This window comes from Gouania willdenowi, chromosome 1 (assembly GCF_900634775.1).
Source record: "Gouania willdenowi chromosome 1, fGouWil2.1, whole genome shotgun sequence".
Lineage (NCBI taxonomy): Eukaryota > Metazoa > Chordata > Actinopteri > Blenniiformes > Gobiesocidae > Gouania > Gouania willdenowi.
This window is the reverse complement of record NC_041044.1, coordinates 39,896,964-40,185,321: the sequence shown is the minus strand read 5'-3', so window position 1 is coordinate 40,185,321 and position 288,358 is coordinate 39,896,964. Positions and strand designations below refer to the sequence as shown.

At 36.5% G+C, this 288,358-nt stretch overlaps 7 protein-coding genes across 10 annotated transcripts in view; 5 read left to right on the top strand and 2 right to left on the bottom strand.

The window, feature by feature from the left end:
- Positions 1-8,109, top strand: part of LOC114459493 (neuronal acetylcholine receptor subunit beta-2-like) — an 18,710-nt gene extending 10,601 nt beyond the window's left edge. The window contains exons 3-7 of the mRNA XM_028441747.1: positions 1,416-1,460; positions 1,544-1,653; positions 3,893-4,419; positions 6,336-6,817; positions 7,960-8,109. Of these exons, the coding sequence (XP_028297548.1) occupies positions 1,416-1,460; positions 1,544-1,653; positions 3,893-4,419; positions 6,336-6,817; positions 7,960-8,109 (1,314 nt within the window). The remainder of the gene's footprint in view (positions 1-1,415; positions 1,461-1,543; positions 1,654-3,892; positions 4,420-6,335; positions 6,818-7,959) is intronic.
- Positions 8,110-30,260: 22,151 nt separating this feature from the next.
- LOC114461523 (neuronal acetylcholine receptor subunit alpha-3-like) lies at positions 30,261-66,052 on the top strand. 2 transcript variants are annotated; one of them, XM_028443679.1, is made up of 8 exons: positions 30,261-30,463; positions 45,200-45,339; positions 47,325-47,369; positions 51,980-52,089; positions 55,136-55,343; positions 56,598-57,215; positions 59,317-59,586; positions 65,163-66,052. In XM_028443679.1, exons 1-8 carry the CDS (start codon positions 30,418-30,420, stop codon positions 65,286-65,288), a joined length of 1,563 nt encoding a protein of 520 aa, XP_028299480.1. In that variant the 5' UTR covers positions 30,261-30,417; the 3' UTR covers positions 65,289-66,052. The 2 variants fall into 2 exon arrangements, with proteins under 2 accessions (XP_028299480.1, XP_028299472.1); XM_028443671.1 differs by having other exon boundaries at positions 59,314-59,586.
- A 26,525-nt stretch (positions 66,053-92,577) lies between these two features.
- LOC114462795 (neuronal acetylcholine receptor subunit non-alpha-3-like) lies at positions 92,578-123,583 on the top strand. 3 transcript variants are annotated; one of them, XM_028445800.1, is made up of 8 exons: positions 92,578-92,940; positions 111,501-111,652; positions 114,627-114,662; positions 117,769-117,878; positions 117,947-118,460; positions 118,834-119,024; positions 120,592-120,817; positions 123,226-123,583. In XM_028445800.1, exons 1-8 carry the CDS (start codon positions 92,844-92,846, stop codon positions 123,355-123,357), a joined length of 1,458 nt encoding a protein of 485 aa, XP_028301601.1. In that variant the 5' UTR covers positions 92,578-92,843; the 3' UTR covers positions 123,358-123,583. The 3 variants fall into 3 exon arrangements, with proteins under 3 accessions (XP_028301601.1, XP_028301591.1, XP_028301611.1); XM_028445790.1 differs by having other exon boundaries at positions 114,618-114,662; XM_028445810.1 differs by lacking the exon at positions 114,627-114,662.
- Positions 123,584-135,078: 11,495 nt separating this feature from the next.
- LOC114462785 (neuronal acetylcholine receptor subunit alpha-7-like) lies at positions 135,079-181,353 on the top strand. Its single transcript, XM_028445777.1, has 10 exons — positions 135,079-135,152; positions 158,293-158,432; positions 166,224-166,268; positions 172,257-172,366; positions 175,895-175,974; positions 177,113-177,280; positions 178,345-178,539; positions 178,978-179,064; positions 179,645-179,754; positions 180,419-181,353. The coding sequence occupies exons 1-10, from the start codon at positions 135,083-135,085 to the stop codon at positions 181,013-181,015; spliced, it is 1,602 nt and encodes a 533-aa protein (XP_028301578.1). The 5' UTR covers positions 135,079-135,082; the 3' UTR covers positions 181,016-181,353.
- A 4,980-nt stretch (positions 181,354-186,333) lies between these two features.
- Positions 186,334-244,161, bottom strand: LOC114459400 (dynein heavy chain 6, axonemal-like; the record flags this gene model as incomplete). The annotated part of the gene is made up of 78 exons (XM_028441683.1): positions 186,334-186,939; positions 187,916-188,138; positions 189,601-189,752; positions 190,073-190,145; positions 190,845-191,030; positions 191,171-191,298; positions 192,433-192,562; positions 192,774-192,895; positions 193,004-193,123; positions 195,005-195,143; positions 195,267-195,413; positions 196,399-196,487; positions 197,492-197,652; positions 198,322-198,512; positions 198,777-198,943; positions 199,159-199,294; positions 200,180-200,413; positions 200,523-200,702; positions 200,800-200,980; positions 201,146-201,213; positions 201,993-202,157; positions 202,276-202,401; positions 204,191-204,394; positions 204,924-205,120; positions 205,290-205,413; positions 205,503-205,619; positions 205,784-205,928; positions 206,135-206,370; positions 206,462-206,629; positions 206,708-206,950; positions 207,764-207,904; positions 208,080-208,232; positions 208,317-208,548; positions 209,777-209,931; positions 210,017-210,090; positions 210,174-210,320; positions 211,570-211,741; positions 212,657-212,788; positions 213,635-213,792; positions 213,981-214,128; positions 215,103-215,324; positions 216,383-216,526; positions 217,571-217,753; positions 218,630-218,752; positions 218,825-219,046; positions 220,127-220,339; positions 220,522-220,648; positions 220,731-220,838; positions 222,422-222,570; positions 222,681-222,848; positions 223,959-224,096; positions 226,547-226,708; positions 228,700-228,855; positions 229,251-229,376; positions 229,494-229,604; positions 230,874-231,038; positions 231,170-231,377; positions 231,467-231,563; positions 231,633-231,813; positions 232,978-233,097; positions 233,181-233,273; positions 234,637-234,687; positions 234,962-235,117; positions 236,037-236,180; positions 236,295-236,408; positions 236,547-236,675; positions 236,851-237,102; positions 237,331-237,483; positions 238,739-238,890; positions 240,326-240,446; positions 240,520-240,609; positions 240,696-240,803; positions 240,887-240,988; positions 241,113-241,299; positions 241,420-241,486; positions 241,575-241,674; positions 243,752-243,886; positions 243,970-244,161. Coding segments are annotated over 78 exons (11,637 nt in total), but the record flags the coding sequence as incomplete, so codon positions are not given.
- A 6,358-nt stretch (positions 244,162-250,519) lies between these two features.
- On the bottom strand, positions 250,520-279,609 carry LOC114466292 (sodium channel and clathrin linker 1-like). The gene is given in 23 exon segments (XM_028451840.1): positions 250,520-250,594; positions 252,226-252,321; positions 253,721-253,799; positions 257,652-257,848; positions 258,029-258,046; positions 258,048-258,222; positions 258,293-258,435; positions 259,449-259,523; positions 259,656-259,727; positions 264,942-265,040; positions 265,212-265,389; positions 265,592-265,683; positions 266,951-267,041; positions 267,638-267,708; positions 269,889-269,954; positions 270,089-270,211; positions 274,928-275,060; positions 276,145-276,200; positions 276,334-276,406; positions 276,758-276,810; positions 277,810-277,868; positions 278,994-279,041; positions 279,382-279,609. Coding segments are annotated over 22 exon segments (2,043 nt in total). The 5' UTR covers positions 279,028-279,041; positions 279,382-279,609; the 3' UTR covers positions 250,520-250,534.
- A 134-nt stretch (positions 279,610-279,743) lies between these two features.
- LOC114466309 (UPF0462 protein C4orf33 homolog) lies at positions 279,744-286,901 on the top strand. The gene is made up of 6 exons (XM_028451841.1): positions 279,744-279,904; positions 279,985-280,178; positions 282,547-282,607; positions 283,671-283,722; positions 283,801-284,000; positions 286,157-286,901. The coding sequence occupies exons 1-6, from the start codon at positions 279,840-279,842 to the stop codon at positions 286,251-286,253; spliced, it is 669 nt and encodes a 222-aa protein (XP_028307642.1). The 5' UTR covers positions 279,744-279,839; the 3' UTR covers positions 286,254-286,901.
- Positions 286,902-288,358: the final 1,457 nt, after the last annotated feature.

Genomic DNA, 288,358 nt, shown 5'->3' with positions numbered 1-288,358 from the left:
GGACAAAGGAGAGAGTCGTGTTAATAACATGCACACACACGTATGCAAACGCTAATGTCACTAATCCTTCCAAACATCTTTGGACTAAAGCAGGAGTGTCAGTCATTTTTAGTTCAGGGGCCAAACACTGAGCAGTTTATCTTCAGTGGGCGGCAGATTTTAGGTGGGAATCTGAGTATTTTAATCGTTATTGGGCCCTAGTTTGCACTTCTATGTATAAATTAGTGATAAAATATGTACGGTACTGATAATATTACAGCAATAAGTGGCAAATATCTGTGCAGGATTGTCACATTCAATGTATTCTTTTTATTTTTGTGGCCAATTTAATATAATTTGGGGATATTTTGTTGAATGACACCTTCTTCATGCTAATGACAGCATAATGTCAGCCTTACGTATAAAACTTCAAGTAAAGTGTTATCTTGGATTTAAGTTCGATTCGGAACGGCCATTTTCATTTGGAATTAAGTCATTACAAGGTGATTTTTAATCTTTTTAAAGAGTAACTAAACCCCAAACCCACTTTTTCCTGCTGAATACATATGTATTTGGATATTAAATAGTGATATTTATTAGTCCTAGTCTCACTCTTCACATTTTAGTTGAAGTATTTTAATTTTACGTATTTAGCTGTAAAATGTCAGATATACTAGCCCCTATGGGTTGAACGGCGGCTATTAAAACTGAATTTTGTTATTGGCTAAAAAGGATTCTTTAAATTCTCTTGCATCATCAACTTTCACTGTTGGCCCCGCCCCTCTTATAAAAGCTGAGAGGAGGGAGAAGGGATTCCTCTAATCACAACCCTCAGTGAGCATTGATTGACAGTCTCAATGAGGAAGTCTACTGTGTTCCGTGTGGAACTGTTTTTGACTCTGAGCTTCTATAAAGAGCAGATTCTGGTCTAATCAGAGGGTTCATCAAGCTATGTGTGTATTTACAGACACATCTATGCTATGAGTATATTCCCGTCTGTCTCTGTGTGTTGCGCAAAGGGGATTTCAATCTCTCATGTAAACGTAGCCATTGCCAGTCGAGCAGTTACCTCGCCTCTGTAATCATCTCAATCAGCTGATGAAACAGAGCTGCTACAACCTGATCTTATCTGATCATGGAGGTGATATTAACATTAAGCCCTTTAGCCCCCTCCATGTAAAGCAGTAATCAAGCTGAAACTCACTCTGCAAATGCCAAAAAGGCACTTTTAATATATATATATATATATATATATATATATATATATATATATATATATATATTTAAAAATGCTCATCAGTGTTTTAGTTCCCACAAAGAATGCATTATTAATCTGACCTTTTTTCACTTGTTACAAAATCCTGCAGCTTGACAGAAAACTGATTATCATCAAAATGATTATTGTTGACCTGAAACCAACTTCTGTTTTGTGGCAGAATGAGAGAGAGCAGATAATGACGACTAATGTGTGGCTGTGTCAGGTACAGTGCACTCCTAACTTACCAGCACACAGTGTGTCTGATAGACTTCTTCCTCACATTTCTGACTCTTTGTTCCTCTCCAGGAGTGGAACGACTACAGGCTGAGATGGGACCCAGAGAAATATGAAGGCATCAAGAAACTGAGGATACCATCCAAACACATTTGGCTCCCTGATATTGTACTTTACAACAAGTGAGTATATGTGGGTGATGCTTAGGTTTTCTCAACTAATGTGACCAAATGTTTTCTTACCTAAGGTAATGTGTCCTGTGTGTGCAGCGGCCAAGAAGGTAACATGTTGTCTGTTTGTCTTTTAACAGGATTACCTAAAAAAAATACCTCAGATATCGACAACATTTTAATCAAAGATAGACCTTAGGTCAGGGGTCTGCAACCTTTACTCTCAAAGGAGCCGTTTAACCTCATCTCACCCTGAATAAAGTCCTCCTGGAGCCGGAAAAATACCTCCTCAATGTATACAATACAGTGTATTAAATTCTATACAGTTAAAATTATATAGAATAATGTTTGATTTAATTTGATTTGATTCATATTGATCAAGTAAATGGCAAATTAAAAACAGTTTAAAATAAAATAAAATGAACTGGAAAAAAAATAACAACAAAACCGTGTCTTGCATCTTCAAATTCTTACGCATTTCAGTTTACATGAACACAATTTATATAAATAATATTTTTTATGTTAATGTATTTAATGTATTAATGCATGATCATGTGGTCAACACATGCTAATTGCTAATTTCTTGCCACACATAAAGCATGCATATATAACCAGCACATTGGTAGTTAAATTAATCTGTTCCCACACAATTAAAATCTCTGTTTACTTCCAGAATAGTGTTTTTGTTGGTTTAGTTATCTTACCAGGGATGGAAAACTTAAGGTTAACCACAGGTGCAGGAAAGTTGATGGTCTGTAGATGTTGCAGGAGATGAAGTAGGAAGGTGCATAACGTGATTTATTTTTAAGTTAACAAATTGTTATATCATGATTTTATTTGTCATTAATCATTAATAGCTTCTGTAAGAAAATAACTCTTTATTTCAGTATTTTTTTTTAAAGCTATATGGAGCCATGGCAAAGGACTCAAAGAGCCACATGAGGCTCCAGAGCCACAGGTTGCAGACCCCTGCCTTAGGCCATGAGAGATTTTATTCAGTTTTGGAGGGGATCAATATTAATGTACTGATTCTGGATCAGCTCTAAAAAAAAAAAAATCCCTATCTCTCATTAGTAACTATTCAGAAATTCATAGTTAGGTCATAATTGACCAATTTTTTTAATTAAATTTGACTCAATTATGTCAGGTTGGTTCATCAATTACTCCACAGTTTGATCTGGATCAGATCTAGATTGGGCATTTCATCCGGATTAAAAAAAAAATAAAAAATGAGGATGTCCATACATTTGTATGGTTATTAATGGGGATAGAAATTTCTTCCAAGCTTTAAGTGATTTAAGTGTATCAGGATCACTGATCCAGATAACAGTGAATAACTGACAAATATCTGATTTTGCGCTAAAGCTGGGCTACATTTTATATCAAAATACCTGTTTTAGGAGTCGCTGCTTTCGCTACTTCTCAGTTCTCATGGATTGCTGATTGTGTCCTAAACAAAATCTACCACTAAACTCTCCCTTACAGGAGAAAAAGCCAAAAGTGGGACATATTGTGCAGCTGTTTGTTAATAATATGCATTTGTGGCATTTTGCTTCAGCAAAATTTACCCTTAATTGCCTTTCTGCTAAGACTTTATTTGAATTTAAATTATCAAGATTTATATTGTATATCGCCATTTTGAGAAAAAATATCGAGATATGAGTTTTGGTCCATATCACCCAGCTATATTTTGCACTCTGATTGTTTTTTTCATTACGTCTGCAAAAACTTGATTTTCACCAACTCTTTCAAATTGGTTGTTTAAAATATGATCACATATGTCTACATTTCCATAATAGACGATCAATTCATCTAAACTTCATTTGTCATCTGTTCATGAAAGATATAGTACATTTTCTAAGGATAGTAATAATTAAAAACAAATATCATTTTTTTAGATAAATCACAGTTCCAAAAAATGACATTTTTTAGGGCCATGGCCATTTCATTGAGACGAAAGAACACTAAAATCACTTAATTTCAAGAATTCATTGGTAGATAACTTTATTATTGTTGAATTGCATTAGATATTCTTATTTTTATATTTTAAAATTGGCTTATTGAAAATCCCTAATAATAATAATAATACATTTTATTTAAAAGCACCTTTCAGAATCCCAAAGGACACTGTACAGTGGAGTCATTGACCCGTATACGAAGTCAGTCAAGGTTGTATCGGCCACTTATTTGAGTTTTTTATGATTTCCTACCAATCTATAGATTCTCACATTTTTCTAAACATTCTTTCCAGCGCCGATGGTGTTTACGAAGTCTCCTTTTACTGCAATGCTGTGGTGTCCAACACGGGCGACATCTTCTGGCTTCCTCCAGCGATCTACAAGTCTGCCTGTCCCATCGAGGTCCAACACTTCCCATTCGACCAGCAGAACTGCACACTCAAGTTCAGATCGTGGACGTACGACCACACAGAGGTGGATCTCATTCTTACCAGTGATTTCGCCAGCCGTGACGACTTCACACCCAGCGGCGAGTGGGACATCGTTTCGCTCCCGGGGCGTAAAAACGAGGACCCCAATGACATCACCTACCTGGATATCACCTATGATTTTGTCATCCAGAGGAAACCTCTGTTTTACACCATCAATCTGATCATTCCATGCGTGCTGATCACATCTTTGGCCATCCTGGTTTTCTACTTGCCGTCAGACTGTGGGGAAAAGATGACCCTGTGTATATCGGTACTGCTGGCACTTACTGTGTTCCTGCTGCTGATATCAAAGATAGTTCCGCCCACCTCTCTAGCCGTTCCTCTGATAGGTAAGTCATTTTTCTGTTTGTGTTATCAGCATTGAAACTTTGAAGTACTTTGTGATCTCATTGGGCTGGGGTTGGCTGCTAGGATAGCTATCAGGTACGCTCACTTTTAGATTATTGCTCTACAGATATAGCAGCAGTTTACTCAATTTAGTCACTTTTTTGCCATAGATTTGTAATTTCAAGCCTCCGAAATGGTGGGAAACCTAATCTGGCAAGACAAGTCCTATATTAATAGGACAGAAAGTTATACATTTCAAAATTTCCCAAATCCCCCCTACAATCCTGTCATGGATTCTTCGTCGTGATCCAAATGCACTCTTAGACTTAGCATGTTGCACCTGGACCTGGATGGAACCAACCCTTGTCATGTATCGTGGAGACATGTCTATTGCTAATCTGCTGGTTTCTAATATAGTTGATTTAAAAAAAATCATTTTGAAGTATTTTAAAGCATTTAATAATATTTTGATGTCAAACAAAGTATATGCTTAGCGTTAGCATGCCATACATACTCGGGGTAACACATTGCAAGTTGAGCAATTATTCCTTCTCTTCTTTAATGCCTTGTTTCTCCTTACTCGTCAGAATCAGCTGTTGAAACAGTGCCTGTACTAAGGGTGTGAGACAAAATTCATTTGGTGACATATCACAATATTTCACAGCGTAATTATCGCATTGATCTAAAAAATGTTCAAATCAACTTTTTAACTGTTTTTTGTTTTTTTTTTACACACAAAAAAATAAACATTTAATTGTGCTAATATAATATGCATAGCTCGTAATCGCCCGGTCACTAGGTGTCAGTGAATCACATCAGACCTTGTTAAACTACCTCTAGTCCTCAATGCATTTTAGATGTATGTGGTTACTTTTTTTAAGCACTTAACAGAATCAGAATCTGTTGTAGAAGCAAAAGTGAACCTTTTTTGAAAAAAAAAAATTTGACAATTGGATTTTTTGATATTGGTACTTGGATTACAGTTAGTTACCATTTACTTGTTCTGGCAAGTTTATTATTTCTTATTTAAATAGGGATGTAACGATTAATCGTAAGGCAGTTAAAAATCAATTCATTGGTATCACGGTTCATATCGATTTTCGAAAAATTTAATCGCAGTACTTTTTTTAAACAGCAGATCCAGAAGTGTCGGTGGCGGGCGGAATCTGCTACTACTTTCTTTCTGGCCGCCTTCTACTCTTAAACATGTTCATAAATGATTCCTTACCCCTTTAGCACCGAAAGAATATCTGTAATATTACGTGAATATCTGTAAAGGTTTTTCTATTAGCTCTGTTTGCTAGCATAGCATCTCTTCTTCACTGCACAGAATAGCTGCACCTACCACTGGGTTACCAGGGCCTTCTGCTGGTCCAAACAAATATCTGACGTAAATACAGTGCAGATTGTTGTTTTTTTTTTTTAAAGTCCAATTGTTAAGGCAGAAAATACATTTTCAGTTAAACTTTTAAAAAGAAAAAGATTTTGCAGTTTTGTATTGTTTACTATAGAACCAGAATTTAAATTAATAAAAATGAAAGGAAAATAGTACAGTATTTTCCCCAAAAAATAAAGGAATATTTTTCAATAATTTGTCTACAGTCCCATTTTGTAAAATAAATCGTGAGAGAATCGCATCGGGAGTTGAGTGAATCGTTACATCCCTACTTTTAAATGATCAGTCTTTATATCTAACAGCTGTTTACTCGATTTTTGTCGTAGAATTGTAGTTTCAAGACTCCAAAATGGTGGCTCCTAATCTGGCAACACATTCCTATAATAATCGAGAAGTTTGGGTTTACACTTATCAGATGGTTAATTATTGTAAAACAATGTTAACGTTAATATTAATACCTATGATGAATCCAGATTAAAATGCTAATGTATTTCTTCACTTCTTCCTGTGTTCCTCTCTAAGGTAAATACTTAATGTTCACCATGGTTCTGGTCACGTTCTCCATCTTTAGCACAGGCTGCGTCCTCAACGTTCATCACCGCTCCCCGTCCACTCACTACATGCCTGACTGGGTCAAACGTCTGTTCTTAGTCCGTCTGCCCACCGTCCTCTTCATGACGCGTCCCGGCTCGTCCAACATTCGTAACAAACTCCGCCAGAAGTACCGCAACGCCTCGTTTCAGAACAAGTCACGAGTGGGCACGGACAGAAGGCAGTACTCCAACATCAGCCTGGGAGGAATCCAGACGGAGCCTGAGTCTTACTACGTGAACCAGGAAGTGGCTCAAAGGTTCTGGAAGATGACCGACATCCCAGATGGAGGTGGAGGACTTTCAGACTTCAGGAGATCACTGCCCACTCAGTTGGATGCAGATATGGAGGAGGCGGTGGAAGGAGTGAAGTACATCTCTGAGCACATGAAGGCGGAGGATGACGACGATGGGGTAAAGAGATGAAATGTAATGATAAAAGCTGAGTGGGTGGGGCAAGTTTAAGGATCTGGGTTCGGAAAAGGATGAATGACGCTATTCCTTAAAGAAAATTATTAAGATTTAATGATTATTATTTCTACTATATTGCCACTTTAAGTTACTATATTAGGGCAATTGCAGTTGCTATTCCTCGTTCTTTAATGCCTACTTATCTTAATCTGAGCTACTTTCACAGTGGTGCACAAACTGTGGATTCCTCAAATCTTTATACTTTAATATGCAAACCCACTAAATGTTGAAGCATTGTGAGACCAGTGTTTGGGGAGCAGTTTTGCCATTTTCTACCGTTTCCTTTATTGTGCCTCTTGGGCAGTGGTCGTCAACCTTTATTAGTCAAAGAGCCATTTTTGGCCCTGTTTCCAACAGAAAAGAAAGTATTAGGAGCCACAAATGCTTTTTGACATTTAAAATGAAGATAAAACTATATAGACCCCTTAATGGCCCACGGCACAAGTGACGCGGCTGGAGGCAAAAACAGGAAACGCCACTGGCTAAAGACTGTGGAGGCTTGTAATGTTACATCCAAACACACAACAAGATGACATTCTAAAGCTGTAAGTTAAAGTTTTATAGGATTCCAGCGGACACACGTTCTCAGAAAAAACGATTGTGGTTTTTGTCTCCTGGCTAAGCCCCGCCCCACAAAATACGTTAATGACAATTAAAGGGTCTATACAAAGTAGTTTTACTTTAACTTTTATGCATATAAACAAACTATAATGTGTTGCATTTATGAAATCAGTTAACTGCTATGGAGAAAACAAAGTGAAAACACATTTGTAACAAATATTTTGACTCTGGGTTGAAGGTTTTCTTTAAATAAAATACTAAATGTCCATTTGACTCCTTCATGTATTTAAGAACAAAAAGCAATGAAAATAATCACTTAGTGTGGGTTTGAAACCTTCGGGGGGGACATTTCTTGAAAATTACATTACACCTACTCTAGCTTGAGTATAAAAAAGTAGTCAAAGTTCATTCATGGGGTCTGGCCAGGGTAATCCCCAAAAGCTGATCAAATGTACAGTATAATGTGTACACAAACAAGCAAACTGATTATTTCCTGATTATTGAAACTCCTCTTTTGGTTTCAGATCATTGAAGACTGGAAGTACGTTGCCATGGTGATAGACCGCCTCTTCCTGTGGATATTCATCCTGGTGTGTGTGGTGGGAACTCTGGGACTCTTCATGCAGCCACTGTTCCAAAGCTACAATACACCGACAGCTGATGAAACGGAGTGAGTCACCCACAGCAATAAAACACACACACACACACACACACACACACACACACGATGCTGAACCCAAAGGGCACCCACATAGTAAATTGACTTGATTTAACACCGGCTGTAATTGCGAGCCAAGTCTTCCCAAAGCACCTTAGAGTATCTGCCACAGTCACATTCATACATCAATAAAAGTGAACCAATACATTGATTATTAGATTTATCGCGATTCGACATTATGCGATTTGATAACGTTTCATGAATGTTAAAATAACGTAAGTTAAAGCTGATATTTTTAGGTTTTATTTGTTTTTAAAGCTGCTTTGATTCAGATTGAATTAGCTTAATAAGCTAACATTTTAGTTATTTTTAACATTGTTATGTTTATTTGTTTTGTAATATAATTACTGTTGGATTTGGTGATTTGACATAAATAAAGATAATAGTGATTGGTTACTTTAATTCATGGATACCGACACATATACAGTACCTTGTTTAACAGCAAAATTTAATTCAATGCATTATATTTTCACACAATCAATAACGACACAGTCATGGCTGTAATATCTTCATAAAAAAAAAAATTCACTTCGACCCTTGTTTTTGGAAATACTGCATATTTAGTGTTTTTCCTGATGAAAAAAAAATAGGGGTACTCATGATAAAAAGTCCATCCAAACATGAAAACGGTTTTAAACTTACAATAAATTGTATATACAGTATATGACTAGGTCTGAAGTAGTTGAAAAGATCTGATGCGGTGGAAGTAAAAAAAAAACATGTATGTAGTACATTTTTATTGCACTTTTATGAAACACTTTTTGTGTACAAAGGGTGTACAAGTGTGTGTAAATTATCTTAAGGAGAGCACGACGGTTTAGCCTGAGTTGTAAATGTCTACCTGTCAGTAAATTAGTGTAGTGAGCTTTATATACATATCTAATGTTCATACAATAACTGAATCATCAAACTAATGTAAGATGTGATTTTCTTTCTTACACATTTTAAAGTTGATCATTAAATGCTTCATTTTTTATCTCCACAGGTACGGGGATTTCTAAGAATAAAGTCCTGATGAACATCTACCATCGTAATTCTACTGACTCAACCAACAGCGTCATTAGAGAGATGAGAAAGAAAAGTAAAGCAAAGGACAACTTTCCTACATTTGATAAAAGAAAAAAAACACAAACTCATTTAAAGTTATTTTTTTCTTACAGTTTTTGGTGTTGCATTCTTTTTTTAACTGCATTACTGATGAAACAATGGCAGCGCTTTTTCAGGTGATGTGTGTTCCCTGCAGTTATTGTAGTTTAATGAATAATTTGATGATTTACAGCAACTCTTCTGGACTGTGAAACCCATTGGACTCTCATAGTTTACCATTCTAAAATGAGGCTACATTGTGACAAATAGGCCCTATTTTGTTTTTCTGAAAGTATTTTAAGCACCTCTCCATGTTTTTCTTTTTATTCCTCCCATTTTTGGACTTTTGATTGACTATTTTCAACCCAAGTTGTTTTATTGGCTTATTTGAAAAGCAAAAGTTGCTGATTTATTCTCACGTTTTTTTTTTGGTTACATATCACGTCATATATTCTAAAGTATGAACAAGAGGATGTAAAATTATTCCCAAAAAAAGAAATATTATAGACACACATCTCCCCCACATTTTTGTTCAATATTTATGGAGAATAACAATGACAATTTTTCTTTCATTTCTCTGCCCTCAAAAATAAATCATCCAGCAATAACATTTACATTTCAACACCTACAGTTCAGATGCATCATCCTGAATATATTTCCATTGCAAATCTGTAGTAGCACCCTGTATCTATATTTTTTACACTGGTTGTGATCTCACGCAGGAAATGAAATAAAACTTGAGATTTGTGGGGCTTTTTTTTTTTTGTCCACACATACGTTAGTTTCAGTCAGATTAACAATAAAGGCAGATTTTTTCGCTGTCCATCACAGGATTAACTGTCGGGGTCACACAAGTAAGGGGTCCATGGATCCAAAAAGTTTGAAAACCTTGATGATGGCAGGGTAGGGGTCAATTACATTTTTCATTTACAATTACATCTTTGATTACGTTCTAATTACAATCACTATTTTTATATTACTGAGCTTTTAATAAATAACCCTGTAAAAGTTACCCTTCTTCTTGTGTTAGCTTCCTTAGCATCTCTTATGACAGCGGGACGGTTTTGACCCATGTCTTAAAGAAGCAGTATTATGAAAAATTCCTTTTTATAATGGTAATGCTACAATGATAAACATCCCAAAGTTGAAAAAGTTCTGTTTCCTCCCTCCCTTGTTATTCCATATTTTGTAAAAAGTCAGCTCCAAACAGGCAAATTGGATTTGTGCCCCCTAATGACACATAAGGTGGAAACTCCTCCTCCTGACAATCCTTGCTCCTCCTACCCTACATAAGAATGTGAGCTCCTCCCTCTCACACTACCTCATGGGTAAAACAAACATTACGAAGGCAGTGCATTGTCACAAAAGTTGCGCTGTTTTTGGCTGCATTGGACAATAAACAAATACATTTTTAGTACCATCATCATTGCTTCCCAGGACCCACTGGCTGGATTTTATCTTTGCTGGTCATGTACGAAGTGAAATGAAAATAAAGTCTGAAATGTCAGCGGAAAGGTCTGGTTCCCCCCGAGTCCTTATATGTGCATCATTCCCAATTGCGCCTGCTAAAGTGAAACGCACGCTCATCTCGGTCAGAAAGTGGTATCAGCAGACACATTTTATTCCCCTGAGTCCGACTATGTGCTCGGTTTTTGGCTAGATTCCGAATTGCGCCTGCTGGTGGCCCTGGAAGTCGGTGCTCATTGCTCAGTCCCATCAATGGGACAAGGGACAACTCTGGTACCCCTTTTGGCCAGGCAGGGTGCCTCATCCCTGGGTAGAGTCCTCGCTGGCGGGACCAGGAAGTCTCCCCCATCAATTTTCCAAAAGTGGTCAGATTAGGCCAATTATGTCATAATAATGATTAATGATCAATTATGCAATTGCAAATATGATTGACCCCAACCCTGGGTGACACTGTAAAAAAGGACTTAAGATTGCGACAAAGTTTTCTATCTTTTGAAGAGTAAAATATAGCTGGTGATTTGCTTAAATTTGCATTATTTACAGTTTTTTAAACTCAATAGTGCCCAAATGGTCAACTTCCTGAGTCATAAAGAGGCTGAAATAGGTTTAAAATAACTTTTAAGTGTTAGAGGCCTCTGAAGAAAGAGCATGTGGTTACTTTTAATGCACTACCGCATGAATGAACACACGATCGTACATCATACACGTTGATGGGATTTAGGAGCCCAAAATCCTTTTATCTCAGCAAAATATAGAAGGCAGTGATTTCTGAAGTCAGCAAAAAAACAGTCTGAGCCTCCACTGTGGTGGACAGGTATCGACAGAACACATATTTACTGTTCTCTGGTGTGTGTGTGTGTGTGTGTGTGTGTGTGTGTGTGTGTGTGTGTGTGTGTGTGTGTGTGTGTGTGTGTGTGTGTGTGTGTGTGTGTGTGTGTGTGTGTGTGTGTGTGTGTGTGTGTGTGTGGTGGAGCGAAGCATGAAGAGAGCAGATGCGTTGTGTTGGTGTGTCTGGGGAAAAGGACAAATGAGGACGGAGCAGCCAGCTGTCAAGTCACAAACACAAGATTGTGTAATCTTTGTAAATGTCTCTTAGTTTAAAGACATCAACACTGCGTTTTGGCAGAGAATGATACACACAGTATGTTTGCAATAAGGTAAACTGTTCATATCTCTTTTTATTATTTATCAGTCACCTCTTAGGTTTTGGTGAGGATTCACTTCTTATGACTTGTTCGTTCAGCGCTGCACAGGACAACAGCGGTAAAGCACTTCTTTCTCAGCTTATTTGGCCACGAGCTTATTTTATTTTATTTATTTTCCAAGATTTTACACAGGCAAGAGGGCCTAAATTCCGTGAGCAACACATGCTGTTCCTAAGCACAGTTTCTCAGCTAAAGTCCAAACTATTTACCTAGCGTGAGCGAAAGCGTACTATTTGCAGCAGTGTGCTGGAGTATAGGAGTTTCCTGATACAAATGTGTCACTTTCGATACAATGCCGAAATTGTATCGTTTTTTATTGGCCAATAATGATACTGATCCAATACGATATCAGCACAAGTCTTACATACTTTCATTACTTATTTTGTAGTGTGCAATGTTAGATGAGGCTTGATCAAGTCATATTCACCATACTGGGTTCATGATACGATTCTCTCACATTTTATTTTACAAAATGAGACTGTAGACAAAAATATTCCTTTATTTTTATCGAAAAAAATAACTAGAAAATACTGTACTATTTCCCTTTATGTTTCATTATCGAAAGAATCCCTTTCAAAACCATTCAAAACAATGAAATTTAACTAAAAAAAATTACTGAATGAAATAAATAAAGGAATAATACAAATGAAGAAGAAGCCTATTCATTTAAATTCTGGCTCTACAGTAAACAATGCAAAAACAATATAATAGTTCCTTTTCTTTTTAAAAGTGCAACTGAAAATGTGTTTTGTGCCTTAACAGTTGGACTTAAAAAAAAAAAAAAAAACAGTCAGTGTACTGTATTTACATCAGATATTTGCTTCGTCCAACGGAGGGCGCTGGTAACCCAGTGGTCGGTTGGCATGCAGCTATTCTAGCAGTGAAGAAGAGATGCTACGCGCTCGCAGACAGAGCAAATAAAAAAACGTGAATTTTACAGATATTCACGTAATATTACAGATATTCTTTTGGTGCCAAAGGGGTAAGGAATCATTTATGAACATGTTTAAGAGTAGTAGGCGAGTCTGCCCGCCGCCTACGCTTCTGGATGGATAAATTATTTTCGACATGACGAGTGCTGTTGTTTTTATCAGGCATTTTCTTCCACGCTACTTGCTTACAAACGAGCTGACCAATTGTGGCAAGGTCAGGTCCAACGTAACTCTCTAGGTTGCCAGTTTGTAATTACAAACAAATGCATGGCTGGATAGGTTACTGGAAATGCACCCTGCAGTTTTGATGCGCGCAATGCACAGCAGTACCAGTAACATGCATGTGGGGTTGCCAGGTTGGGGGCCCTAAGCAGCCACATAGACTGCGTATAGGCTCGGCCGGCCATGCTTGGCGCCAATGCTCACGTCATGTGTGAGTGACGTACTTCAAACAAGAGAAGGATAAATAGATAGCACCCTCGGCTGTTTAAAAAAAATACTCAATTCAATTTTCAGAGTATTGATATGAACCGTGATACCTATGAATCAATTTTTAACCTCCTTACAATTAATTTTTACATCTATAATAGTCATCAATAGTAAGTATGAGAAAAACTGACCCAAATTATCAACTAATGGGCTATTTTAACCTAAAACATAAGAATATTCTACAATTCAATATAATTTTAAAAAAAAACAAGTATATATAGAATACATTCATAGATCTAATAAAAACAAAAACTTATGTATCAGAGTGCTTATATCGGAGATTTTAGATGCAGGCCGATTAAATCTGATACTAGTTTTTTTGCTGGTATCAGACCGATATCTGATATCAATATCGGATCGAGACATCTTCACTTAAGAACAAAACTTTTTGTCGTGCACAGTTACGTGTGAAACCAAATGTGGTATTAAAGTAAAAACACACCAACTAGCCAACACTAATGCAGCCATTGTTGTTGTATGAAGGGTTTTTGTTGTAGTTTTTATATTGAAACTCTGAAGTTTTTAACAAAGTCCGGTCAATTGCGCCTTTTGTATGTCGTATATAAGCGTGATGACGTATGTGTGGGATTAAACTGTGGTTTGAGGGTCCTGTTAAAGAAGATCCATTGTACCACCTAGCCAAGAATATACCAGTATGAGTATCCCATAGTGGCATTGGCATTTTTTTCACTATTAAGCAAGGTTAGGTTTATTAGTCTTTATCTTTCATATCTGTTTTCGCTATTGAAAGTGTCAGATATGTACATGCAAACAGAATTTCTAAGCCATCTGAGAAATGCCTCACTCCAGGCCTTCATCAACCACAGAAGAGTTTTTTTTTTTTTTTTTTAACCAAGGTTTCCAACATCTACTGGTGGTCCTTGACTTTCCTTGTACTGTATTTTGGCATTAATTGTTGCTAAAGATCCATAAAGGTCAAAATATGTCAAAATACCATTCAAACTATCTCATGTATAGTATGAAATTTGGTTGTAGTACAATTATGGTACTTGATCTTTTTTAGTGTTAGGTTTATAAGTGAACACTTAAAGTATATATTTTTTTTATTTTATGGTTTCATTCTGCTTTTACTGTGAAAACCTTGAAGAAAAACAGTTCCTCTGAAGCTTTAAACTAACTTGTGCATCCTAAAGGAAGGTCAAAAACAAAGCAGCAGAGTTTGCAGACGTACACACTGTTATACAAAGGCTTCTTTCTGCTCCGTCTACTCCTACCGACGCACAGAAGCAGAAACACCAACGAACGTGGACACATGCCAGACTTGATCTTTGTGGCTTTTTCCTTCTTTCTTCATGCATTTAGAAACCAAACGGTCCCTCTCTTTCTTCTTCTAGGTCATATTTCTGCTCTCACACTTCCCTTCACCTCACATTATTAACAAGACACTGAAAATGGCCTGTTGTATAACATTTATTAGCCTGAGAATGTATTTTCTTCTGCTTTTTTTTCATCAAACAAATGACTAGATCATAATTCATAGAATAAATTGATACGTTAATGCCTAAAATAGAGGATTTAGGATGAAATAGGACATTTATTATCTTAATTAGGGCCCGAGCACCAATGGTGTGTAGGACCTTATTGTAATGCAAGTCTTTATTATTATTATTATTATTATTGTTATTATTATTATTATTATTATTATTATTATTATTATTATTATTATTATTATTATTCTAACAAAAAGTTATCACATTTTTGAGGGCCTGAAATTAATAGGAATTATTTTATGTACAGAAATGCAGAATATAGACGTGAAGTTTTATGCAATATATCTATACTAAGACATTTATAGATTTGACTGTGACTTTGTAGTAAAGTCACATCATGGAGGCTAAGTACAGTATAAAGGCCCGAGTCAGCTTATTGCATAAGATAACCATGCAACATTATTTTTTATCTGATTTTGTGTGTGTGTGTTTAGACTGTTTGTACTAGTCAGCTAAATAATCATAATCTTTCTAAAGTTCAGGTGTCTAAGCACTTGTGTATTATATTTGGCATCTATACTTTGTTTTTGCTTTTTTTATGCAGGCTAAATAACCAAAAAGATCCTCCGTGTTGACATTTAAGCTCTAATGACACTAATTTTCCCTCTCACAGCAATGAATAGAAGATATTCAGCTCTTTAGACAGCAATGAAAGCAATGCTCTTGGACAGCACTTATGATGTACTAACACAGTTTTGAGCTTGTTTGAGTATTCTCGATTGCCCGTGGCTTGAGTGCGTCTGAGTGTCAGATACTCTCTTCCTTTGCAATCAGAGGCAGTAACAGTCAAAACTGTTGCCAAACTGGTGAGCTGCCACAAGTATTTCACATTTAAACTCTTCACTTTCCACTTTCTGACGTGCAATTCCCTCAGCGCCGAGACGTTCCAAGATCAGTGATTTGCAGAAGACGTGTGTGGCTGCTTGTGTGTGAGCTGTTGATGAGAGGGAGGCTCTAAACTAGCAACCTGAGGTTCTTTATTGGTGTTCCAAATTTGATTTGAATCACAGCAATTACTGCTCCAGCTAACCCAGTTTTGCACGGCACATGCTGGTCCATATGACATTTCTGCTGCCCTGAGGGGAGGGGGAGGGGAAGATATTTTGCAAAAGCAGCAGAAAAGCATCGAAGCATGACTGTATGTTTTATATGTGCAGGTGTGTGTGTGTGTGTGCACACGTGTGTGTGTTAATTTTTGTCTCCAACATAAAGTATGGCCTATGCTTCTGATGTAAATCATCCTCATGTGGGTTCTCTGCACACTCAGGTGAATGCACTCACCGTGCCGTGTAGAGGTAATCAGATTACCTGTTTCTTTTTTTTTTTAACCTTCATTGGAGGAATGAACAGACGCGTGTGTAGGTGTGTGTGTTTTTGGCTGAAAAGCTGTTTTCCAAATAAGAGATGGATTCGTTGGCACATCCAGTCTCACCTGTTTGTTTTGAGAAATGTCTATGTTGACATTAACGGAATAAAAATCTGTTTTGAACCAGACACATTGACACATAAAAGACAGAAAATAAATCAGGTTTGAATGCAGAGAATGATTAAACTGAACTGGAAACTAACAACAATAACAATATGTTTTATTTTATTTTTAAAAAGCAGCTTTTCCAACACTCAAGGACACTTCACAGCACGTGTCAAACTCGAGGCACGGGGGCCAAATCCGGCCGTTTAGAGCAGTGGTTCTCGAACTTTTTTGGCTCAAGTACCCGCTTTCTCTTACTTTTGAATGCAAGTACCCCCCCTATGTCTGACGACTACATTTTACTCAAAGTTCTGTGAATAAACAACTATAGAGCATAATGATGGAATGAATGAGATAAAACACATTTTAGAATCTGATTTTGTAAATAAATGGAATGAAATAGTATTTACTGCCCCCTGAATAGATTTAATTGCAAAGTTTTTATAATTTTTGGACATTTTCCTCCTGATGTGCGACCAAGACAGATCCTGGTATTTTCAGTTCATGTTCTAATCAAGATTATTTCTATCATCATTTTGTGTATTTTGTTGTTGTTTGTCTGTTTTTATTATTCAGTATATGTTTCTCTTATTTTGTGTTTTTTTGTTGTGATTTTTCTGTGTTGTTGGTATAAATTAAACTATTGTCTCTGTGTGTGTGTGTGTGTGTGTCATTTTGTATGTTTCTCTGTTATTTTTGTGTATTTTTCTCTCATTTAGTGTGACTTGTATTGTGTTGCTGGTAATTTTAAGTATTTTTTTGTGTTTTAGTGTAATTTAGTGTATTTTGTTGTCATTTTTCTGATTTTTTTTTTTTTAAATTAAGTATATTTTTCTCATTTTGTGTGCTTTTGTTGTGGTAATATTTAGTGTGATTATAATTTTTAACTCAAAATAAACATTATAAAACCCCATATTTGTATTGCTTTCATTTGCTAATTTTCCCCTCTTTTTCTCTCAAGTACCCCCTGTTGTGCCATTGCGTACCTCCAATTGAGAAACACTGCTTTAGAGCATCTAATTTGGCCTGCAGGAGAAAGTAAAAATTACAGAAAAAAAAAACATGTATCATTGTGTAAGATACAAAATAATTCAGTTGTAGATATCTCGGCTCCTCCAAGTATTCATGGATATAAATCTACAAATTTCCCATGTCTATATCACATGATCACAGTCATTTTTTTTTTTTTTTATCTCAACAAACATTTGTTCATAATATCAAGGAAATACAAGTTAATTTAAGTTTAAGATCACTTAATGCTTGGATATTGTCAGTCTCTTATATAACTTGTAATTTATGTGTAATTTAATACATGGAAGTGCAAACTAGAGCATGTTAATGTTGAAATAGCTTTTTTTCCTGAATAAAATCTGTGGCCTACTTGAGATAAAACTGGTCTGTATTTGACCCCTGAACAAAAATTAGTTTGAAACTCCTGCTTTACAGAGTGATGAAAAAATAATAAAGTCAAATAAAAAATTAAAAAAAGAAGGCATAAAATGAAAATGGTGAAATTTAGAGTTTGCAGCTTGGAACAAATGGGTTTTTTAGTTGATAAAGAGTCAATAGATATAAATCATGATTTAACATGATCTGTATGGACAGAGGCATGAGGATACCAGTTTTCAGATCTTTAGTTACATTTTTGCCATATATACTGTAACAGAAGCATCAAAATATCATCCTGAACTTAGAAGTTGGCCATCTCCAACACACACACACACACAAAATGGTTTCTATCTGTGCGACACTTTCAACATGTGCTATAGCAGGAGAACATCCTGTACAATTGTCTTCTTTGGTTTCAGACTTTATAAACTTTCTGCCCCTATCGGTCCTGACATTACATGCCCTGCCTTCACGGTTTTGAAATTCTCATTAAACACTTTCTCAAAATGAAGTCCACTGCTTCCAGGCTGTCTTTCTTAGATTGCATTTCTCCAATTCCCAGTTCTTCCACTCACATGATTAAGAGTCGATCCCTGAAGAACAGAACTGTACACCTGAGCTAGAATCTCTCCTTTCAGATAACTAATACTTTTCATTTCTGTTGATAGAGGAAGCATGGACTAAGATTTAAGAACATGATCCATCAAACTGTCCAACACGATAAATGCTCCAACTCAGTGGTTCTCAAACTTTTTTTGGCTCTAATACCCCATTTCTCTTTTTTCTGAATCTAAGCAACATTTTGCTTAGAAAACTATTTAAAAACAACCATAGATCATAATGATGGAATGAACGAGGGATAACACACGTTTTAAAGAATCTCATTTTGTAAATATGTGGAAAGAAACAGTATTTAGTGCGGATATCAATAATTTCTGGTTGGGATGCACAGAATATTCGGTAACCGAATATATTCGGCCGAATATTGCAAAAAAAGCCACATTTGGCCGGTTTAGTGAGTTAAAAGCAAGGCCGAATAGTAGCGTGTGACACAATGACGCAATCAAACAACGTGCAGTGATTTTGAGTCAGAAAAGTGTGGGCGCGTTGCTGCAGAACCAGCAGCTGCAGCTCCTCCTTTCCGCACACAAACATAGCCAGACTTTCTCCTTTTTTTGAAAAGCAAGGGCTACTGGAATATTTAAAAAATGTCATAATATTCAAAAAAAAATTACTTTATTAAAAAAAACATGTCTAAAAATGTATTCTAGGCTATTTAAAAAATAGTAAAAAACTTAAAAGCATTCGGTATTCGGTATTCGGCCAAGCGTTTATATTTTATTCAGCTTCGGCCACAGATTTTCATTTTGGTGCATTCCTAATTTCTGGCGACCCCAAATACTTTTTTTCTTCTAGAAATAGTTTTTGTCATGTTTGAGCTCAGATATATACTTTTATTTTTTTAACTGCACTTTAGTTGAACTAGATTTATATTTCACAAAGTGAAAGTATAGAAATACAGTTGGGTTGTTTCAATGGAAATAAAAAAAAAAGAATAACAATGTTTTTCATTTAAACTCCAGGCGACCCCACATGGGTCCCTGAACCCAAGGTTGAAAAACTCCCGAATAGATTTATTTCTTTAGTTTTTATCATTTTCAGTCATCTCATGCCTGGGGTGGGACCAAGACTGACACTTTATTTGTTAGTTGTTTTCCACTCTCTCTCAAGTACCCCCTGTAGTGCCATCGCATACTTCTAGTGGTACACGTACCACCATTTGAAAAACACTGCTCGAACCAAACCACTTTTAGGCTATCATTATTTCAAAGCAAAACGACTTTCAAGGTTATAAGCGCCAAGCAGACACTAAGGCTGTAGAACAAGCACAGGAACTCCAATGCAGAATCCTAAAGGCTCGCAGCACATTTTAACCAGTTTATTCATTCTAAAGTCAGTACATGGAGGAGCAGTCAGTGAATTAAGCATCATAAATAGAGCAAACTATTACAACCACAGTTGCACGATCACAAGGGGAGCTAAAAATTAAGCCCACTGCACAACAGCTGGTTTAATAAACAACATAAAGAGGCAAGGCAAGGCAAGGCAAATTTATTTATATAGCGCATTTCATACTCAAGGCAACTCAATGTGCTTTACATGATAAAACATTCAATTGTTTAAAATCAATAAGAACATTTAAATCAATAAGAACATTTAAAATCATCAGTAAAATCAATTAAAATCATCAGTAAAATCATCATTACATCAACAACATGACAAAAAATCTCTCTTCATTACATCTGAAAAAGATGAGCTGATTAGTATCAACTGGGATGCACAGGTGAGCTGAGTGAGGCTGTTTAGCACAGCAGGGCTACAAGCTGGACACAGAAGCTTTAAAAAAACACAGCTTGACATAATCAGTCAGACAATAGTATCGGTTAGATCTTCTATCAATGTCTATCAAACAGAAATCAAGGCACTATAAGATGCAATAGATTTAATTTAGGGTTTATGAACAGCATTTATTTATTTATTTGTTTATTTGACAATGAAAAATGCATGTTATCCTGCTTTATAAGATATTCAAAGTAGATGCAATGTATAGAGGTTTATAGCCTTGGCTAATTTGCAACCCCCTGTCCCTGGTTAGGCTTCCAAATGTAAGAAAGACAGAACAGAGAAGTTATAATCTATTATTTCAATTCAATTCAAATGTATTTGTATAGCGCAATTTACAACAAAGTCATTTCAATGCGCCTATCAAAAAAAAATAAAAAAAAATAATAAGAGAAAACCGAACAAGATCCACATGAACAAGCATTTAGCGACAGTGGGTAGAAACAACTCCCTTTTAACGGGAAGAAATCTCCAGCAGAAACAGGTTCAGAGGTTGGGGTTAGTGGACAGAAGGACCAACAGAACAGGATACAGAGATAGAACATCAGAGTGTCCCAGACCAGACTAGTTGAGACGTGAACCACAGATCAGGAACTGTCATCATCTGCTTCATGACACCTGAAATAGGGAAGACAGAGAAGGGCGAGGAGAAGGCACTGACTGCAGAAAAACATGATACATTATTATCAAGTCAGCCTGCCTTGGCCTTGGACCTCACTCCCAGTGGCCTAGTCAATACTTATTTAAAAAGTGACAAATCTCTTTCCATTTATTGGTAAGCTAACAGCGACTCCAAGGTCTGTAAATGCGACGGTTCACAGACAAGCCTACAACCAATAAAAAACACATAATGTGAACTCAACAAAGGAGGGCAGTATAACCAGAGAGGAAGAAGAAACATAATGTGACTATACTGTGTGTGTGTGTGATCACGCACTATTTGAGGTGGTTGAAGACCTAAGACACAAAGAAACCTAAATTATATCTGTAAAAGTGTGTAGCTGGAAAGAAAACCAGCTGTTGTAATTGAATGTTTACTCAATTTTATGTAAATACGGACAAATCTTGTCCACACGCTCATTCAGTCCTATGAACAATTTGAACACTTCAAATAATCGAACATTTATGGAATAAGCAAGGGAACTCTGTAGAACATGCCTCAAACCCATCAAACAGGGACGCCCACCCTAAGTGAATACAGACCTATTGATTCAACATCAGTAGTTCAGAAATGCTTCGAGAGTCTCATGCTGCACCACATGAAGGTCTGTGTCCCCTCAAACGTGGACCCATATTAGTTAGCCTACAGAGCTAACGGACCAACAAAAGACGCCATTGCTAGAGCTCTTCACACGGAACTTAGGCTACGTACACACTGCAGGCAAATGCGATCCAAATCCAATATTTTCGCCCATATGCAACCTGTATCTGATCAGTTAAAGACAGTCTGAACAGCACAATTCTGATTTTTTTCAAATCCGACTCAGGTCACTTTTATATGTAGACCTAAATCCGATACTTATCTAATTTTTTGCAATGCGAGTGCTGTCTTAATATTATGTCGTGCTGACTTCTGTTGGAAAGAAACTTTCTCAGTGCGACAGTCCTACACTGGAAACCTCCATATTTACTTCCGTAAACACATTACCTCACTGCCTGTGGGGTAATGTGTCACCTTGGACCTCTTCTGCACATATGGGTCATTTCAGGGTTGCATTCCATTTAAACTCCAAACTGATTAAAGATGCATTTAATATGTAATTAGAACAATCACACAAAAAAATCTGAAATTGTGCATTAAAACCTGCAGAGTGAACGTAGCCTTAGCCACCTCGAGCAGCCAGGGAGTTACGTCAGGATGATAGACCACAGCTCGCCATTTTACACCGTTATTCCTGACATCCTAGTACACAAGCTAACCAACATCTCCCTCACTTCTACCTATGCCTGGATCAAGGACTTTCTGAATAAATGCCCTCCAACAGTTAAAGTGGGATAGGTGTATATCCACCCCTCTAATGCCATCATTCAATATGCAGATGACACCACGGTCAGCGGACAGTATGAGACTGCATATACTAAAGAGGTCAATCAGCTGGAAAATTGCTGTTGTGAACACAACGTGCTACTCAACACCAGCAAAACTAAGAAGATGGTGATAGACTTCAGAAAACCCAAGGCAGAACCAGCAACACCGAGCATGAAGTATTCAGATGCTGTCCTCCTTCAAATCTCTTATTTTGACACATATAGTTGACGAGCTTTCCTCGACAGCAGCTCCACTTTCTAAGGATAATTAAAAAGAACCATTTTGATGAGAAATTGCTCGTGGCCTTTAACCACACAACCCGGGCTAGAAGACATTGCCAGTACGCCATGTCTCAGAACATCGAGGGCAATCACATATGACACCCTTACACCCATTTAAACAATCTGTTCAATTTCATGCTCTCTCCAAGAGGTTCAGGTGCCTCAAACGCAGCACAAACAAACTCAAAAAGTGTTTCTTTCCCTGGGCCATCAGCTCCCTGAACTCATAAAGTGCATGTACACTTAAAGCTGCTAAAGCACATAACTGCGTTTTCTCTTCATATCTAGTTGGCTGGAAGCACTACAATTTCACTGTATACTTGATCCTTGATACTTGATCATGATTTAGTGTTGCATGAATCCACACACAATTTGTCATCATTAGGTGTAGTTTTAGTGGAAGAACAGCTGGCACAGTTTCCCCCGGGTGTGAACTGTCCAACATCCTGACCGGCTAATGTTTAAAGGATACACTTCATATGTTGTGTTAAGGTTTATTAGTCTGAAGCAGAAGAAATTATGAATTATTGACTGTTTGGTGGGTAAGTTTACAAAAATCTGAGAATCAATTGATCAGTGATGGAAACAATAATGTGCATAGGAAGAAAATGTTGGTGTATGATTGATGCTTGGATACTGAACAATTCCTTACATTTTGTCTTAGGGCAACACATTTAGCACAAAATGCGGTTGTACTAAACAATGACCAAAAAAACTTACTGCCTTTTCCAGTCACACCGCCATGTTTCAACTTTTTGCGTAGCGATACGAGAGTTGTTTCAACAGTGGATTGAGTCAAAGAGAGAACCAAGATGGACAGAAAGTGCCAGAGTTTTATCATTTCCTTTCATGGCTGCAGCACACGTGAAGCATCGCCAAACGGAGTCAATCACAGACAAAAGGTGTGTGTTTACCGATATTATTGCTACTCTGCCTCGTCTGTGTACCTACAGTGTGTTTGTGTGTGTGTTTCATTAACAGTAAACAATGACTGACATGCTAGGGAGGCTGCCAGAGGAGCAGGCATGACGTAAGGTTTAAAGCAATCTTTACAGCGATGTCCCGCTCCCAACTCGCTACTTCCCGAGGCCGTGGACCAGGTTTCCTCGCTGCTCTCTCTCCACTCTACGGCGGGGTCGGGCCCGTCTCACACCCGGCGTGACTGTTGACCAGAGCAGTTGACTGTCCTCTCGATACACTTTTATACTTTAAGAGTTGCATATGTTTATATTGAACAATAAAGCACACATATTGAAAGCGTTGTTTTCATGTTTGTGTCCAACAATACACACATGGTTAGGGACAGTAGATAAGTAATAATCCAGAATTAAATTACATTTTAAGATGCTTAAAAAACACAAAACACTGTTTTCTGTGACCGGAAGATGAACAAGGGCTTTTTAATTCTCCTCTGTAACCACACACACACACACATACACACACACACACACACACAACCACAACCCGCTAGCGGCATGGCAGCCAATCGCATAGCGATGCGTTCCCTCAACACAGAACTACAGTTGGCATCCTCTGTGTCACGTTGGCGGTGTAGGTCATGGCGCAGAACTATATACCAGGCTTTATAAGGAGGTTTGGAGCATCCATCTTCCTGGAGCTAAGTCTCACGGGATGAGATTTCACAGGAGTTGTGAGGCTCCCAAACAAACTCCAACTGAAACACGTTCAAAGCGCGACTATACTTTGGTGACATTTAGAAACATCGCTTTTTTTTTTTGCAAAAATCTGTAATGGAAACCCACCATTAATGTAACATACACTACAAACTCAATGAGTATATACTGTAGTGTCTTACTCTACTATATACTAAAGTATACTTCCAAGTTTCCCAAGAAACATTTGGAACCTACCTTTTGGATAATTTGCTTGTGTGTGTGTAAATTTTTTCCCTGTACTGCTCTTACCGTCCCATTGTACTTCAGTCTCTTAAATCGTCTTCCTTGGTACCAGGTTGCAGAGTACTGAGCAGAGTGGGTGAGTTGAGGTTTTAACAGCTAGAATAGGGGAATTTTTTTTTATCTTAACGTATTGTTAACCACAGCAAAAGGTAAACGTGTAACTGACCCAATTACTCAGTTATACGTCTTTCTCCCTGCAGGGCCTGATTTAGCATTGCTCTCAGGTGTGAGGGGGCGGAGTTACATCTAAAAATCTGGTGAAGACCATCAGTTCAGTAACTGCTATTCCTGGACTGCAGCCACTAGCTGCCTTCTTTGTGTTTTTATAGACTGTGTTCATTATGTAGGCGATATGTTGATAAATGTTTTTTGCTGGTAATTCCCCTCTTGGATTTGTCATGAACCTGAGCCAGGTTGCATAAATAACTTTGTATCCAATCCAAAAAAATACCCCTAAAACCACACTTTTTCATTTTTCTTATAAGTATAACTGTATCAAATGTCTTCTTTTATTCGATTAAATCTGTTAGTGCTTGTGCTGTTGATCGATTATTCCTTAAACTATACTGCCTATCTGTTAATGCTTGTTTTTCCCTCACAAAAATACCAAATCTATTTATAAATATTGTTCTTAATATTTTAGAAAATTGTGGTAATTTTGAGACTGAACTCCGCTTGGAACCGTACCGAGACCGACCTCTGGAGTAAATTTTTTGTTTTTTAACAATGAATTGTTGGTAAATAGGCTTGATTCATACTGTATAGTGCTTTCATGACTACACTGAAGTAATCCCAAAGTGCTTTACAATATCAACTCATTCAACCATTCACACACCAATGGGAGCAACTCAGGGTTCAGTGTCTTGCCCAAGGACACTTCAACGTATAGACTGGGATCGAACCATCTGTCAGAACCCTGACCTTTATATTCTACAATCCTGCTACAATCACACCATATACACTCCTGCTTCTTTCCTCCTAGAAGCTTCCAGAAGCCTCCAATCTCGTCCGCTCTATTAAACCCACCTCTGTGAGATGATCATGACATGGCGGGGAGAGTAAAAGAGGGCCATCTAGCTTTTATTACTCTGGGTTGAAAATAAAAGCACTTTTCTTTGGGTTAGGACATGTGATGCAGATGTGTGAATGTGAATAATTCAGCGTGGTCTAAAAGTTCTAGCGAGGAAGAGGGAAGATAGCAGTTATTTTATAATGTGTGTGGTTTCACTGGCACCTGTGTTTGTTGGATGGAAAAGGGAATAAAAGCATTCTGAAGGTTTGTGAGTGCAGAGAGAACAAAGAAATGAATTTAGATGATCAAGAATGTTTGAAAAAAATCCAGTTGTGAGAAAGACGATGGATAGAGGTAAAATATTTCTAAATCAGTCATTTTACTTGTACTTAAGTATGTTTTAAATGAAAACAATAAAGTCATTGTTACATTTTTACACCCAACCATTTCCGAATAACTACAAAAAATGAAATGGAATGCGCCGAAACTGCAGTTTCCAGTTAATGAATGTATTTATACTTAAAACCTGATTAAAAAAATATATATATATTATTTTGAATTGAATTCATTTGTTTTATTTTTGAAAAAATAATTGTACATTTTGACAAACCTTTTATTTTATACAGTACATTAAGTTTTTACATGAGATGTTTACTGTATGCAAGGTAATCGTGGCAAGATGAGGGGGCGACCATGGCTCAGTGGTTGAGTGGGTTGGGGGATCAAATCCCGCTATATACAAGTCATTGTTGTTGTTCTTGGGCAAGGCACTTTACCCACATTGCCTATGAATGTGGTGTGAGTGTTGGTGGTGGTCAGAGGGGCCCGATAGCGCATTCTGTCAATCTTGTAGTTGTGGCTACAATAGTAGCTTACCATCACCATATGTGTCTATGAAAAAGTGCTATATTTAATGCATTATTAAGATTTATTACCAAAAATGAACGTGAGCGGTGAAAGTAACTAGTAACTTATATCACACTTTATTGTCCCTGTAGGGAAATTTGTTTATGACTCCAAGCTGCACAAATAAGCTGCTAACACATTCATCTATTTCACAAACCCATTTTACACAGGATCTACAGATATTAAGAACACGGAGACAATAAATAAGAATAAAATACAGCAAGATAAGAAAATCACATAAAAATAGAAGGGATTAAAAGATCACATAACACCATGGCATTATTGCACAGTCTGGCTACATTATTATGAGGCACTATTCAAAATAAAGAAGTTTTTTTGATAGCAGTTGAGTTTACTATGAATACTATTTACTTGTACTTGAGCATTTTATGAATAACATACTTGTACCTGAGTACAATTTCAATCAAGTTACAGTACTTCTACTTGAGTAGGATATATCAGTACTCTTTACACCTCTGACAATGGATAATGACCAGTGGTGGACTGGGACAATAAGTCCACTACATTTTCAGTGGCACCATGTAGTCAGTGATGCTCAACATGTGGCTCTTTAAATCTTAATTTTAATTATTACTCCCCCAGAAAACCTTAAATGGGGGACACTATTTAGCCCTGTTTTACCTTTTTACATTTTGCAACTTCCTTTCTCCCATCTTTTCCCCTTTTCAAAAAGTTCTGACACTTTTTTCAGACTTTAGCTACTCTTTGCTAATAAATATTAGTTCTTTTTGACACTTGTATCCAAACTTTGTCCTGTTTTTTTGCCACTTTTCATCTAAATAAGATAAGATTTTGCCCATTAAATACCATTTATTTCATTTTTTCCCTACATTTTGCCTCTATGTTCCACATGTTTGCCCTTTTTCACTATTGTTTACCACATTTTGATAATTTAAACTACCCCTTGCCATTACTTACCACCTGGTTCCTCTTTATTTGCCCATTTTTTGGCCATACTTGACTGCTTTCTAGTCACTCTACACTTTTTTCTTACCACGTTTTTGCCACTTTTGGACCATTGTTGGCCACTTGTTGCCATGTTTGCCTCCACTCGCTCGTAAAAAAAAAAAAAACACCCACTTTGGTTCGACGGCTCACCAAGACGATGCTCGGTATGCCAGGAAAGTCCACTCGTTAATGACTAATAGTAAAAGTTGATGTATTGGAATAATGAGTGAAATGAATGAAAGCGCAAAGGGGCGATGATGATGATGATGAAGAAGAAAAGGACGAGGAGGAGGAGGAATAGGAAGATGACACTAATGGCTTTTACGGGAAGCTTTGAATTAAACATTGCCCCGGGCAGAGTAGGGGGGACGAGCCACGGTGCATCACGCTAAACAACCCTGGCAGAAACACTGATTCTCACCTAGTTCCTTCTCTGACTCCCTAAGTAACCGATAATGCTGGTGAAGACAAGCGTGTCATGATGACGCCACGCTGTGGGCTCAGACGTTGTCATGTGGCGACACCAGCAACAGCAAAAGCACATTATCCCTGTTGTGCTCATTCTGTTGTTTCCTCATGTGTCCTTTTCTACACAAGCTCTTTGTCTGAAGGGATTACGTTCCATAACTCTCCCAATGGGAGACGAGAAGCAGAAACGTGTGAGATGTTTTGATGTTTTAGCTGAGGTTAAAATGAGGGGACACAATGACGACTGTGATGACGGGAAAGATGTTACGGTGGATTTTACTGGGTTTGCTGTGTAAGGCAAGGTCTGAGGGGTTGGTGCCGGTGTAAAAAGTGTCTATTTATGTTTGTCAGCATTAGTGAACACAGGACTATATGCTTCATGTATTCAGTGCGTATTTTTATCCCATGAACCACATCTGGGTAAATTTGATCTGAAGCAGAAAAAAACAAACCCCAGGTCATAATGATAGTTAGCAGATTCATTTTCATTGTGTACATTATGTCTGCTAAAGTAATAAAACTGAACTTAAAAAAAAAAAAAATCCCTTGAATAAAGTACGATATATACTGTATATTATTTTTAAGTAATACAGGTTGTGTGATGTTTGTTTGGCTTTAATGGACTCACGCGCAATACTTTTCTGTACAGCCAGATCAACCACATTTTCTTTTCTATTCTAGAGGTAAATTAAATTGTTTATTATATTCAGTAAAAAATACACCTCAGGATGATAATAACTAAAAAACAAAACAAACATTCTCCAGTAGACTTCTGGAAATCTTTTACAGTCACTTATCGTGTTGCTGGAGGCTATTTTTTTTTAGCAGAAAACAGACAATCCTCCAATTCGATGTTAATATTAGCAAAATGATGGTCCGTATATAGTCATCTTAAAGATGTAAATCCTTGTTTTACCCAGAAATAAAAAGGTGGAGAAGGTGCTGAAATAGAAACACAAATTGGTTAAACGTTGAAAATTAGAGTGTCCAAAAACTGAGAAAAAGTGGTAAAAAGGGTTCAAAGTGTGAATATTGGAACAATTAGTTTAAACTGGCAAATAATGAGCATGACAAATTGTGTGGTTAACTTGGCAAAAAAATGCATGAAATATAGTGAAAAGAGGTTAAAAGTGACAATAATGGGTCAACATATGCAACATTAGGTGGGAAGGGTTTTTAAGTGCAGAAAATTTGAAAAAAATGTGCAAATGCATTAAAAGGAGCAAAAATATGGCAAGAAAAGGTAGTGAAAATATGTTAAAATATGGCAAGTTTGGTGTAGTTGCAGAAAAATGGTAAAAATAAGCAAAAATGGGCTCCAATTGTTAACAAAAAATATTCTTAGTTTCTTGAAGGCATCTCTGGCGACCACCTCCCAGTGTCTCACGACCCCAAATGAGGCCCTGACCCCAAGGTTTAAGGTTTAAGTGTCGCTGAAGCTACTCCTGTGGCTGACCACCACAATTACTAGTTATATAATACAATAAATAATACAGGATACATGTGCTGAACAATCGCAATGCTGTGATACATATACTGTATCTATGCTAACTACTGCAAATAAGATGAATAAACATAACCTTTGCAAAGCAAGAATGACGCGTTTCAAATCATGCCACTAACTCCACTGATTACGTTGACGGATGACGTCACCCAGGCGCGCAATAATCCCGGGCTAAAATGAAATTCAATCAGTTTCTGATGGGAAAGCATGAGGAGGTGGGGGGATCAGGTTTCCTTGTCTGCACATCCACAGCGCTGTGCTGCTCTTTAGTGGCCGGGGGAGGACACAGCATCCCGGGTCACATTTGAAGTCCTCACGTCATGCAACTGAAACAATATGAAGGTACGTGGCACATTACGCACAGAGGTTTGCACACATTTACGAGCTTTATTAGTAATTTAAAAAAAATAAAGATGCATCTACTTCAACTAATGAACAAATATATTAAATGTTTGGGTTAATCTACAGCCATGATTCTCACTTATTTAGCTTAAGTACCTCCTTTTCTCTTATTTCTGAATGAAATGACTCACTTTGTCTGACTAGTTTTTGCCCAGAATAGAATAAAAAGCTATAAACAACTATAGAGCATAATGATGGAATGAATGAGGGATAACACACATTTTAAAGAATCTAATTTAATAAATAAGTGAAAATAAGAGTATTTAGTGCATGCCTCCTAAATAGATTTATTCCTACAGTTCTTATCATTTCCGGTCATTTTCCGCCACATCTCTTGTATTTTCAGTTCATGTTCAAATCAAGATCATTTCCATCATCATTATTATGACAATCAGTTTTAAATAATAATAATAATAATAATAATAATAATAATAATAATAATAATAATAATAATAAAACACTGATGTAAAGTATGTCAATAAACACTTTGTGATACTTTTCTTGTTAAAAAATAAAATAAATAAATAATCTGAAATAGTCTATAATAATAAAACTATCCATCTTCCTCACTGACTCGTGCCCCCCTCCCGTGCGTCTCTGGATGCGCTACAGGAGAAGAAGGAGATTTTGAAGGGGAGGGACGAACTAAGTCAAGTTCGGATCGTTTCAGGAGGGAGCGCACCTCCAGGATCCACAGAGGAACGAGAACACTATCACATTCCCACATTCAAGTGTTTCACTTCCAAGCTGATTATAAAAAACAACCAATAAACAGGAGGAAAACGCTTATAAAAAAGCTCATTTCACGGCTCGGTGTTGAGATGGAGACAGTGGTGAGGTGGACTTTGGTGCTGCTTCTTGCTCACGGTAGGTAGGATTTTTATTCGGAAATGAGCTGTTAAGATCTTATGTGCTCTGAGAGCTGTGGATTGCACGGAAAAATAATCAAAGAATGCTATATTCATGTACGATGCTGCGCGCTTTTACGCATCGCGGTTTGGAGACAATGGAGCCACAACGTTGTAATATTTCTTCTTCTTTTTTTTTATTAATTGATCTATTCACGTCCTTGATTATTTTTACCTGTCAGATGTCAGAGAAGAAGTTATGGAGTTTCTTATAAGTGCGTAAGACCTTTTAATGGATGCACTTTTAACCTCACAGTTCAATCTCAAAAAAACTGCTTTGTTGCAACTTACTCTTTGACTTTGCAAAAAAAAAAAAAAACTAGGCCAAATAAATATTATGAAGCGGATTCCAGAGCCGGGCTATTGAATTTTGATGAATGGAAATGTTGTTTTGAGGCATGAGTGATTTTCACAAAGAGCGAAACAGATTAAAATGTGTTTAAAGCTGGTATGAGAGCTTAGAGAGCCATGGTTATATACAGTAGGAGTATTGATGTCACAGAGAGGGCAAATTGGAGTTTTCTGTCAGAAGTGTTGGTCGTCTGCAGGTAGGAGATAAAAAAAATAGTCTCAAAGCAATCTATGTCTTTAAACCAAATAACAGTTTGAACCCTTCTTTGCCTCTGGTTTAATGGATCCCTGAATTAAATGTGCATTTTGATCATATTGTCTTTAATCGGACATTTAAAAGCATTTGGAATGCAGACAGGAAGTTACATTTGTGTCAAATTAGTGTAGGGTTGTGTTTAATGGCACACTATGTAAAATGCACTACAAACTCAGTGAGTATACTGCAATGTCTACTGTATACCATAAGTATGATTTGGATGATGACCGTTCCAACTGAAGTATACTTTTTTCTAAGTTTCCCAAAATGCATTTGAAATGACAAAAACACTAAATGGCTAAATGTCTGTTAACTTCAAAAGTTCTGAAAGCACTTTAACGTGTGAAAATGACCAAGTAGAATATCAACATGTGCACATTTGACCCATAAAACTTGCGTATACACATTTCATGCTGACATTTTGGAGATTTAACTTCAAAACAAGAGCTCTATTTACAAAAGCGTTAAAAAATACTAATGGGAGACAAGAAGAGATGCTTTTATTTTGAAAAGGTGATGTTTGACTTCTAGCTTGAAGCCGGTCCCAGGACGATTTTATATTCTGCTCGCAATGCATCATGGAGTGGTTGAGTATGACTAGTGTGCCAACGGTGCATACTTAAAAATGTCCCGATATAGTATACATGTTTGTATTTCTCGCATACTCAATCTTTTCATCCTATCTAATGTGAATGCACGAAACACTCATTTTGACTTGGTATGAATAGTACGTTAGTATGCGATTTCAAACACAGCTTAGGAGTGCTAAAACAAAGGTCACAAAGGATGTAAATTAGAGGTAAAGTAGTTGAAGTGAATCAGAGAAGCAAGTTTGTAAAAGTTAAAATAAGAAAGTATGGAGAAAATAGGTGAACAAGGTAGAAAATCATTGGAAAGAGGAGGAAAAGTGGATGAAATCCTGGAAAGCAAAATGTTTAGAACATAGTTTTTCAACCTTGGGTTCGTGACCCCATGTAGGTTTGCCAGAAATGTCTTGTAATTGCTAAAAAAATAAAAAATAAAAATTATTGGAATTATATTTTTTAGATTAGTACACATAATTTAAAACAACTGTATTCTGTACTTTCATTTTCTCAAATATAAATCTAGGTCAAATAAAATGTAAATAAATACAATGCAGTATAACAAACTGAGAAAAATGTCTGTGGTGTTGTAAAAATGGAGTCCTGACCCAGAAAAGGTTGGGAACCACTGGTTTAGAACAAAGTGAGGACAAGGAATAAATGGATGTGTGTGTATTAAAATGCATGGGATCTTCTTTCCTGACCTCAGTGTGTGTTTCTGACCTGGAGCCACTCTGTGGAATGGATGCAAAGCTGTTAATTATGGCGCTGCATTTCAAAGCATTAACGCAAACATTGGCTTGGAGGGTCTGCATTGGCAGCTATCTGATCCATGCACGGTGGCAGATAGGCTTTGTTATGGTTTATCAGCTGCTTACACACACTCTCCTTATCTAGTGTGACCCTTCAAAGACTCTGTGCGTTTGTTCCTGCATTTTTTTTTTTAGGATTCGAGCCATGTTTGAACTTGCAACCCAAATCTCAGGCACTTTGTGTGAGTGCTACTGCTCTGGGTTCAAAACTTTCAAAGACAAACAGAAATTCCTGTTCCTAGAAGTTGTTGTTGCAGTAAAAAAAAAAACCTCAGGGCAGTGTTTTCCACACTCTTTACCGTATGCTGGGGGAGAGATTATGTTGTTATGCACAGTTGGTCCAAAGATGTGTTGCTGCAGTTCTCCGTGCAAGGAATTATTTTTAGATGATGATGGCTGAGTTATTTAAATATTCCTCCATGTCAACAGGTAGCAGCAGATATCAGAAATAGGTTAGTGTTTACTAATTTATAAGCTGTTTGGACTAATAGGCTGTGTTTGAAATGCACTACAAACTCAATGAGTATATACTGTCAAGATTCAAGATTCAAGATATTTATTGTCATATGCACAGTAAAACCAGACAGTTGCACCACACAATGAAAATCTTATTTTGCGAGTCCTCCCTTTCACAGTAATAATAAGCAAACAAAATGAAGAGGTAGATTAAAAGAACCCAACGATTCCCAATTAAAGATAACTAATAATACTAAATACTAAGAATACTAAAATACTACACTATAATAATACTAATAATAAAATATAAAATATACAGAATATACAAAATATAAAGTGAGCATGTGAGTGGCAGAGTAGCTGTCTACTATATACTAAAGGTATGTTTAGGATGATGTTCCACTGAATTATACTTCCAAGTTTCAAACCTACAACGACAAAAACCTGAAATACACTGAGGCTCATTTCTTCATTATTGTATAAGTTACACACATTGTGATTGGCTCAAATCTAGAGACAACCTATATACAGTATTTAATTCTATTTTTTTCTTTTGCCTCCCCCCCTTGCTCTTTTATCAGCTCACCTGTCTTCACTATTCCTAATTGTCAGCTACAGTCTGGTTCTTTTCCCACTTTACTTTAGATGAATCGACTTATCTGCTGCTGTGCACACTGACAGTTTATAGTTGGTTGCCTCTGGTGACGCTATGACACTTTCCTTTGACTTGTGCCTGTGGGTGAGCTGCTGTGTTATTATTGTATTCAAAGGCTGCTATCCTCACATGTTTGAATGCATGACTGATGAACCGACCAGTGAACTGCAGCAAATAGGTGCCAGTGTGTGTTTGTGTGGTAACGAGGCATATATATCACAGGAACATTTATAGAGCAGAGCAATGAGCTGAGGGGGGGCGTGGCCAAACACAAAGTGAGTCACATGCTAATGTAAAACCTGCAGCTTTCAGTTTACGTCAGTGTTCATTGTGGAATTAAAAATCAGTTTTTAATTACAACCTTACTGAAAGGGATGTTTTGAGCAGTTTATACATTAGAGGTACCCCAGAGATGAATCCTAGTCCATCACAGGGTGAACACACAGTAGGACAGATGATGTGGTATACTGTATATTTAGCCTTCAATGTAAGAATCCACAGGTACGTTATTGTTACATCTAATGGGGCTTTGTGACAATTTATGTAACGGTTCAATGTTAATGGTTGTTATACTTGGGCTTCTATCATTTAGTTTATTTAGTCAGTAGCTTTACAGTCCTTATGTTCACAAGTGAAGTTCCTTATTTTAATTTAGATGTCTTTTGCTTTTTGTCTTGAATTGATTTTGTGAATTATAACAATTTGTGTTCATGGGCAGGAAAAAAATCGATTCGGCGATATATTGCAATTTTTCACAGCGCGAAAATTGTATCAATCCAAAAAAATATCCAAACAATCACATTTTTTAACAAAACAACAAGCCCTTAAACGCCCAGTAACCAGGTGTCAGTGAAAGTGTCCGGAAAGTGTCCTTTTAGCTTTAGCTGGTGTTGGGCACAGAACCTCCTTACGGACATTTTGGAGGACTTAAAGACTCCTAAGTGTTGCAGAGATAAAGATATCTCGGAATGTGTAACGCTTCACTTCCTGGTCACGAACTTTGGCCAATTTTAATTTAATTTCAAGAAAGAAATTCCGTGAAATCTATAATTTTCTGTGATCAAAGTGCAGGCCCAAAGTTAATTATGAAGACAGGATTTGTGGCTCATAATTTCAGATCTGATCGTGACAGTCTGTTCCACTATGTAACATCTATGGGTTGTTGGTTGGGTTTCGCACATAATTTGTCGTAGAAACATCACTTTTGATATTTTACTGATACACAGATAAGTAAAAAATCTAGATGTGGGGGTTGAACCTCTGTGTCGATACATACATTAAAATACTTAGCATTAATATAGTAATCCCTATCTACTGTATATCAAAACTCTGCTAATGTTGCACAGCCTTGTTTTAGAGTAAAATGAGATGGTTTATTTGATGCTCTACTTGAACTACATTATGTAATTAACCTTTGGTAGTGACCATTGATTATGAGTCATGAAGAATTGAGTTGACCATAAAAGGACACATCAATAGTGCCCATTTTTTTTAAACCTGTGACATTTTCTCAAAGCCAGCAAAGAAAATATTATATTCTGAAGGTCTCGTCTAAGGCCAGGCATCTATCTATCTATCTATCTATCTATCTATCTATCTATCTATCTATCTATCTATCTATCTATCTATCTATCTATCTATCTATCTATCTATCTATCTATCTATCTATCTATCTATCTATCTATCTATCTATCTATCTATCTATCTGGGAACCTCTGTCTGTCTGTCTGTGTGTGTGTGTGTGTGTGTGTGTCTGTGTCTCAAAAATCTCAGCGCATCAGGATCAGATTGACCTGAGACTTTCAACATGGCTGCTGCTTGGTTCAAAGGTGTGCAACATCGGATTTGTTTGGACTGCAATGATACCGATCATGAATTATTTCGTAACATTCCTAAATGTAGCTTTGCAGAAAAGCTCAATGTTGACTGGTTGTCATGGTAACTCAGGATAAGTTGAAATTTGCATAGAATCTACAGGAGTGACTGCACAATTGGCTTTTCGAAACGACTCATTTAAGAAGGATTTAACTTTTATTCTGAATTAAAGAGGAATTAAAGCTCCTATGTAAACCATCCATGAAAAAGCTACTTAACCTCCCACTTTTCTATAGCAACACATACTTCCTACGGGCACTGCACTAGTTTCTAAAATGACAAAACTGTTGACAACATTGACAAAAAACATTGAATCCCATTCATTTTGGCAGATTACAGCTGTCGTGAAAAGTGGCATTCTGCTTTTATTTGATCTGTTTATTTTACTAGACACTTACACTTTGGTCTGAAATGTATTTTTGCTTATTTGTGTTGATGGCTACCCTTTTTTGTGGATTATTGTATGAAAGACAGGTCATTAAGTAACATTTTTAAAATACAAATATCACATGGCCTAGTCAAGTTTTACACATGATCCTTTCTCTGCATTTCTATCTCTATTTCTCCCCATTGAAAGCATCTGCATGCTCAGGGGAGAATGAAGGTTAAATAACTCTCTATCACCAGCTCCTCACACACACAGCCCATAAAACGTTCTCTTGCTCTCCTCTCCCATCACTCATTATCATGTCCTCTATTACTTCTTCTCCCCTCTGCAATTCCCTCTTTTCCTCCCATTAGATTTTCTCCCAACACATTGTCCTGATTTGCGCTCATCTCCATGTGTGTATTTAACATCTCTCGGGAGATTTAGTTTTTTTTTTTTTTTAAATAAAAGATGCTAGCTTCCTGAGTGAGTTTTGGCAGATTCTGCACATGGAGTTGAATAATTGATAGTGTGAATAAAGTGCACATGCTGCTGACCTTACTGGGATCTTTACTCAAAAAGGATTGGCATCAAAAAGTAATTGTGAGACACAAAATGGAACATCAATGTTCCTGAATGGCAATTTTTCATTGGCCCCAAAAAAGCAAGGCAACATGATGTAGCAAATTTCAGCAACAAGGCATTCAAAGGATTAAAAAATGACACAGGGCTCAAGTCAAAAAAAAAAAAGCTTTTGAAATGAATTTTAGAATCACAAAAACATCTCAATTAAAATCTAAAGAAAGTAACTAAAGCCTAACAGCAGTAAGTAATTAGTGAACGTAGTAAATATTGTATATTATGTCAAGTTTTTGGCATTAAAATGCTTTTAATCACTGGTTTACCACTGATTATTTTGAGATGTCAGACAAATGATTTTACTGGTGACTTCCTGGTGACAATTTCCCAAATTCCTTGCAGGGTTACTGGCTATTAAACTTTCCAAAATCATACCAAACATGCTAAACAGGGTTAATAGAGTGAACAACTGTTATTATTTTTATATTTTTTTTTGCTTCAGATGACATAGGAAAATGGGGGCAGTTTTGATGTATTAACACAGCTTTTCTTTGAATCTGCACCCTCACATTTTGCACAAAATCCCACACAGCTGTTTAATTGGTGTAATGCATCTGCTGCAACATGTCACCAGGTAAACTCATCACCAGTTGAGCTAATACACCACCAGCTAAACCTGTCTTTGTAAAAGTGCCTTTTCACATTTGAATGCTGTCACAAATAATCTGAACGACACATTAAAAGACATACTAAAGATAAAGCTCTGCTTTAATTTTTAGTCACAAGATAACATGAACACTAATCGAATTGTAACATGTAGAATGGGATTATGGGTGGAATTGTACACATTTGTTCATTTGTCACACTTTCTAGACATTCTAACACCATTTTCCTTTTCCTGGGAAATAATAGCATGTAAGTGTGTGATATTGTCCTAAAACGGGCATGTGAGGCATTTCCGTGTCATGCTGATATAAAGAGAGAGAAAGGGAGAAAAAACGGGTCAGATTTCTTTTTCTGTTCATTCACCTGAATCATTTTTCTTAGTCTTTTTTTCCGGACAATTGGAGACCAAATGTATTTGTGCAAGTAAAAGGAAAATTGTCTATTTTCAGGTTTATAAATCTATTAAAATGCAAAAAAAAACATGTATTGAATGCTGATGGTATTCTTGTAATATACTCCAATGTTGTGCATTGTTGATCATGTTAAGTGTGTAAAAGAAGTTAATAAATAGTTGATTTTTATTGCCACTGTAAACAAGACTATTTTATTGTGGAAATACAGAGTTTTAGCAAAGGAGAATATAATGTAACCTTTTACTGCCAAACTGAGGACCATGGCTCAGGATGTCACCCTGCAGGAGACGCCAGCAGAGACTGTGTGAAAATAAATGTGAGATTTCTATCATCAGAGACACGTCGGCTGCAGATGCCCAATAACCCGAGGTCAGTCAGGGTTAGTGGGGACATTTTCAACCTATTTCAACTCCGCTTTCATGAAGAGCATCTTGACCTTCTTTGTCACCTTCTGATTTCACTCCATCAGCTGCTGAGAAACCACCTGCTGAGCACAGTTAAAACCCGCCAAAAGATGATCAGAAACCCTGTCGGAGCTCTGCCTGCTCTACAAACAGCTCTAGAGTTTAACCTGAGTCCTCACACAGCTGCTGAAAAGAAACAATTTTGGATGTTTTATATTGAATATTGGACAATACGCATCTGTTACTATTACTGTTTTTGCTCATTTAGAAATAATGGAACGAATTAATTACATATACAACAACAATACAACTCAAGAGTTGAAGATAAAGTTAAATACACATTGTATCTTGTTACTCTTCAACCTTCCTGTACATAAAAAAGCAGATGTACTCAAGGTCTGTGTCACTACACACGCTAATAACCAATAGGGGACATTTACTAACCCCACGCAATCAGGATTACACAACATAGACAATCGATTAGTGTGTAATGCCTCCGATTAAGGTCAGATCAACTGCTGCGCGCTAAATTTTGGTAGGAGAAAGTGCCAAGCATTCCCAAACTACAATGACAAGTTGACGTTAGCTTGCCGAGCTGTGCCACCTTTGCATAAGGTCAGATAAAGCTTGCATGCAGACGTCCAGGTACAGTGCGACAAGGTTCCGCTTCGACACATTTAAAACGCATGCTGCTTTTCGTTATTATTAAGTGTGTAGGAAAATTCAATTCGGCGATATATCTTGATTCTTCAGCTCGCGATTATCATAGTGATCCAAAAAATGTCAATTTTTTTAATTATGTTTTTTTTAACGAAAAAAAACATTTAATTGCGCTACCATATGCATAGCACGTAAACACCCAGTCACAGCTGATTCCACGCCACCCTCCCTGCCTTTGTTTGCAGGTCTGTGACCATAAATAGCGTCCACGTGTTCGAACCACTTCCACTTCTTAAGGTTTGCTCAACTGCGGCCGTTGTGGTCTTTTCAACTTCTCCCAGCACTGTAGAGAAGTCTGGTGGTAGACGTGAGCACGCATGTGCTCAGAGAGCTGCCGGTATACTCACTTGTTATGAGTACAGCTGTCCAGCTCTCTCTGAATGCGGTCGTCTGCAAGCAACGTTTGGAAGGTTTGAACCTCATTCAGACTCCACGTAGTACACTTTTTTGCTGCCAACAAAAATCAGTGGCGGCCAGATGCTTCCTCTCTGTGTGTGAGTTGATGACGCTATTTGGATGATTCTCTGAACCGCTCAGTGTCGCTCAACTTTTTTGAAAAATGTATTTTGACAGTTTGATAAACATACCACTTGTTTTTGGTATTGGTACTGAATTTCACTTGGTTACCATTTACTTAGTTGAAAAATAATTTGATATCATTTTATACATGTAAAGGTCAAATGTGTAATTATCAATATTGTGAATTATATCGTATTGTTTAGTATCGGGATGTATCATATCATGACATGCAATTGTGAATCGTATCGTCAGATTCATGGCAATGCACATTCCTAGTTATTACGTCACCAAAAAAAACTAGAATGTTGTTGATGGGTACACAGCTGTTACTATAAGTTTGCTACTGGATGGATGGGTGGATGGATGGATGGATGGACAATCTTTTGACACATTTACTTTGTTTTCCCATTTTTGTTTGGTGCAACAATGCTGCTTTTTTTTATGCTGCTTCATTTTAAACAGTGGACAGTGGACATACCTTTAAACTACTCCACTGGGCTTTGACTGGTCGATAGTGTTCATTATAGACGGAAAATTCTGGTTTCAGAGCAGCAAGATGGTGTCCAAGTTAATGCCACTGCCTGGGTTCAATTCCCATTTGGGGGAATGTTCCTTGAACCTTTATGTGCAGAGATTGCCTGTTCTGCCTCTGTGGCTTTTTCCCGGTAATGTGACTTCCTCTCATTCCAAAAGGATGTACGTTTGGTTTATTGGAGTCTCTCAGTTGCCCATTATGAGTTGTTTGTCTAAGCAGAGATACACAGACATAAATCACTATTTCTCACAGTCAGGGGAGATAAATCATCACCTGCCACTTTCAGAACTGTTCAAGTCTAATGTGGTATGTTTTTGATCAGATCTCCTTTAAAAAAAAGAAAAAAATCTGTTTTTAAAAACAAATACTTGATGTTATGGTTCAATCCTACTGTGATGAAAGCAGCCAATGAATGACTGTGAGGTTAATAAATAAAGAGATGGTGGAGGCCGATAAAAGTGTTCAAACCAGTGGCTCATTCCTGTCATACTGTGATGACTTCTTTCATGATCTGTTCTATATGCATAAACCGTACACAAGCATGTGGATTATTGTCCACACACACAAACCCATACATGTGATCGCAGGATGCTGTAATGATCAAAGTGAGCTGACTGTGGCCGTGGAGCAGCCCTGTCTTTTTAATTATGCCAAATAGTCCATGAAGGACCATGACTGTCATTCTCATTTTTTCCTGGTCTTTGATAATTTCACACAATTTCCTTCTCTTAGTTTTTTCATTATCTCCCATTGTCAGTGATGACTTTGGATGTATAATATCCTCACGTGCCCAAAAGAATAACTTTTTCCTAAAGTATACAGAAAAACTTCCTCTAGTCTATCTTGTCAAGAGTGCATGGATATTTCTCCTAATTTTTAGCGTAGCATTGGCATGTGTCAAGATGCAAGGAGACAGAAGGTTAGCTGTGATGACGGGATTGACATAATCTCCTGTGTTTTAATCACTCTTGTTCTCTCAGGAGGGCTGCCATCAGCAGTTCAACACCAGCTGGGCGTCTGGTGACATTGTTGTCTTCATGATGAGCCACGTTCATATTTTAAGGAAGAATTTGATGCCATGGGGTCGTCTTTTAGAGAACTTTCTGTTGACAGTTTTGGGATTAAAAACAATATCTAAGATCAACCAAGTTCAAGGTATTATTTATAGTCTGACGTATTTTTGTTCATCTTCCCTTTGAGTAGCTTCAGTTATGCGGTAACACTTGACTCGATATTTTATACATACGGCTGACGTTATGTTGTCATTATCTGTCATTAACATGAATAAAGTGTCGTGAAGGCTGTTATTAAGTGTTGTTTGCTAAATTATGACACCTTTGGAGCTATGTTAGCATAGGGTTAGGGTTAGATTGGGTTAAGGCTAGTGTTAGGGGTTAGGGTTGGATAGGGTTAGGGTTAGATTGGGTTAAGGCTAGTGTTAGGGGTTAGGGTTAGATAGGGTTAGGGTTAGATTGGGTTAAGGCTAGTGTTAGGGGTTAGGGTTAGATAGGGTTAGGGTTAAGGTTGGGGTTAAGGTTTGGGTTAGGGGTTTGGGGTTATGGTAAGAAAGGGTTAGGGTAACCAATGACACTTAAAGCTGCTAATTTGAGTTTCTGAGTAACGTCTCGATGTCCCGCCCTAAACAGCTTCACTTCCTCCCACTGCCTCTCCCAATTTACCAGAAGCCACACCTCTACTTTTCTGCACGCGCACCGCGGAACATAACAAGGTCGCCTTGGATAGCATTGGTATAGGTCTATTTGTCAGGTAAGAGCCAAAATCATATTTACCTGTTTGCTATTGTGACGTGCGTGTTTGGGTTCCATGTTTTAATTTGGTTTTGAAACGAAATAATCAAAGAACGAAGGGTACACATATTGTTTCAACGACCAGTTTTTATTGGGAGATTTAGATTTTGCGCATTTCGAAGGGTAATGGAAACCCAGTTACTAACTACATCTTGTACATTGTGGATTCTGGTGGTCAGTGTTTGACATCTGAGAGCAATGGAGGGTTTTAAAGTTATTCTCACAAACTGCTGGGTTAATAACTGATGAGACAGGGGATGCAAGGCGGCAAACTGTGGGGGTCTTTGAACTTGTGGCTTTGATGTAATTCACTTTGAAAATCTGACCATGCATACATTGCCAGCAGTAATTTGCAAACAAGTGATACCTTTTTTTCAGTTTAATATCCCAATTAATAGTCATAAACCAGTATGTTTTTTGCCATTTCTGACTGGACCAGAGCTTGTAGTTTCTCTTCCGCAAATGAATACGGCAAGAAAATCATAATAAAGAAAGTAAAAGATCTACTCATCTACGTCTGTCAGAAGCTAGGTCTATTTCCATCATGCTGAGAGCATCTCATGATCACTCACTGGATACAGCATTAGCTTCTCTCTGCAGGGCACAGCAAGATGGGTTATGTTGGAGAGCAGATGGCAAAATTCTGGCTGTTGCCTGTAACTCCTCATTTAACAGCTTAGGCCAACTTTCTCTTTCATACATTACATTTATTTTGAAAACTTTAACAAAACATCTTGCTTTGTGAAAGTTTCTACAGGATTATATTTATAATTTTTTTTTTAATTATATAAAGACATTCAATAAAGTCTGTTGATCCAGATGTTCCAAGCAAGCTGCAACCTACCAGACAACAGAAGTGTGTGTGCGCAGCAGCCACAGGGAAACACAATGTTCTTTACCCCTGTGGGAAAGGCCATTGTGACAAAATAAACACCCGTTTACAGCTGCTGTGCACATCCACATTTATTTAATACAAAGGCAATCTAAGGTCTTCAGACAAGGCTGTGCTTCTGCATGTAGCAGGAGCACAAAAGGAACTTGTCCATACTGGAAATGAATGTAGATGCCAATAAGGGAATCTTACTGGTCCCCAATAACAAACAGCCCAGTCTCACAAAGTTTGTGACAATGACACAAAATGGACTTGGATTGATTTTTCATGCCCTACAACACGATTTCTGCAATTTCATTTGTGCTGCACGTCTAGTAATGTTTTGGGGCTGCCTGGTGGGGATTGAAAAGCGATTTGGTTTAGTGTAAGTTATCGCTTTAACCATAACTCTTCTTACCCTGATCCAAACTATGAATGAAATAAGATGCAACTGCTCGAAATAACTTCCAGCTGAAAGACATTGCACGGAAAGTGAGACTTGTTTTTGTGGCAGTGTCATGTTTCCTCCTGAGACCTTGTTGTAACAAATCAAAACTCCAGATGATGCACACACACCTGCTGCTCAAATGCCAGTTGTGAAGTTAGAAACGGCAAGATGTGGGGAGGGCTCTGGATGATTTGCGTCCCATAAAAAAACAAGATGTCTGAAACTCACAAAACTTTGTGAAACAACAACTCACCTCACTCATCCTCCTCCTCCTCCTCCGTCTCCTTCAGAAGGACCGTCAACCTTTTATTTAATGTCTTCAGGATAAAGTCTGCAGCCTGGAGTTCAAAACGCTTGCTTTGCACTTTCTCTTAAGGTAGACATTTGCTGACACTGAGCCTCGGGCCATTTGGATTGCTTCCTGGATATTAGGTCAACAACATTTCTTGTGTTTAGGTTCTACAGGCAGCACTTAATCTACAGATACAGTATATATCCAGCTATCAGCAGCTTTTATTCAGGTTACTGAAGTAGGTCTTCCTCAGGGAAGCTAGTCTTTTTGCGTCGCTGTAATGTCAATACTGGATAATGTTTCTGGTTTTGAAGAAATTCTTTTCTTGGATGATTTGAAGATGTAATTCCTTCTCGCAATTCTACCTAAGCAGTCAGAATTACCTGAGGAGCTTTTACAGGGAAGCTCTCTAAAGCTCCTTTTCTCCTATATGACAAGTTGCGTCATATAAGAAACCAGGTCAACCTGATTCTGTATTACTGAAGCACGCTAAATCCACTGAGTTGGAAGTTACGTTGCTCTATCGTCAAAGCCCCAAAGCTTCAACTGTGGCATTTGAATTCAAGCTTAACCAAGCTAACCCAGTGTAGCATATTTTACAAACAATGCTAAACAGTTTAAACTGGCATGGCTCTACTGGTTTAATGGAACGAGAGAAAACTGTATATTGAGTCTGCTTATTATGCTAAGTTAAACTGAATGGAAATAATTGACAGAGGAACTTTGTGGGGACCTTTATTTCAATGTTCCATCATATGTTAGTATTATATTCATATCATATTAGTCTAACTACTCTTATATTTATGTTTATACTTCTTTTTTTATTTATTTTTCTTTATTCTAGTTGATTGTTATTATTTAATGTTACACTATCTGAGAGAGCACAGGTCACCAAGACAAATTCCTCGTGTGTATTCATACACTCTTGGTCAATAAAGTTGATTCTGATTCTGATATTCTCAGATATTGTGACCATACGCTCGGTTTTACCCGGACATGTCCTCTTTTAACCTCTTGTCCGGGCTTTCTGGGGAAATTTTATAAATGAATTGTCCGGGTTTCTCAGGGACCTTGAACGCATCTCGGGGAACACATTAATATAAAAGACCATAACTCCGCTAATATTTGCTTTATCTCAGAAACTCCACCAGTTTCTGAAAGCTAAGGAGTTGTTCTTTACAGCCAGTATCATGTTATTAGTTGGGCTGCTCAATTAATCAAAATTCAAATGCGATTTTGATTATAACACCCAACGATTACAAAAATAGCATTAGAAAAAAGATTATTAAAAAAAAAATTAAATAAAAAAATGTTTTTTTTACATACGTTTTATTCGCTGTTGAAATACCTGCCAGCTAATCACATTAGCAAGTCACCACAATGTCACAGAGGTTGCACGAAGACGTTTTTGTTCCTGAATCAAATCTATGATTAGGAACAATCATAGATTTGTGTTTTGAACAGACCATTTTAAAAAAAAGCCTGAAACGGTTCAGAGCCCAAAAATAGTTGTCTCTCCCCTTGTTATTCCTTAGTTTTCCCTTATCATCCATGACATATGGAGTGGGTGTATGGTATTCCCAGATGGAAATGTATCTAAGGTAAAGCTTGCTTTATCTGAGTTGGTTATGCATGCTGCATTGCTATAGAAACACAGGGTAAAACTGAAACCTTTTAGACAATTCTTCCATTTTTCAGATGTCACCTACTTAGCTGCTGCTACAGATCAGCCGTGTCTGATATCACAGAGGAATCTATGTATTGGTAATTGGAATTGGAAGCAATTAGAAGATCACTGGCTTTAGAATAATTTAGGAATTGGCTTCATGGGTTTAGGTCATACTAATTTAAGCCTTACACATTTCAATCATTGTTAATTTTGTTGTCGACTACATTTTTTAAAGTGAGAATAACAAGACTATGAAGTATAAAATGTAGACGAAAAGTATATCAAAAATACAGTATATTGATATTTTTGTCAACTAATAAAAATAAACTATGAAGTCCACTTGGAACCAAATCCAATCAGATGCTTTTTCCATCTCTCTCTCTCTAACCAACCATCCTGGTGTTTTCCTCCTCAGACTGTTTCTCCTCCAAGGCTGAGGATCGGCTCTTTAGGAAGCTCTTTAGACGATACAACCAGTTCATCCGACCCGTGGAGAACGTTTCCGACCCCGTCACCGTTGAGTTTGAGGTTTCCATCTCCCAGCTGGTCAAAGTCGTAAGCATTGCCTCATCCATTTTCATTCATGTAGAAACCTGAGTTTAGCCTCCCAGGATTCTTTGGGTAGTTTCAGAATTGAATGAACAAGATGAATTGATATAGAACAGCACTGTGAACAGTATGTATTCACTTTCACTATAACCTGAATGTTTGTCATTCTAGTCTCCTCTGCTTTAAGCATGATTCGATTGTGAGTAATAAATAAGGGTGTTTGTGTTTATAAAAGCAGTTGATACAATTCTGAGAATCCATAATAATAATAATAATAATAATACATTTTATTTGTATAGCGCTTTTACAGTGCTCAAAGATGCTTTACAGGGATAAACAGTAAGTAAAAATACAGAGGCATAGACTTATGTAAAACACAATGTAAAAAACAATTGGTAGACTACAAGATAAAATGGCTATACATTAAAATGGCTATACATTAAAAGCAATAATAATAATAGTTGACTAAACTTTGACTTGACAATGATTTGTCAAAGCGGATAAAAAGAATTAAATTAAATTAGATCAATTTCAAGTTTATTTATATAGCGCAAATTACAACAATAGTCATCTCGAAGCGCTATCAAAATGTAACATTTCTAAGAAAAAAAACAATAAATCCACATGAGCAATATCCAAAGAGTCTAAAATAGCTTTACTTGTTACTTTAAAAAAATAATTTCTATATCTAATTCATTCATTATGGGCGGGGCTGCTAGAGCAGTACACGCCCAGTCTAGACACTAAAATTTCCAAAGAACAATCTATGTTATGCTACTCAATACCAGAGGTGAAAGTAATGAATTACAAGTACTCACATTACTGTAGCTTTTATGGGTAATTATACTTTTTTGAGTTTATCTCTAAAACAGTCATTTTACTTGTACTTAAGTACGTTTTAAAATAAGCAAAGTAATTCATTACATTTCTGCACCCAACCGTTACTGAGTAAATTCTATTTTTTTTTTGTTTTAAAATGATCAACAGACATTGTGACATTTCAATAAAAAGAAATGACCAGACAACAATCAAATGCATGACATCATAGCCGACCAATCAGATTAAATGTAATGCACGGCGCCAAAACAGCATTGAATGACATGTTCATAAATGTAGCTACTGTATACTTAGAGCTTGTGATTTTTTTTCATTTTGAATTTATTTTATTAATGTGATTTTATTTTAAAAATAATTGCACATTTTGACAAACCTTCTATTTTTTACAAAGGCCTTTGTGGAAAATAAATTAAGTTTCAATTGAGTAAGATTTTGTCTCTTATTTTTTAAGTTTATACGTGAGATGTTTACTGTATGTAAGGGAACCGTGGCAAGATTTATTACCATAAATAAACTGTATAAGTAACCAGTAACTTTTACTATTTAATTGAGCTACTTTTTACTTACACTTAAGTATTTTATGTTTGACTTACTTGTGATTGTACTTGAGTACAATTTAAATCAAGTACCAGTACTTCTACTTGAGTGGGATATATCAGTACTCTGGTAAGTTTAACACTGACGTGAAGGTGCTACACATTCCCCTGTGGGAAAAAAAGGATTTCAGCTCAAAATAGAAATCCTCAGATTAAGGGAAAATTGCCTGCTGGAGCCTTTTTTCAGGCTGATATGTGGTCCTATCTGTTTGCTCGGCAAGGTGAGATTAATCTAAAGGTGAGTGTGTGGAAGCGTACATCTGGGTTTGAATTCCCAGGAGTGTGTGTGCACACGCGTGATTGGGACTTGACCAACGCACCTTTATAAGTGGGTTGTGTTTTGGTTTGTAAACACAAACAGAAGTGACTGATCAACAAAGGAAATTCCCGTTTTTAGAAAGAAAAATGTCCTGCATATTTATCCAATCTTATTTTATAAAACTCACCATGGAGCAGAGATGCTTTGTGCATATCCACGCACCAACACTAAAACACATCACTGCATGAGTCCTTGCCAGCATCACCTTGTTTTCTCTCTCTCTTTTTGCATCTCTGCAGGATGAGGTCAACCAAATAATGGAAACAAATCTGTGGCTCAGGCATGTAAGTAGAGTGAGTGTGAACATACACATACAAATGCACACACACATGCGTGATCTGCAGCACATTTACTGCTTTTATTGACCTTCATGTCTGCAGAGACGTAGGAAAAGTAAGTGAAAATTGAACAATACATGTAGACCATGTATCTGCACATGCTAATAAGCTATTGCATGCACATGTATGTGTAAGCACTATTTGTCAGTTAAATGTTTAAATGCTGGAGGACATTAAAATCAAGAATCTGCTGGTGATTATTGCTGTTTATTTTGTTTATAGGGAATTGTTTTTTTAATCACAGTTTCTCAAACTGAAGTCTGGAGACCCTGTTGGGGTCTGCGAGCCATAGGGCCAGCGGAATACATTTGAAAATGTTTTATTTGCAGTGTATTAGAAAACAAAAAACTGATGTAAAAAATTAACTGATATATTGAAATAAGCCTTCTGAGCAAAAAAAATAATAATACAAAAACAGGGCTGTTAATTTGTTAAACTTGATACATACAATAATGTTTCAGATAAAGACATAATGTAGGCCTCACAGATCAATAAACTGAACATCATTTGCTAAAAAAAAAAAGCTGAAATTGATACTTGAAAGTTTGTTTGGATCTCCACTCTATTTTTTGACATTCTTGAAAAAGTTTTGCGCATTGCATTGTGGGAGGTGGAGTCCTGTAGACGGATGCATAGAAGTATTTTTACTTCATTCTTCTTACTGTGATTTCTTGTGTTTGCCCCCAAAAACTCCTAGCACATTTCTGGTGTTTTCATGAACTAATAGAACAATAGCAGATGTTTGTTTTGGAGTTTACACGGAAAGATCTAAAGCCGTCTGAAATATAACGTCTCATTTAGTGAGGTAATATCACAGGGAATACCAGGAACAAACTGAAACAACAATGGTGTCAAGCGATTCACTTTCTGGGGAAGAAGCACAAGAAATCACAGTAAAAATGAAGGAAAAACACTTACTCGTCTACGGGACTCCACATCCCACAATGCAATGCAGAAAACTTCTCCAACAATATTAATTGGAGAGTGTTTACAGTGATTATTTCAAGCTTCTACATTCAAAGGCCCAAACATACACGGGCATAGAGCTTTAACGGGGCCGAAAAAAGAAGACCCGACCAAAATGAAGCCGATGTCTCTTTAAGTCCGAACCTATTTCAACGCGACACATCTGTGCGCGCGCATGTTGATCCAATGCTAATTGCCTTAATATCAGTTTTATTGACTAGTCACTCGTTCTGCATACAACTATAAACATGGCAAGCAGCTCCTTGTGACTCTGCAGACGGTACGTGCGTCTTTCTCGCGCTAATCAAAACCCGTCCCGACCATTTATTTACTGCGCGGAGTCCAAATCCCGCCTGAGCCCGTGTATAATGATCGAAATTAAGCCCGAACCAGGGTCTGGTTCAAGCTCTACTCGGGCGGAACAAACTCTGCACAGATTGTCCGCAGTCATCAGAGCTATCATAATCGAGTGCACTGCTGCATAGTAGTGTCTATTTCTATAAAAGCTCACATTTCACGTTTACAGTTTTTTTTCTTGGCGTCCAGGTCAGTGTTACATTTAATACGGGTTGATATGAAAAATACATGACGAGCAGTATTTTTTGTGACACCACGTACGTGGTGCGGACTTGTAAAGCGCGGTTGTAAAATTTATACTTAGCTCTCAATGGTCTTGCGGAAGTCTGCATGGACCTACGCAAAGACCGTTCCAACCGAGTATGTTTGGCAAATTATCTTCAATTTATTGATCTATGAGGCCTTCACTGTGTCTTTATCTGATAAAGATTTCTCATCTCCATCAGCTTTAATTTTGCTGACAGTTGATTCTAAAGGCATCTAAGGTATTGATCTAGCAGTTAAAATGATATAGTTGATGTCAGAATGATAAGAGGGTTCCTCTGCGACTTTTCTCACCTTTAAATCATCCAAGTCTGTTTTATAGGACTACTAGAAACGGCTTAGCAAACAAAACAAAACACATGGTATTTACTGTTGATAACTTTTTTAAATTGGAAGCTTTTGGGATTCAATGTTGCACTATAGCTGACGCTGTGATCCTATTGAATTAAGAAACATTGAAAGAACTGCTCAGCCTGTTTGTGATTATTGTTTGTGCAGACTTGAAGTATTTATTTATAACAAGGCCTCACTAATTAGAAGCTGTATCAACACCACGGATAAGGACTCTGGATCACAGCCAGTGTGCACAATGAAAGCAGTTTGATTGATGAATTTATTCCGACGGTTTTGCTGCATCCATCGGGGGGTTGTTTACACAGCTCCCTTAATTTCAAGGTTTTTTTTTCTTTTAATTTGTTCTCTTTAAAGTCCCAAAAATAGAGCTTGACTGACAACATTTATGAGAAGGATTAGAAAATGTATTTTTAAGATGCACAACGTGTCGTTCAGGTGTCTTTGAAAGATGAACAGGATGTGCAATAACCAACTAAACAGTTCCCACAAGATCGCACGCAAACATTTCTAATGGTGCTGTTCTTTATCTGACATGTTTGGATGTAATGATCCATTTTATTATGTATTGCATTTATACAGAATCTTTGTATTTTTTTTTGTCAGTTTATAAGAATTTACTACAAATAGTCTATGGCTGTGTTCGAAATGTCATTCTAACGTACTACTCATACGACTCAAGTCTGACGTCAAAATTAGTACCGGTGTGAAGTGCGTTCACAATAGTATGAAAACATTGAGTATGCGAGAAACTGCCCAGATGTATGCTATATCGGGACTTTGTTAAGTATGCAAGGTGGGCACGCTAGTCATACTTACAAGATTTTACATTCCCTTCCCATGATGCATTGAGAAGGGAATGTGAAATCATTCTGAGACCCTGCTTCAAGCAATTAGTCAAACATCCCTTTTCCAAACAAAGGCATCTATTCTCTTCTTCCATTAGTTTTTAACGCTTTTGTTAATAGGGCTCTTATTTTGAAGTTCACCACTGGTTTTGTCAGTAGCACAATGTCAGGTCTAAAAAAATTCTCTGAAATATCGGCATAAAATGTGTTCCCGCAAGTTTTATGGACCAAATGAGCACATGTTGATATTCTTCTTGGTCACTTTCTCACTTAAAATGCTTTTAAAACTTTCAAAGGTGGAGCATCAACAGAGATATTTAGCCTCAGTGTTTGTTGTTGTAGCTTCCAAATGCATCTTGGGAAACTTGAACGTATACTTCAGTGAGAACAGTCATCATCCTCATTATACTAAACAGTATATACTCAATGAGTTTGTGCCATTTCAAACACAGCCATTGTATGTATGTGTGTGAGCATTAAAGCACAAGTTGGAATTTTTCCAAAATAAACATACATATGTTTATATACTGTACATATAATTGAAAAACCAGAAACAGGTTGGTTGTACATTTGACAGTAAATTAACATTTACTTGGCTTGCATTTCTTTACCAGACAAGAAGGACAGTGATTGGCTTGACACCATTTTTGTTGTAATTCATTCCCGGTGTTCGCTGTGATATCCCCTTAATATTCCAGAGATTCAATTTTGGCTGGATTCGGATCTTTCCGTGTAAGCCCCTAAAATAAACATCTGCCAATATTTTGTCACAACTTTCAGTGAAAACACCAGAAATGTGTTGGGAAGTTTCCTTTCTAGGGGAAAACTCAAGTAATCACAGCAAGAATGAAGTAAAAGCACTCAATTTCCCACAATGCAATGTCAAAAATATTTTCTCAAAAATGTCAATAAATGGAATGTTTACAGTGGAGATCAAAACAAACTTTCAAACAACAATTTCAACCTTTTACTCCTTTTTTGAGCCAGTGTTATTTTATGAATTGATCTATGAGGCCTACATTATGTATTTATCTGATGAAGATGTTTCATCTCTAGCAGCCTTAACTTACTACAAACAACAATTCAGTCATTATTAGTAATACACAGGCACTGCTGCTCTGTTTCACCATTTTTCCACAACACTTAACACACACTAGCTGTTAGTGACAGTATTTTTCAGCCACAGTGGTAATAAGCAGCTCACCTGAACCCAGCCAATCACGTTGTAAACTCACCGGATGGATAAATGGAAAAAGCCAGCATAGCATGAAGTGGTTAATTAAACAGCTCCCAGGTTTTCACCGGTTAATAATCCGCCTCGCTAATGAATAAATTCATCTTGGAAGACATGCAAATAGCCATGACTAATGGTCCAGTGGTTCATGAAACGTTACCTGTAGGCACGCTGACGGAATTACAAGAGAAGTCGTTTGCAGTGCACACTATTTACTTTTGTCCAGATTTTCTTGGAATTGCACATCCATATGCAAAATATCCATTCTGCTCATTTTATTGTATTCATTAATGTTAAAGTACTCCTGGCTTTAGAAGAAGAGTAGTGCAAAATGATATTTTTTCTATTATAGTAAATGTGAATTTTACATTTCTGCTCATAAAAAAAGGAGATTTGCGAGCTCTAATATTCTTATTTTGGCTTAACAGTAAGACATCAAAAGTTTGAATCTGGATTTCTGAGTATTTCCAGGCAAGGTTCTCCAGTGATTACTGCTGTCACACATGCAAACACTGTCCTCTTCTCTTTTCCCTCAGATTTGGAATGACTACAAGCTGCGATGGATGCCGACTGAGTTTGATGGGATCGAGTTCATTAGAGTCCCGTCAAACAAAATCTGGAGACCTGACATTGTGCTTTACAACAAGTGAGATTCACGTGACGTGTTTAATGAGCTTAGCTAGAAAAACGATGCACATGCAGGATAAAACAGATATTCCTTGGTCATCCAGACTCTAGGTTCCCTAAGTGGGGTACAGGTACCCCCAGGGTTTTGTAAATTGTCCTAGGGGGTACGAGAATAAACAGTGTGACAACATTGCAAGCTAGAATATAAACAAACCAGTAAATCAGGAGCCTCCATGCATTGCCACACTTTGGCCTATGTAAGACTGCCCTCTAGTGGTGACAGTAAAATAATCTCACACTCAAAAAGCAAAAATATGGCGAGAGCTACATTGCTTTGCGCTAGCCAAACATGCTTGATGCTCTTTGTCACGAAGTACTTGTATGAAAGTGGATTTTCAGATTTGACAAACATGAAAACAAAGCATGGAACAAGAGAACAATATAATTCAAATTCAGCCTAACATTGCAGAGTTCTGTTTATCCTCTCAACCTCACCCTTCTCATTAAAGTTGTATTTAACAGTTTCAGGGTAATGGATATGTTGTATTACTGCTATATGTTTAGTCGATTTATTTTTCCAAAATAAAATAGATTGTTTCTCACTGAAAATGCCAGTAGTTTAAAAAAATCAAGTGATAATTCTGAATAGTAATTTTCTTGTGTGCTTACAGTGAAACTAATACGTGAAGTTCCAAGAAGAATACAATAGTTCTAAGTGTCAGTAGTGAATCATGTTAGGGATCTAGTAAAGCTTTATTTCAGCCTTAGGGTTAGGGTTACACGGCTTCAGGTTAAATGTCTGAAGGGGTACGGGGTAACAATTTGTAATAACCATCATCTATAAAGTGTAAATAATGCTAAATAGATACCATTATTTACCCTTTTTTGGCATGTACAAAAAAAAAAAAAAAGAATAACAAAACTTCTGTGAATGCAACCATGTCGGAAATAAACTGAATAGATAAAAAAATAAAATAAAATGATGGTTATTATAAAGTGTTGTGAAAAGTTTGGGAACCACAGATCCAGACCATCTGCCTCCTCACAGGGCTATAATTAACCCACCATCAATGTGATGTGTATTGTCAACATTTTCTATCAGAACCAACGCTGTTCTGCTAAACTAACAACTGTAGTTCTCAGGTTTATCGGCCCATTACAGCTTCTAACAAACGCCTCAATGATCCTTTTTCAATCATTACTCTGTTGCCATTTCTTTTGCTTTGATTAAAAAACAAAGCACTGCACGCTGGAAGCAACCACATTAGCTGCAGTATTGAATATCAGGGCCAGTCATCTCACACAATCTCATTCATTGAAACAAATGCTCAGGCTCTCATTTCCTTGTTTGAACATATAAACGTGTAATGCATCATGTTCTCTTACTGCCAAATGTAGTGTTGTAGTACTCAAGACTGGTTCTCAAGAATACATTTTGAAGGTCTTGGTCTTCTCAGTCTCGGACTCGCAGGACACGAGACTTTTCGTCAAGACCAGTGGAGCCGAGCATTGATCTGCTGCTTTATAACTTCATTAATGTGATAATAAGGAGAAGCACTTGGAACTGTTCTGACTTCAAACATTTCTCACTGATTCTTCTGCCTTCTGGGAAATCTTTTCCAGTGCTACATGTGTTCTAATCAGGCAAGAGCCAGATTGATGTGTAGCCCTCCCTTTAACTCGAGTTCTCCACATTGATCTGGGTCTGTGTCTGGCGAAACCTTTTGGAACCAGGGATTGACATGAACAGAATGCTTGAAGCTGATTGGGTGAAGCGCCTGTCCACCATGATTTGTTTTAGCCAATAACACGTCTTTACTGTCCAAAAATTGACAAAACTCCTGTCATTGTTGCTCTTTCAAAAAGAAAATGCTGAGTTTATAGCAGTTTCCACGCGTTCATCCTCCTGCTTCGACATCTTTCTATTTTGGTTTGGAGCTATGCTAATAATGGTAGCCCAGCTAGTTCCTCTCCCCACAACTGCGCAGGCGCCAGTTTCAGAGCTTCTGCCTTCGTCACACCCGGATATCCCGCCCTAAACCACAACACTGCCTCATGATTGGTTCTAACCGTTTCGGTTCGTTTTTGAAAGGCAAAGGCGGGAACAGCACAAGATGGATTCTGGTGTTTGTGAACACCAGGAGAATCCATCTTGCAGGCAAGGTTAGGTTCCAAATGCATCTTGGGAAACTTCAGTACACTTCAATGGAAACGTGAAATCCATCTCGCAGGCAAAGTTAATATGTGTCAGAAACGAGTAAAAACTCAGACATCTTATTTTTTGTCAGAAATCCATCTCAACACATACTTAAAGCCTCATTTACCTACAAATAAACTTTATATTTGAAATAATTCTGGACTTATCAGTGGCTGTTAAATAGATACAAGGTTTATTTTTTCGTCAGGATTTTTGACACCAGCATAATTGGAGGATTTTCTAAAATAATGATAATGTTTTTAGATATTTTTTTACATATAGATATTTTATATTTTATTTGCCCCTAATTAGGCTAATATTCATAGTAATAATGTAATTATATAGATATCAATGTTTCCAGTTGCTTAGAGGGTTTGATTGGAGTATCATCCCCATCTAACGGAAAGGAAGCCGTCCAAAGTGTCTTTCTCACTCAGGTTAAAATAAAATATTAAAGCTTTAGCAGCTCATTCATTACCTGAAAGAATTTGAGCCCAACAGAGCATTAACACATGTGATTAAAATGAAAATTTAATTTGCCTAAAATAACAAAAGGACATTTCAACCCTCAGCTGAGGCAAACAATGGTGGCATTAAAATGAAATATGTGCTTACAATAGTAGCTGGTGTCAGTAATTAAAACCTCTTTAGTATTTCCCAACGATGCATAATGTGTCTCCGATGGCGTCCATGTTTTATGGCTGCCTCTAACCTTTTATCCTATTTTCTCTTTGTTATCTTCCCTTTACCTTTCCTCTCATTGTCTAACATTCCTGCCTCTTTTAATCATTGTGCCATTTTCAAACCCCCTTATTACGCCTCCCCTCCTGCCGTGGCATCCGTCTGATGGAATGAAACTGATACTCAGCGCTGTTGGAGATTTCCTGGTGGAGGATAAGACTAAGGCCTTGTTGAAGTTTGATGGAACCATCACCTGGGTTCCTCCAGCCATTTTCAAGTCCTCCTGTCCAATGGACATCACCTACTTCCCTTTTGACTATCAGAACTGCTCAATGAAGTTTGGATCCTGGACTTACGACAAAGCCAAGATTGACCTGGTGCTCATTGGGTCCAAGGTTAGTAACTGATACACACATTAGGACAGACTTAAACATCCATTTGCCTAAATACTTGGGGAATTGAGCACAATTTTCACCTTTCTCTGATAACCCAAACATCTGCAACACATTTACAAATCACCCTACAAGTCAACTTTTTAAAGCATATTGGCTGATAATTTTTTGCCCCATACATTTTTTTAAATTGACAAATATTTGTTCAAACCTTCAAATTATTATCTTGAGCTTTCTGCAACCTTACACCGACAAAGCACAATTTCCTCCTGTTATCATCACCCTCAGACGCATCTACAAATAACCCTCGCACACACTCTTGACAATGTTCTGTTTTTGTCTTTGAACATAAAAACCAATGTTTGTAGTTCAAATATATCTCTACATTTTGATAACCCTGATTTGATAAATACAAATTTCTGTGGTCATTGGTACAGATGGTAGGTAAAGATCCAGATACCATAATATAACAAAACCCTATTATATTTCATTTGATGGATTGACTAATGAATGAGTAAATAGTTAAAGTCCAGCAGGTGACGTCAAACACATCCATGTCTTTTAGCTTAAAGTGGTCAGCCACAACATTATAACCACCTGATACAGTAAATACAAATGTATTGAACTGTGATACTAGCACAGTTTCACAAATTGTGTTACAATGACACAAAATGGACTTTGATACATTTTTTGTGCGTGACTTCGCAATGTTGTGGCGCTGATTGTTGGAGATTGCAAAGCGATGTATTTTATTGGGAATTATCACCATAAGCCTTTACCCAAACCTAAAATGAAAAGTTGTAAAAATATGCAATTTCACAAAATACCTTAAAACACATGGAGTTTGAAAAGAAAAAATGCAAATATCATTGTGGCACACACAAAAAGTGAAAGTATTATTTTTGTGACAGTGTCACATTTCCCCGTGGTAACACAGCTTGCATTCTGATCACCTTTCATTCATTTCTTCAACACTTTGAGTCCATCTGTCGGGCTGAGCCGCTCTGGGCAGCTTCGACTCTCATTTATCATTGAACTTTATTCTTCCATGACCCATTTACCACTTCACTGCTTTTCTAGTCATCTATAGCCATCAGAACTTGTTCAAACTCCTAAAATTAACATGTTATCCTGTTCCTCAGAGAATTTGTCCCTGAGGAGGCCATGATATTATAAGTGGTTCTAATATTGTGGCTAAATGTATTGTAATTCAAACTAAATTACTAGTTATTTGTAAGATTTTCCTCCCTCATTCAGGTGAACCTGAAAGACTTCTGGGAAAGCGGCGAATGGGAGATCATCGATGCTCCAGGCTACAAACACGACATAAAGTACAACTGCTGTGAGGAGATCTACCCAGATATCACCTACTCCTTCTACATCCGACGCCTGCCACTGTTCTACACCATCAACCTCATCATCCCCTGCCTCCTCATCTCTTTCCTCACGGTGCTGGTTTTCTATCTCCCATCTGACTGTGGAGAGAAGGTCACGCTCTGTATCTCCGTCCTGCTCTCCCTCACTGTCTTCTTACTCGTTATCACCGAGACCATCCCCTCCACGTCGCTGGTCATCCCGCTCATTGGGGAGTACCTGCTCTTCACAATGATCTTTGTCACGCTCAGCATCGTCATCACCGTGTTCGTGTTGAACGTGCACTACCGCACGCCCATGACCCACACCATGCCAGGCTGGGTGCGCTCGGTCTTTCTCAAAGTGTTACCGAGGATCATGTTGATGCGGAGACCAATTGATGAGGACAGTAGGACTGGGGGGTTGGACGGCAGTGGGGAGGCAGGAGGAGCTGGAGTGGGAGGAGGAGGCGGAGGAGGAAAAGGAAAAGGAGGGAGGAAACGGAAGAATAGTTTGATGCAGGTAAGTGATAATAATAACATGAACACATCCATTAGAGTGTTTTACCTGGATGGAGAGAGTGTGCCTTTTTTTTTAAAGCTGAATGCTTACAGTAGAAGAAAGGCAGGAAAGTGGGTACATATTTCATTGGTCTGCAGTGACGTATAGTGAGGTTGACAGCTGGTGTGGCACTCACTCTTATAGAGTCAGATTTACAAATACAAATGAACCCATCATTATTCATCATTTGAGGGTTAAAGGTCAAATGCGGACACAGGGTGTATTTGGTCAAAGGGTTTTGGGGCAGACTGGCCTGGGATTCAGAGGTTTCAGTGTGAGCGTCCCATAAATCTTTAGCTGTTCTGTGCTCTCAGGGTTTTTGCTGATAGTGCTAAGCATAACAATTACAGAGTCTCTGAGAAAGAACTTGGTAAGTGTTATCAGTACAATAGGAGAGATTCTGTAATCACATATCAATTATATATCTCATATCAGCATTCTTTACTCAAACATGTGGTGCATATTTCATTTGAGGTCCAAATTAATTCCAATTGAGCCTATTTGAAACTAGAAACAATACAAGTTTATGGTCTTACCTTTTCTTGTTCCACTCCATTTCAAATCAATGGGTAATGTTCTTTCCCGTTGTCTGAAGCAAACCTTTCAGCTCCAGCGTTGGTCTTTCTTTAGGAATTAACTAATTAATTAGCTTGAAAATGTAATCTTCCATTTTGAGGAAAACAGATTGTTAAAAAGAACAAAGAAGATTGTAGGTAGCGCAAAAATCTGTGGACTCACAAGCGCCCTCTGCCATGCGTCAGGCGTACTGTTTGTCTCACCGAGTGACTTTTTTACTGCCTAAACAAGTTACAGATATGCATTTCACACTTGTTCCAGATCATGGAAAGACAGAGCATGTAATCAGAGTGTTTGAAAGCTGACAAATATCAACATTTATTATATTTTATAAATATTTTTTTTTTCTTTTCAAGATTGACATGTGAGACTGTCTCCCCTGAATACACATCACTGTTGGCCAGGTTATTAACTTTATTAACTACAACCCCAAAGGTTTTTAGTTTAAAGCTGCTGAAGACTTTTTATATCTTTTTTTTTTATCCGATAAAGACATAGTGTAGGCCTCAAAGATCAATAAATTGAAGATAATTTGCTTGAAAAAAAGGTATAAAAGGTTCAAATTTCCTCTCTAAAGTTTGTTTTGATCTCCATTATAAACACTCACATATTGACATTGTCGGAACAATAGAAATAAATGTGGAAATGTTATAACTTCATTTTTACTGTGATTGTTACCGTAATATTTTGGCTGCTTGCAATACCAGTGTGTGTTTGGCTTGAAATATTTATTTTTTAAGGTTTAATCTTTGGATAAAATACAATGCTTATACATATGAACATATTATACCTAAACACTGTCATTGAATGTGCTATGTAACTGCAGGAAAGCTCCCTGGAATCAATTTTCTTTATACAGAAAATATTGTCAATTTGGATAAATTGAAATAAAGTGTTGCAAATTCGATATGGGTTTTTTAGAGCCGATGCCAATATCAATTATTTTTTCTCCATCAGCCTCAGCCGATGACCGATACGGACTGTCGATTTTCTGGAGTCGATATTTGGAGCCGATACTACTTTTGCTCCCTCAATTTACATCATAAAACTTACACAATGATGAGGTCGAACGACAACATGTAAAAAATACTGAACAAATATTAAAAAACAGGTGATGTATAACAAGAACAAGTAGAAATAATTGAACAAATATTAAAAAGAGGTGATGAAGAACAAGAACAAGTAAATAATATTCTGCTCTTTGTAAATAATGCGGATCGGCGAACGCAGCAGCCCGCATCGGTCGATGCCGATACACGTGAAAAACGCAAAAACCAATGTATCGATCTCTCACTAGTGTGAATATTATAAGCAGACTGAAATCCGAAAGGAAGAAAGTGAGTTTAAAGTAACATGTTTTACACTGACTGACGGAAACATAAATATTAATAAAATTATTAGAAGAAAAAAAGCAAGTCCACTACTCTGGGATTCTACAATTTTATGATTTATTTTTTTCCGAAATTCTCCTTGTGAATGTCAGCAGGTTGGAGGAGGATCCCTCAACTGTCTGGAGTTTGGAGACAGTAAGGTATCATCTGTGGATGGCTGCACTGGGAAAAAATGTCCGTGTCCCTGTCAGCATGGGAAGGAAACCCCAGGAACGCCGGACCCTGGGAGGATGTCACGCCAGCTGAGCCACCAGAGCATCAACACAGTGGTGGCCTTTTCTGTGGTGTCACCTGAAGTCAAACAGGCCATCGAGAGCGTCAAGTACATCGCCGAGAACATGAGGAGTCAAAACAAGGCCAAAGAAGTGAGTCTTGTTTGTTTTACTGTAGCTGATCAGTGGAATTTATTGTTTACTTTCATTGTAGCTCTTCAACATGTTGTGTAAAAATATGCTTTGGTAACATTATTATCGTAATTCTTCTAAACTAATTTAATTTTAAATTATTTCAGCTGATCTTAATGGGTAACTATTTAGCAAATTTACCGATCAACCATATCACATGACCACCGAGAGGTGACGTCTATCTGTTAATAATCACACTGGCAAGTTGGTGGAATACGTATTGATAGAAAGGGAACAATTAGGTTTGTCCTGTTAGCTTAGATACAGGAAGGAGTGCATTAGTCAAGAAATTACATTAATATTTTAGTCGACTAAATCTGTTACAGATATATAAGAGTGTACGCATTTTTTAAAGATTCAATTACCATTTATCATGATATGTGTTAAACCATGGCTGTGTTCGAAAAGGTGTGTGAACACACTACTCAATATAACCCGGATGTACAATACATGGGGACATTTCCTAAGTATGCACGGTAGGCACAGCAGTCATACTCAACCGACCCATGATGCATTGTGAGTGGAACGTAAAATGGTCCTGGGACCAGCTTCAAGCTAAAAATCATATATCCCCTTTTCAAAACAAAAGCATCTCTTCTTGTCTTCTATTAGTTTTTTTTAACACTTTTGTAAATAGGGCTCTTGTTTTGAAGTTAACAGGAAGTTTTGTCAGTAGCACAATGGAGGGTCTCCGAAAATCTCCAAAACGTTGGTATGATTGGTTGGTATGGTATCCAGAAATTTCAAAGGTGGAGAATCAGCAGAGATATTTAGCCTCTGTGTGCTTCAGGTTTTTGTTGTTGTAGGTTACAAATAACCTGGTAACAAATGATGATGTCGTCATCGGCATGCGCCGCAGAGACGCTGCTACAACATCAACAAGGCTCCACTGGTGAAAACTTTTTTTGGAATAGTAATACTGCGGTTATTATGTTGTTGAGTGACTTTTGCCATTTGTGCAACACGAGTATGCGAGTTAAGGGCACCCTAACCATCCTCCTGCGTCGACATCTTTCTATTTTGATTCGGAGCTATGCTAATAGCGGTAGCCCAGCTAGTTCCTCTCCCTACCTGCGCATGCACCAGTTTTGCTTCGGGACTTCTGCCTTCGTCACACCCAGATATCCCGCCCTAAACCATAACACTGCCTCACGATTGATTCGAATCAGTTTGGTTGGGATTTGAAAGGCGAAGGTGGGAAGAGCACAAGATGGATTCTGGTGTTTATGAACACCAGGAGAATCCATCTTGCAGGCAAGGTTACAGTAGGTTCCAAATGCATCTTGGAACTTGGAAGTATACTTCAGTGGAAACGTTCATCATCCTAATCATACTTATAGTATATAGTAAACAGTATATACTCATTGAGTTTGTAGTGTATAGTATGGAGTGTGACATTTCAAACACAGCCCATAGGAACTATTTTACTTCTGGAAATACAGTAAGTTTTACTTCCTATTGAATCACTTACCAGTTTGTCCCGCCTTCCACATAACAAAGGTAGCTTTGATTGGATACCTTACAAAAAAAAAAGAAACTTAGATCTGATTTTGTCCCATGTGTATGTTAGTGTTTGGTTTTCATTAGTGGAAAAAAATATAGCTATCAATATATTTTGATAAAATTTTCCTTCATGTTTTTCTTAATTAGTTGAAGTCTCATTATTGTCACTTAAGTCAACAAAATTAACATTGACATTAAGCAAGTATTAAGCAACAAATCCAACCGAAAGAAACAAAAAATAAGCTTCATTTCATGAATCCAGTGTGTCCCATATTGTTTTTGTCGCTGTGCTATTTACAAACCACAAATCAATGCAAATATTGCACCCTGATTTTAAACACCTTGAAAATAAACCAGCTCGTCCTTTTCAAGCAGCAGCCAGCGTGTGTTTTAATAGCTGCATGCTGTCGCATAGTGAAAACGACACAGGGTTCTGCATTGTGACTCTATTTAGCTTTAAAATCATAGTCAGTCATGCAACTCTTTCAGCAGAGTCAGCAAGTGCAGCCATTTTATTTGGTCATTTTATTTCAAGGAACATTAAGCAGTTTGTACCTGCAGGTAAAATATGCATATTGCTTATTAGAGATGGGCATATTCACACTCACTTATAAATACTTTGATACAAACCAGCTTGTATTTTTAAGCTTATTGTTAAATTTAAATGCACTTTAAAAACTTATTGTTTGTACTTCCTCCTCACATTGATGCCAGAGAGATATAAGATGGATGGTGTGGTAAAGATTTCCAAAGTACTTCCAAAAAGTTTTTGTTGATTCTAAGTTTTTTTATGAGAGATCTGTAGAAGAATTTGACATTTTTACTATATGTGTGAACTACTGTATATAAAGTGTTCAATTTCTCGTTTTATTCTTTTTATAAAATATAATGTACACATGTTTAATTCGTTGTTGGTATTACAATTCATCAAAATTCACAACAGGACAATTACACTGTAGGTATAATGGAAAATGTTCTAGTTGCAGTTCAGACTAGAAACACAAAGGTAATGCTTAATGGATATTCTGACATTTTGATGATTTTTTTTTTTTCAATATCAATGGCTCATAAATTGCCCTAAAAAGTCTTCAAATCGACCAATGTTCAAACATTTCATACATCATACATTTGATCCTGTACGCATTGTTTTAGCTTATGTTAGCAGAAAAAAACCTGAACCAAACAAAAAATGTGTTATTCAAAGCTGTGATCATTTTTTTTTTTTTTAAATCAGACAAATCACAGGTTAATAAATAGAAGATTATTTGCTCGAGCAAACTGAGTAAATCTCCACTGTAAACACTCATTGACATTGCGGGAAATGTTTGGCTCATTGCATTGTGGGATGTGGAGTCTCACTGATCCATGGAATTGTTTTTACTGCATTCTTACTGCGATTTCAGGATGGACAGTGATTTGCTTGACACCAACTTTGTTCTCGTTTGTTTTCCCTGTGATATCAAAATGACATAAACACACTTCTATGCATCTGTCTCTGCGACTCTACATCCCACAATGCAATGCACTAACGGTGGAGATAAAAACAAACTTTCGAGCAACAATTCGGTGCAGCCCCCCAGAAATGCATCACTTCTGGTTTGACATGTATAGGACCGGACGCAGCAAAGCACTCGCCTTACCGATCTCATGCACAAAATCAGTCAAGACCTCTGACTAAAAGTAAATGTGTGTATGTGTGTACCCCTCCCTGATGTGTATATCATACCATAGTCAAAGTATTTCTGCAATCCATTGTATCCCCTGACCAAATTGAACTAAAGTTCCGACCCAAATCAGTACCCCCATTCCACCAATTACCTATGTATCTCATTATTATTATTATTATTATTATTATTATTATTATTATTATTATTATTATTTATTTATTTATTTGTTTTTTTAATTGTTATTAGTCCTACAAAGGGGAAATTTGCACAGTTTCAGCAGCAAATAAATAAAATCAAAGCGCTCGTTCAGCGCAGACTTTCGAAAACCAATTTCACAGGTGTCAAAAGCTGCAGATGGAATAACAAACACTTGAACTTTCATTATTATAAATGAACTTTCGTCATTATAAATGACTTTCAAAGATGGTGGACATTCAACATGATTTTTTAACTCTCAAATCTGGATCAGGATCCAGATCTTGACCAAACTGTATCTCGTGATAGAGTTTAGTGGGATGAAGATATCCTGGCAATATCTACAAACTTCAACCTGCTGCCAAATCCACATTCTGGATTGGATTCGTAGAAAACTCGACATTTTGATAGAGGTCACAACCCGACATCAATCCAGCAAATTTAAATTAAAATGGGCTTTCCAATGTTAATTTCAAGTCAGCAATGTTTGGTCAGATGCATGTCATAGTGTAACATCTTGAACGAATCGATGAAGATCTGACAGAGATATGAATTTTAGAAATTTTGCCCCATGCTGAAGATAGGGAGTTTTGCGATTTGGGATATTTTTTGTGACCTTGATCTTGAATCTACCTTCACCACAATTGAATGGTCTCATATGTACCCAAAAACCAATTCACAGAAAAAAAGTGAAGTGGATTTGTCAAACATTGAGGACACTATCATGTACACAGACACACAAACATACAAACATGACGACAGATATACTTTCAAAAACCATTTTCTAAAGTAACAACGTAAAAACAGCATGGAGGGGGAAAAAAGTATGATATATACACTAATGGACCTGTACATAGTACAGAGAGAAAGGGGGAAGAAAGGACATTGCACAATAAAAACAGAATATATATATATATATATATATACATAATATAGAAACAGAATATATACATGTACACACTAAAATAGCTTACATTTTAATAAAATTTCAACCATTTACATCTTTTTTTCAGCAAATGATCTTCGAATAATCCAACTGATAAAAAATGATTGTGGGTAGCAGCTTTAAGTCATACGTTTCTATAAATTGCTACTAACACCAAAGTAGACAGAACACCCTGCTACTTAATGCATTTATTCATCAACGTAGAGCTCTGGATGTTTTTCAAGCCTAACCTTCTCTGTGAGTTAACAACAGTACGAGTTTCCTCCAAATAATCGCAGATCTGCAGTGAGAGTTTGCGTTTTCTGTCTGTGAGTGAGTGAAACAAGCCTGAGGGGAGGAGTCTTTAATATGTAAAACTCTGAGCCTGATCAGCTTTGTCAAAACACCTGCCGCTGCATCTCGAATCTTATTATCATCAGACTAAATTCTCTCAAAGTTGACTCTGTACGGCAGAGGTGGGCAACTTCTATCACTGTGGGGGCCACAAAGATGTGTTTGTTTGATCCAAGGGTCACATTATCAACATTCACGTCAGCATTTAGAATAATGACCAATCTGAGCATTAACACAGGAAATAACAAATAGTTTTAGTCATTTTGTGTGTATTTTTTTGTCATTTCTGTTGTTGTCTTGCTTGTTATGATTTAATTCCGTGCATTTCTGTTGTTTTTTTTATGTATTTTTCATGTAAAATGTGAGTTTTTTTCAAGTCATATTGTGAATTTTGCATTTTTGGACAGATTTTTGGTTATTCCTGTCGTTTTGCTCATTTGTTCATTAGTACTGTAGGCTTGCGGAGTCATTTTTGTGTACTTTTGTTGTCATTTTCTGTAAGTTTATAAATATTTTGAACATTTTTGTTGCAATTTTGTGTGTTTTTGGAGTATTTTCTGTGTTTTTACTGTATTTTCCTGCATTCTAATAATTATTTGTATTTTTTTTTAATGCTTGCTTTTGTGTATTTTTCTGTGATTTTGTATATTTACTTTGGGGGCCGCATAAAATTAGACCGAGAGCCACATGTGGCCCCCGGCCGCCAGTTGCCCATGTTGACCCCCTTTGTTTTCACCCTTGCTGTGTAATCTTTGAAACCTTAAACCAATCGAGGCTGTGACTCACTATAGTTTCTGTCTCACTCCTGCTTTTAATATATCTGCTCTTTACTCTGAGTTATGTTCCCCTTTAAGACGCTGACGCCTGTTGTTTTATCTCCCCCGCGCTCACAGGTGGAGGATGACTGGAAATACGTTGCCATGGTGATTGACAGAATCTTCCTCTGGGTGTTTGTGACCGTGTGTATCCTGGGAACTTTGGGCCTGTTCATCCAGCCGCTTTTTGGCTTTTTTTCATAACATGTAAAAGGAAGAGATCAACGTCCCTTTGTCACCAAACTCAGGTTTCAGTTTAGAAATCAGCAGTTTTAGGTCTGAATGCGTTACTTGGTTATTTTTATGTTTCAACACTACATTTGTTTTGTATTTAATCCTATTTTTGCCCTATAATATATATCCCTTTAATATTTGTATTTAAATATGTCAAGAGTTCATTTCTTGCCAGAATGGTACAAATCTAGAAGGTACAGTATAACCTTTTACAAGGGTTGTCAACGTGTGGATCAGGACCCAAAAGTGAGTCACTGTGCAAAGAAACGGCACAGATTTTGTGCTTTTATTGTAAAAGGAGATTTATTATCGAGTGCTGAAAATTCACACTATTGTTTTTTTCAAAGCATTATAATAAGATAATGATTTGACAAATATATTTTTTAAACTCTTTATTTATTTATACATTTTTTCACCTTGTCGTACCACTGCCTAACACATGTTTCTTAAAATTACTTGTTATTTTTAGAGGCCGTGGGAATGATTCCCTTTCACTATCATCACCTTTATGACGACGTATTAGGGCTACATAAAAAAAACTACAAATTACAAGATTAAAGTTGTAATAGTTATAATTTTATGAAGATAATGTTGTATCTTAATAAAATCTTAATTTAATGAGATTAAAGTTGTAATTTGTAATAAAAATGAAATACAAACAGGTCAAACATGGTCTCTTTAATGGAGGAGGAACTGACTGGAAGTGGTCGACTTCAGGGCTGTCGGAGTTCACTTCAACCAGGAATTCTGAGCGCTTTACCTTTCTGAGTTTTTTAAGATACGGCTTTATTTTCATAAAATTACAACTGTATTCTCAAAATATTCCGACTTTAATCTAGTAGTGCTCAAAATAATTCTTATTTGAATGTGGTTCTAAAACGCTGTGGTACCTCTTACTATGATTTATCATCACTTAACTTTTTAAACATTGTCCCTTGAGTTCAAACCACATAATAACTATTTTACTGCATTGATTTTACATTTTAAACATTTCTCAAAATTTGGGCCCTGAAGGCAGACCAGTTGAGAACCGCTGACCTAACAGATATTGTTAGTGCAGAGTCGTCAGATTCTTGATCTCTTGAATTTAAAGTGTAAGTACACCCACAGGTTTTCAAGTACCCCTGACTGCAGTCCGCAGTTCGGGGCGGAGCTCAACGCTGCTCAACATCGGCATGCTATTGGCTTTCAGTCCACAGTTCAGGGCGGAGCTCAATACGGCATGCTGTTGTGCTGTGTGATTCTTATACAGTTAAAAATAATCAACCTCAAATAAAATAAATTGTGCCATATAAATAATTTTATGCTACATAGTTCTATAGGCATGGTAAGGGTTAGGGTTAGAGTAAGTCTGAACACGATTGGTTTATTGAACGTTGAGCGTCGCCCCAAAAGTTGATTGCCGCCCCTGTATTGCAGGCTGCAGTCAGGGGCTTCTCCAGGTTTTTGCTGACCTGCCACTAGGGGGAAATACACGCCCAGTCACAGCAGCCCCGCCTCCACAGCGCTGCACAGTTCCACATGGAGCTGTCAATCACTGCTCACTGAGGGCTGTGACAGGAGGAAACCTAGCCCCTCCTCCCATCTTTTATAGTAGGGGCGGGGCCAACAGTGACGGTTAGAGATAGCCGACGTTCAACCCCATAGAGGGCAGTCACTCTGACATTTTACAACTAAAAACACTAAATTTAAACACTAAAACTAAAATGTGGAGTGGCACTAGGATCAATAAACTACATTACTTCATACCTAATCATACAGTATATGTATTCAGGATAAAAAGTGGTTTTAGGGTCTACAGTACTTACACCAGGGGTTTAGTTCAGGGGCCATATACGGAGCAGTCTGATCTGAAGTGAGCCACAGATTTTTTGCCGTAAAACGAGTAACTTCAAAATAATTCTGCCCTAGTTTGCACTTCTACATATAAATAAAATACTAAATATGTATGAAACTGACAATATACATGCAAGAATGGATAAATATCAGTCCTAACAGGATCTTCACTTTAAATTTCTAGAATCTTGTGACTAGTTTCTTTTTAATTAAACGAAATATTGTGTCATAATTTTTTAGCTTACCATTAAAAATGACTGATCATGTAAAATAAGTACAAGTAATGTTGAGTTTCATTTACACAATGATTCATATTTTCTCTGTCATTTTTTACTTTTTCCTGCGGGCCGGATTGGATGCTCCAAAGTGCAGGATTTGGCCACCGGGCCATGAGTTTGACATATGTGACTTACATTTTAAACTACTGCTTTCCTGTACAGTATATTAATTATGTCAAATGTTTGCATTAAGAGCAGCTTTACTTTTGCTGCAATGACTACAGCAAATGCATTTTTTTTGCCTTGTAATTCTGTTGCTCTGGTGAGGTGTTGTAACACTTCATTTAAATCAGTTGGAGAGAAACACGGACACACAGCAGATGTTGTGAGTCAGGAAGCTGTCCTCAGTGCAGACGCACCTTCCTGCACAGCTCCAGTCCACACTAAACTGACTGATGACGGTCAGGAGAGGTTCATTGGCTGTCAGAGCCAATCGCACCCGCTGCTCGTCTTGTTTATTTTCATGCATCAATGTCAATGACACCTGCTGTTTTTGGCACTGATTGCTTCATCCAAGACTGGACTGTTCTCCTTTTTGTAATTAAAATCCATATGCTCATAAACGTTGCTTCTGATGAATGTTTAGCGAGGTAATTGCTTTGCTTGGTATAGACGGAATAAAATGATTTTAAATTTGTTTCTCTCAAAATAGTAACTCCTAAGGTTTTCAATCATCCAATCCCATGGCTAGTAATTTCCTTTTCGTCTTGTCACCATTAATTATGTTCACTGTTAACAGTAACTAATAATAAAAAGAAAATCCATGACAATATTTGATTGCTTTTCACTGAGAGCTGAAAATAACTGGATTAATTAGTAACTCTCATAAGACTATGAATATCTTACATTGTCATGTTATAATGTAAATGTGTAAACTGGTAATTATGAAGCTCCCAAAATAGAAGGAATTCTGTTAAGATTCTAGGGTGGGGGGAGGGTCTAAAATGAAAGATGGTTATTTTTTTACCATCAAAGTGTCGTTCCAGTCGCGGCAACTGTGAAAAAGTAGGGTAATTTTATCATTGATTTTTTCCATTTTTTCTGACCATGCTACTGCTGGCAGAGTCAAAATGTTGCAAAAAACTCCACATTCTGAGTTGAAAAGATCCATAACAAAGTAATGTCTTGATCTCTGCTGAGGGGTCTTGTCTTTCTGCTTCTTATAACTAGCGCGGTAGAACCAACGGGCTGTGCCTGATGTTTTTGTCAACCAAATACTCACAAATGGTTCTTTTAGCTCACATAAATCGGTGTTTGTGGGAAAAGGATTCAGCTTTTGCTTTTTTGCTGGATCAGAAACAGCTTCTTCTTCTTCTTCATTATTTTTGATGTTTCTAGGGTTAGCTAGTTTTAATACACCCCAGTCATTTGACGACAAATCAGCCGCAGACATTTGCGTGGTTTCACAAACATTCTTCTGATACAGACAGAGTTCACCCGTCTCATACTTGAATACGTAACCCCAGCTCCCGCGTTCACCATAACTTTCAAGTGACCACTCTTGATGCAAAGGAAATGGAGGTGGTGTCTGAATTCTTTTCAAAAACACCAAAGACTTTTCATGCTGACCGGCAATACGTTTTGATTCTTGTAGAATTGTAACAACAGTTTCACTGATGATACCTGTAGACATGGTGAAGCCTGTGTGTGTGTGTTTGTGTGTGTGCGTGTGTGTGTGTGCGTGTGTGTGTGTGTGTGTGTGTGTGTGTGTGTGTGTGTGTGTGTGTGTGTGTGTGTGTGTGTGTGTGTGTGTGTGTGTGTGTGTGTGTGTGTGTGTGCGCGTAAGTCCAAAGGTTGTATGTTCAAAGCACTCTTATCTGCATAGAGACGGCCAAAGTAGGTCAGGTTTTTTTTTTTTTTTTTTTTTTTTTATGGGCGGGTGCTATAAGGTGGGACTTCCGGTTAGGGGGCGGGACAAAGGGCGTGACGTCACACCTGTCAAAAGTTTGACGAAAGGTATATACTATCTCTCTGTGGATATTGAGGAGCTACGGAAACAGATTAGGGCCAGTTTTGATGGAGACTGTTGTCGTATATTGTGAATTGGCCCTAGTCAGCTTCTGTAGATTTGACTTTAACAGCAAACCTTTGACTTTTATCACAATATAGTATTTTGAGTTTGATTTTGAAATTTCAACTTTAATCTCAACATTTTGACTTTATTCTTGATTTGCCCAAAATAGTTTTCTGCATCAAAATTGGCCATAAACCACTTCCATTGGTTAAAGTCCCAGGATGGATACTATGGTTCTTTATGGTTCTTTATGGGCACCATGATTAACATGTGATTAACATTTATTTGTGTATGATTTTAACTTTACAATTATTATTATTATCTCATGCCGAAGGGAGAAGAAATGTGTTTGTATAACAATTGCTTTTTATTCTTTTAATTGAAAATAAAAAGAAAGTATTTCTTTATATATCTTTATGTTTTTATTTCATACACACAAAATTAAACCTAACTACGTATTGTTTACAGTGTTTTCTCCTCACTTCTACAAATGATTATCTGCACTAACAGCTGATTAAGGGTTAATATTTGAGGATTAATCAGATATAATCTAATTTTTAGGATAAAAGACATTGATATGATGTATCAGGCAGTCGTGCTGCATGGAAAGTCTGATGTTACTGTTTCACTTTTCACTACAGTGTCACAGTTTGAAATGAAACATGCTTTGTTCGTTTCCAAAAATCGTTCTGTTTAATATCCATTTGTCACAGACAAGTGCTTAGTATTTATAACAGAGCTAAATGCAACACTTTGAGAGCTGCTGGTAAAAGGCAGTGTACAGTACAATGCAATTGCCTTTTTTTCCTCTTTAGTGTAGAAGAGCCTACAAAATACTTAGATATCACACAATCCTGACAGTCAAAGTGGATAAATATAGTCCAAATGTCTGTGATCTTGATGCTAGATGAAGATGTCGGACTCTCAGTGAAATCTTTCAACCCAAATGACTGTTTTTTAAATGTCAGCATTTGATGTTTTCATAGAATGTAAAGCAAATTAGGATCTCCGGAAAACTGGTTTTATTGTGAAAAAATATGAAAACTTGTCAAAAGTTTCCCCAAGCAAAAAGTAGTATACTTGAAGTATACTTGTCAATCCTGGTCCTCAAGAGCCACTATCCAGCATGTTTTAGATGTTTCCCTCTTCCAACACACCCGATTCAAATGATTAACACATCATCAAGCTCTGCAGAAGCCTGATAACAATCCTGGTTATTTCAATCAGGTGTGTTGGAAGAGGGAATCATCTAAAACACGCTGGATAGTGGCTCTTGAGGACCAGCATTGGCTACCCCTGCACTAAGCTGTCTAATAAACTGCCTAGTTCTAAATTTCACCAGGTTTTTGGGATTTTCTGATTAATATTTTCTGCTCAATTTCCAAAATCATAATTTTGTTGGGATAAAATCACAATGCGCCGACAAAAAACATCAAAAACCCCAAATCAGAAGTTGTCAAAACTAAAAATGTTACATTGATTTTAAGGCAACCAGGTTACGAAGAGTTGCAGCAATTCTGTGCCCAAACGATCCTTTAAACAGTGAGGGAAGGTAATTGGGAGATGAGGAATACCTGAGTGAAAACAGGAGGGAGTTTGATCAGAACAAACACACTAACAAGATTCCATAAGTAACAGACAAAGACAAAACTAAGAGCTACAAACTGAAAATATACAGAACATATTACCAACCAAAAGACTGAGAAATGATTAACAGAAGAAAATAACACCCCAAAGAAACAAACACATAACATATGGCTAACCAGACTTAAAGGGTCCACGTTACGCTAAATCAACTTTTCTGTGCTTTAAACATCATAAAGTGTTATTAGGGCTTCATACACATGCCCAAAGTGTTTTTTAATTGATTCCCTCAATCGTTAGTTAGCTCCAATTTGATGACGCGTTCCCACTTTGATGACGAATTTGACGCGGCACTGAGCTGGAAGCCACGCCTCCAGGAAGCTCTCTGCCATGACTGACATATATACAGACACGCCCACGAAGGTGAGCAATTCAGCATCCTTCGCGCAGTGCTATGTATGTATTTTCTACAGTCTATGTATGTACTGGTGAACGCCCCGCCCCCACGCTCTGTCCCGTGTTTATAAAGCAGCATGAGCTCAGCTACGGAGTGGGTGGGAGGAGGGCGGGCCGTCCTCTGACCCTACGTCACCGTGCGGGGAGGAGGAAGTCAATGTCCCGTCTATAGACACGCCCACTCATGAAACGCATAAGTCGGCCACAAATCAGCCTGTTTGTGTGGAGTTGCTCAGAAAGTGACTTTTCAGAGGCTAAAACTCTGGAAAACAGGCGAGTTTAGGAAAGTGAACCTCAAATACTATGTTTTTGGGGTTCTTAGAACACTTAATTCAACCCTGTTTGCTGCTTTTCCTTTTTTTCTGTATTGCTGCTGGAAACGCAAGTAAGTAATTTTATTCATAAAGCGCTTTTCTCAGATTAAATCACAAAGTGCTGTACAGAACAGAGGAGAAATTATCATCATAAAAGGAAAGTAAAACAAAGATGAATTTGAAAGAGTAAAAAAGGACAATAAAAGTTAAAAATTCAATTGAAATACATTTAACCAAAGGCTTTTCTGAAGAGCGCAGTCTTCAAATGATTCTTAAGAGTCCACACAGCCAAGCTAACTGGTCATTCCAGAGTCTGGGGGCTACAGCCTGGAACCCCAGGTGTCCCCGGGTTTTAAAATGAGTTTTAGTGATCTGTAGGAGACCCTGGCTTGAAGAACGAAGGGTGCACCCTGAAGTGTAGGGGCACAGTAAGGCAGTGATACAGCATACTGAGGAGCCTGACCATGCAATGCACGGAAGGTCAGGACTAGAATCTTAAACTCAATACGAATTTTGACCGCGAGCCAATGAAGATGAAATAAAATGGGGGTAATATGGGCTGTTCTGGGTGCACCAGTCAAACGTCTGGCCGCAGCATTTTGGACGAGTCTGTTCAGAGTCGACTTGTTGAAACAGGTGAAAACAGAGTTACAATAATCATCGCGGGACAATATGAACGTCTGGATGATCATTTCGAAATCCAATTTTGCCACAAGATTCCTCACTTTAGAGATAATTCTCAGGTGATAAAAACTTGGTCAGTTGACGACAGTGACCCTCCAAAGACATTGATTGATCAAACACAACCCCAAGGTTTCTGAGGCTGCTACTTTCCCTGCTGGAGCCTTCCCAATAGATTAATACAGCATATCTAATATAATCTAATTTAATCTAATGTAAATTTACCCCTCAAATTGTAACAGTATAGGTCTGTATTAAAAAAAACAGAGCAAGAAATGAATACGATAGCAAAATATGAATGATTTCGTGGTTAGTAGTGAATGGATCACGACAACTACAAAAAAATGAAAACATACTATGTAGCAGTTGTTTAGATGAGCCAACACACAAAGATCTGACCTCCTGATGGCCAACACAGTTTCAGCTTTCCATTGTAAGACTTATTGACCAGTTAAAATGTCTTTTAAGATTGTTTTTTTTGCACTTTGGTCTCTAAAATGATGTATTAGTAAAGACATCTTTCTGAGAGGGATACCAATTTATAAGTATGTTATCATTTAGATGCCAATTTATATAAAAACGCTATAAATTGATGTTTATTTGATTTATTGAGATTTGATTGTAACAGCGCTACTCTGTACTTGAAGTATAATGAACCACATTTGAACAGAATTGCAATAATTCAATAATGGCATTTTTTAGGCCATTTGAGCCTTTTCAAAATAAAATATGTGGCTTCAAAAATGACAGCGTTTCAATTACATTATCATATGTAATATACATTTACGAGTAAGTCTCTCCACCAAATTGGCTTTCCCCGAGTATAGGAGGTTATTAAATCATGTCACGTGACTCTATGAAGCCTTGAATAAACAATGGAACAAAGCCACCACGTGCCAGCCTCATTTCACCCACTGTATGGTTTACAGTATATACATTATTAGTTTTGCCTCTCCAAAGCTGCAGCAAATTTATAACGTGCCTGAAGAAATTCATTTGAGGAAGCGTTCCAGAGGGAAGGAGCACGCAATAAACCAAACAGGATGAGCAGTACAATAAAACCTGTCTCAAACAGTCGGCACTGAATCGTGTTTCTGAGGCTTTAAACAGATTCACTCGCTGATGGTGGAATAAAACAGTTGTGTAGTAGATTGTAATTGATTTTAAATGAACTGTTTCAGTTTGTAAACACAGAAATAATGTTATACTCCTAGTTTTAAACGTGCCAGATTTAAAAAAAAAAAAAAGTACATATATATATATATATATGCTGATGTGTACTCCTGTTTTGTGTTTTCATCTTTTTTCATTATTCATCTATGACAAGGTATTTATTTTTTTTATTTTTTGACTTATCATAAAAATCTAAATTATTCAGCAGTAAATAATGGTGATGCCTATCTCTGCAGAAAACTGCACGTGGGTGTAATAGTTACCTTTAAGTCTAAAGGTGCAGAAAAGCAAAGTAAAACTCATTTGATTTATTTATGTTTGCTCAAAAATGATGTGAATGCTGAATGAAACACTCTGCAATAGGCTTTAAATATCAACTTATTGCCTGTGTTCGAAATATCACACTAACGTACTACTCATACTAAGTCTGATGTCAAATTAGTATACAGTGCGTTCACATTAGATAGTTTTAAAAGTATGCACAGTGGGCACACTAGTTCATTGCGAGTGGAACGTAGAATCGTATTTGTTTATTTTTATATAATTTGGGCTTCCAGCTCATAAAACCCACAAAAATAGGATTTCAAAAAATTAGAATACTGCGAAGAAATCACCATTTTCTTCTCGGTTTTTGCAGGAAAAAAAGAGGAGAAGGACTGGACTGTTGGCCAGTGGTCCAAGGTCCTCTTCTCTGATGAAAGTAAAGTGTGTCTTTCATTCGGGAATCAAGGTCCAAGGGTTTGGAGGAAGACGGGTGAGGAACAGAACCCAAGCTGCTTGAGGTCATGATACACAGTCAGTCATGATTTGGGGTAAAATGTTCTGTTCTCAACTTTTCCATGATATTTAAATTTTTTGAAAAGGGTCTTTATATAGTAGACAGTATATACTCATTGAGTTTGTAGTGTATAGTACAGAGTGTGCCTTTTATGGCCTGGCCTCTCAGCCTGCCCGTCCTTCCTCTCTCCTAACACACATGATTCACATCAGTAATCAGGTGGAGAGGGAGGAGGAGATATATAAAGGGCTGAGAGGACCAGAAGGAAGGAGGCACAACATCAGACTGGCAAGTTTTAACCTAACAAAAGCTACATTTTAAAATTCCATTAAAGAAACAATTATTTAGTATAACCTCCACACTCTCCCAACAAGATATATCTCATGACACGGCAGCACATCCACAAAGCCAATCCTACCATTCACTGTGAAAAAGACAAACAATGTTCTGACCTTTCCTTTGCTGAAAGTCTGGTAGCTCAGGTGTTAGCTCAGGTGTTGGTCTCCTATCTTTTAAAAGCTGTAGTTTTTCCTCAATAGAAATAGTGAGACTGTGTACCAGGAAATAGCGATGTTTAGTCATTTGGGCTATGAAAAGCACAAAGAATTGACACTTTCAAACTTATAGGTACTGTAGGTTATCTGAAATTAAAAACTAAACAATTTACAATTATATTATAATTAAAACAAATAATCAAAATATCAATTCACCCTTGGGTAGGCACTGCCTACCTCACCTACCCTGACTTCACTGCTAGAGGGGGCCGTAACAGTGCCATTTCAAACACAGCCATGGGGCGACCTAGGCTCAGGTGGTAGAGGGGCCGTTCTCCGATCGAGTGCTTGGGGGTTCAATCCCGGTCTGTACCTGTCTATGTGTTGAAGTGTCCTTGGGCAAGACACTGAACCCCAAGTTGCTCCCAGTGGTTGACTAGCGCCTTGCATGGCAGCTCTGTCCCACTGTCGTGTGAGTGTGAATGAGTTGATGTGTAAAGCACTTTGTGAATGATCTGTCTGTGAAAGGTGCTATAAAAATAAACATTACTTACATTACAGCCATTGTCTTGGGAATAAATTGATAACTAAATTGAGAACACAAGCAATCTTTTGTATCCCAATCTACACAAATGCAACATGTGGTTTCACTATCTCATTCAATAACATGCTGAGACATTATGACGGGTTCATAACCCCAATAGTGTGGGGAAAAGTTAGCAGATCATGCATACTTTCTTTGTCTTCTACCGTTACAGAAATGTCTAAATGTATGGAAATCCTTTCTATTGTTAAACTGTTCTCAGAAAACTATTCAACACTTTGCTTCTTGTTGGTGGGAAACTGGAGGAGGAAGAGAAGAGAAAGAGAAGAAAGACACGAATGTGGTGCACAGCAGCAGAGATGTGTTTCACAAGATTTAACTTCCAGTGGGTAACTGAGCATCTCTCAGAGGCACACTTCATACAGAGCAGTGGGAGGGAAATGTACAACAGCTCAGCATGTTGGTGTTAGTGATTTCATAGCTGAGAACCGTTTCCAAACGCCTAGTTTTCATCATATAATGGATTTCTGGCGCTAAGGAACTATAATAAGGGCTTATCTTTTAAGCTGTGGTGTAGTTGCATGTCTGAGAAACTTGGCATCCGCTGGGATGTTTTTGCACGAAAACAGAAAAACTATTGGCTTCCTTGATTGACTTGAGGAAATATATCTGCCACCCCACTTAACCTCTCCAAATTACTGTAACAATAACGCATCAAGTCATGTGATTCTGACTAAATTTACTCCAGCATTTCTATCGCTCATGAAGTGAATAAGACACTGAATCTTAGGAATTCTTCATCATGGATGTATGACAAACCAAATTGGAATTGTTTTTCAGAGGCCCGTCATCCATCCATCCTTCCAACATATACCTGCACCCAGGGTCGTGAGGTCTGCTGCAGGGGCGTGTCCTTTGCTCAGATTGGGCATAGGGCGGGGTACACCCTTGACTGAACGCAGGTATTTTGTGGACCAATGTTTCTCAAATGGCTATAGCACTACTTGAGAGAGGAAATGGAAAATTAACAAATTAAAGCATTCATATTTATATATATTAAACATTTTGGTTAAAGTTATTTTAGTTAAAATGATAATAATAATAGTATTAATGAAAATTGTGTTGGCTTTAAACTATTTTGAAGTATACGTCAATTTATCTATTTGTCCCGTTATTTAATACACTGACCACAATCCTATTGTTTTCATTAATCAGATGCAAAACTGTAATAGAAGAATAATAATAAAATATAATAGAATCATGCACTGGTCATTTAGCAGTCATTAAGTTTAGACATTAAACATGAAAAATATATTGGAAGATGATGAATATCAGAATCCGAACGAGTCACTTTTAGAACTATAGAAGAGCTTTGAATGGGAGTTTAATTAAATTGAATTCAACTTTATATATATATATATAATATATATATATATATATATATATATATATATATATATATATATAACACACATTTCCAACAAAAGTCATCTTGAAGTGCTAAGAGTTGAAAAGTCTACAATGAAAACTCCAAAAAGTCTAGTTGCTGTGATCAATGCATCCCATAACAAAAATTAATTACAAACTAGACAGCGTTTATTGTATTGGATTTTACAGAAGCATTTAATGAGCTTTGTTAGCCGAACTTATTTCCCCATTAATCCATGTGTTGTCGCATGTAATCATTTCAATTTGTCATTTAGCTTCTAATTTTAAACCGAAACCTCTGAGGGGGTTTAAACACTTCCATATATAAAGCAGCATGCAGGAGCAGAGAGTTTTCTTTTTTTCTTTTTTTTAAAAAATGAAAATAACGTAATGAGCCCTGCAATAACCGTTTATTCAAAGCAGCTTCTGAAATATCTTTATAACTGATGTTAAAAAGGTCGTTTCAGGTGATCCACGGTGGGATGTGATGCAATCCCACTGTATCCACTGAAGTCTTAATATGGTAGCACACATTCTGCTCTGAGAGTGCTTTGACATCCAAACGACTCTTTAATGACTCATTAAAAGTCTCATTAATAAGCTCTTGAGAGAAGAGAAGTGGGTAGGAAGAGAAATGTTTTTTTTATAATACCACACTAATCATCTCTTCTTCCCTCATTTCTCTGCTTTAGAAACACATTTTTCTATAAATTATGAGCAAAGAAAGAAAAATGTGTAGCCTTTTTATTTCTGCTTGGGTTAAAAGGGCACATATTACTATAATTAATTACACATGTGTTTGGTTAAATTTAGTAGTAGTAAGTCAATAAGTCTATGTAAATGTTACGTTACTTTACAAACTAATGAAAACATAAGATTGAGTATTTGGAAAATGTATTTATTTCTGAATTGATTAGGACACAAAAGGCTTGTAAATTCTTTTTAAAATTGAGTCAGAAAATCTTAACAAGCCATGGGCTAGCACAGCGATTCTCAACTGGTGGGTCGGGATCCAAAAGTGGGTCACGGACCTGTACTGGGTAGGTCGCAGACAGCTGGTCCAAAATGAATACTTATTGTCTCTCATGTTGGACTTGTCTTTTATTTTGAAAAAAACTTTTATTTTGATGGGCATGCTGTGAAATGCATGTTGAACAAGAAAATATATAGATTTTTCATTTTTAAACATTATTTGTGTACAGCTATTTTTAAAAAACTAAAGATGGTTCATTTCTAAAAAAAAAAAAAAAAAAAAAAAAAAGTGGGTGTCGATTTAATGACGGTGACAAAATGTGGGTGTCAGGATGAGACCAGTTGACCAGTACATTCAAAATAAGTGTTCTTTCTCCCCAATATTGCATATGATTACAGTATTGAAGTGTGTGAGCATGATAGTGAAAAACATCCCACATAAAGGGAGTCTGAGAGATATCGCTTTTCTTTGATTTCTGCCACAGCTTTACCCTCAGGACATGGCAGAGGCTTCAGTAACTGGTGTGGTATTAAAGAGTAGATTAGTGCATGAGTGAGTGCGTATGTGTGTATCCTACTTCTGAGGACTTTTAAACCTTTCAGTGATTGTTCTAGTAAATATGGTTTAACCCATGCCTTTAAAATGATATTTGCAGTATGTGTTCAGGTCTCATTAAAGGGTAATGCAATGCACACGCCAATGACTGAGCTCCATAAATTAAAAGATAAATTGCACTAAAGATGCCTGCAGGTCTAGATATATTTAGTGGTAGACTTTGGTTGGTCACCATAACAAATACAGTCAAAGGTTTGTAAGGTTTTTTTCTACCTTCTTACAGGTTCTTTTAATTGAACAGCTCCGAGGACATAAGCCTGACTTCACGCTGTCATTAGCATGAATAAGGTGTCATGAAGGCTGTCATTAAGTGTCGTTCACTAAATTATGACAGCTTTGGAGCTATGTTGGCATTTTTTGGGTTAGGTGGTGGGATCTATGGGGTTAGGTAGGGTAAAGGGTTGGGTTAGGGATTAGGGTAACAAAGGGTCAGGATTATGGTAACGAACGACACTTAATAACTCTGACCAATCATTGCCATTTGGTCTGAATGCAAAGAACCAATCAGATGCCCTTATGTCTACCCATGCCCCTCCTCTTTCCCAGATGCAGAGGTTTATTTTTTTTCTGTTGGAAAGACATATATTGGTTTTGCTTCATTAGTTTTACATCAGATGCAAGTTCAAGCTGGGGGGGCGTGGCTTTGGACGGAGCCTCATTCGGAGCATAAGGAAGCGGGAAGAGGGGGTGGAGCTTAGAGGGGATCTTGTTAGCTCCAATCATTGCTAGCTTTCCAACATTGTGGACTACACCTTCAATTCCAGTCATTTTATTACTTCCAAGATGACTCGGCCCTTATTTACACCCTGAGGCAAGTTGTGACGCATCATACACATAAGCCTTAAGGAGGCCTTGAGCACCCACTTTACTATTTTTCAAGGAAGTTAAACGGACACCAGTGTGTTTACTCCACAATAAAGAGGTGTTTGCGTTAGTGTTGGCTTTAAACCATTTTGAAGTATACGACAATTTATCTATTTGTCCCGTTATTTAATACACTGACCACAATCCTATTGTTTTCATTCATCAGATGCAAAACTGTAATAGAATAATGATAAAATATAATAGAATCATGCGCTGGTCATTTAGCAGTCATTAAGTTTGTAGATTAAGTTTACCACTTAATCATGACATGTGTCATGTCATAATAATGACAGCGTAAAGTCAGCCTTTATATATAAAACTTCAAGTACTTCAATGTGGTTTATTCGTTAGTTAGTGTCACAAGTAAAATATGCACACGGGTGACTAGCAATTCACAGTTTTTCAGAAAAATCACTTTTTTTGTGTGCGATTGTTCATATTGCATTTTTAGAGTATGAACAGAATGAGACAATGAATTGACCCGTATGCGCAGAAGAGTCCTAAGGTGATCCATGACCCTGAGGGCACGTATCGTGTTTACAGAAGTAAATGTGTCAGCACAATGTCATCTCTCTGCTGCATCCTCCACCATGGCTGTTGTTTTTCCACGCGGTTTTTCCGGGACCTACAATTATGACGTTTTTGCATGGTGATGACGTAGGAATCGGATAGAAAGCTTCTCGGTCGTCCAGACTGCAGTCACATTGCAAAAAATCAGATACGTATTGGATTTAGGACCACATATGAAAGTGACCAGGGTCGCATTTGAAAAAACGGGAATTGTGTTGTTTAGACTGTCTTTAACAGATTGGATACAGGTCGCATATGTGCAAAAAAGATCAGATTTGAGTCACATTTGCCTGAAGTGAGAACGTAGCCTATGTCGGTGTGTCCCTCTGTTCTCTGTATCTGTTCGAAAGTAAAATAATAAAAAAAATAGTGAAAATAGTGCAGAGTTGCGTGAGTGTTGAAACCCACGCATGTAGCGTGTCAGGGTCTACCAGAGACAAAAAATGAAAAATACAGAAATAAAATAAATTTCTTTCAGGTTGTTCAATGCCAGTTGTTGAGAGGCAAACGAGGTGTTCGAATACCTTTCGTCCATATTAATTTTCTTTAAAGGCCATGAATGTATTTTCTCTTCCTTTTCCCCATTTTTCTAAAAGAGAAGAAAGAAAACATTTGAAAACGCTGTCTTTAGTAATCTTGGTTTCTTCATGAACGTGTGTCTTTGTGTGTCTGAGTAAATGCATGTTCGTCCTTGTTTGACGTCTACAATAAGGAAGAGTGAAGGAGCGGCAGTGAGTCGTCTCTTCAACCTTCCCTCTAGAAAATGTTTGTGACAATATCAGCGAGAGAGAAGTAGACAAGAGTGTGTGTTGATGTGTGTATGAAGATGGTGCTCATTTTAAGGTGCACAACATCAAGGACTGAAGACAGTTCCACTGAGTCACATCCTTGTCTTTTCCTATCACAGCATCTTTCTGACAGCTGCCGAGGAAACAGAGAGTCAGTGCATGAATGACATACTCCTTTCTACTTCCTGCCAGGTTCAGTTAAGCACCTAGATGTGTATGTACAAACTGTGAGGGTTTATTGGGCTGGAAGTTGTTGCACACTCTTCTTTTTCACGTCTCCCACAGAGTATGAGCTGCTGTTCACACTGCAACTGGTGTCCTGTGAATGACAGATGCAATTCTGAGATGCTTTTCTTAATGAATAATGGAGTGTTTCTGTACGTACTGCACGATCACACTGCAGGGGGTGTTTTGTCCGATTATGGGAGCACATTACAGGCTATGTTTTTGCCTTGCAACCTCAATCCGCTGCACATCCATGATGACCCCCTACAACAAAAGACTAAAATTCATGAGTCGGGATCCAAATGTGGGTGGATGGTGGCAAAAATGCAATATCTTACTTTCCTAAAGCAATGTTGTTTTTCAGTGCTGACCTTGGCTTGTGACTAGATATTCAAAAGATACATTTTTGGTATAGTTTTAATTTAATGTACCTTTGGGTTTGGGATTAAAAGACACCTTTTCACATGAAAAAACTTTAGCAATAACTGAGGCGAATCGCGCTGGCGGTGTCAAAAAAGGGTGACCTGGGGCGCTCTGGGGGTCGGTGCGCCGGGCGGCTGGCGGTGCGGAGTGCAGTGTCCCCTCATTGCCCAGGGCGGCCGGGGGTGTGGTCGTTGTCCTCGGGTGTGCTGCTCCCGGTGCTGCTTCTATTCCGGGTCCTTCTGGCCTGGGGTCCGGTCCCTGCTGGCTCTGGGCCCACTGACGGGTGCCCGCCGGCTGCCCGTTCGTCGCGGCTCTGGCCATCTGCTGGGCGTGGGCCTTGGCCCCTCTGCTGGGGCCAATCATAATCGCTCACCTTGTTTTTAACCCACCTCCTCACAACAGCTGAGTCACAAGCCGGGAAAGCTTTCGGATAACATTTTATTTAATAAATGCATGTAACGCACCGCATTTAACGGCGTTGTAACGGCGTAAAAAGTAATTAGTTAGATTACCCCGTTACTGAAAAACAAACGCCATTACATAATGCCGTTATTTTAAACGCCGTTATTCCAAACACTGTTAGGGACACATCAGGGTATCTGTTTTTTTGGTTTCTTTTCATCCCCAAGGCTTTAGGTGTTAAACTGGTGCACAAGCAAAGCAAACCATCACTATTTGTTCTCTTCGCTTGCCTTCTCCTTTCTGCTGTGGCCCTGCCATGTGCTGGGCAACGTGCCCAGGAGGATCTCCCTCGCTCTTCTGTATCATTGATAATCGACCGGCTCGGGGAATGAAGGAGTGGAAATGGCAGAGCAAATGCTATCCTGCCACTGCAGCTGCTCCTGGCTGCCACGGCAACTGGGGCAGAAAATCAGACTTATCGTCTTGTCATAATCAACATTGTGATTTTTGATCTCCCAGAATCTCAGCATCTCTCTGATCTGTTTTTTTTTTTTTTTAAATAGTCACTGAACTAGTAATTTCATCTTTTTTTGCATACAAATTGAAGTTAAAATTTCAGTTATTCCTTTAAGTGATGTGCATTCGTGTACAAACGTGTACAAATGTGTGTGCACCTGCATCATTACATACAACTTAATCATTTTTTTTTACACTTCGTCTTCATCCTGTAAAATTTATGGAAAGGTTTTCCGATGAATGTCACACTGTGTGACATTCATCGTGTGACTGGGGTGTGAACCAGCACTCATTTCATCATTCAGTTTGATGTTGGTACGTAAAAAAAAAAAAAGATGTACTGTAAAAGCAGTTCTGCACTAGTGTGTAGGAGACAATCAATCAAACCATAGGGTTACAAATTTTACAACAATGTGGGAACAAAATACTGAAAAAGTATTTGTCTTGTTATGTTTGATATCAGAGGTACTGTGATCACATCAGGGGCCACAAAAAAGTGATTGTCTGATCCAAGGGCAACATGGTTAATTTAAACTAACTAATAATGACCAGTCTGAGCATTACTACAAATAACACAGGGACATTATAAAACATATTGTGTATTGTTCTCTCATTTTGTTTGTTTTTGTTGTCACTTTGTGTGTTTTTGGACTCATTGTGTCTATTTTTGTCATTGTGTGTAATGATATATTTTTTATTTATTTTGTTGTCATTTGGTGTTTTTGTAGTCCCTTTTTAGCGTCTTTAGTATAGTTTTTTCACATTTTGTGTTTTTGGGATAGGGTTCCAACATGGTGGCCCAGAATAGAGCCGACACTATTTAATAAGAGTGTTTAAAGACATGGATATAATGAATGAAAGGAATGCGGACATTAACACGGGACCGGTGATACTAAGACCCGGACACAACACGGAGTAAATGCGTCCCCAAACTGCTGCACAGGCTGTAATGTTAGCAAGTTTATCATTGTAACGGTTGTTAGAGCTACTATCTTTATCAGGAAGCAACTATTTCTTCCTGTTTATTGTTTTACGGCGTTTTACTGGACTTTATTTACTGGTGATTAGTTCCTATCTCTTCTGCTCCGTGGACCAAAGTGTGTTACTGTTGAGCTGTTGCTTCAAAAAAACAATCAAAATAAAGGTGAAAACAGTTCTCATGTGTGGTCTTCTGTGCTACAGCCAGTGTCACTTTTGACAGTAACTAGTACTGTAACGCAATATTTTTCAAAAGAAATAACGCCGTTACCGTTACAATGTGGTGCGTTTGTCTGTAACTTTGCTAGCAGCAGTCATGGCGAGTCAATGCGAGAGCAGGATGTGCTTTTCAGAGTGGAAATACGTGGATTATTTTTGTCTCCAAAAGATGCATCAGTGAAGCTAAACTAACGCTGCGGCTGGATTTTAACGGACTGTGACTGTTATCCAGGGACAGGTCAGCCAAAATATTGCACGGTATGTTGTTGTAAATATGCAGCCTGTCGCTACTGCTGAGTCACTGCTAATAGCCTGATATGTTTAGCATTGTGTAGCTAAGAAAAATGCTATGAATTAGTTTTTCCACATTTATTTTTATAAGCATTTTCAACAGCAGAATGTACACCTGGAATATGCACAGCACACTTTACATTACTGTGCTAAGGCTGAAAATGTACTGTTTTAATTTTGGAGCAGCTGTTTTGTGTTTTATATGCACATCATTTATGGTTGTTTTATAGCAGTTGATCAACAGTGGATTATTATATTATTACAGCACTAATATGAAGCTGTACGGACACAAATGACTCAAAATAAACAATATCTTCTTTAATTCTAAGTAACTCAAAGGTTACTTTTTCTAGTAATGCATTACTTTTTGGTGTAAGTAATCAAAATAGTAACTGAATGAAGTAACTAGTTACTTTTTTTTCAGTAACTAGCACAACACTGATTACAGAAATTTGACTCAGTTATGTTGAGTTGGTTTCTAAATGACCTCACCCAGTTTCATCCAGATCAGATCAAAATTGCACATTTAATTGCAATTCTTAAAAAAAAAAATATGGGTGTCAATACATTTGGACTTAGACTGTATGGTTATTAATGGGGATATGGCGCTTAGGGGAGGTTTGAATGCTCTGAATGCTCTTGTGTGTGTTTTTCTTTCTGAGTTTTCAGTCTTTTTTGTGGACTTTAGTTGTCAGTTTGAGTATTTTTTTGGGGCCATTTTGTATGTTTACTTTGGGGTCCACATAAAATGAGTCCAAAGGTCATGTCTGTGGGCCACCGGTTGCCCATGTCAGTTCTATAGGAATTTTTTAAGTGGCAATTTCTTGCTGGGTTTACTCAGTGGAGCACTGGTGAGCATTGCGGCCACTCAGTGCAGGAATCATGGGTTCAAGTCCCAACTTATCTCTGCTAAGCCCTGTGATAGACTGGCATCCAATCCAGGGGAGTTACATTGCCTTACGCCCTAGTTGGGCTCCAGCAGTGACGTGCCGTCAGGGTAGGCAAGGTAGGCAGTGCCTAGCCAAGAGTGAATTGATATTTTGATTATTTGTTTTAATTATAATATAATTATAAATTATTTATTTTTCCATTTCCAATAGCCTACAGTACCTATAAGTTTGAAAGTGTTCGCATTTTGTGCGTTTAATAGTTCAAATTACTAAACAGCGCTATTTCCTGGAACAGTTGCACAGTCTCACTCCGCTGTAAGGCAGAGGGAGGCCACGCCCCCTCCCAAAGGCATGTTGCTCCTCTGCCTCCGTTCCCTTTGCGTGTTTTTACGTCTCTGCACATGCGCAGTCAGGTCCCCAAGATGACAACCATTTACGTCCAAAGGCAGCGTAGAGAGCTGCCATTGAATGTAACTGCGCTATGCTAAATGCTATACGTAAGTTCACAGTATATAAGTGAATTGATGCCATGTGACCGCTGCTGCTACGTTCTCTAGCTAGTGGGCGGGATAACACTACAGGCAGGATGACAGCGCCAGAGATGATAGAAAAACTTTTTTTTGAGGAAAAACGACAGCTTTTAAAAGATGGGAGACCAACACCTGAGCTACCAGACCTTCAGCAAAGGTAAGGTCAGAAAATGTCTCATACTTTCTACAGTGAATGGTACAAAAGGAAGGATTGACTTTGTGGATGCTCCTCACTGAGGCTGTTCCGAGTTGTTGTTGTTGTTGTCTTTTTCTCCGTGTTTCTGTGTTTCCAACACAAACAACGGATGCGCTGCCGTGTCATGAGAAATATCTTGTTGGGAGAGTATGGAGGCTATATTAAATAATTGTTTATATTTCTGTAATGGTGTTTTATGATGTTGATTTTGTTAGATGGCTAAATGCTTGTTGGGTTTTTTTCTTTCTTATTATGAATTTTATATTTTAATAAGCGCATTGAGATGACTTTGTTGGAAATTGCTTTATACAAATAAAATTAACACTTGCCAGCAGAAACATATGAAATTGTCATTGGTGGTCTCGATTTGCAACGTGCCTACCCAACCCTAGTGGTCATGGCACGTCACTGGGCTCCAGCAACCCATGTGACCCTCTATAGGAAAAAGCAGGTATACAAGACCAGGTTTATTGCTGTCATAAGATATGAAATCAAAATCCATCTTAGAAGCAATATCTATACAGCTATTTTTGCAATCCATTTGGATTGAAAAAGGTTAGGGAATAATTGTTTTATTACTTAGAATACAACCCAACATACACCAAGCAGGAGAAGAGTTCTGTGACTTCCAGTTTTCTCTCTGAAGTCTTCACGTCACCTTTTTATCATGCCGGGCATGCATTTTCTTTTTACGGTCCACCTCGCATCCTTTCCAACTCAAAGACTCCTAAAGAAGGTTTCTCTCTGATCTCCTGGGAGATGCTTTTTTAGAAATGCTGGTCACTCGGCCGTCACCAGCTGAATGCAGGTGGAGGAAGCGTTTCACCAACCTTTGCTTTAAACAGGCTCCTTTCAACATGATTTTCCATTTTATTTTTTTTTTGTGTACAAGGGCATTGCATTTCATAACCTGAGTAGTCATAAGTCATAGAAAAACAAACAGCACTGTGGCTTTTGCATGATAAAGATATGAGGCTTAAAGAAGATGATTAGCATCTGTATCATTAGTGATGTTTTTATTTGTATTAGCTCCTGTAACATGGATGTATAGCCATGTCATCTAATTTTGAAATGCAGAAGCTTATATAAATGCATGAACTCCTATGCATGCATGAATTACATCTGGCATTAAACTACATCATGTGAAATAACCATAAACAATGTGATACATCAATGCACAATATCCTCAGGTTTTTTCCAGGAACTCACCGTGCCGCTTGTTTGAGCGACTTTTGTTATCCATTATGTAAAGTACAGGAGACAATAGTAAACAGATTCCGGTATACAGCCACTGGCTCATGCTCTAATGTGTGCTTTGAAAAGGTCAGTGAACACACACCGAGGCGTGACTGTTCCAATGCTTGTGCAAATTGTTGCTGTTTGATGGAGAGCATGGGATTTATGTGTGGGATTAATGGTATGAGATGGTGAGAATCGTTTAGGTGATTCTTCTTAATCAAATACGATTGTACTAGAAAGGCCAAGTATGTATCTTAACATTTTCAGCAAATGTAACAAAAATAAACCCAGCTGTAAATAAAAAAATAAAAAAAACAATTCATAACTAAATGTAATTATTATGGAAATAACATTAATATCTTTTTTATTAATTTAAAAGGACTTAAGTAGAATATGCAAAAAAAAACAAAACACCTTAAAGTTACTCTTTTGGAGATCGACATGATTGACAATCTGCGACGATTACTCAAAGGAAGTGTTTCATTCACGTAACTCCAACTGGTTTGTTATAGACTAAATCTGCTGAAACCAAATGTATTTGGGTATGAAGTAGTTTTGTTGATCACTGTCCAGCTCTTTAAAGTTTACATTTAAGTATTTTTTTTGCGTGTTTTGCTATTACAATTACATTTTGCTATTGGCTGAGAATGGTGGCTTGTGACGTTTTGGTGGCTTCTTACATCTAAACCACCACTGTTGACTCCACCCCTTCTATAAAAAACCAGCACCTGTGGACTCTCTATCTGTGGCAACTAGGTTGGAGTGAGAGAATTGTGAATTTGATGGCGAATCTTTGATAGAAGAGACTGATTAATAACAAAGGCTGTGTTCGAAATGGCCTACTCAGTACTATATACTACACTCAATGAGTATATACTGATACTACAGTATATATATACAGTATATATATATATATATATATATATATATATATATATACTGTATACTATAGTATATACTATAAGTATGATTAGTATGATGACCGTTCCCATTGAAGTATACTTCCAAGCTTCCCAAGATGCATTTCAAACCTACGACAAAACTTGAATCACACTGAGGAAAAATATCTCTGTTAATTCTCCACCTTTGAAAGTTGTGAAAACATTTTTAGTGAGAAAGTGACCAAGTACAATATCAACATGAGGTCATTTGATCCTTAAAACTCACGTAAACCCGTCATGCTGACATTTTGGAGATTTTTGTAGACCATTTGATCCATAAAACTCGCAAAAACACATTTCATGACGACATTTCGGAGATTTTTGGCCATTTTGCCATTGTGTTACTGACAAAAGCCCTATTTACAAAAGTGTTTGATTTTTTAGCAAGTAGCTGGTCACAGGACGATTTTACATTCTGCTCGCAATGCATTGTGGGGCAGTTGAATATGACAAGTGTGTCCAAAATATCACGTATTTCTTGTGCACTCAATCTAATCTGAACACACTACATATGTACTCATTTTGACATCAGACTTAGTATGAGTAGTACGTTAGTATGACATCCCTAACACAGCCAAAGTTTTATTATTTAGCTTCAGACTGATTTTTTAAAGTGCATTTATGTAATGGGTTGTGAACATTGCATGTCATTGATTCAAGGTATTGTTTGCTCTTTTATTGAAAAACAAACAATGCATCTGCTTGGCTTTGTGACAACACAGTTTGACAACTTTTATATTTTCCATTGGCGTGTGGCTTTATAGGCATTCACTGAAGAAGAAGAGTGCATTCATGCGATGGGTTGAGTATTGCTTTAAGCTCTTGCTTGAAGTCCGTTTGTTTTCTCTAATGAAGATGGGGCCAGCATTGATTGGGTTGTTGGAACACAGAGATGCTGTGCCTCGGTGTGATTGTGTATGTGTGCAAAACTGATAGGATTTGTTACTCCCCATGGGTGAGAGTTGGCAGTAAGGCAGTGATCAGGTGTTTGAATACAACAGCATCGTATTTAACACATAAAGGCATTGAAGGCAAGCTGGGTGGTAAATATCAATGTTGGACCATCGCACCGATGCCTTTCTCTGTGCATCGGTGTGTGGGTGCAGAATGATTCACCTTACGGCCGTGTTCTTTTTCCAGTCACTGTTTGCTCAAACTTAATTAAAAGGGAGAGAGAAAGAGTGGAACACAGGAGTCTGTCTTCTTCTTCAAGCTGCATGAGTTGTTTATGAGTTGACCAACTGCTTTGTGCCCACGTAAATGGCACAAAGCAAATGAATCCTAACTCTATGCTAGCTGTCAAATGGTCCTACTGTAAGCCATTTGCACCTGAATATATCAACCCTTTGCTCTATCTCCCTTTGATGGTAAATGGTAAATGGACTTGATTTATATAGCGCTTTATCACCACACTGAAGCAGTCTCAAAGCGCTTTACATATCAGCTCATTCACCCAATCACTCTCACATTCACACACCAGTGGGACAGGACTGCCATGCAAGGCGCTAGTCGACCACTGGGAGCAACTTAGGGTTCAGTGTGTTGCCCAAGGACACTTCGACACATAGTCAGGTACTGGGATCGAACCCCCAACCTCTCGATCAGAAGACGACCCACTACCACCGGAGCCACGATCTCTCCAATCTCCAAACACACAAGGTAACATAAGGTCCTCTGTCGATTAGAACTGAGGTTCTCAACCTTGGGGTCATGAGACAATGGGAGGGGGCCGCCAGATGCCTTCAAGAAACTAAGAATATTTTTTGAGCCCATTTTTGGTAATTTTTACCCTTTTCCTACAACTACACCAAACTTTCCATATTTTAACCTATTTTCATCTTGTTTTCTTGCTATATTTTTGCTCCTTTTAATGCATTTTTGCTGCATTGCTCCCATTTCTGACACTTTGCCATCAAATTTCTATGCCTTTTCTGCAATTTTTTTCCACTTTCAAGGCTTTTTCGGATCTTATACACCCTTCTCACCCCTTTTTCAACTAATGTCGCATATGTTGACCCATTTTTTTTTTGTTTTCACTTTTACCCTCTTATCACCATAATTCATGCTTATCTATTTTTTTTTATTGTCATGCCCATTATTTTCCAGTTTAAACTAAATGTTTCATTCCCCTATTTCTGCCACTTTTAAGCCAATATTGACACTTTGAACTAAGTTTACTTCTTTTTCTGTCCATTTTTGGCCACTCTAAATTGCAAAGTTTCACCAATTTCTGTAGTTTTTAAAATCCCATTTTAACACCTTTTCCACCATTTTTGGTCCCTTTTAACCCATTTAATTTCTCATTAAAACAAGGATTTACATCTTTGTGATTGACTATATATACCATGGTGCAAATAATAATAAACTTCCTGGATCACAGTGGATATTATTCAGATTAATAAATAAATGTGGTTATCACAGATTCATAGAACAATGAACCATCATTTTGCTGACTTTATGGATGGACCCCAAAGAGATCTCTCCTTTATTCCCCCATTATACATGGCCCTGTCTCCACATGACTGTTCATCATTGTTCATGTTTGTGTTCAACCACCTTCAGGCACAGTGGGGGTCGTGGGCTGAAAAGATTGAGAACCACTTGATTACAATATTGTCTCTATTTAGAATTATATGTTTTGTCTTTATTTCATGCATGTGCAATTTAAAGCAGAGGATATTTTTAATTAACCATTTACCAACTCACTGTAAGATCAATACCTCGATCAGCTCTCCTGCAATGCATGTGCAGCAGGTAATTAGATATATAGTGATTACCTTTTATCAGCAATAGGAAATCGCTATGTGAAGAACGAAATACACAGAAATAAACAGTGCACGAGCATCCCAAGCCTTGTGAGTCCATGCAGGCTTTGATCAGGATTTGTGATTCTGGCATGCATTACAGGGACTAATCAGATCTGATTTCAGGATATGTTGTGTAATAGTGTGAAGCACAGTTTCCATCACTCGGGGTGTTTCTCATACTCTCTACAGTTCAGTCTTCCCTAATTTATTAATTTAGTAGATTCAGTTATGCTCCAACACTTTCTTGTGCTTTTGGCTTTAGCCACAGTTTTCTATGACGATACAATAGCACAGACTGTTTTCTAAGTACAACGTTGCATTAATAATAAGTGTTGATGTGTGTGTGTGTGTGTGCGTGTATGTGTGTGTGTAAGGAAGTATCAAATTGCTCTCTCTGATGATTTATGGTAATGTGCTGCTTGTGATGGGCTTCTGAGAGTAAACTTAGAGATCGTTACTCACTGAAAGATGATCTCGAGTCCTTTATGAGACTCTAAAGTGCATCACAGCATCTTTCAATACTTCATCACAATCTTCTTGATATAGCAAGTTCTGGTTAACGCATTTCATAGTGTCCCAGAGAGAATGAGAGCAAGGTAAAACAAGGATTCAACTAGGTAAATAAAGTGACTTTTGGATGTTTTAACCAAGTAGGAACGATTTATTTTGGAAGACTTGGTTTATCTCTCTTTATTCCTCCACTGTTTTTACAACTTTGGAATAAAATCTTTCAAATGTACCTTTTGGAAGATCTATGCCTAAAAAACCGCAATATTATGCACCATATTTATTTAATTGCCTTTTAAAAAATGGGACAACCATTCCCTGTAAACATTCCATTGTTTTCTAATGGAGTGAAGCATTCAGCCTGCTTTTTAGATCATTTAGCAGCTTTTTCAGTCAAAATGACCACTTGTGCTGCTTTTGGTTGCTCTACAAAACCAGGAAATGTTAAAGGTGCTGATGTAAACCTCTTTTGTTTACCGAAAGAGGATAAAAACTGTTGTGACCCGGAATAAAGTACAGCCATGAGCTACATCTGTTAAAGGGATCCTGAGCTGTTTTTACATGTATTTATTAAAAGATCTAATCCTACCAAAACACATTATTATGCACCGTATTCATGTAAGTACATTTTTATACTTTTAACATAACCAAAAAAACATAATGTCTATCACTTCTTCAAATGCCCCACCCTAACTCCCTCTTACATGTCCCTTTCTTCCTCACCAGGGTGTAACACTGCATTCTCTTTTCATGTCTTTCCCTCTAATAAAGCTTGTGGTGATGGTCATAATTAAGCAATGAAACACATTTATTTGTTTGATTGCAATAAAAAAGCCATTTTCAGGACAGTTTCTTGACTTGTTTTTCTTTTTTCTTTTATATTTTTATTTTTTAGTTGTAATAAATTCACAGTACATGTATCAGCTTAATACATCTGTCTGTTTGTTTCTGTCTAATTCAATCTAATTAATTTGACTCTAATTTTTTTTTATTCTACTGAATCTTCCTATCCTTGCTCTTCAAACAGGAAAAACATTAATTTGATAGAAAAAAACTATTTATTTTTATGGATTAGGTTTGCCAATGACTGGCCAGCCTCTGCGTGTCCTGCCCTCACGTTCCTGTTTAGAGAAACCAAAAGTAGCACAAGTTGCCATTTTGACTGAAAAAGCTGCCAAATGATCTAAAAAGCAGGCTGAATGATTCACTCCAATAGAAAATAATGGGATGTTTACCGGCAGTGGGGCCGTGTGACATCATTAATCACGTGATTTCAAGACAATGGAAAACAGGCCCTAAACTGTATTAAAATAACAACAAAAACAAGCCATTTTCAGGCAGAGTTTCTTGACTTGTTTTTCCTTTTGTTTTGTTTTTCATACAATTGTTTTTTGTAAATTTTTTGTTAGTTGATTATAAATTCACAATAAATGCAATTTGGTATATATCTGTCTGTCGAACTTAATCTAATTTATTTCACTTGCATGTATTTGTTCTACTGAATATTCCTATCCTTGCCTTTCAAACACGAAACACATTGATAGGAAAAAGAACGATTTATTTTTATGGATTAGCATTAGTTTTTTTTTAATTAGCATTCGGTTTGCCAGTCATTCCTCCAGCCCAATGGCGGGCCAGCCTCCGCGTGTCCCGCCCTCACCCCCCAACACCCCCCAACCCCCACCTTTAGAATCCGGCTGTGCTCCGGGACGGACGCGGAAAGAAGCCGCTGGAAGCCGAACATATAGGACCCTAGCGCGGCTGCAGCTTCGCGGTGGTGGTGGGTGTGTGTGTGTGTGTTTGCTTCACTACAATCCACCGGCGTGCTTTATTATTTAAAGAGTGCGCGTGCAGAGGTCCCAGCTGGAGACGATGAGCTGATCAGCTGATCCCTGCTGCACGAGGACTAGGGGGACTGGGGGGACTGGGGGAGGAATGCTCTGATCTGCGGAACCTTTCCATCTCTGCACGATGATGACCAGAGGAAGCATGACGACGATGATGATGATGATGAAGTTTGCGGTGTTGCTGTGGTTGTGCGTTTCTCTGGAGATGGACAACATTCAAGGTAAGAACCAGAAAAAAAATAAACAAAAATTGTTTTAAAACAACTAATACATACAAAACAGTTTCCCCCCCATTAACACTTTGTAAAACCATGTTTCCAAACCAGTCTGCTTGCATGTTTATATAGTGTAACATAAGCTTGAACAGTTATGTTCATACCGTGTAATTTGCTAAATGTTGGGGGTCAGGTGTGACTGATCATTTATTAAAGAGTAGGTGTGCAGCGCCCCCTGGGGAACATGGGCTGTGTATTAACCACTGAGCACATGGAAACTACACAGACAAGGTCATTGGTACTTAACATGCTTCAAACCTAACGTTTAGGAAAGGCTAGTCTGGAGGAACATGTGTTTTTTTCTTTTTTTTGTTTTTGTTTTTTTAAACAATATTTTGCAGTAAATGTTAATTTAGGATATGAACTATATCAGTGTATCTCAAAGGAAGTGTCTCCTAGTACGTAATACGTATCTAAATACGGCTGTAGTGAAAAATAATCCGGTTACCTACAATTTTTTGCTACCTTAAATTTTCCTACTATGATAAATCCTAATTCTAACCCTAACCCTATAAATTAAAGAAAATATTTTTACCTTTTTTCCACATGGCGGACACACATGCGCAGTTCGCCAGGTGCGCATGCCCATTGTCTATCGTAGGAAACTTTCACTGTAGGTTTATTCTAGGCCGTGGCTATTTGTACGGAAACGTACAGAGCACCCCCCATTGGCCATTTTTGACCACCTGACTAGGTGACGTATACGGAGCGGCCCCTCATTGGCCAGTTTGGGTGACGTGATAGGTGCACCGTTTATTTTAGCTCATATTTATTTTTAGCTACCCCGCTATCCCTTTTATTTTATCCCTATCTCTAACCCTAAAAGTTTTGTTTTTTTCGTATATGTATTTTTAATCGTAACCCTATCCTTAACCCTAACCCTGGAAATAACCTAAAAAGTAATTTTAACCACAGCAACAAAAACAATTGATTTCCCCAAATGAAATAACAATTGGTCAAAAAATCAAGGAAATGTCAGATCCTGCACTGACTGACATCTGTCACTTATTGCTTGTATATTGTTGGTGCATTACATACTTTAAATACTTTGATAGGTGACAGTGCAAACTAGTGCACTTGAATGAGAAAATTGCACATTTTGTATCGCATATAATTCGTGGTCCACTAGAGATTAAACTGTTCCATATTTGGCCCCTTAACTAAAATTAATTTCACACCCCTGGTTCAACCCAATTAATAATGGAGTTTTCTGTCGTATACAAAGGAACATTTGTGCAAAATCATTAAATTTGGCCTGTGAGGCATGTGTGACAGTAATGGATTACAAGTACCCACGTCACTATAATTGAGTTGCTTTAATGGGTATTTGTCCTTTTTTGAGTATATTTCGAAATCAGTCATTTTACTTGCACTAAGTACGTTTTAGAAGAAGTAAAGTCATTACATTTCTACACCCAACCGTTACTGAGTAAATTATATATTTTTTATTTTAAATTGATCAATGGACATTGTGAAACTACAAAAAAAATAAAATGACCAGAAAACAATCAAATCCATCGCATCATAGAAGACCAATCAGAATAAACGTAATGCACCGCGCGCCAAAACAGCATTGAATGTGAAGGTTATTTTCTCAGAGCATCACCAGAAGATTCTACAAGCACTATAGTAACTCATGGTGACAAAGCATCTTTTATTTGTTATTTTATTTTAAAAAGAATTGTACATTTTGACAAACCATTCATTTTAAACAGATGCAATTCTATTAATAACAAATGAAGTTCCAATTGTGTAAGAATTGGTCTCTTCCTTTGTAAGTTTATACATGAGATGTTTACTGTATGCAAGGGAACCGTGGCAAGATTTATTACCAAAAATAAACGTGGGGGGTGAAAGTAACTCGTAACTATTACTTATAGTACTATTTAATTGAGATACGTTTTACTTGTACTCAAGTATTTTATGTATGACTTGCTTGTACTTGTGTACAATTTAAAAAAAAGCAACAGTACTTCTACTTGAGTAGGATATATCAGTAATCTTTAAACTTCTGCTCAACACTCAAATTGGTAAAGAATAAAGTTTACACAGTAATCCAAGGCTACGTAGTAACAATAATGCTTTTTGCTGCACACGAAGAGAAACATTTTGGACCATTTAATCCCATTTCTGGATTGTATAGTTTAGTTTATAGATGCTCACTATACTTGGATATATTTGTTTTATATATATATATGTATGTGTGTATATTTACATGCATATTCACACTTCTGTTTGATCCTTATTTAATTAACATACTCTTAATCTTTACTCTAATCATGTACGTTTCTTTGTTATTTTTCCTCTCTTCTTCACTTTGTTGTAATTTCTTTCGAGTCTCTGTGACAAAGTAATTTCCCCCAGGGATCATTAAAGAATATTTTGAATCTGATCCAAAAAAGTGTTCCCACTGATGGAAAGTGTCAGGTGACACTGTGCAGCATTGGGGTGCGCATGGACGCTGTTTATTTGCAGAAATCGGCAGGAGAAGAGAGAAACGGTGGAGCAGGCTAATACATCTTTGCTCCTGGGTGCCCTGAGCGTGCACATACATCGTGCACTGCAATGCATTTTGTAAAGAAGGGAGAACTTCATGCTCCTTTGTCATCATCCGTTATTGCTGACCTTGTACTTTGCACATAGTGTTCTGTTGAGGGCTTTTTACCTCATTGGTCAAGACCCAAAAATGCATCGTGGACAAATTGTTTGCGTATCACAGGGATTCGGTTGTGTCTCCAGCTACATGTAGTATTTACTATCAGTTTTCTCTTTTTAAATGACACTTTGTGGGCATCCTACATTTTTTTTTTTTCAATTTGTTGATTAATTAATTAATTGATTAATAAAAATATTTTATTATTTTCTTGTCCCTTGTCAGAACTTCAGGTGCAAGTTTATCATAATTCAAGCTTTTGAAAGTAGTTTCATCGTATGTGTGTGCGTGTGTATACTGTATGTATGTATATATATATGTGTATATATATTTTTTTTTTTGCTTATCAGCACCTTTTGAGTTTGAGTTTAAAAAGGCTGAGATTACTAAATGATTATACACAGCAGATACTGTAGTCATAGGCTGTTTGAAATCACATACTGTGTACTTTACACTACAAACTATTTACTGTCTGCTATATACTTTAAGTATGATTAGGATGTTGAGCATTCCCACAGAAGTATACTTCCAAGTTTCCCAAGATGCATTTCAAACCTACGACGACATAAACCTGAATCACACTGATTCTAAATATCTCTGTTGATTCTCCACCTTTGAAAGTTCTGAAAACATTTTAAGCGAGAAAGTGACCAAGTAGAATATCAACATGAGGACATTTGATCCATAAAACTCACGTAAACACGTCATGCTGACATTTTGGAGATTTTTGTAGACCTTCCATTGTGCTACTGACCAAACTTCCGGTTAACCTCAAAACAAGAGCCCTATTTACAAAAGTGTTAAATTAACTAATGGAAGACAAGAAGAGATGCTTTTGTTTTGAAAAGGGAATGTTTGAGTTTTAGCTTGAAGCCAGTCCCAGGAGGAATTTACATTCAGCTAGCAATGCATCATGGGGTGGTTTTGTATTACTAGTGTGTATAATGTGCATACTTAAAAACATGTCCTGATATAGTATAAATCCGGGTATTTCTCGCATACTCAATCTTTCCATACTGTCTATCTAAAGTGAACACACTACATACTCATTTTGATGTCAGACGTAGTATAAGTGGTAGAGGTTACATTGGGCCGATATTAGGGATGTAACGATTAATCGTCAGGCAGGTAAAAATCGATTCATAGATATCATGAATCGATGCTCTAAAAATTGAATTGCAGTACTTTTTTAAACAGCAGAGGGCGCTATATCTATTTATCCTTCTCTTGTCCTGAAGTGTAGGGCGGGCGGAATCTGCTACTACTGTCTTTCTGGCCACCTTCTACTCTTGAACATGTTCATAAATGATTCCTTATCCCTTTAGCACCGAAAGAATATCTGTAATAGTACGTGAATATCTGAACATCTGCTATGACGCTGGGATAAACTTGATTCAATGCAATGTGTGCATATTGATGGCAAGTGGAATTATACATTTTTAACTCTGTTACACTAGCGCATAGCATGTCTTCTTCACTGCATGAATATTTGCATGCCATCTGACCACTGGGTTACCAGTGCCCTTTGCTGGTCCAAACAAATAGCTGACGTAAATACAGTGAAATAACTTTTTAAAGTCCAATTGTTAAGGCACAAAATACAATTTCAGTTGCACTTTTAAAAAGAGAGTGAACTATTATGCAGTTTTGCATTGTTTACTATAGAACCAGAATTTAAATTAATAGGCTTCTTCTTCATTTGTATTATTCCTTTGATTATTTCATTCAAGATTTATTTTTAGTTCAATTGCATTGTTTTGAATAGTTTATCAAGGGATTATTTTGACGATGAAAAATAAAAAAGAAAACAATACAGTATTTTCTAATTTTTTTCAGAAAAAAATAAAGGAATATTTTTCAGTCATCATTTGTCTACAGTCCCATTTTGTAAAACAAATTGTGAGAGAATCATATCGTGAATCGACTCGTATCGGGAGTTGAGTGAATCGTTACATCTCTAGCCGATGTATGGACTTTTTCAAGATCAACCATCAACCAAAAAAAAAGATTTTTTGTTTAGTTTAGTTTTTCAAAACATTTTTTGGTTATGTTTTTTTGACCATCACTAGCCCTCCCTAAGAAACACTTATTGAACCACGCTTCCTTCCCCCTCACTTAGGTGTAACACTTTGTAAAAAGAGAGGGCGGTGTTACACCTAAGTGAGGGGGAAGGGAACAAGGAGGAGAGACTCAAGGTGGGAAATGGAAAAGGTGGGGTAGAGTTGATTATTTTAAAGTGAGATGTGATGTTGTAGTTGTGCATGTGAAGCTTAGGTATCATGGTAGTGGCTGTGAACAGAGGCAAGGAGTGAGTGGTTATACCTAAAATAGGTATTTAGTTTAAACTGACGATAGCACATTCATATTGTATATTGTTGTCATGCTTTACTGCTTTCCTGTCCTGTACTTTTTGTTTTGCTTGGTTGTGTACGGGTATATTTAAAGTTCAATAAATGTTAAGAGTTCTATTGGTGTATTTAATTTAATTTCAGGGAACTGTGGGTAAAATGTTGTAGTAATAATTCTAATGTTAGACAATTTCTTTTTCCCTACTGTTGGTGTTATCTCCACATTTTCTTAACCTGATCTCCTTTTCTATATACACTCCTAAATAAGTCACAGATCAGTTTAATCCACATTGTCTGCACTGAGTAGCAGCAACTAGGGGTGGTAACCTCTGGGTACCTCATGATATGACGATACTGCTATTATCGATATATTAGTCAGAAATCAATCTACGATAATCTATGACTTAACAAGAAAAAAAAAAGATTAAGTGAAAAAATACAATTTTTATTTTATATCTCCGAAAGACAATAAATTGAAAAAGTGTCCTATGAACAGTGACACTATTTTAGTGCAACATTTCTGTAAGTGTCAACATACCAATGTATTGTAGTAAATAAGTATCACCAACTGCTCCCCAGGGATGGGTTAAAATGCAGAGGACAAATTCAATATATGCGTAACAACTTATACATGACAATAAAGGCAAAAAAGCCCAATTTCATATTGCTTTGTGCAAACAAATAGGGTCTTTCTTACCAGTGACACCATTATAGTGCAATATTTAAGTAAACAATATATTGGTTCCTTCAACAAACAGTGACAAAATGTATGTGAAGACCTGCCTGCACATTTTAATGAAAAAGCAGAAAAGGTTTTGCGAAGGAAAAAAAAAATCGTTACTTAGCGGGAGCATATCGATAATCGATCGTGCGGAAAAATATTGTGATGTATCGCTGTATTGAGATATCGTCACACTCCTAGCAGCAACACCAGTCAATGAAGCAGTAACAAACCCCTTGAAATCTTTTCACTAAATACTTTAAAAAGTCGATTTTTCCTCTATTTGGGTTGTAAATGTCCTTCAATGACCAATAAGGAGCTGGTAATTACCCACAGGGACATTTAAGAGGTGTCACATTGTTAAAGGGACACTGAGCTGTAAAATGACTATTGATTAAATTAATGACCCTTGTTGGAATAAAGTGACTGAGAAACTCAGGGTTTTCATCTAATTCTGCTCCAACAGTAGCTCACTTTCATCAAACAGTACGAGACATTTTCAGATTTAATCCTTAAATATAAAGATATTACTGCATAAGAAAGGGAAAACATTTTTTAGTCTAATTTGAGCATTTATTTTTCCAAACTATAGAATTGAGTCTAAATGTAAAGTATGCAGGACTAAATCTACATTATGTGCGTGTTAAAGTCTTTGTGTCACCTGGGATCAGCTTTAGTGCACGAGGAACCTTGTCAGAAAGAAATGGGGCAAAATCTGCATTATTATGACATTTGCAGCTATTTTAAGATAAATAAATCAACATTATGACTGAGTGTTTGCTTTGTGCTTTGCATGCAGACTTGTTTCAATATTTGCTTTTGATTATTTCCATTATTCTTCCTGTCCGGGATTTGGCAGCAGTGGTTTTGTAACCATAGGCAGAGGTAAAGAATAAAGAAATGACAGTGAAACGTAGCCTCCCTGCTGTTTTCCTTCCATTTCTGTGCACACCGCTGAGCACAGATTCCTCAGCAGGGCGTACTGTGCTGATTCCCTTCGATTTTCAATTCGGTTAAAGATGTTTCAATCGCAGTACCAATTTGACTTGAATATGGAAGAGATTCTCATCGATTGAATGCTGTAAATAGTAGAAAGTAATTAAAAATTGGTGCATTAGGAATTGAGCCCACAGCACTGCATTACACACGGTATAAAATGTGCATTAAATAATCATAATTAGGATTTTATGAATCAATGTCTGGCAGCCATTCAAAGGGAAATCTGATATAAATCGATTAATCAGTTTTCTTTAACCCAGCCCTAATCCCAAATAAATCCATTCCTTCTTAATACTTTTATTGTGGCAAGAGATTGAGTCAAACAGCAACGTATAACATTTTCTTTTACATTCTGAACATTTACTGATTTGGATTTGTTGTGCAACCAAGAATATAAAGAGAAAAAAGATTTAGAAAAACAAGACAAACAATCCTAATTAAAAACACCCCATATTATATAGACAGATAGTGTTAGGAACCATTGAACTGACGGGGTAAATTATGGACATGCACCAGTAAATAAATGGAGTGAGAAAGACTATCCTCCAGGTTATTGAATAGAATCAAGGATTACTATAGTAAATGGTCGCCTTATTTATTCTACCTGCTAGGGCTGGGCGATGTGGACGAAAACTCGTATCGCGATATAAATCTTGATATTTTTAAGTCTTACCAGAAAGACAATTTTGAATTATAATTTGCTGATGCAAAATGCCACACAGGCTGAGGAGGGGCCCCAGGCTCCTGTGGAGGGTCCCCTGTGGGGTTATTGGGCCAGCGTTTCTCCTGATGAAGATCTTGAGACGGAGCTGCTTTCTGTAAAGAAGCTGATGAATAGATTGAGCTGCTTGAATCTTGGGCTAATGCATTATATTTTGTTTTTATAGGTCTTTACAAACTGAGCAGAGATGTGATGCAATGGGGGGTAATGGTTTTAAGGCTGAACACAGCGTGTACTTAAACCTCTGATACCTCCACTGCCACAGAATGGGTAGGAGACTGAAAATAAGCAGATTAGTTTTTTTAGCTCTCACTTTTAGCCAAAATCTAATATTAGAGGATCTGAAGCACGGAAAGTCCAGTTTGGATGAAAAATTGTGTTAACCACAAGTGGTGTGCATTGCTATGAGTCTGACAATACAATTCACAATACGATATATCTAAGATCTTTATCTAAGTGTTCTTTTCCGTTAAAATCTATGATTTAAAAAAACAAAAAACAATTGCAACATATTTTGGATCGATGCAGTAACAACGTAGCGAAATATCACAATATATTGCCAAATTAATTTTTTCTTACAGCCTTATTAACTCATTCAATGTCAGCCATTTTCAGAATTTCTTCCCCTCTCAGTGCCAGCCGTTTTAGAGTATTTAAAGACTCTCAGAATATTTTGTACTGACAATGAATTCTGACACCAGATTCTGAAATATTAAAGTCTCTAATTTGATCAGAAAAAATAATTGTTTCTAGCTTGTTTCGTTCTCACCGCTTACCCCGTTTTTTTGTTTTTTTTTTAACGTTTTCTCTAACCATCGCAACACTCTCAATAGTCCACTTCGTCCCACACATGCTCTGGTCGAGTGAGCGCTGCTGTGAGCTGGTGGAAACTTCAGCATCAACTCTCGTAGCTCCATTTTCTGTCTCGTAAACTCCTTTCCTCTCGCTCTGAGCTCTGCCCATCACGGGTGATCTCTCATCCAAAGGTGCGCTGATGCCACCCGTTGGTCACTACATCATGGTACAAGCTAGATATTCACCGGAGAGCTTCGTCACACTGTCTCTTAGCAACCCCAGCCGAAAAACACAATTCACATCTATAGATGACGATTAAAATTTGATCAATTGTGTAGCTCTACTGTATATGGAGGGGCTACTTGGTAATTTACACAATGACTCATGGTTTCTCCGTTATGAATACTTTCTCACTGTGGACCGATTTGGATGTTCCAAAGGGCCAGAATAGGCCCCTGACTTTGACCAAATGTTTCTGCTGTCATTTCCTGGATAGAGAAATTTAGGGTATCCCTGATAAAATAATAATTTATCATCATGAAAGCATTGCAATGCCAGACTCAAAGTGAAATAGTTAACTCATTGAATGCAATTGACATCTAAGTGAATGGCATTCAAATTTCTCTATAAATTTCTCTATCCAGGAAATGACAGCAGAAACATTTGGTCAAACTCAAGAATCAGGGGCCTATTCTGGCCCTTTGGAGCATCCAAATCGGTCCACAGGAGAAAGTATTCATAACGGAGAAACTATGAGTCATTGTGTAAATAACCAAGTAGCCCCTCTCTCTCTCTCTCTCTCTCTCTCTCTCTCTCTCTCTCTCTCTCTCTCTCTCCCCTCCTCCCTCCCTCCCTCAGACACTGAAGGGAATTGCTCCTGGTCAAACTGTCTCACTCCTTCACTTATCAGCGTCCTCCATTCCTCTGCTGCAGTCCACTCATTTGAGTCTGTTAATTCCAACGTTTCTCTTCGTGTCTATCAGCTGTAGACGTGCCAAACATTGGACTAAATGCTTAGAGCGTTGAGCTGAGGCTTTCATCTGCAGCTGAAAATGCCACGTGATGCTCCGAGGATTCGACAAATTCAGCTTTCATTTAGACTGTAAGAGAAAACGATGAGTATCAGCGACTGAGGCTCGAGGACTGAGACAGGACGGACTAATGAACTGTTAATTTAATATATAATATGACAGAAGGAGGAACAAGAGCTGCAGGGATGACAAAAGACCAACTACATTAGTTTATTCAGCTTTCCATAATCAGATGTCATATCAAAGTTCCAGAAATCATGTCAAGCGTGCTTAATATGGGCCATTTAGTTTACTATTGTTATTTTCATTTTTCTACACTTTTAAAATGAGTAAGGGAAATCACGCAAGATTGCAAAGCACAACAATTGACATGTTTGCTTCACTTGCTAGACATTCAACCACTTTTTGCAGGAAATAAATTGTGTGTATATGCATGAAATTATTCTAAAACATGCATGTTAAGGTATATTCTGTGAAATAATGCCAATTTCACCTGGTTTTGTTAAAAATTATGAAAAAAAAAATAATCAAAAATGTAATTTTTGTTTATTTTCCAGCCATGTGGAAACCTTTAGTAAATCAAGCACTTGGAGTCCTACTTGATTACATTAGGCAGGTTTGGGGAAACACTTGTTTTTTGCTAGTTTGTTGTCTGATTTTACACCATGTGCATATGTTTTACAGGTTTTCAAATGTCTCAGTAGCTCTGCTCCTTTTTACCTCTCTGAGCTTCTTTGATTATATGAACTCTCACACAGCCTGAGATCCTCTGACACTTTAATTTACTGAGAACCAACATGAAAACTGTCAGTCAGGCAGATTCAGATTCAGCACTGCTGCTTGGCTGTGGAACAGCCTGACGTACAACCTCAGGACCACAGAGAATATTAAAAACACAAACACAAAAGTTTTGTTGCATTTCGGCTGTCAGTTTGAGACACGGCCTTTCCATCTCAAACCTCCGCTAAGCGCCATATCCCCATTAATAACCATACAGTCTAAGTCCAAATGTATTGACGCCCATATTTTTTTTTTTTTTAAGAATTGCAATGAAATGTGCAATTTTGATCTGATCTGGATGAAACTGGGTGAGGTCATTTAGAAACCAGCTCGACATAACTGAGTCAAATTTCATAAAGATCAGTCAATTACAAGCCAATAGAATAGGAATTTTCAACATTTTTGCCAATGATGAGAGACAGGAATTTTGAAACTGATCCAGTATCACTATATTGATCCAGATCCCCTCCAAATATTAGTGGAATCTAACATGGCCTAGGGCAGAGGTCTCATTCACGTCTGGGGGTTGGGAAGGCTCTGATTGGACAGGGGGCGAAAATGACATATCACGTTGATAACGCATATCGGGAGAAACACACAACCAACATTTTATTGTCGGCTATAACACAGAAGACTACACATGAGAACTCTTTTCACCTTCTACACAATTCTACACATAATTCCCCATAATGACAACTTAAAAACGTTTGTTTGAGATTTTTGGCAAATTTATTAAAAATAAAAAATGAAGAAATCACTTGTACATAACTATTGACAGCCTTTGAGATCAAGCTCAAAATTGAGTTGAGGTGCATTCTGTTTCCACTTCTACAGCCTAATTGGAGTTCACCTGTGGTAAATTCAGTTGATTGGATATGATTTGGAAAGGCACACACCTGTCTATATAAGGTCCCACAGTATGTCAGACCACAAAAAAAGCATGAAGTCGAAGGAATTGTCTGTAGACCTCCGAGACAGGATTGTTTCAAGGCACAGGTCTGGGAAAGGGTACAGAAAAAATTCTGCTGCTTTAAAGGTCCCAATGAGCACAGTGGCCTCCATCATCCATAAATGAAGAAGTTTGGAACCACCAGGACTCTTCCTAGAGCTGGCCGTCCCTCTAAACTGAGTGATCGGGGAAGAAGGGCTTTAGTGAGGGAGGTGACTAACAACCCGATGGTCACTCTGACAGAGCTCCAGGGTTCCTTTGTGGAGAGAGGAGAACCTTCCAGCAGGACGGCCATCGCTGCACCACTCCACCAGTCTGATGAGACAAAGATTGAACCTTTGGTGTGAATGCCAAACGGTATGTTTGGAGGACACCAGGCATCGCTCATCACCTGGCCAGCGTTGGGAACGTTACTTTAAAAAAGTAATTAGTTATAGTTATTCACTACTTGTTCCAAAAAGTAACTGAGTTAGTAACTGAATTACTCTATAATAAAAGTAACTCATTACAAAGAAAAGTAACTATTTGCGTTACTGTTAAAAAAAAAAAAAAAAAAGAAAAAAAAAAGTCGCTATATGTCAAAGAATTAAGATTTTTTAAATGCGTGTGTCGTTGTGAGGTGCTTCATTAAATTTGAGTTGTTTACAACAGATGTCGACAAAGTCTTCACTCCTGGATACAATGTACACTTCACATACACGTTCTTAACTTTGACCACAATTAATTTAGAGGTGTGTGTGTGTGTGCGTGCGTGTGTTTGCACATGTGTAAAAACACTGGTTTCTGATTGGCTACCATGTCACATGACACCGCCTTTGCCAATCATAATCACTCACCTTGTTTTTAACCCACCACCTCTTTACAGCTGAGTAAGAAGCCGGGGATGCTTCCGGATAACAGTATTCAATTAATACATGTAACGCACTGCATTTAACGTTCAGTAACAATAACGGCATTGTAATGGAGTACAAAGTAATTAGTTAGATTACCCCATCACTGAAAAAAAAAAATGCCGTTATTTTAAACGCCGTTATTCCTAACACTGCACCTGGCCAATACCATCCCTACAGTGAAGCATGGTGGTGGCTGCATCATGCTGTGGGGATGTTTTTCAGCAGCAGGAACCGGTAGACTAGTCAAGATTGAGGGAAAAATTAATGCAGTAATGTATAGAAACATCGTAGAAGAAAACCTGGTCCAGAGCACTCTTGACCTCAGACTGGGGTGACGGTATATCTTTCAACAGGACAACGACCCTAAGCACACAGCCAAGATATCGAAGGAGTGGCTTCAGGACAACTCTGTGAATGTCCTAGAGTGGCCCAGCCAGAGCCCAGACTTGAATCCCATTGAACATCTCTGGAGGATCTGAAAATGGCTGTGCACCATTAACGCTCCCCATCCAACCTGATGGAGCTCAAGAGATTCTGTAAAGAGGAATGGGCCAAAGTGGCCACAGATAGATGTGCCAAGCTTGTGGCTTCATATTCCAAAAGACTTGAGACCATAATTGCTGCCAAAGGTGTCACAACAAAGTACTGAGCAAAGGCTGTGAATACTTATGTACATGTTTTATTTTCATTCTTTATTTGTAATAAATTTGCCAACATTTAAAAAAAAAAAAAAAAAAAGTTTTTCATGTTGTCATTTTGGGTATTGTGTGTAGAATTTTGAGGAAAAAAATGAATTGAATCCCTTTTGTAATAAGGCTGTAACATGATGAAATGTGGGAAAAGCGAAGCGCTGTGAATACTTTTCTTATGCACTGTAAATAGCTGCTTCCTGGTAAAGATAATAGCTCTAGCAACCGTTACAATGATAAACTTGGTGATATTACAGCCTGTGCAGCAGTATGGGGACGCATTTACTCCGTGTCCGGGTCTTAGTATCACCCGTCCGATGAAGCCTGTTCCATTTGCGGATCTCCATGTGTGTGATTAGTCCGTGTTAATGTCCACATGTTTATGCCTCCGTCCAGTCCCTTTTTTCATTAGATCCATGTCTTTTAACACTCTTACTAAACAGTGTCGGCTCTATTTCGGGCAGCCATGTTGGATTATGTCGTCACCTGGTGCGTCATCGCTGCAAATCGCACATGTGCAGAACAACCGGAATTAACTTAAAGCAGAATTTTTGTTGACTGTTTACAAGAAAGAGTAATATTTAATTCGGAATAAAAAAAACGGAATAAACCAGCCACCTAATTTGGAATTAAGTTTAATTTGGAAATAAATTAGCATTAGGACTTAAGTGTTTACATGGTCAATTTAAAGAGGAATTAACTTTTGTTCTGCTTTAAAGAGGAATTAAAGCTCCCATGTAAACATGTTCAATATGGAATCTCCAAAATGTGTGAATGAAATGTTTCAGACCCGCTTGTTGAAGTTTTTCAGGGTTGCGGGGGTCTGCCGGGTCTGCCTATCTCCAGCTCACACTGGGCGCTAGGTGGGGGTACACCCTGGAAAGGGCACCAGTCCCTTGCAGGGAAACACACACAACCACTCACCCTTTCACTCCTATGAGCAATTTAGAGACACCAATCAACCTTAGTCATGTTTTTGGATTGTGGGAGGAAGCCGGAGTACCTGGAGGAAACTCGGGGGAGAACATGCAAACTCCACACGGAAAGGACCCAAGTGTCCGCCCCAGGGCTTGAACCCGTGAGCTTCTTGCTGTGAGGCGGGCGTGCTTTCTTAACTTTCGAAGGTAGAGAATCGACAGAGATATTTATCCTTAGCGTGCTTCAGGTTTTCATCATGGTAGGTTCCAAATGCATCTTGGGAAACTTGGAAGTATACGGACAGTATATACTCATTAAGTTTGTAGTGTATAGTACATTAGTGTGCCGTTTTAAACCTAACCATCGTTTTCAAAATGTTACAGTGTGAATACGGAATTTTGTGGAAAACAAAAACAGAAAAAGAAGCAAAACGTTGTGTAACCAGAAGATTTACCTTTTTATGCTGGTCTTTAAAAAAATAAAAAATGAATTCCTAGTTACATTATATTTTTACTTATTAATTTTTTATCTTTTTTTATTTATTTTATAGCAACTTAATAGTTTATTCTTAATGTCTTTTACCCTATTATACTGCTTATTTTAGTATTAATATTATGTCTTTTAATTTCAATATTGATACTAAAATGTATTTGTTATTACTGCCAATATCTGGCAGAGAGGAAGGATAGTTGGCAGAGGTTTATACTCTCAGTGCTCGTGGTCATTATTTAATAAAAAAATCAAATACATACTGTACATTTCCTTATATTTTGTAACCGATTAATGATTTTTAAGCCAACTCATACCAATAAATAATGATGCATTTATCTTGGTTAACTTGGCAACCAGCGACCCATGAGATCTGCTGCTTCCCATCTGTTTGCTATAATGACTGATATGTTGTGTAAAGAAAGCAGGATTCTCCTCCCTCCTTCGCACTGTTTCCTGCTCAGCGTGAACGTCACTCCTCAGCTGACTATTAAGTCTCGTGCCTGACTGCACAAAGCGCCCCGAGCGCGTTTTGCCTCCCATGGCACTTTTTTCTGTCTGAGGTGATCATGTCAGCACCATCACTCCGTCAGCCTTGGGAGCTGAGATGAATGTGCTCAGCTGTGACCAGCTGTCAGGGTGAGGTTTGCTGTGCGTGTGCATCACTCGTGAGTTCCCCCTCTACTTTTAGTTTTCTTCCAACTTTTCTTTGGAGATTCAGGATAGAAGCTTTGCTATGCTTGTATAAGGTCACATAGGCTGAGTTTGTTAGGGGTGACAAAAGAAAAAAAATAGAACTAAATATATAGACCGTCTCGAGATTTGCGCCAACCACGATGTGTGTAACATAGACCAGTGGTTGTCAACGTTTTTGGCTCAAGCACTCCCTTTGTCCGACTGCCAGCATTTTGCTCACAGAAAAAAACAACTATAGAGCATAATGATGGACTGAACACACATTTGAAAGAATCTTTTTTGTAAATAAGTGGAAAGAAACAGTATTTAGTGCAGTGGTTCCCTTTTTTGGATTGTAACCCCATTTAAATATGAAGAATTTCTGGCGACCCCAAATAATTTTTTTTTTAGAATAGTATAGAAGAGCAGTTCTTCTGCTACTTGGTGAAGGTGGTCGTGTTTTTGTCTGCTCCCACTTTCCTTTCTATCTGCCCTTGCTGCTTGTTTTGTCTTCTGTCTTGTGGATCTACTATAGGAGATTCTCTGCATTCATCCAAAAACCAAAATTATGGAATTAGTCAGCTAGTCTCTTAATGCTATCAACCACATTTTTTCAATGAGAAGACCAGGTCGGGGTGAGCCCGCGTGTCTGGACGTAACGTTTGCAGCCAGATACACAATGGATTCTTGGAACAAATGGAAGGTTGTGTGTCTCTTTACTTTCTGTGGAGGGTGTGGAGGATATATACAATCGGAATCATGGTAGCAGGGATGCTGATGATTGGAGCTGGCAACTTTCTGATCTATTGTAAAGTCTGTATTATGTTGGCAGTTGTTTTGGGAAGGCTGCTAGTCATCTCTGAAGGATGGTGCAGAGCGTTGCACTCTGACTATCATGATGAACAAACTCAAATGTAAGCAGGAGGCTACTTTGGAGCGTTTGTGTGGAATCGAATCAATCGTGGAGAGGATGGAGAGGATGAATGCTCGGCCAACTGTTTGATGCCACACTATTTGATTTACTGCTGAGACCAAAGACTCCAAGGCTACTGAAAGCGTGCTAGCCTGAAACAAAAAAAAATCGTTATCACTCATTGGCCTCCCCCCACACACCAGCTCAAGGTTGTCCCAATCTCACCCTGGATGTTTGCAGATCTGACGCTCCGCCCCTCCTTCTGTTTAAGATTGTGTTGTTTTTTATTAAAAAAAAGAATGATTTCAAATATCTATTTAAATTTTTCAGAAATCACCCCATTTAAACTACAGTGACCACACATGGGGTCCGGACCCCGAGGTTGAAAAATAGATTAAGTTGCTCCTGAATAGATTTGTTTTATTTATTTTTATATTTTTCATCATTCAGACTTACACTTTATTTTTCCACTCTCTCTTTCAAGTACCACCTGTAGTGTCATTGCTGGGCCCCATTCGAGAGACACTGACATAGATAATAACTCATAATGTATTAGTAACATATTTGATAATGTTGACTACAAAAATTTGCATTGAAGCGTCCTAACGTCCACCGTCACGAATACGGGTCCAAATGCATGTTCTCACTCATTCACACTCTAAATGCTTCTCAAATACAGCAGCATATCACATTATATACTGTTTGAAAACTTAGAATCTTCTGTTTTTAATCATTCTAAGGCACAATCATCACAGCAAACAGTCAATTATTTGGTCAAACTTTAAAAAAAATGGCGTCATAAACACCTTTACAGTGATGCCATGTCTGACTGATTCTATATATTCATCAAAAATTTTCCTAAGACATTGAAACATCCAATGAATCCCAGCATTTAGTCCAAAACTGACTAAAACGGCTGTAAAATAAAAATAAAAAATGTAATGTCCTATTTACCAGAAGAAAGCAGCTCCTCCCGGATGTTCTTAGATTAATGTTGTGAATTCTTGATAAAATCAGGTCAGCGGCTGCTTTCTGCTTTATTTTTGCTGCAGTAACATTCATGAACTTCTGGGTGCAAGAATTGCGCAACGGAAAAAGAACCAACCTAAAGCCTGAAAAGTTTGGGACCATTTCACTGAAAACTTTTAAAAGAACAACAGATTAATTCATATATATTTTGTACAACCATTGTGTTTTATGACACTTAAAATATTTTTTATGTTATGTACATTATATTAAGAATTTTATTTTTTTTAATTAATTAGGGGAAACTAATACACTGTTGAGCCCTTCCCCAAACTCCATGTATTAAGGTCACTTGTGTAAGATATAACTGTTCCTATGTTGCTGTAGCACAGTCACGGTTAAAAGCATTAAGCACATAATTCGACTATAGACTAAAACCAAGAACTGCGCTGATCCTATGCTGTTTTTGTCTATTTATAGCTAACCATAAAAAGGCGGCAGAAGAAAAATGTCATCAGAGCAGCTATGGAGGCCACGTAGTCTGAAAAACATCAGGCAATGACATTGAATATTTGAAGCAGCCGCAGGCTCAGTTTTCCTTTTGTCTGCATGATGCAAAGGCCCCGTGTGTCCTCGCTACATGCCTAGCTTAATTTAAAAACTAAGTCGATCTTTACAATTATTCAAGTTATGTAATCATCTTGTTTTTAATGACTTGCAGTAACTAATACGATCTTAACTTGTCAAAGTGATTTAATCTCAATACCTTTATAAAACAAAATCTCACAAGGATTCAATGATTTTTAATTCATTAAATCATTATGTGCATGAACATGTACATAATGACATACAGTCCTCAAGATCCCTGTTAAGCTCCTAAAAAAATAGAGAAAAGAATAAAAATAAAAAACAAATACAAGTCAGGAGCCTCCATGCATTGCCACAAATTACGATTAAGATGTTTTCTTGTCTGCTTAGAGATTATTACTCTTTTTTTATTATTATATATTGTTCCCAAACAGGATAGGTAAAATTCAGACATATTTCACTGTAGGGCTACAATGTATATGGCATTATGTTATTGTGTTTTTTAAGTGTGCAGGAGTAGGGGGTACATGGGTTCAGTTTAAAGGTCTGAAGGGATACAGGAATGTGAAAAGTTTGGGAACCACTGCTGTAACACAAATACAGAGTTGCTGGTATTAATAACAAATTGTTCCAGCTCAGATATTTTTATACTGCATTTTATTGTTATTATTGTTATTATTGTTGTTGTTGTTATTAATAATAACTAGATTTGTATTTGTGAAAGTGTAGATTACAGTTGTTGATTGTTGGTTGTGTGTTTTAATTTGTAAAAGAATAATAATTATAAAATGTCAAAAATAATTTTTTTTTATCAGTAATTTATTTAATTTTATTTATTTAATTACTAGACATTCCAGGCAACCCCATTTAAACTCCAAGCGACCCCATATGGGGTCTCGACCCCAAAGTTGGTTAAATTTTATAATTAAACATCAATTATTTCACAAACAAACAGCAGCGTTGAGTAAAATGTTACTCCTCTGCCTGATCACTTATTTAAAACAAGTTGTTAAAAAATCATGTGAGGCGATGATCACTTCCTGATGGGGGAGTAGGCAGTGCATGCAGTGGGCGTGGCCTAAATACCCCTGCAGTAAGAGTGCATGTGACTGAGGTTGTAATATTGTAATAATCTGAAATAAATTTCCCCAACTACAATAAACATCCCTGTTAATGACCAACTTTCAATTTTGTAAATTCCTCATTAATTTGAAAATTCCTGGGAATTTGCAATCCTATTTAAAATTAAATAATAGAATTTCTTTTAGACATATGTGAGACAGTATTACCTGGCTGTGTAGGTAAACAGCTGAATATTAGATCACATGTGGTCCAGGCATTGGTTTCTGTTACTGATTCTCCTCTTCATTCTTTGCAGCTCAGGAGGACTTTGTGTCTCTGGCAGAAATGGAGGATTCCCTGTTGAGGAACCTTTTCCTAGGATACCAAAAGTGGGTGCGACCAGTTCAACACGCCAACGACACCATTACCGTTCGCTTTGGACTCAAGATCTCACAGCTGGTGGATGTGGTGAGGAAGTTACACTGTTTCAGTAAGAAAAAAGAAAAGCTGGCTGTTTTACTGTGGAAACAAATGCATTAATTCTGTGATTTAAAACATGATTGGGTTGCACTCGAGCACATTACTAATATTCCTTTTTTTTTTTTTAAGACATTCCAATGACCTCCATAGACTGGCTTTGCACTTTAATTATCTGCCTTAGTCCATATTGTAACTGTAAACTACAAAATATCATATTTCCCACCTCTTGTGTTTAAGGTTAAAATTGTAATTGTCGCTTTGACGATGCAAATAATCAAGGAAAAGTTTACTTGTTAAAACAAAAATCTATTTCTTCAGGTTATGCCCACTGATAATGTATTGTTTTATATAGGAAACATGATTGAATGATAAAAATACTCAGAGGGGCGGATTCACTAAAGGTCTAGTGGTATTAAAACGTGTGCAAACGTCACTCCACGTGCTAATAAGTAGTAAAAAGGCCAGGGGATCACCACTGTGCTTCCCAATGTGCCCTCATTCCATTTAGCATGTTTCCCCCTATGAATATGCATAGTAGGCGGATCTCCCATGGGGAGCAAAAATATGGGAGGAGGAAATGCAAATAAATGTATGCATGGGGAACAATGCGATTCATGAAATCTGGAACCGTTTGCGGTGATAGTTTTAGTACCAGAAAATAGTACGACTGAAAAGCAGATGCAAACACACACACAGAGATCATCGCTGCAGTAAATGTGGATAGAAAACACAGCGAAGATGAAAAAAGGCTCCAGTTGTGTGTGTGTGAGAGGGAGAAAAAAAGCTGGATGTGTGTCCGTTTCTCCTTCGCAGGTCACTGTCTCACACTCACGCGATCAGCCGTGCGCATTCATCCTTCTGTCACTCAGTCACATATATCTGCTGTAATTCATCCAATTTTTTTATTCGATTCCTCTGCTGCTTCAAATTTTTATTTTTGCTTCCGCGCAGTCATGTTTACCCTCCATGTTCAACACAACTAATACAAAACGCTCATTAAACCAGTTCTGAATGTGCACTAACCATTGCTGCAATCTTAGTGAATTCCACGCAGCAGGTGAGAAAACTGTGTCACTGAAGGATTTAGAGAAGTAACTGAATTACCACCCTTTATTTCAGATCTTTGTGAATCCGCCCCAGAGAGCTCAAACCTCTGCCAAGCATCCAATCTCTTCTTTTCCAGATGTTAATAGTTCGTTTTATGCGGACCCCAAAGCAAACACACACAATGACTTCAAAGGATACTCAGTGCAACAATAAATATCCACAAAAAAAGCAGAGAGTGACAACAAACACACAAAAAAAGAGCACTAAGTGTCAAATCTCCTCTTTACTGCAGATATTAATAGTTATCTGGATCAATGATCTTGATCATGGTACCATGAACATTCACACTTTAAATGCTCAGAAAAAATGTCAATCCCCATTAATAACCAGACAGTAGGTCCAAATGTATGAACACTCACCCATTAAAAAAAATATATGTTTTTGAAACTGATTCAGAGTCAGTATATTGATCCAGATTCCCTCCAATATGTTAGGGAATCTTCCAGGGCCTAAGGTCTATTATTGGTTGAAATGTTGTCAAAATCGTGCTATCAGACAAACAAATAATTTTACCTCCTATAGGTAAGGAAGTAATGATTAAAACCCTGAGATAAAAGAAGTATAGAAGGTGGTTTATGTAAAAAGTCTCATAATAAACAAATAGATTCAAGGGCAAATACAGGAAGGAAGGGTAAATGTAAGTGGAATGAAGAGAGAGAGGTTAAGAGACAAAGTGATCATTCACAGCTGCAGAGGAAGTGATGAGGCCATTTGGATGAGAGAAACCCCAATGCATTTAGACTACACACACACACACACACACACACACACACTTTGACAAATGCTTGCCCTATATCCACAGTGGGTCTCATTTTGTATTAGTCAGCATTTTAAACCCTCATTCAGATATGCAGAAATGAAATATAGACCTATACAGTACGCCCGCTGCTCTCTAGCACAAATAACATGTCAATGTTTCTTAGTGTTTGCCAATTTCTATTGGAATTTAAATGTTTACAAGATAAATGTATTTTTGTGCTTTGAACAACATCTGATGTTATTTTATTTGGACTCAGTTTAGATTAAAACAGTCTAAAGGCCTGGGACGCTGAAGCCTTTCTGAACCTACAAACGATGACAGAGAAATATGTAAAAGAACTAAAGAATACGTTGTAGTAGTTTGAGTCGTGTGAAAAACACAGTGTCTGGACATACGTACAACGAGAACATGCAATCTCATCGTATACACCCTGCAGAATTGCTAACTACAGCCTCTTTTGCTTTCTGCTAACATTGGAATTATATTCATGTTATTGCATGGTTTCTGTGAGTATTATATTCCATTTATTCCATTTAATCCATTTATTCCATTTATTCACACGTTCAAAGTTTTAGTAAATTGAGACTTTGTTAATGTTTAAGTTAAGAAATCTAGAAATAATTAAGGTTGGATTAGATAAGTTTATACTTTTTTCCTATTCCTATTTATTCATGTAAACTGAGATGCGTAAGAAATTGAAGACGCAAGATACTGTTTTGTTGTGATAAATTGATGTTGATTTATTTTGTAATATTTTATTTAAAACTGTTTTCATTTACATTAAAAATAAAAAAAAAAATCAAATCAAGTCAAATTTTTATTTCCAAATTAATGGGTTCTCCTATTTTTCTTGTTTTTTAGAATCTCCTCTTCTTTCATTTTAACTTGAGTTGGTAAATTCTGAAAAGCTTCATTTTGTTGCACAAATGCTAATTAACCTACACACCCCAAAATCTTTTTTTCTAATGGATCTTAACTATTTGGTTTTGTCCTAATTTCATCATTAACCCATCATATCATTTTCACTAAACAGATTTTTACAAAGTGAACTCAGTTTCATGCATTTTTTTTTTTTTTACCACACAGGATGAAAAGAACCAACTCATGACTACAAATGTCTGGCTGTGGCAGGTATTGACGAATGAACTTTGTGTGTGTACATACAACAGTGTGTAGAGAATGTTTCATTAGACACTCAAGAATTGCATGCCATCAATTCATATCTACCCTATTTGATGTACATTTGATAATGCCTTTGTTATGATTTAAACTAATTGTAAATTCAGTTTAACCTCTCCTCCACTTGGTGTTGCTGTTTTTTCTTAGGCAGTGGCTATCCGTACGGTTGCCGTATCAGCATACCAACATTCTATCCGTACGCAGCGCCCCTATTTAGCCAGTTTAGGTCATGTGATAGGTCAGTCATTGGCCAGTTTAGGTCGCGTGACTGAGACTAAACATTACCCTAAACCTAACCCTAAGACGCTACGTACTTGTACTTCGGTAACCGTACTAATAGCACCGGTGGTTGTCCTTACGCCAGTCGTACAAATAGACACTTTCTTTTTTTTTAATTTTACTGTGTTGCGTCCGATAACGAGCAAATTGTACAAGCTTTAAAAGCTGCCGTTTGTGAGCCTTCATCTTCCAAACGACAATGAGCTGGACAGAGAAAACACACTTTAAAGAAATTGTTTGGCTTCTTTTTATTCAAGCAACACCATAAACTTGCGAACCCATGTAGCAAAAAACATACCGACACATTAGCTTAGAAGCAGCTGCCGCTAGCGAAGCGTGTGCTTTCATCGTCATCCATAATGTATTTTAATTGTAAATATTTGCAACATTGATGTATAAACATCATTTTTTTAACAACTAATTATAGAAGTGTTTAAAATGTAACGTTTACTTCATAAGATGCCTTTCATTCACAGAATTATGTAAAATATCTCACTATACAGTAGTATCAGAGTTGTGTCATTTAAAGCAATGTTTCGTACCCTGAGGTTTTTGCCAATTTTCTGCCCTTTTTAATGTTTTTTTCCTGACATTTTGTCCATTAACGCATTTTAGATAATAAAGACATTGTTTTTGGAAATGGATGATTGAAGGATCACACACACACACACACACAGATATTCTACAGCAGCTCTCACAAAGATCCCTCCTGTGCGTGCAGGATGCATTTGGGATATTTATTACTGTTACTGAGGGCTATGAAATATTCAACAGAATGTTAATCACGAGGCCGCATGGCATGCTGGGAATGACTTTACTCAGGCACGATGAGAAACCAGGCCTTGCGTGGATGTATTGATGTGTGTAAATTAACTGAAAGTACACATACAAAGAAAACACTAAAGCTTTAAAGGCTGTTTTGTTCTGGGTTTTGCTGAGATACTCCAGTTACCTCTCACAGAATAAAAACGTGCATGTTGGGGTGTATCTGATATCTTTCTGATATCACCAAATGGTAACAAATACATTTAAAATTTCCTATATAAGTTTTTGTTGAAAAATAATTGAGGTTATTTTTCAGGGTATTCTAATTTACTTTTAATTTATTTCATTAAAACCTTCCACACTGTAAAAATAAGTCATAAAAGTATGTATGACTTATGTTGATATGGTATCAGATCACTATCGGTATCAGACAGTACTCCAGAAAGCAATGTAATTATTGTATCTGTAGGAGTCTTTGGATGCATGATCGTTTTCCTTGTGGTTGTGTAAAGGTAGTTGGATTATTCCCTCTAATTTCAACAAATGGCCCATGTTTTTCTGACGCAATGGTTTTTATATTTTTTATGTTACTAGTGAAAAACTAATAAACAATAAATGATTATAAGACGCAGACAGAAGCGAGCTACAATGGCCTCGTAAAGGATTTTCCATATCCGTGAGTAGTAAAATAATCTCAAAGTTGGGGTCCAAAATAAAATGAAGTCGCATAACAAAAAAAAAATTAAGAAACGTTAATCTTTACACTATGAATTAAACCAAAGATCAGATTTGTTCTTATATTCCCACATGCAGTTTTAGGTAAATGAAAATAGCTAAAAAAAAAATGGATTGATGGAAAATTGAATTTTAAGAGACTGTCACCCAAGAACCAATGCATATGTGACTAATCATTATTGATGTGAACAGTCAATGTTCATAGCTCAAAGCTGATCAAATTAAAGGACGCTGAGACATAAGCTAAGGCCCAAAAACTTTTCCAAATTTGAGGAGCTGACATGTCTACTAGATAACATTTATAGCAGGTCTTTATTGTATATTCTGAGAGAGTAGGTGGAGCTGTATTACTATACCAAATTTTAGTTTCTCATATGATGTAGTTTCTGAGATATTAGAAGCTGAAAATGGAAGAAAAATAAGGATACATTAAAATCGACACACACTCCCCTCACGACATTGGCCTCATCTCAAAAAGTATTCATCCAATCAGACTAAACAATTGAAGTGCAACTATTCAGGGTTCCCGCAGATCCTTAAAAAGTCTTAAAAGGCATTAAATTCATGAATGTGAAAATAAGGCCTAAATTGTCATTAAAATGTGTTAAATCAATGTTTCACGTTTAAACTTTTAAGACAAGTATGATTTTATGATTGTAATTAGTCTCACATTTCAAAGTAAATGGTAACATTCGTTTAAAAAAAATATATAAATATATATATAATAATAATATAATTTACCGTAACATTGCACAATCATGACAATGGAACCAAATACAAAACAATGACGTGGTTGCAGTGGGACGTAGTGCAAATGCGTGTCATGTTTGTAGCAACTTTCAACAACATGGGGAAATGTACATTTAACAAAAATGCCTGTCTAAAGAAGATTTTTCTTAATGTTTTTTTTACATTTTGTATTTTTATTGTCGTTTAGATTTCTGGCTATTTTTTTAATCATCTTGTGTGTTCTGAGTGATTTTAATTGTTTTAGATTTTTGTGTCTTTTATTGTCATTTTGTGTATTTTTGTGTGTTTACTTCTGGGGGCTGCCAGTTCAACAAAATTGACCATAACCCTACGTAATTGATGTGAAGTTGGTCTTAAATTTAATTTCAAATGGCATTTAAAAGTCTTGAATTTAATTTGACCCAAGCTGTAGAAACTGCTATTGTGGGATTTCCTGAAAATGTGTTGAAATGACACAGAACGACCCAGTTTTGGTTGATGCACCTCCAACTTGATCATTTATCATCTGTGTCTGATCTGTTTTGTAAAGGAATGGGTGGACGTGAAGCTGAAGTGGGATCCAGATGATTACGGAGGCATCACTTCCATCAGAGTTCCCTCAGAGACCATATGGCTGCCGGACATCGTTCTGTATGAAAAGTGAGCAACACAGAACACGTCTGTGGTGTGCGGTGACCTGAATTATTTTTAAAATCCTGTATTTTCAGCGCTGACGGTCGGTTCGAAGGATCCCTGATGACCAAAGCCATCGTACGTTGGGACGGGACCATAACGTGGACCCCACCCGCCAGCTACAAGTCCTCGTGCACCATGGACGTCACTTTCTTCCCCTTCGACAGACAGAACTGCTCCATGAAGTTTGGCTCGTGGACATACGATGGAAACATGGTGGACTTAGTGCTGGTGGACCACTACGTGGACCGGAAGGACTTCTTTGACAATGGCGAGTGGGAGATCCTCAATGCCACAGGAGTGAAGGGGAGCAGACGGGATGGGGTATACTGGTACCCATTCGTCACTTACTCCTTCATCCTGAAGAGGCTGCCCTTGTTCTACACCCTCTTCCTCATCATCCCCTGCCTCGGCTTGTCCTTCCTCACCGTGCTCGTGTTTTATTTACCGTCAGACGAAGGAGAAAAACTGTCTCTTTCCACCTCCGTGCTGGTGTCGCTCACTGTGTTCCTTCTGGTCATAGAAGAAATCATCCCTTCATCTTCAAAGGTGATGAGTGAAAGCAGAGATGAGCAATTTATATCACAACAGGGATTGTAAAAGTTTGAAAAATTCTCAATAATTTACTAATATTTAGAATAATGACCGATCTGAGCATTAGTACAGGAAAGAAGAAAGGGTTTTGTCTTTCTATTTTCTTTTTCATATTTTCCTTTTTGTCTATTTATTTTCTATTTTTTTTGTTGTTTGTTTATGTATTTGGAGTCATTTTGTGTATTTTTTTGTAATGTTTTGTTTTTGGAGTCATTTTTGTTTCTTTTTCTTGTGAATTTGTCAGCATTTTAATAATAAGTATTTACCCACTCAGAAAAAGCCTTTTTTTGTATTTTTCCATATTTAAAAGTCGATTTCCCTGCTCCAGGTGATCCCGCTGATTGGAGAGTATCTGCTCTTCATCATGATCTTTGTCACCTTCTCCATCATAGTCACTGTCTTTGTGATTAACGTCCACCATCGCTCCTCTGCCACGTACCACCCCATGGCCCCCTGGGTAAAGAGCCTGTTCCTTCAGAGGTTGCCCAGACTGTTGTGTATGAGAGGACACACCGACAGGTAACGACAACTTCTTCAAATTCTTTTCAACTTGTTGTAAGGGGAAAATCCATTGCTATTTGCTGTTTTTTTTTCTGCTCTTGTTTTTTGTTTCTAATTGATTTATTCCCTAGATTTTACATTTGGCACTATTATCTTTTGTTAGTATTTTTTTTTGTTATTCTTCTTATACTGCGTTGCTGCAAATGTGAATTTCCCTTCTGGCGATCAATAAAGGTGTATATACAGTTTCCCCTACAGAGATTAAACCTAGTTCTCGATTATTTCACATTTTAATCAAGGATTTATTGAAATAGCTTTCTTAGATATGGAATAAAATAGTCTCAGTCTAGTCCTAGTCTTGAGTTAAATAATCACCTGTCTAGAAGAAAAGACTACAGCTAATCCAGGTCTAAATTGAGACTTAAATTAAGTCTGGCTCGGGGCAGGCTTAACTTCAGACTAAAAGCTGAATGCTTCACTGTGCATGGTGATAATGGATTACCTTGACGACATCAATGATGCTGAAAGTCCACCACCAAGACCAGAAGTCAGATTTCTCAGACAGAAGTAAACCGCTTAATGAATTAATGAATTTGATGATACAGATTTCCGTGATCGTTTTTGTAAGTACAAAGACAATGCAGCGGAAATCATTAGTTTTCTTCAGACAAAGCTTTCATGTGACTTGGTAAAGGGAACTCCTATACCCTCCCTTACAAGTACTTATCACCTTGAGGTTTTTGGCATGTGGAACTTTCCACCGTGAAACAGCAGATTTGTGTGGTATAGGTGAATCAATTGTCTGCAAAATAGTGCACATAGTCTGCTAAGTAATATGTGAACTGAGGAAGGATTACATCAAGTTCCCAGATGCTGTTGATCAGACCACCTACAAGATACAGTTCTATGATCATGGGAGCTTCCCTGGAGTCGTTGGCTGTATTGATGGATGTTGTGTACCCATTAAGTGTCCTTCAACAGAAGATGCTGAACTGTACAGAAATCGTAAAAACTGGTTTTCTATAAATGCACAAGGTGTCTGCACTCCTGATATGCAGTTGTCCAACATTGTTGCACATTGGAGTGGTTCAACACATGACTCAAGGATGAAGCAGGAGAACACAGTGGACTTCTACTTACACTCCTTATCTGCATCCAGTCAGAGCTGAGCAGCAATGCTACAACAAAGCCCATATCCACACCAGAGGGCTAGTGGAGCGCATGTGTGGAAATTATTTCCTTCAAAAGCATCTTCTCACATTCACAAAAGTTTTTGGAATGCTTTCTTTTCCGTTTCTCCATGCTTGATCATTGGTCAAACTCCTGTGCCACACACACACAGCTAAAATTTATATTAGAAATAATCCACCCCAGGTTTTCAGAACACCCTTACCTTTGTACCATGTGCACATAGTTATTCGGTTTACAAGTGGATTAAGTTAATCCAGATTTGTCTAGTCCTGGTTTTATTTAAGCTTTGTATGGGAAACTGGGATTAAAAGTTAAACCTGTCATTTTTTAGGTCTTCTTATTTGTTGAAAAGTTAAATTCTAAAATTGTAAATAACAGTGGTCATTCTCCCCAGGTATCATTACCCAGATAGTGACATGATGAGCCCAGAGGGGAAAGCTTCTAGGGCTACTGGTGGAAGAAGGGGAGGCCCAGGCTCCGCCCACAGCGGCGCTCAGCAGAGATGTCCGCTCGGAGGGAAGGAAGATGAGAGTCAGGCGTGGCTGGCAATGCTGGAGAAGGCCAAGAACTCTGTTCGCTACATCAGCTGTCACATAAAGAAGGAGCACTTCATACGAGAGGTGGGTTGGTTTTAGGTTTGGGCGATATATCGAGATTCAAGAGTTTTCTATTTTGGCAATATAGATAATTAAAATATTGCCTATTTTTATAGCTTATTTTGCCTCAAAATGCTTGTTTTAGGAGTCTGCTTTTGCTACTTCTCAGAACAGCATCAAAAGAACAGTTAGATGGATTTCTGAATGTTTCTTATTGTGCTGCTGTTTGTTAATAAATGTGCCTCTGTGGCATTTTGCATAAGCAATTTTAACCCAGAATCGTCTGTCTGGTAAGACTTTATTCAAATTGAAGTTATTGAGCTATATATCGTATATCGCCATTTTGAGAATAAATATTGAGATATGAGTTTTGGTTCATATCGCCCAGCCCTAGTTGGTTTAGGCCAGTGGTTCCCAAATTCAAAAAACACTTAAACTGCAGGAAACTGTTTTATTAGATGAAGACATAGGCTGTGTTTAAAGTGGCACACTCCATACTATACACTACTAACTCAATGAGTATATACTGTCTAGTATGTTTAGGGTGATGAGCGTTCCCACTGAAGTATTCTTCCAAGTTTCCCAAGATGCATTTAGAACCTACAACGATAAAAACCTGAGGAACACTGAGGCTAAATATCTCTGCTGATTTCCCATCTTTGAAAGTTCTGAAAACATTTTAAGTGAGAAAGTGACCAAGTAGAAGATCAACATGTGCTCATTTGATCCATAAAACACATTTCATGCCTACATTTCGGAGAATTTCAGAGACCTGTCATTGTGCTACTGACATAACTTCCTGTTAACTACAAAACAAGAGCCCTATTTAGAAAGGCCTTAAAAAACTAATGAAAGACAAGAAGAGATGCTTTTATTTTGAAAAGGGGATGTTTGAATTTTATCTTGAAGCCGGTCCCAGGACGATTTGACATTCCGCTCGCAATGCATCATGGGACGGTTGAGTATGACTAGTGTGCCCACCGTGCATACTTTGAAAATGTCCCCATATAGTATGATCTGGTATTTATCATGTATTCAATATTTTTATACTATCTAATGTGAACGTACTACATACTCATTTTGACAGTAGACAGTATGAGTAGTAGGTTATTAAATCTTAAGATTATTTCTCCAAAAAAAACATGCAAAATGTTAAAATTTACACTCAAAAGTTTGTTTTGATCACCACTGTAAACACCCTCTTGACATTGTCAGAAAAGTTTCCTGCACTGCATTGTGGGATGTGGAGTCCTGTAGAAGTGTTGCTACTTCATTCTTACCTTGATTTCTTCATCCAAAAAGGAGGGCAGTAGTTGGCTTGACACCATTTTTTTCCTGGTTTGTAGCCAGTATATTATGTCATCTGTCAATCTGCAAGACATTCAATTATAGCCACATTCAGATCTTTCAGCGTATAAAAAAAAAACATCTGTCATTGTTTTCTTTCAACTTCCAGTCTATGGAAAAAGCAGAAATGTGTTGGGAAGTGACTGTGGTTTTGAGTTTTTTGGGGCAAACACAATAAATCACGGTAAGGATAAATTCAAAATGCTTATATGAGACTCAACTGTCAATAAACATAGTTTAACAAACTTTCAATCAACAATTTCAACTTTTTACACCTTTTTTTAAGCAAATGATCTTCAGTTTATTAATCTGAGGCCTATATTATGTGTTTATCTGATCAAATATTTGGTTTCCAGCCGTTTTAAGCTCTGGTGCATCTAATTTCCATCATTGATTGTCTTTTACAACTTGAATGAAGGCCACTTGTGTTGGATTCAATTCACTGGACATGATTAGGAATGACACACATCTGTGTATAAAAGGCCTCACAGTGGAAACAATGAAGTCTAAGGAATTGGAGACTGGAATGTCCTTAATCATCTACCATACATGAATCTCATCAATTATTGTAAAAAAAAAAAAAAAAAACAGGAAAGTTTGATTTCCTCAACAAATGTAGTTTTTTTTTTTTAAATGAACTGCAATTTTATTAAAAAATGTTTAACTCACAAGTTAAACATTTAACATTTTAGTCAAACGATAATATGCAAATAACACTCTTGAAATGTGATTTAAGTTTAGAAAATAAATGAAGTTAACTCACAGGAAAATGGTTTGGGATTTAAATGGTCAAATAATAATAATGCATTTTATTTAAAAGCACTTTTCAAGAAACTCAGACGCCTCATAGGTTAAAAAACAGCAAATACGGTGATGAAATCATATAAAATAAATAACATCAGTAATAAAAAGGCAGGAAACAGGCACGAATGAGTGGATGGTTAAATGTTAAAAGCTGAGTGAAACTGGTAAGTTTTCATCTTACAACCAATAAGCCAGTCTAGTCTGTTTTCTGACGTGTCTGTCTCTTTCTCTCTCTTTCTCTTTCTCTTTGTCTCTCTCTCTCTCTCTCTCTCTCTCTCTAGGTGGTTCAAGACTGGAAGTTTGTGGCCCAGGTGCTGGACCGGATCTTTCTCTGGGCCTTCCTCACTGTCTCCATCCTGGGAACTGTTCTCATCTTCACTCCTGCTCTACAGGAATACTTCAGCACGCCTTAAAAAACATGTATTTTTCCTCCACCCTTCATCTTAAAAGAAACGATTACTCCTAATAAAACATTATAACAATATAATCTATTGTTGTACATCTAAGGTACAACAGCACCAAGCAAGTTCAAGTTGCTCCTATGATGTCACATTGTAAATACTTGTGTAAAAAATGTTTTAAATGCTTCACATGCACAATGTTACCTGTACAATGATTAAAAATATTAAGAAGCCCCAACTCTGTCTGACATTTCAGTTTTTGAGACAAAAAAATGTATCTGACAAATAAAGTGTCAATCACACCAAGTTATTTCTTTATCATCAAAAAGCTTATTTTTTTAAATGATATTTGCTGTTGGTATTAATTGACCTTCAATGTGTTTTAACGTTTCCTACCACCAGATGGCGGTGTGCATTCAGTTTTAATATTCATGTGAACCCACTGTTAGCTAATAGCAAATCTGGGAAATAAATGATAAAGTAATAACTTAAAAAAATAAAACTCCAAATAATTACAATGAGTAAAAAATGCAATCCAAACTCAAAGAGAGGAAGCTCTCAATAATGTATAATAAACCCATTGGAAACACCTGGATGGACAATGGGATGTTTTCCCATATGAATCGCTAACGGTTGAGCAGTGACGTGTCGTGAACACTAGGGTTGGGTAGGCTGGGCGTTGCAAATCGAGACCACCAACGTCGACACCATTGACGATTTCATATGTTTCGGCTGGCAAGTGTAAAACACCATTAAAGAAACTTAAACAATTATTCAATAGCAGCCTCCATACTCTCCCAACAAGATATATCTCATGATACGGCAGTGCATTCGTTGTTTGTGTTGGAAACATGGAGAAAATGACAACTCAGAACAGCCTCAGTGAGGAGCATCCACAAAGCCAATCCTTCCTTTTTTACCATTCACTGTGGCAAATACGAGCAATTTTCTGACCTTACCTTTGCTAAATGTCTGGTAGCTCAGATGTTGGTCTCCCATCTTTTAAAAGCTGTTGTTTTTCCTCAAAAGAAATCTTCTTTATTGTCTCTAGCGCTGTAATCCTGATAGTAGTGTTATCCCGCCCACTAGCTAGAGAACGTATCAGGTGAACGTACGTATAGCATTTAGCATGGCACAGTTACGTCCAAAGGCAGCGTAGAGAGCTGACTTTTTACGTAAATGGGTTTCATATTGGGGAACACAATAAAACACTGATATGAGGGGCAGAGCAGCAGTGTGCCTTCAGGAGAGGGTGTGGCCTTCATGTAATACAGCGCAGGAGTAAAATGACTGCAACATCTCTGCCGTACCAGGAAATAGCGGTGTTGAGTCATTTGGGCTATGAAAAGCACAAAATGCTGACACTTTCAATTTATAGGTATTGTAGGCTATGGGAAATTCAAAAATAAATTATAAATATATTGAAATGAAAACAAATGATCAAATTGAATATTTCATTCATTGCAATTCACCGTTGGGTAGGCACAGCCTACACTGACTGCACGTCACTGTAAATGTTGAAACTACCTCAACCACAATCGTACAAAATTACACAAAATTACTCAAAGAAAACACATGACAACTCAAAAAATCCTGTACTGACTTAAAAACCCACAAAATTACAAAAAACATAAAACAAAATGATGTTTGACTCCACAAGACAACAAAAAACACAATAACAGAAAAGGTTAACAAATATCCACAAAATAGAAAAAAAAGCAGTCAGTTTAAAAACCCACAAAATTACAAAATATAATATGACAACTATGCATATCCATGACTCCACAACTAACAAAAACACACAAATTCACTTCAAAAGCACACAAAATTATGCACAAAATTACAAAAAAGTACAAAACACAACAAAAAATACACGACTCCAAAAACATGCAATAGGTAATGTGAATCTAGAATCCACTTATTCCTGCAGTTGCTGTGAAAAATATGATTGCAAACACAATTTCCTGTTTTTAGAAGAGGAAGTAATGAGTGATTAATCTACTTGAATAGTTCTATAGTCAAAGTGAAAACATAAACAGCAGAAGGTAAAGAGTATGAAATACATTTGCTGTGGATGAAACTCCAAGAATCGATAGTTGTTATTTATATCTAGGACTCTTGTTTTGAAAGGCCAAAGGTGGAGATTTGTTCCATTTCAGAGTTACTTATGTACAAATGGAAAGTGAAGCATTTAGTGAAACTATAATTAAACACAGGAAGTTGAACCATAATTAAAAATTACAACTTGTGGAATGAGTTTAATACCATATAATGAATAATATTTGTCATAATATTTACATTATCAAGTTAAAAAGACAAAAATGAAAGATTTACACGATGCACTGAGTAAACAGATTTATAGAAAAAAAAATATGTTTAAGCACATTTACCCCTAAACCTTTAAACAGACTCTAAACTTTGGACAAAACAACCCAAACACAATCCAGTGACCTTTAGTCACTGAATATATATATATATATATATATCTGTTCCCTATGTTCTTAAACTTCATACCTTTCATACTCATGTTTCTTTTTAAGATAAAGCTCCTGCTATGAAACCAACAGCTCCTAAACTGCCACTGTAGTCTCTTGTATTTAATATAAGTGTTTGTTTGCTTATTAATAATAAAACTGTGACCAAGGAAAGATTGAATCTGGGAGATCTCGAGGGAAATTCTTGGCATAAGAAGCATTAAGTCAATTTTCTGCTTCACGTCTGTTATCACCGCTGTGTACTGAAGCTTATCAGGATTGAAAGGCTGATATAGGGAATCTGTGCAAGGTCAGTCGGACATGAATTGTTAATGAAGCATCTCTGGGTTGTACATCAGGGAGAAATTACAGGACAGGTTCTAGTTGCAAGGTCCTGATTCACAGGTTCAGGGACAAATCAGTTGATGTGTTGACTATTCAGATTGGCTGCACTGAAAAGGACTGAAGTATTCTGATTACTCACCTGTGGTATTACTCTGAGCTCCACTCATCAGTCTGAGCTCGTGTCTATGTGACAGCTGCATTAAAACATTGTGAAAAGAACACACTTATCTGTTCACCTCAGCCTTAAAAGCAGTGGTTCTGCCTCTCAAATTTCAAAAAAACCTTTTTTCTTGTCTCTTCTGTCGTGAGATGAGGGTGTTTGTTCAAAAAAAGGTCACTTTTAGATCCTGAAGAGGAGGAAAAAATAGGAAAGTTAAAGGGATTATCTACTCATAGGCTGTGCCTGCATTGACTGACTGAACAAACCCAAAGTAAATACATGAAAGCTCAAATAAAAATGCTGAATTCATGAGAAGATTTCAGTGTATGTTTAACTCTATATTCTTACATAAATCAATATGTATCCCAACATGTTTTGGCTTTGTGTTGGGTTTCCCTACATCTAAATGTTGATGTGAAGAATTCTCAGCGGACACCTTCTTGATATAAACATAACATTTTATTAATACAAAGTGAAGAAGAGTGTCTGAATTAGACCCTCCATGGAAAGGTCTGAGAGCAGCAAAGCCAAACGCTACTCTAAGGGAAAACAAGAAACAGCCTTTGCACATACCATTGTATATAGCAACTCTACTTTCTGTATAGTTAATATATTTGTATTTTATATTTTATAGCATGCCACTGTTAGTTATTATAGTTCTTATACCTTTTGATTTTATTCTTTTATTACGTAGGCATTCACTGGCGGTCGGCAAAGTAAGAATTTCATTGTACAGGGAAACGTGTTTCTAACTGCACATATGACAATAAACACTTTGAATCTTGAATCTTTGAAGAAAGAGAACACACACATGTTCTGACGAGAAACCTGAAACCAACATGTGGTGTCTAAATAAAGCTTTAGCTTTGGCACAAATAGAAGAAGCAACACATGTTTACTGTGGACCTAAAGCTGGCTAAAAAAATTAAAAAAAATCCTATTTGTCAAAGAACTGGAGTCGAAATCGGACACATTTATGATATACAGCCGCGGCTAGTCTGGGACCAAGGAACCTCCTTGGTTTCCGGCTCAATATATCACTCCAGCAACTGTACTTCTGTGGTGGCTGGGTTTAATTGTGAAAACATGTTCAAGCATGCAAAAGACCCAACACTCAAATTTAGGTAAAAATGTATATCGCATTAAATGAATATCATATGAAGCAGTCAATACACCTCAGCTTGAAGTGGCACAGAAATGCAAAGACGTCAATACTATTTCTCTACAACATTTAATTTTGAAACTTTTAGTAACTTCGTTTTGCCTCATACTTTGTAAACTTGAACAAATGTTGAGCAGTGTTCACTCCCTCCCACATCAGATGTTCACATCCGTGAGCTGATGTCCGTGTTGCCAAATATGAAAATAATAAAGACAATGAAATTTTTGTGAGAGAAAAGTGGAAGTTGTAGAAAACGACACAGTTACTTCAACATGGTGAGAAAATTGAACTTATCAACATTAAAAAACAAAACAAAAAAATGATAGAGAGGGCATTTATCAGATAAAGACATAAAGTAGGCCTCATATATTAATGACTTAAAGATAATTTGCTCGAAAAAAAGATGTAGAAGGTTGAAATTGCCGCTCAGAAGATTGTTTTTATCTCCACTGTAAACACTTATTGATATTTTGAGTTATAAAGGTTTTGCGCATTGCATTGTGGGATGTGGAGTCCTGTAGACGGATGCATAGAAGTGTTTTTTCTTCATTCTTACTGTGATTTCTTGTTTCTTTGCCAGACAAGGAAGACATTGATTTCCTTGACACATTTTTGTTCTAGTTTGTTCCCAGTACTCCCCATGATATCACCTCACTCTGCGAGACATTCAATTTATATTTCGGATTCGGCTCTTTTCACGCAAGCCTCAAAATAAACATCCGCCACTGTTTTTCTGTAATTGTCTTTTAGTTTGTGAAAACACCAGATATGTGTTGGGAAGTCACGGGGGGCCAACACAAGAAATCACAAGATTAATGAATTAAAAACACTTCTATGCATCCATCCCAACCTTTTCTGTCTCATGTACCCCCCAAGGCCTCTCTTCAGATTAGAACCCCTTCGTCACTCCAATTTAGTAACCTTTCTTCTTTTATTTACATGTTGGCCTCTGAAATCTCCTACAGCTTGAAAATGTCAACCTGTACGTTTAACTCACGCTAAATATCAATTTTGTGCCTTACAATCATCGTATCGCAGAGAATATATTTAGCTCAATTTCTAGTAATGTAATGTGCATAACAGTAACAATTTAATAGGATTTCAAGGCAATATTGTTTATTTGATTGATGCCGCTTATTGTCAACGGGTAGAAAAGATGTTTGATGAGCTTGTATATAGAATTAATCAATGTTTCCAAGTACCCCCTGCAATGTGTTCAAGTGCCCCTAGGGGTACACGTACCCCTGGTTGGAAACCACTGGTCTACAGGACTCATCCCACTATACAATGCGTAAAACTTTTTTGTCAATGTCAACAGGTGTTTACAGTGGAGATCAAGACAAACTTTCAAGCTGATATTTCAGCTGATATTCTAAAGCAACTTATCTTTGATTTATTGATCTATGAAGACGACACAAGATCGTCTCCAGCAGCATTAATACAGAGCATGTTCCCATGTCCACTCCTTTGTCTGATGATTCTACATGGGCTGGTTTAGGGTGCTTATATGATCCGATATTTATAGCTTAACCTGAAGGCGAGGAAGCAATATGTTAATACATGTTGGAAGCAGAGGCAGCAATTTCTTTAGCTTTGACAGGAGTACACAATGCAATGCATATAGAGGATTGCATGAATAAACAAGTGCACAAGCACACAATCACAAGTACACAATGAGTACCAACTGCAGCCCCTGTCCTGGACGCTCAACCAACAGGATTTTTATTTATTGTGAGCCGATGGCAAGAAACGTATGTGCACAACCCTGAGTCCAGACGGGATGGGAGGGAGGGTGATGGATGGCGATTGAGGTGAAACGCTTTGGGAGCTCGTGATGTTCTGAGGACATCAGAGTATGTGAGGCTGGCAGGCAGAGCAGCAGGAGGACCGCAGCAATCAAGAGAAAAGACATGAGAGAAGCTCTAGGAGAGAGAAACGGCTGAGTGGCTGTGACAGATGGATTGTAGGGGAAAACAATGGGTGAAGTTAAGAAAGTGTGACATGGTGTTGGGAAACAGAGGGTAGAAATGATTAAGCTAATAATGCTAATCATCATCTCCTCTAATACAATTTTTCTGACTGGACCAAAACTCATATATAGATATTTCTTTCTCAAAATGGTGATATACCATATAAATATCAATAATTTTAATTAAAATAAAATCCGACCAGAAAGACAGTTCTGGGTTAAATTGGATGAATCAAAATGCCACCCAGACACATTTATTAACAAACAGCTGTACAATATGTGCCACTTTTGGCTTTTTCTCCAATTATGGACAGCATGTGTGAGTGAGTTCTGTAGTGTGGCTTGTTTAGGGGAAGGCTTGGTTTAGGATGCACTCAGAAATCTATCTAACTTTGCTTTTAATGCTGTTCTGAATAGTAGTGAAAGCAGCGACAAATGTTTTAAAACAAAATAAGCTATAAATTATATATATATATATATATAGGCTATCTTGTAATTTTCTATATCGCCAAAATATGAAACTCAATATATCTTGAATCTCGATATATCACCCAGCCATACTCTGGTGTCTACATGTGCTGAAATATTTGTTAATAGGCTTTATTCGAGCATTTAAATAGGATAAGTGTATTTATATAATGTATTATCTGATTATGTCTGCTGTGTTTGTATTTTTCACAACACTGTCACTGTGTGTAGAAGGTTTTCACGGAGCGTCATCACCGCGTCATCAAACTGAAAGTCGCCATATTGGAGGTATTGAGCAAGTAAACAAAGCAGATCCCGAACGTTGAACGAAAGGAAATGGTGAATTATTGGCGTGTTTTTGACTCTACCAATCAGTCAGAACATGAAAAACATTGAGAGTTTTATAGACTGCCAAAAGGTATAACAAATCATGGAGAGCGATGTCAAAAGTTATCAGAGGAAAGTAGGTGCTTGTGGGATCTACGAGGCAAAAATCTGGACAACATCCAAATTTGTTTGGTCCATTTCTTGTCAGGTAAGTGAATGGTTGCCAGCAGCGGCTCTTTACTAATTTTATAGTGTGATGATGATAATAATATCAAGCTACTGCATGTGGCATTAATGACTTAATATAATCACATTTAATAGCCTACAGTAGCAACACAGTTGTTAAAATGTAGAGCTAAAATGTGTTGTATTTCTCATTGTATTCCAGGTAAAAGGTCTGACCTTTATCAAAAGAATGACCCAGATTGTGTTTGGGTTAAAACCAGATAGTTGATCATATCAGGATACGCAATAGATGGAAGACTCTCTGGGTCGTCATTGATCTAAGACGAGGAAGCCAACTCGTATGGATCTGCACCACCAATAAACTGTAACTTCTCCAAATATCAGGCCTTTTCTGCAGACCAAGTCCATCCCTGTATGCCTTTGCATCTACTGTATAACTCATTTTAGGGAGCTTTTCTGTGTTTTTGGACATTTATCCACCAGAGTGTTTTCCTCCGAGTGCCTCCAATATGGCTGCACATCTGGGTTACTGCCCAGAATGTGATGTAGGTGAAAACCCTCTATTATAGTATATTGTTGTGGAGTTAGTCGTGTATGTTTAGCTTTTTATATTATGTGTCTGCTTCTACCCACTGCACCATGGGACTACGGATGGAAATGAGCGTTTAGATAAATCCGGTGTCTTTACAACTTTGGCTGTACATGAATGCACACTGTCCCACTCAAATAAAAAAATAAATTAAAAAGATTAATACAGACAGACTGAGGTGAGGGTCAGGCTAACATCTTGTTAGAAATAATTACCACGTGCAATATGCTAAATGCACAATTATCCACAAGCGGCACAATACATCTCGCTGGATGGCTGCCATGCTGTGTTAAGAATAGATAAATGCAGTGGTGCATGCTAATGCTAATGCTAACGTGGTAGGCTACAGCGCTCAGCCAACTTGGCTCATCACATGCACAGCTGCTTGCAGAGAAACGCTCAGATGTCCCAGTAGTTATGGATGCACACATGATGTCTTTTTGTGAATAAACTAAATCTTAAAGTCAAACAGAAAAGCTGATATTAGCTGTTAAGTTTAACCCTCGTTTTATCCTTGGGGTCAATTTGACCCCATTTAACATTTATCATTTGATATCTTTCATTCTGTGAGAGTCATGAATGTGCACCACAAATGAATGTATCTTGAAAATCTTTAATCCAAATCTTTTAACTCTAAAACTGAACATTTGACCCGATGGTGGCGCTGCAGGAAAGGTCCTATCATCACCGCAACCAATAGAGTTATTCATCTTGTGGTCATTAATGTTGTCAGTAAATTTGAGAAGATTTGGATGAAAAATATTCAAGATAAATTATGTCTAATTTCAAAGTGTGGCCTGAGAACAGGTCAATGTTCCATTATCGAGGGGTCATGTATGTATTCAACAAATAGACAAAGTGCCTGACACAAACACTTGGTCAACAGTTTTCTGAAAATCATTTTCTAGAGGCAAATATCTCTGAGGTCAGATTGACCCCTAGGATAAAATGTGTTAGTAATATTTGAGGATAAGAGGAGGGTTAAATTGATTTGTTTTTGATTATTCACATAGAAAAGGGGTCTGTTCTAAAAGATCCTCTTCTGTTTTTAGTAAACACAAGCCAACAAATGAATGCATCAATGCCAAAAAAAAGATGCTGACATACTGTAAGTAACTTTCACAATGCTCGTATTAGCATTTATGTATTCTACCCTTGCTAGCCTTTTACCTCTTATTTGTGTTTATGATCCTGCAGTCTCTCCCTTTCTCCTTGTTGCACTGTAGTCACATGTAGCAGTAAAATGTTTACAACTTAAGCTTTATTATTTTTACCTCATACTGCAGAGGCTTCATATTTAGGTTGCAGTGACAGAGCGACTCAAAAGCAGCTCAATGGAGCAGCAAAGATGTTGCCTTTCCTGTTATAAGTCGAGGCTCCATAAAAACTGTTTACTGATGGGAAAAGGGGTGTCAGGCTTTAATGGATTGTGCACTCAAATATCAAACTTCGTTTGAAAAATTGAAAACAAATATTCATGCTCAGGTGTGCACATTTCACACTCCAGACTCAAATACAGAACTCACCATCAGGTTTCAATATGCAGAAAGGAAAGCCCTTTTTTCTTTTCTTAACTTTAATACCTTTGGTGCATTTTGAAAGTTTGGAAAGTAAAAGCTGTCACCGTGACGCATGAGTCACTCATGTTGTAAAGACAATTTTTATTGATCAGTAAAAACCTCTATGAGAGGATAAGCATCCAAGATGGCATTTTCAATAAAATGAATTCCTGAGAGCATGGGATCCAAAGTTTCCACTACATAATCCTGTTTTTATCGGATTTATTGAGGTTCTTTTTCAGGTTCTTTTAATTTATTTTTATTAAATTATAGAATATTATAATGTTTAAGGTAAAATGTATGTAAACCATTGGTTAATGATAAATAGGTCAGTTTTTCTCATCCATAATGTTGCTGACTATTGTTCTCTGACTAATATCACTTGAACAAACCTTTTCAAACATTCCACAGTACAAAATAAGTAAAACTATGTACAGGTGCTGGTCATTTAATTAGAATATCATGAAAAAGTTGATTTATTTCAGTAATTCCATACAAAAAGGGAAACTTGTGTATTATATTCATTCATTACACACAGACTGATATTATTCAAATGCTTATTTCATTTTAATTTTGATGATTATAACTGACAACTATTGAAAATCCCAAATTCTGTATCTCAGAAAATTAGAATGTTACTTAAGATCAATACAAAAGAAAGATTTCTAGAAATGTTGGCCAACTGAAGTATGAACATGAAAAATATGAGCCTATCCAGGGTGTGGTTATCCCTATTGCTTGTACACTTTTTCCTATCACATGTTTTCCTTCCCTTTGCCTCTCTATTAATGTGCTTGGACACAGAACTCTGTGAACAGCCAGCCTCTTTAGTGATTTGGACAACTGTCAGGTCAGCAGTCTTCCTCATGATTGTGTAGCTTACAGAACTAGACTGGAGACCATTTAAAGGCCATTGCAGGGCACCAGGTGTCTTTAATATTGAATCTCTCCACATTATTCTAATTTTCTGAGATACTGAATATGGAGTTTTCATTAGTTGTCAGTTATAATCATCAACATTAAAATAAATAAACACTTGAAATATGTCAGTCTGTACATTGTACAAGTTTCACTTTTTGAATGGAATAACTGAAATAAATCAACTTTTTCATGCCATTCTAATTATATGACCAGCACTTGTATAATATTTGTTTGTATTGAACTGGTAGTATATCGGAATCAGCCAATAAGGCTGCAAAATCAGAATTGTATCCGAAGGATACATGTTGTATGGGGACACTGATACTCCTATATTTACTATATGGTATCAAGGGTGTCTATCAAATACTCGGTTTTTCATATGCAGGAGAATGAAAAATGTATGCAGAATCTCCTGTCAGGAGAAGACAAAGTTTGTTTTCCTCTGATGTCGTCCTTTGGTAGAAGGACATTCCTATCTTATTTAAATGAAAAGATTGTGGCAAGTTGAAGAGAAGTCAAAGTTAAGTTAAACAAATGTGTCCTGGGAGTTTTTGCTTTCTTTCTTTCTGTTTTTAAGTTTCTCAAAGTCAAGTGTGCAGGGCTTGTCGCCCTCTGTTCGACACACCTGTGCACTGATTGTTTGTGCACTTTGTTCGTCATCACCAATAAAACAAAAGATGCAGAGGAATGATGTGAGGAATCTACGAATGCGGATTACGGATATAGTCAAAATGTCAAGAATAAAGTTGAAATGTCAAGAATATAGTTGCAATATAATGGTGAGATTAAAGTCAGAAAGACGAGATTAAAGTTGAATTTTCAAAAATATACTCCAAATACAATACCCTTTTCCTGTAATTTCAAAATTTATCCGAACATAGTCATGTGATATATCGTTTCAAAAGCAATTCAACGTGGATTTTGATTTTAGGTTGCACAATTTCATTTGTTTTACTTGGTGGAACCGAGTCATTTCACTGAATTCTCGGGAACGTGGTATGTGCTTTTCAGCTCGGAGACTTGTTTCTTCTGAAAAGACTAAGTTTTTGGCAATATCTCCTCAATTTCCTTAAAGAGATTACAACATCATGTTTATGAGGTAAAAGAAAAATAATCTCTCTTTTTTTTTAAACCCAACTTTAAAGTATAGTTTAACACATTCATCAATACACAGCATTTTGTAGACGGCCACGATCTGCTGTTTGTTGTTATATGGTGAATCGGCCTTCGTCAGCTTCCGTAGATTCGACTTTATTCTTGACATTTCGACTTTAATCTCGACATTTCAACTATATTCTTGATATTTTGACTTTATTCTTGATTTGTCCAAAATTATTCACTATTAATCTGAGGCAACGGAAAACAGGCAGAGATGCAGAGATGTTTGGCGTAAGAGCACATCTAAATCAGGAGCGACTCTGAAGGAGATGGAGACCCGTGCGCGTCCACTCCATCATCCAGTAGGGAGGAGAGAGAGAGAGGAGTGTGTGTATGTCTATGTGTGTGTTAAGGGAGAGAGAAGCAGACAGAGCTGCACTCCCTCTAACTTTGTCATCCTCTGCCTGTTGTGGAGGGACATGGATCTTCCAAAGCGCGCTGGATATTTACTGTGTGGACTTTACCTCTGGGCGACTCTCTGCTGTCAAGGTGCGTCCATTTAGTTTTCACTCTGTGTTTAACACTCAGAGGATGGAGAGGATGGAGAGTTGCAGCTGTGCATTCTTCTTCTGTTTGCTGTCATCACCTGCATTTGTCTGCTTTTCTCCCACATCAATCCTTTCTGGGAGAATAGTTGTATATTGATTTTTTTTTTGGTGTGAAATGTCTTTGCACATTTTTCCCTGTATAAGCTGATGACAGTTACCTATTTATCTACGTCTACAATCAGCTGTAGTTTATTTAGTTCCCCAACACTGTGTTTCAAGCTTTAGGCATGCACATCTGCTCTGAACATCTGGACCACAATGAGACAAGCTTTCTGTTGGTGACCAGAAAAACTGTTCATAGATAACCAAATGTGTGTCAGTGGAACGAAGATACATTCATGGATTCATGTGAAACAGTTTTTAATTGCACTACACTGATATTTTCGCATTACTCGTGTTTTACACTTGGAGCTACTGTCCATGTTTGACTTTAGCACAGGCACAATTGAAAACATTTATCTGATATTGAAGTGTTGATGGATGGATTGATCAATCACAAATCATACATACTTTTATTACTTATTTTGTCAATATTACTCAAATAATGATGCACACTTTAATCTTAAACATAAGAATATTCCCCCATTTGAATAAAATAAACAATAAATAAATAAGAAGACCCTGAACAATAATGTTTATTAATCAAATTAAAACAAAAGCCACTAGCTTAACTTAAACATAATGCCATTGAACAAACTGAATAAAATGAATAAAAAATATATTTGAAAAAAAAACAACAACCTTAAAAGCAAGAAAAACAAACTTCAGTGACTAGTTTCATAGGAGATTTCTTCCGATAAAAAAGAGGGAGTTAGTTCTTCCCACTGTCGCTAAATGCTTGTTCATGTGGATCTTGTTGTGTTCTTTCTTTCTTACTATTGACTCTATTTTTTTGTTAAGCGCTTTGAGATGACTGTTGTAATTTGCGCTATATAAATAAAGTTGAATTGAAATGAATAGATTGATTAAATTATTCACAAAAGCGTTAAAATACTAATGGAAGACAAGAACGGATCCTTTTGTTTTGAAAAGGGGATGTTCCCACCATGTGCCCACCGTGTATTACTAAATACTAAATTACTCGATATAGTATACATCATGGTATTTCTTATGTACTCTTATCTTTTCATACTATCTAATGTGAAGACTTAGTATGAGTAGTATGTTAGTATGTGATTTCGAACACAGCCCTTGTCTTATGAACATGTGTCTTATTAATAACGTATAAGTTATATAATGTAGTTTTATAACTTATTTAATGTATATGGCTTATAAGTGGTAAAAAATGTAAAAAAAAGTTACAGATCTTATTTTCTAAATTGGGGATTCGATCCCAGTCTATGTCTATGAGTCGAAGACACTGAACCCAGTGCCTTGCATGGCAGCTCTGTCTTTTTGGCTTGTGAATGTGTGAATGAGTCGATATTGTAAAGTGCGCTGAGACTACTTCAGTGTGGGGATAAAGTGCTATATAAATCAAGTCAATTTATCATTTAGTATCAATGCTCCCAGTTCCATATCAAACCCAAAACTCCAACCCTGTCACTGGTCGACCACTAAAGAGTCGCCTTTATCTCTCTGAAATATGCAGGAGTGTGAGTTTGGAGTGTCTGTGAACAGCTTAATGTGAACCAATGTCCTTTAGCTTCACCAAATGTTTCAATCATTTAGAAATAATTAATATTCAGCTGCTTTAATGTTATTCCATTTTAAAGCTTTAAGAGTCTAGAATTTCTGATTGCCTGAGGCTAATCAATATTTAATCTGTTTCTGCATTCCGATGAGCATTATTATCAGGTGAAGTAATGAGCTAAACGCTTTCAGGCTATTTCCCTTGTTAGCTTAGAGCTAAGTGATGAACTGCAGTGGCTAATATATGGTAATGTAAAGAGTAGAACAATGAGTAAGGCTACATTATTTACACCATCCAACAAGAGCGGAGAATATAGGATCCAAAGTCTATAGATAACTGTGCAGGGTTATTTTTTATTTTTTTATTTTTTTACCATTTTGTAAAGGCCTTTCAGCAGCAAATCGTTTAGTGATTTCCTTGTAAATCACTGGCTGCTGTTTGTTCCTTTCTATTGATGGGGACCTGAATTTAACGGCATATAATGATGTACTGTATCATTACATTTTAAAACCATTTTGTTGATCAAACTGCAGGTGCTTAAAACTATTTTTTATATATAGTTTCTACATTACCCGACCGTCCTGGACAACCTGGCAGGAAGTGAAGCCTACACTCAGATTAGATTATGATTCTGCCTTCTTCCTCAACAATCAGTTCAATTCACTTCAAAAATATTGATTTTGTTACCAGTTTTTGCGTAATTGTTTGGAAAAATTGAGCGTTCTTTCCACAATTTGCAATTAAAAATGACTGCATTCATGTAATATAAACAAAGGAAAACAGCGAGCCCCTAAAATTATTGTGGAGTTTCATTAAATTGGTGAATTTGAGATATCCACAACTGGATTTTACACAATAATTTATATTTTTTCTGTCATTTAGTGTTAACACACAATTACAAAAATTCTCATTTTGTAAATAAGTGGAAAGAAACTGTATTTAGTGCCTCCTGAATGAATGTATTCTTTAGTTTTAATCATTTTTGGTCATCTCCCGCATGGTGTGGAACCAGGACTGACCAATTGCATTTTCAGTTCATGTTCTAATCAACATCATTTCCATCATCATTATTACAATTATCATTTTAACAAAAAATAGCATAAAGTATAAAACCCCATGTTTTTCATAGTTTTCATTTGTAAATGTTATACTTTTTCTCTCTCAAGTACCCCCTGTAGTGCCATCACATACCCCTATGGGTACACTTACCCCTGTTTGAGAAACAATGCTGTAGACGGATGCCTATTTGTGTTTTTACTTCTTTTTTACGGTGATTACTTGTGTTTGTCCCCAAAAAGTGACTTCCAAAACATTTTGGTGCATTCACTGAAAGATCTGAATCCAGCTGAAATTGAATGTCTTGCGTATTGAGGTGATATCACAGAAAACACCTGGAAGAAAACAAACAGAAATGGTGTCGAGCAAAACACTGTCCTTTTCAACCTGCAAAGAATCACAGTTTGAAAATGTAAAGTCCCCTGTTAGGCCAACGTGTGACTGTATCTATTCTATTGCATTGTGATCTAAATGTTCTGTGGAAGCTCAGTAACACACATATTTGTTACATCTGTCTTGTGAGCATATTGCTGTGTGATAAAAAAAAAATTAAATCACAAATATTGTCTTGAGTAAAGCTTTGAAGTCTTACTGGTCCAAGGTTGAACGCCTCATAAGCTAAATTTGTTTCAAATCTTCATATCTGCCCCTATAGCATTACAGCATTAAAAAAAGAAAATTCATTTTTTTGTCTCTTTTTTTCCTTACTGTATAATGCAGTTAGGCTTTAGTCATGGAGGACTGTAATGGGCTCTGAAATTGAAGTATATTAGGTTGTTAATGCAATCAGAATGAAATATAGTAGCCTTTTGCTTCTTTAGCCCTGTTTAAGTATGTGCATTATATTTGCAGTAGTTTTTAGGGTCTAATGATAGCCTTAACTCAATTTTTTTTTTTTTTTTTGAAATTTTAAAAAAATATGCCTTACTATAGCCTTACTTCTAAATTTGGGTGATTGTGGATTTTATTCTTTTTTGTGCCTTAAGGTTTCTTTAGCCCTGTCTAAGTATGTGCATTATATTTGCAGTTGTTTTTAGGGTCTAATGATGGTCTTAACTCAATTTTTTTTTTTTTTGGAAATTTTTGAAAAATATGCCTTACTATAGCCTTACTTTTGATTTTGGGTGATTTTGGATTATAGACGTTTTTTGTGCCATACTGTTTTCTTAGCGTTGTTTAAGTATGTGCACTATATTTGCAGTAGTTTTTAGGGTCTATTGATGGTCTTAACTCAATTTTTTTTTTTTTTGGAAATTTTTTAAAAATATGCCTTACTATAGCCTTACTTCCAATTTTGGGTGATTTTGGATTATAGTCGTTTTTTGTGCCTTAATGCTTTCTCAGCCTTGTTTAAGTATGTGCATTATATTTGCAGTAGTTTTAAGGGTCTAATGGTGGTCCTAGCTCAATTTTTTTTTTTTTTGGAAATTTAGAAAAAAATATGCCTTACCTATTCTTACATATTCTTACTTTTGAATATGGGTGATTTTGGATTATAGACGTTTTTTGTGCCATACTGCTTTCTTAGCCTTGTTTAAGTATGTGCACTATATTTGCAGTAGTTTTTAGGGTCTATTGATGGTCTTAACTCAATTTTTTTTTTTTTTGGAAATTTTCGAAAAATATGCCTTACTATAGCCTTTCTTCCAATTTTGGGTGATGTTGGATTATAGTCGTTTTTTGTGCCTTAATGCTTTCTCAGCCTTGTTTAAGTATGTGCATCATATTTGCAGTAGTTTTAAGGGTCTAATGGTGGTCCTAGCTCAATTTTTTTTTTTTTTTTTTAATTTAAAAAAAATATGCCTTACTATAGTCTTACTTCCAATCCTGGGTGTTTTTGGTTTATTGTCGTTTTTTGTGCCTTAATGCTTCTTTAGCCCTGTTTAAGTATGTGCATTATATTTGCAGTATTTTTCAGGGTCTAATGATAGCCTTAACTCAATTTTTTTTTTTTTTTGAAATTTTTAAAAAATATGCCTTACTATAGCCTTACTTCTAAATTTGGGTGATTGTGGATTTTATTCTTTTTTGTGCCTTAAGGTTTCTTTAGCCCTGTTTAAGTATATGCATTATATTTGCAGTTGTTTTTAGGGTCTAATGATGGTCTTAACTCAATTTTTTTTTTTTTTGGAAATTTTTGAAAAATATGCCTTACCATAGCCTTACTTTTGATTTTGGGTGATTTTGGATTATAGAAGTTTTTTGTGCCATACTGTTTTCTTAGCGTTGTTTAAGTATGCGCACTATATTTGCAGTAGTTTTTAGGGTCTAATGATGGTCTTAACTCAATTTTTTTTTTTTTTTGGAAATTTTAAAAAAATATGCCTTACTATAGTCTTACTTCCAATTCTGGGTGTTTTTGGTTTATTGTCGTTTTTTGTGCTTTAATGCTTCTTTAGCCCTGTCTAAGTATGTGCATTATATTTGCAGTAGTTTTTAGGGTCTATTGATGGTCTTAACTCAATTTTTTTTTTTTTTTGGAAATTTTTGAAAAATATGCCTTACTATATAGCCTTACTTCCAATTTTGGGTGATTTTGGATTATAGTCGTTTTTTGTGCATTAATGCTTTCTCAGCCTTGTTTAAGTATGTGCATTATATTTGCAGTAGTTTTTAAGGTCTAATGATGGTCTTAACTCAATTTTTTTTTTTTTTTGGAAATTTTAAAAAAATATGCCTTACTATAGCCTTACTTCCAATTTTGGGTGATTTTGGATTATAGTCGTTTTTTGTGCCTTAATGCTTCTTTAGCCCTGTTTAAGTATGTGCATTATATTTGCAGTAGTTTTAAGGGTTTAATTATGGTCTTAACTCAATTTTTTTTTTTTTTTTAAAAATATGCCTTACTATAGCCTTAAATCCAAATTTAGGTGATTTTGTTTTATTGTCGTTTTTTTGTGCCTTAATGCTTCTTTAGCCCTGTTTAAGTATGTGCATTATATTTGCAGTAGTTTTAAGGGTCTAATGGTGGTCCTAGCTTAATTTTTTTTTTTTTTTTTGGAAATTTAAAAAAAAAAATGCCTTACTATAGCCTTAAATCCAAATTTAGGTGATTTTGGTTTATTGTCGTTTTTTGTGCCTTAATGCTTCTTTAGCCCTGTTTAAGTATGTGCACTATATTTGCAGTAGTTTTTAGGGTCTATTGACGGTCTTAACTCAATTTTTTTTTTTTTGGAAATTTTTGAAAAATATGCCTTACTATAGCCTTACTTCCAATTTTGGGTGATTTTGGATTATAGTCGTTTTTTGTGCCTTAATGCTTTCTCAGCCTTGTTTAAGTATGTGCATTATATTTGCAGTAGTTTTAAGGGTCTAATGGTGGTCCTAGCTCAATTTTTTTTTTTTTTTGGAAATTTTAAAAAAATATGCCTTACCTATTCTTACATATTCTTACTTTTGAATATGGGTGATTTTGGATTATAGACGTTTTTTGTGCCATACTGCTTTCTTAGCCTTGTTTAAGTATGTGCACTATACTTGCAGTAGTTTTTAGGGTCTATTGATGGTCTTAACTCAATTTTTTTTTTTTTTTGGAAATTTTCGAAAAATATGCCTTACTATAGCCTTACTTCCAATTTTGGGTGTTTTTGGTTTATTGTCGTTTTTTGTGCTTTAATGCTTCTTTAGCCCTGTCTAAGTATGTGCATTATATTTGCAGTAGTTTTTAGGGTCTATTGATGGTCTTAACTCAATTTTTTTTTTTTTTGGAAATTTTTGAAAAATATGCCTTACTATATAGCCTTACTTCCAATTTTGGGTGATTTTGGATTATAGTCGTTTTTTGTGCATTAATGCTTTCTCAGCCTTGTTTAAGTATGTGCATTATATTTGCAGTAGTTTTTAAGGTCTAATGATGGTCTTAACTCAATTTTTTTTTTTTTTTGGAAATTTAAAAAAAATATGCCTTACTATAGCCTTACTTCCAATTTTGGGTGATTTTGGATTATAGTCGTTTTTTGTGCCTTAAGGTTTCTTTAGCCCTGTTTAAGTATGTGCATTATATTTGCAGTTGTTTTTAGGGTCTAATGATGGTCTTAACTCAATTTTTTTTTTTTTTGGAAATTTTTGAAAAATATGCCTTACCATAGCCTTACTTTTGATTTTGGGTGATTTTGGATTATAGAAGTTTTTTGTGCCATACTGTTTTCTTAGCGTTGTTTAAGTATGCGCACTATATTTGCAGTAGTTTTTAGGGTCTAATGATGGTCTTAACTCAATTTTTTTTTTTTTTTGGAAATTTTAAAAAAATATGCCTTACTATAGTCTTACTTCCAATTCTGGGTGTTTTTGGTTTATTGTCGTTTTTTGTGCTTTAATGCTTCTTTAGCCCTGTCTAAGTATGTGCATTATATTTGCAGTAGTTTTTAGGGTCTATTGATGGTCTTAACTCAATTTTTTTTTTTTTTGGAAATTTTTGAAAAATATGCCTTACTATAGCCTTACTTCCAATTTTGGGTGATTTTGGATTATAGTCGTTTTTTGTGCTTTAATGCTTTCTCAGCCTTGTTTAAGTATGTGCATTATATTTGCAGTAGTTTTTAAGGTCTAATGATGGTCTTAACTCAATTTTTTTTTTTTTTTGGAAATTTTAAAAAAATATGCCTTACTATAGCCTTACTTCCAATTTTGGGTGATTTTGGATTATAGTCGTTTTTTGTGCCTTAATGCTTCTTTAGCCCTGTTTAAGTATGTGCATTATATTTGCAGTAGTTTTAAGGGTTTAATTATGGTCTTAACTCAATTTTTTTTTTTTTTTTAATTTTTTAAAAATATGCCTTACGATAGCCTTAAATCCAAATTCAGGTGATTTTGTTTTATTGTCGTTTTTTGTGCCTTAATGCTTCTTTAGCCCTGTTTAAGTATGTGCATTATATTTGCAGTAGTTTTAAGGGTCTAATGGTGGTCCTAGCTTAATTTTTTTTTTTTTTTTTGGAAATTTAAAAAAAAAAATGCCTTACTATAGCCTTAAATCCAAATTTAGGTGATTTTGGTTTATTGTCGTTTTTTGTGCCTTAATGCTTCTTTAGCCCTGTTTAAGTATGTGCACTATATTTGCAGTAGTTTTTAGGGTCTATTGACGGTCTTAACTCAATTTTTTTTTTTTTGGAAATTTTTGAAAAATATGCCTTACTATAGCCTTACTTCCAATTTTGGGTGATTTTGGATTATAGTCGTTTTTTGTGCCTTAATGCTTTCTCAGCCTTGTTTAAGTATGTGCATTATATTTGCAGTAGTTTTAAGGGTCTAATGGTGGTCCTAGCTCAATTTTTTTTTTTTTTTTGGAAATTTTAAAAAAATATGCCTTACCTATTCTTACATATTCTTACTTTTGAATATGGGTGATTTTGGATTATAGACGTTTTTTGTGCCATACTGCTTTCTTAGCCTTGTTTAAGTATGTGCACTATACTTGCAGTAGTTTTTAGGGTCTATTGATGGTCTTAACTCAATTTTTTTTTTTTTTGGAAATTTTCGAAAAATATGCCTTACTATAGCCTTACTTCCAATTTTGGGTGTTTTTGGTTTATTGTCGTTTTTTGTGCTTTAATGCTTCTTTAGCCCTGTCTAAGTATGTGCATTATATTTGCAGTAGTTTTTAGGGTCTATTGATGGTCTTAACTCAATTTTTTTTTTTTTTTGGAAATTTTTGAAAAATATGCCTTACTATATAGCCTTACTTCCAATTTTGGGTGATTTTGGATTATAGTCGTTTTTTGTGCATTAATGCTTTCTCAGCCTTGTTTAAGTATGTGCATTATATTTGCAGTAGTTTTTAAGGTCTAATGATGGTCTTAACTCAATTTTTTTTTTTTTTTGGAAATTTAAAAAAAATATGCCTTACTATAGCCTTACTTCCAATTTTGGGTGATTTTGGATTATAGTCGTTTTTTGTGCCTTAATGCTTCTTTAGCCCTGTTTAAGTATGTGCATTATATTTGCAGTAGTTTTAAGGGTTTAATTATGGTCTTAACTCAATTTTTTTTTTTTTTTTAATTTTTTAAAAATATGCCTTACGATAGCCTTAAATCCAAATTCAGGTGATTTTGTTTTATTGTCGTTTTTTGTGCCTTAATGCTTCTTTAGCCCTGTTTAAGTATGTGCATTCTATTTGCAGTAGTTTTAAGGGTCTAATGGTGGTCCTAGCTTAATTTTTTTTTTTTTTTTGGAAATTTAAAAAAAAAATGCCTTACTATAGCCTTAAATCCAAATTTAGGTGATTTTGGTTTATTGTCGTTTTTTGTGCCTTAATGCTTCTTTAGCCCTGTTTAAGTATGTGCACTATATTTGCAGTAGTTTTTAGGGTCTATTGACGGTCTTAACTCAATTTTTTTTTTTTTGGAAATTTTTTAAAAATATGCCTTACTAAAGCCTTACTTCCAATTTTGGGTGATTTTGGATTATAGTCGTTTTTTGTGCCTTAATGCTTTCTCAGCCTTGTTTAAGTATGTGCATTATATTTGCAGTAGTTTTAAGGGTCTAATGGTGGTCCTAGCTCAATTTTTTTTTTTTTTTTGGAAATTTTAAAAAAATATGTCTTACTATAACCTTACTTCCAATTCTGGGTGTTTTTGGTTCATTGTCGTTTTTTGTGCCTTAATGCTTCTTTAGCCCTGTTTAAGTATGTGCATTATATTTGCAGTAGTTTTTAGGGTCTAATGATAGCCTTAACTCAATTTTTTTTTTTTTTTTGAAATTTTTAAAAAATATGCCTTACTTCTAAATTTGGGTGATTGTGGATTTTATTCTTTTTTGTGCCTTAAGGTTTCTTTAGCCCTGTTTAAGTATGTGCATTATATTTGCAGTAGTTTTTAGGGTCTAATGATGGTCTTAACTCAATTTTTTTTTTTTTTGGAAATTTTTGAAAAATATGCCTTACTATAGCCTTTCTTTTGATTGTGGGTGATTTTGGATTATAGATGTTTTTTGTGCCATACTGTTTTCTTAGCGTTGTTTAAGTATGTGCACTATATTTGCAGTAGTTTTTAGGGTCTATTGATGGTCTTAACTCAATTTTTTTTTTTTTTGGAAATTTTTGAAAAATATGCCTTACTATAGTCTTACTTCCAATTCTGGGTGTTTTTGGTTTATTGTCGTTTTTTGTGCTTTAATGCTTCTTTAGCCCTGTCTAAGTATGTGCATTATATTTGCAGTAGTTTTTAGGGTCTAATGGTGGTCTTAACTCAATTTTTTTTTTTTTTTTGAAAATTTTAAAAAAAAATGCCGTACTATAGCCTTACTTTTGATTTTGGGTGATTTTGGATAATTGTCGTTTTTTGTGCTTTAATGCTTCTTTAGCCCTGTCTAAGTATGTGCATTATATTTGCAGTTGTTTTTAGGGTCTAATGATGGTCTTAACTAATTTTTTTTTTTTTGGAAATTTTTGAAAAAAAAAAGCCTTACTATAGCCTTACTTTTGATTTTGGGTGATTTTGGAATATAGTCCTTTTTTGCGCCTTAATGCTTCTTTAGCCCTGTTTAAGTATGTGCATTATATTTGCAGTAGTTTTAAGGGTTTAATTATGGTCTTAACTCAATTTTTTTTTTTTTTTTTAAATATGCCTTACTATAGCCTTAAATCCAAATTTAGGTGATTTTGGTTTATTGTCGTTTTTTGTGCCTTAATGCTTCTTTAGCCCTGTTTAAGTATGTGCATTATATTTGCAGTAGTTTTAAGGGTTTAATTATGGTCTTAACTCAATTTTTTTTTTTTTGTGGAAATTTTAAAAAAATATGCCTTACTATAGTCTTACTTCCAATTCTGGGTGTTTTTGGTTTATTGTCGTTTTTTGTGCTTTAATGCTTCTTTAGCCCTGTTTAAGTATGTGCATTATATTTGCAGTAGTTTTTAGGGTCTAATGATGGTCTTAACTCATTTTTTTTTTTTTTTTAATTTTTGAAAAAAAAGCCTTAAATCCAAATTTAGGTGATTTTGGTTTTTTTTTTTTTTTTTTTTTTTTTTTTTTTTTTAAAGGATTTTTTTTGGCTCTAGTGGCCTTTATATGACAGTTGCTTGACAGGAAAGGGGGTCAGAGAGAGCAGGGAATGACACGCAGGAAAGGGTCCCAGGCCGGGAATCGAACCTGGACCCGCTGCAGGTGAGGAGCTATAGCTTCTATACATGGGGCGGGCGCTCTACCCACTGAGCTAAACACCGCCCCGATTTTGGTTTATTGTCGTTTTTTGTGCCTTAATGCTTCTTTAGCCCTGTTTAATTATGTGCATTATATTTGCAGTAGTTTTAAGGGTCTAATGGTGGTCCTAGCTCAATTTTTTTTTTTTTTTGGAAATTTAAAAAAAATATGCCTTACCTATTCTTACATATTCTTACTTTTGAATATGGGTGATTTTGGATTATAGACGTTTTTTGTGCCATACTGCTTTCTTAGCCTTGTTTAAGTATGTGCACTATATTTGCAGTAGTTTTTAGGGTCTATTGATGGTCTTAACTCAATTTTTTTTTTTTTTGGAAATTTTCGAAAAATATGCCTTACTATAGCCTTACTTCCAATTTTGGGTGTTTTTGGTTTATTGTCGTTTTTTGTGCCTTAATGCTTCTTTAGCCCTGTTTAAGTATGTGCATTATATTTGCAGTATTTTTCAGGGTCTAATGATAGCCTTAACTCAATTTTTTTTTTTTTTTGAAATTTTTAAAAAATATGCCTTACTATAGCCTTACTTCTAAATTTGGGTGATTGTGGATTTTATTCTTTTTTGTGCCTTAAGGTTTCTTTAGCCCTGTTTAAGTATGTGCATTATATTTGCAGTAGTTTTAAGGGTTTAATTATGGTCTTAACTCAATTTTTTTTTTTTTTTTAATTTTTTTAAAAATATGCCTTACTATAGCCTTAAATCCAAATTCAGGTGATTTTGGTTTATTGTCGTTTTTTGTGCCTTAATGCTTCTTTAGCCCTGTTTAAGTATGTGCATTATATTTGCAGTAGTTTTTAGGGTCTATTGACGGTCTTAACTCAATTTTTTTTTTTTTGGAAATTTTCGAAAAATATGCCTTACTATAGCCTTACTTCCAATTTTGGGTGATTTTGGATTATAGTCGTTTTTTGTGCCTTAATGCTTTCTCAGCCTTGTTTAAGTATGTGCATTATATTTGCAGTAGTTTTTAAGGTCTAATGATGGTCTTAACTCAATTTTTTTTTTTTTTTTTGGAAATTTTAAAAAAATATGCCTTACAATAGTCTTACTTCCGATTTTGGGTGATTTTGGATTATAGTCGTTTTTTTGTGCCTTAATGCTTCTTTAGCCCTGTTTAAGTATGTGCATTATATTTGCAGTAGTTTTAAGGGTTTAATTATGGTCTTAACTCAATTTTTTTTTTTTTTTTAAATTTTTAAAAAATATGCCTTACTATAGCCTTACTTTTGATTGTGGGTGATTTTGGATAATTGTCGTTTTTTGTGCTTTAATGCTTCTTTAGCCCTGTCTAAGTATGTGCATTATATTTGCAGTTGTTTTTAGGGTCTAATGATGGTCTTAACTAATTTTTTTTTTTTTGGAAATTTTTGAAAAAAAAAAGCCTTACTATAGCCTTACTTCCAATTCTGGGTGTTTTTGGTTTATTGTCGTTTTTTGTGCTTTAATGCTTCTTTAGCCCTGTCTAAGTATGTGCATTATATTTGCAGTATTTTTCAGGGTCTAATGATAGCCTTAACTCAATTTTTTTTTTTTTTTTGAAATTTTTAAAAAATATGCCTTACTATAGCCTTACTTCTAAATTTGGGTGATTGTGGATTTTATTCTTTTTTGTGCCTTAAGGTTTCTTTAGCCCTGTTTAAGTATGTGCATTATATTTGCAGTTGTTTTTAGGGTCTAATGATGGTCCTAGCTCAATTTTTTTTTTTTTTGGAAATTTTTGAAAAATATGCCTTACTATATAGCCTTACTTTTGATTTTGGGTGATTTTGGATTATAGTCGTTTTTTTTTGTGCCTTAATGCTTCTTTAGCCCTGTTTAAGTATGTGCATTATATTTGCAGTAGTTTTAAGGGTTTAATTATGGTCTTAACTCAATTTTTTTTTTTTTTTTTAAATTTTTAAAAAATATGCCTTACTATAGCCTTACTTCTAAATTTGGGTGATTGTGGATTTTATTCTTTTTTGTGCCTTAAGGTTTCTTTAGCCCTGTTTAAGTATGTGCATTATATTTGCAGTTGTTTTTAGGGTCTAATGATGGTCTTAACTCAATTTTTTTTTTTTTTGGAAATTTTTGAAAAATATGCCTTACTATAGCCTTACTTTTGATTGTGGGTGATTTTGGATAATTGTCGTTTTTTGTGCTTTAATGCTTCTTTAGCCCTGTCTAAGTATGTGCATTATATTTGCAGTTGTTTTTAGGGTCTAATGATGGTCTTAACTAATTTTTTTTTTTTTTTGGAAATTTTCGAAAAATATGCCTTACTTCCAATTTTGGGTGATTTTGGATTATAGTCGTTTTTTGTGCCTTAATGCTTTCTCAGCCTTGTTTAAGTATGTGCATTATATTTGCAGTATTTTTCAGGGTCTAATGATAGCCTTAACTCAAATTTTTTTTTTTTTTTTGAAATTTTTAAAAAATATGCCTTACTATAGTCTTACTTCCAATTCTGGGTGTTTTTGGTTTATTGTCGTTTTTTGTGCTTTACTGCTTCTTTAGCCCTGTCTAAGTATGTGCATTATATTTGCAGTAGTTTTCAGGGTCTAATGATGGTCTTAACTCAATTTTTTTATTTTTTGGAAATTTTTGAAAAATATGCCTTACTATAGCCTTACTTTTGATTTTGGGTGATTTTGGATTATAGAAGTTTTTTGTGCCATACTGTTTTCTTAGCGTTGTTTAAGTATGCGCACTATATTTGCAGTAGTTTTTAGGGTCTAATGATGGTCTTAACTCAATTTTTTTTTTTTTTTGGAATTTTTAAAAAAATATGCCTTACTATAGTCTTACTTCCAATTCTGGGTGTTTTTGGTTTATTGTCGTTTTTTGTGCTTTAATGCTTCTTTAGCCCTGTCTAAGTATGTGCATTATATTTGCAGTAGTTTTTAGGGTCTAATGATGTTATTAACTCAATTTTTTTTTTTTTTTTAATTTTTTAAAAATAAGCCTTACTATAGCCTTACTTTTGATTTTGGGTGATTTTGGATAATTGTCGTTTTTTGTGCTTTAATGCTTCTTTAGCCCTGTCTAAGTATGTGCATTATATTTGCAGTAGTTTTTAGGGTCTATTGATGGTCTTAACTCAATTTTTTTTTTTTTGGAAATTTTTGAAAAATATGCCTTACTATAGCCTTAAATCCAAATTTAGGTGATTTTGGTTTATTGTCGTTTTCTGTGCCTTAATGCTTCTTTAGCCCTGTTTAATTATGTGCATTATATTTGCAGTAGTTTTAATGGTTTAATTATGGTCTTAACTCAATTTTTTATTTTTTTTTATTTTTAAAAAATATGCCTTACTATAGCCTTACTTCCAATTCTGGGTGTTTTTGGTTTATTGTCGTTTTTTGTGCCTTAATGCTTCTTTAGCCCTGTTTAATTATGTGCATTATATTTGCAGTAGTTTTTAGGGTCTAATGATGGTCTTAACTCAATTTTTTTTTTTTTTAAATTTTTGAAAAATAAGCCTTACTATAGCCTTACTTTTGATTTTGTATGATTTTGGATTATAGTCGTTTTTTGTGCCTTAATGCCTACTTAGCCCTGTTTAGGTATGTGCGTTATATTTGCAGTAGTTTTAAGGGTCTAATGATGGTCTTAACTCAATTATTTTTTTTTTTGGAAATTTAAAAAAAATATGCCTTACTATAGCCTTACTTTTGATTTTGGGTGATTTTGGATTACAGTCTTTTTTTGTGCCTTAATGCTTCTTTAGCCCTGTTTAAGTATGTGCATTATATTTGCAGTAGTTTTAAGGGTTTAATGATGGTCTTAACTCAATTTTTTTTTTTTTTTAAATTTTAGCCTTAAATCCAAATTTAGGTGATTTTGGTTTATTGTCGTTTTTTGTGCCCTCATGCTTCTTTAGCCCTGTTTAAGTATGTGCATTATATTTGCAGTCGTTTTAAGGGTCGAATGATGGTCTTAACTCAATTTTTTTTTTTTTTTTGGAATTTTAAAAAAAATGTGCCTTACTATAGCCTTACTTTTGATTTTGGGTGATTTTGGATTTTAGGCGTTTTTTGTGCCCTAATCCTTCTTTAGCCCTGTTTAAGTATGTGCATTATATTTGCAGTAGTTTTTAGGGTCTCAAAATGGCCTTATCTCAGAAAAAAAAAGTCACATTTTTTGTAATTTTGAATGCCTTACTATAGCTTTGAACTAGTTTTTAGGGTCTTATGATAGCCTTATCTAAAAAAAAAAAAATTCAAAATATTTTTTTTTATTTTGTATGTCTTACTATAGCCTTGCCTCCGAAATGTGGGTGTTTTTCATATTTTTCATGCCTTACTGCATTTTCGTCCCAGTTTAAGCGTGCTTATTATATTTGAACTAGTTTTTAGGGTCTTATGATAGCCTTATCTCCAAAAAAAAAATTCAGAATATTTTTTTTTAATTTTTTATGCCTTACTATAACTTTACCTCCGAAAAGTGGGTGTTTTTCAAATTTTTCAAGTCTTACTGCATTTTCGTCCCAGTTTAAGTGTGCTCATCATATTTAAACTAGTTTTTAGGGTCTTATGATTGCTTTATCTCAGAAAAAAAAGTTTTTAACACATGTTCGGCTGGGTTTTGGGGAAGTTTAAAAAAGAAATCTATCAACTTATTTGGGAGAGCTGATAAGACGGAAACAAAACGGGAAAGGGAAAACTGACGTGGAAATGATACAGATCTCTGAAACAGAATTGGGGAAAATGAATGACAGATAAATAAAATTGTTTTTATTATTGAAGAAAGAGCCTGGCCTCATCCAGCTGCCTGAAAAGCCTGGTTCTAAAGATTAATGTAAAGAACAATTTAACATTCTCAGAGGCTATTTGCTACATTGCTTGTTTAGCATCAATTTACGGCCTCTGTGTTGTTGGCTGACAGTGTGACCTGTCTGATTTATAAAGGCCATGAGGGTTTTAAAGGAGACTGGATTACTGTCTCATTGGGTTTTGTAGCCCTGAAGGCAGCTGCTGCAGTGTGGGAAGTGTAAAAAATAAGGACTTGGCTTTCTTTGTTTCTGTTCTCTATGCTGTGACTATAAAAACAGAAATAAACCATCAAAATGACACTTTTTAGGGTTGTACATTTTATTGGTATATGCGCACTTACCTGTTTCAAGCTGTGAGGACATTCCGAGCAGCTTTCATATTGTGAACCTCTTCATGCTGATCATACAGTAGATACAGTAGTTGTAAAGGAAATACTGGACAGTTCACTATTTCATCTACAGGAAAGCACATTTAACTTCTATATTTGTGTTAGATGACTTCCTGTTGTTTAGAGGTAAGTCATGGGCGTTTGAGAGTTTTATTTTCAAACTTTGTGTCATGTGGCAGTCAATATCATTTATTTGAATCTGGACAGATGACTTTTCACTAGATGTTTTCTTAGACATGGCAACACATCATAGTTCCCAATAGGGATGTAAAGATTAATCGTAAGGCAGTTAAAAATCGACTCGTAGGTATCACGGTTCACATCGATATTGTGAAAATTGAATCGCAGTACTTCTTTATATATTTATCCTTCTCTTGTCTAAAAGTGTTAGCGGCAGGTGGAATCTGCTACTACTTTCTTCTACTCTTAAACATGTTCATAAATGATTCCTTACCCCTTTAGCACCAAAAAATATCTGTAAAAGTCACATTTTTCTATTACCTCTGTCTGCTAGCGCATAGCATCTCTTCTTCACTGCATGAATATATGCATGCCAACCGACCACTGGGTTACCAGCGCCCTCTGCTGGTCTAAACAAATATCTGACGTAAATACAGTGCAATGACTGTTTTGTTAAGGCACAAAATACATTTTCAGTTGCACTTTTAAAAAGAAAAAGAACTTTTATGCAGTTTTGCATTGTTTACTATTGAACCAGAATTTAAAATAATAGGCTTCTTCTTCATTTGTATTATTCCTTGATTTATTTTTAGATAAATCGCATTGTTTTGAATAGTTTATCAAGGGATTCTTTTGACAATTAAAAATAAAAGGAAAATAGTACAGTATTTTCTATTTTTTTTCCCAAAAAAAATATAAAGATATATTTTTCAGTCATCATTTGTCTACAGTCCCATTTTGTAAAATAAATTGTGAGAGAATCGTATTGTGAACCCAGTATCGTGAATCGAATCGTATTGGGAGTTCAGTGAATCATTACATCCCTAGTTCCCAACCTTTTTTTGCTTGTGACCCAATTTTTACAATTGTTATTTCTTTTTTTTTTTTGTTTTTTTGTTTTTTAACGAATTTCTAACGATGCAAGAGACATTTTTCTTCTTCTGGAATTAGTTTTTGATCATATACTGTGTATAGTCTGTTAGAATTAATGCACAAAGTGACAAGATGCACCAGGTCTGATATTTTTTGAAACTGCATTTTATTTAAACTTGAATTATATTTGAGAAAGTGAAAGTTTAGTATACAGTTGTTTGAGATTTTGTGTGGTGTTTTACTTTGAAAAAAAATAATCTGAATAAAAAATAAATAAAACTGTCATTTTGATCAGTCATTTTTTAATTTTTTTGTATCAATTAGTAGACATTTCAGTTGACTCTTTTCAACCCAGTGGACCCCACATGTTAAAAAACCCTGTCATAGCCTTTACTCTTTTACTTTACTGACGGGTTTTTCTGTGACATGCATTCTGGGTATTTAGTACTTAATGTCCTTTCTTTGGTATACCAATGGTTTGCAGGTTTTTCTTTACAAATATTTACATTGTCAACCTTTGATTTTTACTATTTTATACTAAGTGCTTTAAAACTGATAAATTTGCCATGATGTAGGATAGTGACTTAGAAACTTTTTCTTATATATAGGCCTGGATTCTATGTATTTTTAATCATCTTTTCTTGTCTACTTTTTTCTTTTCTTTGCCTCTTTAAAATTGTATTTATTGATTTGATTTGATTTGATTGATATTTAAATTGATACTAATTTTAGACTTCCATTGTAACTATTGTATGTGTTAAAGGTTTTTATATATTTATGCTGTTATGTCTGTTTTAGAGTAATTTTTGCTGGTGATTTGTAAAATTAAAAGTTATTTGTTGTCATTTTATGTTTTTTTGTTGCCCTTTTGTGTATTTTTCGCCACCAGTTGCCCATGTGTGTGTCTGTCATAGTACATTTTCTCTTAATTTACCAATTGTAGCCCTTATCTGAATGTCAAGAGCATTTTATTTTGGGATGAATTCCTAACAGGCTTTTCTGACTAAAGATACTTTAAGAACTTTTGAAAAGGGGCAGAAATTGTTGATATTTTTAAGTTGTTTCCTTATTTAAAGATGCTACTATTGTATTTGAACAACAAATCATACCTATCATATTTTGGTGACAGTTGTCCAGTGTTTTTTTAAAAGATATTTTGATGATGGGGCAACGTGCAGGTAAAAACGTGTCAAACAAACTAATGGCATTTTAGTTTTGAGGCAGAAGTAATAATAACAACTAGAACGCAGGGAAACGTCGTCAGGGAAACGTTTCAATCCGTTGCTGTCATCATGTCATGTCATTCCTGCTTTTGTTTTTCACCCACACATAAAAAAATCATTCAAGTTATGTCTAATTTTAGTGTGTGACAGGGATGGATGACAGGTTCAGAGTTTAGGGTAAAGGTGATGTGTAATGCTCCCTGACTGGGGACACACCTGCTCCTCAGTCACCAGTTCTCCCACTGCTCAACTCCTGCCATTCAAAAGTAGGAATTTTTACAAGTTTCCCTTCAGTATTCATCATATGGGTAGTTTTTGTTTTTTAATCTGATCATGTATGGTGGTTGATTTGAGTCGTTATTGTTTAGTTTTCAAAAATATATTTAAAAGAAAAAATGCAATAAAACAGTTTTCTCTCCATCTACCTCCATTACCATGGCTTAGAACTTAAAGTTTAGCAAAAACATCCCTAAATAAATAGTGTTATATGAGTGTTAACTTATTAAAGTTCACATGCTGGTTTCACAGTGTGTAATTTAATGTTTTAATCACGTCAGAGGTTCTATTTCTGTTTTTATTCCAGCTCTACTGGAGTCCTCCCACGTGTTTGGTTGAATAATGACTGTAACTTCACTGGAGGTGTAAATGTGTGTGATTTTTGTCTCTCTGTGTGTTTTAGAAAAGTAAGGATTGATCGGTGGCTTTTAAACTGAGCGAGGTGATTTACTGCAGTTGAAGTTTTCAACATTTTGCTCAGAATTCTGTGAAAAAAACAAGCATAGGTCAGTATGATGGAATAACATGCATTTTATAGAATTGAATTGTGCTCAGTGAACCACATCAGACCTTGTTAAACTACCTCACTGCACTTTAATTTTATAAAACATACTGGGCACTTTTATAGATGGATGTGGTTTCTTTTTTTGAATTTTATTTCAATAATTTGTTGTAGAATTTGTTGTAGAAGCAAAAGCTAAACTTTTTTTGAGAAATATAATTTAACAGTTTGATAAACATACCACTTGTTTTTAATATTGGTGCTTGAATTACAGTTTGTTACCTTATACTTGTTGACGCATGTTTAAAATAAATGAAATCAATTCCATTTCATACAACTTTGTACCTTATATACCATATATCTCGATGCATATTGTTTAGTATCGTGACATGCAAATCGTGAATCATAACGTCAGATTCATGGCAATGCACAGCCCTCATGCACATTTACTACAACTGATAATTTGCACATTTTTCCCCAAAAGTGTCAGCAAAAACACCAGCAACAGGAGATTGAAGCATTTCTAACTCCTGCCTGAGCAAAAAAAACACCATTATTTCACTTATTTGATGCTACTCATCATGAGAAATAATAAAAGCCCAGCATGAATATCTTTATGCTCTCAGAATCATTGCATTTTCACATAGATTGCCTATCTAAGGATTATGCATATCCATTTCTGAGCTGCTGTTTAATGGCCTGCGTGCTATGAGGGAGAATCCACATCACGGTCACAGGAGCCAAAGCTTCTTATAGTCAAACGATGCTGAAATCAGCCACAGGCGCCGTGTGCAGAGAGATGTGTATAACATCTGCTTGGGAGGTAGGGCACGTCCTACAATAAATCCAGGGTTAAATACTTCCCCTACACCCCTGGTTATTGTTTCTTTTATGGCTCTTTACAAGAATTCGGACTCTAGAGTGAATACGTAATATTCTCTGTAAATCTTCTAAGGTGTCTCGACAGGCAACACATAAATCAAACCCCTGTAATTACTATTATAATTATTATTATTATTATGGGCTTTTTATTTGCCTGAGGTGACGACCAGGCATAGTTTAGGGTAAACAAACAAAGCTCTTAATGGGATGTAATGCATACAAAGTAGAAGAAATGAAAGCAAACATAATTGCAGTTTAGTGAATTAATTTTGTGCTCATTACACTCAGCATACTGTGATTCATCTGAAGGGAGTCGACGCTGCAAGAACAATGTTAGAAGTAATTGTAATAATAGGGCTGAATGAATAAGTCAACTGATAAGTAAACAGACTAAATGCAAATCTATCACTCCCACTCCATACTTAATTGTTGCGTTTTATTGAAAGGAATATTTTCCCTCATTGCCTGCAGGGCCGTAGCACCAAATTTTGGGCCCTGGGTACAAACCATCTTGTTGGGCCCTTACTGTAAGTTATGTATATCTTTTGTTTTTGTTGCCTGGAAACTATACAATAATATGTATTATATAAGCTTTATTTTTTCTTCACATTAACCCAGAGGTTCCCAAGCTTGGGATGTGACCCCATCATAATATCACAAATGTCCGGCGATCCCAGAGACATTTTTTTTCTTCTATAATCAATTTTTGATCATGTTTATTAAAGTTGACAGGATTAGTGACAAAGTGGCAAGTGTCACCTTAGATATTTTTATACTGCATTTTATTTGAACTAGATTTATATTTGAAAAAGTTTAAGTATAGGGATACAGTGGTTTGATATTTATTGTGTGTATTTGAAAAATAATAATTCAAAATAATTAAAATACTATTTTAATCCTTTTATACCTACTTTTTTTTTTTTTTTTTGTTACAATTACTAGACATTTTTGATGACCCCATTTTAATTCCAGGTGACCCCACATTGGATCCTGACCCTAAGGATGAAAAAAACTGCAATAACCTAATGACTCCATATCGATTGCTTGTATTTGTAACCCATGTGAACTAGAGGCCAACTTCCTGCCATGGCTTTATTGTGACGAGCCCGCGCTACACCTTTAAAGTCCCTGGCTCCTCCCCCTTCACTCTTGTTTGCTCCACTGAATGCTGTGATGGCTGCTCTCACTGTGGCGTCTGCATGGTCGGCTTACTGATTGAAAATCACCACTGAAACAAAACCTTCATGAGAAATACCTGGATGAACATCTTCTCCTGTAAACTAGACATCTCCACTCACCGGTCAGGTTTTTATGTTAGTCCTGGATCACCTACCACTCTCGACCACTAGATGGCGAGCCACCACCCAACCACCGCTGCATCGCGGTAGGAATATTTGATCTTTTTGTTTCCTCGGACACTCGGACCTAATACTTGGAATATACCCTGGCGACCTTTTCTGTTTTGTATTTTTTCCCCCAATGCGAAAGAACTTTGCGAAACCCTTCGCTTTTGAACTTGGCGAAATCAAACAAACTGAACTGAACTCACCAAAGGAAATGAACCTTGAACTGAACTTTGACTACAAGTTTTGAAAGACGAAAATATTGTCTTTGTTTTGTAATTATATTTTGTTTGTTTGTTTATTGCCGATACCTGATTATTAATAACAACTAAATAATATATATCAACATAAATTGACTCCAAATATCTTTACTATATATAATATCTTTAATATACATATACTAAAACAAAGTCCTATTTCTGTTGACCTTTTTCGCTGTCAGTTCCTGAGCCCTAGTGTGTAATTTATTTGTTACATATTTTATAAATCTGTTCTACTATATTATAGTGGTTTATTGAATATTGTGTTTCTGACATATTTTTGCTACAATTTAGGGGCGGTTGGTAATTTTATATTTTATTTTCTATTTTTTTTGGGGGGGGGGTATAACTAACACACACACACAAAGCAAACATGTATATAAAGGTTAATAAAAGGTATAAAGATAGAATGATCAGAATCATAGGGACACTCTGACCATCTACTTAATACTTGGTGGCAGCAAGATTTACTCTTCAAAATAATAATAAAAAAATATTTTTATTTCCAATTAAGATTTGACATGCAGAATTAATGTTCCAGCATTTAAATGCGCAAAAGTACACATAGTTTATTTCAAACGAAATAATATATTGCCTAAAAATATATGTGTTTTCAAGCTCACCTCTGAATAATTGAGTAAGCAGCTGATTTCTCTCATTTCACCTTCTCTCCCTCTCCTTTCTTTCTTTCTTTGCATTTTTGGCCTGGTTCTCCTGACACAGTAAGACACGCCCACTCAGGAAGCCGGTCAGTGCTGGCAGTGACAGAGCACTGTCTTCTCAACTACTACACACAATACACAGCCCACAAGCATAAACACACAGCACACAAACAGTCCCTGCTCTACTCCCACCATGAGCCCCAGAAAACCGCGGCCTCACACACACACATAAAGACACACACAGCAATGGGAAGTAAATGCACATTCCTGCACACGCAGAAACAGACGGGGATACACACACTATGTGTCTGTACATACACACATAGCTTGATGAACCCTCTGATGAGACCAGAATCTGCTACAGATTCAAAAACATCACCACAAGAACCCACCGAACATTAGACTTCCTCATTGAGGCCGTCAATCAATGCTCACTGAGGGCTGTGATTGGAGGAAACCCTCCTCCCTCTACTCAGCTTTTATGAGAGGGTGGGGCCAACAGTGAAAGCTGATGACGCAGGGTAATATAAATAATTCGTCTCAGCCAATAGCAAAATTCACTTGTAATAGCCGACGTTAAACTCCGACATTTTACAACTAAATACACAAAATTAAATTACTTTTACTAAAATGTTAAAAGTTGGACTAGGATCAATCAACGGCACTACTTAATACCCAAATACATATGTACTCAGCAGAAAAAAAGTGGGTTTGGGGTTTAGTTACTCTTTAATGTTAATTTTGATTTTTGAACTATTAAATGTTTTTTGTTGCACTTTTCAATCACGTAAAGCACATTGAATTGCCTTGTGTATGAAATGCGCTATACAAATACATTTGCCTTGCCTTAATAAATATCTAATTACATCAATAACTATTCTTCTTCTTCTCTTTCCAGGATGTTTTGGTGGCGTTTACCAGAGGCAGCTTTATCATGATCTGTTGCTCAACTACAATCGGCTTGAGAGGCCGGTCCAAAACGACTCTGCGCCCATTGTGGTGGAACTAGGTCTCACGCTGTTGCAGATTATCGACGTGGTGAGTGTGTCTTTGTTCTTTAAGGAGGAAAGTGAGATGGAATCTAGTAAAATTAAGCTGGGATGTGTGAGGAAGATCCTGTGGAGGAGAGTAAAGTATGTTGAGGTTGTGAACTTCTTAGCGACACCCAGCCCTCAGTCTCAATCTTATTTCCAATTGCAACCTTTTTCATTCATGCTTTATATGAAATATGCTGCCTCTCATTACACTCGGCTTCCCCAGTGACACGTTCAAGGCTGTGTTAAAGTGAAACCTTTGGTTGAATTTAGCCTTGTAGTTGTTTGTGTTTGTGCAAAACAAATTGCTTTCTGCACAGGGAGAAGTAAACACTAACAAAGTGCAAAGGATATTTTAGAAGTAGTGCTAAAAGGAAAAGAATGAATGCATAAATAATCAAATTATGCCTTTCCATTGCCAATGTTCACAAGGTTGTGCAAACAAGTCAAAGTAATTTTGTCTTGGGATTAAATATAAGTGTTTACCTTGAGATAGATGAATGAATGAATGAATGAATGAATGAATGAATGAATGAATGAATGTCAAGTATGTTTGCTAGTAGTTCTTATTTGTCAAGCAGTACTCTCCATGGTCGGCTTTGAACATGACGGAGGCTGAACTATTTTGTGTTTTTAAGTCATTGTGTCTCAGCTTTCCTCAGTTCCTCCCTCACTTGTTTTGCCCTGTCAATCAAACAGCCACCAGGTATTTTGTGAAGTGCCCAAATGTGTGAAGCCAAGTCATGTTGGACTTTATCGTCAAAAAATGTTTTGTTTTTTTTTTCTGTCCAAGTAAATGTAAAAGCTTTAACCAAATAAAACAGTTAGTTTGACGGGCAGCTGTATAATTGTAAAAAAAAAAATGAGAACTGTCTATGCAGCACGGAGGTAGATTTGTGTCTTTACTATTCAATCAAAAAATAAAAAAAATAAAATGTTCAAATACAAAAAATAAATACATAATTGCATTTGAACACATTTTCTCTTTGATTGAAAATATTTTTTTGTATTCGGGCCATATTATGGGTTGCACATTTCTGTTTTTATTATTCAATCAAAAATCTAACATTTACATAATAGAAAAAATGTTTTTATTAAAAGAAAAAAGTGTTTGTACCCAAAAAAAAATTGGAGCCCCCAAAATTGCGTTTAAAACCTTTTTTTTTATTAAAGTGAAAAAAGTTTTGAAGCTCTAAATTTTTATTGAATCATTTTGACACAAAAGTTCCACCGTGGGCGGAGCTTCCCCATTGGTCAGGCAACTTTCCTCCAAATCCAGAGGAATGTGGAGCATCTTAGGAACTCTCTATGTGCTCCAAACACTGAGCTGTGATCACACTGCCCGTAGTTAGTTACTAACCATCTTCACCAAAGCAGAACCCATTGCACACATTTTCTCACAAACATTTACATTTCACAGCTTCACTCTTTCTTCACACATCGCCAAGTCAAACCCACAATAAATCAGCACTGTTGGGTTCTTTTTTCTGACACTTTTTCTTTCCTTGAGGTCCATCCTCATTTTCATCACGTCCACTCCGAGCTCATGCACTTACTAAACCACATACATAGCCTTCTGCCTGTTAGCCTCAACCACAAACTGAGAGCATTCAACCAAAAAAACCCAAGTTGACACTCTGTCACATCCCTGAGCCGTGCCTGTCGTTACATGTACATCTCTTTGTTGGTGCATGGTGGTAAAAGCTCTATGCTGGGAGCTAGTGTAGGATCTCATTCTATATTTATTATCACGTCTCCTACAATTTTAGGTGGCCAAATTTTCAGTACATCACTTGTAGAAACCAAAAAAAAGTAGAGATTAATGAATACAATCCATCCAAAACTACCAGGGCTCCAACAGGAACAGAACTCAGCGCACCAACAATCAACCAGTGTCAAAACACTCCTTTAAATAGTGAGGGAGGACAATCAGGGAACGGAGCACACCTGAGTGAAAACAGGAGGAAACTAATCACTCTCACTGCACAAACGCACTGACAAAATCAGGAAAATGAATCCATTACCCACAAACTAGGACAGGGAACTTAAACCAGACACTATCAATACCTGCAAACTTAGTTTAAGACACGAGTGATTGGATACAAAATGAAGAATTTTGGAGTGAAGATCTTACAGGGACTGATATTGAAAACTACAGCACAATAATGTTAAAATTGCTTTTTTTTCCCCACTTAAAATCCCACTTGAGATCAAACTGGTCCATATTTGGCCCCTGAACTAAAATGAGTATGACACCCAATTTAACCACTCATACAACGTACATAATTCACTCCCTGATCCAAGATCTGTAGATAGCTGGTTAGCTGTAGATTAGCACTTTACAAAGCATTCCCTGCACTGAGTTCCAAACCACTTCCAAAGGTTCAGTTTGGACCTGGATCTTTGGATATACTGTACATTCCTAAATATGTATAGTTGTTCTATCTCAGTTCATCATGCTGACTCGTTACATTATGAATTAGCTGGCAGGACCAGATGAAATAATGCTTACTGAGCACTTGTGAATAATGTAAAACAGGCGTGTGTGTATAATGTGGTCTTTGATTCCTCCATCTCCTGCTCCCAACATCAAAGTGGGGCAGGTTGGAACCCACAGACCAGGTTTTTACCACCATAACTAAGGCACAAAGACAGAGATAATCTGAATCTGAAATGAAGCAAAACACTGTTTCATTACACTTTTAAGACTGAGTCTAGTGTTTTACTGGCAGTAAACAACGGACACGGACAAATTATTATTTAATTTTTTTCCAGTTCAGTCTCCTCCCTCCCTACCCTCCATTTCAATTTACAGCGATATTATTTTTGTAAATCTGAATAATTTAAATTAAATAAATTTAAGGCCACAAATACATTTTCTATATTTTGAAATTTTAGTGATTGCAAAAACTCTGACAAATAAGATGACAAAAGATTCTCAGAGGGTCGTATCTGATATGATTTCATTCTTTGAGAGTTTATTTATGGCACTGTTTACCCATAAAGAACTATATTTGTCTCTCTGTTGTTTAAATCTAAAATTAATTTTAATTTAAAACCATTCATCCCCTGAAATCCAGTGACTTTTACCTAAAAAAAAAAGAAGCATTTTCCCATTATCTCTTAATTGCATCATTACAAAAAGGCTTTCGAATGCTGCTACACATCCATCATTGGAGTGTCTCTTGTAAATTGGCCTGCAATGGACTGAGCTTTATTTCTAAGAAATGTTCCAAACCAAAACAAATTAGTAGATATTTTGGTTTTAAATTCATTTGTAATTTGTGTGTGTGTTTTTAAATATAACATTTATTTTCTCAGTCACTCTAAACTGCTTTATTGTGACAAATTGGAAAATAATATCAGATATATAGGTATAATACACACACACGCACACGCGCACACACACACACACACACACACACACACACACACACACAGATTTGAATTAAAACCTTAGAATGATTGACATTTTAAAAGGCTTTTCTGTCCGCCATAATGTTATATCTGATACACCAGATCTTTAATAAATACAAGTGTCCGTCAATTCTTTATAAGCTGGTTTAAACCAATCAGTGCAGATTAATATTTGTGAATGGAGGCTTTAAAGAAGGTGTTAGAGCAGTGATAGTGTCTCTCTGTTTTGTGTACATAGACACACTTACAAAAGACTATAAAAGAAAGGTCAGATGTAAACAGGACAGCAAAGCACAGCTAATCTGACAGCAGTGAGGTTTAAAGGTGTTGCTGTGTCAAATCTTTGTGACTGATGATCAGAACAGCAAGATTTCTTCTAGGATCTGTGATTCTCTACAAGTCCAACTCCAGCCACCACCATCACCCCATCATTAACTACAGTATATCAAGGACAGTTATTAAGCTTTATTAAAGATGGTTCAGTTTAAATCTGATAAAATACAAATTACATTCAGCAGTGGCATTTGGCATTTTTCCAGGTCGTCATTGCAAATGAGAACTTGTTCTTAACCTAAATGTCCTGATACCAAAACCCAGTTGCATTGTTATCCTCCGATGATTTGACCTGTTTTTCAGAAAAAATCATCCTCAAAATCACTGACATTTTCTCTAGTGTGTAGGGACATTTGTTTGTTTTTCAGCAACATGAAAACACTGCCCCGTGATTGGTTCAGAGTGGCAGCTCCGGGCCAATAGCGATAGCTGGCCTCGGCACTGGCGAACACGTAACCATCCCTGTTTCTGTGATCAGGAGTTGGGAAAGAAACAAACACAAGGCGCCAGGTTTGAAGAAGAGTTTGATGCTGTAAATGGAATCGGCCTGTTAATAGTTCCTCTTGGCTGATACCGATCCCCTCCATTTAGCGCCGTGTCGAGGCACCTCCTGATACTAGTATCGTATCCGCACAATATGAGTTTAAATCAAGGTAAAATTTGAAAAATGAGATCAAATGTGTTTGAGTTAAAGCTGCTTTACCACATAAATCACATTTTTATAAATGTACATGTAAGTAATCCATGTTGTTCTCATAAATCCTCTTAAAGGGATTTACTCAAAAAAATTAAATAATTTGTCACTCGAAAGTTTGTTTATATCTCAACCATCAACAAATGGTTTGTTGACATATGGCCATGTGACTAGAACTTCGGAAAAGCTTTTGCAATGCATTGTGGGAGTTTTGTAAATTAACACATCACACACAATATCAAATAGGGATGTCCCGATAGAACTTTTTCACTTACGATACAATACCATATTGATATTGATATCTATACGATACAATGTCAGCATGAATCATACATACTTTTATTAATTATTTTGTAGTGTGGAATGTTAGAAAAAGACTTGATCAAGTGATGTTACTCAAATAGAGAACAATAGTTAATAACAGCAGGGATGAGAAAAACTGACCCATTTATTATTAACCAATTGGTTACAAACATTTTAACCTTCAACATAAGATCTACAGTATTCTACAATTGAATAGATATAATATTATATATATTAGATATTTTACATGCAGTGCGATAAAATCATTTTCTGGCTAATATTGGACCAATATCTGATATCAATATCGGGTCGGGACAGCTGTAATATCAAACAATTGTATTCTATACTTCTCAAGAATAAATCTAGTTGAAATAAAGTGCAGTATAAAAACATCTGAGGAGGCATCTTTTCACAAACATGATAAAAATCTAATTCGAGATTTTAAAAAAAGTCTCTGGGGTCGGCAGACATTTGTGATATAAAAATAGTCACGACCGGAAAAAGGTTGGAAACCTTTTTGTTCCTGTGACATGACGTCACTTTGATTTCGGCCGTCTTCCATTTTTTTAGTATAAGCCAAAATATCGACACAAGCCATTGTTTTACAAACAACTTGTTTACTAGGGATGTAACGATTAATCGTAAGGCAGTTAAAAATCGATTCATAGGTATCACGATTCACATCGATATTGTGAAAATTGAATCGCAGTACTTTTTTAACCAGCAGAGGGCGCTATCCAGAAGTGTTGGCGGCGGGCGGAATCTGCAACTACTTTCTTTCTGGCCGCCTTCTACTTTTAAACATGTTCATAAATGATTCCTTACCCCTTTAGCACCGAAAAAAATATCTGTAATATCAGGTGAATATCTGTAAAAGTCACGTTTTTCTATTAGCTCTGTCTGCTAGCGTAGCATCTCTTCTTCACTGCAAGATATCCGCATGCCAACCGACCACTGGGTTACCAGCGCCCTCTGCTGGTCCAAACAAATATGTGACCTAAATACAGTGAAATGACTGTTTGTTTTTGTAAGTCCAATTGTTAAGGCACAAAATACATTTTCAGTTGCACTTTTAAAAATAACTATTATGCAGTTTTGCATTGTTTACTATAGAACCAGAATTTATATTAATAGGCTTTTCTTCATTTGTATTATTCCTTTATTTATTTCATTCAAGATTTATTTTTAGTTAAATTGCATTGTTTTGAATAGTTTATCAAGGGATTCTTTTGACAATGAAAAATAAAAATAAAACAATAGATTTTTATAGTTTTTTTCCACCAAAAAATAAAAGAATATTTTTCAGTCATCATTTTTCTACAGTCCCATTTTGTAAAATAAATTGTGAGAGAACCGTATTGTGAACCCAGTATCGTGAATCGTATCGGGAGTTGAGTGAATCGTTACATCCCTATTGTTTACAATACAAAATATGTTTCTAACATTTTTACTCTTTAATGGATGGTCACTGGTTGTTTTTCTAATATCTCTGTCTTTCAGAGCGCACTGTGAAGGGTTACATCAGACTAAATCTCTGTCATTGGACACATGGGTACCAGGCTGTTGTTTCTGAGCAGATTCAGTAACACCTGAGCCTGACTTTTGAGGTCACACTAAAGTTCTACGAGACTGTTTCACCACATAAAAAACAGCCATATTCAGAGAGGAGAAAGTAAATGAGCATGCAAATGGAAGATAACAGATAAAACTATCGGGGGAGTAGGACTAAAGCTGTGATTTTATCATAAAAAACTTTAGAAGAAAAGTTGGAGAAGAACTAGCTGTGATGTTGATTCATTGGTCATGGGTGGAATAAAGGTCGAGCCTGGGATGCTGCTGGGATTCAAAATCAGTTAGTGCTTCTTCTGGAATGTAGATGAGCAGTAAAAGCTGTACATCTTAGTGTTTAACAGAGTTAGTAATGCTTGTTTCTGCCATGAACTATCAGTACAAAGCTCATTCCTGACATAGCTACTGTCTCGACCTCTCTACCTCATTCCTGATTTTTAATTTTATATCCCACGTTTTTATTGATGATTCAGCCTCGGAAGCATCTTCACCGCTTTCTGTTTTCAAATTCTGTACAAATAGTTGTTTTTTCTGCATTATCACATTCCTGTGTGCATTTTTTACCGATCCTTGTACAGTGATTTGCAGGGTTGGGGTCCATTACATTTTTCAATTACAATTACATCTTCAATTATCCATGTCCATTTACAACTCAATTACGATTACAGTGAACAGCATTTTTTCCAGTTACAATTAAAATTACAATTAATATTTTCCTGCTTAAGGTCAATTACGTTCTCAATTACTAAAGTTCAATTACAATTAATCACAATAACTGTGCCTAAAATAAAATAAATAACTTCCTCTTGTGTTAGCTTTCTGTTAGCATCTCTTATGATAACGGGTGAGTTTAGACCCATGTCTTAAATCAGCTGTAAAATACGTTAAAAATGTGATCTATCACCTAATTTGTTTTTAATTCCTTGGTTCCCTTGTAGGCTTCTTTATCCATGAAAACATTGGTTTTAATATTCTTGGTGTGGATGTCTGAGCTTTTTTTTTTATGTCAATACACCTCATTTACAATTGTTTTTATAACGGTAAACGTTGACATGAAAGACATTTTAATAATTGTTAACTACAAATGTGTAAGACATATAACTGTACTTGCGTTGATTAAAATGTAATGAACAGATTTTGTAGAATTTCCATAGAAATGTCCATAGAATCTGAGCTCAATTATGATTACGACAGCAGCATATTTTTGTCAATTTCAATATATATCTACGCGATTACTACCAATTACGCAATTACAATTATAATTGACCCCAACCCTGACTGATTATTACACCTGCTGTGATTCAGTATGGTTGGACTTTATTATTTATGTCCTGATGTCACCTTGTTCCTATACCAGATGCAAAGGATCTGTTTATCTCATGTTTACTTTCTCCCGCTGTGCACAGCATTTGTGTTTCCTTCCCTGCACAGCGATGCCGACAAGGCGTTGATTATATCTTTCTTCCTGTTGCTCTCTAGGATGAAAAGAACCAAGTGCTGATCACCAACGCCTGGCTGCAGCTGGTGCGTCTCCTTTACAATTTCTATTTGTGTCATCACTCTATAATTGTTCTTATTCAGGAGGATGTGGGTCACATGGTTTCTGCTGCGTATACATAGATATACTATACATATATTGAATATATAATTAGAGGTGTGAATCATATACAAAAAAATGGAAGGAATGAATTGCAAATCTGATGATAATTATTCACACACTGAATTATCAAGTTAATGCATAGAAATTTACTGTGAACACAGAAGAATGCGAGTGTGAACCATGCAGACTTTAAAGATTTGGGCTTTTTTAAGTGTTAAAGACCAGTCCAGTATTACTAAAATTATTAGAAAAATAACCAGGATAGTCCATTGGAATAAAGTGCAAATAATAATCTAATTTATAGATTTAGAAAATCCAGTAACAATATGAGAGAAATGAATAAATTTGAAACGTTTACACTAAAATCTGTTCAGTCACAAACTATTGCTCTTTTACATTCAGCTGCTGAGGCACAGCGAACATTATCACATTAATGGAGGAGACAACAGCAATCTTTCTAATTATTACTATTATTATTATTATTATTATTATTATTATTATTATTATTATTATTATTATTATTATTATTATGTTTTGTTTGGATAATAGTAATGGAGTTTTAATCCTTTAATGCATAATTTAAAGATTTTTTTGTTGTTCCTGAACAAGATAAATGAAAAAATATTGTCTGTAATCACTCAATATTTTATATTTTGTATGCAGTTATACCACTCAGGCATTTAACATCTTATTTGTTAACGTTTCTCTTACTTATAATGCACATTTTCTCATAAATTTGAAAAAATCTTTTTTTTTGTTCTTTTTCAATAAACTAAGGTGGATAAAATTACACAAAAAAATAATGCAATAATATTCACAGCTCTTAAAAATAAAAAGTCTATAAATATTTGAATATGGACTTAGCCTCCAAGTCTGTTTTAACTGTGTTTGTTTTCTTTACTTAAAGTGTATTTTTGATAATTGTGGTATAAAATGATGTCCAAAATCAACACTTTTATAAATTCATGTTTCTATTTAGGGTATAATCATTAATACTATTCAAAGCTTTATTTGTCTTTACACTTGATAGGATGAGATAGTGTTGTTTTTCCTGCATCCAGATGACTAACACAATATAATGTGTTTAGATTGGTGCATTCATGCCTACACACACAGTGGTGGATATTTCTTTCAAAGAATGTTTAAAACATTGACAGCCCTATGTAGCAAAATTATAATATTTTAATATTTTACACAACTTTGGACTTTCTGGCAAAATGATTGGCAAGCAGATGATAATCTTTGTTTGATATGATTGTGTGTCTACAAATAAAGTCAAATTGAATCTTTAAAGGCTAAGTTGACCAAACCTTCAGAGACTACTGACCACAGTTAGGAACGTAAATCATTGCCACCATCACTGCTGACCTTGTCATAAAGATCTGTTTCCTTTAAAGATCACGTCAAGTTAACTTCCACCTGGAGAACAAGTTATGAATGGATGAATTATTCAAGGATGCATCGCTTTAAAATGGATGTGGCTTCACGAGAGCTTTGCCGACGCAGCAGTTTTTGAAGGAGATTCGAGCAAACTCATTGATAGTCAGCGAGTGTGTCAATAAGGGACAGGCTCACCTCCACTGCATTGTGGGGTATTTTAGGATTCCAGATTTAGCACCACCACCTACTACTACCAACTACTACCAGTTTCCTCAAACCGATAAGAGCAAGGTGTCATCGAAAGCTTAGGTTTAGTTTTTGCACGTGTGCAGCTCAAACTATGCTCTGACCATTGCTGTGTGCGTCGACTTATCCTTCAGACACACACTGGCATGCACACACAAACACAACAGCTCATTCAACAGTAGCTGGTTAGGTAACAAAGTTAATGACACTGCGTTTCTGTCCCCAGTGACTTTTCCAGCTTCTCTGAGGATTCCAAGTTGTTGGCTGGGGAGCAAAGAAATAGGATTTATTCAGTGAGTTAGGAGCTCATTTCTCAAAAGGGACCTGAGAGGATTCTGACTAGACACTTAAACCTCTACTGGCTCTTTATATTGTGGAAAAGCAGTCAACATTTAGCCTAAAACTGACAAAATATCTCCAAATATGTGGGCATTGTCATTTTGGAGATTTCAACTTATCAGCATTCACATTTTATGTTGACATCACGTCAAGATTACTCTTTGTATTTCCGCTTGCATAGAAAGTCTATGGTGAAATAACATTTCAATTCAATCCTAGTTACATGCTAGTTTCTAAGAAGACCAGGAACATTACGGTGAACCATTTTGACGTTAGACTTACCAAAGGAGAATTGGGACTTTGAAAATGTTGGTGGACGCAGCATTTAACGCTACAATCATCCATCTTACAACAGATAATAATAATAATAGCTTGGATTCATATCCCGCTTGTTTCAAGGAGACTCAAAACCATTACAGAAATCATTATTAATTTAAACCAGTCCCAGCAGTCATACTGGTGAGGGTAAGCTACATTGTAGCCACATACTGACAGAAGCCTGGCTATTATTTTGTGCCTACGGCCTCTCTGACCACCACCAACATTCATGCACAATTCATAGCCATTCATACGAGGCAATGTAGGTAAAGTGCCTTGCCGAAGGACACGACGGCAATGACTTGGATAAAGCAGGATATTAACCCCCAACCCTTCAAATATTGGATGACCCAATGTACCACTGATCCACGGTCGCCTGCGCCTTCAGCTGAACAAGAAAGACACCTTAAAACAAGGAAGTCTACGCTACCATGACAACCATTGGATGCCTTTGACCTGCTCAAACCAGTTGGAGTTACGTGAATGAAGCACTTCCTTGAATAATCACTATGTCACAGTTTGTCAAACATGTGGACCTCCACATGGAGCTAGTAAAGTTCACATATATTAATCATTCAGTTGAGCTGTCTTTGTAGTTTAGAATAGAATAGAATAGTCTTTTATTGTCACGGTACTTGGTGGTACAGTGAAATTTGAGAGATGCTCGCATAGAGCTACAGTACACCACAGAGCATAGAATTAAAAGACAGGAGCGAAAACAACAACATTGTAGTTTGGGTTAATGATGCCTTTAAGCTCCGTCTGTAAACTCCTCACTTTGCCATAAATAGTGGGTTCTACAGCCTTGTAAACGAAGTCTATTCCATTCAACAATATTTGCAATTTTACAATCTAGATTATAACCCAATTACCTTGAAGAATGGAAAAACAGACATATGTTAGCTGATGCTTTATGATATTGTTGTAGTAGGTGTTTAATGCAGGGTTGATGTTCAGAAATAATTCCAAAAAACAAAGGACACCACCTCAACATAGGCGGAGTTTGCGAGGGGCAAGGGCATCATTGTCATTTTTGCATTATTATATATGTTACACACATTATGTTTTCGCGCAAATCTCGAGACGGTCTGTATATTTTTTCTTCGCCTAAGTACCTTAATATTTCATCCTGCAGGTTTAGCCTCGACCGTTTTTTCTTGTTTGACAAACTTGTTCCAAAAACCCTCAAACAAATCCTTCTTGCTTCCATATCCATGAAGTGAATTTCACACTTTTGTGCTTGCTCTAAATTAGTGACGCTTTCTTAAATTTCTCTTACATAACCACAAATCTATTCATAGACAGCCGCTGCTGTACATCGCCCTGTGTCCTCCTCGTTCTACTGAAACATAATAAACGATGAGCCAGCTACAATTAGCTCTGTCAACTGAGTTGTGCGTCTCACTGCCAGCAGACATAAAAAAAAGAAGAGTAGTGATTCAGTGATTCAATAATTTGTGGATACAAGTGTCTGAGGGACGAAGCTTTGTCTCGGAACAAAATCTGATTTTCATTTGATTGTGAAGTGTCTGAGTGCACAGGCAGCACAGCATCAGTTGAAGCTGCGTTAAAGCTCACACGTGAAATAGTCCCAAGAGCACGGCTATTTTTGTATGCATGCACACGCCCACAATCTCACATCCACGTACAGGCAGGAACAGATGAGCCATGTGTACAGTGAACAACATGCGCAGTGCAGTGACACTGAGGGTAGCGTGGCCCACGGCTGCCACATCTGAATGCCTCAGTCTATAAATGTACATAACCTCTACAAACAAATAAAGACATAATTATACACACAGATTAGTAAAAAGATGCAACACAAACACAACAGATTTACTATGTCAAGGCAAGTGTTTACAGAACGGTCATTCCATGTTATTTCAACATATTTTCCCACGCACTTTGGTGTGTTGTTCCGTGATTATTCATTAGGCACACTGTAAATGTTTAGTTGGATGAACACTTTTTGAGATATGGCAAATTTAGTGAGGGAGGTGTATGTATAGATTTTTGGGCATCCTTATTTTTGTTCCATTTGCAGCTTCCAATATCTCAGGATCTACATCACATAGGAAAGTGAAATTTGGCATAGTAATACAGCTCCACCTACTCCCTGAGGATATACAAAAACATCGGCTATACATCCTATCTGGTGGACATGCCAGCTCCTCAAAATTGGAAAAAAGTTTGTCTGGGTTTGGGTCTGGAACATGTTTGGGCCTTCAGTAAACAACCTAGAATACGTCTCAGCGTCCTGTATTTTGATCAGCGTAGAGCTATGTACATATACTGTTCACATCACTAATGATAATATGCATTGGTTCTTGGGTGACAGTCTCTTGAAATCTGAAAAAAAATAATACTTTTTTTTTTTTACCACTTTCATTGGCCCATAACTACATGTGGGAATGTAAGAAAAAATCTGATCTCTGTTTTAATATATAGTATAAAGTATTCATCTTTCTTGGGAAATTCTGCATTTTTATTTTGGACCACAATTATGGGGCTATTTCAGCACTTGCAAATATTGAAAATCCTTTACAGTACATGAGGTCATTGTAGCTTGCCTCTGCTGTATGTGATGTCGTTGATGAGATATTGGAAGTTGAAAAAAAAATAAGGTTGCGCAAAAATTGACATACAGTATATCCCCCTCACTAAACTGGCCATATTTCAAAATGTATTAATCTGATCAAACTAAACTAATTTACAGTGTGCCTATTGAATAATCAGTTAACAAATGGTAAACATTTTTTGAAATGACATGGCATGACCCAGAAGTAAATTTGGAGGCATGTCTCACTGTGTGTGGCACTGATAATATGTATAATGTATGAACATTTATTCATTCTAATGTCCACTTTGTCCTCTGCAATGTCTGTTTTTTTCACCGCTGCTCCTTCTGGGACGCAGAATTGTGACGTTTATCACATTTCAATGATGTAAAAGTTGGAGAAATGCGACCTTGTTGTTCAGACAGCGGTTGCATTCAAAAATATCAGACACCTATTGGATTTAGGAGCATCTATGAAAGGGGCCTGGGTTGGATTTGAAAAAAATGTGATTTTAGCCATTTAAACTGTCTTTAACACATCAGATACAGGTTTAATATGGGCAAAAAAAAGGATTTGGGTCACATTTACCTGCAGTCTGAAATGTGCTTTAGTCTGTCACTGAATTCAGGCTATAATTGAAGAGTGAGCATTAAAGCCAGAAATTGCTTGGCGGGGTCTCAATGTCAAGTTAAAGACAAAGTGTTGCTGCCAATTACTGTATGATATCAGCCTTAAGAGAACATGTTGGACTCTGCAGGGTTCAAGATGGCTTTTATTCTTTAAAATTATCTAAATTTATCTTGATGTATTCAGGAGAAACTGGGTATGACGCACAGATGATGCATTACCTGTTGTCACTGCACCAACTCTGACTGTGAGGCACGCTCAGCTGTCAAAACTGTGAGTGTAGATGTCACAGGCAAACAAACTGAAGCACATCAGTGGAATATCAATTTCTTCAACAGACAGCAATGACTTGTCCTGGATTTACCTTCTGTCTTTCTGCCACATCTTTTAGCCACTGCTTATATGTTTTATGTAATTTGTCTCGATCTTGTCATCTTCCTCCAGCATTGGACAGATGTTTACCTCACCTGGAACCCTGACAGCTTCCCTGGGGTTCAGAACCTTCGGTTCCCCTCCAATCTGGTTTGGGTTCCAGATATTCTCCTCTACAACAGGTGGGCCGCACTGCTAACTGTTGTCTCATCATTAATCCTGCCACAGAGGAAGGTTTGTTTGGAGATAAACCTTTCAATACATGTCCAAAGTAGAGAACTAGCATTTCACCTGATACATGTTGTTTTCAAGGAATGCTTATTTAAAGCTACTAGGGACGATCATTTTGTTTTACACAAAGACGTAACAACATGGTTTAAGCCTCAAAGATCAATGAGTCAAAGATCTTTTGCTCAAGAGTGTGTTTTTGACTTCACTGTAAACACTCTCTTATTGACATTGTCAGAAAAGTTTCATGCATTGCATTGTGGGATGTGGAGTCCCGTAAACGGATGCATAGAAGTTTTTCTACTTCTTTCTTACCGTGATTTCTTGTGTTTGTTCACAAGACAAGGACGACAATAATTCATTGGTCACACTTTAGTTGAAGTTTTATACATAAGGCTGACATTACGCTGTCATTTTCCGTCATTAGCATGAATAAGGTGTCATGAAGACTGTCATTAAGTGTTGTTTGCTAAATTCTGACACCTTTGGAGCTATGTTGGCGTTTTTTGGGTTAGGTGGAGGGATCTAGAGGGGTTAGGTAGGGTTAGGGTAATGAACGACACAGGGTAACAGGTGTCATGTCATAATAATGACAGCGTAATGTCAGCCTGTATGTATAAAACTTCAAGTTAAGTGTTACCAATTCTTTTGACTCCTTTTTTGTTCTTGTATTCCTTTTCATATCACCTCACTTTGTCAGACATTCAATGTCGGCCGCATTCAGATCTTTATGTGAAAGCCCCAACGTAAACCTCTACCATATACAGTATATTCTGTGAAAACACCATTTTTTTGGGAAGTCACTTTTTTGGTGGCAAACACAAAAATCACAATAGAAAGTAAGTTAAAAAAAACACTTCTTTCTATCCGTTTATAGGATTCCACATCCCATAATGCAATACACGAAACCTTTAAGACAAAGTCAATAAGAGATAGTTTACAGTGGAGATCAAAACAAACATTTAAGCTGCAATTTCAACCTTTTACATATTTTCTTTGAGCAAATAATCTTTGGTTTATTGATCTTTGAGGCCGACACTACGTTTTTAACTGATATCGTCTCCAGCGGCTGTGGTTTAACAGCAGTTTCTCCTCTGAATATTATTTATTTTGATTTTGCGCTCAGCTGTTTTCTCATCTTTTTTTTTTTTTTTTTTTCTATTACTGTTTCTAATCTGTTACATTTGAAATGCATTCCCAGTGCTCTGTTTACCTATTACACAGTGGGTAGAAATGCTCCCCAGGTAAAGTCTCTCCATGGATTAAAGCAGAGCTTTGTAAAAAGGATTGAGTCGAATCCCTCAGAGAGGACACTAACAGTGATGTGTGAAATGAGCTGTGGATGATAAACTACTGGGAAAACTGGGATGATTTTGCTACAATTATATACAAAAAAAAAAGACTGACAACAGAATTTTTTTAAAAATAATATTCATTTCCAGCGTCAAATGTATACATAGTTTATCATTCTATATCGAGTAGGTTTGTGTTTATTTTGATGAGAACGAAAAAAAAAAGAAGAGAAAAGGATGATGAATATGAATGAGGAAAAAACAAAGATAAAGAAGTGAAATGTATTGTCTTATATACATGTGTACATGAAATTTACTGTAAATACTTACAATTAGGTGGACATTTACATATTTTCAATGCAGCTGTAACTGACAGCAGAAATAATTAAAATTAGAATGTTTTATTTCAAAGATGGATAAAAACTTGTCAGAAGAAATACATTAAAAAATACATAATCTAATATTTAATTAGGTTTTGTTTATGTTTAAAGCTGCAGTATGTAGAATTGTGAGACTTGCGCACAGTGACTTCAGTTGGTAGCCACTAGTAACTCTTAAAACAGCTCATTGATCTCTGATTGGCTGAAAAGTAGCTTAAATACAGAACAAAAACAAGGAGCAGAGGTCCAGAGTCCTCTCAGAACACTTTGAATTAGAATATGCTCAATGGTGATTATGGATTCTTGACTAAATGATGCAAAACAAACCCCTCAAAAACACCTTACAGACTGCAGCTTTAAATGTTTTACATATATACACTATGGGAAAACAACTAAAGGGTAATAAACCTCTATTTAAATACATACCAAAGGATATTTTTGTCTTCTTTGGTTTATTTGACTTAAACAAATATTTTTCTGATGTAGCGCACACACACACACACACACACAGGTAAAGGAGAGGGGAGATAGATGACACAATATGGGCTCCTTTAGGGACATTGAGGACTCTTTTACGAGTAGAAGATGGTGACGGATTTCCTGCTTGTGTGTGTGTGTGTGTGTGTGTGTGTGTGTGTGTGTGTGTGTGTGTGTGTGTGTGTGTGTGTGTGTGTGTGTGTGTGTGTGTGTGTGTGTGTGTGTGTGTGTGTGTGTGTGTGACAGAGTGGGAGTAAGAAGGGGAAGCCACTGTTGGACAAGCCTGTCCAACAGTGGTGATACAGACCATTAAGCAGCTTACAACTGGGAATTAATGAGGCGATTACTGTGACGATAGACTTTGTTCCCGACAAAGATCCTAAAGATAACTGAATTACATCAGAAAACCATGTGTGTTCCACAGAAATGCTGCAATCTTACCAAAATTGTTGTTTTTGGAAACGAGGCCTCATCAGTCACAATTAAATCTGAAATCTTCAATGATGAGAGAACAAGCGATAATTGCCATGTCGGTTTGCATTTACAAGAATTTTGCAAAGTATGTGAAAAACTACAAACCCAGAGCACATTTTCTGATGAATATAAGGTTTAACTAAATGCATGTTGACATAAAAACAAATGACACTGTGTTACACAGTGAGTTGGGATGGATGTTATACACGCTCATTATTGAAACATATTTACACTGACTGTAGAGGTTCAGTTTTATTAATGTGAGGTAATATAGTATAATTATATATACTTTTTATTGGCTGATAATGACTTTTAATTCAGGTATTGGAAATTGGCTTTTCCACCAATATAAATAATCTTACTTCCGTTGATTTACAAGCACTCCTACAGTTTGTCTATGTCTGTGGGTTGATCAAGGAAGCAAAGCCTGTTATTAGATCAGTTAATTATATCAGCGGAATGGACAATACTTAAAGCTTATATCGCCCAATGCCCATAAGGGGCTGATAATATTGTGCATTGCTACAACGTAAAAATGAGGATTCTCTGGTGGGTTGTTGACACCTCTGCAATAGACAAACTACCGTAGCTTTGTAAGCTAAATAATGCAGTTTCTTAAAGGAAAGCTATTTTGCCACTTATCCATGGAGGTGGAAGAAAAGGGATCTGAAGAATAATAAGCAGGTGGTCATGTTGGAATGACTGCTTGATGTAAACTGGAAACTGGAAAGATTCCCTATTTTGTTTGGTTATATTTGAAATGCATTGTAGAACCTATTTTCGCCATCCACTGAAACGTCCCTGATTACACTCAATCACCTCCGATATCCACCCTTCTTCCTCTCCTGCCTCTGCACAGTGCTGACGAGAGGTTCGACGCCACGTTCCACACAAACGTGCTGGTAAATGCTTCAGGATCCTGCCAGTACCTCCCACCAGGTGAGGGCTATCACATGACCTGGAATGTCTCTTTATCCTTGTGATCAACCAGTGCAAAAAACCACCTAATGCTAAAATGTTGCACCCTAATATTGTTCATTGTCAATAAATTGACCAAACTGACAGAGCTGTTTAATTTAAATATATAGGCATGTTCTACAGCTTTCATTTGACCTCTGCTCATAAGATAGTTGTACATATTTGTTAATATGATTATGGGCTAGTCACAGTTCCTCTTGAATCACCAAATCCAATGCAGGGATAACATGAGCACATTGTGGCTGTAACGACACACACACAGCACGCACATGTGCTGTTGGGTTCAAAACTATGATGACCACAACATCTTTTCCATAACAGACTATTTTCAGCACTTTGAACTGTCAATGTGTGGCTGCATTTGAAGAGAATTAGCTCTTCTCTGACAGATATGGAGTCCAGTGTCATGTTTCATTACCAATGTGTCATCTAGGTTGAAAGTCATTCGGTTCAACACAGACATTAAAAAAAAAATCTTTGTATGTATTTAAAAGCCACAGATAAGTCCAGCATGATTTTAAATAGATAAAAATAAGATGTTAATTTGTCAGGTAAATGAGTCCTAAAGTTAGTGTTCTTGAAGTGTTTCCGACTACAAATAATATGGGTCAATGTCTGCATTTTTGCAGTTGTCTGACACATAAGACACTGGAACAGATTTCCAAAGAGGCGGAACATCAGTGAGCTAACGCTTAATGTTTGAAGTCAAATTACAATATTAGTTGATCAGGAACATTTCCAAGTGCCATCACATTAATGAAGTTGAAGAATAGTAGATCAGGGCTGGTCTCGAAAGTCTTGACAGAAAATCCAGAGTCCTGCCAGCCTGAGACCGTGACCAGATTGTGTAAAAATGCTCTCGAGTCCAAGACAAAATCAAGACCTTCAAAACTTTTAGGTCTAGAGTAGGCTACTACACCACTAGGGGTTAGTACTTCTGCCTCACAGTTAATGAGGCCAGGATTCCACACATGTAACACATGGGGCCTTTCTGTGCATCCATGAGCTCTCTCTGGGTAGTTTACAGCCTAAAACCTTGCATGTCTCTAAGAATCTCATTGGAACGCAGTCATACACACACTTTCTCACTTCCTCCCAGGCATCCTGAAAAGCACTTGCTACATCGATGTACGATGGTTTCCATTTGATGTGCAGAAGTGCGACCTAAAATTTGGCTCATGGACCTACAACGGTTGGCTTCTGGACCTGCAGATGAACGATGTGGACATCTCCACCTACATTCCCAATGGGGAATGGGACCTTGTGGGTAAGTGTAAAAACAAAGGCACAGCTTGGTAGCTTAAGGTCCCGTTTACACAGTATTGTTTTCAAGTGAAAACTCAAAGGTTTTACAGAGCAATAGCGTTTCGTTGCTTGAAAACTGAACTTTTTATAAACTGGCTCTCAAGTGAAAGTTTTTTTTAAAACGCTTCCCCCTCCGTCTCAATGTAAAAAGGGAAACAAAATGTTCTGTGTTAGGGGCATGCGCACTGTGGGGTTCGCTTTAATCGGACCTACATAGTTAGACCTGACCTGGCCCCTAGCCGTCAGAATACAGGTTCATTAAGCCAATCTCTCCTTAATCCTGAACCCATTGCTGCCGACACATCCGTGCGTTGCGCTCACATGTAGGCGAGTATCGTTAATAAATCAGCTTTATTTAATAGCCACTCATTCTGCGTACAACATGATAGCATGTCATGCTACATGCTACGTACTGGTTTAATGCTGCAACACAAATTACTCAGCAACTTGCTCTACATACTGTGAGACACAGAGATCCACGAGTCATTTGTGCATTTTATAAAATATTTTCTTCATGTACCAGAGAACAGTCATCCATTCACCACCTCAGCAAACATTTGTGCTTCATCTTGCGCTTCTTGAAGCACATCACCTGACCGTTCATTCACTGCGCAGAGTCTTGAGCTGAGTCTAACCAGAATCCATGTTGAAAAAACAGAAATTAAGCCCAACCCCGGGATCTGTCAAATAGCTCTCAGAAAGAGTGCAGCACTGTGATTGTGGTCAGAATGTGGTGCAGACATGAAATACGTCTCCACTGACCAAAGTGACGGTGAAATAAATCAACAGAAGTACACAAACACTGTTACTTGTGTTCGGTGGAAGTGTCTCTGCGCATAGTTTTTGATGCTTCTCTCGTTCTCATGTAATCAGAGATTGTTTTGAAAAATTTTGCTGTGTGAAAACTGAAGTTTTTGGAAAACAAATGGAAACAGAAGCAAAACGTTTTTGTGTAAACAGGGCCTTAAAGTTGACAACATCCCTGAATGAATGCTGTCTTTTTGTCACATTCCAAACGTTCTCCAGGTGTGCCATCGAAGCGGAACGAGCTGTACTATGAGTGCTGTAAGGAACCTTACCCTGATGTGACGTTCACGGTGACCATGCGGCGTAGAACTCTGTACTACGGCCTCAACCTGCTCATCCCCTGCGTGCTCATCTCTGGCCTGGCTCTGCTGGTCTTCCTGCTTCCTGCTGACTCGGGAGAAAAGATCTCACTCGGTACACAAACACATGCACGCACAGCCTCACGCTAACACAGAGTGATGATGATTTATGGTAAGGGACTTGTACACTAATCCCATGGCTGCAGATACTTATGCCACACGCTAACCCATTTATTTGCTGATGCTGGGTGCTAATATCTGTGAATCAGCTTTCGTGTTAACTTTAATTTAGTAGCAGCAGAATGAAAGTTCCATATTAAACACAGCAAAGATAATCACCTGGACCTGAAAATGCCACAATCTTTCTAAAGGCCACTCAGTAAGACAGAGTTAGGAACACATTAAAGTGGAATAACAATGCTTAATATTCCAAAATATGTCCACAGCTTCATTTCACCTTTTTGAAGTCACCAGCAAGATTTAATTTGGGTTCACTGTAGTCAAAACTAAGACGTGTGTTGAAAGCGATCTTGTGTTTGTCCTCTTTCTTTAGGCATAACAGTGCTGCTGTCGTTGACTGTGTTCATGTTACTGGTAGCAGAGATCATGCCTGCCACGTCTGATTCTGTTCCTTTGATTGGTAAGATTCTCCAGTTCTTCTTTTACTTCTACTTTTTGTTTTAGGTTCATTTTAAGTTCACTCACTGTTATAACCTTGGTCACTGAAATTTCAGCAAATCCAAATCCTGAAGCTATAAAAAAAGAAGTGAAAATGACGATGTTTAATTAAAGATTACAGCCAAACCAAGCATGGCGTGCTGATGCAGACCAGAGTAAACTGTGACACGTTTATTCACAGTGTAGATCTACACTATGCTAATACAGAATATACAGTATATAGTCAGTGTTCCTACCAGGGCACAGGAAAATATGTGCGAATAGTATCAGTTTCATGCTTGTGATAATCCTCTGAGGCTTCATGCACGTCTCAGTTAGATTACCAAATGTTAGTCACCCTCCTACCAGCTCCTGGGGTGTTCTGACCTCTGATTGGCTGATCCCCTCTGACTCATCAACCAAGTTACTCAGTGACAGTCTTTTAACAACAACATGTTTGTTCTTGGAGTTTATTTTACAAAGATAACTCTTTATTTCACAGATGAAGATCTTTGACTGTCCAACAGGAGTCACACTGCTGTGTTTTTCTCTTTCCTGTTCAGCCCAGTACTTTGCAAGCACGATGATGATTGTGGGCCTGTCTGTGGTTGTAACTGTGCTGGTTCTCCAGTTCCACCACCATGACCCCCATGGAGGGAAGATGCCAAAATGGGTAAGTGCATAACATTGTTTTAAATAGTGGATTCGTTAAAATTTGGAGTGAGTTTCAATAGATTGCTGTAGAAAAAAAAATAAAAATACATAACAGATGATTTTAATGTGATTTCATGCCAGCAACTTTTACTAACTATGAAGACTTTATTAACTATGTGGGCCAAATAAAAAGTAGTTTGATCTTAAGTGGGCTGCAAATTTTAGGCAGGAAAACAAGAAATTTTAACATTAATGTCCAGAAGTTTGCACTTTGATGTATAAATGATACATAAAAGGCGCCAACAATATCAAAGCAAGATTTTCTCTTATACATTTCTTTGATTTTTGTGACCAATTTTAATTTAATTTAATTTAATTGAATTGTTATGTCATGTCTATTTTTACTTTCTCTTGCGGGTTGAATTGAGTTTGGACACATGTGTCTTAAAGAATGAACAGTAAACAGTAAAATCCTTATGTCCCTATTGTCCACTATTTTGATACCAGCATGTGTTGGAACTTTACAAACTAAACTTCTGTATTGGTCATCTTGAGGTGAATGTTATGCTGGAAACGCTATAACTATTATTATGGTCTGTGGGCTTTAAATCCCACATTTGGTCAAGAGATCCAAATCACTAGTCCTTTGCAAGTTCTCTAGCTTATTGTGTTTCTTCTTGTAGGTTCGAGTCATTCTCCTGAACTGGTGTGCTTGGTTTCTCCGCATGAAGAAACCTGGAGAGGAAAGAAAAAGTCCAGTGGGCTCAAGCAGCCCGTCCACCTACAAGTACTCCCAGTCTTCTCCGCACCACACCAGCACCAGCAGCATCCAGATGAGCACCATAGCAGGACAAGCATCCAACCAGTCCACCACAACCAACGGAAGCATGAGTTTGTACTTCGGCTACCATTCCATGGGCACAGAAAACCCAGTGTTCCCAGCCGGCACTGAGTCCAGTGTAATGGTCTGTGGCAGCGGGGGCGGAAGCAGCCACCACAACGGTACGACTCAGCACGACATCCATTTGGATCAGACCAGGACTTTGCTGCTGGAGCACATTCCAGAAATCTCGCGGATCTTGGAGGAGGTGCAGTATATCGCCCAACGATTCCGGGAGCACGATGAGGGCGAGGCCGTCTGCGGGGAGTGGAAGTTTGCAGCTGCTGTTGTGGATCGATTGTGTTTGGTGGCCTTCTCGCTTTTCTCCATCATCTGCACTTTCGCCATCCTCATGTCTGCCCCAAACTTCATCGAGGCAGTTTCAAAAGACTTTACATAGGAATGATGTCCCTGTCTGAAAGGCTAAGGAGGGGAGGATGCTAAAAACACAGAGCAACGCTAACACTCCTCTCCATCTTTCTTCCATGTGTGTTCATCATCTATGTCTTTGTGTAATGATAAAGAAGCTCGAGTAACATCACTTTTTATCCTTTTTTCTTCATAACATCCTGCTCACTCGTTTAATAATAACACATCATTTTAAATGTTTCACATCTGATTGGTAAATGTATTTAAAGTTGATCAGACTTTTTTACTGAAAACTAAGAAGTAGGGCAAACTTTTCAGTAAACAAGCTGTGCTAAACATATTAAAAGCTCCTGGATACAATATATTTTTGACCAGATAAACAAAGTCTAGGCATTATAGATCAATAAATGTAATATTTGCTTGAAAAAAAAACATTAAAAGGTTGAAATTGTGGTTCGAAACCTTGTATCCATCTCCACATTAAACACTTTATTTATTGATATTATTGGAAAAGGTTTTGCGCATTGCATTGTGGGATGTGGAGTCCCATAAACAGATGCATTAAAGTATTTTACTTTATTCTAACTGTGATTCTAGTGTTCTAGTTTGTTCATGGTATTCCCCATGATATAAACTCACTCTGCAAGACATTCAATTTCAGCCGCATTCTAAACATTCGCCATTGTTTTGCCTATACTTAGAATCTAAGAATACAGAAGAAATGTGCTGGGAAGTCACTTTGGCAGAGTTTTTTTGGGGGCTAACAATGTAAAACACTGTTTTGCTGTAAAATAATTGTGTACATCCTTTATTCGAGAAAACATCTGTGTTTAAAGTGCTTGATGCAGACAGTGTTTCTATAGTTTGGGGATTCATACTCAAAAGAAGAAGAGACAGAGACTGGAAATCCTGTTCCTAACCAAACGTATGATGATGTTACCTCCATAGAGATGCATCTGTAAAACTCAGCCAAATACAAACAGCTCCTTCTCTAATCTCCAACCATAACATGCAACAAGGATTAAACAATGACCTTATGTAACAGAAGCGTGTCACACTTTGTATCAACTCACCAAAGGAGTTTTCTTCTTTGTCTTCTTTGATCTGGATGGATTCTCACATACATGCCACCATCAGGACTGGGATTCTTCTGACTTGGTGTTTGACAATGGTATTGATTAAGAAACAACGATGGACTCAGAAGTAGTCACTGGACCAACTTTTTATTATTATTATTATTATTATTATTATTATTATTATTATTATTATTATTATTATTATTATTTTGTTTTGCACAGCATTGTGCATTCTCAGTAATTCAGTTGATGGGTGTGTAGGAAATGCGGTTTTTATGGGGGTTTTAGTAGAAAGGAACATTTGTACTGTCTCATGGTCAACACTGACCACAAGAACACAAAGTTAAGCTGAATTGGTATAAAATGATCTTTCTATAAAAAATTTTAAGCCCATGCTAATGACAGGGATCTTTATTTTACTATAATTCCCACACTAATGGGTTACTGATCTCTTAGCTTTATGTCAAACAGACAAATGCAAGATTTTCTTTAAATTTGGTGGAAATTGAGTAAAAATTAAAAAGTTAAAAAATCCACCAAAGGCAAGTTTTGCCTCAGAAAAGACTTGTGGTGGTTCAATGACTCATGAGATGTGAATGAAATAGTGGCCTCATTGTATATTAGTTAACGTGAGGTAACAATGTCCCCAGGACCTTTTCACTCATTGCCTACACTTGTTGGTGTATGTTTGGGTTTTTCATCTTTTTCATCGTGACAAGCTTAAAAAAAACAGAAGTGTTGGAAACAAAGAGACATTGGTAAAACTGTAAATCTTTGATAATTAGCAAAAGATAAAATCAGACAAAAACAACTTGTTTAAAGTTTGAATTCTGTTTACTGTGTTAGAAAAGACACAATGTGATGAGATCTTAAAGTGATTCACTTTTCATTCACCAGTGTGTTTGAACCCACTGCAGTGTTTTCTTTACTTTGTGCTCTGTAAATCATGTATGGTTCACTCTCCTGTGAATAATGTACACACTTGCTCACTATATGTGACTGTTTTAAAGAAGAAAAAGAAATAAATGTAATTCTTGATGCTTTTCCTGTTTCTCACATCTGTAAAAACACCATTCGTGAAGTCGACATCCAGAACAATCACTCCAAAAAAAACATTTGTTACAACTAGAGGCTCTCTATGATCATCTGATGATCCTATTTTATTGATTAATGTACGTATGTATCTTTCTGTTACTTTTTGAAAGTCCTCACTTTACTGCTGGACTATGCAATTGCATAGGTCCCCATAGGCCAGTAGAACACACCAAAGTGAAATCCAAGAAATTGTTCTTGAATATCTCTTTTGGACAGGAATATTTCTGCTGAATTGAAACATAATTCAGAGAAGTTCAACTGTTATTAGGGACACTTTCTTAATATAGCTGATGCGCAGCAATAGTTGGGGCCAGGCAATTAGATGCAAAATTAGGAAATTCTGAGAAACAAGCACAGTTTACAGCAATGAAAAAGGTGGTATTCTAATGCGTATTTTAAATCAGTTGAGGTTTGAACTCAAATTTTCTGAGACAAGAGGTGTCACTGAGATTATTAGCATATGGAAATGTCACCTGTAGCTTCACTAATTGGCAAAGTCAGTCACCTGTGTGCAAGACAGCAGTTGTTACCATTTAAAAGTAGATTTCAATCCCAAAAACCAAAAAAATTACATAGGCAGCAAGGGGATGTTGGTACTTTGTTTTGAACAATGATTTATTGATGCTTAAATGTCATTTTTGCATTGACTCATAATTGTTAGCATGGGAGCAAAACTAAAAATGCTGTCAAAGAAATTCCGTTTTTGAGATAAAGTTCTAATATTTTTCAAACATGCTCTACCGGTACAATGACTCCAAAATTTTGTCTTTTTTTTTATAAACATGGAAAATGTACACATTTAGAGCATTTACAAGTATTATGTTTAAATGACATCATTTTTTACAGTCAAACAATTTTCAATAATTTAGAAAGAATTAGAACTCTAGCAAGTTTGGTGTCAATTAATCAAAAAATTGTGGGAAGAGACATGTTTAATACATTTTACAGTTTCTAAAACAGGTTTAACGTACAAAAGTTTCTTCAGTGTTGGGGCAACATTTTGGTCAAATCTGTAGTTCATATGGTTGATTTGTTGTCAATTATTAAAGTTTTGAACTTTAGAGGCTTGCAGTAAAATGAGCATTAGAGAATGACACGTTTTTGTTAATCTTCCTGGACTTTGTACCTAATTTTGTCTCTCCCTGACCTTTGCTGCATAGCAGGTATAAATCTCACTTTAGTTTTCTGTTGTGACTAGTTTGAATATCTTGCACACATTACTGGTTTAGAATATCAGGTATGAGATGAAAATAAATATAGAAAAACAAATTAGTTAGAAGTGGAAAACGTTTAATAAGGATACAGATATGAGTGGTTTACAAAAGTCAAATTCTCAATAACTGTTGAAAAAGTGTGATAATTATATGCTCTAAATCTGTATACTCCATTTTCTCCATAGACCCATCTGTTTCAAACATCAACAGTGTTCAGTGATTTAATCCATGGAGATGGAAAAAAAAAAAAGATGCTCGCACTATAAAAATAAACTGTGCAAATACCAGTACAGTAAGTCCATAGTTACTCATCATAATATGTGATCTTGGCTCAGGAGAGGATTGATTAGGGAAGGAAATGATTCAAAGAGCTTAACCGGTCAGTGAATGATGTCAGCAGAGAATCATGACTTCAGTTAGTGAATGGGAGTACAACGGTGCACTAGTTAGAGGGAATGCACAGAATACACATCTAATGTCTGTCGTTGTACAACTGCAGAACAAAAATATTGTGAGAGCTTCTTAAAAGACAAACAATGCATCTTCACATTTTAAACCTTTAATGAAATCTAAAGATGAATAATAAAGAATGTGTTTATTTGATCAAAGAGTCAAATAAATAAGAGATGATTTATGAAAGTTAATGAAAGTTTTGATAATGGGAAACTATTAAAACCTATAAAATCAGGGCAAAGACAAACACAAACTGGATACAAATGAGATATTTAGGATACAGGTACTAGAAATTCTGCAATGCAAATTAATTATTGGATGGATACATTTTCCTTTTTTTAATATAACATTTTGTAACAGGCAGAAAAAAGATCAAATCTGTCTTCCAATTCAATGCATTTTGCTTAGTAGTTTTTTGTATTTATGGTACTATGAGTATTAGTATCGGTACTCGAGATCAGCAAATACACACACTCATGTATTGGTTTGGAAAAAAGTGGTATCAGTGCATCTCTCATTATTATAGTGCTTAGTTGTGATCATCATAAGCCCTCACTAATGATGAGTAGGATAAACTTTATTAGAGAGTGTCACAGTACAAGTAGGGGAAATAAGGGAGGGGGAGTTAGGGGGGCATTAAAAGGAAAGATTACAGCGACGTGGCACAGTTTCTCTAATTGTGCTACAGCCACAATACAATCAATGTGTAATTTTCAAATGATTCTCAAATAAAGAATCGTGATTTAAATTGTCTTGTCCAAGAAAGCAGTTTTTAGATCCATCCAAAGGAAGGTAATCAAGGAGAAAATGATCTCCTCTGGTGGGACCTTTAGTTTTACGGGGATATATTGCAAGCTGGTAACGTTGATTGTAATGTGGATCATCTCAGACTGGAAACAAGTCCGGCTTTATGGACTACTTTATCCCTCTTTACTTTCCAGAAGAAACCCAGTTCTCCTTGTGCATTGATTTATAAGTACTTGTTGCTGTTTTTTCTTCTATTATTACTCACACACATAGTTATAGTTACCACAGACATCCATACGTAGAGTTTGCGGTTGGGCAGGGGAAGCATTTGTGCCATTGGTGGTCAAAAGCTGCCATTACAGTTTTCCCAAATTCATTTGAACAATATATAAAACAGTTTTCTGCTGCTTTCATTCTAACTTATTACTGTTAGTTTCATGTCACAGATATTAGTTCTACCTCAGGTGTGTAATATAACTTTTCAGTGAGATGGTCCCAAACATTTGAGTCTTTAGGTTGGTTCTTCTTCTGTTGTGCAATTCTTCTTCACAATGTAAATGGTGAAGCGACACCACCCAGCAGTTCATGTATGGTACACGATAAAAATTAAGCAGAAAACAATTTTATTGTAAATTTACAAGATTAAACAATGTGTCGACAAAAATGTATGTAGTCAACGTTATTAAGTATGTTACTAATCATCTGTGCATTATTGAGCTGCATTGGTTTGACTTCATGTGTTCGAAAATCTCCAGATGCTCCAAGTGACACAAGCAGGCTGCTGATATGAGCGGCTTCAGTGGTGGAAGTTTTTCCCCCATCAGATGATCATCATCATCATCATTTCCCCTCCTACTCAACACATGCCTTTAGCTACCCACCCCTCTCCATTTGTGAACATGAGCATCCATGAGCATGTCCCATCTCTGCTCATCCATCTATTATATCTCTGCTGTGTGTGTGTTTGTCCTGCTTCTCCCTCAGGCCTGTGTACTGTTCATCACTGAGCACATTTACACAGTGACATATCACTCAGTAGGAATGGAGTGTAGCACATGGTGGTAATGGCCCATAGCATTAGAAAATATGCCTGTACTGCACTCATCATGTGTCAAGCCACTAAAAACACATGAGCACACAGAAGCGGCTGACTCTATCATTTATTCATCAAATCCATCTGTAGAAGTTTGGATTTGTGTTGGAAAATCTTAAAGTAAAAAAAACAAAAAACGTGCGTATAGTTACGGGTTATCCTCTTGTGAATGCTCAGTCGTTCAGTTGGCAGAGGAGTGCAGAGCCTTTTGATATCCAATAGTCGCAGGGTCTCTTGGAGGGAAGCATGACTGTCACGACAAAATTAGTCGAGTGACCTAGAGGGAGAAAGAAAAGTTCAACAAAAATTTTTATTTCCTCCAGGGTTGGAATTTCAGAATTCCATACTTCTTCCACACCTACATGTACATTTCTAGATGTCTCAGTAGGGAAAAAACTAAAAGAATAAAAAATGTGTGATATTTGAGTAAAAAGATGTGTATCATCAAGTAAATAACAATTAACTGTTTGTTTGTCTGTTCACAAGAATACATCAAAAATACTAAATAAATGTTGACAACATTTTACCTAAAGATAGACTTTATGCAATGGAAGATTCTAAAAAATATTGGAGGAGATCTGGATCAATATACTAATTCTGGATCAGTTTTAAAAATAAAAAAATACCAATCTCTTGCAAAATGGTAAACAATTTGCATCTCGGTTCATAATTGATTTAATTTGACTGAGTTATGTTGGGTTGGTTCCTCTATTACCCCATTGAATGGATCCAGATTACACATTTGATTGTGATTTTTCAAAAGAAATGGCATGCCCATACAACTGGAACTACTGTATTAGTATTAGTGGAAATGGACATTTCCTCCAAGCCTTTAAAGTGTGAATGACCATGGTATCATTAATCCAGATAATTGCCAATATCTAGCAAAGAGGATATTTGGTGCTTGGTGGAGGTTTACTCTCTCTGACTGCTCTTGTTTTAAAATGTTGCACATGTTGACAACTCACAAAAGATGTAAATCTTGATAGAATGCAGGATTTCTCTCAGCCTCAATATAAAATAATGAAGTAACAAGAAAAACATCTCTTGAAAATACCTCAGCAATATTAAGGCCCTTATTCTTAGCTATAGATACACAGCTAGCAAGTGTTGGGCTAAATTAAATAGAGACATTTAAAAAACATATATTTAAGTTCTGTCACAGATAGCTTGACTGTAATGTTCAAACAGGTCCAACATGTATCGTATGTTGTAATGTAAACAATGGCATTGTTTAATGCTGCAGTATGTACCGGTGGTTGACAAAGTCCCGGCTCTGGCTGAGGTCTTGTACAGAGGCGCTGGATAGAGGTCTGGCTCGGGCTCGGAGTTTAGCTGCGGCTCAAAGTGCACCACGGGCAGCATTGCGTTCATGACTCTGGGAAGGGAATCTTCCATCACCATGTTGACGTCATCCCAGCGACTGGCATCCATGAACATGCCGTGTACAAGCACGCCGTCCTTTGGCTCTGGCAGCTACGTTCAAAAAATACATTTTTAAAAATGGGCTCAAAAGAAACAAATGGTTAAATGGTTCGACTTTCAATAAAATAATCAATTTACTTCGGTGGGGAACAGGAAATACAGTAACCTAAATCAGTGTTTCTCAAATGGGGGTATGTGTACCCCTAGGGGTACACAATGGCACTACAGAGGGTACTTGAGAGAGAGAAAGTGGAGAGAAAGTGGAAATTTAACTAAGAAAGCATAAAAATATGTGGTTTTCTAATGTTTATCTTTAGTTAAAAATGATAATCATAATGACGATGATGAAAATAATCTTGATTTGAACATGAACTGAAAATACAAGTGTTTGTCTTGTTTGTCTCAGCCAGGAGATGATTGAAAATGATAAAAACTATAGGGAAAAAAATCTGTTCAGGAAGCACCAAATACTGTTTCATTCCACTTATTTCAAATGGAATTCTTTAAAATATTGTGTTATCACTGAATTATTATATCATTGTGCTCTATAGTTGTTGTTTCATAGTATTCTGATCAAACTGCTGTCGTCGGACTAAGGGGGTACTAGGATTCAGAAATAAAGTACTAGAGCCAAAAAAGTTTGAGAACCATTGACCTAAATAATGTGAAAAGACTAAAGTGGGATACAAATAATTAATTAATTGAAGCTGATCATTTAGTTATAACTGAATACAGAATTCTCAAAGAAAGCCAGTGCTACCTAGCAACAATGATCTCTATTTTGGCTTGGCCCCTTTACAATAAACAAACTCCTCTCTATCCGTAAAGGAACGGTGGAGGACAAATGTGGACGAGGTAAACAGATGAATATTGGATGAGTGGAAAGGCAAGCAGCTTTAAAACCCTCTCTTTGCTCAGCAAAAATAAGATGTTTGGAAATAACTGGTACACTAAGCCTCTGCCATGACACCCCATCGACTCTCTCTAGGCCATGATGAGAGATGATGAGGTGGAATCTAATTTAACTAATTGGAAGTGAACTGCCGCTGGGTGGAGCATTAGTTAACAAGCTGGAAGACATGGGTTTGCTGCCTGATGGGTTTTACACTGCAATCTTTATCTTCTCACATTTAAAAAAAACATGCTTAGCAGGTTTGAGATATTTGATGATACTTTACTGGGATTTTTGGAGTCCTAAAACGATAGGTATTGGTTGTGTGTAATTATCTGTCACTTGGGTCAAATTGTACCTATTATTTAAAAACAAATGTATTTTTTATGAAGAAGTGTTGTTGATTGATTCAAGTTTTTTTTTCTGTCATCTAGCTAGAGAAACACCAGCAACCGGAAAAAAAATTGAGTGACTCCCACTATGGGTTGAAACCCTTTTCTGTTGGTAGATATCTAATTTTTTATAATAAGTTTCTTCTTAAAATTTTTTGTACAGTAAAGTTTCCATTTACTTGATGGCTATAGGCGTCACAGTAAAATCTACAATTTGTGCGTTTCTTACCTCGTTATCCAGGTTCAGTTTTGCGTCGACAGGCAAAGTGTGGAGAGCTTCACAAACTGCAGCTTGGTCTCTGTACGCTGGCACCATGTTAAAGCGAAAGCTAAGCTCATCAATGGGCAAGTTGTAACGTCGAGCATGATTCTGCAGCACTCCTACAGGTCAATGAATGAATGACACCAAATCATTAGAATACTACCAAATTACACTTTCTAACAGTTATGCTTTGTATTAAAGGCACAAAGTAATAACACAGCACCATTAATGTCCTCTAAAACTGTGTACATTGTATCACATTATTGGTTTCCTCTTTGTTTAGATTCAAATTGAAATTCAGATGAAACCTAAATTTCAATTATTTACCAAAATGTGCGTTTAGAAAATTCTAAGAAGCCATTGCATGCCTCCAGAATATTAAAAGATGTTTTTAAAATTAGCCTCTGGATCAAAAACATTGCAGTCCTGCTCTGTTTACCTGTAAGAAAGCCTTGAGGGAAAAATAGTCCTGAAATCCAGAATGATTTGGGCTGACCTCGCGTGAGCCAAGCCTTCCAAAAAAGCACAAAAAAGAAAAAGCAGTACAACTGTGTGTCTTTAAATAGCAATGTAATCGGTTATTTTCACACTTTGCACTATCAACTTTCAAGGATCGGAAAGTGTCTTAAGTGGCTAATTTAGCACGGAACAGGGATTTTTACTCTTCTGAGGCTTTGAATGTTTGCTGTCTGACTCCAATCACTGCACATCACTTTATAAATAAATATAACCTTTGTGTGTTTTAGTACTTTATGTGTAAGGGATGACTTAAGGAAGTGCAACACACACATTTAATGGAGGTATTGACAAAGCAAAAAAAAGAAAGATGTATGAAAAGGAAGAGGATGTATGAAGAGAAAATATAAAGAGGAAGACCGATATGGTGTGTGCCTCCAGCAGGAATGCAGAATGAAAATGTGTTATTGTAATTTTACAGCCTAATGTGATAACTCATAAATCAAACAGTATGTGCATCAAGGCATGGGCACGGTCCAACAAGTCAGCATAGGTTCCCATTCCAGATTTCTCATTGTCAGGAAGTTGAAAAAAAGCAAAGAACAGGAGCCAGAGGAAGAATGTGAATAACAGTACTTCATTTAAAACATTTGATGGTTGAATTACACCAAATATGTCTTAAAGTAGATATTAGAAAGTCCACAATTCACAGGAAGCCGACTCTAGCCTTCATGTGTTTGCATTCTCTTCCAAACCTGGATGAAGGATGTTCTGAGGGCCAAGTCTTTGACCCAAGAAGCCAGAGGTTTGAGGGACGGGTATGCTGAGTTGGACCAGTGGGCGGGAACCTGGTTGACCAGGAAGCTTGTATAGATCCGATCCATTTCCTCAGACATTACAACCAAACCTGCTATTGCCTTCTGCAGAGTAATTAGAGACATCTAGGAAACAGAAAATCACCACAAAATAAATAAACATTGTGGAGCATGACAAATGTTCACCTTAAAATGACAACATATTCTTTGGATGTTTCCTGGATAGATATAAAATTATATTTGCATCAGTGAAAATAATGAGTTACCCTGAGAACTCTCAGCAAACTGTTGAAGCGATCAACTTCCTGGACCAACACTGTGGTGAGAGAGTTCAGTCGGCCATTTTGGTCTCTTTCAAACAACGTCTCTACGGCCTCGTCCATGTCAAGACGCTCTGTGCACAGAAGGTTCACATGATTCAGTAATACAGAGAAATTCAAGAGGAAACCCTTGAACAGAGCAAACAAGCAGATGCCATAAATCACAACAAGCCTTTAGGTACACTGATCTGCCATAACATGACAACACTGCCTTACCATGACACCTGCTGATGGGTGAGTAAATCAACATTAGTCCAACTAACAAGTTGATGTGTTAAATGTAAGAACCAAAGGTAAGCATAACACACCCAGGAACATTGAAAAAAAAGGGTCATATGTTTAGAACAGACCTCTGGGGTGCCTTGAACCATATGTTGGGATGCCTTTGTGGGTAGACAGCTGAATAGTCACTGTGCCAATAAAAATAAATAACAAAATCATCTTTATTTGCACAAAGATGTAATTCCAGCAAGTACATTTTGTCTTCTTTTTTGAAATAATATGTTAAGGTTTTATTTATTCAGACAAATGCCCATTGTCATAACTCATAAGGACATATTAAGTGATCAGAAGATGTCATGAAGTTTTCATGATGTGATCAGAAGACGCCATGATGTTTTCTCTATAAAATAACTCGTAGGGATACATCAAAGCAATTACCTCTGAGGAAGTCTGACAGTTGACAGTCGAAACATGCAAGCAGATCATATTTCCTGAAAAAACATGCTCTGAATAAATGAAACCTTAATGTATTATTCAAAAAGAGGACAAAAAGAACTTGCTGGAATTGTTACACGGAAGTCAAGGTAACATCAAAGCGATCAGCAGACGCCTCTGAATAAGACTGGCAGTTGACAGTAGAAACATGTCAGGAGATCAAAATAAATTTCCTGAATTCCAAAGGAAGTTTTTCCTCTTACTGGGCTTTGCTCATGTGGAAATGTTGGGTTTGTTCATTAAAACACCAATTTTTTGCCATGTGCCATGTGATTCTTGTTGTATTTGGCAATAAAATGTGATTAAAAAGGTTATCAATAATAAAAATAAAAAAACAGTCATGCTTTAGCATAGCGACATTCATATGGCCATAAATGGAGAACCAGAGCAGGTGCTCATTAAGGTTATCCTAACCATTCCTATTGTGTGATAACAAATGTTCTTGGAAATTATGAACAACTAAATTGATGAGTCTGTGCACGCTAACCTACCAGGTAACTTAGTCAGTATTAATTCAGCAAGCTCACTGACGATGTCATCGTTACTTTTTTCTCCGAGACTCGCTGAAGAACGAGGGTTAACTTCCAATATCGTGTTGATAAGAGTCGTAGTTTCTTGGCGCTGTGGGGGAAAAATTTTTTAGAAACAATAACACAAACTTTCACAAAATGGTACATTTCCTAAATTAAAACTAGAAAAGTAAAATCCAAACATAAAATTATTACACTGATATAAACTGTGAGAGAGTAAGAAGTGTTTTTTTTGGCTAAAAATAAAGTTCTTGTTCCCTTTTCCTGTCCCGTTTAAAAAAAAACAGGTTTTCTTTCCTCACCTGAAAAGCCTGATTGGCATTTTCATGCATTCCAAAGATTTCAGGATCATCTATGATTGGGAGACTCTCAATGTACTCCTTGTATTGCTCTAAATCATCTGCTTCTGGGGCAAAGTAAGTACCTACAGATGTCAAGAAGCATTCAGGGAAACACATAGAACGTCTATAAGTCAGAACAATGACAACTTATCATTAAATACAAACACTCTGGAGAAAAGAACAATGTGTACCAGAAGGTGAGTACGTGTAGCCAGGCTGCAGAGTTGTTGGAGAAAAGAAGCCTTTGAGGACTGTTCTGAGGCAGCGTTGGTCCCAGGAATCTGTCACTCGACCCCCATATGTGATTTCCCCTGTGGAGGACACGCATCACATTAAAGAAGATAAACTGCCAGAAAAAACCCACCAAAAACTCTCAACACCTAAAATTTATAAATTATGTAAAACCAAATGGTATGATTTTGCTGAAATTTCAAGATAATCCTTACATATTTAAGAGAAAGAAAGGGATGTATCAATAGGCATTTATTTTGGCGATACTCTTTATTAGTTTAAATGTTATGTTTAAACTGTTGCCAGATACAGCTACTAATTTCCTCTCTCTACGCTTCCAAAATCACCCGTTTTGACTTTTAACTAAACAATCGATTAGTAAAAGTTTTTCTCCTACCTCACATTTATTTTTGCATCCATAACTAAATTAAAAAAAGTGGGATTAGCTAACGGCTAATTAAAAACAGAGAGGTTTATTCTTCTCAGTTATTAACTTATGATAATAAAATTAAAGACTTTATCTTTAATCATTGTTCTCATAGTAATTACTATCCTGCTTAGTTTATCCTCTAAGGGATTTGTATTCACCATCAGTTGTTTAAGTCTAAACTGTTTTGCTCCAGAAAGTAAGGCACAGTGCTTATGAAGATTAAATTATACCAAATTAAATTAATTAAATTGTATATTAAAATTCTCTTCAAAAATGATGAGCAGTGGTTAAATAAAAGCTTGTTTGTTATAGTCAATGGGCAAACAGAGATGAGGCTGCTTTCACACCAGAACACACTGTTATTCTAATATGTACAGTATGTTGTGTACTATATTTTATGCTACTGTGCGTTCATCTTGCAGTCGGCTATATTAGCACAGTGATAAGAAGGAGAGCAGGGAACATTTGTAGTATGTGAACAACACAGAGCCACAGCTGTGAAACAGACAGAAACTGTGTGACAGAATTGTATTGCTTGGTTAAACCTGCAAACACTTGTCTATCCCTCTTTTGAATAATCTAGAATATGTGTGTGTTGATTATGTCGACAACACTGGCAGCATATATTTCAGAGAGCTTTGATTTCTAAGTAAAACTATGACATGCACTGGGCCACATGTGGCCCAGTGCATGTCATAGTTTGTCAGACTAATTTTGTATGGCCTCAAAAAACAAACGCAGAAAAATATTCCAAAAACACTCACAATGAAGAGACGACATGTCAGGAAAATACACAAGATGACAACCCACAAATGAAAACAAAAACACACAAAATCACTCCAAATACAGACAAAAGGACAAATAAAATCACACAAAATAAGAAAAAAGATATATCTAATGACACCAAAACACACAAACAACAGCTAAAATATACACAAAAATGAGGGAAAATATACTAAATGATACCAAAAAACCTCAAACAACAAAAAACACACAAAAAGAAAAAAAAAAAACTAAAAAAATACCAAAAACACACAAAATGACACCACAAAACACAGAACAACAAAAACACAAAACTCAGAGGCAAATACACAAAATGCATACATAATGACAACACAATCATACAAAATGAGAGAAAAATACACAAAACTACAATAAATACATGCAAAATGACAACAAAATCATACAAAATAAGAGAAAAATATAGAAATGATACCAAAAAAACTAGAATAGAGGTACCAAAACAGGGGTACCAAATCACACATACAACAAAGCACACAAAACAATAATAAAAACACACAAAATGGCATTTCACATGAAAATGAGAAAAAAATCCACAAACTCACAGTAAAAATCCACAAAATTACAATATAAAAACACTAAACACTAACCGGAAAAAAAAAAAAAAACACAATAATGATGACCGGTAATTATTCTAAATACTGATGTTAATGTTGATAATGTGGCCCTTGATTTAGACATCATATTTTTGTGACCCCACTGGGATAAAGGTTGCTGCGTTTCTTTCTACCTGTGATATAGACGAGAGCGTCCCATGGTATTGTGCCATCTTTGCAGTAGAGGTTTAAGTTGAGCAGCGCACACTCTCTGTCACTGTCGTTAAAGTCATACGGGGTATTCCAACCCAATGGGCCAAACTTCTTTCGCTCCTGACACACAAAAATCAAATTACTTTGAAATGAAAATCAAAGGAAGCTCATTGGTGCGTTACACAACCCGGCAGCAGCACTTGATCTCTAATGTATGGAGCACGAAAAAGAAATTCACATAACCTGAATGATTGCATGGAAAAAGCAGATTCCAAAGACAATCTTCCTCCATTCCCGTCCCAGAATGTGCTCTTCAAAGAAATTGCGAGTGATCTCTGTGAAGGCTCGACGTGTGTTGGCCCGCAGCCCTTTAGGAGGCTCATTAGTCACCTGGGAAAGACATTAGAACAAAGACACCCACACGCTGACTGCACTTACTGTGGTCAGCTACAACATCAGCATCTACATCACACTTCATATACGTACTATTTCATCTTTAGGCAGAGGCATTGTCCAGTAGTAACATGTAGATTAAAGCTGGGGTACTCAAATTATTATTAATATTAGGTTAATGCTTAATTATATGAGGCTAATGCTATTGCTAATGTTACTGTTAGGTTAGTGTTAATGCTAGGCTAATGTTCATGTTAGGTTAGTGTTAATGCTATTGTTAGGCTAATGTTAGCCTAAGGCTATTGCTATGTTAGGCTAATGTCAGCCTAAGGCTATTGCTATGTTACTGCTAATGGTAATGCTAGGCTAATGTTATTGGTAGGCAAATGCTAGGTTACTGCTAATGCTAGGCTATTGCTTGGTTGATGCTAATGTTAGATTAATGCTAATGCTAAAGCTTGCTAATGCTGTTAATGCGAATGCTAGCTAATGCAGTACGACGGGGCCAGCACCTGTATCCTCATTTGCATTCTCTTCAGGAAATGCAACTATTCTAGTAGATTATTCTTGTTGAAACTAAAAACAGGTTAAGTTGGGATAAATTGATCCAGAATAACAATTTATTTCAGTCTTTGCTTTAATGTTTCTTTCTGTTTTTAGTTATTTATGATCTGAATAAATGTTGTTGGGCAGTCGTAGGGATTGTTACTTCCAGCAAAACTTCTATTATGAGCTTCTTGTTCATTCTCCTCTTTAAATGTAAAATCACATTCTCTTGAGAGATGGTTTTTACTCTTGCTTCAGAGACATTAGACCGACATTAGGCTCAAGAAACAAACCCATTTCACCTCATTTGCAGTCTGCTTTTGTCATATGTGTGGAGAAAGGCTATAATGTGCATTTCAACCTTGTTACTATTTATCTCAGGACAACTGAGCAATCTGAAGCTACTGCAGTATTGTGTCTTAATGCGTTAGATTACCTTGACAGAATTTTGAAGTACTGTGACTGGAAATACTTTAGTTGGCATTGAACTGAGGAACAAACGGAAGTCTTCATGAATTGATGTGTCTGCAAAGAAAAATTAACAATTATTTAAAATACAGTGCATAATTTATTGCACATTTGCAGGTTCGTATAGACATACAACTGTAAGTTGTCATCACTGTCATCACTGTTAGAAGAGAAAAACGACTGGTGATTGTGAGCATTTGAAGTAGCTCTAATGCAATAATGTACAGCAGTATTTTCAATAATCTATTAATGTCATTGTATATCATATAATGTATTGTCTATTTTTAACATTTTTTTTGCATAATGTTACACTTTCCTGAAAATCAGACTAACGAATTATTGACAAATTAATTGTACAATAAATAACGCAGTTTTTTCTCCCTCCAACAAGGAGGTAATATTTTTACTGGCATTTATTTATTTATTTGTCTGTGTTATTATGACCATTTTGGTCTCGGAATAAAGGAGTATTGACATCTTGAAGCAAATTCACGTCAAAATTTATTAAGTAGCGACTTTTGACAGAATTTTAATCAAAGACACTTTCCACACATGGAACCTTTTTGAAGGGGATCCGGATCAATCTACTGATTCTGGATCAATTTGAAAAACAAAAAAAAAGTTTTGCTTACCATTGGCAAAAAATTTCAAAAAAAAAGAATATCTCAGTTTGTATGTCACTAATATCTTTGAAATGTGATTAAGTTATGTCGGGTTGGTTCCTCAATTACCCAAACAAGTTTCATTCAAATCAGATGCAGATTAAGCATTTCATTGCAATTTTTCGAAAAAAATAGGGGTGCTTATACATGTGCACCTACTATATGGTTATTAATGGTGATAAATAATTCTCACAAGCCTTTAAAATGTGAATGATCATGTACCATGATCAGGATCACTGATCCAGTTGCCTGCATCTAACAACGGATATTTGGCACTTAGCAGAGGTTTGAGCTCTCTGAATGCTCTTGTGAATGAATTCGTTTTTTGCTGAGATGTGTGTGAACTCAGGGCCTGAATGACCAGGACCTGGGTTGCTGTGTTCAATATTACGTTCCTACCAGGTTCATTAAAGGTTTTTATGAGCTCTTCCATGGCTAACATCCATGAGACGGCCAGGTGGCAGTTTTGCAAAAAGACCCAGTTGCCACTTTGTAGTGCCTCACGGATCATCTTCTCCGCTATTGGCCCCTGGCCTTGGCCCAAAGAGATGGATTCAACCCTGAAAAACAAGAGGGGGGGGGGAATGCATGTAAAGCCAGATTTGAATGGGAACACCCACATTTCAGGGCTGCTCCATTCACAGTGCGTAACTGGGATGAAGGCACGTAGTGACTGATTTAAGTACAGGGGGAAAATAGCACACAGCCAGATGCGTGGCTTTTTGGACCTACGCACATAGGAATATAGAGCCCTTAATGCACACAGATCGCTTCTTCTCTTCTTCATGCTGTCTACAGCAGAGTGGGAACTGTCGCTCCCTGTGGCCACAGATTTTTCGGGTCACGGGTTTAATTTTTAGAGCAACCCAAAGCAGCACAAGTTGTCATTTTGACTGAAAAAGCTGCTAAATGATCCTCTATGCTTCACTCCAATAGAACACAATGGGATAACAGGGGTTACCCATGTCATCAATGATGTCATTTCAACATGGCGGCGCAAAGGGTAGAGTAGTCCCATTTTTTAAAAGTTAATAAAATGAATATGGTGAAAAATAATGTGTTTTGTTAGGCATAGATCTTGTAATAATGACATTTTAAAGGTTTTAGGCCACATTTGTAATAACAGTGGAGGATCCATTCAACACTGACTTTGTATGATGGTGATTTTTCCCATGTATTAGTTCCTGATATGTTGCCAATTTTAGATTTACAGTTTTGGTTTTGCTCACCTGTCAAGACAACCTCTCTCCTTTGCAAATCGCTGCAATGCCCCCATGGGGTCAGATCCTGTGCTGAGTATGAACACCAGCGGGGTGGAGGGAGACATGTCGTTGTAGAGGTTAGCCAGGTCCACCGGAGGGTTTTCCACAAACTGCTTTCCCAGGTTGACAATCACAAACTCAGTTGCAGCAAAAACAACCTGAACACACCAGTGAAATGGCAGTGCCACATTAGAAAATTCAAGTGGAAACTGACAAAAAAACAAGTTCAAAGGGAGAAAAACATGTTTTATTTAATAATAAATATATGAAACCAAATAACTCAAGACAGGAACAAACAATGGTCCAAAGAGGAGCTTGGCTAGCTAGCGCATATAGCGAGTGATATCAGACCCAAACCTAGGGACAAAGCCAGTCGATCCAAATTTAATTAGTCCCATTCTACACACCAACTATTGGCTTACCTTTTCATCCATAAAACTCTTAATAAGAATTAACTTCTGAAAGGTTCCCAATTTCTCAATCCATTTGCCTTTTTTCTGCTGTTCCTCCTCATTAGAAGGCTTGAGTGGTGGTAACTGAGACACATAACCTTCACAGTTTTCTGGATTTATTGATGACTGAAACCGTCCTGGGGAATCAAACAATACATATTGTATTTTATTTAGAATTATTATTCCATTATCAATTCTATAAGAGATCCTCCTTTTTAGTCATGCAGTGAAAAATGAAGATCCATGATAGAAATATATTTTTGTTGCATGTAGCTTACATCTACAAGTGGCATCTTCAGCATAGAAATGATACTCAATATGGTAAATATGGACAACACTGATCGTAGGCTACCTAGCTGGATATGGAAATTGGTTTTGGTGATTTCCTCGGAGATGCCTTTAAAACAGGGCAGTGTGTCCTCTAGCTGACAACATGTCTGCCAGTAAGAATCAGTCAGCCACGGCACATCTGGTGTTTGTGGATGATCCTGAAAAACAGACAAAATGAGGCAGTCAGAGCAGCCTAAAAAAATGGGGGAAAAATGGTTATATTTGAGGGATCTTTGATAGTGAGACAGTAAAAAATAATTTAATATTTCAGGAAAGAAGCAGAGATTGTGGTTGATAATAATTTTAAAAGCATGGAGAATTAAAAAAGATGAAGAGAACAACAGAAGACAGAAAGCGACAGAGAGAGAAGAGAAGGAAAGAGTTGATATGAGGATCATGGCAGCAGTATCTACTGCCATGTGAATAAGAACTACATCTGTCCTCCAGGTGGCGCTGCCTAGTCAGCACTGTGTTCCTATAGAAGAACCACAGTTCAGGCATTTATTCATCTCTCTTACCTCTCCACTTAACCTTTGGCTACAAAGTTTCCAAAAGTCTATTAGTGTCCCACTGTGCTCAGTAGAAGATTAAATGAATATTAAAAAAAGACAGAGAAAAAATGGAAAGAAAAATGTTAAATTGGGGGAATTCTGGGGTTAGAAAATTAATAATAACAATAGATATAATCTGTTTAAGTGAGGCTGAGGTTACAAAAATTTGGATTTTTACTTTTCTTTTCAACAAGAAATGTGCATTTCAGAAGAACAGCTACAGTAAAGCAGTTAAGACAAATCACAGATTAGGATTATCTAAGGAGATTAGTATAATTGATTGAAAAGATAAATTGAGGTGTACATGGCAAAGACAAGAAGTACAACTCGTAGTAAAAGTATTAGAGGAAAATGAAAAAGTAACATCAGAAGACAAAAGGACCTTGGCTTGGCTATCATATCCCTGAGTCCAAATGTGAGGGGAATGACTAAATAGCAGGATTACCTTTTTACTTTTCATCATGGAGGCAAATTCTAAAATTTCTGACCTACCCTGTCCAGGGAAGAAGCTCCTCTCAGGAAGTACTGCCACTCGCCATCAGACATCTCCCCACGCTGCTTCATGATCTCCACACACAACATGAAGCTGTAGAGGAGCTTGTGTTGCTCGAAAAGACCCCGCGACACATTAATATAGGAGTTGAGCAAGATCTGGTCGAGTAAGATCTGAAGACGCTTTTCTAAAACGTCGCTGCGCTCCGACGTCTCAATAGTTGAATTAAAAAGCTGAAAATGAGAAAAAACAAAGTAATTGAAGAGCATAACAAAGTCAATAATATATACGTGAGTAATGGTAAAATGTACTCAGAAAAAGAGGCGGGTTCCTGTGGCTTACTTGTTTGAAGTATTTCAGGGAAAACTGATACATTGGGTCAACCTCAGCAAGACTTGCTATTACAAAGTACAAAACAGAGCCTCGGGTGGCCACAGGACGATATCGCTCTCTTGCAGAGTTGATCATCAGCTCAGTGGCTTCTGCCTCCTCCAGACGGTGTTTTATGGCCTCGGATGTCACCTAAAAAATTAATAAGATAATCCGAAAAAAACAAACACAATTTGGAGATATAAAAATAGTATGGTAAACAGGAAAATTAAAGGCCTCTCCTTCACACCTTTGACTCCTGGAGCGTTTGTACCAACTCCTCATTGTCGAGAATATTTCCCTCAGAGGTAAAAAGGAGCTTAAGGATGCGACTTTCAATGTCCTTTAACTGGCTGCGGTCCGTGTTAATTTGCACAATCAGCTCATTTCTTTGTTCTTCAAGATGTGGACTCTCCAAACGCACCACGTCACTTCAGAGTCAAAAAGCTTTGTTAGCAACATTCAGTCATTAAAATTAAAAAACTCTCAAAAGAAAAATAAATGCAAAGAGATCTAACAAGGTCGATAGAATTCCACTTCATTCCAAGTTTGCCAGTGTGACTTATTTTATTTGTTTGGTTTGTGCATGACGGTACCTGAGCAGTTGGTCCTCAAGGCCAGACTTAGTGACAGTAAAATTAATAATTGTAACTTTGATACATATCTGCAGGCAGAAGGAGACAATGAAAGATGAGTGAATCATTACTTCTGTTTTAAAACAAGAATACCAAAGGTAAAAAAAAAAAAAGTAACCCAAAACATGTTCAATAATGAAAACTCATCATTCTCTTACACAGCTAAATAAATAAATAAATAAAATTTAAAAACTAACCAATTGAGTGCGGCCCCCAACATAAACATATAAAATGACAAAAACACATAAAAATTCCAAGATACATAAAATTACTACCAAAACACACAAAATATGACAATAAAAATGCACAAAAATAACAGAACAATATGCAAAACGATAACCAAAGTACACAAAAGTACTCCAAAAACATAAAAATACCTAAATACACAAAATGACTTTAAAAAAAACATACAATTACAGAAAAAGACACAAAATAAAAACAAACGTTTAAAAAAAAAAAACAACAAAAAAGCTTAAAAGAAAATTACAGAAAAAGACCCAAAATGACTACTATAACAAACAAAAAGAGAAATATAAACAAAACAATAACCAAAATACAGAAGAAAAATTACTCCAAGAACATACAAAATGACATAAATACACACAAAGATAACAAAAGTATACAAACTGACAACAAACATTAGAAAAAGTAAAAAAACAACAACAAAAATATACAAAATAACATTTCTGAGGTGGATCTCTCACAATGATGTGGTATCCAAATATAATTTACATTTGTAGTTACTAAAGTATGAAAAACATAGCTTAGCCACAAGTTACAATTACAAAAAACATGGTGGTGCCCTTACCTCTGGCAGGTAGTGTGGGTTAGCCATCTTGGTAGTCATATAGAACCTGAAATTTTTATCATAGTCAATATCTGAGTCGCCAAGTCGAATCAATGTCCTTCCACCAGCCACAAATGTCTGCTTCAGTAGAATGGGCTCCAATGCTGGATCTAATGTTTCCTTCAACTACACATAGCATAAATAGACTGAATATAAGGAATTTCGGAGTCAAAAGTCTTTTTGAATTATTAAACTAAGAAGGCTACAAATCCCCTCTGTAACAATTAGGCCAGCATCAACATACCTCCTCAAGAAGCACAGGCATACCCATGCGTATTGCATTCTCTAGTGTGCGCAGAAAGTCTGAGTCTGTCAACTTAATGACCTTTAGACCATTCTTGGCCTCCTTGGAGCGGATCCACCGGTTGGCCTGGAGGCATAGGACATATATTTATTTGATAATGAGATGAATTGATAGAATATTCAAGTCTGACAGCAACACCATGTTATTAAAATGGCATCAGTGTGTTGGGAATGTTTAGTGCACATCTAGTTGTAAAGGAACTGTGGTTCTCTCGCACGAAATATAAAGAAGTAGCATTTGGTGAAATATGAATATTTTCAATGATAAACTCAAAATCTGGAACAATCAATTTATCAATCATAAGACACATCGACACATCTGATCAATTCAGAAAACGCTGACTTAAAAACAGAGGTGGCAAAAGTACTAGTCTTCAGTACTCAAGTAAAAGTAAAGATACTTGAATACTGGTACATGGGAACAAGTTAAATATGTTACTTTTGAACACCTGGAGAGTTTAGCACTCATAATAAATACAATTTGGAGATAAAATTTGTCAAGAGAAAAAAAAAAAAACTCAATTATCCCAGAGCAGCTATGAGTTTAACATTTTAAAGAACTTGTAAATATTAACTATGAAAATAAAGCACCTGCCTAACATTTAGCCTTCAGAGATTCATGTTCTCGAGGTTTCTGGAATGGAGACATGCCCTTTCTGAAAATGAGTCCTGCTGCTGAAAAGCGTGTTTAGTTTGAGTGAAAAGGTCTTAAAGGGGACATATCATGCTAAATCCACTTTTTTAGCCCTTAAATGCATTTTGTTGTATATTTAGAGTGCTTAGAAGTACAGAAAAAATCAAATTAGTCTCTTCAGGTGCTCCGTAGATGTCTTTATATTCTGTTTTGCTCATATTTTTCAATCTGTTTCTATTTTTCTATTCTCTATTACGTTTTTTGAACTATTACATCACAGTATTTGCAGCGGAACTGCCAAATTAGGACATCAACTCCAGGTCCAACACTTCGAGCAATCCGCCATTTTTATTTCTCGCTTTTATTTTGTAGTCCAAGCTCAAGGATGCTGAAGTTACGAGAGGATAAGTCAAAATGTTTGGTTGTTGGATGTAGTAACCCACACGCTTCATTACACCGTCTCCCAGCATCAGAACCTTTTCGAAGTGCCTGGTTGAGTTTTGTTTTTCACGGAAATGTACCCACATCTGTGGGCAAGGTCGTTTTTGTGTGCGCGAAGCACTTCAAGGATGACTGCTTCAGCAACCTCCGCCAGTATAAAGAGGTTCATCATCTTCATTTTCATATTGCTCCGCTGGGTCAGACTCTGGCTCGAACATGTAAAGCTGGATGGACAAGTCTTCTGTTGTTGACATTTTGTAAATAACCTCTGAATAAAAAGTTTATGCGCCGCTACATAGCCGTATCTCTTCTATCAAACTACAAAAATGGCCGAGCAGGGTGGAGTTGAACCGAGTGTCACCTAAAGAGGGGGCGGGGTATGAAGTGTCTCATTTGCATTTAAAGAGACCGCACCAAAACGAGTTGCTCTCAGAAGCACATCATAAAGGGGTAGAAAAGGGGCCTGTGGAGCTATAATAATGAGGAATTCATTGCAGTTCCGCTTTATATAGACCATAACTGTATGATTTATATGTAAAAAGGAAGGATTTAAAACCATGATATGTCCCCTTTAAAAGTAACAAGCTCATTTTTAAAATGTAAGGAGTAGAATGTCCAGATATTTGTTTGAAAAAGAAAGGAGTAAAAGTAAAAATTAACCAAAAAAATAAATACTGAAGTAAAGTATAGATACCAGAAAAGGCTAGTACAGTAACAAATTATTTGTACTTTGTTACTTGTCAACTCTGCTTAATAAGCTAAAGAAGTTCAGTAACTGTACCTGATCTTGTGGGTCGATCATAAGAGGCCACCGACGGCCCTCGCTCACCAGGATCCCATTCTCAGTAGAAACTGTGTCGCGAGGTAATCCTTCTGTGTTCCACTGGCGAATGACGTATGGATCTCCCAGAATATTGATCAAGCTGAAATTGGAACTGATTGGGATGTTCAGCTCCTGGCACTGGGATATCCACTGATCAATTAGCTAGGGGGAAAGATGCAAACCAGTATGAGACAAGTAAAGCAAAATCATCGACTAGTAGATACATTTTCTTTACTAGTAGTACAAGTACACTTAATATGTTACTAACAAAAACTCAAAACTTTACTAGTACAGCTTTATTAACATTTACTCGCGCACTATGAGTACACTCGATATATCACTGGTAGAACTAGTAGAGCCAAAATATTTACCACTGGTACTAGTATAGCAAATAAAGTAGGAAGGATTAAAACCAAATCTAACTCCTTGATTGGTTTTACTTTAGTAGTTAGTATACTTGCAAACTAAACCAAAATTCAGTACATATACTCCAAATCTGAGTACAAGTAGAGTATGGTTAATACTGATATTAGATTAATGCTCGAACGGCTTGCATAACCTTATGAGATATACAAATGTTTTTCCTTATAGCCAAAGATCTTGTTTTAGTATATAGTTCTTGAAATTAAAAAGCACCAGGCCTAGAATCAGCAATGCACAGCACAGAATCCCGTCATTCCACTGCACTTACCCGTTGTCTGTAGTAGGAAGTGAATGCTCCATAGTAGGCTACGCATGCTGCACCAATGAAGACGTTCCCCACAATATTGGTGATTTCTTGCTCAAAACAGGCAACGCTTTCTTCCCAGCGTACTTGCTCGTCGCCGAGAGCAGAAGTAAGTTTACCAGCCCTGGTCAATCGAGCTTGCGTCAGGGCCATAGTGCTAACTTTGAAGAAGAGAAGGATACATGAATATCACACTGGCAGATTCAGCTTGAAGAATTAATGGGTTACACAGGTAACGTTAGCTTTTTTTTTTTTTTCCATCTATCGAGATTATTTTTGTTCCAGTGTGATTGAAAACGCAATAAATTAAAACAAAACAAACACTCTCACCTAATTCTTCTTTCTCATTTTTGCTACTGTCAAACTGCTCCTCGAGTACCCTAATCTGATTCTCCACTTCCTGAAGTTTTTGCTGCTTTTCTCTCAGAGTTGCCATGGTTATATCTAGTTCTTCCTGCACAGCACATAAAAACATAAAGGACTTTAGAAACTATATACCTGTACAAGAATTATTCTTGGAATGTTTTAGTGTGCGTTACTGACCTGTGCCTTGGCTAGCTTTTCTCTCTTTGGGCCAACTTCTTTAAGGACTTTGGAATACAGATCCATTGCTCTGACCCACATGCACATTGACTTGCAAGCTCTGGAAACCTTTTCCACCTGACAGCAACATCAGAATAGTTCTTTATACCAAGTAACAACATTGAAAATCCAGTTCTTTTTTTTCTCCTTTTTTTTAAAAGCTGTGTCATCTTAACATCCGCAGATGTGCATAAACAAAGCAAGTGTACAGTTACAATGCCCAATGAGAAAAAAGAGCAGACCTTCTCAGCGAGGAAGTCGGGGTTGCTGATGTATTTCTGAAGCTTTGATAAGATCTGTGGTTTGATGTTATCCTTGTCATATTCTATCAAACGCCTAAGGAAGTTGGCGTCTCCCAGTAATTGCTTGGCACTTTGCCAGTCTGGTCTGTAAGTAGAAGAGTGTTAGTAGGAATAAAAAGAACACAAGACGTTGCCTAGCTAGGATGCACTTTTAGATCTATTTAGACACAGTATTATGTTAATATTTCAAACCATATCTGAGTGAGAACAAATAACTTATGGTTGCATGAAACTCAGATCATATCGTCGCTTACCAATACAGATTTATAGAGTTAATTTAAGCACACTAACTTGCAATCCAGCAGGATACAAACAGCCTCCATGACGGTTCTGACAAGGTCTGGAGGTTTCGTAAACACTTTGATCTCTGAGATATCGGCCTTGTCTAGAGAATCCAGAGCCTGATTGGCACTCTGCAAGGCAGGCAGGGTTTCATCCAGGTCTTTTTGTGCATCATCTGCCATGGCCTGGGTCTCCTCAGCCTTAAACTTAGCTAAAGCCTCATCTTCCTCTACAACTGTACGCACCTTCAGCAATAGAATGACTTGGTATTATAAACAAAGTTAATTGTTTTACTTTAGCTTCCTTAAACTTCAACACACACACACACTCACACACCTCATCAGCCTTTTCCTGATCTACAGCCAATTTCTTCATCAAGGCATCAACATCAATGGACTTTTGTTTGAGAACTGGCTCCAGAGCAGAAAGATCCACTTTCATTTTGTCCACAAGTTCATTGGTCTCCAGTAGTTTGGTCAGACCATTTTTCACACGATCTCTTGCCTACAAAGGCAAGGACATACATTAGAACAAAGCCACGATAAATATTAGACAAGCTAACATTTCAATTGTTAGACATACCAGAACCAACTCCTGTCTCTTGTTGTCAAGCATACTTAAGTAAAGGTTGATCAGCTCCAAATAGGATGTGGGCGTGGTGTAGTAGCGCCTTCTGACTTCGGCGTAGAAGCGCTCGGCCATGTCAGTGACACTAACGTGTATCTCCACGCACATGGCAGAAAAGCTTTGTTTGAGTTCCTCGCTGCCAAAGTCCACATTCTGGAAAAAAGCCTGGGAGACTGAGAGCAGCGCCTCGCGAGGCCACTGGGCACCAAGTGGCAAACAAGAGAGGAGAAAATGATTGGGGTTAGAGGAAGGGTATCCAGCGAGATTATTGTTTCTTTGATCAAGAAATCAGTAGAGAAATAAAATATAGACTATAAATAATCAATACAGAAACAAATGAAACCATGTTAAACAAGAAAAATGTAACTATTATACACATAAAAGAAAAGTGAAAATTAAAAACAATGATGTGTAAAGTTTCCAACATATCAATATATTAATAAAATTATGCAGAGTTGTAAAGGATAAGTCCTCACCAATTTACAGTACATCCATCACTCTGCTACCAGTCTATACCTCCCGCTCCCAAGACCTCATCACCCCTGTCCTCCAAAAATTGAACTGGCTTCATATGCCGAAAGATTCTCTGCATCACCTACAAAGCCCTCCACCACCAAGGCCCCTCATATCTAACTGAACATAACCCCTATGCCCCTTCTCATAACCTCCACTCTTCAGATGCTAACTTCCTCTCTCCACCTTGCACCATGCACTGAACCTGGGGGAAGAGAATCTTCTCTGCAGCCACCCGCTCGCTCTGGAATGCACTTCCTCTCGACTTTCAAAACTGTACCACTCTGGACTCTTTCAAATTACACCTCAAAACTCATCTATTCAGACTTGCTTTTAAATGGTAAAGCTACTTTTAGCAGTACAACTTTATTACATGTACTCTATTATTTTTATCATCTGTACTTTCATTGTTGTGTCTGAGTTTTTTTTACGTAAAAATAAGGACATTACTGTTATTATATAAAACAAACTGAGAGCATCTCAGCTGTGTTGGTGTACCTGCACAAACCAGTCAATAGTGCAGCAGTTAACCAGTGACGGAAACATGCGGCAGCGAGACCTGAAGGCGTCGCCAACGGGGCTCATGCACAGCACAATGTGGAGCCTCTCACGTACGCGAGAAATAAAATACTGAAACACCTGAAAACACACAACACAGAGAGCACTGGGCTGGTTAATGGGCTGGTTAATGGGCTGATGGCGGAACGTTTCGGTTGCGTGCTAAGGATGTGTAAAAAAACAAAACCAGAAAACTGTAGATTTCTTTAGAAAAAAACTAAATTATCATGTGCCCTCTTTATTTCAATATCTATACCTCGTCCCTGTTCTCCTCACTGATTCCAGCCTCTTTGGCTTTTGGACGCGTTGCAGCAAGCACCTGCTCCAGCTCATCTTTCTCAAAAAGGTTGGGCACCTCCCCTGAATTCAACATGTTGTTGATGTCCTCCAAAAACTCCTCCACCACAATCTACGATGAGAAATAAGTAGGCATCTGTTTGTTTAAGCAGATTGAAGTGAACCCTTTCCCCACCATAATCAGTTTTATAAACACCTGCGTGTCTGTAAAGAGGAACACCAAATCTTTTCCCTCCAGACCAGCCATCTTGTAGAGCCTCCGCAGGTCCTCGTGGAAAGAGTCGTAGTTGTAACCTCGGCTGAGCTCGATCTCAAAGCAGCGGTAGCCGCACATGTGTGCAGCCAACCGGGTGAGCGACTGTTTGCCTGTTCCTCCCACACCCACCAGCAGGGCATTGCCTCTTTCCTGACGAATCATACGAGCAATCCTAATAATGGCGAGAGCCAGGGACAATTATTGGCAATTTTAGAATTAAGCATTTAACATTTTGTAATTTTCAAAGTTATACGTCTAAAACAAAACTGGTGTCAAATGAATCACTGTCTTTGTTTGGCAAAGAAACACAAGGAATCACGATAATAATAAACTGAAAACACTTCTATGCATCCGTCAATGGGACTCCAAATCCCACAATGCAATGAGAAAAACATTTACAACAATAAAAACAATGAGCGTGCATAAGGTGGAGATCAAAACAAACATTCCAGCAGCATTTTAAACCTTTTGCATCTTTTTTTCAACACGTGATCTTCAATTTATTGCTCCATTAGGTCGACACAAGAGATGGGCAACTTCAATCAGAGTGGTGGATACAACAATGTGATTGGATCTGATGCAAGGGCCACATTATCAACATGTTAGCATGCTAGCATTTAGAATAAAGACCAACCTGACCATTAATACAGGGTTTTTTTGGTGATTGAGTTTTTAGACATTTTGTGTCTATTTTCTTGTCAACATGACAAATTTTTGTTGGCTTTTTGTGTGTTTTTCGAGTCATCATGTGTGTTTGTTTTTTTGTTTTTTTCGTGTTGTCATTTTGCGTATTTTCATTTGCATTTTGTGTGTCTTTGAAGCCCTTCTTACATGTTGTTTTTGTAGTCATTTTGTGTTTAAGTGGTTGTTTAGTGTGTTTTTGTTATCATTTTGTGTACGTATGTTGACATTTTGTGCATTTGTTGTGTTTCTGGAGTTGTGTGAGTTATGTTGGGCTTCATGTAACTTCAGAACTCAATGAATTACCAGTTGCTGATGTCTGGTCTACACAATGGATTTATATAATAAGAATTATCATCCCTAGCAGCTTTAAATGCCTTTGTATCAAAATAAGAACAAAGTGCATTCATATCTTTTTTAAAAACTGCCAGCTACTGTTATACGTGTGGCAAAAACTGTCAAAAATAAAATAATTCATGAATAATAAACATGCCAACAGAAGTCAATGAACTGAAAAATCGTTAACAGACAATAAAACAAACAAACATCACTGATAGATGCTTGTATAGTGTTCCATGCAACATTTGTTATATTCCTTCAGGCAACATTTCTCTCACATCTTGCACCGACTTCTGTGAAAACTTTCTCTCAGCCGTCGGAAAAGTTAAATATCAGAATGTCAACCGAGCCAGTGTCATGGCAAGCTGTCGTCTTCTCACCTGGAGACATGCTCAGTGGCATCCTGGAAGAAAACCAGCTTGGTTTCCTTGGAGAAGGACATGTTATAGTCATTAAGGTAGTGCTGGAGGACATTTTGTATTTGAGTCATGTCTGTTAGATCCATGTAAGGGCGATCTTCCTTAACTGCTCCCACCTAAAGGGATAGATTTAAGTGTTCATTGAGGAAAATGAATACTTAAAGTGTAATAAAATCATATAATCCTTAAGTGAAGTCTAACCTTCATGAAGTCCCCAAAAATAATGGGCTGAGTCACAAAGTATTCAGGTTTCAAATTCATATCAAAATATCTACCTTGAAGAACGGGAAAGAAAATTATAGCATAATTAATAGCAAAATCAAAACAGGTAAAGATGCACCTTTGGGAATTGTCTTACTGGCCGTTTCACAGAGGATGGAGTTGAAATACATCTTATCTTCACTGTTGATGAGTCGGTCGTAGAAAACACGCTGACACTCGTGGCAAAAGAGACGAAAGATGTTTGTTTTGTCTCTTACATGGCTTGACCCACACTGCAGTATGCCTGAACATGGAGCATTATGGTAATGTTGGATATAAGATTGTGTTTAAAGCAAAAAAGTGGCAACAATGTGTGTGTACACAATCAGTGTGAGACACTGGACCTCATGCAAGAAGCCAGATAAGAAAAAACTTGAAAAGATGTTTGTATCAACTTTTGTTCGTACCCATTGATTTTTGGGATTCATCAATGTTTCCTAATTTTAGGAATACGTAAGAGAAAATTCTAAGAGAGGCCGAGAGCATTTGTGATAATATAAGAGAAAACATCACAGCCTTTGAATGTTTGTCCGATGCACAATAACACATGATTTAAATCTAATAAACCAAAAAAACAACAACCACATATGACATATCAGTCTAACCTACATTATTATATATTTCAAAGAAATTGATCTTTTCTTAGTTTATGATAAAAGAAAAACACTCTAGACTATGAAAGGGATAATTTTGCGGGTCAAGCATCTAACCAAATGGCTTACCTTTTGCTTCTAGATGTATTGAGAAACCAGGCATTAAAATAATTACGTAATATTCTTGAGCTGCTCTTTCCACTTTAACATTAGATCCATTTTTTCTACAAAATTTCAGTAATAAAAATGACTCCCCTCTCAGTGCCTCCAATTATTTCCTAAATCCCTTGGTCTGCGCTTGGCTTGAGGAAGACGCTGTGTACGATCAAGTGGGATTCAACAATAAGCACTCCTGGGTAGGAACAGATTTGGATGTTAAGAATGTTTGATGCATGCAGAGTTGAATTCTCTTCTTTTTTCTCTTAACACAAAAATAAACAAAAGAAACTAAAAATTTAGCAGAACAGAATAGAAAAGAATGCTGCATGAGGCCCATGGGGTATTTACAGCCAGCAGTCATCTTCAGCTATTTGAGCGACCCATCTTTTAGGTAGCATCTAAGGGAACATCCCACAAAATTTGCAGTCCATCTTTTTATTCCAGAGCATTAGGGAATTATACAATCACGTACAATACTTAGAAAAGCAGCAGATCCACTTTAAACTCCTTTGGTTAACTGAAGCTCATTTGAGCTCCTTGTTCAACCAGATATCTATAAAAAGTCCAATATGTATAGACGTAGCTGAGGACGTAGATTAATGATAGCGATGATGAGGAGACAAATCTGTGACTCCTTATCAATGTGAATTACTTGAAATGACTTGAATCTACATTGACACAATCTTCATTTGTCACTCATCGGTTTGTAAAATGCCATTTATGTGAATGCTGATGCCTCACCTTGGACACACTTGGAGAGGTCCCTCAAATTGAAGACATAATGGGATTTAGCTGGAGTGGGCAGCAGATCCACACTTAAGCGGTTGTAAATCTCTACGGCTGCGTCAACTATCTGTTGAGTGCAGTCCTTCACTGACTGGGAAAAGTCGACGAGGAAACCACTGAGGATCGCCTACGGGAATACAGAAAATGAAAAACATTACCAAACATGATCATAAGTAAATAAATGACAAAGGAAACGTGCACACCTAAAAAATAGTCTATTGAGACTAAGTGATGATTTTATATCAAGCAGTTCTAATTAGTGCTGGTCAAGGGCAAATATCAAAACCTATAAGTGACATTTTGTGAATATATGTGTCATGGATATTACAGTATATCACTGAAACCTTTGTTCATGTAAAAAGTTTAAAACTTTTCTTTAAACATTTATTCTCAAAGTGGTGAGTCTGTACTTTAATATACTATTTATCTAGATCTGGGTTTTGCTATATTCTGTAAGGGGATATAAGACATTTATTTAAATTTTTTGCTAAACTTGGAAACTGAGAGTTAATTCAAAGCTGAAAGAAAGACTATACGTGAAGTTTTATAAATAAGGCTGACATTACACTGTCATTATCTGTCAGTAGAATGAATGAGGTGTAATGAAGGCTATTAAGTGTCGTTCGCTAAATTATGACACCTTTAGAGCTATGTTGGCATTTTTTGGGTTAGGTGGAGGGATCCAGTAGGGTTAGGGGTTAGCGTAACGAACACTTAATGACAGCCTTCATGACACCTTGTGTATGCTAATGACAGGTGTCATGTCAAAATAATGACAGCGTAATGTCAGCCTCATGTATAACGCTTCAAGTGTTACCAAAGAAAGTTATTAAAATGGTCTTTGAATTTATATTCTGCGTATTAATACTACATTAATTCCATGATTTTCCACAAATAATATATTTTACAAGTTTCAGTCTTAAGTAGAAAAATGTGATTAATCCCAATTAGTTACAGAAAACTGTTAATAATTGTGAAAATTTGTATTTCTAGTGGAGGTGAGATGATAAGATTTGTTCTGTGTGTGAGAAAAGTTGCTGACTTTAAAGATGTGCTTCAGGCTGTGCTCTGAGGGAGTTGGCAGGCAAAGCAGGCTGAAGTGTCGAATGAACCGAGGTGTCACAGGGTTGCGTCCGCCTCCTGGTGGAGCACATGCTGCAGCGATGGTCATTTCCTAAAGACGAAGATGACAGCCAAAATAATGAGGGAGGCTGTCTGTTTAAGAGACACACAACAAAGTGTGACCAAGCACTTATAGTATCACCTGTAGAATCAGAACATACTATGCTTTTTACACTCATGATTCCAGTTAAGGGCAGTGTATTGCATTACGGAAGATTAAAATCCTAAATTATTCACACAAACAAAAGCCATTCCAAAAGATTATCGGCTTGGTATTGAGTTGACCTACCTTATGTTTTATGCTTCTTCTAGTCCATAAACATGGTAAATAAAATGCTCCACTGTTGTCTGATAAATCCAGTACACTAACATTTCTTTACAAAGCAATAACTAGTGTTATTCTATTCTATTTGGTTATAATCATATTCACCACAAAAAAGCATGTTTTCCTTCAACTAGGACAGTGTTTCTCAACCTTGGGTTGCCTGAAATGTCTAGTAATTGAATATATATATATATATATATATATATATATATATATATATATATATATATATATATATATATATATATATATATTTCTCAAATTATAACACCACACACAATATTAAAAAAAACATATTCTGGACTTTCACTTTCTCAAATATAAATCTAGTTCCAATAAAATGCTGTATAAATATATGTGACCTGGCACATCTGGTCACTTTGTGCACTAATTCTGGCCTACTCTGCACAGTATAACAAACAATATGGACTCGTCAGAAATCTGTGATATTAAATTTGTGAGGTCACGATCCAATGAAGGTTGGAACCAATGAACAAGGAAAAACAAAGCTCCTTTATTCTTGTATTTGACTGAGTAACGCACAATACAAAGGCATACATCTACTTGGATTACCTCGATTTCCTTCCAGAAGAATTTCCCTCTGTCATAGAAGCCAGAAAAGTCCTGAAACTGACGCAGGAGCTCGATAGGAGGCTGAGAGCCATATCTGTCCAGTTTTGGCATATTCAGATCATCCACGAAGACCAACAACTTCTTGTTATTAGGAGGTCCTTTAATATAGAAAAACAAAAACCAGAGGACAAATGAGGGGTTGAGTTTTAAATCTGCAGAAAAGATATAACATGACTTTAGAGAAATGAAAACTGCTTGATGTGTTTTGGGATTGAACTGCATTGTTGTCCAAAATTATCATCCCATTAGTTTGTTTGCAATGTTCATGCCAAGGAGGAGTTCTTACTCAGAATGTTCCTCCTTTTTTTCTCCAACTTGGACTCGATGATCTCCTGTGTGCGGGCAGAGGAGGTCTGGGCTGAGAAGTTTATGTAAACTGGGAGGTAACCAGCACTTTCTTGAATGCTGTTAAGAAGGCCTCGAGCCACCACCGACTATAAAAACAAACATGTATGGAATATTATCAATGACACTAAATGTTTCTCAACTTTAAATTGCTTTACGGGTCATTCCATGACATCTCAACAAATGATGACGTCAGGTAATATTCATAATGACGATGTGTATTGATACATGTGTATCAATGTATTTTGAAGGAAAAACATGAGAAATGTATTCATAATTAATATTGTTTTAAAAAATGAATGCTTTTCTGATGCAATGGTTTTCATATTTATGTTATTAATGAAAATCTAATAAACAACACATTATATTATAAGACACAGACTGCAATGGCCTCATGTAAAGGATTTTCAATATTAGCGAGTGGTGAAATAACCCAAAGCTAAAGCCTTTTTTCTTTGTTTTTTTTGAAGAAAAAATGTTTTATATCCCAAGAAAGAGTCATCTTTATAGTTTAAATTAAAACCGATCAGATTTTTTTTCTTATATTCCCACATGCAGTTATGGGCCAATGAAAATAGCAAAACAAGTATTTTTGGGGATTTGAAGAAACTGTCACTGAAGAACCAGTGCATATATGACTAATTAGTGATGTCAACAGTCTATGTACGTAGCTCAAAGTTTATCAAATTACAAGGAGTTGAGGCATATGCTAAGTTGTTTACTGAAGACCCAATCATGCTTGAGTCTGAAACCCCAATTTTGAGGGGCTGGCATGTCCAGATTGGACGTATAGCATTGTATACAGTATTCTGAGAAAGTAGGTGGAGCTATATTACTATACCAAATTCCAGTTTCCTATGTGATGTAGTTCCTGAGATATTGGAAGCTGAAAATGGAAGAAAAATATGGACGCGCAAAAATCGACACAAATCCTCCTCACTAAATTGGCCATATCTCAAAAAGTATTCATCCGATCAAATTAGTAATTTGTTGAAATGATGTGGAATGACTTACACGAATCAAACGCAGCAAAAAAACAAAACAAAAACTTAAGTATTTCTACCTTCCCAACTCCAGTGTCACCAGTAAACAGAACAGAACGACGCACAGACAGTAGGTTTTCCATCAGGTAGCCAAAGCGAACAGTGTCTGCAGTGGGGACGACCATCTCGAAAAACGGCTGCTCTGGGCTGTATTTAAATAAGGGGACGATCCCCTGCCAAGGCTTCAGGCATTTGTGTGAAAAATTCATGTACAGACTCCACAGGGACTGGGACTTTGGAAGCTGTAACAACACAGATGGCGTAACATAAGCCAGGAAAAACGCACATTAATAAAAAGTACAAACATGTATTTAAACAACTAAACAAGCCGTTTGTTGTCATCACCAGACATGCTCACCTGGTGTCAAACTCAAATTTTAGTTCAAGGGCCACATATGGACCAGTTTGATCACAAGTGGGCTGCAGGATTTAGGCAGGAAAACAAACAATTTTAACATTAATGCTTGTAATTCCAGTTATAAATTTGACATAAAGTATCAACAATATCTAAGCAATAAGTGACAGATACTTAAATGTCCTTTGAATTTTTTTTATTTTTTGACCAATTTGTATTTAATATGGTGAGATTTTGTGGAAAAAATTGCAGTTCTTTCAACAACAATTTACATCTGAATTATAGTAATTTACACAATGATTCATGTTTTGAATGTTTTGGGCCTTGAGTTTGACACGCTTTAGATGTTCATAAATAATTGTATGTCACTATTACTACTGCTTTATCACTATGATGATAGTGTAAAAAATAGCCATTAGTGTATTCAACAGCAACAACATCAAAATGTGAGTTTATTTTTTTGTATTATTATTATCATTACAATTCACATTACGACATAAAAGATGGGTAAACAGTGCAGGAAAAGGCAGAAAGTTCAAAGAGCTTATTTGAAAACAACAGAAATTAAAAAAATATATACACATACAAAGAGCATACAAAAACTAAAGATAACCTAAGATAAATGAATAAAATTACTTAACATACAATAAGATTGAAAAAACATAAAAAACACCAGTGATTGTAAAAGGATTGTTAATATCTCTGTAAAAACAATTCAACATAGTACTCATCCAACAATAAACAAAATAAAATGTACCACAAAGCTAGTTAGGTGCAACCAAAACATCTTTTGTAGCATTTCAAAGTCTTACAGTTTTTTGCAAGGTGTGAATAATTGTTTCATAATTTGGTGCCCCTATATTTTGATAGACATTTAGACATTTAGGAGGATGAAGATGGAGAGCTTGATGAGTTGAATAAATATTTTTATTTGTATTTACCCACCTTAGCATCACTGTTCTCTTCAAACTGCTGCTTAAGGAAATCGTCAAAAGCATCCCAGTATGAACACAGAAGGTTTCCACCCACTGCCCAGAGGTAGCAAAAGATAAAGGTCTGACACAGGATCATGTTGAGCTGCGTGGAACTCTAACAGAAAAACACACAAACACCAGAAGACCTAGGATTTAAAAACCAGCATTCATACTTCATTTGATATTTGCATGTTGCTATGTAATTCACAAATCGTAGAGCAGTGGTTCTCAAACTTTTTTGGCTTAAGTACCCTTTTTTGTCTTATTTCTGAATCCAAGTACCCCCTTAGTTTGGCTATAACACTTTGCTCAGAATACTATGGAATAACAACAACAGAGCATAATGATGGAATTAATCTGATAACACACATTTTAAAGAATCTCATTTTGTAAATAAGCTAAAAACAGTATTTAGTGTCTCCTCTTTAGATTTATTTCAGTTTTTATTGTTTCCAGTCATCTCCTGCCTGGTGTGGAACTAGCGGTGTGCACTACATGAATCTGACGTGTCACAATTTGCATGTCACAATACAATATATCCAGAAAATAAAGAAAAGCGTTACAATTACAAAATTTTATGAAATACAATTTATTTAATTTTTCTAAAAACTTGCGAGAACAAACAAATGGTAACTAACCGTAATTGCAGTTTGTCAAACTGTTAAATCACATACAGTACATCTATAAAAGTGCTCAGTGTGTTTAATGAAAGTTCAATCAACTTATAGCTAAAATGCATTGAGGAGTGAGCTAGTTTAACAAGGTCTGATGTGGTTCACTGACACCTAGTGAATGAGCTTTTACGTGCTATGCACAATTACATTTTTCTTTTTGTTAAAAAAATGTGATTAAAAAAATTATTTGGACATTTTTTTGGATTGATATGATAATTGCGCTGTGAAATATTGAGATATATGGCAGAATCTATTTTTTCTTACACCCTTATATGGGACCAAGACTGACCCTTGTATTTTCAGTTCATGCTCTAATGATGATTATCATTTTGAACTCAAAATAAACATTATAAAACAACATATTGCTTTAAGTTGTAAATTTTCCACTCTCTTTCTCTCAAGTACCCCCTGTAGTGCCATTCCGTACCCCCATTTGAGAAACACTGTCATTGAGCATAAAATGACTATTATTGGGTGTAATCTACCATATGTAGGTCCGGCCCTCCTTCCCCAAGCAGCAACGCCTCCAGCAGGGAACAGAGAGTTGTGACTTTACTGATATCCACCTGACGAATCGCCTGGGTACAATTCTTGGACACAAACTGTAGCCCTTTCTCAACATGTTGTTCAAACAGCCTCAGCAGGTAGACACGCACTGGCTGGGGGAGCTAAAGTGAGGTGAAAACAAAGAATATAAAACCAAAATAAAGCCTCTGCAGCCTGTAGATGTCTCTGTGATAAAGACAAACAGTCCCCTCGGTTAAATTGCGAGCCAAAAAATCAATACAAGGTGAATTCAAACAACTCTAATGAGCTCTAATGACTGTGGAATAGCTACAAATGTAATTAAAGTAAAACTTCACAAGGAACACCAGCAATAACAATCAGGAAAATGTTTGTAATTGTGTTTTTAAAGACAGAACACACTGGATTATACAAAGCTTCAACAGAAAGATTTTTAGTCTGATCAACTGGTAAGTGATGGAGGTAGACATGATTCATATTTTCTCTCCCATCAAGTCACCACAAAGTAACAGTGATGATGCTGCGTGCTATAAATGTCAGGTTTGTGTTGCTAGTGTCATCAAATGTTTTGCTGACACAACAGCTCTGCTAATTGTAAAGCCTGGTGAAGCACATTAACTGGAACACGTCAACACACAGGCTATGGAAAAGGATAGTGGTGGGATGTTGGATGTGTGACTGCAGCCCAAGTCTTTAGTCTGTGATCAAGTAGGCGTCAACATAAAAAGGTAGATACAGATTCATCAAGACATTGTGTCAGTTTTTAACCACAATGGAGCCTTCCACATTGTATTGTAAATAATACAAGTCTATCAGTCCATGAGCAGCATGATGGCAGAAGTAATGAAATACTTTAGTCTGTGATCAAGGAGGCATCAACATAAAAATGCAGATACAGATCCATATTGTGTCAAAAGTTAACTTGTGCTTGTATATTTGTCTGATTTTGACAGTTCTAACCACATCCATGCAGTGCACGTTCTTTAATAATGCTATGAAAAAATTAATTATAACACAACCTTTGCTTCCAGACCGCTGATCCATGTCCGTACGTAGGGCATCCACTTCAAATCTTCAGGATCAACAAACACCATCCCACAGCGACTAACTGTGGCTGGAGATGCCACGGCCAAGTCCTGGACCTAAAACAAACATGAAACAATTCAATAAATCAGCAGTCTGAACCAAAGACGGACTGTGTAGTTGTATCTGACCTCAAACATCATGTGAATGGATGGGCTCAGTTTGATCCGCTCGCTGTTGGCCAAGCAGAGCATCTTGTTGTCGTCCAACACAGTGTTCATGTTCTCAATCCACAGCGCGTCAACCGGGCCGTCGCAGACCACCCACTTGTGATCATCACTAGAGTCGTTGACGGCCTCACGAACGCTGAGGGCCATTAGTCCATCCCGCCATTCAAGAGTCAGTGTGTTTACCTGTGGTGGTGGATCGGAGTACCTTAACTCAATTTCAGTTTACTAGTGCACAAGTAGAATTTACTTGTGTGAAAAAAAAGTGTCAACATGCCTATAGTACTACTATTAAGCCTTATATGCAAATTAGGTGGAAAAGCAAATTCAGGCTTTCAAAAACATTACAACCAATGAGGGAGCTTGATTGGGTTATAATCCATCCTACTTCGTTTGCATTAGGTCTACTAGTACTACTAGTGAATCTTTTGTCTTTACTAGTAGGAGTAGTAGATTTTGAGTGTACTAGTTGTGATAGCCCTGACAGCTGCCACCCTGAAAAGGAGCGAGCCGGTCAGAAAATGGATGAATGAATAGTCGTGATAGGAAACAAAAATGTTGTTTTACTGGTTAAGGTTTTTGACACACTAGTGGGTGAGTACACCATTACATTACACTTGTAATCACAGAGCAAAACCTTTTCAGCCGTTTGTTATGATAATCGCCTTTTGTTTGAGTGTTTTTGTGTTTATGTGCATATAAATGTATTGAAACATTTGATTTTTGACTTGAATAAACTAAACCCCAACTAAACTAAACCTCACTAGTAAAGCACAAGTAAGTAACTAGTTACTAGTAGTACTAGTAAAGCTTTGAGTTTTTAGTAGTAACATATTTGAAGCCTATTAGATCAACCAGTAACACAAAATTGTTTACTAGTAGATACTTTTGTTTTACATTAACTCATGCACCAGTTAGCCAAAAACCTTTAATATTAAAACAAAATTGTTTTTTACTAGTACTACACTCAAAATCCCACTAGTAGTACTAGTAGACCAAATGCGAATGGAGGAGGAGGGATTAAAAAAATTGCAGCTCTCTGATTGGTTGTCATATTTTTGAAAGCCAATTCTGATCCCGATGTTGTTCTTCCCCGCCCCCTTTTTAGCAAAAAAGGTTTCCTAGTCCTAGTAGTACTAGTGTCACTTCTGAACTTTACTAGTAAAATGTACTCGCACACTAGCAATCCAAAATAAGTACTAATAGAGCTTAACTATGGTTGATGATTATGGTAATTTCTTTTCCATAACTTTCTGTATTTAGCACCTCTCCGTAGAGCTCTCCCATTGACACAGATTTTGGATTTAGCACGTAGGTCTTCACAGGTTGAAAGAATGGGTTGTTGGCTTGCTCCTCGGTGTGGTGAAGGGCCTCCAGAGTGTCTGCCAGGATGGTGTAGACGGTGGTTTTACCTCCCCCAGTGGGCCCCACCAACATCACACCATGTCGCACTAACATGGTCTCATACAGCTGGATCACCTGAAAGCAAGAAATGCAGCATATCCAAAATATAACACTGAATTTAAATAATTAGAGATCAAGTTGTGATAAGAACAAAGTTGAAATTGTGCAATGACATTTTTAGAAAGAAAATAACAAAATGATTAGGTTTGTTTGTGTCCACAAAGCTAAAAGACAGTTATAAGCAATCCACCTCGTACCTTCTTGGTCATACTGAGAAGAGGCTGAAGGCCTCGTTTCTCCAGACACTGCAGGATAGTAGAGTGCAGGACACCATAGTCGTGCTCAGGGATACACACACCAGGAAACAGGTCAGAGAGGATACCGCTGAAAAGGATCAAAGCACAGACAAGTAATTGCTCATCAATTTTTCACTAACAAATCTTCTGAAAGTGAATAATAAACGTACCCGAACAGCTCAGCATCATTAGTCAGGAACTTTGGCAGATTGGAATCTCTCAAGGCTCGGATGAGAACCACGTCCTCACTCAGGTGGGGATTACTTCTTTTTAAAGAACTGGAAACAAATGCATATTTATACTTGGCTCTTTAACCCTCCTATTATCAAGAGCATCAAACAGCTACAGCTGGTTCAGAACGCTGCAGCTCGGGTCTTAACCAGAACAAAGAGGTCAGAGCACATTACTCCAGTTTTAAAGTCTTTACACTGGCTCCCAGTCAGCCTCAGAATAGACTTGAAAGTTCTGCTGCTGTTGTATAAATGTGTGAATGGGTTTGGTCCAGAATACATCAGTGACATGTTAGTCAGGTATGAACCCAGCAGGTCTCTCAGATCTATGGACACAGGTCAGATAGTGGAGCACAGAGCTCACAGTAAACATGGTGATGCTGCTTTTAGTTGTTATGCTGCAAAGAAGTGGAACAAACTGCCAGCAGAGCTGAAGTCAGTATCTAATGTGAACATTTTTAAATCAAAGTTAAAGGCACTTTTTTCCTCTACTGCGTATGATTGAGAGAGAGATTTTTGGTCATGTTGTTAATGTAATGTGTTTGTTGATGATTTTAGTTGATTTTCCTGATGTTTTTAAATGTTCTTATTGATTTTAAACAATTGAATGTTTTATCATGTAAAGCACATTGAAATGCGCTATGCAAATAAATTTGCCTTGCCTTGCCTTGCTTTGCCTATAATCCTCAAATATCATTAACACATTTTACCCCTGGGGTCAATCTGATCCTAGGGATATTTGCATCCAGAAAATAATTTTCAGAAAATCATTGACCAAGTTTTTGTGTAAGACACTTTGATTATTTGTTGAATACATACATAACCCATGTATAATTCATGACTCTCACAGAATGAAACATTATGATTAATGTTGGTGACCCTTTCCTCTCATGACCATATTTATTTACTACTTCAGATAAGAAAATCAGGGTCCTTCTGAACACAATCCTCTGTTTCAGGCACATTCTCCTCTATGTAACTTTTACTGTGAAAGAGCTGTCCCAAAACCTCATTGACAGTAGACCTTAAGGTTTCCTTTCCTCTCGCAGAGCACAATGAGGAATGATTTGGCTAAAGCGCTGCCATGCAAGCTTTTATATGTTTGCTCCCTTAGTCTGCATGGACTACCAATGTCTTGCGGAAATACCCTGCCCTCCACAGCGTGGGAAATATCAGTTCTACCTTGGCAGGTGTGAGTAGTAGGTCACACATACTCACACAGATACACACACACACATATTCATGCCCATGGTGTGGGAAAGGTCTCATGAGAAATCAATAAAATGAAGGAAAAGTCATGAAGTATGTTAACTATTGTTTTTTGATAGATAAACATTTAAAAGGGTCAAATTGACCCCAAGGATAATAGGAGGGTTAAGGCTTGTTCTATAAAAGGAAGGTAGAACACTGCAATACATTCTCTAATTTGAGCATTCCAAATTGGATTATTATGCTGTGAGCCTTGAACATTCCTCTCTACATTTTGAACATTTATTGATAGATTTTTGCTTCTGTGGAATCTGTGAATCCTTTTTGGAATGTCCAATGTCTCTTGCAGTAATTGCGCGCATGTGTGTGTGTGTTGCTCTAACCAGTAATTGCGCGCATGTGTGTGTGTGTGTTGCTCTAACCCCGCCATGACCAAGACGGATTTGACAGCCCTCATGCCAAAGTCGTAATGGTCCTGCTGGGACAGCTGCTCTGAGGACAGCTTGTACATCTGGGTCATTTTCCTCGCCAGAGTCTTACTGGATTCAAATCCCTCCGAATACAAAATCACCTGAGTGGCACAGTTGGGACATTGTTAAAAAGAAAACACAATAGTGAGGAAAAATACATCACAAGTGAGTACGTGTGATGACGTCTAGTTATAGTAACACACACTGTTACCTCTGCGATCAGTGTATAATTTGGCACCATCATGGCTATTGGTCTGAAGAGGGCTTTGAGGTTGTCAGGTAGTTCTGTTCTTCCAGCATAACCTGGATTCATGGTGATGAAGGCCGCGCAGGTCGACACCAGCTTAATCTCTCTGCCCTCAAATCGAAACCGGGACATCTGCAAGTCAAGAAAAGATTATTTCAAAGTGTATTCAACACCATTTTTCATGTTGATGCTAAATGCAACAACACAGCTTAAATAGTGTGCCAGAAAATATTTGACATTATCATTTCTTAAGATTAAATTTGGCCTTTTAATGTTGTTTTTCGCAAGTTGCCCATTTGCTTCTAAGAGAATGACCATAAATGTGTCGTGATGCAACTGAAAGATTCTTACACCGCAGCACTTAAAGCTCACACTAACAGCATTAGATAGCATTGAAATTATTATCATTACACAAACTACTTTCAAAGATGCCTTGATTCTGTGTAGCAGCTAATTGTAAACAAGACTTATGGAAATCGATTTTCTTTATTTACGTTTCCTGTGGATCCCAAACTAAACTTGATGCTGCAAGAAATACATGTTTTTTTATGACTTTAGTTGAGTTGACTTTGCAGGTTTTGTAACCTCTGAAGCTAAAATTCACTATGGTACCCTTTATTATAAACAATTACACTCACCAATATGTAGCTTTCACTCTGCCTTCTCCTACAGCCTGAGCACAGACAGCTTCATTTGCTGCGTTGACAGTGGGCTATCAGACATTTACCTTGTCACTCAAATATGGCTCTTATTGATAAGGTTGAATAAATCCTTTAAGTGGAATGCAAATCATGCTCAGATATAATTTGTAAAATGTACTTCTCCAGGAATCAAACTTCTCTGTGGTTCCTACAAGTTGCTTGTGTGCCGAGAGTTGTCCCGTTAATTCCCATCGAAAATGTTCAACTTTGAAAATTACCTTAGTTTTGCCACCCCTGAGAAAATTTGGATTCAAATTTCATAAAAATTTTAAATTCCAAACTCAAAGAAGCATGTGGAGAACATGCAAACTCCACACAGACGGGGTTACAGGAAGACTTTCTGCTGGAAGGTAGATGTGCTAACCACTAAAACACTGAGGTTAATCAATGAAAGGTTGTGCATTAATGATAAATAAACAAGTGAACAAAGACTTGTACTGAGTTATTAAGACGATGTTACCTTATGAAGGTGTTACTTTGTGTACCAAGCGCTGACACATAAGATGAACTCACATTAGTTTCTTTCTCTACCTGGGCGTACCTTTGCAGCCTTAGCATTTCGTATGGTTATAAGCTGCTGGGCGATAACAGAAAGCACTTCAATGTCGATTCGGTTGAATTCATCAAAACAACACCAGGCCCCCGACTGAGCGAGCCCACTGAAGAAGCGGCCCATCATCTGTAAGAGACAAAGAAGAGATTTCACTAAATTGCATCTGTGATCATAATTTTGGACCATTTGGTATCATAAGACTATAATAACTGGTTTTCTATTATTGGTATTTTGACAATCCTTTATGTGGCACAATGCACGGGCTGACTGCACAGAAAAAATGAAAAGACATTTTCCACACCCTGTGCATTCCTTATGGCTGCAACAACAATTTCACCAAGATTCCACCATTTCTTGAGTTGTATAGGCCCAAAAACATTCTATGACCTTAAAGAAGCCCATGTTTTTTTTTTTTAGGTGTACTACAGATTTCGTATTTAAAACATAATTTATGGTCACTCAGTATCATATATTTCCAAAAATTCACATCAACTGTAAGCACTAAAGGTCCTACTTCAATCTGAAAAGCCATGTAGGTCATGTAGAAGCTTTAAAAAAGTTATTTGTTATGCGTATGTGATTTTCAGAGAAAAGAGGCTGAGGCTAAACAGGTTAAAGGTAGGAATTGCTGCATTGAACAACAATGCATTTGTATTGTTTCCACTTCTCTGTAACGTTTTGTACTAACTGCTTTTTTTATTTTTATTTTAAAGGAGCATAGGGTAGGATCAAGAAATCAGACTCAATAGTGACACCACAGTGGTTAGTGTAACTGCAGTCATCAGCCAAGTCGCTGTGGAAGTGCACATCAACTGTTTGTTTATCATCGGAGCACAGCATATACTAGAGGATTGATACCCGACCGAACCCTGACAGGACCCGACGGCACCGGTCGGGTTCGGACAGATATTTAGAACTGGTGGTCGTGTTGGGTCACATAGTGTCGTTTGCGTGCAGCGTTCTTCCTTTCCTGCTGTAGCAGTCGTGATCCACGGTGGAGGAAAAATGAAGCAGAGGACAGTTATAAAGGAATACACCATTGAAACAGTCCTTTTTCTGCACAAAAACATGGATTTATCTTGTCTCTGATACATGGATTATGTAAATAGATCCAATGGGTCTCTTACGTGCACTGCGACCCTGTTTGTGTGTCACTTTCACTTGATACCCATGCGCTGATTTGATGTTGACATTAACAGTTGTTTTTTAATAAAATCGGTACCACTAAAACAGAAGTAAATATGTCATTACTTTGAGAGAAAAACAATGAAGTTTTAACTGTTGAGTCGGACTCGGACGAGAAAATGTAGCCTGATCCGCATTCCAACTGTGACATGGTTATTTATTTACTCGCCGTTCATGTGACTATTTACTGCAAGATCTGTGCACATGCCTCTGCGTACATCTGTGGAACCAAACAGTAGTTTAGTCCACTGTGCTTGTCTTCTTTCAATCTCCAAGCCGTCTTGGAGGGTCACCTCTCCAAGCCGTCGAGCACCAGCGTCATTTGAACTCATTTCAGAACTGCGTGGGAAATTCACGCCCAGAACAGCAGCACAAAATGTATCACAATCTGTTCAAGACAATAGGTAGAAATGTGTGTGAGCTCATTGTCTTTGGTTTAGAGCGCTTCATCCGCCATTAGCATTAAAAAAAAAACTTAAAATGAATGTTTATTTTTTTCTCAAATCCTGTCCTATGCTCCTTTAATAAACAAAAACAAACTTGTTTTTAGAAAGTTTAAAAAATAAATCCGGAAAAACATGAATGTAACATACTTAAATTTAAGTAATGTGCTTTGTGAACAATGCAATCATAATATTCTTTATTCATATTGTGCATTAGTTAGTGAGTTAGCACTCAGTGATGAAAATAAAAAATACAATCTTGTTGTTTAAGCACATTTATTGTTTTCATTGATTCAGTCATATACCAAAATCCATTAAAAACATTGCTTCTCTTGTCAAATATTGTTAGGTGATTAATTGAGATTAATTAATTACAAAATCTTGAATTAATTACATCACTAGTTTAAACAGCATAAAGATATTGTATGAACCTTCAACAGTTTCAATTGATTTCCGTCTCTCTGCACCGTAAGGAAAGAAGTATTTAACAATTAAATAAATGCAAAGGGTGTTTCAAGGTGAAAGGTCCAGACTGGATTTGTCTGCTTCATGAAATATGAATATATGTTTATGTTTAAGAATAAACTGTGGCCATATTGTGCAAGAAATAATAAAATAAATACATTAAAATCAATACAATGTATCGTTCTGAATAGCATTAAAGCATGAATTGGTATTTATGCTGTTTATTTTATTATATGAAAACATTTAAATAAAATAAAAAGAATCACATTTCCATTGTGCTAGTTGGTTGTGAGGTAAAAGTAGTATAGGTGTACAATTTGTCAACAAATAAAAAGTACAACCCAGCAGGTTTTTCATTGTTGCATTTTGAATCGTCACAAACACACAAGTTATAAATACTTCTGCAGCAGCGCCATCTAGAGGTAAGTAACTGAAAGTACACCCAGACTAAGTGAAAATAATACAAAATAATAACTCCCTCACCTTGTAGTCAAGTCCATCAGAGCAGTTGAAGACCACACACTGGATGGCCAGGGCCTTCGCCAGGTCTTTGGTGGTCTCAGTCTTTCCAGTTCCTGCGGGCCCTGCAGGAGCTCCACCCAAGTCGAGCTGAAGGGCTCCCATCAAACACAAATAACAACGATCCTACATAAGGAACAAAACAAACCACAGCTCAGTTTTGTTACACTAATAAAGAATAGAAACACCATTAAATAGTCGCAAGTGTTCAGATGGAGATCAGCCACGCTCAATGATAACTGTACTTTAGTGTGTGGTACTAATTTTATCATTAGTATTATTATACAATTTTATATAATAAGAGCAGGGTATCTGCTAATGATAAGACACAACAAACATGGCTTGAAAGTGTCCAGAAATGACACAGGAAGTATCATCCTTCCACCTGGCACCACTGTGTAATGCTTTTATTGTTGCAATTCATATTTGCTTAATTATTAGTTAATACACGGCACAAGAAGAAAGCAGTATTTGTGTGTATGTTCTAATTAAGGGCATCTAAGTCGATATGAGAAAAAAAGAGAGTATCAGATTATATCAGCCTGCATTGATTAAGATTAAACTGTATGCATTGGCATGGGCAGGGTTGCTCTAAAATCTGATTGGCCACCCCAAGTGCCACCCCATCCAAATTAAATTGTAGCGTGTAAAGTTAACTATTTTTTGTTGAAACAGTGATAAATCTACAACCTTAACTAATATGTACGGTATATGTATATATAGTATTTTTTGTCCAGATAAACCATTTTTAAGCTCTATAATAAATAGTCATGCATTAATCTCTCTAATCGCATGGAGATTTAAAACTTTATACTGGGTAGGAACCTTCGAAGCTGGCATTTCATCCAAATGCAGATATGATAAACTATTTAACACATTTTGTTGCTTCAACATGCTACTGGAATTGTAATTTCCCTGACGGAAATGAATCTAATATAATTTAATCTAATCTAAGAGAAAGGCCCATGTTGCAAATAATTACAGTATATGTATATATATATATATATATATATATATATATATATATATATATATATCTATATATATCAGGGATGTAACGATTAATCGTAAGGCAGTTAAAAATCGATTCATAGGTACCACGGTTCACATCGATGCTCTGAAAATTGAATCGCAGTACTTTTTTTAACCAGCAGAGGGCGCTATATATTAATCCTTCCAGAAGCGGACGTGACGGGCGGAATCTGCTACTATTTTCTTTCTGGCCGCCATTTACTGTTAAACATGCTCATAAATGATTCTTTACTCCTTTAGCACCGAAAGAATATCTGTAATAACTACGTGAATATCTGTCTGTCTGCTGTCTGCTAGCATAGCTTCTCTTCTTCACTGGTGGAATAACTGCATGCCAACCGATCACTGGGTTACCAGCGCCCTCTGCTGGTCTAAACAAATATCTGACGTAAATACAGTAAAATGACTTTTTTTTTGTTTGTTTTTTAAAGTCCAATTGTTAAGGCACAAAATACATTTTCAGTTGCACTTTTAAAAAGAAAAATAACTATTACACAGTTTTGAATTGTTTATTATAGAACCAGAATTTAAATTAATAGGCTTCTTCATTTTTATTATTCCTTTATTTATTTCATTCAAGATTTATTTTTGGTTAAATTGCATCATTTTGAATAGTTTATCAAGGGATTCTTTTGACAATGAAAAATAAAAGGAAAATAGTACAGTATTTTCCCCCAAAAAATAAAGGAATATTTTTCAGTCATTTGTCAACATTCCCATTTTGTAAAATAAATTGTGAGAAAATCGTATCGTGAACCCAGTATCGTGAATCGAATCGTATCGGGAGTTGAGTGAATCGTTACATCCCTAATATATATATATATTAGTGTAAACAGTATTGACTGGTATTTTAAGTGGTTGATCTGTTATTTGAAATTTAGTGTGCCACCTCCGAGTCTGTACCCTGCAGTGCCCCCCTAACTAGGATTTCCTAGACCCGCCCCTGCCCATTGGTTAATAATAAATGACTAAGTTTTTTTCATACTGCTGAATATTGCTCTCTGTTTGAGTAATATCGCTTGAGTCTTTTTTAACATTTCACACTATAAAATAAGGAATAAAAGTATGTATAAATCTGGTGTTACCGTCAATGGCGTGATGACCAGCCGAGGACACGCCCCCAGATACTCATAGCCGTAGTTGTATGTGGAACGCGCCATTGTGGCCACACAGGTGTCGGTCTGGGGGTCCCAGTAGTATCGTAGCTGTCTTTGCCATTCAAAGTCAGACCTACTGTCCACCTGATCATAAAAGAGTGAAGTCACTTGGAAAAAAAATATACACATTATTTTCTGAACAGTTAGTTTTTTGGGTTTGTTTTTTGGGCTATTTCTTCTCTGTTTTTCTGACAATTAAGCAATTTTATTATTTTTCAGAGTATTTTGTTCTGTTTTTTGTGCAATTTTTTTTTCTAATTATAAGAATACTTGGAACTACTTTCAAACTATTTTCAGAAAAAAAAAAAAGTGTAAAAAAACAGGGGGAAAAAATTACACAAAAAACTGAAAAAAAAAACAAGTCCCAACAACAAACAAAAAATTAGGTCCAAGAAGAAAAAAAATGTGTCCAAAAAACATGAAAAAAATTGTCCGAAAAACAAACCAAAAAAAAAAAAAAGATTAGATTCTTTTTGTACCTTCTTTTTCACCAGATCTGTGACAATGTCCCTAGCGTGGACATCAATAGTGATCAGGGCAGTGATTATGTTACGATGTAAAGCAGGGAGATGTCCACGGACCAAACCTGCCAAGGCATTTAACCTCTGCAATGCACAGACAGAACAAAGTCAGCCATAAACAACAAACAAATACTATTTAGATCAAATTAAAAAAAATGAACAACAGATTATAACGTTATCAATATTTTGGGGGGGATTTACATCAAAATTGGTGTGCTCAAATTCCTGCAGAGCAGTGAAGGGGTCCTGTTCCCCCTCCAAGCAGGCATCCATCTCCCCGCACCACATCAACTGTGAGACTGTCAGCACCACCTAGTGGACATCAGGACGAACTGACATTAAAATATTGCTCTCAAAGCCATTCAAGTTCAAGGCATAAAAACAGGTAGGTGGAAAGTTAATCTAGATTGAAATAAGATTATTAAATAATTTTAAATATAGGAAGACAAAAAACCCTTTGCTTCTGACTGAAGCAAAGAAGTGGAACAAACTGCAGCAGAGCTGAAGTCAGCATCACATCAAAGTTAAAGGCTCTTTTTCTCTACCGTGTATGATTGACAGGGAGATTTTTTAATCAGAAATAAAAAATGTTATGTTTTTAAAGCTGATTTTAAATGTTTTTACTGCTGATTTTCAGAGGTGAAAGTAATAGATTCACTTTACTGTAATTGAGTTGCTTTTATGGGTACTTGTACTTTTTTGAGTATATTTCTAAATCAGTCATTTTATTTGTACTTAAGTACGTTTTAAAAGAAATAAAGTAATTAATTACATTTCTACACCCAACCGTGACTGAGTAAATAATTATTTTATTTTATTTATATATTTATATTTATTTTAGACATTGTTTTATTTTCTGCTGATGCCACTTTTTAAATAAAAAAAAGCACTTTTGCTTCGCTCGAAAAATTGTGTTTAGCCTCCAGCAGATGCAATTCTGACTCTAACCAATAAAGATCTTTTAACCTATTTTTCATCTTAATTCTACTTTCGTTAGCTTTTTCATCTTTCTGAGCTTATTTCAACTCTCTTCTGCATTATTTCATAGAGGGTTCAGTTGTAAATATCAGCACATGCATTTTCTTCAGGAAATGCATTTTTCAATTTTTGATTGAATTCATTGGTGTTATTTTATTTTAAAAAAGAGTTGTACATTTTGACAAAGCTTTTATTTTATACCTTTGTGGAAAATAAATTAGGATCCAATTGTGCAAGATTTGGTTTCTTCATGAGATGTTTACTGTATGCAAGTGAATCGTGGCAAGATATATTACCAAAAATAAACATGGCGGGTGAAAATAACTAGTAACTTTTACTTTGAGTACCATTTAATCATGCTGCTTTTTACTTGTACTTGAGTACTACATGTATGATTTACTTGTACTTGGGTACAATTCACTTCAAATAACAGTACTTCTACTCTGCTGATTTTAATATTTCTATTGATTTTTAAACTGTTAAAAGTTTTCTGTAGCACTTTTTAATCATGTAAATCACATTGAATCGCCATGTGGATAAAAAATGCACAATACAAATAATTTTGCCTTGCTTTGCCTAAAATCAGGATGTGTGTGGATGTACCTGTGATGGATGTCCAGCCACTACCCACTCCTCCCTGGTCTTCTGCTGGTAGTCGGTAATGGCGTTTTTACTGAGACATCGCAATGAGGAGAACATGGACTCTTCCACTTTGCAAAGCCAATTCTCCACATTACCCTGAGCTTTGAGACCTTTAGTAAAGCCCACCTGACAATAGAAAAAATAAAAAGTGTCAAGGTCCGGTGTCACATTTAAAGTTTTTATTAAACTTTAACTAGAAACCATTGATAAAAATGTAGCTTGCAGATCTGAACTGGGAATCGAGAGGTTCTTCTAACCTTCTCCCCCTCAGGAGAAACCATACGCAGGATGTCTTTGCTGTATCCCAGCTCCTGCTGCCCAGTGTCACCAGACTGCTCTGGCAGCAAAGCAAACTCCAGCTGATGGATGGCGTCGAAACATTTACGGAGGTGGGGCTGCACAGCCTGAGGGTTTCGAGTCTGAGCCAAAATCTTTAGCAACTCGTCATTTGATAAGAAGTAAAACCTGTGAGGAAGAGATAAAAGATGAAGATCAAGCAGCAAATTAGCAGCAACACTGCTCACATTTAGATAAAGGGTGTGCGTTTAAGTCACCTGGGGAAAATTACTCTCTTGGACTCCAAGTAATCTTCCAAACACTTCTGTATGTCCTCTAAAAGCATGTTATTTTGCTTGAAAGTCTCCAGCAGATCTATGTGGAAAAGAGGTTATTCCTGGTGTGCTACAGATATCCTTTTATGTCTATAATCCAGTCGCATACCGGGTCGACTTGCTGCTCTGAGGGCAATGGGTACCCTTTGGACTTTTGTCATGATCTCTTTCCAGGATTTGTCCACTTTCAGGAACTTCTTGGATTCAGCAGGCAGCTGCCTCTTGATGTCTGGGGCCACAAAGATACTCTCAAGGTAAAGCCAGTTTCTTTGGCATGTCAGCCATTCATCCTGAAAAAGAGGACAGAAAAAATTGAAAGTCAAATGTTGGAAATTTAGGTGAAGCATTAAGTAAGTGTTGGAGCCCATTTCTCAATGTTTCTGCCACTAGGAAGAGCTATTGTGTCATATTTAGGAACATGTGTAGAAGAAATGCCCAAAATGTCTTCAGTCAATGTGAAATAATTGAACAGTTATCAAGTTATAGCTGCTGTGCAGCAATGGTCGGGGCCAGGCCGTTTTAGGCAATTCGGAGCATTCATGTGCATTCTACATCATTGTGTCTTCTGGCACAAGACACGATGCTCTATCTCCCAGAGTTAATTAGCAAGAGACAACTCTGAGGATCATATGTTTAAAAAATAATCTAGCTCATTATAGGAATTCTGCTGCTACAATGATTCAAAGACAATCCACAACTATTTCATGATAGTACATCCTCTAAGTCAGACTTTAAATCGCTGTTAAAAATTCAGTAATTCAGACAGAAACCCAAAAAAACCCAAATTGCATCTAGATGGCATGGAGATACTGGTAGTATGTTTTTAACAATGATTTATAGGCTCCATAAGTAATACAAATTATGTTTGTTTTGGCTCCAATTGTTCCCATGAGAGCAACATTTTAAATGCTGTAATTAAAAAAATAAATAAAAAAATGTAGATGATTTTTTTCAAACATCAGCACCATGACTGCAAAATGTTATTCTTTTTTTTTTAATGAACATTGAAAATGTATTTTCAAAAATTTACAAATGTATGTTTACAGTCAAACATTTTGATGGACTGGGCTATGTTTAAAAAAAAAAAAATAAAAAAAAAAAATGTGTGATAGTTTGTGTAGGTGAGTTTGGTGTTGATTGAGCAAAAATGTGGGAGATTTATGAAAAACAGAGGTATGGAATTCCTAATTTGCAATAGCGTGCAAAAGTTTCTTCATTATTTGTGCTACATTTTGTTGAAAGTTGCAAATCTGTTGCTGTAGTGTAGTACTTGCTGTAGTGCCAACTTTAGGAATATTGGTTTGTTTTTGCAGCTGAAGCAATCTGGTATTGAACTGGACCTTTATGCTAAATGTATGCATGGGACGTATGATTTCCTTAGAAGAAGATGCACATACAGAGTAACATGAAAAAAAAAAAACAACTAACATCTGTGATCCAATTGAAGGACTTACCAGAGTTTGGTTAAAAAGAATTAGTTTTTGCAGCAGTTTCTCTACCCTGTCCTTGATGGGAGTCACGTATCGCGAAGAAGCTACTGTTTTCACATTGATAATGCTGTCATCCAGAAGCACCTTTAAGGCAAAACGAGCATCAAAAACATGTTCACAGTAAAACACAAAAGACAAAAGTCTGTGTGAAAACTGAGTGTCACCACCTGGATGTCGTCTGTGCCTCCCAAGATGAAAACTTGGTCATTGTCCCCATGAGGTAGAACAGTGAATTTTGTAGATTTCCATACTTCCTCAACCTAAAAAATAACATCAAAATAAGCTTAGATTTTTTTTTTTTTAAAAATGCTGGGCCGCTTTACTGCAGTTGTTAAATATTTTAGCTAGAATGTCCACCTGTATGAAATTCAGAAATCTTTAAAGAGATTTCATGATGGAAAAACCTACAGTAAAACGATGCATTTTAATCAAATAAATAGCATGACATTTTGGAAATACCCTTTCCCTCTTTATTCAGATTAGATCACTGATATTACCGTCTCATCTAAAGATGAAGAAAATGTGCTGCTAAAGGGAAGATAGCTTTTATTTGTAAAACAGGCTATGAGCAAAAAACTTTATCACTGGAAGATAAAAAAAAAAAAGTACAGTGTATTGTATGTTATCGCAACTAATCCTGCTTATTCGCTAATAATCCATGCTTATATTTTCAAAGTTCCTTTATGAGGAGTATAGGGTTCTACATTCCTGGCCCATGGGAGCCAATTTCCTGCTTGCTTTGGATGTCTTACATCCTACAACTCACCAGTATGTGATGGACTGTTATCTGACCTTTAGCAGACATGAATAATGACACCATCCTTCAATTCGGCTATAGAGAAGCAGGAAGGCATCTAGAACATTAGAGGAAGTGGCTCTCCAGGACCAGAAAAAAGGAAACAAGCTCTTGTCCGATAGATATTCTGTCATTGAGACGAACAGGCAGAACTCCCATACATAAATAACTCTGCATTGTTCTGCATTTTAGCATGTGTTTAAACCTGTATGGCAGGACTGATGTTCAGGTAAGGGTTCGGCAACAGCACACAAACAGTTTTCCATTTTTGATGGCTTTTATTGCCAGTTTTGTTGAAAACACATCTCTTAATTAAATAAGTGAATACGTACTTTTTTTTCTTTTATTTTTCATGCTAAAGGTTCAGCAAAGCCATTCCAGTGCCTTTTTGCCCTGTTATGAGGTAACGCCCCCTCCCTAGCGCCCCCCAGTTTGGGAAAAAGGGAGTAGCGTTTTGCTCCCAGCACGTTATAGGCTTGTTCCTAAAATTCAGAAGTGGTGTAGAGATTTTGCGACGCAGTCCAGGTGGAGAAGAGCACCGTATACAAACCACGATAAAGAAGTGGAAAACTGACTTTTCTCCATGGAATATGTTTTACATCGTAGACAGGGTCCAGTCAGTGCAGATTCCAGAATCAATGCTATACTTTACCAGCATAAACACTTTGTTTTAAGCAGACAGAGAGCTGGTAACCACGTGAGGTACAGTGTTTGTTCGTGGCTCAACAACAGTTGTGGGCGTTGGCCTCTCAGCCGAGAGGTAGAGCTCTCATCTTTATGTACAATGGTTGAAATCAATGTGATGTTGATGTATGTGCTTTACACACCTTTCCAATAACGGCCTCCACTGATGCCTCTCCTGAAGCTTGTCCTGAAACCTGAAAGTTAGACCCAGATTATAGGATTGTGTGTTTTAAATATCATGATGTTGCTCTGAATGAACACAGAACCATACAGAAACACACTGCTGGTGCCTGTATTGAAACTAACGTGAGAAAAATAGTGGCAACTACAGTAGGTGAGTTAAATAAATAGAAACCATGAAATCAAAGTTATTTAGAGAACATTTAACATAAAGAGATAATGTAAGGCATCCATTTTACTAGCTGTTTTTGCATCCATCCATCCATCCATCCATCAATCAATCGTCACCTCTTGTATTTTGCTCCCAAATGAAAAGACGTTCATTTCATCCAGAGCAGCCAGAGAACACTCCTCTACATTCACTGTGGGCCGTATAATAGACTCCAGGGACTTCCAGTGTTCAGCTTTCATACAAGGGTTACGAAGATCAGTAATTATCGGCATCTGAGGATTAGACATTGTGATTCATCAGATTCTCCTAGAAAGCAACAGTTTGTACATACCAGGGGTCTGCAACCTGCGGCTCTGGAGCCTAATGTGGCTCTTTGACTCTTTTGCAATGGCTCCCTATAGCTTTAAAAAAAATTATTGAAAGAAATAGTTTTTACAGAGGCTGTTAATGATTAATGACAAATAAAATCAAGATATAACAATTTGTTAACCTAAAAAAAAAAAATCACATTGTGCAATGACTCAGCACTTTCCTACTTCAACTCCTGCAACTTTCCTGCACCTGTGGCTTAAGTTTTAATTCTCTGGTAAGATAACTAAACCAACAAAAACTACACTATTCTGGAAGAAAATAGAAATTTTAATTGTGTGGAAACAGAATAATTTAACCACCAATGTGCCGGTTGAATATACATTGCTTTATGTGTGGCAATAAATGAACAATTAGCATCACATGATCATGTGTTATCAAAATCAAGTTACTTTTGTAGCCTTTCAAATACATTAACCAAACATCTTCTTTATATAACATTGTGTTCATTTAAACTGAGATGTGTAAGAATTTGAAGATGCAAGATACTGTTTTATTTCTTGATGTCAGTTTATTTTATTGTAAACTGTCTTTAAGTTGTCATTTACATGTTCAATAAAAATCAAGTCAAATGAAATCAAACATTATTATTATTATTTAATTTTAACTGTATAGAATTTAATACAGTACACTGTAGTCTTCATTGAGAAGGTATTTTTTCAGCTCCAGGAGGACTTTAATCCAGGTGAGATGAGGCAAAATGGCTCCTTTGAGAGTAAAAGTTGCAGACCCCTAGTATAAACCTTCACTCAAATTGTGATGAGCTCTCTTAGATTGGTGGATGTTTTAGTCGTAAGGCTTGATCAAAGCCAAATCACTCACCCTCTGTTTCATGACTTCAACCTTCTCTTTCAGACTCTGCACTTTATTGTTACTTGGCAGGCCTTTCTCCAGCTGAGTCACATACTTGCTGTATTTGCTAACCTCAGAGCCAAACGCCTCCAAATCTAGTTGTTGAAGAGTACTCTGGGGATAAGTGAAAATAAAAGTGTTTAACAGAGCTAAAAGAAAAAAAAAGATGTTTATGTAAACAAACACTAAACAGGGTCATTGTGCATAGAATGTGCCTGTAAGCCTCACCTGCTGCCAACCATCTTGTAAAGAGTCCCATTCATCCAGGCAGTCCCACAGTAAACACTTCAGCCTGAATTCTGCCGTTAAATCTTCCAACGTGTAAAACCTGGTCACCTCAAACTTTATTGAACAGAGGATGAAGTTTAGCAATGTTCAAATAAGTAGAACTTTTTGTTTCAGTCTTGACTCTTTTCCATTAAAAACTCTGTATGAATATGTTCAATGTTTCAAAAGCAAATAAATAAATAATTACACTACCTTAAACCTTTTCTGGTAAGTAGTGTAGGTAGATGCCTGGGCCAGCAGCTCATCAATAGAAAGCTGGATCTGCCCGAGCAGCAGACGCACCTCTGAGGATTCTGCCTCAGCGTCAAGGATTTGTGGATCCTATACATAAAAAAAACACATGCTGACAAAGTCAAAATGTAGCAAATGCATGGCCACGAAAACAAATGTGATAATACCAGCTTGGCGAGTGCCAATTTCTTTGCATCCCTTTGTTGTAATTCAATGCAACAAAAAATGTTGTCGGGAATTGAAAAAGCACAAAACGTCCACATACCTGAGAGCTGAGCTTAACTTTATCGACCTCACTTTGCAGTTCTTTGATGTCTTTTTTCAACGAACTATGGAACTTCTTCATGATGGAGTCTTGCCCATTAGGCGCAGCATTAATAATGGTGTGCAATGACTCAATGGAAGGTTCCAAAGTGGCAAAAACCAACAAATCCTCAGGTAAGGTAGGAATGGAGTACGTGTTGATCAATTCATACATTTTACAAACGGCCATTTTGTCCTCATCAATAGCAGTAATCTGAGAAAAAGGAGAAAAATGAAGATCAATAATTTGATATAAAAACTTCTTAACTTGCAAGTTTGTCAATTCCTGATAGGATAAAACCAAATAACTGAAGTTTTTTCTTGATTAGAGCTTGATAGTCAATTTTCAGAGCTCTTATCAATATCTTTTTTATTAAATATTTATTGATGTATTCAGTTTTTAGATGATTCATTTATAAAGTGTTGTGTATTTAGCTCCTACCCGTTTCTGTATTTCATCCTGGAAGATCAGGGAGCAGGCCAACTCATCTGTGGTGATTGGTTGGGACTGTAGTTTAGACTTAGCTTCACAAACCTCAGCATTGATGGCATCAAGTTTCTGTTTAGCCAAGTGAGCGAGCAACCCGTTGATTCCCTAAAGAAAGCCAACAAAGAAGAGCACCTGATTAAATGTTTCCCTGACAAAATATCATGTTTAATTTAGTCTTTAATGGTTTTTAGATTTGAATTTGATTCATAACATTTTCCCATTCATCCATTATAGCTTTATGGGCAAGATTTTCATTGGGGGCAAATTTGAGATGTTGAAAATCCTGGAATTTAAAGGTTGCAGTAGCTCACTTAATTTTCCATGTGAGCCGTGCGTATGAAACAGCATAGCAGCAGTGCTTAATTCTTCCTATTTTTTGTTTAACATGGGGTTGAATGATTTAGGTATTTCCACTCCGTTACCTTTTTGTGGTAACGGAGTGGAATGGAAAACATGAAAGTTGGTCACAGCCGTCACACACTGTTGTAAAACTCAAGGGTGACTGTTATAATACCTAATGTCCTTCATTGCCTTTTTTAAAATTTAAATCAAAAACTTGTTCTCGGGTTTCCATGGATAATATTGATCAAATGAAGTGGAAAGGAAAAGAAAAAGTGCTGAAAATCTTCACTCGGAACTGCCTTACAAAAAAAACTAGCAGAACTAGAAAGCTAGGATTGTTCTGCTTTATTAAGTAATACACACTTAATATTTCAGTGGGTAAAATCTTTACTGAAAACAATATGTTAAACAGTTTTGGGGCCGGACATATTCTTTCCCAAATGAGCTCTAATGAAAATTTTGCTAATATAATTTAGTCAGCACTGTCAAAGATAATTAATATGGACTGGACTAAAATACCAAACAATTATTTTTCTTAACTTTTTACCAATGGAAAAAAAGACCAGTGGTCATAATAAGTAATACCACTTGCAATAAATCAAGATTAGCTGAACAATACAGTCATGGTGCATATTTCTAAAGCTTAAATACAGAGACAAGAGAAGGAGCAGAGGTCCAGTTTCCTCTCATAACACTTTGAATTACAATGTGCTGAAAGGTTATTATGGATTTTTGATCAAATTATTCCAACAACATACTGCAGCTTAAAGGAATCTTAGACCTGGTGTTTTTTTTTTTTTTGTTAACTATCGTACAAACCATGTATTTAGTTTGGTGAAAGACAACAAACGTATCTGTGTTTTCTTAAATGTAAAATTTGTGCAGGTCTCTAGACTCGTTTGGAGTTTACCTTGAAGATGTTTCAAGTATCATCCCAGAGAATGAGACGTGAAACACCTACATGGGAAACTTCAAGGATGTGTCGATGCTGTGTGTGTTCCCTGATGCTAGTCCTGACCTCCAGACAATGCAGCAGAGAAGACAAAAGCTTGTCTTTGAACTGTGTATTGTCCACGAGTAGCAAGCCAAGCGGCCTCTTCTGCTCAATAGCCAAGGTGTCCTTATGCTGGCTATGATATTTCTCCAGGGCTTTTTCAAAGAAGAATGAGCCTGTTGGACAAATAACAGAGCAGTTATCAGTATCACTGATTATTTTCACAATGCCATGCAGTTATTGTCTAATTTAGTGTCAAAATAATAACAATCAATATTTCTAATAAGACCAAAGGACAGAAAAAAGGAAAAGAATCTAAGTGTGGGCGATAGATACATCCTATTTGTCGTGAGCTAAGACAAATGCAGTGTTATTTAGTAGGTTAATTAATTCATAATGATAGTTACTTTTGAAAGTTTTGGTCTACTAAACATTTTTTACCTACCTAAAACTTCAGTAAGTCTAAATACAAGCAAAATGACTAAAACGATTGGAAAAATTTACGAGAGTTTCAATAAGAAACATTGAAAAAAAAAAAAAAAAAAAAAAGACAAAATGGTCTTAAAGAGTACAATTAATCAGAAATAATTTCATCCAACCAGTGACTAATTTTAAAGTGTGGAATCTTCATGTGAAGTTAAATCAGCCAATCCCAAATCATCTTTGTCAAAAATTAAGAAATAGAAAACTAGTTAAGTAATCTTAGTTTAGGTTGTTTTAGTCGACTAAATCTGATTTGAAATATTTCAAATGCTCTAGGTCAGAAATCAAATTGAAATGATAAGGTATGCAAATTATCACCTTAACGTTTACAAAATGGTTGAATGATTTGAAGAGTAACTAAACCATTTTTTTCTGGTGAAAATAAATGTATTTGGGAATGAAGTAGTGTTTTTGATTAAATATTGTCCAACTCTTGACATTTTAGTCAAAGTACTTTAAGTTGTAGTATTTTCTTGACCGCCCTCTATGGGTTGAAACCATGCTATTACAATCAAATTTAGCTTTTGGCTGAGAATGGTTGTTTGTGGCTTTAAACGTCACAAACGACCACTGTTGACCCCGCCCCTTCTATGAAAACTTGCACCTGTCAACTCTGCAATCTGAGGTGAGTAGGTTGGACTGAGAGAATTGTGAATAGCGAAGTATAGTGAGTATTGATTAGTTCGTTAGTATAGCATAGATCGTTGCGCAAAAACCTTGAGGTTTAGTTGCTATTCTTTTTTTTTAAATGTAATTACTTGGACACACTATTGTCTGGTCTCTTTATGTTTGGATTTTTGCTCAAACAGAAGCAATATATTCTGATCCTAGTGGTTGACACATTCATGCTGAATCCTACATTTACCATGTGCCTAAGAAGGAAAAAGATCAATAAATGTATTAAGTGTGTAACATTAATAAGAAGGATAGAGCAATGAATAAGAATAAGTAGAAAAGGCCTAGAAGATTTGATTGTTTTGCTTCTTTTTAAAAAAAAAAAAATCTAAATCTTATCAAAACCAGAAAAATACAAATATTTTCAAAGCACAGTTTTCACCTTGCCCACTCGTTATGCGATGGAGAGAAGAGATTCGAAAACAGAGTTCAAGCTTATGTACTATTCATTACCTGGATCCTCATGACGCAGGGCTTCCAGATCTAGACTCTCATTTTCTTTGTAGAATGTGAGGAAGCACTCAAATGTGTGAGAGTACACTTTAGCTGCATCAAAGGCAACGGTGAGCAATTCCTAATTCAGTCAAACAAGTAAGAACCGACGAACAAACAATTGTGAAGATAAATCCCATAAAGTAATAACTAACCTCAATGTTTTGTTTGATTCTTTGAAGATGGCAATCATTTTCAAAGATGAACTCCAAACAAAGGCCTTTTTTGCGTGCAATATCCCAACCCTATGAATATAAACATGTATTGTGAACCACTGGCTTGTTAAAATACTTGAAACAAACACATCTCAAATGGTGAAAGCCTTGACTACCGAGACGTCTTCTGAGTGGCACAACAAGTCGACATCGGGGTGTGCACTGAGGGTCTTGACAGTCATTGCTGTGCTGTGAAATCTGCTGATAATCTCCGCAGTAGTCTCCTAGAGGAATCAAACCCAAATCCGTGCTAAGTCTTGTTTTAATGAATAATAAAGAACCAAAGTGAGAGCGTTTGAATACAAACCTGAAAGTTTCCCTCAGAGGGTTTGAAAGTCAGAGCACATGTTTCCAATATCAACTCAGTTGTGAAGAAAGGTTTACAGGAAGCAGCTTTTGGATCAGTGGGCTGATGAGCACACACAAGAACAAACACCAAACTTAATTCATTCCTTAATCTGAATTGTTAACTTATTTTATCTTAAATTGCCAATGCACTGTGTGATGTTTTTATTAATACTTTTTTAAACCACCTTCTTAGTCACATCTGTTTCAGGAGGCTCAATGGAAGCTGCAGAGTTTCGATTCCAGCTTTGAATAATGTCATGGCTCGGGGTTTGACAGACATGCACTCGTAGCTCAGCCAGCAATTCTTTCACAGCATCTACCACCAGCCTGTGCAACGTGTTGATCACCACACAGTCAACAAGATAAATAAAGCTGAGAAGAGAAGAGAATGGGAAACGTCATGTCATGGTAAGTGCAGTGCCTAAAAGAAACACCAGTGTTTTTCAGGAGAAAAATGTTTAAGGTAAAGTCTGAGAGTAAAACTATTCCTACCAGACCAGACGGTTGAGAACAAGAACTTTATTGATCTTGGGAAGATGTCTCGTGAATTGGCTTTTGTCTGTGACAAAAAAAACAAGTTTTACTCTTTCTCCATTGAGGTCTACGTATCTTAACTCAGTCCGTCCACATGATCAGCGTATACGCACCAGGTTCAGTAGACTTGGTCTTGGTTTCCAAGAAGTCATGGCAAGCACAGAAAGTTACCTCCTTAACCAGGTGCTCAAACCTCTCCAGGTCATCGAGGACCTGGAATTAAACAATGTACTAAACAAGAGCACTTAGGGGTGGATTCACTAAGATCTGAAATAAAGGCTGGTAAACCAGGTGCATCCCTAAATCCTTTGGTGGCCCTGTTTCCTCACCAGCTGTGGGGAATTCACTATCATTGCGGCACTAACAGCTGCGCGTATAGACGTGGTTGAGACCGCCCTATTGAAATGAACATTTTGCTAGTTCAACAAGGAGAGGTGAGTGCAAAGAAGCACAAAATGATGTTTGAAGAAGTTCAAATGGAGGCTGGTGGACTTCTCTGTCTGCTGCACATTAAATAATGTAGAAAACATTGTTTTTTAAACAACTTTAAAACCTAATGATAATTTCCCCCCCTAATTGTGGCTGCTCTGTCAGGTCCTGTAACTTTGCTCTGATCAGTCCATGTAAAACAGGCAGATTTGGACAGAGACTGTCCTATTGATCTGTTGATGCCATTGATCTGAGATAATGCAGCAACACAGTCTGTCAATCAGCACCATTTGAAGATGATCTACTGACCATCATCCAGCAGGTCTGAGCTCCCGATCAGCTGGTTAGCTGATTCTGGTCTGACGCTCCTGACATCAACGCGACACGAGAGTTTAATGGTCAAAACATGGAGAGAAAGACACAGGAGTTCCTTGGAGCTGTGCGTCTGGAGCGACATCCATAAATCAACGCGCACAGCGACTCTGCGCCGCAGCCACACCAGACTTTACACGCGCCACCTCAGGTGTCCAGCTTTTTCTCTCCCTCACACACACTTGTCTTTACTCTGCATTTTCGTATTCAGTGGCTGTTAATATTGACAATTGTTTTATTTAATTTATTTTCTTATACTAGAACGGTTAACTGGAGTGTTTTTTTCCATCTCCGCTGTGTTAGTCGTACTATTTTCCGGTGCTAAATCAGTCACCACAAACAGTCCCAGGTTTGATGAATTGCATTGTGCCCACTGCATTAATTGATTGGCATTTCTTCCTCCCATTTTTTTGCTCCCTTTGTGAGATCCACCTACTTTACATATTCATCAGATGGAAACTCGCGAAATAGATTGTGACAGGCAGTCCTGATTCCCTGGGGTTTGTACCACTTATTAGCATGTGGAGTGACGTTTGCAAATGTTTTAATATCCCTAAGCCTTTAGTGAACACGCCCATTAGAGCGCAAACCTCCGCCAAGCAGCAAATCTCCTCTTTGCCATATATTGGCAGATGATCGGGATCATTGATCCTGATCATGGCATCATAATAGTTTACACTTTAAAAACTTGAAATAAATTTTCCCCATTAATAACCATACAGTAGGTCCAAAAGTATGGACACCCCCATTTTTTTGAATTCCAAGTAAATATGTAACCCAGATCTGATTTGAAAGAAACTTGGAGTATTTGAAAAACCAACCCAAGATAACTGGTTTGAATTTCATAAAGATCAGTCAGTTACAAATCGATATATTAATTTTTGAAATTTCACCAAAGATAAGAGATTGGGGTTTTTGGTTTTTTCAAGCTGATTCAGAATGGTGATTAAATACGCAGTCCAGATCCGGTCCAGATAACACTTGGTGAGATAAGTGAGAAAACATGCATTGCTGTCTTAAAAAGTTTGCACTTCTTGTAGTGTTGACCTTTGACAGCATGTGCAGACAAGTAAAAAAAAAAAAATAAAAATAAAAAAAAAAAAATCGAGAAACCAACTCGACATAACTGAGTCAGGTTTCATTAAGATCGGTTAATCATGAACCAAATTTTTTTTTTTTTTTAATTTGCCAGTGATTAGACTCATTATGAGAGGTAGGGATTTTTTAAATTTTTGAAACTGATCCAGAATTAGTATATAGATTGAGATCCCCTCCAACATGTAATGAAATCTACCATGTCCTAAGGTATATCTCTCAATAATTAAATTTAAAGTACTTTTGACGTAATCCTGCTAACCGACAAATAAACAAAATATTCTTGGGTGAAAACATCACCTCCTTGGCAGAGGTAATAGTTTGAAAGAAGGGCATTGAAGATATATGGTTAGTCTCCATGTTTAAACCAGATATAAAACATTCACATGCTCACCTTCTCCAGCTGCATGAGCAGAGCATTCTTGAACTCCTCTAATGTATAAGTGTGCTTTTTCTTCAAATGACACAAGCCTGTGTCACTCAGTTGGCAACACATTTTCCTGATTACCAGGAGAGCAGGACTTAGACACTGAGAGACAAAAAGTATAAACAATGATAACAATAACACAGAAGTTACCACACACGGAAGCACCTTTAAGTGTTTGTTCATACCGGGTTGACCAAAAACAAACGTTCTTCTAGCTTCTCTCTGGCCAAGTGAAACTTCTTAGCACAAACTTTCCTACGCCACACGTAGAAGGTTTTCCACTTTTTAAAATGAGCAAAAAAAGGGATGCGGAGCAGCTTGCAGTGGTTTTCATACTCTGTTTTCCATTGCTCAAGACCGGTAAGAGCAAAGTCATAATTGAGCAACGGTGACGTGATGCTCAAAATATAATTTGGATTGTACTTATGAATGTATTCTTTGAGAGAAGAATCAAAAGATGCATCACTTAGCGCCACATCCTTGGAGAGCTGAAATAAGAAAAAAACAAGACAGAGAAATGGTGATTTTCTCCTGTTAGCCAAGGCTGAAGTTACACCAACACCAAAAATGTTGGTAATAACCCATTTATTTAGGTTGGAATAAGCTGGAGCATTTTCAGTCTGCTATTTGGCACTTGGCGAGTTACCTCGGGTGACCCTCCGATTACAAGCCTGCTTACTTAACCACTAGGCCACCGCTCGCCCTCGGTCCTGGACATTAGTTGTACAATAATTGCATCCTCACTATTGTTATGTTTTTTTCTTCCGTCGGTCGTTAACTCCTCCTACACATTTGTACGATTTTGACAAATAAGCAAATCAAAACATTCAGAAATTTTCTGAGATTTATTATTGTACTTTTATAATGTGTAACTTTTAAACTTTTTGACTTATTCAATTTTTTGGGGAAACTACATTGACGTTTCAGCTCCAATCCCATTTTTAGAGTGGACAGCTCATTAAGCTAGTGGAGCTGCTCCAGTTTTCTTCAAATCTTTGCAAACAAATTGTCAAAACTTTTTCAACTTTCTTCAGCTTTTTTTTTTTTCAAACTTTATTTAGATTGTTTCAGATCCTTCAACCTACCAGTATTTCAATAATTTTCATCATATCTTCTGTATTATTTCAGAGAGTTCGTTGGCTAGGCTAATACTAGGCTAGGGCTAATGCTAGGCATACTAGATTAATGCTTAATAAATGCTATTGCTGGGCTAATGCTAATGTAAAGTATATGCTGTGTTAATGGTAATGCTATGTTAATGCTATGCTAATGCTGGGTGTATGCTATATTAATGCTAATGCTATGCTAATGTAAATGTTAATGATAGGTCAATGCTACTGCTAGTTAATGTTAATGCTTGGTTGATGCTAGCTAATGTTAATGCTAATTCTAATACTAGCTAAGGCTATGCTAATGATAGCTAATGTTATGTTAATGCTATGTTGATGCTAATTAAAGCTATAGTAATACTAGGCTAATGCAGTGTTCAATGGAATGGGCCAGCAGTTGCATCCTCACTTGCATTTTCTTTAGGAAATGCAAATATTCTAAAAGTATTTTTTTTTTTTGTTTAAACTGACAATATTTAGGATGTCTTATCAAATTAATTTATTGGTAAATGTTGCTATAATTTTCCATTAGTTTAGGTGAGGGCTCTTTTAATGTCTTATTTGTAATGTCTGTTGTGTTACGTTTGCTATGGACTTTGCATATGTCTGAATTATAGTTTGATGATGATGATGATGATGATGATGGATCAAGGTTTGGTGCTCAAGCTCCAGTAAGCATTCATCTTTCTGTTTGAATGGTTCTCCTAAAATCCAACAATAGGCAGATGTACTGCCCTTAACTGTATTCATATATCACTTCTTTTCACAGTGATCTTCCCCTCCTGTGTTACATTATTACCAAAGAAGAGTCATTTCATCACATTTACAGTCAAACTAAGCTATGCATCTCATGGTTTCTAATTCTGGGGCTTTACTTTAAAAATGTATGAATATGAAACGCTTAAAAGAAGCACATTTTGCAGTGAAGGGCATGAGTGAGCAAAGCGGCACTCCTGCCATCCACCCTTGCACGTAATCCACTGACCTTTGAAGTGGACTCCAGCCGAGGCAGGTGGACGGGCACTTTTTGTGCAGATGAGCAAGTGGGGAAGGTAGGCTGCTTAATGATGTCATGGTGTTGAGGACTGGGTGGTTTTTTCTGTACATACTGGCTCTGAAAATCCAAAGAAAGAGCAATTCTTCGGCATTTTTTACCTCCACAAAGGGGGTAATATTTTCACCAGCTCTTTCAAATTTGTTTGTTCCATTTTTTTTCTCATCAAACATGACAATTTGGTTTCTCATGGTCTAAAACAGACAAGGGCAACTCACGGCTTGGGGGCCATGTATGGATTATTTTGAGCAGCCCCCAAAGTAAACGCACAAAATAAATCTAGTGACACACAAAGATCTACAAAGACACACAAGTACACAAAAACTTACAAGTTGTTACAAAATACACAAAATGAAAAAGACAGAACCCTAACCCTACACACAAAATGACAGAAAACAAAAAACCAAACAAAATGATGACAAAAATTAAATAAATAACAAATAAAAATATATCAAATGACAAAAAATACCATGTGACGAAAAAAAAAAAAATCAAATATGACCTCAAAAAACACAAAATAACAAATGTGCAAAATTTTGAAAAAGCAAAAACATAAAAAAATGTGGAAAAACTGACATGCTGCAAAGCTTTGAACGCAAACACATTGTAATCCACTAACATTTGAAGTGGACTCCAGCCGAGGCAGGTGAACGCGTCCTTTTTGTGCAGATGAGCGAGTGGGGAAGGTAGGCTGCTTAATGATGTCATGATGTTGAGGACTGGGTGGTTTTTTCTTGACAAATTGCCCCTGAAAATCCTGGAGAAAAAAAAGGACAATACTGCATTTATTACACAGTGCATCGGAAAAGTATTCATGGAGTTTCCAAAATAGAATACATTCAACCCTGCATTTTTTATTATAAAAAAACAAACAAGAAATCACATTTATTTTTATACGGTCATTATGTGGTATTGTTTGTAGAAATTTGAGGAAACAAATACACCTTTATAAATAAATGAAATAAAAAGCACTGTAAGCCACTGACCTTTGAAGTAGACTCTTTTGGAGGCGGGTGGACGAGCACCTGTTGTTGCATGTGTAGTTTTGGTGCTTTTTGTGGAGACGGGCGAGTATCCCAGCCTGGAAAATATAGTGACTCCAGGATCTCATAGTGTTCATGACTGGGTTGTTTTCTTACAAGACGTTTATGGAGAAAAGCCTAAGGAAGAGAAATACAAAAAAATTTGTCATTATGGTCTAAATCAGGGTTGTCAAACTCATTTTAAATCAGGGGGCAAACACGAATCAGTTTGATTACAAGTGGGCCACACAATTCATACACAATTAATTTCCATTTGTAGCCATAAATCTCCATGAAAACGTCAACTTATACATATCTAAATTATCTGTATTTGACATTAACTTAAAAAGTACCTGTACTAGTCCTGTATATAACATAAAATACATTTTAAAAAGTACTTTTTTGCAACAGTGCACCATGTCTAGTATCATATACTTCATCAGAATTTGTTTTTTTATCATTTCACAGACCTCCAAGAAGATATGGCTGAAGAAGTCCTGGGGGAGGATTTGGCCCCCTGGCCTTGAGTTTGACATTTGGTTTAATAAACATTATCGTGCATTGTTTGAGATACAAAAAGATCATAACTCTCAAAAAAAGAAAAGCGTTAAAATAGGGGACTAATGGTAAACTTGCCCTTGTTTTAATAATAGCAAAAATTATTTGGAAATTTAAAATGAAAAAAAGCTGTTTTTCTAGTCCCGTTTAGTTGACATCAAACTACGGGCCACATATGATTAAAACAAGTGTAACACCTCTTTTGTTTAAATAAATAACACTTTTTTCTACGTCTTTACAACATGACCCCATTTTGATATCACAAATTTCTAGCGACTCCATATTATTATTTTTTTAATCACTTTTTGATCATGTTCATGGTGTTACGAGAAGTGAAGAGATGCACCAGCTCATATGTTTCATACTGAATTTTCTGTCTTTTTTTTTTTTTATCTACTAGCTTTATATTTGAGGAAGTAAAAGTATAGAATACAGTTGATTGAGATTGTGTGCTGTATTTTAATTTGAAAAACAATAATAATTAAAAAAGAAAATACAAAAGGATCATTCTAAGACTATTTATTTTTTTCAGACAATGGCTATTTGTACACCCCTCACTGGCCAGTTTAGGTCACGGGACTAAAACTAAACCTAACCGTAAACCTTTACCTAACGCTAAAAATTGTTGTGATATAAGGTTATAACCTATAACCATAAACCTAACCCTAAGACGCTACATACATACTTCGGTAAATGTACTAATAACATAGCACCGGGGGTTGTTTGTATGGCAACCATACAAATAGACACTTTCTTTTTTATTTACACTAGATTTGGATTTGAGAAAGTTATATAGTATATACGTGTATAATACAGTTGTGTGTGGTGTTTTCATTTGAAAAAAAAAAAAAAAGAAGAAAAATATCATTTGAATCTGTAATTTATAAAAAAAAAAAAAAAAAAAATCAATTAATAGACAGGTGACCCAATTTGAATTTCGGGGCGACCCCACATGGGGTTACAACCCCAAGGTTGAAAAACACTGCTTTACAATGTCTCACCTCATAGTCTTTACCCTGCATGGGAGCGCTGGAGTCCTGGACTTCTGGAGGTCTACATTGGTCTAGGAAAGCACAATGACAGGTAGTTTATCATTGTAAGCTTTGTAGTTTTGGTGTCAAATATCACATAATTCATCATTTATTGCTTAATTACCTGGTGTGGACAAAAAGTCATCCGAAGTGCCCAGTTTCTCTGATGGAAATGGACCAGGTGGCTGTTCCATGTAGACACAGGTGTGATTAAAGGTCCTAGTGCTGTAAACGTTGTAGAAAATAATCGCTTAATTAAACTGAATGGAAACAGCTGCAGTTAGCTAAAGTTAGCAAACATATTAGTCAGGATTTAGACTTTTTCTTACTTACTGGCAAAGCTTTTCCAAACAAGATTAACTTACCAAATCACCAACAGCAAGACAATTGGGTTTTAGAGTGTTTTCTGTCAACGCAACAACAGCACCGTAGAGATGTTGTCTACGGTATCCTAGCAACAGAATGAGCGCGGTATGCTACGTAACCAGCGTGACGTCGATAGGACGCGTATGCTGGTCACCTTAAATAATGAATACAAGCAAAAAACATGCTGCCCCTGATAAATAATAAAAATGAAAAACATGCTCACCCACGTAAATAAAACATATATATATATATATATATATACATAAACCAAAAAAAACAATTAATTTGAGCAAAAAGTTGCTTTATTTATATAATGAATTGCATTGGGTTCTTGTTCAACAGTTTAAATTATGCTTGTGTGCCTCAGAACAGAAAGTGTTATCACAGCTGAGTAAAAAGAGGGGATAATCTGATCCAAGCGCCACATTAATATCAACATTAATTTAGATAAGACTGATCTGAGCTTTAATAGAGAACAGATGCTTTTTTATGTCATTTTGCACATTTTCTTGTCCATTTCTGTCAATTTGTACATTTTTGTTGTTTTTCTGAAGCCATTTTGTTATCCTTTATGTTATTGTAGTCATTTTGTGCGTTTACTTTGGGTGGCACACAACATTAGACCAAGGGCTGCATGTGGCCCCGGGCCACCAGTTGCCCATGTCTGCCTGAGAACATTTCTTTCCAATAATAAAAAATAAATACAATAAAAAAATAAATTAAAAAAATATTTTTGGAAAACCGTGACTTTAAGTCTAATAAAACGGAAAAAACAGCAGTGACGATAGCCAATCACCAGTTTACTGTTAGTGACCAGTAACAGTATGGAAATGAACCCAATAAACCAATTTCAGACACAAGATAAGTTTAGGATAACACAAAGAATATACTCTAACTAAAGAATAAAAAAAATACACATGCAATAATTTCAAATAATAATAATGATAAATACTACAAATTCCACCTTTTTTTATTAAGTTGATACATTTTTGGCAACATGAAACCAGTCTTCCGTGTAAAACATTTTGTGGAAAGTAGGATCATTGTTTCAGATTCTGAAGCTAACAGCATCCATGTCACTATTTGTAAGCATTCTTTACATTTGCACAGATTTTTTTTTCTTTCTACCATCATCCCAAAGGAGTACATTTCTTTCATCGCTCCACTATACATTTGTACTTTAAATGTCCACTAATGCTCATACTTTTGCCAGTGGAGACTAATTTGAAAGAAAACTTGTAATGCAGTGTTTTATTCTGGTGTCTTTCCATCAGAACCAGAAACAACTCAGCTCGACAAAGGTTTTATCATGGTGCATCAGCTTTTCCACATGTACAGAATGCATTAAAAAACACAATCAGGAAAACAATCAATAACTTATAATTCTCACACACACACACACACAAAAATAATTACACCCAAGACTCCCTTTCACACAGGCTCTTATTCATTATACATGTAGGTGTATAAAAATGTAAACATGTTTCAGTTCAGAGTTCTCGTTTCTTATGACTTTATGGAAAAAAACAGTTCAAAGTGCAGCACATTGATCATAAATATTCTATTATTATTATTCTATTGTTATTTTAAGGCACAGTGAGCGTTTGCCACTAGATTGTCTCTGTATCTGGATGGACGATCTTCCTCCGCTGTGACGCCAAACCAGTGAACTGTAAAACAAATAATGCACATTTTGTTAAACTACACAACATTTCCACCAAAGAAGACAAAACAAATCCTTAGCTTTGAACTATTCACTCTCTCTTATCACCGTACACACTAAGGCTGAACGATTAACCTTAATGGCATTAATATTAAGATTTTCACTACTGCGATAACGTAACCTCAGACGCTGAGGTTTTTTTTTCCGTCTTTATCATTTGAGTGATATATATGTTCACCAATCAGAAATGCCGAGAACCGCCTTCCTGGGCTGCTGGCCAATCAGAGATGGTCACAGGACACAAGCTTGTATGCGCTGCAGCGAGTCTCAGTGACCCCTCAGTTGAGTGCACTAACAACAACTACACTAGAGCCCTAAAAAATCCAAATTAGCGGAATCGACCAATGAAAACAAAATCTACTGTTGAACGCAAAAATGGCCAGAATCGTTTTGAAACGCCGTCACTTTGAGGAAAAAGACCTTTTTTTTTTTAAAGGGGAAATGTTTCAGGGACGGCTTATTAGGGTGCACCGCCCGCCCCCTCCCGTCCTGTCCGCTTCAAACAGTCTAAACACCTTCTGAACTGCCAAAAAACTACGCAAATCATCACTGACTCCTAAATGAGAGCCGACCAGTGGCCGCTTAACTTTAACGTGTCTGTGGAGCTCCGTCCGTTTCTCATGTAGCGCTGCTGTGCTCCGTAAAAACATGAGTCAGCTTTAACAAGCTTCACCTGCTCAGAGTGTTTAAACATCTCATCAGAGCTACAGAAGATCTGTAGCTTTGATGATCTGTAAACTTGCTCTGTTGTTGTGGACGAGACCATTGATGCCAGGGATTATAGAGTCTGAAACATTGTAGCTTAATGATAACTTCTTATACTTAGTCCATTTATTTTTGTTTAATCATTACGGTCTGGAATGATGTCATCAGGATAATTTAAATTCATCAAAACTTAATCAATAAACCTGCTCAGATTCAGTAAATCATTGATCCCTGAGAGGAATTAGGTGACATAATTCTGCTCTCATACGTCTTTATGTGACATGAATAATTAAAAAGGAGCAGAACAATCCATCCAACTTATATTTAGCTTTTAATTGTATCTTACTCATTATTTATATTTTTGACATACATTTTTGTTTAATTATAGTTTTATTTTATTAGTATATATTTTGTTTCCTCACAGTACAACTTATATCTACCTTTTAATTGTATCTTACTTTATTTTTGACATACATTTTTGTTTAATTATGTTTTTTATTAATTTATCAGTATTTGATAAATATTTCTAAAAAAACTGAATTTTAAATAAATAATATGGAAAATATGGAATATGGAAGAAAAAAATAAAATGCAATTTGGCAAAAAAAATAAAACATGCATTTAAATGTATAAACTATTTTCAAAAATCGTAAATCTCGTTCGGGCACTATCTGTCAGAAAAATCGCAAATAGGTTTTTTTTCTTCAAAATCGTGCAGCCCTAGTACACACGACTGTAGAAATGATGACAACAACTTCCTGCCAGAGAGAAAATGACTTGTGTGTGTGTTGCTTTATGTTAAAAGTTAACTTTTAAGTAGTCTTAATGAATTTGCAGCCATAATTAGGACATTACATTTTGTAATGCTCGTACCTGTTGTGTGGATGACACGCCCTTTTGATCAAATTGGCTCAGACGTCTCTGGAGATGATTCGTCTTCTCCTGATATATTGCCAGCTGCCTCTCGTACTGTGAAACACCAATAGTAGAAAAATTAGCAAATGTGAATTGGTGCTTAAAATGAATGGAAAGAAAAATAGTAGCCATTACCATGAATTCTAATATGTATTGTTTTGAATATATGCAACATTGTGGAGGTGATGGTCTAGCCTTCAAATTCTTTAAAACCATAGCTGAACACAAGTGAAGTATTAAAATGTAGCACTTTCCCAAAAATAGTTAATGGCAGCTTATATTTATCTTACATTCCATTTGCTAAACATGATAATCATATACATTTTTATAAGAATTTCTATGACTCTGCATTCATGTTTTGACTATTTGCATGTATTTACAGTTTTACATCAACAAGCCAAGGGACTAGAGATGAAAATTTGCCATATATGCTACAATCTTACATATTTACTCTATGCAAATATTCACTAAAATGTATTATGCCTTTTATGAATAAATGAAAGATGAGCATAAACTAATCTTATTGTGAAAATTTAAAATTGGAAGTTGTTTTTCTGTGAAAGAGGCACTTAAACAGATAATTTCTATACTACAGCAACTTTAAAAAAACCAAATAACATCATAAAACAGGAAGTTTCACCCACAATCAGGAACTTATAGCCAAATGGAAAAGGTGGATATAAATCTTCCCTCGACAAAAGGTAAATAGTACGCATATGTAAAAATTAGGGGTGTACATTGCCATGAATCTGATGATACGATGCGATTCCCGAGACAATACATCCCGATACTAAACAATACGATACACATCGCGGTATATCACAATACGAATCATTACAAATTTCACTTTTACAGATACATTTTTTATTATTTTTATTTTTTTATTTGAACTTGCGATAACAAGTAAATGGCAACTAACTGTAATTCAAGTACCAACAATAAAAACTACTGGTATGTTTACCAAACTGTCAAATTACATTTAAATGACAATTCAAGATTTTTTTTGTTTAAAAACATATTAAAAAAACAAACAATTTGGACATATTTTGGATCAATACAATAACCGCGTGGTGAAATATTGCGATATATCACCAAATTGATTTTTTTCTTAAACCCTTAGAATTAAAAAAATATATTTGTGTTGTTAGAGTTCTTAAAGAGTCAAAGCTGCTTCTTGATTGTCACCAGGCAGCTTCTGTAGTCCATTACTCATCCAGTCCGCCCTGTAGCTGTTTGAGCTGCTACAAAGACGACCTGACATTTTCACAGGTCAACACCGTCTGAACAGACGTGAGCACAAAAGGACGACTCTTCACTCCACAGCAAAATAGCATATTGCAATCATTGCACCTTCCCACTTCATACACTCCAGTTACTTGAGAATTGTTCAGTTACCTCTCCCTTTTTGCAATAAAGCCTCTCAGACATCTGAGGGCTAGAGTGATACACAAACCTCAGAAATGGCATTACGGTCCCTTTCAATCTGCAGCTCCAGTTCATGCGAGCGCTGCTTGTGCCGAGTCACTTCTGCCCTGAAAGGACAAATTGAAAAGAAGAGTCGCACAGGCTGCGAAATAATAGCAACAGCTTGGATGAAGCTTTATTTTCAAGTGTTTCAACAACCAATAGCTCTCAGTGAAGAACAGATGTTGCTGAGGGATAAACAACTTAGGACTGGTGGGTCAATTTAAGGCTCAACTGTTAGAAAGACCAGTGATGATCTGCTGCATCTGTGCTTTAAACTCTTGGAACAATAGAAGGTTCCTGGGATTTAAACCCAAACTGTATCTAACCTGTATTAGTAACCCAAAAACAAATAATATCTTTGTAGCATCTCTGTGATGTTTAAATGAAATATTTAGACTAGTTATCTAGTAAGCTATTTAGGTTTGATTTGGGTGGCAGTAGCTCAGTCCGTAGAGACATGGGTTGGAAACCGGAGGGTGGCCGGTTCAAGTCCCAATGCGGATCAAAATACAGAAGTTGTTCTGGTAGTTGGAAAGGCATCAAACCCCAACACTGCTCTGGTGCGCTCCCTTCATTGTGGAAGCAGCCCCACTCTGACATCTCTCCATTGATGCATGTTCACAGGTCCTGTTTGTGCATGTGTGTGATTCGGGCCTGTGTGTGTGAGAAGCATGTCCCTAAAAATAACAGTGTAACAATTTCCCTTCAGGGATTAATAAAGTAATTAAAATAAAAAATAAATAAATTTGGTTTCAAAACGGAATAACCAAAGAACGAATGGTACATGGATTCATATTTTAACCTGTTTTCATTACTTTTTTGCCATATTTTTGCTCTTTTCAATGCATTTTTGCTACATTACTCCCATTTCTGCCACTTCTCCATCAAATTTCAAAGCCTCTTCTGCCAATTGTTTTCACTTTCAAGACAATTTCAGCCAATTATAAACCATTTTTCATCAATTTTCCCAGCTAATGTTGCATATGTTGACCCATTAGTCACTTTTAACCTCTTTTCACCAGATTTCAGACTTATTTTTGCCAGTTGTTCCTACTGTTTTAATTTACATTATCCGAAACCCAGTGTATGCCACTTTTAAGCCAATATTTACACTTTGAACCCTTTTCACCATTTTTTCTGTCCGTTTTTGGCCACTCTAAATTGCAATTTTTTAACCAAATTCTGTGGTTTTTAAAATCCAATTTCACCACCTGTTTTTTTGTCAATTTGAACCAATTTTAATTCTGATTAATAGACTACCTGGATAACAGTGGATAATATTCGGATAAATAAATAAATGTGGTTATCACAGATTCATAGAACAATAGACCATCATTTTGCTGACTTTATGGATGGACCCCAAAAATCTCTCCCCTTTATTCCCCCTTATAGATGGCCCTGTCTCCACCTTCAGGTACAGTGGGGGTCCCCGGTCTCTGGTATCTTTATTTTGGGGGTTGCGGGCGGAAAATGTTGAGAACCACTGCTCTAATACACCTGTACTTCACTACTTCTACCACAATAAAAGCTAAGTGAGATGAAAGCGATTGGCAGAGTTCAGATAATTCAATTTAGGTAATTGGAACTGGCCTGCCTATTTGGCACTGGATACTAGTCAATAGATTCTTCCCAGAAGGCATAGCAAATCATGTGACTTACAACACCATGACCGTAAAATTCAAATAAAGGGGGAGCATACCTGGACAGAAAAACTTTTAAATAGGGCTCTTGTTTTGAAGTTAAGCAGAAGCTTTGTCAGGAGCACAATGGAGGGTCTCCAAAAATCTCTAAAATGAATGAATTAAATGCTTTTCTGTTAGTTTTATGGATCAAATTACCACGTGTTGATATTCTACTTTGTCACTTTCCTGACAAAAATGTTTTTAGAACTTTTAAAGTTGGCGAATCAACAGAGATATTTAGCCCTCAGTGTGTTTCAGGTTTTTGTTGCTGTAAATTTGAAATGCATCTTGGGAAATTTGGAAGTCTATTCAGTGGTCATCATCCTAATCATACATATAGTATATAGTAGATAGTATATACTCATTGAGTTTGTTGCGTATAGTATGGAATGTTCCATTTAAAACACAGCCTTTGTCATTTAAAATAGCTCTGAATGGACTTTTTCACGGGAATGTCCTGGAACTATTTATTGATGTTGGAGATGTGTTTCTCCCTGGAACTACACACAAAATGGACTGGACTGCGTCTGAGTCCAAAGTAGGCAGGAGTGTACCGATTAATAACGACTACATTTACATAAATATAAATGCAGCCTAGTCGGTTTTAAACAGAGGCTGAAGGCTCTTTCTGATTGGACCCTGAAATCATTGACCCCTCCAGATAAATCTTTCAGGAACATAGACAGATACACCATGACAATGGCTATAAATAATATATCAGCACAATACACTGTATTTAGATATAAAAAATATAAAAGCAGTAAAAAGTTGATATCACAATTGATTCATCATCTGTACACTTAAAATGGTGCATTGAGTTGTTAAGCCTGAGACATAAAAGCTGCTCACTTTGCTTTCAGATGAAAGAACAAAGACTTGTAAGCCTATTATAAATGTGTGTAATGTCAGACAGAACTAGATCATAAACACTTGATTCAACTTTGATCAAACATTGTATTATATTGTTCATTCAGGGACCCAGTGTAAAACAGCTAATGAAACAAAGGAAGTGACATCGTCAAAGCAGCGACTTGTGCTGCAGCTGTGAACAAACGTAACGCTTCATTTTTTGGGTTGTACTCATTTTGTTTCATTGATCATATTTTTTTATGTTGTTGTGTATTTTGTATATCTCTAATTTTATGGATCTTTCCTGAGTCAATTAGTACATTTAATTGTATATAACGTAAAATATGTATTACCAAAAAAACTAAATATATGCACATTTATGATTAAAAAAATTCTGTTACATTACTTTTTTGAATGATTATATATTGTAAATTACAGTCCATGAAGAGCAGCCATGTTGGGCTGGATGTGAGGAGAAGTCGTAGCTTTTTAAGCTGTGTTTACATATGCTGCCATCTGATTATAATGATTGTATTTTACTTTTAGATTTTTGTTATGCTTTTCGCCACATTAATATTGTTTTATTCATTACGACAGACGATACTAGGATGTGTGTTGGAGCTACTTTGGACACGTAGGAAGCAGTTATTGTGAGTGCGTCTAAACCGAAACCTCTAGTATTATATATGATCTTATGATAGAGATTAAAATCAAAACTCACTACAGATACCCTTTAAGTAAAGCAAATCCATACCAGATCCACATCGATACACAAGATAAAATAATGGTAACACTTTACTTGAAGTTTTATACATAAGGCTGATATTACACTGTCATTGTACATGACACCTGTCATTAGAATGAATAAGGTTTCATGAAGGCTGTCATTAAGTGACGTCCGTTACCCTAACAACTAACTCCTAACCCTACCTAACCCAAAAAAATGCCAACATAGCTCCAAAGGTGTCATAATTTAGCAAACGACACTTAAAGACAGCCTTTATGACACTTTATTCATGCTAATGACAGATAATGATAGTGTAATGTCATGTATAAAACTTCCAATACCTTAGGTGATAGAGCTTTTGCCACCCGCTGGAACTCCCCCCCCCCCCCCCCCCCCCCCAAACATCTGTGCCTCAGACTCCGTTAAAAACCCACCTGTTCACACAAGCATTCCACTAACTCATCTCTTTCACTCCTTCTGTGTCCTGTAAAGCGTATTTGAGTGTCCTTTAAAAGTGCTATATAAAACTGATTTATTATCGAGTAAAGTGTTACCAAAATATTTTGAAATCATTTGACAGTTGTAGGATTTTAATTCTCAGCAGCTTTGTTCTTACATGTATGTGTTTTTCATCATCAGGATCACAAGTTCTTACTTACTTGTGGGTTGTGATTTTAGCTTCAAAAGTCTGGACGAGGTTCGTGGCCTCCTCCTTCCAGCGCTGGGTGCTTTTGTGCTGCGCTGTGAGGAGTCGTGTGAGATCAGCACTGGAGCTGCTGCTGCTCTCCTCCAGCTCCCTCAACCGTGTGCTGAGACTCTGCTCCTTTAGGCTGTACTCTTGCTCCATCTGTGAAACCTCCACAACAACCACAGCAAAAGTCAGCCTCGTCCTGCACTAGCTCTGAGCCATCACGTTTATTGTTCTCTACTATAAGTGAGTGTTTCCATCTTGGCCACCCTCCCAGCTCTTGAGTGCACCCAACGTTCTTTATAACTCTCTTTAAACTGAATTGTATCTGTTTTGTCGTCAGCCTACCTGTTGCTTAGCCTTTTTTTTGCACCAGCGTGGTGGCTTTGCGTAGCTCGTCCATCTCTCTGTGCAGCCGCTGGTTCTCCTTCTGCAGCTTTAGTCGCTCATAGCTGATGCTCACGCTGTCGTCTCGGGCTGCGTTCAGACAGCCCTGCAGCCGCCGCACTTCCTCCTGGCACTGAGACAGCTCCTCACTGTAGCTGCAGGGGGATGACGGAGTCAAGTAGAGGTGGAGAGCCAAATCAAATACAAAAAGTTACAGATGCTTACTCCATCTCAATCTTTTTGAGTTTATTCTGCATGCTTTGCAGCTTAAGGCTCATGTCCTCCCTCGATCTCTCTGCATTCAAACACCTCTGATGGAGGACGTCCATCTTTCCGTACTCAGGCTCTGCTCGGCCTTCTTTATATATCTAAAAAACAACAAAAACACGGTCATCAACATAGTAAAAAAAAAAAACGGCACAAGGGCAATAGCTCCAAAAAAAATATTTGTGCACTTCTCATTTTCAAACTCCATCAAGGTATTGATACCCTGAAGCCACACACCAAATTTGGTTATCCCATCTTAAACGATTTCTAAGAAAAGCTGTCCCCTTTGAACAGACCTCGAACAGAGTAAAGAAAAAAGGCACAAGGGCAATAACTCCAGGAAAAATCATTACGTACTTCTCATTTTCGAACTTCATCAGCAGTGTTGTTCTCTTATGATAATGGGTCAGTTTTGACCCATGTCTAAAATCAGTTGTAAAACACACAAAAAGATATTATCTATCATCCAATTTTATTTTTTATCTCTTGGTTACCTTGTTAGGCTTCCTAATCAATTAAAATATTGCTATTATTATTTTTGGTTTGGGCGTCTAAGCCTTTTTTCTGTCAGTAGAGCACTAGATTTTTTTAAATGGTAAAATGAGCTTCAAGAGAAGTGACAGGTAGTGGGAAAACTTGATATCAAACATGTTTTAATAATTATTAACTACATAATGTTGCCATTCTATATGACAGCATGAAAATTCTATAAAAACTAAGTACAAAGTAAATTGCCTGAACTCAATTACAATTCAATTGTGATTACAATAGCAACATATTTGTTTCAATTACATTATAATAACATCGTAATTATAATTGATGATCAATTACAGAATTGCAATTAGAAGTGACCCCAACCATGGTATCAGGTATTAGGAAAACCCCTTTCATTTGTCAAACCAAACGCACTCATGTCTCAGCAAAACCTCCGTTAAATGAAACGTCGTCAAATATCTGATACCTGATACCTCACTCTGAGACCTGAGGATGTCCTAAATTTACACCGTACTGCTGGCTAAATAGAGAAAAACTCAGGACGGAGCTTTTAGCTGCGTTTTTTTTTAAAATTCACTAGGACTGTCATATATAAATATATATATATATATATATATACCTTCTCTAGTTCCTCCTCGACAGCTTTTCTTTCTCGCAGGGACCTTTCAATCTGCGCCTCTTTATCTGCACACTCCTAGTAGAGAGGGCAAAAAAAGGAAGTGGAGAAAAGGCTTGTCGGAGACAGAATGAATACTTAAGGAGAGTCGAAACGGGATTTTGTGAGCTTTACAGAGGAATTTGTCCCCTCGGCACAGCAAACTCTCACCAGCTGCAGTGCAGACAGCTCCTCTGCCATACGGTGGATCTGAAGGTTACACTGTTGACGTGCATTTTCCACCTGGTGAAGATAGAATCACACAAATCAACACAGGGCACAGGTCTCAGGAACGCAGAGAGATTGATTTAGAAAACTTTAACTTCAACAGAAGCTGAACTGAAATGTGGGTCGATAAAACCTTCTCACTTCTGATACACTATTGATATTGTAGCCTAGTGTAATGGCTGAAAACGATATTTTTATTACTGTTTTTGTTGTGTGGGATACAACATGCCCCGATATATCCCAATACTAAACAATATGATATACATCGCGATATCAAAATAGAAGTTTATTAAATTATTTTTTTAACTTGAGAGAAGAAATAAATGGTAACTCACTATAATCCAAGTACTAATATCAAAAACAACTGGCATGTTTATCAAACTGTCAAATTACAATTTTTTTAAAAAAGTTTAACTTTAGCTTCTACAACAGATTCTGATTGTGTTCCTAAATTCTTAAAATATAAAAAGTAACCACATACATCTATAAGTGTCCAGTGTGTTGAAAATAATCGACTTCCAAAAGTTTAACAATAACATTTTTTGGATCGATGTGATAAATGTGCAGTGAAATATTGCGATATATCACCAAATCAATTTTTTTCTTACACCATTAGAAAAGGCTTGATTAAGTTATAATATTACTCAAACAGAAAACAACAGTCAGCAAAAGTAGGTTTGAGAAAAACTGACCCATTTATTATGAACCAATAACTTACACAAATTTTAGTCTTAAATATAGGAATAATCTACAATAGAATAAATCATATTTTTAGATGCTGGCAGATATAATATTGCTGATATTGGACCGATATTTGTTTTCAATATTGGATTGGGACAACCTTACTTACTACAGCTTCTCCCATGGCAAACGATTCACATTTAACTAAGGATTGTTATTACAGATGGGCGATGTTATCGGCACTGGTATCGGTTTTTCAATATCAGTGGAAAAAACAACATCAATGTCGATCAATATTACATTTTGTGGTAAACGTCAAACGATAATACGTGCTGATGTTTGAGACAATACATTTAAAACAAGAATTTAGCACTTTTTCCATTTCTAAAGTTGAATAAGTTTTAATATTTTGCGCTGATGTTTAGAGATGGAAGCTTTATTGTCATTGTACAACACAGTTAATACATGGAATACATTACGGAATACATGCTGTGAGGCATTACATTAAAAATAATTATTCCATGGAAATATTATCTGTGCTAAAGAATAAGTTGGCCGGAAAGGAACTGTGTATATATCAGTCTCGGTTAATATCGGAAATCTAGTGTTGGACAATATCGGCAAAAAGCTTAATTGTTTTGTTGGCACAAATTTAATTTCCCATTGCTTTGTGAAGGTTTTCAAATTTAAAACCAAGCCCATAAAACACAAAAGTGGGATCATTGAGTAATAGCAACATCAAATGAATAAAGATGGATATTTTCTGGGTATCATTATAAACATCAGTGCTCCATAAACCACAAGGTTTATGGAGCAAAATATGTTATTATTCAAACGACCTTTTTAAAAGTGTCCTTGGTCCAAATTAAATGATATTGATTAAAGGCTAAACCAATGAATATTTTCATTTAGCTAATGCTAAACTCAAGAGGAGTGTAGTTATAAATAATAAAATGTTCTGAGGCTCACAAAAGGCTAAAGATGGATCAGACAAATACAAATTCCTTTGTACAGTATAAAGATGTTATCATACTTGGCATATTGACATTATTAGCAAATTTTGGGTTTGGAGAGTTTTTTTATGTACCGTAATTTTCAGGGTATAAAGAGCACTGTTTTATTGGCCGCATTACAATAATTTATATATTTTCTAAGAAAAATCCACACAAATGCCGCAGCCTAACTTAGGCGCACTCTATTGGGTGATGAGGGTGCCCTTCAGACGACTCGTCCAATCAGAACAAGCAGGTAGGCGGGCTGCTGAACTCACTTAGGTTGCAGGAAAATGTCTGTGTTTCAACTGATAAGTTTCCTTTCCTACATCAAGTCACCTCCTCCGTCTACATATCAGTCCATTTACAGATTTTTATGGTCACTTTTTACTGGAACCAGACTGATACACCACTTCATCCGCACTTCTTACCGTGAACTACCATGGAGCGAACACAGCGAGTCGGACTCTGAATCAGAACACGGACGCGATCGCTTCTGAACAAATCCAACATGGTGATTTGGCAACTTCATGCTGTTATGCTACTGTTACAAACTGGCTGACTTTTACTTCATTCACGCTGCTGCTACTGCTGCTTCTGCAGCTCCGTCTCTCTCTCTGACAACTTTTCTCTGCGTCGTTGCTACGATGAGGAAGTGTGCATCGTGACAACATGAGTGATCAGAATGATTTCAGTGCGAGCAAGAACGATTTAATGTTAACAATATCATTGTTCCACTTGGTCTAATGTGACAGAGCTCAATTTTTTGGCTGCATGAAGCTTATAAAACAGGGAAAAATCCACAATTTAGCCGCGTCATTGTTTAAGCGCAGGGTTCAAAGCGTGAGAAAAAAAGTATCGGCTTATACTCCGAGAATTATGGTAGTTTTGTGACATAAAAACCAAAAAAAATAAATAAATAAATAAACATCAGATCTTATGGCGTTGTTATTCAACCTTGGGGTCGTGACCCCATATGGGGTCGCCTGAAATGTCAAGTAAATAATTTTTAATATTTTTCATTATGCTTTTCAAAATTTAAAACACACAATCCTAAACAACTGTAGTCTATATTTTTACTTACTTAAATATAATTAATATTTCATCTTAAAATCAACACATTTTCTTAGAAAAAAAAGAATTAACAGGTCAATGAGTTCATATTTTCAACGGCACTTATTTAGTTGGCTTTTAGTAGGATTATGTCAAAACTATTACAATTTCAGTTTATTTGTTTGTTTCAGTCCAACAAAAAAAAATATTCAAATATTAATCCCGATTTAAAAACATATAACAAGACCAAAACACGCACAAGCAAAAATGTGTATATGCCCAACATAAATCATAACATTGAAGTTACCTTTCTTAAATAATACACACACACACACAAAAATAAAATAAACAATATATATGATCAATAATAATATAATATAAATGTATATGTTTTAAGTCACTCATCCTGCTGACTCTGTAACACAGTTTAACAAACCTGATCGAAAACTAATTCTAGAAGGAAAAATTAAGTATTTGGGGTCGTCAGAAATGTGTGATATTTAACACTGCCTTATGGTTGAGTCTCAAAAGTAAATAACTTTCCTAACTTCCTCTAGTGATGTTGAGCAGACAGAGAAGCTGTTAAAGTCCTCAGCATCCAAGGTCTGTCTATCCATTGTTAGCAATACAAGGGTTAAATCCTCATTACACATACTTATCTTAAAAATGAAAGGCTTTTAATGAGGTTGGCAGGGGAGAAAAGATTAGGGTAGAAAAAAAAAAAATACGGACCTCGCTTCCACTGGAATATTTAGAATTACCCTTCAACTCAATGACAAAATCACCTGCAGAGGGAAAAAATAAAGTAGACGGACGAAAAGATTAAGGTTTTAAAGAGTTCTACACGTCAACAGTCACGTTCCAAAGATGGCAATTGTTCGAGGCCAGTTAATGATTCAGATGGAAAGCAGAGCTTCTGTCACAGCGCAGCCTTAACGGGATTATGGTGAGAGACGAGCTTGGTGAGGAGCCACTAATAGAGCATTAATCAGAGTGGCTGTGGGTGAGCAGTGGTTAGTGTTCACAATAATACTTGGACGTTGCAAGTTGCAGACTAGTGTGATCTCGCTTAGAACTAATTACAAATCCAACATCTGTGGCTTTTAGGAGCAGAACTCAGAGTGAAGCGTTAGTCAAGCTTTTTGAGTGGGAATATTATCATCTATTTTGCACTAACAGGTAGACGTGCAAGGATACACTCAACCAACCATTATATTGGAATCCTGATCTAAAAAAAATTAAAACTCAAATCAAAGATTGGGATGTAAAAAGGGTGTAAGAAAAAATGAATTCAGTGATATATCGCAATATTTAACCACGCGATTATTGTATTGATCCAAAACGTCCGGTAACTAGTCAGTCAGTGCTTGGAAGTTAATTACACTTTATTTTCATAAACAACACTTTTACACTTTTACAGATTTACTTTTTTAAAAAAAACTTAACAGAATCAGAATCTGTTGTATAGAAGCCAAAGTTAAACTTTTTTTTGAAAAATTTAATTTGACAATTTGATAAATATACTACTTATTTGTGATATTGGTACTTGAATTACAGTTATATAGCATTAACTTGTTCTCGCAAGTTTGAAAAAAATAAAAATAATGATAAATTGTTTTTCATACCATTATGAACTTGTAAAGGTAAAATTTGTAATTACTGATATCGGTATATATCGTATCGTATGGATTCATGTCAACGCACACCCCTAGGTTGTAACGATGCACTTAAATCCTTTCATCACATCACATTTTGGAAGAAAAAAAACAGATTAGTCAAAGTACAGATTCTTCTTCACTTTATTTAAATGGTCAACAGTTTTTTTTTAACTAATTTTTTCTTCTCATAACCTTCTTACAAACCATTTTAACTGTTTGAACTCAAACCAAAATAAACTGCCTTTTGTCCCAAAAGCTGTTGTCCTCCTGAACACTAAAGGATTACAATAAACTGACACTTTTTAACCACTCAGTTTTTGGCAGCTGGCCTGCCACAAACCTAGAAATAAAAAAATTTATATAATATGTATATAATATATACATTTATTGTTGTTATTCATTATTATTTTTGTATTCAACTTCTACATAAGCATCTGGCACTCTAATGGCCACCTTATCATTAATTTGCACATTAATTTATTTGCACCCCGTTGTCATCTAGTTTGCCTTCCAACCTCTTTGTGTAGTCTTGCGTCTGTATTATTGCTTTTTTTAATTTGCCTTATTAATTATCCCGCAGGGATTAATAACTTTTTTTTCTGATTATGATTATGATTTTGATTTGGGTCTGACGGGATCGGATCGTGTAGTGTCGGGCTCTTCTTTTTAAAGCTCATCTCACGTGTCTGCTCTTGGGTCACTAATACAGTCACAGCGCCCCCTATTGTTTAATTCCCTCTTCTTTGCATCGATTTTAGGCCGATTCAGGATATATCCTTACATCCCTACTAACGGGTGAAGTTTGACGCCATGGTAATGAGTAGTGAGACTTCCTGCGTTAGTACCTCTTTCCTGGTGCGCGCTGTCGCGTCCTGGATCAACTGTTTGATGGCTTCCATCGTCTTCTGCAGTTCCTCCATCATTTGCTTTTCTCCTAATTGAGCCTGAAAGGATGCAGTGCAGACAGTTATACCTTTTCAGTTTTAGCAGACAAAGCTCCTGCCGCTGACGAGCAGACGTTTGTGTGGGTAGTGCAGCTGAAGTGAAAGTGGAAAAAAGTCGCAGCTTGTGGAAAGGAAAGAGATAAAAGACAGAAATAAATTAACTGTGTCCACCTGGTCCTTCTGCAGAGTTGCTTCCTCTGCAATTTGAACACTCTCTCGAACTTTGGACAGAGCCTCGTACTTCTCCTCCTCTAGAGCCGTGCAACGTGCCTGAAGTTGGCCGACCTTCCTTTCCCATACAGTCTGCTCTCTGCGGACTGCCTCTGCTTCCTGAGTTGCAGCTTTTAGCCTGGTAATGGAGTGAAGAGGTGAGGACAAGTGGAAAAGGTAAAGTCAGGCTACAGAAGATCAGCAGAGGCACAGCAACTCTGAAAGTTGAAAACTTCCAACACAAAGCGCTGCTTTTATAATGTGTAGCGTGACGTTAGGCGTCTCCTGCTGTCAGAGGGAAAAAAGAGCGAAGACGAGGAAGAAGTTCAACGTGTTCTCACCTGGTTTCTAACTGGCTCAGAGCTGCCTGAAGATGCTGCAGACGCTTTTCTGCTGCATCTTCTCGGGCCCGAGCTTCTGCCACGTCTTCTTCCTGAACACATACACAGCAGGGTTGGAGTCAATTACATTTTTTTTCAATTACAATTACAGTGGCCAGCATTGTAACCAATCACAATTAAATTACAAATATGTTTTTATTCTCAGAAAGTCTATTACAATTACATTCCCAATTAATACATTTAAATTACAATGAATTCAATCAATTTTTTAATAACTTTTTCATGGCAATTAAATTATCCAAACTCAATTACAATTTAATTACGATTACAACATCAACATTTTTTTTAAATTACATATACGATTATAATCACGCTATAATTGTGTATTATCAGTTATGAAATTACAATTATAATTGACTCCACAATTACATTTTTTTATTTTAACTTATGATTGTTATGTTTTTTTCTGTATTCACATTTGTTGTTGTTAGTTTCTTTTTTTTGACTTGTGTCTAATTTTGTAGTGTCTGAGTTTTTTTTAAATGTATTATTATTTTTCAATTCCAATTCCATCTTCAAATATCAATGTTTAATTACAACTCAATCATGACAAAGGCGACCAACATTTTTTCCAATTACAATTAAAACTACAATAATTATTTTTCCCGTAAAACTCAACTACAATTACGTTCTCAATTACTAAAATTAAATTACACTTAATCCCAATCACTGAGCCTGAAATAAATAACTCCATAAAACGTAACTTTTCTCGTGTTAGCTCTCTGTTAGCATCTCTTATAATAATGGGTCTTAAATCAGCTCTAAAATACACTAAAAAATATTATCTATCATCTAATTTGTTTTTAATCTCTCAGTTACCTTGTTAGGCTTCCTAATCAATGCAAATATTGGAATTATTATTTTTGGTGTGGGCATCAGAGCCTGTTTTCGGTCAGTATTGCCCTCAATTTAATTTTTTTTAAGAATGGTGAAATGATCCTGAAGAGAACTGACAGGTAGTGGGAAAAAAATACGAAACATTTTAATGATTGTTAACTATGTATGTGTAAGCCATAGAACTACATCATGGTTATAATAGTGATATAATTGTAATTAATCACCAATTACATGATTATAATTGACCCCAACTCTGATACACAGTAACGAGGCCATCAGATCTGTGAAGTATCACCAATAAAAATGTATTCAATGACAAAGAAATATAGCAAAAAGTTGATGGATTTTATCATAAAAAATGAAAAGCAAGTAAAATACCTAAACACTACAATTGCCAAATAGGAAGAAAGCACACATTTGATCTTTTCTGTAGAACATCATGATGACATGCGGTAATCTCACCCGTCTCTGCATCTGACCCTGGATGTTCTGCAGCAGCTTGGTCATCTCCTCCACTTTGGCTGTGGCTGTTCTCAGCTCAGCTTTGCCCTGCCTAAACACCAGCAGCAACATGAACAACAGTGAAAGCTGCTGGAGACGTCATCTTTTATCAGACAAATCCATAATGCAGGCCTCAAAGATCAACAAATCAAAGATCATTTGCTGAAAAAAAGGTTGAAGTTGGTCCTGAAAAGTTGGTTTTGATCTCCACTGTAAACACACTCTTATTGACACTGCCGAGAAGGTTTTGTTCATTGCATTGTGGGATGTGGAGTCCTGTAGATGGATGTTTTGAAGTGTTTGTATTTCATTCTTACTGTGTTTATTGTTGGCTCTCTTGGATTAGTTCCTACAATGTTTATAATGTAATGGCTGTTCAGTGTAACAGTCTTCCTTTGGATTCTGTGGAACTTGTGGTAAATCTGAACCATAAAGGTGAACAGGGAGTAAAACTGAAGTCCCTCAGGACACATTTGGCAATTCTTCATCCCTGGAAACACTCCAGGCTGCAGAATGCCACAAACCTGAACGTGAACGTGATTAAATAAAAATCCAAAAGGAATATTTCTACAGCTAATATTTTGTCTGAAACAGAACATTCTAAAGTCATGTTCTTTGGTGAGGTGAATTTTGAAGACATTCCGTTACCTGAGCTGTATGTGTAGCGCCTCCATCTCTGTGCTTTGCTCGGCCACAGTCTGCAGGAACTGCTGGTTGGTCTGTGTGTGGCAGGAGAGACACGAATGCCATTTGTGATGCATGACTCCAAAAAGCACAGCTCCAACTTTCTGTCCAAACCAACTTTTTCCCCCTCACAGCTCCTGTCTTCAAACTTTGTGTGTCCTTCTTTCAGAATGAGCCCCAAGGAGCCACTGTCAGTCACCCGCTGCTATAGAGTCAACCGTTCACACAGGCAGCATCTCAAAAAGATGCTTGGATGAACATAGAGAGGAAAGCACGAGGGCTGGCCCACTCATTAAAAATACATTATAGAACACCATAGTAATACTATACTAAGTCTACACACGGTGTAGAGTTTTCTATGGAGGTATCTGCCACACGTGCCTGAATGCAGGTCCAACAGGACGCCCTGTTAATCTTATACTAACTTTCAAGCTCCTTCAGTCTACCACTTTTCCTAAATAACATGTTAAACGGTCTGCTCTAGTGTTCATGACAGACAAAAGTGCATCTGCAACAGTAAAAAAAATACTTTAAGGAGAAGATGGAGAAATTTAGTCAGTTCGACATTATTGTGATCTAGTTTGCACTTCTACGTATAAACGATAAGTAAAGTATGTCAGTCATCAATAATATCCATTAATAAGTGACAGATATCAGTCCCTCCAGGATCTTAACTTAGATTTCCTTGATTTTGGGACCAAGTTTTGTGAAATTTTGTTACATTTTGTGGAATAATTTGAGGAAAATTGATATTTCAACAATTTAAAATAAATAATAAAAAAAAAAATGACGGGAAACTGTGAGTCCTACAAGTATTGTGGAGTTTCCGTGAATTTGTGCATTTGGAAGCAGACTGGACTTGGTGCCCAGATCTTGAGTTTGATACAGGTTTTAAGGTTTTTTTGGTATGATTAGAACATCATTGATTAAAACTACTAGAGACTATCCATCTTATATATATATATATATATATATATATATATATATATATATATATATATATATATATATATATATATATATATATAAGATAAAGACATCATGTAATCCTCATTGATCAATAAAACAAAGATACTTTGTTCAAATAAAAGATGTAAAAATTTGACATTAGTCTAAAAAAATTGCTTTTGATCTCCACTGTAAATCTCTTTTTGACATTGTCGGAAAAGCTTTGTGCATTGCATTGTGGGATGCATGGAAGTGGCTTTACTTCATTATTAATGTGATTTATTCTGTTTCTTCTCCAAAAAAGAGGAAAGTGATTCTTTTTTTGTTCCACTGAGTTCCCGATATTCCCTGTGATATCACCTCACTCTGCCAGACAATCAATTCAGACAGGATTTTGATGCTTTTGTGTGAACCCCAAAAATAAACATGTTTTGGCTGCAACTTTTAGTCCGTGAAAACACTTTGGCAGTGTGTTTGGGGCCAACACAAGAAATCAGAGTAAGAATGAAGGAAAAACTTCTATGCAATGCACAAAACTTTTCCAACAATGTCATTAAATGTAGTGTTATATAGTAACATAGTCGTGTGATATATAATTTCAAAGGTAATTCTAAGTAGATTACAATTATGCCTCGCACAATTCGATTAGGGGCATGAGGGCCCCACCCCACTTTTTTCAGCAATTTACATTAAAGTAGTTTTCTCATTTATTTGTAAGTCAAATAATGTAAAATTGGTGGAACTGAATCATTAACACATACCGATATATGAATGGGGCCCATTACTCTGTATGTGCCACGGGGGCACCAGGGGGCCCCATTTTTCAAATGACTACTCCTCCGTTAAAGCTTGTTGAATCGGGCTGTAATTTGACATGGATGTTCTACGAGTGAATGTCAAAAGCCTCTCAAAGACCTGGGGGGGCACCCCCTTTTCCGGTAATTTCTAAATTTATCAGAACATTGTCGTGTGATATATCGTTTCAAAGGCAATTCAACGTAGATTATGATTTTATGTCGCACAATTTGATTTGTTTTACTCGGTGGAACCAAGTCATTTGACTGAATTCTCAGGAACGTGGTGAGTGTGGCCGTAGTTCATCAGAACTTGTTTTTCAAGCAAATTAACTTTGATTTATTGATCTATGAGGCCTATACTGTCTTAATCGCATTAAAAAATATGGTCTCCAGCAGCTTTGAACATGATATCTTTGATGGAAAAGCACAGCATCTTTACCTGGCTTAATAGTAAGTTGTGCATCACCTACCGATTCTAGCTTCTGATTGGCCAATTGAAATTTCCATGTATGCTGTTGGAGCTGCACGAGTTGATCCTGAAATGAAAGAAAAAGAGTGAGCCATTACCTGCTTCTTAAATCACACATACATGAACAGAGCCCTATAGCTCCTCTGGTTGACCTTATTTCATCTAAAGCTGCCGGCGCATGTTAATGAGCTACTACTGAACCTGGAGCTGCTGTTTCTCGGAGTGGCGGATGTGACCATCAGAGACGCTCTTCTGGTACGCCTGCTGGAGGCGGTCCAGTTCCAGGGCTGCTGTCTGCCACAGATCCATGGCCTGCACCCGCTCCTGAGAACATAAAAATATCCGCCCACGTTTACAGGCGCTGCTCGGGCTGCTGTGTTCACTCGAGAAATTATAGCTGTGTGACTCAGATATGGGTGAGGAGAATATATTTGCGCGTTCACATGAGAGTTCCGCGACATACAGAAGCACTGCAGAAGGCAGATTTACACCATCAAAGAGAATTGATACCTTGGAACCATAGTGTGCTGCATCTTGTTAGAGAGACACTGAATCACCAGTCAGCTCCACATTAACCTGGCTTTTGTTTTGAAACCAGCTCTTTTCTTTTAACAGCTGCTGTTGGGTGAAGACTAAAATATTTGATGATTACTTCAGTGACTTGATAAAAACATTACTGTGCAAAGCTCTTTGATATAGCAGCGGAATGCCTTTCATTATATAATTTTTTTATCAAACTTACACTCTTTTTACCAATGCTCAATTCCATGACTAATTGCTAGCTGCGTTTCCAGTACCCTTGGAAATGCACAAAATCAAAATTGCGCAATAAAAACTGGGAGTGGAAACACCTGAATTTTGAAAAAACATTAAAATATCGCTAAGCACGTTTTTTTTTTAGACATTTCAATATTGAAATGTATCGCAATTCTCTATGTAAACAGTTTTTCTGATATTACCTGGTCTCATGACCACTTCTCTCCGAGAAAACATGGTGCGGCACGTGTGGAAGGAAGAGGAGACCGAGACATTTCTTTGCGTAATACTTTCAACTGCCACATAAGACAGCAAACAACAAAGTAATGCAGTGTTCGAAGGAGGTTTGGAACGTCCATCTTCCTGCAGCGAAGTCTCGCGGATGAGATTACGTGGAAGTTACAAGCCTCCTGCCCAAAAAAACGTTCATTGGAAAACGTTCAAAGCGCAATTATACTTTGTCGAAACTTTAGAAATATCGCTTTTATTTTGCAAAAAAACTGTAAAGGAAACACAGCTTCTGGCTAGTAAGGTCTGACGATTAATTTTACTTACCAGCATTTTTCACTAGAGGCCAAAATCCATCAAGGCCATTGAAGGTTTTCACTCTGCCGAATCGGGACCATTTTGGATTTCTGTACTAAAAAGAAGTCATAAGGTCAAACTAATGTCAGATTAGTAATCCTTGGGGTCGACTTTCCCGAAAGTGAGCCTTTGTACATTATTTATAGGTGCTCAAGTTCCCGTTTGGTTCAAAATCTAATTTTTCTAAATGGCAGCCATCTTGGACTTTAGCCCCTAGCAAAAAATGTTGAGATTTTTGTGAGGGACATGGAGGCTAATTGTTTTTCTAAGAGGTCAATAGAAGTCAAATCAATCATCAAACCTTACAAGTCAGAGATTGGTCATGGAATTGAGGTTTTGGATCAAACTATCTATATACATGAGAAATAAATCAATGTTAAAGGCATACACTTATCAGCACTTAGTGATATTGACAATAATTATTACAAATATCTATTCAGTGAATGAACTTGCCTCAAGAGTATAATTAAAATAAGTGGAAAGTGTCTTCTGATCATTACTTTGAAAGGTCTCAACATTATTAAACCCTAATGTTTAGGAACCAGACATTCAAATCATGAATGAGCCTCGAACACAACTTTGATGCTATCATTGCTAATACCAATAAAGAAATGTGAAGCTAGGACGATTGTGACCAACTTTAACGCTTTATCGTTATTTGAGGTGTTGCTAAAAATCATCAAAACGTCATCAGCCAAGAATTGAGACAAAACTAATATGCGTTAATCCACCAGTGGTCAGCCGCCCTAAGAATGACGTGAAGTCGCTATAAAAAAAGGTTAGTATTCATTTATTTGGTTCAGCTTTGTATGGAAGCAGATTAGGACAAATTTTGATGAAGAAAATCATTTTGGGCAAATCAAGAATAAAGTCGAGATGTCGAGATTCAAGTTGAAATTTCGGGAATTAAGTCAAAATTTTTATGTATTTTGTGCCTTAACAATTGGTCTTTAAAAAAAATTGCATTGATTTACGTCATTTGTTTGGACCAGCAGAGGGCGCTGGTAACCCAGTGGCCGGTTGGCATGCAGATATCTTGCAGTGAAGAAGAGAAGCTATGCTAGCAGACAGAGCTAATAGAAAAACGTGACTTTTACAGATATTCAAGTAATATTACAGATATTCTTTCGGTGCTAAAGGGGCAATGAATCATTTATTAACATATTTAAGAGTAGAAGGCGGCCAGAAAGAAAGTATTAGCAGACTCCGCCCGCCGCCTACACTTGTGGATAAAAAAAAGTACTGCGATTCAATTTTCAGAAAATCGATATCAACTGTGATACCTATGAATCGATTTTTAACTGCCTTACGATTAATCGTTACATCTCTAGTAAAAAAAATGAGATTGAAGTGGAAATTTAAAAAATGAACTCAAAAAAATCGTGATAAACGTCAAAGGATTGTGAATAAACAAACAGCAATGGAATTAGAAAACCTTCGAATTTCATCACAATATTGTATTTTGAGTTTATTTTTGAAAATTCAACTTTAATCTAGTCTTTTCAACTTTAATTTCAACATTGAATTTCAACTTTATTCTCAAAATTTCGACTTTATTCTCCACATTTCAACTTCATTCTCTACATTATTCATGAAATGTCAACTATGACCCCGACATTACTCTTCACATTAATTTTTTATTGTGGATTTGCCCAAAACTATTCTCACTATAAAAATTGGCCCTAATCCTACCTTTTCTGCAGCCTTCAACACAATAAAACTGGTGGAAAACTATTCCATATTAATTCACACTAAAGACAACACCAACAAGGACACAAATAGAGCAACTAATTAGCAAAGTGTTCCTGCTGCCTCTCACCATTAACATATTTCAAACCAACACATCAGTGCCCACACATCAACCAGGCGTCTGTCATCAACACACTCAGAAGTTTGCAGACTTTCTATTTCTTCGGTTTTTTTTTTATGAAATGTCAAACATCCTCTCAGTTGAACGTGTGCACCCGCTAGCTCCCCACAGTCATTACAGAGCAGAAAGAACCACAAGTTGGTCTCCACAGGGAGACGCCGCCTGCAGTTCTCTAACCACCACATAATTAACTCTTTCTAATTATTAATCATTTGCACATGTCAACTAGTAATGATCTAACTGCAACTGACTGTGCACTGACTTTGGGATGTGTAAGCACTCTTCAAACAGTGAGCATGAAGAGGAGCTTTGAAAAATAAACCAAAGATGAATGTCAAAGAAAACACTAACTAGGCCCCACTCAGTGGCACGTGTAGCTCCACCCACAAAACACCCCAAAGCATGTACAGTATGTACATTAGGGGAGTTACTGTTAGAGTGACTGAACTGAATGAGAGGGTCATTTCATTTGCTCTTTAACAACTTGCTGTGCTTTTATCAGCTATTTTGATCATTTTCAACCGATTTCAGCTTTCTTTAGCTTTTTTCACATTTCTCCAAATTCTATTTATTTTATTTTTTTGTTTAGCTTATTTCAGCTTTCAATGTTGTTACAACATATTGTAGCCTAAGTTTATCCCACTAAGTTTCATCCAGATTGGATCTGGATTGTGCATAAAATAACATTTTGCCCATACATTTGAATCTACTGTATGGTTATTAATGGGGTTATACATTTTGTAAAAGCCTTTAAATTATGATAATTGTACTGAGATCAGGATCAATGCGCTCTCCGACTGCTCTTGTTTATGTTTAAAGAATGCTCATTCAGCATCAGAAATATTATTTGTGCCCCGCACAGAGTCCAGACCTCAATCATATTGACAACCTGTGGCTGGTGCTCAAAGTGAAGGTCCATGAATGGAAACTTCATAATTTGGACCAGATGGAACCATTTGCAATAGAAAAATTGGTCAAAATCCCTCAGGAAAACTGTGGCAACCTAGTAAAAAAAATTACTCTATGAGATTGTTGTCAGTTGCGGCCCCCGAAAGGGTACAATATTTTCTAGGGTTGTGCATTACCATTAATCTGACGATATAATTCACGATTTCCATGTCCCAATACGATATATCCCGCTGCTACAATGTGAAAGACATTGCGATATATCACAATATCAATAATTACAAATTTCACACTAAAATTGTGCGGTAAAATATCACAATATATCGCCGAATCAATTTTTTCTTACACCCTTACTATTGACTATTAATGACCAGGGGGCTATAATAATAATAATAATAATAATAATAATAATAATAATAATAATAATAATAATAATAAATGCCTTGTTTTTATCTTAGTCAAACTTAGTGAACATTTTGTCTTTTTTATTCTGGAAACAGAATTGTTGTTAATAGTTATTTCCATGGAGAAATCAAGAGTTTTGTCCTATTCCATGGGGGGGGGGGGAGTAATAATTTTGGCCCTAACTGTAAGTGGATAATTAACATGTTTATTTCATTTCATCTTAATTGTTTTGGGGGGTTTTTTTCCACTTCGAGAAAACACAGGAGGGCCAGCCCCTCTGCGCACACTTCACTGCAGGCTACTGATTGGCACCATTATAAAGCCACGATTTAAAATCCCACCAACAGCTGGACATGATTTGATTAAAGGTCTGCACCATAGGTGGAGTGTAGAGAATAATCCCCCGTAAAAGCAAAGCACTCAAACCTTTGACAAAGTGGCCTAAAAAAAGAACCGTGTAGCAACACACAGCCTGTTGGTGCTGTAGCTATAGACGTCCATAACAGATGTGTGCCAACCTGTTCAGAGAGCTGAACCTGTTCTTGAAGGTTTTTGATTATCGTGTCGTCTTCTGTTGTGCTGCCCTCTGCTCCTGAAGCAGGTAGAGCATGAAGCTGCTTCTCCACCGACTCCCTGAGCTCTGCGTGTAACCTCAGGGGGAAAAAAAAAAGAATAATTTATTAACATATCACCATCATACAGGAAGGATAACATGTTGACACTATTACATTTTAATGAGGCCATATCTATAAATGATTTAGTTTGTTATGCACATGTTAAATAGCAAAATATGGACCAACTATTGTAAATTAACACAAACTACAGCAATTTTGTTGAAATTCAGCAATACAACCAACATTATTAACCCTCGGAGCATCTTTATGACCGAAAGTGACATTTTGGATGTTTTTATTTGTTTGGCTCTCAATAGTCCAGTTATTTTAAATGTTAGTTGTATGAAATATTGCCACTATTGTTTGTTTTTCAATTTTATTTGCTTAATTCCAAAATCATGTGTATTGTATCATTGTGTATAGAAAAGGAGATTAATCATGCATCATACTGACACTTTGAAACCTCATGACAAAATTTGACCCATTGACTCCCATTGTAACCACATATTTTTCATATGCCTAATAGATGAAAGCCTCCACGTTCAAAGTAAAGGGAAAAAATGTTTTAATTGTAATGACCCCCAACCAACCAGAGACATTTGCAGTGAAGGCCTGGATTTCTTAATCTTGCAAAAAACATACTGTAACATTTACATTACAAGTGTAATTCTTTTCTTTATAAATGTCCTTGTGCCAACAATAATGCATTAAATTCAATTTCGCTATCAATTAATGACACGGTCAAGGCTGTAACATTTTCAACAAAAATATTTCACTTTGGCTTTCATTTTTGGAAATACTGCATATTTTGTGATTTTCATGCTGAAAAAATTTGAGGTTCTCGTGGTAAAAAGTCCATATAATTTTTTTAAATTTTAATAAATTGTACAGTATATCTATGGAAAGGTCTGAAGACGTTGGAAGTATCGGATGCAGTAGAAGTAAAAAAAAAATAAAATGAGACAGACCGTTGTGTGCACAAGATCTGCAAGTGTATGTAAATTTAAAAGGAGTGCACAAGAGTTAAAGGAAAAAAATTCACCTGAGTGAACATTTATGTAGTTATTTTATATGATCCTATATTACATATATTTATATATAATAAAACACTGCTAGCTTACCTTTCATTCTCAGCGACAACCCTCTCCAACTTCACTTTAATATCGGACATCAGCAGCTGTTGATTGTAATCCACACATGAACATTTGTTAATCACGGTATTCATTAAAGTCTAAAATTCCTGCCAAAATAAATAAATACTAATTATAAAAAATGCATTATCATTGGCTTCATTTTATTTTAATATTCACCTCATATTTCTGCAACTTTTCAGTCAATTCCTCCACATGTCGATCGTACTCAACAATCAGCGGCGCCATTATACTGTCACACAGCAGAGAGTTATACTAGGTGTTAGAGAAAATGTGTTTATTTTGCCACGATAATTAAATCGCAATTTTTTTTTAGAATTCAACAAACCAAATATATATATAAATCTATATATTTTCCTGTACAACATGCATTTCACAGCATGCATGTCAAAAGTTTCTTTCAAAATAAAAAAACGAGTCCGACATGAGAAACATTAAGTTTTTTTTTTTTTGACCAGTTGTCTGCGACCCACCCAGTACAGGTTCGCGACCCACCAGTTGAGAATTGCTGGTTTAATGTACACAAAGCTGGCATGAACCTTGTATAATAATATTTAAAAAAGACCAAAGATGTTAATCTTACCCTCTGTCTGAGATCCAGGGTGGAGGACATTCTGCCTGTCCTGCCTCAGTATCCTGTTAGATAGTGAGATCAAAGATTAAATTCAACAGAATTGGTAATGAAACACAAAATAGTATATCGTCATGGAAACCCTCATGTTTCACAGAAAGTGGTTTTTTAACCAGACCTGTCTGTTCTCTTTCTATTATTTCCTTTAACATACAAACCAATAATAAAATAACTCAAGAATAACCAAGGCTATGTTAATTCCACAGGAACTTAACTTAAAAATCGGGAATTATTAATTGGAAATTCAGAGTATTTTTTTTTTTTTCAAAACTGTATCATATCCAAACAAATATTAGCATGCATGCATTTAAAAATATTTATATTTTAACAGATAAATATACAAGTGGAAATTTACCATTAATCAAGATTCGTATCATCTTGTTTATTAGGATTAGGTTCATTAGGTTTATCACTTGTCGAAAGAACATCAATCTCAACCGTCAATAATGTGATTTCAACTCGACACCTTTATTCCAGATAATCTCACTGCAGCACTAATCCCAATAACTGCTCTTTAAGCACAATCAGTGCAGTGTTAGTTTTAACATCAGTTATTTGATTAAACAATCAATTATTTCACAACAAAAACATCAATATCAAGTGAAATATTAGTGCCTGATCACTTTTAAATAAATTAAATAAAATGACAAGCCCTGCAGTAAGCAGCTGTGTCGTGTGCATGTCTTTGAAAAATAACAGAGACATTTTAGTAAGTATAATGACATAAATGACGGTTATTTAAGTCAAGATTAAGCTAAAATACATTTTCCCTGTTCAGGTACAACCTTCAACTTTGTAAATTCCCCATTTATTTCTACTAATTCCTTATAATTCCCATGAAAAGTTTCCAACTTTGAAATTTCCCAGAACTTTGCAGCCCTGGTTATAAATGTAATGACAAAACAGTCAAGAAACAGTGAGAATGAGGAGAACTGATGGTTGACGAATGGATGGATGGATGAATGATTCACCCTCAGAAATGGCAGTAAAGAACATTCTTGTACCTGAAACGGAGTGTCCTGTCCTTGCTGTAACTGGCGGAGAGCAGAACTTAAACTGTGGACTGAAGAAAAAAAAAAAAACAATACATAATTAAATCTATTGATTTCAAATAATTGTACAGTTTAGGTACATCATTTTCCTACAGTTTGTTAATATTTTACATGATGTTCAGAAAAATACTCTGTGTTTGAATAATTTTGGAATTTATCAATGCAATCACACTAAAAATAACTAGTTTATAATTTTCAGAAAAGGTCATTCTTGTATATATCTGTATTAAATTTGTACATGTGTATTATTAATTTATCAAAAAATTGATTTAATCGATTAATCGAATTTGCAAATAAAAAAAAAATTATTTAGCAAATTTTAGTTTATCTTTTTTTTTTTTTTTTTAATTATTATATATATTTTTTTCCCCACCACAGTTTTCCGATGTGAGTCCTCCCCCTCTTTGTTTATATTTATTTACCCTATGAGTAGGCTATACTGTATGTGTGCCACAGACATGTTAACATTTTTTATTCACACTATTCTGAGATGCTAAGGGAAGAGTTTATTATTATTATTTTAATTGTAATGTTATACGTCATAAAATATGTAGTTATCTGAATTCTTAATCAGAAAATTGAAGCTACTGTGAAGTTGCTGTTGCACTTTTGCTTAAACCTTAGTTAAAGCTTGAAATAGTTGAATGACAGAGCATCATTTACTTTTTATTTTGGGATTGTTCTGTGCATTTTAACTCTTGAGGACAGTCACAGCAATAAAGTTGCACTTTTGACAATATATCTGATGTCTGCAGTCATTTTCAAGTGCATTAAAAAAATTGAAAATTAAATCGAAACTCGATTTTCTTGTTTTTTTTTTTTTTAATCAGAGATTTATTTTAAGGCAAAATCACTCAGCCCTAATTTAATTGTTTGTACTGTAATGTGTGCACTTGTATTTAATCCCTATTTAATTAATAATATATTAGTTTGTATATTAGTTTATTAAGGTTTGGTAAGTGAGACAGAAAACATTGTGGGTTTTTTTTTGTTTTTTTTTCTTTAAATAAAATGAGTGAGATTTATACCAATTGATAGAAATTTCTACTGAAACAAAAATGGCAGGAGAAGCAATGACATCAAACTGAAAAAAAAAAAAAAAAAAAAAAACCTCCTAAACATCATTCAGATCTTACCTTGATCAAGAACAAACTCCTGTCCTCCCTCCATGATTTAAAAGCAGTCTAAATGACACAAAGTAACAGTTTAGTCACCTGTAACCAGACAGATTTGAAGCCCTGAGAAAATACAATGATGTCTTCTGGACCGTTTGAGACATTTTTTTTTATTATTTAACGGCGTATATCATTGCATCATTAACACTAAAGCATTTTCTACAGCTGTTTATTTATCTTCTATGTTGTTGTTAGCTAGCGCGTTAGCTTCCTGGGACGGTAATCAGTCCGTTCGGTTAGCTAATCATAAGTGAGAACTTCCTGGATTGATAATTCTAACGCCTAAAACATTATTAGCACTGAAGTACACATACTAGAACATTATTTTAAGATTTAAAATGAAACTTACCATTAGAGGTTGTGACCTTCTTTGAATGCGCCGTTCAGTTTAAAGTAAACAAAAAGCAGCCAATGGCTGACGATGTGTCCTGACGAAATAGTTCCGCCTGAACGAGGGACACAAACAATGGTTCCGGGTTTAAGAGGAGCGTCGAAACAAATCAGGAAGTGAACGTTTCTGTTTGTTTTTACAGCTTGACACTTTTATCGTTAACGTTTTTGTTTACGTTATCTAATATTTCTCAAAATTATGCTGTGATTTTTTATTTTCATATGTTAATAAATAAGTCACTTATTTATTACCCACACTGTCAGATGTTGTAATCTTTATTTCGGGTCTGCCTAAATCTCAAAGTTCAACTCCATGTAAGTTCTTTTTTTTTTAATCAAGATATGTTATCAGTTGTATTATAACAGGTTCCAAAGCACAATTGTATTGCTTGCTGCGGTGTCAAAGCTCTTGAAAACATGGGGGTATCTGTTGGGCTCCAGTTATTTGTATTTTTCTATCTTCTACAATGCTGCCTTTCTCTGTATGTTTGCACCATATTTATGGTCTTTATTTGAACACACTTTAAAGACTCATTCTGTGTGTGTATGTGTTTTCCTTCAGTCCTTTCAAGCAAATGGAGTTTGGTATCCACTACACCTGGGACAGCAACCCTGTGGATCATGACCCCATCAGGATCTCCTTCTCTCCAGGGAATGGAGGGTTGACCATGAAGGTGTCTGGTCCATTCTTCAATGACCCAGCAAGTCCCCCAGGCCCCCCCGGACATGCTTTCCCTGGACTGTGGGAGTATGAAGGTGTGTAGAAGGGTCCAGCAATTATCTCCATAGAATGAAATTTAATTCATAAAACCATGATTATAGTTTATATGTAATATACTGTAGATGTGAAATGTAATGTATTGTTCATGGTTTGAATGTGCCCGTGTCTGTTTTTTTTGAGAATGCACTAGAACGCATTCTTTTAATATTTGATACAGTAATGAAATAATAAAAATGTTGGATTTTGTCATCAAATTAAGTAGAATCTGCGTTAGAACAGTATCTTAGATTTAAGTCTGATCTGATTTCCATCCTGTAAATTAATAGAGATGAATTAAGATTTATTAAAGAAATTCTTTGGAAGATCCTTATGTAAAACTTTTTTTTTTTTGATAAAATATAAATATACCAAGAGCACTAAGGGATATTTGCAGTAATCTGGATCAGTGTTCCTGATCAAGGATCAATTACATTTTAAAGGCTTGTATGAAATTCTATTAATGATAATACAGTCAGTCCAAATGTATGGGCATTGGACACACCCATTTTTTAATTATTGTAATTTTTTTTAAATCACGATAAATTGCACAATTTGGATCTGATTTGGATCAAACTCAGTGGGATAACTGAGGAATCAACCCGACATAACTCAGTAAAATCTCATCAAGATCAGCCTGTTACGAACCAAAATACGAAATTTCGAATATTTTGATATTTGGATTTTTGAAACTGATCCAGGATCAGTGTATCGATCCGAAACCCCTCCAAAAGTTGATGGAATCTTCCATGGTGTAAAGTATAATATTGGTTAAAATTTTGTCAAAATCTGTCACGATATATTTTCGAGAATTATGTGAAGCAGGAGAAATATGTTTGTAATAATAGTGTTCTTTGTTAAATGTTGTATATAAAAGAAAAGTATATATTTGTTTTGCATGATTTGTACTTTGTTGAATGCTTGCATTGGTTTTTATGTGTATTATTTGAGAAAGGTAATATAAGCGTTTTTGCTTCTGCCAGTTTCAGTCTCGTTATATTTTTTAAAATTGTGATTTATGTTTAAATATATATTTTTTTTTTTATTATTTTATTAGCAAACAGATAACTGAAACTGTAATCGTTTTTACATAATTCTGCTAAAAAAATACAACAAAGATTCTTAATCTCAATGAGATTTTCCTGGTTAAATAAAGGTTAAAAAATAGAAACATTTAAAAAAAAAAAAAATAAGCGCTGGTGAAAATATGACATTCTTGGCCAGGAATTTTATAATTTTTTTTTTTAAGAAAATGTGTTTTCTTTCAATATGAAACATTGGATTTTTAAATATAAATTTCCAGTCCTGTTGGCTTCATAACCTAATTATTTATTTGTTTGTCATGCTTTTTTTTTTCCTTTTAGATTTTATTTATTTATTTATTTATTTATTTATTTATTTATTTATTTATTTATTTATTTATTTATTTGACAAGGACAATGCAGTCAGACATAGTTACAGCAAAAGATGCAACTGATGCAATGCATACAGTGTATAGCTAATATATTTCAAGTATTTATCAGTTAATCAATTGTTTTGAGTAATGTATCATAATTAATTACGAATCCATTAATGTTCTTTTAATAAATGCCAGGAAGTAAATGGTCATGTTTTCTGTGAGTAGTTTGAATGTTCTCACCTTTGGTTTGGCTTTTATAACCGCATTATTTGCAATAATTGTGCTGTTATTTTATTGAGTGTTAAGCTGTGCTCTGAAACGTTCAAAGGCCCCATTTATGGCTCTTCTGTTGTCAATAACACTATATTGTTATTGTGCATATTTTGTGTTTATCGTCCTGTCCCCAGCTGTTGTACAGTTGTTTAACTATCACCTTGGTTGAGTAATTCACTTTAATGTAATTTTATGGCTTTGTTTTTTTTAATAGGTGAAATAAAATTGTGAAATCAGTCCAAATTGGTTACAGAGACGAGCTCTGTTTATGAGACTATTACAGTTGCTGCATTATCATTATTACAGTGACACAGCAATTAAACCTTGTAAAGAGGTTGAGTAATAATAGTGCATTCTAATTGACCTAAAGTAAGTTCGATTTCCAGTTAATGAGCCCCACATATTTGGCCTCATTAATGTTACTTAATAGATTGGAAACCGTCCCCATTATAGTCTAGGTGGATAATAAGTGCTGTGCTAGGTTGGCGGCTTTGCTGTTCCTATCAAATCTAAATGTTCGTCTATTCGTTATTTCTGCATAATTGTGGAAGTGGAATTTAAACTAAATGAGTCAGATGATTTAATTAGTGTCCCTTTTAGAAATCGCTGCAAATAAGGTTAATAACCCAATTTCAAGGGTTTATTATTGTAGAATTAAAGGTGAAATCTTAATCTTTTCACTCATCTCTCATCAGTGGTGGAGTCTTTCTTCCTGGATAGTACGACAGAAAATTACCTGGAGGTGGAGCTTTGTCCGTAAGTGCACAGATAAGCTTTTTATTCCTCTTAAGGCACACGTGTCAAACTCATGGCCTGGGGGCCAAATCGGGCCCTTTGGAGCATCCAATTTGGCCCCGCAGGAGAAAGTAATAATGACAGAGAAAACATGAATCATTGTGTGAATGAAACAACAATATTCCCGGTGTCACGGACTGAGTTTACCTCATACTGAGATCGATTATGAGCATGCGCACTACCGTAAAAAGAATTTTTGCTCGTTCCGCCATGCTGAGTGAGTGACAATCTCAGTCAACAACTTGAGTGTCTCCTGCAGCAATCTCAATACGAATAGGAGTAGTTTATTTTCCAAAAAAAAACATGATTATAATATACATTGCAATAAATACCAGTTAACCTAATGTAACTTTACAATAATAAGCTGTTGACTTCATATAAATTAGCAATCTGATCATGACAATCATTTTTAAAAAAAAAAAAATTTTTTATCGTTGGTTGACTGATGTGATGTTTTAAGCATTTTTAAAAATCAGTACAGCAATCTCTGTATGACATTGCGCATGGCAATTCCAGCACTGGTACATCTCAGTATGTAGCAGTCACGTACTGAGATTGTAGAATAATCTCAGTATAGGTAAACTCAGTCCGCGATACCGGTGCTTATATCACATAATGGCAATCATTTTTAATTAAAATATTGAAAAAAAACCCCCACAAAAATCTTTCAAAATCCTTCAATTTTCCTCAAATAATTCCACAATATTTTCCTTAATTAAATAGAAATTGGTCACAAAATCTAGGAAATTTAAAATGAAGACTGATATCTGTCAATTATTGCTTGGATATTGTCAGTTTCTTACATGTTTTGTATTTCATGTATATGTAGAAGTGCAAACTAGGGCACAATAATGTTGAAATTACTTGTTTTCCATATGAAAAAAAATCTGTGGCCCACTTGGGATCAAACTGCTCCGTTTTTGGCCCCTGAACTAAAATGAGTTTGACACCCCCATCTTAAGGTCTAATTTGTATTTACAACAGGTCACTGCGATGAATCATTTTCTGTGTGCTTTCATTGTAGACATGGACAGCATCTGATATTGTTACTATCAGGGGTTGGACAAGCATTTGTGGTAGGATGACATAGAGAGAATCAAGGATTTTTTTAAAATGATGACCAACTACTGATTATTTGTTTAATTCCTCCCCAGCAACAACTGCCAATGGTATTCACCTCCACAGTTAAAGGAGAAACATGGGTGGGTGAGGCCCTGATCCCCTGGTCCTACTTCCCTCCCAACGTGAACAAGATGAACTCCTACGCCATTCATGGCTCAGGCCAGCAGCGAACCTATGAGGCTCTTTACCCAATCCCCAAGGAAGAGATAGTGGAAGGACAAACAGCCAACTTGTAAGTATATCAGCACATAAAGGACATCTTCATCAGTCTGCTCATAGGCGGAGTCTGAGATTCTTGTCAGGGTGAGCAAAATAAATAATAGAACTAAATATATAGACCTTCTCAAGATTCGCACCAACCATAATGTGTGTAACATATACAACAATGCAAAAATGATTAGTAACATAATTAATTATGTTAACTCCAAATATTTGCATTGATGCGTCATTTAATGTTGTAAATTCTTGATAAAATCAGGCCGGTGACAGCTTTCACTACCGTACATGAACTGCAGTACCATACATGAACTGATGGGTGCAGTGTCGCATCACCATTTGCATTGTGAAGAAAAATTGTGCAACAGAAGAAGAACCAACCTAAAGTCTCAAAAGTGTGGGACCATTTCACAAATAACTTATACTAGTATTTTTAAAAGAACAAAAAAATAATTCATATATATTTTGTACAGTCCCTGCATTTTATGGCAATGCAAATATTTGTATATTATTTACATTATATTGAGACTTTTTTTTTTTTTTCCAATGAATTTGGGAATACCGTAAATGAAAACTTTTGACCACTAGGGGGGACCAATGCTCCCCCTGGCCCCCCACAAACTCGGCGTATGCATCAGCCTTAGTTTTTGTTTAACATTTTACCCTTTGGGTCAATCTGGCCCCAGGGATATTTGCATGCAGAATATGATTTTCAAAAAATTGTTAACCATATTTTTGTGTCAGGCACTTTGTTTATTTGTTGAATACATAAATAACCCCTTGATAATGGAACCTTGGCCTGTTCTCTAGCGCCACCATCAGGCCAAGCTTTTAATAGTTTTCATCCAAATCATCTCAAAGTTACTGACAACATTGAGTTAGTGTATCTTGAAAACCTTTCATTCAAATATTTTCTAATTTGGGGGGCACATTCATGACCCCCCTTTCCTCTAATAAACATTTATTTACTACTTCAGATGAAAATGCCTCAGAACAATCCTGTCTCAGACACATTCGGGATGTAACGTCAAACATGACAAGTTTTACACAGCTAAAACAGCTTAGGGTCAAACTGACCCAGAGGTACATCAATGCATGCGATATGCGTTCTGCACATTAAAAAAATATCATCATGATAATTTTATGCTTAATGAATTGTACCCATCAAATTAGAAAAGGTCATGAAATATGAAGCAAAAAAAATTGAATAAAGTCAACTATTATTTTTTGAATAATAAACATTGAATGAGGTCAAATTGACCCCAAGGATAATAGGAGGGTTTGATTTCTGAAACTTAGAAAACTATTGATGTGTTGCATCATCCAAATCTTGACTGAGTTCTAGTCCGTTCCGGTCTCAGGATTTTAGAAGCTAAATAGGAGCTCTGGCAGTTATTATTGAGGGTGTACAGACCTGATGTTGATATCAAGTATCAGATTATATTGGCCTGGATCTAAAATCTCCTATGTATACACAAGCATGTGGACAATTAAGCGCAATGTCACAGGAAATAGAGTGTGATATTGCTTTTATACAACAGCTCTACAAGTGTGTTTTATTGAAAGTGTCTATTTGTATGGTTGCCGTAGGGACAACCCCCAGTGCTATTGGCTATTGGTTGCTTACCGAAGTACAAGTACGTAGCGTCTTAGGTTTAGGATTAGGTTATAACCCAATAGCGCTACAATTTTTAGGGTTAGCGTTATGGTTAGGTTTAGTCTTCATCACGTGACCTAAACTGGCCAACTGGGGTGCTGCGTAAGGATAGAATATCGGTATATTGATACGGCAACCGTACAAATAGCCACTGCCTATTTTATTGGCCAAGAAATTATGATTTCTTTATTTCATCTTTTATTTGGCTCGGCCAAAACAAATAGCTCCACAACTGGAAGGGAGACAAGGCTGTTGCCAGGCAACACATAAACACTTCCTAACTGACAATTGACTAATTTCCATTAATACAAATTGCTGCATTTGTGTTATTTTATTTGTAAGATTTGACTTTAAACAGAAATTAAAGCTAAACTGTAGAGGGTGGCAAGAGCTGAGTATTCTCAATAGCTTCTTGTAGCGGACAGCAAGACTCGAACCAAGCCAGTGAAGATGAACCGAGTGTGTATTTACAAATGTGTGTGATTTCTCTCTGCTTTCTTCTTTTTTTTTTCAAGTCATCGTTTGGAGTATTTCAAAGACTTCCAGCTGCAGAGCATCATGGGAGAAGACTGGGTCCAGCCAGAATCTGCTCTGTGGAGAGGAAAGCCCTGAGCTCTTTTAAAAACACTTTTCTCCTCACTTTATTTCTCTCTCTGTCAGAAGCGACAGGATGCAATAAACATTCTCTGACACGTAACAAGAGGCAATCAATTTCTATTTGTTAATAGTGTCAAAACACATGACAAGGACTGCGTTATGGGCCTGTCGGAGAGCGTTAGGCTTCACACACGTCTGTGCAGAGCACGCACACACACACAGTCACTAGATATTTGGCTTCACCTTAAATGTTTTAGCAGAGTGTGACCTGCAGGCTGTGCTTACTGGTAGGAATTCCTCATTTTGACATTCAGCTTTTCAGCAAACTGTGCATTTCAGTCCCTGATTCTTCTCCACTCACAGAGTAACACAAGTTAATACTAGGGGTGTGCATGGCCACGAATACAATACCATTCACAATGTGATATATCCCAATATTAAACAATACAATATCCATCGCAATATCAATGATATAGAAAAACAAATTTAATTATCGATTGAAAAAATCGATTTGGACATCTTTGGGATCGATACGATAATTGTGCAGTGAAATATCGCGATATATCGCCAAATTGATTTTTTTTTTCTTACACCCTTAGTTAATACACACTACACATTTGGGAAGGAAATAATCCAACTCTAATATCTGTTAAAACATACATGGGCAACTGACGGCCCTCAGCCTAATTTTATGCGCCCCCCAAACTGAATGTACAAAATGACTGAAAAATACACAAAACAAAAAACAAGAATACATTAAAAAAAAATAGAAAGAATTGCAACGTTGTATGAAAATACAGTAAAATAAATAGAAAATACTCCAAAAACACACAAAACTGCTCCAAAAATGAACAAAACGACTACAGTAATACACAAAACACTCCAAATAACACAAAACGACAACGAAAAAAACGCAAAATGACTCAATGAATTTATTGAAATTAAAGAAAATGCCAAAAAAAAGTACACAAAAGACAAGAAAAACACATATAATGACTCCGCAAACCCATATTTCTAACAAACAGCAAAACGAATTCACAACATGACTCCAAAAAGCACACATTTTACAGGTAAAATACACAAAAGGACAACAGAAATGTACACCATGCCTCATCATGAGCAAGACAACAACAAACGTACACAGAATGACAGAAAAACACACAATTCTATAAAACCTCTTTGTTCTTTCCCGTGTTAATGCACAGATTGGTCATTATTCTAAATACAGACATGGTAATGTGGCCCTACAATCAAACAAACATTTTTGTGGCCCCCACTGTCATAGAAGTTGCCTGCCTCTGTGTTAAAACCATGTCCTTCTGATTGTTCCATCTTGAGAATAAAGTACTTTCTATAATTACATTATATTGTGTTTAGTTTTTGTTATTCTCTCCTAATCCCAGTGTGATGTCTGCATATTAAGGTAAAATCCAACACATGGAGCATCAAGCTTGACATGTTTATCGAACTGTTGAATTACATTTTTCACAAAGGTTTAACTTTAGCTTCTATAACAGATTCTGATTCTGTTAAGTTCTTCAATTCTTTAAAAATCAAAATCGATTTGAACATTCTTTGGATCGATATGATAATCACACAGTGAAATATTGCGATTATCATGGAATCTATTTTTTCTTTCACCCTTAGTTAATGCACACTAGACATAATCAATCTGTAATATCTGTTAAAACATACATGGGCAACTGGAGACCCCCAAAGTAAAGGTACAAAGTGACAGAAAACACAAAACAAAAGCAAGAATACATTAAATAATAGAAAGAATTACAATGTTGCAATTAAAAATATAGTAAAAGACAAGAAAAGAAATTGAAAATACTCCAAAAACATACAAAAAAGCACAAAACAACAACAAAAATACACAAATGACTGAAGAAAATTGAGAAAAAGTACACAAAAGACAAGAAAAACATTAATAACACAGTTCTAACAACATAAATACACAAATATTACTCCAAAAAGCATAAAAATGGCAACACAAATACACAATATGACTCCAAAAAACATACAGTTTACAGGAAAAATACACAAAAGGACAACACAAATACACAATATGCCTCATAACGAGCAAGACAGCAACAAATTAACACAGAACGATGGAA

Bases quoted from the DNA above. Each gene is read 5' to 3' on its own strand.
- LOC114462795 (XM_028445790.1), top strand. From the start codon at position 92,844: ATGATGACCAGAGGAAGCATGACGACGATGATGATGATGATGAAGTTT. The intron at 92,941-111,500 runs GTAAGAACCAGA...CATTCTTTGCAG, and splicing joins GGAGATGGACAACATTCAAG to CTCAGGAGGACTTTGTGTCT. The intron at 117,879-117,946 runs GTGAGCAACACA...CTGTATTTTCAG, and splicing joins GACATCGTTCTGTATGAAAA to CGCTGACGGTCGGTTCGAAG.
- LOC114466309 (XM_028451841.1), top strand. From the start codon at position 279,840: ATGGGGGTATCTGTTGGGCTCCAGTTATTTGTATTTTTCTATCTTCTA. The intron at 280,179-282,546 runs GTGTGTAGAAGG...ATCTCTCATCAG, and splicing joins TGGACTGTGGGAGTATGAAG to TGGTGGAGTCTTTCTTCCTG. The intron at 283,723-283,800 runs GTAGGATGACAT...ATTCCTCCCCAG, and splicing joins GGGTTGGACAAGCATTTGTG to CAACAACTGCCAATGGTATT.
- LOC114461523 (XM_028443671.1), top strand. From the start codon at position 30,418: ATGGAGACAGTGGTGAGGTGGACTTTGGTGCTGCTTCTTGCTCACG. The intron at 30,464-45,199 runs GTAGGTAGGATT...TTTCCTCCTCAG, and splicing joins GGTGCTGCTTCTTGCTCACG to ACTGTTTCTCCTCCAAGGCT. The intron at 55,344-56,597 runs GTTAGTAACTGA...TCCCTCATTCAG, and splicing joins TGGTGCTCATTGGGTCCAAG to GTGAACCTGAAAGACTTCTG.
- LOC114462785 (XM_028445777.1), top strand. From the start codon at position 135,083: ATGGATCTTCCAAAGCGCGCTGGATATTTACTGTGTGGACTTTACCTC. The intron at 175,975-177,112 runs GTGAGGGCTATC...ACTTCCTCCCAG, and splicing joins CTGCCAGTACCTCCCACCAG to GCATCCTGAAAAGCACTTGC. The intron at 177,281-178,344 runs GTAAGTGTAAAA...AACGTTCTCCAG, and splicing joins TGGGGAATGGGACCTTGTGG to GTGTGCCATCGAAGCGGAAC.